The following is a 273,979-nucleotide window of genomic DNA, read 5'->3' on the forward strand; positions in this document are numbered from 1 at the left end:
TGTGAAGGTGAGAGATCATGGCCATTAGCCGGCATTGTCGGGAGGGTGACTTCTTGGGAGTCCATAACATGGGCAATCCCACATGCCTTCCGCTGCTTGGCAGAGACAACTTCTCTCTATATTTTAGGATGCCAGGTGTGATACTTACAACCTGGTGCATTCGCATGGTTCCTTTTATGGTAACCAGAGATACCTCAGACATCTTCTGTGCCTTTCTTTCCACCTCTTACTCGCTGACATAATGCAACTGTATTTGACTAACAGAGTCCCTCAACTCTTGGTAGAAAGACATTGCATTTGTGTCTCTCCCGTGGCGGACTAAGAGGTCGGCCGACTCTTTAAGTAGTCCACTAAATAACTGTAATACTTTCCTTTGGATTGTGGCATTTAAAAAAAATATATATACATATATATATATATATTTTTTTTTTAAACTCTAAATATGTCACTAAACCATGACTCCTGACCCGAGGGACAAGCCAATTTCATGGTACTGACCGTGCTCTACAATGTATACAAAAAATAGTTTGCAATATAACTCTTACATATGTTTTGTTAAAACAAAAAAAAATAGTTTTGAGGTCATTATCTCACATTTTTAAGTGTTTTTCCTGGCGAATAAGGCCGGGACAGGAAAGCTACCATTTTCGTAGAATTACCCAGGCACACAATCCGATGCATGCAAATATCCAGAGTAAGAAGGATTGATCATCTACACCACACTTAAACTACGTAAAACGAATCCTATGAGCATCAAAAGTCCACTGTGCTTCGTAAACCTGTTTCCTCTTGTGGAAAGGATTATTTTCTGAGTCAAAGGCACTTAAACATTTTTGCCAGATCCGACTCCTTGCTGAATCAATGAATATGAGAACCACATTTTGTGATGAAAGAAATATCACAGTTGGAAATCCAGTGGATTCCACAGGCTCTTAGAACACTAAGCCCCCATGAAAAGAGTGTGTTTCCTTCTAATGGCCAGGGTTCAAATAGTATTTGAAATCTTTACACATTCAATTGAGCCTGCCTGGGGTGCAAGATGAGCATTGTTTACACTTTTGGAACTTCTCCACTTTTCCAGCTGAGTCAAGCACAGTTCAATTATTTGAAAGTAAAATCAAATCCTGTTTGAACCCAGGTCTGGTGCATAGGTTAACATTAGACAGATTAGACAGTGGCCATTTGTTTTTTCTCTCCATCGCCAAATGTGGCTTCTCAGTTCTACAGTCACATCTGTTTAAAAAAAAAAAAAAAAACTTGATCCCCCATATTGAAACCTCAAGTGTATAATACCATTCATTGAGAGGGTGTAACGTTAGATACCTCATGGCGAAGCATTATGCTCGGATAGAGGGCAAGCAGAAACGGTTCTCCGGCTTGGCTCTAGCATGCCTTGATCAGTGGTGGGCGGTGGACATGCAGCACCCAGTCAGGGGTTTGGGCAGGGCTAAGAGCCAGAGACCCAGAACGTGTCTAGGCTAAATGTGAGCGGATTAGTGCTCACCACACATTCGACCTCTTTAGGAAATACAAGCCGACTTTTCAACGTAAAAGGGCGCCATTAAGTCTCTGTAGTAAAATGCAGGGTCACATGATGTCTGAAACAGCCCAATAGTCAGGCAGCCGTGATTCCTTTGGGCCAAGGGAGGACAGGGGGCACATTGCTGAGGGGAGAGGCAGGGGGCCTGAGGCTGGGTGATGGAGGATTGTCAGCCGTGATTATTTCGGGCCAAGGGAGGACAGGGGGCGCAAAGGGGCTAGGTGGTGATGAAGAATAGGATAGGGCCGAGGAGCAGGTGGGTACTCTTGACTGTCCTTCCGCTTATCTTTTAAGCCTCAGAATATCTACACTGGGCAGCTGTGTGTGTGTGTCCTCCCCAGTGAGGACATCATGGGATGCAGGTATCTGTTGAGTTTTCCACTGAGATCTAATGGTGACTGGCTGCATATCATTATCCTCCCTGTAAGCATATCTGTATCTTCACTCTGGCTGAGGCTCTGTTCCAACGTCCATCATAGCACACAACTTAGGACGAAGCTATGTAATTGGCCATGTATTCTAACTGCTGTTCTAGGGTGGATATTAGACAATGACAACCTCCAAAAGGATCCCGTTTAAATGGCTGATCTACATAGCCTGTTTGTGGTACTTCAAAGTCAATCCCTGCTGAGAATGCATTTTCCAACACAAGGGAGGCTCATTATATTCCTTAATGAGCCTCTGAATCACATTGTGCAGCTGCCTGGTAACTTAGGCTTGTCTAATAGGATTTTACACATGGCAAAGAGAGCTCCATCCCATAAAAAAAAAAACTTATTTGAACTGTTGTTAAAATGTTGAGGAAATGCATTGCGACAGTCCCTATCTCCATGTGTAATTTAGCAACATGGACGATAAAATGAATCAGGATTCATTTGGGTTTTAGAGCTCTCCTCTTAGCTGCTGCACTGTAAATAAGGAGGACCTGGATCGTATTCATTAGGGCACGATGGAATACGAAAGCGTCTCATTGGACAAGGTCAGGTAAATCTAGTTGTCTGTCCCTCCCTGTTTTAGTCCATTTTCTTCCATTTGGAGCCTGATGAATACTATCCATTGTTCAGTCGCTGCACGGTGGTCAAGAAGAAAGAAGAGTGCGCTGAAAAACTAATTGGTCAATCCATAGTAGTTGTTACAGTCCAAAGAGTCACACCATTTCATTTGATGGACCCCATACTTTTGCTTCTAGCGACGTATTACGTTCTTATAATGTATTGCTACGGAGAAACACTTTTAGTTTATAACAACGTAATAACAATTGTTAGAACAATGAGCTAATTCCAGCTATTTCTGCCTCTTATTTAGCTACTCACCAAATTGCAAATGTATCATCTCAAACTTGCAGGAATATAAACTTCTGTTGTATTGGAATATATTCAGCAAAATATTCTATTATACAATTACTAAAACATTGGAACCGTTGTGTGTGTGTGCCTGCATTGCATATTAATTAACACCCCCCACCCCCCACCCCCCAAATCATGAACGGCATACTTAATGCTTTCAATCTTCTTTCCCTCCCTTTCTTAGGTGCAAATGAATTGATTTTGTCATTACAGGACAAGCCAGATCACCATCCTCAACAGTTCGCAGAGAAACAGAGCTGGATCGTTGAAATCTAGAAGGGGATCAATATTCAGAAGCCCATGGTAACACTGAGTATGACACCGGCTGTATTAACATGGAAATATCATGCAGTATCTCCAGTAACTCGGCTTTCCTTCTTTGCTGGTTTCATTTGGTGAGGAGAACTCGAATGACCCCTGTCCCACCACATGTGGGTTCCTCAACAGCAGCATAACAAAGACATGCCCATAAGAATCTGGCGCTGCTATCAATTTAATCTACCCCTCTCCCCTTTCCTCCTCATCTCTCCTTTACTGGATTCCCCCTCTTCTCTCAGGGCTAGTCAGTCGGTTCACACTCTTGCCTCCGGCATGTAACTCTAGCTCGCCTGTTTAAATTATATCTGCTCGTAGGGGCCAAGAATTAGCATTTACATTTTATTGGAAGCACTGAGATTTAGAGCGAGGGGTATATCAGCTCTGAGCAGACAGAATTAGTTAACAATGCATTACCTGCCTTTTATGGCAGCTATAACTCTCTGCCCTGGTCAGCGGAAGAGATGAAGGGGAGGAGGGAGGAAAAGAAGGATGGAGGAGGGAAGGGAGTCGGCGGACCGGGTTGGTCCCAATCCCGCCAGGGGAGGGGGACACAACGGGAGTGTCCTAATTGGAACACTATTCTCTATACAGTGCAAAACGCTACACACTGAGAATGGAGAAGCTCTCTCCGTGGCCTTCTCTCTGCACATTAACCAATGATGGTGAGTAAATTAGCGCATCACTCTGCAATCACCAACCGGATCAGTGATACTGCACTGTGCTATGAGAAGCTGATGCCAGAGAATAGGTTCAAATACTATTCAAAGTCTTTCAAATACTAAGTGCTTGCTCTAGCCTGCCTGGAGTGCCAGATGGGTGGGGTTTGCCATTTTGGAACTATTAATTTGGTCCATTTAAGCCCGGAAAGATCAATGAAACACAGATAAGGTATTTGAAATGATTTCAAATAGTAATTGAACCCAGGTCTGGTTCTGTGCTGTGAGAGGCTGAAGCAGAAGCCGTCACTCACCCACAGAACAACAGCTGGAGGACAGCTATGCAGACCTGATCAGAATACCAGAAGGACCACATGACATGGCATTGGTCTCAGAGATATTCCGACACACAGCCCCTATTGAAATACAGTATCGTTACAACTCAACATTTAACAGCAAAATACAAGAATAGATGCTGTATAAATTCAGTTGCCGTGTGTGTGTGTGTTGTTGTTGAACAGGCCATGTAATATTGATCAAGCCCACTGCAGCCATCCTTCCCTTCCCGACTAACAACCCCAGCTGCACAGTAGCCCCCTCAACACTCATTTGTGATGATGTGCAGCAAGACAACCAACCGCTTCCACAGGCAATGCCCTCTGGAACTCATTTACACTGAAAGTTACACAAACACACGATATACGGCACGGGCTGTGCTTGGGGAGGCTGGCGCGCACGCTTTTAATGACAGAAAGCAACCCACACACGCTTAATGGTACATGTGCTCAGTCAATTTGTCATGTCTGCTTACACTCCATGACATCACTGCAACAATCCTCACCTGAAATCCATGTACTGTATTTTAACAGTACACAACAGATACACACAATACCGGGGTGTAATATTAGTGCCTGATCTAGCTAGACAGCAGATTCTCGTCCGTAGTCCCTGGCTGGTTTGATTCAACCTTCTCTGTAAGACTGCTCATATCTTTCCAGAGATGCCTCAGCCTTATTCACCACACACATCATGGACAGAGAAAGAGTCCCTGGTCCTGACTAAGGATGCGTTATGATTCTGTACCCTTCTCCAGAAGTGTGTACTTCCTTCACTCCCCCTCATGCATTGGATTGGCGCAAGCACGGTTGGAGTGAGTTTCCACTTTATTCCTTACACCAGACAGTCCAGTCCTTTTAAATCCATAAAGGCAGGTGTACAAGTGCACACTTTGGGAGAATAGTCAATCTGAACATGGGGAGTACTACAGCTCTCCTCTCCCACTGCACCACTCCAAGTTCTTCAGCAGAGTGAGCAGACAACTCCAGGTTCCATAAAACCCCCTTCTGGACTTAATGGTCCCACAGGCTGGATCATTTACTGGTGACCTTTGCATTCCATTTGGAGTGGAAGAACTTTTTCATTTTTGTGAAAAATTCTACCGCCATAAATGTAGCTAGCTAGCGATATATAGATATATATATATATATATATATACATACACACACACACACACACACACACACAGTATATATAGAGAGAGAGAGAGAGAGAGAGAGAGAGAGACCATTGCATCAACGGGCATGGGAGGATTGGCCGTCTGGCAATTACTTAGAACGATAATCTTTTATTAGGGTGGGATGGGCCAAAAATGGACACGGCCGGCGGCCCATGAGCCTGTTTTTTTCTGACCTTTGCGCTATTTCTCTGTTGTCATAATGATTCCATATTGAGCATTTGGCTGACCATCAAACGCACCAAAGAGAGTGAGACGCGCTCTGACTCTCAGTAAAAACAGAAAAACGGAAGGACAGTGCAGGAAAAAGTTCAGTCTCTAACCCTTTTTTGGTTGACACTGCCAAACGTGTGAAATTAACCAACTTATTTTCTAAAAGTTCTGGGTCTGCTGGACCGAGTGCTGTGTCTGTGAGGTCATGACAGATCACATGCTGTGGGTGCAGTCGAGGTGGGAAGAAAACAGAACGACACACTCACTCAGAAACCCATCTGCATTCACATAAACTAGTCCCGGCATCATTCTTCTACAAACACAGGTTTTATGTTGAATTTTAAAAAACAGAGAAAGGGAGAGACCAACCGTTCCCTAATGTATCCATTGGCTACAGCCAAAACATTAAGGACCTGGCAGTCACCCTCTCTCCTATTGAATTATATGTTGCCTAAGATTTAAACACTTCTAAAGTGGACTTGAAATATGTAGTTACACTGTTATATGGTAGTACATGAGCCAGTGGTTATCCAGTAGGTGTTCAGTGATTTTCTTTGTCGAATATACAGTATGTGCTTAAAATAAAGTGTTACCCATTCTGGTAGTGAATGAATAAAGGTCCTTAATAAACCATTTAGAAAAGGCATAAATTGTGTATTCACCATTTATTTATAATTACGCCCACATTTAAACATTTGCTAATCATGAGTAAAGGATTTTTGCAGTCCCCTAACCTAAAGGGAGTGCTATTTACACTATATAAATACTTTGAGCGACCAGTGTAATTTCTCACAAAAAGATGGACACGCCCCTTGATACATTCCTGCAGTACCTGGTAAAAGAACGGGCACACAACACAGGATGTTAAAAGCACTATATTGACGTGTGAATAACTAGCTTACTAACATTTACAAATGTGGGAGTAATTATTATTCAATGGTGAACAAATGGTTTGCAAATATCAAACTGGCAGTACATGTCAGTGTCTCTCCCCACATCCATTCCGACTGCAGCAGCAGAGACGCCTGTGCTGCTAGGCATCACTGGGACCAGACCACACTGCCTGTGCTGCTAGGCATCACTGGGACCAGACCACACTGCCTGTGCTGCTAGGCATCACTGGGACCAGACCACACTGCCTGTGCTGCTAGGCATCACTGGGACCAGAAGACCACACTGCCTGTGCTGCTAAGCATCACTGGGACCAGAAGACCACACTGCCTGTGCTGCTAAGCATCACTGGGACCAGAAGACCACACTGCCTGTGCTGCTAAGCATCACTGGGACCAGAAGACCACACTGCCTGTGCTGCTCGGCATCACTGGGACCAGAAGACCACACTGCCTGTGCTGCTAGGCATCACTGGGACCAGAAGACCACACTGCCTGTGCTGCTCGGCATCACTGGAACCAGAAGACCACACTGCCTGTGCTGCTCGGCATCACTGGGACCAGAAGACCACACTGCTTGTGCTGCTAGGCATCACTGGGACCAGAAGACCACACTGCCTGTGCTGCTCGGCATCACTGGGACCAGAAGACTACACTGCCTGTGCTGCTCGGCATCACTGGGACCAGAAGACCACACTGCTTGTGCTGCTAGGCATCACTGGGACCAGAAGACCACACTGCCTGTGCTGCTCGGCCTCGCTGGGACCAGAAGACTACACTGCCTGTGCTGCTCGGCATCACTGGGACCAGAAGACCACACTGCCTGTGCTGGGCCCAGCAACATCCTAGTACCTATACCTGTAATAGTAATTAACGCTTAGGATGGCGGGGGACATATGACAGCCAGGCACTTATAGTTGCAATAAGCAGTTAGGCTTTTAAAGGTATGAGCCAATGGTCATCTATTAGGCATTTATTCAGTAGTCATTATCTAAAAAGTGACTATTTATTCACAACTTGGATGTTGCTGGACCCAGCACAGAAAGACACAGATGTACTGCCTGTTCCTTAATGTTGGCACTATATGTAACAGCAATCAATCTATAGTTGTATCTCCAGTGGTGCGTTTACATTTCATCTTAAACACGAGCTGGTTAAAAGGACTAAATTTCACAGGTAGTGAGTGATAAACGCTGTACTATAGTTGCCTATGTATACGTGTGTGTGAGGGTGTTTTCCTGACCACCATGTGATCAAAGCAGGAATTACTCTAGGGCCTGGTTGTAGCCTCTTCATACAGACCAGGTGGAAGAGAATATTCCATTGAATTAGCTCAATATTCAGAGTTGGACTAATGGAGGCAATATTCCATCTGTCATCTAGATGGTACTCTTGAATTCAACAGTTTTTTGAAAATCTAAAATAGTCTAGGCGATGTATAAATCAACTATTAGTATATCAATCATTGACTCTCGATAGATATAAATGCATATTCTCTGTAATATGGGGAAATGAGATTAGTTTATGAGCAATAAATACTCAATTAGGTCCAATTCAGGATTTCCTTTGACATGGCAAATGGCTCCATCTGGTGGTTAAATATGACTAGTGCACAGCAGTCTAGCAGAAACATCACCAGTCCGTTGAATGTTGAAAACAGTTTACTACAATACATATAAAACCCAAATTTCAGAGCATAAAAAAAAAAAAAAAATGTTGGTGAGATACACCAAACGTGGAACACTTTGAAAAAAAGACAAATGGTCAAAAATGGACTACAAATGAAAATCTTTTGAGTAAATATAAATAAAAATGAAAAACAGACAACCATTTACATTTGTCCTAAATAGAGATGGTTCTGAAGAGAGAAGGATATCCAAGTAATCTTTCACTTGTTTCTATTACTACAGTGACAAGACAACTCAGGACTCAGTTGCTCCTTAAATTGTTATTTTTTTTGAGTGGGAAAACATCACAAATTGAATACGAGAATATTTGATCACAATACATAGCAATAGCACTCTGCCCATCATCAACTCAATGGTATAGGCTACAAATATACTGGAATACTTTGCCTCTATTCTGTGACTAAACAACCTTGCTCTTTTACCACACATTTGGATATATCATTGAACACAAACTCAATGCTCTCATTACTACATTCAACACAAGGGGTGGAAAGCCAAAATGGACAGAATAGGCAGTTAAAACAAACCTGTAATATGAAGTCAATGATGTGGATAACATCGTCCCAAAACATTCAGTATTTAGCATTAATAGGGATGATAAAACTAGAAATTCAGGTCAGGACAAATTATATTTCTACAAGTGGAACAAATACTCTGTAGGTGGTGTGGATTTAACCACTTAATACTCAAAATAAGTCAAAAATCATTGACAGGGATCTTAAAAATTTTCAAATAGATTGATAAGCATTCCCAAGAAGGAACACTGTCTGGAGGTAAGCCCCGATCTGCCTTATCCCATTCTCTCACTCAGGGGACTGGGCAGGACACGTCGGCCCGAGCCATTTAGCCCCAGGGTGGCATACCTTGATCAAATCAATCCGTATGCTCGTATGGTGTCACTTTCTACTGCAGAGCATGTGGCATGCTGATTGTCAACTGACTTCTGATCTAAGGGCCGGGTTCCAATTCAGCACTGCTGTGATAATATCATTCACATTTGCAAATAAAGATGGCTTGAAACATTGGGTACAACTTTTGAAGTGGCCCGTCTGTGCATCTAATATTTGCTTAATTGTGCTTGTTGTGGTGATAAAATTGTCTGATTTTTAAAAAAAATTCTTACAAAAAAAAAAAAAAAGGTCATCGGAAGAATCCAATTTCAAGTTAGGAAAAAGCAGTTACTCTGACTAAATATGTTCATGATCTTAGCAATGGAATCAGAGCTACATGATTACTTGACCTGCAGAACAGCTACATAACAGAAGACGATGGACAAAAGAGTTCAAATATTAAAATGTAGGTCATTCAAAACTTAGTCCAGCCACAGTACTAGTGAAAAATTGGAGAAATAAAACAAGACATGGAGTACTTAGAGGGGACCATATTGACCTTAAAACATCAAAAGGTGGACTAAAACTACTGAACAAAAAAAATAAGCAGGGGAGATTTTCTACCAAGGTGATCGGAGTACGATAAAACTATTTTATCTACGGCATAACTACTGTTATTGTCGAGGTTTGATAAGACTTGGAAGACGGTCATCTTCCCAGGGCAAACACGTCAAGGGCTCGCATTCAAAGTTTCCACCAGAGTGCCCGATCTAGGATCAGTTTATTTATTTTTTTGACCTTTTAAGATAACAATGAATAAGAATATATGGACAGGTGGATGAGCACTCCTACTCTGAGACGCTCGATTTGTGAATGCTTTATGAAAGTCCCCCCTACTTCCGCTATGGATCATGTCCCAGGCCGTTTTTGAATGGAATCCCAGAGTATATCAAATTCATGAAAAAGGGCTTAAAGATGCATGTAAAATCATATTAGTAGATTCATTTACTCCGAACTGATGGCCTTCATGAAGGTAGAAGTAAATGAATCCACGTAAACAAATATATGCGTAGGGTGGCGGCGCACAATTGGCCCAACGTCGTCCGTGTTAGGGTTTGGCCGGGGTAGGCCGTCATTGTAAATAAGAATTTGTTCGTAACTGACTTGCACAACACTTTTTCATGATTTACTCTTGAATCGCATTCAAAAACTGCAAGTACATGATTCAGGAAGTAGGCGGGAATTTCATACTGGGCACTGGACCATGCTTTGATAGACGTGGCCATTTTAACGTTACCTATTAGTTAAGACGACTACCTTCAAGTCACCTTAAGATGGCTGCCAGTACCTAGACAGGGTACCACAGAATCAAGAATCGTACTTACACAAAAATACAGAAAGGGAATAAAGCAAGAGGAAAGACAAGCCGTCCCCAGTAGCGAGCGCAGCCAACCTGTTTCACCACCTCCAAAACCCACAGTCTTCCCTCATCCTTCTCAGTTTGTGTGTAAAATGGCTAGATTGGGCTCTTTGTTATTCAGGGACATTAACCTGTACACTGGGGCACAGAGGGAGGTATCATGAAGAAGTGGGCAGTGTCGTCCATCGTTGGTTTGTGTGGTTTTTGTTATGGTCATTAGCAAGGGGGGGGGGGGGGGGGGGGGGGGTGGGGTCCTTTCAGTCCCAAATCGCACTCAAATCCTCCATGTTGCCTTAACTCTTCACTGTTGTCAGAGCTGTAAAGGTAGAAGCAATGTGGTGGAAAATATACCACTACACTACTTACACCTACCTACCCAAGCCATAAAAGAGAAAAGAAAAAGGTTATCATAAAAAAAGAAGTGTTAAGGCCAAGGAGAGGAATAGGGTGCGATTAGGTACTGGCTATATGAGTGTCTCCAGGTCATCCCTGCAGGGGGGGGGGGGGGGGGGGGGGGGGGGGGGGGGGGGGGGGTCAGTGACCATTCCTGTGACGACACTTCCTGCTTACATGCTCACAGTGCCCTTCTCCTTCTTATCCCCGTCTTCATGCCAGGTGAGGCGCTCTTCGTAGAAAGCTATGACGATCTGCGGGCACTTGTGATTGGCCTCCTTGGCCAGCACCAGATCTGCCTCATCAGAGTCCTTCCTGTAGTGAGAGGAAATAAACAAGAAATAAACATGATTTATTTCCAGGCCTATTACCATGCTGATGTAAAGGTAAGACTCCCCAATAGGCTGCCTAGGAAATAACGACAATTCACGGTCACAAGACTAGATCAGGAAAACTAGAAAGCTCTTAGACTCACTGTCTTGAAGAGGTACAGTTAACAAAAATCAACTTTAAGTGAGCAGCCACTTCAGTTAATCAGTTTCCGGTCACACGTCTGAAGACATTCTTAGTGGTGTAATCTAGTGGACGACATATGTCTAAATACTCAACGCTCACCACTTCATGAGGAACATGAGGTCTCCACAGGAGTCTGTGGCTCCAATAATCTTCTCTGGTTCCAGACCTCTCTCAAAGCCTCTCGCAATCAGGACGTCATCCTGGAAGACAGGAGAAATGACCAATTATATGACCAACATATCTCTATGTTGTACATTAGAAGTGAAATTTAGGCACCACCGCAGGAAACAAGCACAGACAACAGTTGTATTTCACAAAGCCTTTGTCATTCTAGTGACGGTAAGCAACACCCAAAAGCTCAACTATTTCAGTTTGAAATTAGGCGTCTTCAGTTGGTTAGAAATATGCAAATGGTGGTTCTCCAGGAAGATCAAGCTTTTGTTCTAGCCAACAATAACAATGCTGCAGCACTTGGTTGGACACTTAAGGTCATAAAAAAAAAGTGTTGAATGGCCTATCAGTGAGCTGCAAAAGCTGGAGGTAATGAATCTCAATGAAGTCACCCGCTTTCATAAAGTCATGATCTGTTTTGTAGATTTGCATGTGGCAGGCAATTCACAATAGCTCTTATCTAGTGTTAAGAACCAAGCCTGGTCTATGTCCCCCCCCCCGCTTGATTTGTCTGTAACCCCCCCTTATTTTTGCACTCACACACGCTGCTTCTACTGTTTATTATCCTGTTTGCCTCTTTTACCCCACCTACATATTGCCGCAACTACCTCGTACCGGTACTCCTCGTATATAATCTCATTATTGTTATAGTGTGTTACCATTTCCCATTCTCAAATGTCTTAATTTCTAACTCCACATTGTTGGGAAAAGTCTTGTAAGTATGCATTTCACAGTAAAGTCGACACCCGTTGTAGTCGGCACACGTGACAAATACATTTCTATTGGATTACAAACAACTCATTCTTGCAGGGTTTTTTTGGGCGGGTGGGAGACTTTGTCCACACCAATTCACGAGGTAGGTGACGCACCTCTTTTTTCCGTTTGGGCTTGTTGCTGCTCCCCTCCTCATCATCGTCAGAGTTTCTCCTCTTGCTGCTGCCTTCCTTGCTACGACCTGATGATCCCGCACTGGACTTGGCTCCTCCGCTGCTGGGGGTGGCACCGCCGCTAGGCTTCTTGTAAGTCTTCATAAACTCAGCAATGAGCTCGGGGCAGCCAAGATTCTTCTCTGGCTCCCATGTGTTGTGTTTTCTGCAAACAATAAATGCATGGTCATAGCAAGAACAAATATATTCGATTGGTGAAACCATTCCCATCACCTAAGCCCCATTTAGACACATGGTCTCCAATTCATTTCGTTATACCCAACCCTCGGTGTGCACGAGTTAAAGCATTGTGCAGAGCATGGAGGTAACCAAAACATTTTAGCACTGGAAGCCATGAAAAAAATCAATACCAATATGAATTGTTAGGGGTAGAAATTAGCTAGCTACTGGAAACATCGTAAAATAATAATTCTCAGTAACATGAAACTAGAACACCAGAAGATTTTTCTTCTGGGGATTTTCATCTAAATGTTATCATTGGAAGGGTCTTTTGAAGTTCTGTTGACATTTGTTTTTTAAAGCATCATCTTTGCCGTACCCAGGCCTCCTTTAAGACGCCATAATGTTTTGTCTGCAGGTGCCACAAAGCAAAAGTTAGTGTCAGTTGAAGCTTTATGGCTTGTAAACATGAATATTGAAAATATACTATTTTTTTAAATATCAATACAGCTGCATTCCTAACATGTAAAAGACCCAACCTCCTCCACTTATGCCCCTGGGGAATATCCATGGCCATCTTTGCCGTTGGTCCAAACAATTAGCCAAGCAAGGGAAGTTGGCAACGTAAGCACGTCAGCCCCTGTTTGTGATAAGAGTGTGCAATTCTGTTCACGCCGGGGCCTGAAACGTCCCATAATTAAATTTGGGATGATTGTACATCTGCTAAGAAAGGCCTACCAAAATGTAAAAACCAACATCCATATGGAGAAGTCAGCATACAAGTGTAAGCAAAATTGAATGAAGACAGCACAAACATCTCGGAAAAGGGTTTAGTTGGCTTAGGAAACCTTAGCTAACGCATACAACTTTCCCTGACATCACACTTACCCATCATTTTTGATTTACCTGATACCATAAGATGCCTAGTATCTGATGTCTACAGATGAGTGGTCTCCTAGCCAAGACAATAATCGCAATCATAGTTGACTGTAGCTCATATAAAGCACACCATGGTGACTGAAAACAACCATAGGGTGAACGAGTGGCGATTTCCAGACAAGGGCGGTCCAATTAAAAGTAATCAAGTGTACACTTAATTTAAGGGTCTGTCCTTTACGTGTTTGGAATGCAGCTATTGTTTAACATAATATACAAGTTCCAGGGTGGGATCTCTGATAGTTTTAAAGTTACGGCCCATAACTTCTGAGGGTGTCTCAGGGGGAGTTGGATATGCAAAAAAACACAATTCCCACCCACACATGCGTAGTTAAACACTTTTCAGGGCTCTGCAGCGTGACCATTCTACTCACATATGCACCTAAATATTTTGCTTTGTGACCTGAAATTATTGATTCTGGCTTTATTGCTTCAAATGTTTTTCTTTGTGCACGTTTCTAGTTTGGCGCACACACGTGCTCCTTGTGTACAGTCCTGCTTGTACATGTGTGAAATCGTACACACACCAAGTTATTTTATGTTCAACAACATTGAAAAGCGAGCCAAATCAAAATACTACACACATTACAGAGCAATCAGTAAAGCATTATATGACAACAACTTTTGCTTTGTAGCACCTACTTTACAACTGCGACCTGGCCAAGATAAAGCAAAGCCGTTCTCAATTAATTATTTCTCAAATATTAGTCAACAATACTTTCTCTAAAGGTCCCTGCCATGGATTTACACTTCGTGAAAATCTTGTTTTGTTCTAGTTTCGTGAGGAACCACCCAGATGGACTTACTCTGAATAACCTTTCCACTTAAGGAAGAATTCAACTCGGCCCTTCACCGTCCTTCTGTCCAGAACCTTCTCCACAATAAATTCTTCCTCTTCTGAAGATGAGCCCGAGGCATCATCATCATTTTCACGAGTCTTCTTTCCCATGATTTGGTAGCGGTACCTCAAATGAGTGAACAAGGGGCACGTCCCAACTTGGAAATGGAAAGTTTGAAATAAAACCTAGAAAACGTAGAAACAAAGTTAAGAAATGCGTGCAATATAATACATTGGTCAGCTGTTCATTGCTACTAGCTAGCTACAGCAGATAACTAAACCTAACTAGTATAAAACCATGATACAGCTGATTTGTCCGTTTAAAGGGAATCAATCGAATTAAAAACCACGCTAACGTTAGTAAGTTAACGTTTGCTACATTAGCCAACACGGCTAGCTGGCAAGCAGATGCTTTGCTTCCTTGATACAACACATGGCCTGTTCCCTAAAATAAATAATAATAAATTACCTAGTTAACCAATTGCCGTTTTAATCCGTTCCAGTTTGCCAACGATAATGTAACATTTACAGTACATAATCTAGCATTGCAATCTAGCTAAATAGCCCTAAGCGCGTGTAGACTTGTGTTTGTCCCAACCCCCGCCTGGCTAGCATGAGAATGAGCTAGCTAGCTGTTCGCCACCGGCTAACGTTATCAATTTATCAAACGTTATCCTCAATACTTTTTGCTTGAGACGGATTGATTGAAATGGGTGAAGGGGGGGGTTGTAAAACTAGCGAATATTAGTTAAGTAGCTAAGACATTGCTATATGTATTTACTCACCCGTGCTAGCTTTAGCGGTTTACTGGTTCGTTTTCTTGACGCTGTTGCTGGGCTTTTCGTTTCCCCTCCCCAAACGACTTGCTTGTTTGCCTCGCCGTGCGAGAAAGCGAGCGCCAAAATGCACAATGGCAGACCGTGCACGATCACGAAACCGTCAAGCCAGATAACTAGGAGTTAATCAGTAAATGTTGTAGCTATGTTCACTTAGGAAATATGCGGACGTATTTTTTGGAATTACTTCTATCAAATAGCCTATTTGTTTAAATTTACACAGACTAGCCTGGGAATGGAATGGAATTGAAGTGACGTCTACATAACGTTTTGATAAAACGTAAGCCCACACCCACCACCGGCTGGTATCGTTTTGTTATTGGACATTGCTGATAATTGACTGCAAAATACCCAATCGGAGTTGCAGCGGAAGTGAGAGATCGAATGCAGCGGCAATAGATAACCAATCGCTGAATCCAAGAGGCGTATCCTCCCTATTTAGTGTACTCTTTGTTTCATTTGCAGGATCGTTGCATTCTGTCGCAGATCGTCTTTCTTCGAATAAGGCAAAGGAATCGTAAGCTACCATCCACAATGTCGAAGGAGGTAAGTTTCTCTAACGAATATCTACATACCATTTTGTTATGTGCGTCTAATTTAACGTGTACGTTAACCATTTTAACCAAAAGGGTTTTCCACTCGCGCGTATCTATTAATACAGCCATAGCTCATGTGGGGACGCCGCCATCTTAAAGGCCTCATGGCCTTATTGTTCGTGCGTTTTGCTCAGCCATTTTGCAAGAAAGGACGTACCGTTTTTCCCATTGCGTTTTAATATTAGTCCGATCATTTAATCCATGTTTCACCCATCGCACATTTTCATAGTTTCGGTTCACATTTGCCAAATGCCTCGCCATGTTGACGCCATCTGATAATTGTTTGACACCCCCCCCCCCCCCCCCCAGGTGTTTGTTTTTTGAGAAACTCAACTGCAGGAATATTGACGAACTGTTGGTAATGAACATTTCGAGTTCGCTAGAGTGTAGCGCTCGCTTGCTGATCTGCGTCTTTTGTTCAAAATACATTGTCATTTTTTTGTCCAGGCCCCACGTGAACCCGAGCAGCTCCGCAAACTGTTCATCGGAGGTCTGAGCTTCGAAACCACGGATGAGAGTTTGCGAGAACACTTCGAACAATGGGGATCTCTTACAGATTGTGTGGTGAGTATAATGTAATAAAAATATTGCTTGCTATAATCAGCTGCAGGGAGAACTGTACCCGAATTGACTACAGCGGCACATTTAATTTAATTGTTAATGTTTGATTAGTAATCCTAAATATCAGTGAATCTGTCTTTTTCAATTAATTTTTTAAAATTTTTTTTTTTCCTTAAACTAAATCTCAACAGGTCATGAGAGATCCAGCCAACAAACGCTCTAGAGGTTTTGGGTTTGTCACCTACTCTGGTGTGAATGAGGTCGATGCTGCCATGGAAGCACGCCCCCATAAGGTTGATGGTAGGCTGGTAGAGCCCAAGAGGGCTGTTTCCAGAGAGGACTCTAGCCGTCCAGGTGCTCATGTCACAGTGAAAAAGATATTTGTTGGAGGTATCAAGGAAGACACTGAAGACTCCCATCTACGAGACTACTTTGAGCAATTTGGCAAGATTGAAGTTATAGACATTATGACCGACCGCACCAGTGGGAAGAAGAGGGGCTTCGCCTTTGTCACGTTTGATGACCATGATGCAGTGGACAGGATTGTCAGTAAGTAGTTGTCTGAACACACTCTCTTTGTATTGATGAAAAGGGTTAACTTTAATGAGTTATCTGCTGTATTTTAACACCACCATTGTATTTTCAGTCCAGAAATACCACACTTTGAACGGTCACAATTGCGAAGTGAGGAAAGCATTGTCCAGACAGGAGATGCAGACAACAGGAGTGGGTATGAGGGGTGGTAAGTACATTTGCACACGGGACAGGAGTATTTCCTGCTTCAGGACATGTTATGGCCTGGGAAGGAGTCCACATCCTTGCTCTAAGCAGTATCCCTGTGTAACACATTATCATACATTTTATTTGAGTGCTGATCAGTCACTGCATAATCTAATTGCCAAGATTGATTCATAGTTAAATCGAGTTGCTGCTTTTATGTTGCGTTGGTACTAATAGTTTGCGTTTTCTTTTCCAGGCCGCGGAGGTGGCGGCAACTATGGCAGAGGTGGAGGATATGGAGGTAATGATTTTGGCCGTGATGGTGGATACTTCGATGGCCGTGGTATGTTGTGGTCCTGCACCACTCTCTCCGCTTGAACCTGTATGCTTAACCCCTTGTGATTGTTTCAATATACTTTAGGTGACGCTGACTCGTCTGTTTCAGGAGGCAGAGGGGGTGGATACGGAGGAGGAGATGGCGGTTACAACAATGGTTATGGGGGAGGTGACGGTAAGATTTGGATTCTAGAATAGCCATTCAATAGATTTTCTCATCAGTGGCAATTTTAGCTGCTATACAAGTAAATGTCATTACAGTAGGAAGAACTTAACACAACATGCATTATTTGAGAAGCCACACGGATATTACCTTTAAAAAAATGGATGGCCGTGTATTTAGATTCTAACTTTCCTTTCTATAGGTGGTTATGGTGGAGGCCCTGGTGGTTATGGCGGCGGTAACCGCGGCTACGGCGGAGGGCAAGGTTATGGTGGCGGACAGGGTGGCGGCTACGGTGGTGGAAATGGCTATAACGACTACAACAATGGCAATGGTGGAAACTTTGGCGGCGGTAAGTCCATGGCTTCCCCACAAGAAGCAGCCCCAGTTGGTGGTAAGTGGATGGCATCATAGGCTGTGACGTAATTCTCACACTACATTCTGTTTGGTGAAAAGTATTCATCTACTATATACTGTTCACAAAAATTAAGCAACAAATGTTACCATACTACACCTGAGACTTCACGTGCTACAAAATCATATTGTAAACTCAAATGGCCTACTAAAGGGGAAGTAGTATGAGAACTATGTCATGGCTGACTATGTGAAAATGACGTACAAAATACTCATCACAGCTGTTTTAAACATTCTAAATATCCTTGGGCCGGTGTAAAATGTACAGAACCAATTTCGTCAAGTAATGTGGCTGTTCAAATTGTGTTGCAGGGAACTTTGGCGGCGGTGGTGGTGGCGGCAACAACTACAATGACTTTGGCAACTACAACAACCAGGCTTCCAACTACGGCCCAATGAAGGGTAACAACTTTGGAGGCAGCGGCGGAGGTGGTGGGGGTAGCGGTGGTGGTGGCAGCAGTGGTGGAAGTGGCGGCGGCGGCAGGAGTAGCGGCCCATATGGAGGTAGGTGGCACGGACTAGCTTTAGACCAGGCACCGGTTGGGCTGTTAACTCAAGTTGGTTTGGCACGCCTTCAGGTGACTTAGAATTCTTTGGCTGACTTGAACCACAGTGTGCTTCCTGGTTTTGTTCAACCGTTGACTTTTTTTTGTTTCTGATTTCAGGTGGATATGGAGGTAACTCTGGAGGTGGTGGTGGCGGCGGTGGATATGGCGGGGGCTCCGGTGGACGACGATTCTAAATGTTCACAAGGTATGCTTTTTTTTTTTTTTTTTTTCGTGACAGTTTGAAACCATAACCGAAGTGTGTAGATGAGACAAGCATATTTTCAGGATTTGTCTTTAAAATGTAGTGTTCAGAAACTAGCTCCATTCTTGTACCCTTTGATACATACAATCCTAGTAGTTGTTTGATCCAAGTGTTACTAATGCTGGATCTCATGTAGTAGGTTCTGGTTAATCCAACAGTCAGTGCACAGTTTAACTTAACGTTGTTCCGTATTGTTCAACAGGACTCAGTACTTAGGAGAGGAGAGCGAGACAAATGACAGGGCAGCTGCAGGTTTACACCCTAGATCTGCTCAGCCAAACAGTTGTGGCAGGTTACAGCTGCTACAAGAAGAGATGTGTACAATAGAGAAATCATGGAGGGGCTTCATACATTTTTCTGTACTGTCAAACAGGTTTCTTATGTTTCTGGAAAGCAAGCATTCCGATGAGGTTTTATGTAGATTTTGCATCTATGGTTTTTATTTGTGTAACTGCAACAATCAAGTTGAAATAAACCACCTTTCAGTTTTTTTAAACTGTCGTTCAGTCTTGTTAGCCTCTCTTTTAGGGGATTGGGTGGGAGGGGGAGGTTCTCTTCTGGTTTTATTTTAATGCATTTGCCTGTATACAAATCCACACTTTAATGATGGATGCTGTCAATGGCCATTCTTTAGAAGATAAGCACCACCTGTCAATGGAGACTTTTTGCCTAGTCCAATATGCTTTATTCCTTTCTTACACAAGACATTCTTAGTCTGTTCCAATGCACATACTACAGAATGTAGACACTCATATCCCAGCACATCAATGGAAGGTTTGTGACAACGTAGTGTCACAATAGCGTTGAAGTCCTTGATGAACGCCAATGGGTGAAGCTATGGTAGTTCAAATACTTGGTCCACACAGAGAGCCCATCTCTTTGAGAACTGCTCCAGAGACGTGAGTTGGATGGCTAGATCAGACTCTCCTGTCAGACAGTACAGCTGCCAGCAGAAGGCTAGCTTACATGATGCAGTCTTGAGGCTAGCCAGCCATGGAAGCCAGCTGAGCTGAGGGAGAGACGTAGCAAACAAACCCATCGCCTGGCAGGAAGGAGCAGTGTGAAGCAGGAGAGTGAGTAGCAAGAAGGCATGTGAGACTAGCAGACAGCAGCTACCAAAGCACTTAGATGCCGCCTGTAGGTAAGAAGACTTTTCCAACTACTGTCAGTTTGAATAACATGTTCTGTAGTTGGTATGAGCATACACTAGTTTTGTTGTAGAAATTCATAGTATAGCATTAATGACCGTGTACATTTTTATTTGGATGTGCAGTGTTTTATTAGAAACCAATGCCCCCCATCTAATAGAACGGTCTGGACCTTTTGCGTAACATTGTCTTTACCAGCGTGCCAATCTCATAATGCATGCTGACGTTTGCAGTCAAATCATGGAATATATCACTAACGCCTTTTTCATTGGTTTATCTTCTGATATTCATTTGTCTCCTTTTCCTCTGGTGCTTTCTAGGAAAATGACTGAATCGAAAGGACAGCTATCCAAAAGCATGATTTTTAAGCGGAACATTGTTGCATTGCATATAGTAAGCGACGACCTTTTGATAACTTGGAAATATTAAGAGTTTGTGAGGCTGTCCTGATTTTAAACAATGGTCTGTTCTCTTTTAGGGTGCCTGGAAAGATGCAATTGGCTATTTGTATACTGTGAAGACTGCTGTGCAGGATTTTAACTTGTTTTTACCCACTTCCTGTTTATCAATAAAATATTTTTTAAACCTACTTTTCCTCATAAATACTGTTCAACTACCACATGGTACACACTTCATATTCTGATATACATGGACTGTAAAAATCATAGACATTCTTATAATAGAATTCCCAAATGTACATTTTAGATTTATCATTGTATCCAGAACGAGCATAGGCATATGACTGGTTAGCTCACGTAACTACAGTGCCTTAAGTATTCTCCCCCCTGACTTTCTCCACATTTTCCTAGCCTGAATTTAAATTGAGCCTGTCACTGGCCTACATACAATATCAAGGTGGATTATTGTTGTAGTTCAGCAAAACTGCTGATTTTATTTATAATTCCGTAAGTCAAATAGAATTTCAACCGATTTGACCTCAAGGACCAGGGAGATTTTCAAATGCCTCGCCAAGGGCACCTATTGGTATATATTAACTCTTGATGTATCAATACACCAAGTCACTACAAAGATGCATGCGGCCTTCCTAACTGTTGCCGGAGCGGAAGGAAAACACTCAGATTTCACCATGAGGCCAATGCTGATTTTAACAGTTTAATGGCTGTGATAGAACTGAGGGGTCAACAGTTAAGTTACGCCACAATACTAACCTAAATTACAGTGAAAAGGAAGCCTGTATAGATGTTTTCCAAAACATGCATCCTATTTGCAGTAAGGCACAAAAGTAATGTGGCAAAGAAATTAACTGCCCTGAATACAAAGCGTTATGTTAGAGGCAAATCCAATACCATATTTTCAAGTGTGGTGGTGCCTGCATGTTATGGGTATGCTTGTCATCGGCAAGGACTAGGTAATTTTTCAGGATAAAAAACGAACTGAATAGAGCTACGCACCAGCGAAAACCTGGTGGTCTGCTTTCCAGGCAACACATTCACCTTTCAGCAGGACAACTTAAAACACAAGGCCAGATATACCAAGACGTCATTGAATGTTGCAGTGTGGCATAGTTTTGAATTAAATCTGGTTTAAATCTATGGCAAGATGGGAAAATAGCTGTCATGCAATGCTTAATAATAATAATGTGCAAATATTGTACAATCCAGGTGTGCAAAGCTCTTAGACTTACCCAGAAAGACTCCGCTGTAATTGCTGCCAAAGGGGATATCACACTAATGCAAGTGATATTTCTTTATTTAATTTTCAATGCATTTGCAAACATTTCTTGAAACATGTTTTCACTGTCATTATTAGGGTATTTCGTGTAGCTGAACAAAAATATAAACGCAACATGCAAAGTGTTGGTCCCATGTTTCCTGAGCTGAAATAAAATATCCCAGAAATGTCCCATACACACAAACAGCTTGTTTCTCTCAATTGTTGTGCACAAATTTGTTTCTGTCCCTGTTAGTGAGAATTTTCCCTCTGCCAAGATAATTCATCCACCTGACAGGTGTGGCATATCAAGAAACTGATTAAACGGCATGATCAATACACTGCAGAAGTGTACACAGATGCACCTTGTGCTGGGGACAATAAAAGGCCACTAAAATGTGCAGTTTTGTCACACAACACAATGCCACAGATGTCTCAAGTTTTGAGGGAGCGTGCAATTGGCATGCTGACTGCAGGAATGTCTACCATAGCTGTTGCTAGAGAATTTAAATGTTCATTTCTATACCATAAGCCGCTTCCCCAACGGTTTAGAGAATTTGGCAACCGGCCTCACAACCACCGACCTCATGTATGGTTTACTGATGCCCGTGGTGGGGTTATGGTATGGGCAAGCATAAGCTACGGACAACGAACACAATTGCATTTTATCGATGGCAATTTGAATGCACAGAAATACCGTGACGAGATCCTGAGGCCTATTTGTATTGAAGGTAGCTGTTACCAATAGATGCATATCTATTCCCAGTCATGTGAAATCCATAGATTTGGGCCTAATGCATTTCATTCAATTGACTGACTTCCTTATATTGAACTAGCGTTTATATTTTTGTTCAGTATATTTGATCCATTTTGAATTCAGGCTATAACAACAAAATGTGGAATAAGTCAAGGGGTATGAGTACTGTCTAAAGGCCCTAAATATTGATTAGTTTAACATGGAGGCCTTTTAGCTGCCATTTTATCTGATCTCTACATACAAAACCATGGAACAGTGTATGTAAATATCCTTAATGGCACTTATTGTACTGTAGATTTAGCAACAATTTCATATTGGTATATAAACTGAGGCAGTATACAATAACTGTCCAATAGATTTCATACATTATTCTCCATCCAACACTTCACTACGAGGCACCAGGTATACGTTCCCATCAGGGGTCTGCTGTAGAGAGTAGTCCTCTATAGAGTAGGGGTGTCCATCCTCATCCCGGAGCTGAGAAAAGACTTCAGCATACAAGTCTGTGAGGCGGTGTTTAACAATAGTCAGGTTGCGTTGGAACTCCAACCTCTCCCTGGCCAGATGTTCCCTCTGGGCCTGCAGCTGACCCAACTCCCCCTCCAGGTAAACAATGTTCTCCAGCTTCCTCTTCCTGCAGTTCTGGGCTGCCACCTTGTTCTTCCCCCGCCGGCGGATGTCCCTGACGAGGGCGAGCTGGGAGTCCGTGAGGGTGTACTGTGTCAGGAGCTCGTTGAAGTCGTCCACAGGTAGGTTGATGATCTTCTCTAGAGAGAAAGGGATCTTGAGGGCGAGGGCTCGGCGTTCGTCCCGGCTCAGAGGGACAGGAAGAGGGTTACCTCTGGGTTTTTCATAGAACGCCTGGGGAGAGCTCTCTCTGGTAGCAGAGCTGTTAAGATGCCGGTCGTTCAAGGCACTGGGTAAACCATGTTGATGTTTCATTGACATGGGAGGCAGGAAGTGAGGCTGTGGTTGCATTTGGGATGGTTGTGTTACAGGGAAGTAAGAGGAGTGCATCCCTGAGTAGTGGTAGGGGTGATTGGGATGCTGCTGATAGTCCACAGAGTAAAAGAGGCTAGCTCTCCCACCTTGCTCACCCATATTCTCCATCTCCCCGTGACTAAAGTTCAGACCAACCTCTGTGCTTGAATAAGCAGGGACACCAGTCATGGCATCATCTGGTGAGGCTAGTGGTGGGCTGGAACCCAGAGATAGGCCAGAGTCAGATTCCAGATCATCCATAGTGCATGGTGGGTGTTTGCTCTGCCCATGACTTGTCCCTAGCACGTACCGCCCCGGGCCCAGAGAGGGGCCAGCATTGTCGTTTCCAACAAGCCCCTCACCACCGACGCTCGGGAGACTCATATGCTCTAGAAGGCTCATCAGCGGTGGCTGTATAGGGTTCAGAACTCTGGGGTTCAGCTGGGCTCCAGAATGGTTTCCAGAATGGTTTCCAGAATGTCCGTACAGTGCCTCTGCTGCTGCTTCCCCGGTGGCCTGATGTTGGCAAGCTGGCATTACTTTAGAGTAGGATCCCTCATAAGCAGCATCAGGATTTGTCTCACCACCACAGGGGAGGGGCTCTGTATGAGAGTGAGACTGAGCCATGCCATAACCTCCCAGAGAGATGGGCAGCTCCATGGGATGGTACTGAATATTTTCATCTGGGCTGTCATGTGGGACCTCAAACTCCTGAAATGAAAAACATGATGTGAAATAAAACAATTCTACAAGTTTGTCATTGAGTTTTAAACAGCTGTGTGTATTTGTGAACACGCAAAAGTACATATCACAGGATATGTGTGATCTAGGCTATATGGTGATGTAATTATTGAATACTCTTCCTCCTACCTGAAGCTCAGTGATGGCCATCAGTTCCTGCCAGGCCAAGTCCATCTCTTCGTCGTGTGGGTGGGGGGCTCCATGTGACCGGGCTCCAGGGGCATGGGTGGGCATCGATACCCCCCCACACAGCCTGCCAGGATTCGCCAAGCCCTGGAGAATAAAAATAAACTTATAGCAAATCACCTTAGATTTTGATAGTAACTCATAGCAATTTGTTGGTAATGCTTTATTTTGTAGCCCTGTTTTGTCCAATTTACGTGGCATTCACAGGTACTTCCTGGTACTTGCTTCAAATAATTAAACACAATCAGTAACAACCTGTCATCAAATCATATGTAGTTTTGCTTGTTTTAATGAATAAAGTGTATGTCTATGGTCTATTACACTACATGATGCCACAACCCTCCAAAAGAGGAAATATCCAAGCCAGCACAGTTGAGTTCAGCATGATATTTTGAAAAGAGTATCCGACTCACCTCACTGTGCCTCCTCAATGGGAGCACATAGTTGGCTGCTGCACACATTCAGGACAGGCTGTGGTTGCAGCGCCCCCTCCTGGAAGAAACATACATTGACAAATATTACTATCAGATATTCAGCCATTAGAATATGCTAAAATCTACGGATTCAATACGTAGCTGCGAACAAACAAGGAAAACACTCATCTAGACGAAGTCTCCTCAAAGCAACAACACGACATCTTAAAATATAGAAAGTCATGTTATACTATTCTTATACTATTTGCCCTGCAGAAAGATGTATATACCAAAACTGTATCCACTGTGATATGTAACCTACTATATGAGTGTTCGGGTGCTATTCGGTGTTGAACTCTTTGGGACATGCGAAAGCAGAGTTCCGTTGGGCTGAATCCATCCTATCAGCTGAGCTGAGCTGTGGTGCTGCTATGCCAGACACCGATAAGGCAATCTCCTGGGAGACAGCACAGCACAGCGTTCCCTCCACAGCAGCAGCAAACAGAGGCTGGAGCTGGGGCCTAACCGCAGTCATGTTCCATATAGTAAAGTGAAAGTCAGAGAGGGCTTTATAACCTTTATAAAGGGTTTTAACCTTACGTCTGGGACAGCACATAAATAAGTCCTCAATTGAGAAGAGCAGAACCATTGTCGTGGTTTTATAGTCATTGTACCATGCATGAATTCCATATTTAGTTATGTGTATTGTAGTTGGCACTATAGAATGCAAGGTATTGACTAAGATACTTTGGATGAAGAGAGTTCATGGCCTAACTTTTGAACAATACACAAATTAAGTTATGTATCATCCAGCATTTGCTCTCATTCCTCACTGGCTTTGTTTGGATCTCAACAAATACTCAGGAGAAGAGCAGGAATTCTCTGCAACAGCACAACTATGACCATTCCATCTTCCATGACCACAATTGTTTATTTACTTGAGGTGATCTTTATTTTTTATTTACTTTCCATCTCCTCGGCAACACAAAATATTTTCACACAATCTGGATATGCCAAGTTTCCCATGATTAAAAATCTCGGTGATAGAGCATGTCATTTACAACATAGGATACATTCCTGCGTCAGAGTAGAACACTTGATGTATCACTTTGGCTCTCACACTTCCTTGAACTCCAGTCTACATGTGTATCTCACACAACTAACAGGTGATGGCGCTCACCTGAACACTGTTGCAAAGATTGTACCGTGCATTAATTATATATTTAGTTCCGCGCATTGTACTTATACTATAGAACGCAAGGTATTGACTAAGATACTTTGGATGAAGAGAGTTCATGGTCTAACTTTTGAACAATGCAAAAACTAAGTTATGCATCGTCCAGCATTTGCTCTCATTCCCCGCTGGCTTTGTTTGGATCTCAACAAATACTCAGGAGAAGAGCTGGAATTCTCTGCAACAGCACAACTATGACCATTCCATCTTCCATGGCCCCAATTGTTTATTTACTTGAGGGGATCTTTCTTTTTTGTTTACTTTCCATCTCCTCGGCAACACAAAGTATTTTCACGCAATCTGGATATGCTGCTTCAGAGAAGAACATTTGATGAGGAATCACTTTGTCTCTCACACTTGCACTCCGCTCTACACATATCTCTCGCAACTGGCAGGTGATGGCTCTCACCTGAACACTGTTGCAAAGATGCGACCTTATCCCACAAAATACCCACTCGCCTAATTCATCAAACCAACTATAGGTTCATCCGTCGTTGTATCTCTACTATGTGATCTGTAGCTACAGGTTCCCCATGCATAGAGTAACCAACATGGATGGGCTTGTAACTCTCACCATATCTTGCCACAGCCACTGTTATGTTTGTGGTGATGCTTCCTAAGGCTGTTTCCTCTAGTACTGAGGGGACAAGGTTGCTTGGCCTGTCTAACCAGAACTCTTCTTACTTGTCTTACATCAGGTGTTGCATAAACAAGAATATCAGTTGTGAGCACACTGGTAGGGGAACAGAGATCCAGTAGACTACATTTTCATATTTTAAATTGTCTTTAAAACTGTGTCACGTGTCATTATCTGAAGAGATACAGTTCAATTTGGCAGGGAAAACTTACTCACATAACTAAGAGCAAAATACATGTAATATATTTGTATGCAAACCCATAGACAGTAATGTGGATAAGATTAAAGGATATTATATGCTATTTGTGTGGATAATCCTTCTTAGCAATGGTCAGAGTGGTACATTTGACATGAATTACTGAAGAGGGAGAAAAGGCTTGTGAGTCAATACTTCACCAAGTAAATGGCTACAATAAGTGCTCTGGCCTAAATGCTTTCTACTCTTGAAGATGACAGTTTGATTCGAATTCTATAATATGCCTGTCCTTCAGCTTGAGCATATGATGGTAATATTTGTTTATGACTCATTTTGAATGAGATACATTTGACCGTTTTTTGGCCTTTTATATGTTTTCAATGAAGTTACATTTGTTCTTTGAATAGCCGCTTCTTAAGTTATTAGAACCTGTGCTGCACATTAATGTGACAAAGTAGCAATGCGTTCATTAAAAACTGATTTTTTTTTACACTGGAAAGAGACCTGAAAGAGGCAGCGAATCAACCTTATCTAGCAATGAAAAAAAGATATACTGCTAAAAAGCTGTAGAGAAGGCGGTTGTGAAAGGACATACTGTACCTGAGCAACATGTCTCTGTGTCTTCAACAGGTGTTCAGGAGAAAAAAATCTTCAGACTGACACGTAAGAAACATAATCCTGGTAAAAAAAATGTTAAAAAAAATGTAAAGTAGAAACAGAACAAAAAAGTGTTTCTATTCAGTTTAGTGAGGACCTCTGTTAATATGTCTGCTTTTAACCAACCATTATAGGGAGTGCATGTGATTTCACTCTCTCTCACTCTGTCTCTCTGTCGCTCTCTCTCTCTAGCTCTCTGCTCTGCTTCACAGACAACCCCCAGCATAAATGGGATGTCTCTGCCTGCGATGTAAGCAACCTTCCTGTAAGAGCAGAAAACCACAAACCAAGGGCCCGACAGACCAACAAGCATCCCGTTGAATCACCTTTTAAACCAAGGCAAATAGCTTAGCTATGATGAATAGGTGTTTAAATGTTAACTACGTTCTGTGACAAATTAACCATTCAATGATACAACACGATGCACAAATCCTTACACAAATCTAGCAGATCAGGACTCATCTTCCTATAACTAACCAAACCCCTTACAATAAAATGTCTCAAAAGAAGTCCCCTGAAAGGAGAGGCTTATGGAGTGTGATCTGGAGCACCTGGAGTTAAACCAACCTGGTATTGTTGTTAGAGAGGGCCCTGTGCAGGCGGGGGCAGTGGTGGGTTGGAGACAGGCTGGATTGCAACTTAGTTTAGTAGGGATGGAATGTACACCTCCACCAGGTAAGAAAGGACACATTGTTCCTTTATCTGGCAGCGCAACCACTAAGGGGGGAGAGGAGCAGGGGGAGAATGGAGGGAAGCGTGTCTTACATAGCAGGTGACCAGTAGAGTCCTACTCCCCCAAAACTCCCCACACCACTGCCCCAATCCAACACATGCTGTATGCATAAAGACAAGCCGAACAAGCCTAAAACTAACGTTAGCACTTATTAATACACAACCAGGAGTTGGTAATAAGCCAATTTAACTATTAGAAATAATTTGATGAACTTGGTGCAACAATGGACGTAACAGTCAAAAGGGCTGGTGTGATATTCTCATGTTTCAAATCTATATTCATAGCAACGACATGCAACATTTATGTTTTATCACAAAAACAACACGAAAGGGGAATTCTATGATGGATTTTTAGAGGTGGGGTTGGGTTCACATTTCAGAAACGTTGATTAAACAACAAAATACATCAAATGAGTTTTAATCGTAGGGGAGAGTGGGGTAAGATGAGCCACCATTGTTTCCAAGAGACCATATACAAAATTAATCATTTCCCCAACTATTTAGGAAGAGTCTGTGAAGGAAGAAACCATATGGGAAATGATAAGTAAGCAAGTTAGGTAAAAAAATTAAAAAATAAAAATTCACCAAGTCAAATGAAAGTATTGTGTTAGATGTTTCAATAACGCTTGTATCTAAACCAAAATAGATCATTTTAAGATTGATGTTCTAGACGTCAGTTGGGGCTTCTATAAGCTTCAATATGAGGTCCTAAACCTAGCATGAAAGTGCATCATTGTAACTGTGTGGGCTAATACAGTAAGTTTGGTTAAGCCAATGGTAAGTTGAGCAAATTTAAGTGTTTTCCTCCCAGGTGTCAATGCGAGGCATTATCGCTGGGATATGAGATAACAACAGGGCCTGGTGTTTGTTAGGTGTTAAGCCTGTGTTAAAAGATGCTTACAATTGTTTAAAGACAGACAAGTAATTGAAGGTTTCTAATGGGTAGTGGTAATATTTCATTCAGTACAGAAGTGTGTAGGCGGCCAAACTTACCATATCCCGCATTGAAAAGCTATGTTTTGTAATGTTTACAACGATTTCTGATTATTTCCAGGGATACACAACATCTTGACGTAGATACTGTATCTTTGTTAGAAAGAATACTACATTTCGCTTGACAGTGGTGCTGAATGTAAAAATTGCTCAACGTACCCCATTCACCCTTACACATAAAAGAACAAGCCAGAAGTTTGAAAAAGTCCTATGACAAAGACAGACCCCATCTCCAAGCCACAGTTTATGATGTTTTCGGGTCATTGTTCTCAAAACATGGGAAGAGTAGGTGGCTGACAGTCAACAGAGGTGGGTGTTTACCAGGAATAAGAGAGAGAAGGGACTTCCCAACTTCCTAGCACCCAGCGCCCTACTCACCCACCTCCTCAGGATGCTAGAGAGCAGGCTGTTATTACCATGACCACAGTGGTTTTCACTCTGGCTGCAGTTACCAGCTCTACGCCCCCTGTCTATGGTTATGTTTGTTTGCTGCAATTGGTCTTTGACATCTTGAGCAAGTACTTTTCAATTTGTTCCCTTAAAGTATCTCATCCATCTTCCTGATTTTTACCCCATCTCTGAGAATAATCCCCCAAAGTCACTATTATAGTCCTTCCTTTGTCCCTGTCCCCCAAAGACCTACCTACGTAGTTCAATGTAAGTGTAGGTGTAATGACTCGATGTGCGCCCTCTGCCTTTTTGCATGGCACCCTGCCCACACCTAACCCTGAATTCTCTTGACCAACAGAATATGGGCTAGAAACCATAGCCATTTATATACATATATGGATACACACAAATAATGGTGTTTCTAGCACAGCCATATCCATATACATTGAGTGTACAAAACATTAGGAACACCATCCTAATATTGAGTTGCACACACTTTTAGCATCAGAACAGCCTCAATTCGTCGGGGCATGGACTCCACAAGGTGTCGAAAGCGGTCCACAGGGATGCTGGCCCATGTTGACTCCAATTTTGACTCCAATGCTGGATGTAGTTTAGGTGGTGGACCAGTCTTGATGTACACGGTAAACTGTTGAGCGTGAAAAACCCAGTGGCGTTCCAGTTCTTGACACACTCAAACAGGTGCACCTTGCACCTTCTACCATACCCTGTTCAAAGGCACTTAAATATTTTGTCTTGCCCATTCACCCTCTGAATGGCACACATCCATGTCTCAAGGCTTAAAAATCCTTCTCGAACCCGTCTCCCCCCCTTCATCTACACTGATTGAAGTGGATTTTCAGGTGACATCAATAAGGGATCATAGCTTTCGCCTGGATTCACCTGGTCAGTCTATGTCATGGAAAGAACAGATGTTTCCAAATGTTTTGTACATCCAGTGTATATGGATACGGCTATGTCAGAATCACCATTTTTTTCCACAGATAATTCTAGAATTTGAACTAGGTGCATGTTCTACTAGTTCTACTCCATGAATAATACATTGCTTCTTTCTCAACAAATATTTGTTATTATTGTCACCATTTTGTCTATGAAGAGGAAGTCATGCCCTAACAACCTGAAAACATGATTTCTATGATTTGAGCGGAAAAAATACCTCACCACAAATTTGTTTCCCCTGGTTGCGGTCTGGAGAAGGGAAATTCTCTGAGCCAGTAGGCCCACAACTGTTGGGAAGAGAGGAAGAGAGACTGCATGGACAGAGGGTAAAGTAGAAATAGTTCTTTATTGATTTAACTACGCAAGTCAGTTAAGATCAAACTCTTACTTACAATGACAGCCTAGGAACAGTGGGTTAACTGCCTTGTTCAGGGGCAGAACGACAGATTTTTACCTTGTCAGCTTGGGGATTCAATCTAGCAACCTTTCGGTTCCTGGCCCAACGCTCTAACCACTAGGCTACCTGCCGCCCCATTGATACCATGGAGGGAAATGTATACTGAACAAACATATACTGAAGAAAGATTAAACGCATCATGCAACAATTTCTAAGATTTTAACGAGTTACAGTTCATATAAGGAAATCAGTCGATTGAAATAAATACATTAGACCCTAATCTATGGATTTCAACTGACTGGGAATACAGATATGCATCTGTTGGTCAAAGATACCTTTAAAAAAAGATATGGGCGTGGATGAGAAAACCGGTCAGTATCTGGTGTGACCGCCATTTGCCTCATGCAGCGCGACACATCTCATTCGCATAGAGTTCATCGTGCTGTTGACTCCTCTTCAATGGCTGTGTGAAGTTGCTGGATATTGGCAGGAACTGGAACACACTGTCATACACGGTAATCCAGAGCATACCAAACATGCTCAATGGTTGACATGTCTGGTGAGTAGGCAGGTCAAGGAATAACTATGACATTTTCAGCTTCCAGGAATTGTAGATCTTTGCGACATGGGGCCGTGCTTTATCATGCTGAAACATGAGGTGATGGTGGCACCATGGGGTGCTCTGTTCACAACGTTGACATCAGCAAACCGCTCGCCCACACCGCACATGTGGTCTGCGGTTGTGAGGCCGGTTGGACATACTGCCAAATTCTCTAAAACGACGTTGGAGGTGGCTTATGGTAGAGAAATCAACATTCAATTCTCTGGTAACAGCTCTGTCGGACATTTCTGCAGTCAGCATGCCAATTGCACGATCCCTCAAAACTTGAGACATCTCTGGCATTGTGTTGTGAGACAAAACTGCACATTTTAGAGTGGCCTTTTATTGTCCCCAGCACAAGGTACACTTGTGTAATGATCATGCTGTTTATTAATCAGGTTCTTGATATGACACACCTGTCAGGTGGATGGATTATCTTGGCAAAGGAGAAATGCTCACTACCAGGGATGAAATACAAATTTGTGCACAACATTTGAGAAAAATAAGCTTTTTGTGCATATGGAACATTTCTGGGATCTTTTATTTCAGCTCATGAAACATGGGATCAACACTTTTATCACCACAAGCATTGCCAATAGATAATGCTCAGAGACAATAACAAACAGACATGGAAAGGAAAACGTGTTTGCATCAAGCATCCCCTATCTCTATATGATGATGTTGTTCAAAATATAACCCATTCCCATTCCTAAATTAATATCGATGTGTTTTCACATTGCATGACAAATGTAACTTTGTGGTGACGGTAGACAGTGGACAACGCCCAGTGTGTTAGTCCAGCATTGTGTAACGGACGGTGCAAGGAAGGGAGGATGGAGGGACAATGCGATAGCATGGGCTGCTCCCTTCTCCCCATCTCATGGCAAAAACCACAGCAGTTAGCAGCTCCCTTCGTAAGCACCCAATGCTGCTTTTATCAGCACCCAGCAGAGTTTCCTCTACCCAACATCCTCCCTTCCCTCTTGTCTTCCCGCTCTCTCTCTCTCTCTTTCTCTCTATGCATTACACACACACACACACACACCACACTGCAACAACAATACACATTCCTGTTGCACTTCATTGAAAAAGTCCAGGTGATAAATGTAATCTTATTATTGTTATAAATAGTAGTAATAGGCCATAGTCATAGAATAACAACTTTTCAAAATGTGAGGTTTAAAAAGGTGAAATACTCTGTATTGTGAAAGATCACAAGTAGGTTAATCTGAACATCTTATCATTGGTCATATTGAGACATTAGCAATGAATGCAATGATAGTGCAGGTTCATGTTCCTCATTTGCTGTTATTCCGATGTAACAATTGGTCAATGGTGAACATTTTACTCAACCTCAACAGACCGTCTTCGGACTATTCTGCAGAATCTCCATGAGCATCAGGTTTGCTGTAATGATGAACAGGATAGAACTACCAGATAAAGAGGTTATTTGTTACACCGGTAAATGCTGTTGTTCAATTTAGTCATATTGATTAAGCCGTTAGAAGTGTTTTAAGCATACTTCAGAAAGGGGCATAATGCCAAAGTGTTGCCTTTAGACTTTACAGTGTCCACGTCTTGTGATTTTCCATCAGTTACATGAAAAATGTTATCCTCTAGCTCAGGGTTTCCTAAACTTGGTCTTGGGGCACCCAATGGGTGTACGTTTTGTTTCTTGCCCATGCATTACACAACTGATTCAAATAACCAACTCATCAACAAGCTTTGATTCGTTTAATCAGGTGGGTACTGTAGTGCTAGGGTAAAAACCAAAACGTGCCCCCATGGCCCCAGGACAGAGTTTGGGAAATCCTGCTTTAGCTCCCAATGCAAAAGGTGTTTTATTTTATTTTACTATTTAAAACACATATGTTCCATCAGGCAATAGATACATATACCAAAATGGCTGAGTATTATATATACAAAAAGTCAAAAGACTTGTTTCCATTGTGCTCCTCTATTGGTAGGTAAGGGATGTTCATTATACAGTGCCTTGCGAAAGTATTCGGCCCCCTTGAACTTTGCGACCTTTTGCCACATTTCAGGCTTCAAACATAAAGATATAAAACTGTATTTTTTTGTGAAGAATCAACAACAAGTGGGACACAATCATGAAGTGGAACAACATTTATTGGATATTTCTAACTTTTTCAACAAATCAAAAACAGAAAAATTGGGCGTGCAAGATTATTCAGCCCCCTTAAGTTAATACTTTGTAGCGCCACCTTTTGCTGCGATTACAGCTGTAAGTCGCTTGGGGTATGTCTCTATCAGTTTTGCACATCGAGAGACTGACATTTTTTTCCCATTCCTCCTTGCAAAACAGCTCGAGCTCAGTGAGGTTAGATGGAGAGCATTTGTGAACAGCAGTTTTCAGTTCTTTCCACAGATTCTCGATTGGATTCAGGTCTGGACTTTGACTTGGCCATTCTAACACCTGGATATGTTTATTTTTGAACCATTCCATTGTAGATTTTGCTTTATGTTTTGGATCATTGTCTTGTTGGAAGACAAATCTCCGTCCCAGTCTCAGGTCTTTTGCAGACTCCATCAGGTTTTCTTCCAGAATGGTCCTGTATTTGGCTCCATCCATCTTCCCATCAATTTTAACCATCTTCCCTGTCCCTGCTGAAGAAAAGCAGGCCCAAACCATGATGCTGCCACCACCATGTTTGATAGTGGGGATGGTGTGTTCAGCTGTGTTGCTTTTACGCCAAACATAACGTTTTGCATTGTTGCCAAAAAGTTCAATTTTGGTTTCATCTGACCAGAGCACCTTCTTCCACATGTTTGGTGTGTCTCCCAGGTGGCTTGTGGCAAACTTTAAACAACACTTTTTATGGATATCTTTAAGAAATGGTTTTCTTCTTGCCACTCTTCCATAAAGGCCAGATTTGTGCAATATACGACTGATTGTTGTCCTATGGACAGAGTCTCCCACCTCAGCTGTAGATCTCTGCAGTTCATCCAGAGTGATCATGGGCCACTTGGCTGCATCTCTGATCAGTCTTCTCCTTGTATGAGCTGAAAGTTTAGAGGGACGGCCAGGTCTTGGTAGATTTGCAGTGGTCTGATACTCCTTCCATTTCAATATTATCGCTTGCACAGAGCTCCTTGGGATGTTTAAAGCTTGGGAAATCTTTTTGTATCCAAATCCGGCTTTAAACTTCTTCACAGCAGTATCTCGGACCTGCCTGGTGTGTTCCTTGTTCTTCATGATGCTCTCTGCGCTTTTAACGGACCTCTGAGACTATCACAGTGCAGGTGCATTTATACGGAGACTTGATTACACACAGGTGGATTGTATTTATCATCATTAGTCATTTAGGTCAACATTGGATCATTCAGAGATCCTCACTGAACTTCTGGAGAGAGTTTGCTGCACTGAAAGTAAAGGGGCTGAATAATTTTGCACGCCCAATTTTTCTGTTTTTGATTTGTTACAAAAGTTTGAAATATCCAATAAATGTTGTTCCACTTCATGATTGTGTCCCACTTGTTGTTGATTCTTCACAAAAAAATACAGTTTTATATCTTTATGTTTGAAGCCTGAAATGTGGCAAAAGGTCGCAAAGTTCAAGGGGGCCGAATGCTTTCGCAAGGCACTGTATATGTCATGCCCTGGCAATCGAGAGGCTTTTATTCTCTATTTTGGTTGGCCAGGGTGTGACTAGGGTGGGCATTCTAGTTTCTTAATTTCTATGTTTTGGCCCAGGTATGGTTCTCAATCAGAGACAGCTGTCTATCGTTTTCTCTGATTGGGAATCATACTTAGGCAGCCTTTTTTCCCACCTGTGCTTTGTGGGTAGTTGTTTTCTGTATAGTTTATTCACCTTACAGAACTGTTGGTTTTTTCTTCACTTTGTTATTTTGTTCAAGTGTTTTGGTTAATAAAGAATCATGAACACATACCACGCTGCGTTTTGGTCCGATCCTCATTACGACGAGAGCCATGACAATATACTTTATAAATCTAGTATTTTGCTACACCTGCAATAATATCTGCTAAACACATGTATGTGACCATTAACTTTTGATTTGGTTATGGAGGGAGGTCCTCTTTCCTCTCTATTGAAGTAAATGATGAATACATTTTGGAATGAAACATGTTAAGTACTAACAATATTAGTATGGTTATTGTCATGGTTATATTAAGTATAGGCTATACTGTAAAAACACAGGCATCAAGGATGAGAACAGAGGAATCTGTTAGTAACAAATGTTCTCATACTGCTATACTAAGTACAAGCAATGCCAACATGTGGCATGCCAACATTCTTCTGAGAAGCATTCAGGCTTTTGACTGTACAGTCAAGGCTGCATATTGTGTTTCCTCTCAGACATAAAGGGTAATTTCGAAATCTTTAGTGGTAAAATTGTGAAAACCCATTGCTGCATTGCAAAATGTGTTGGTTAGCCACAAAACAGTTGCAAGTGAATTTTTAGATAATATGATAATTTAATGCAGGCTATATAATATATAATACACATTTAGATTTGGAAAAAAACATTCTATGACAAAAGCAAAGAACTTCAATGGCAATGTGTCTTTCCCGTCAAAACAATATTACACTCGCAATACTCCTTGCGATAACAGACAGAAATTGATGTTCAAAACCAAAATGGAGGTTGACACGTAAACAGATGCCATTCTGAATAGAGGGGAAACCCCATCACTAGTATGGGTTTCCAGATTGATACTTCCCAGAAGAAACAACCAGGGTAATTAGGATGGTTTAATGTGGGATGATTCTTTAAAAAAAACTTTTCCATTATAACATGACTGACTATACTCAGACACACAATAGGAATCAAAGGGGGGAACAGATGTGCTGAAGTCAGGGAGGAATACAGTTGGCCTACCTTCATTACTGTAGGCCTACCATGTAGGTTATACTGTATTATGCTGTAATGTAAATACCTAAGGTTTGCAGTGGTGGAGTTGAAGCTCATGTCCTTTGGTCAAAGAAATCTAACTGACTTTAAACTTTTATAATACCCACAGAGCAAGCTAGTGGTATACCACCACCACTGCTTGCTGGAAATGTTACTGCCCAACTGCACAGTCCCTCCCTATCTTTGTCTTAATTAGTACTGTCAGCTCCTCCAACCACAAATGTTGGCCCCTGGCCCTCACAATTAAATCCTGCATAATTAATGATATGAGCACCTAACCCAATTATATAATTTATAGTAACAGAAAGGTGATATTCAAAGTTTATTCACTCAAGTATTTGCACCTTAATGGTCTGGACTGGTTGGCAAATGCCTTATACCTTTGTACTCGGTACTCAGTACAGACTGGGCGGTGTCATATCGGAGTGTTATGACTGACGCGGGTAATCATCCAATGGGAGATCGCATAAATATTTAGCTAGGTTGCTAACAAGCTAAGAAGGTTGCTAGCTAGGACCTATTGGAAGAAGATGGATACTGTAACGCTGGTGATGTTTTTTCTTTAATTCCTGATGTGACTAATTAAAGTCTAGTAACTTTGCCGACGTCACGAGAGATAATGTGTTTGCTGCCTGTCGATAAATTGGAAGATATTAGCTAGCTAACTCGCTTGATGTTTTAGCAAACTAGCTGATGTAGCATTTACAACAGTGTAACGTGTGTAGCTAGCTAGCTAAATCATAGACGGTACAATATGTGAGTTTATAAACTGTGGCTAAATCCTCTATCTGGTCACAATGCTTAGTAATGTAAAATGTTTCCGTTAGTGAATGTCCTTATTTCTTGCGTCCTTACCTGCTATCATAGCTAGTTAGCTAACTAGTTGCTAATGTTAGCTAATTTAGCTAGCTAACGATTGATGATGTGTAACAGACGGAGCGAAAGAGGCGAAGCGAGAGCCCAACTCGGCCAAAAATGTGTCTTCCCCAGCAGGGGGACATGGTTCGTTTTTTCCGCTTACATTCAAAGCGATGAGTTTTTGTCTGGAGGTCAGTGTCCACTTTGGTCAACAAAAAATGTAATGGTTTATTTGTTCGAACATACGTTTTGTAATGGTTAGGTTGTTACGAGTGTACTGTAGGACGTGACATCCCACAACTTTGTGAAAAACATCGGAGGTGGCTATTCTGACATGAGGCTGTTAGCATAGCATCTCTATCCATTGACGTCAACAACCCTATATTAAAACAATTAGATGTTTCCACCAATCCTAAGAGGCATAAACGGGAGTTTGACAGCCCGCTGTGCTGTTTTGTGGACAACTACTCCATTGTTTGGAAGGAGAGACAACGATATTGTCAGTATATCCATACTCTTTGCCTTAAAGCAGGGATGGGAAACTCCAGTCCTCAGATGCCGGCGTGGTGCGCACTCCCCTTCCCAGCAAACACAGCTGATTTAAACTAATTGCATTCTAAACTGGCGCTCATGATAATTGGAGTGACGTGTGTTAGCGAAAGTGTGACTGACACAAATCAGGCCCATAGGACCCCATAGAGAATGATAGAGGCCTCTAGTGGCCAAAAGGATGTTTTAGCATGGGCAGCGCCATTGAGTGCTTCCACCATTTTTGAAGACAAATTTTTGTTCATTTGAGTCTGTAATGCCCAGAGCATGCAGGACCCTCTACCAGCGAACATTAATTTGAAAACTTGAAAAAGTCATGATCATACAAGCCTCTCGTTCACCATAGTGGGCTTATTGAAGCTGTCATTTGTGACGGAGACTTGTAAAAGTGTGCTTTAAACAATGTACATTTGTTGATTGCTTGGCGTACAAATAAGAGTATTTCTTGATACAGTTGAAGCAAGGTCTAGTTGTGGCCGCAATCAAACTAAATTGTGAAATACCCCCCCCCCCAACGATACGTGTTTGAATTTGTTGAGTAGAGGCTGTGTATGTTTTGGTCCTACAAAGCTGTTTCCATCCTAACATTCAATAATCAATTAATTGCAGTCATTCTTGCACCATGCATGAAATATCAGTTCTAAACATGTCTATTTTCCTGCGCGCATATGACAGACTGTTGGTGAATTGAGCACGTCTCTGAAACCGCTGAGCCGGAGGAGCGTGTATTAATCCTGCTGTAGTACTCATTGCAGCCAGCACTAGCAGGTCAAACAAACGACTAAAATGAACACGTCACTCAGAAAAACGAAATATGACTCGAGTCAGTAAAAATAGTTGCTCAGTGGCTGCAGCGCCAGCTGTGCCATCAGAGTCCCTGGGTTCGCGCCCAGGCTCTGTCGTAACCGGCCGCGACCGGGAGGTCCGTGGGGCACCGCACAATTGGCCTAGCGTCGTCCGGGTTAGGGAGGGATTTGGTCGGTAGGGATCTCCTTGTCTCATCGCGCACCAGCGACTCCTGTGGCGGGTCGGGCGCAGTGCGCGCTAGCCAAGGTTGCCAGGTGCACGGTGTAGCCTCCGACACATTGGTGCGGCTGGCTTCCGGGTTGGATGCGCGCTGTGTTAAGAAGCAGTACGGCTGGTTGGGTTGTGTATCGGAGGACTCATGACATTCAACCTTCGTCTCTCCCGAGCCCGTACGGGAGTTGTAGCAATGAGACAAGATAGTAGCTACTACAACAATTGGATACCGAGAAAAAGGGGTAAAAAAAAAAAAAAAGTTCAAAAATAAATCATAGTTTTCAAACTAGACATCACTAATTCCTATGGGTTGTAGCCTCATTGGCACTGCCCATGCTGTCACAGATGTTATAATGGCACAGATGGAGGACTCCTCTTTATATCTATCGCTGTGTGTAACTTATTTCGCCACAGAGGAAGTGTACGCCCATATTCCCCCTCACTACTACTCATGTCTGTGTACATCTGTTTAACAGGAACCATCTTTGTACACTGTGAAAGCAGTCCTCATTCTGGATAATGATGGAGAGAGGCTCTATGCAAAAGTAAGACTTTGATGATCAGGTGTGTTATACTGGGCTTGAACAAAAGCCTGCACACTCAGTAATTCAGGACTTAAGTTGGCAAGCTCTGCTATGTAACTAATTTTGTCGTTATGCAATACCCAGCTGCATTAGCCTACCATTGGAAATGTACGAACATGGTCGATCCATATGAGTTCAATCACTTTTTGACAGCATCCCTTTTGATTTCAACAAAACTTTCCATACATCTTTGCCCATGGATGTAGTGGTCAGAAAATGACTTGTTGGACATGAATGCCAAAACATTCAGGAGATAGAGGTGTTCAAAGTTGACCCATTTTGCATACCCCACCCTACCATGAGACATCCATGTCCATCACTGGAGAATATAAATATTTAAGTCTGATATAATTTATAACCTTACAAAACAGGGTCTTACATTTTTTTAAATGTAATATATTTTTTGTTGTTGAATAAAAATCAAACATTTTTAACCTTTTTTAATGTAAATGATCTAATAATGTGTAAAATGTTATTTAATAATAATAATCTTATTCGCATCAGAGGTTTTTGTGATGTGCCAGCCATCGGTTGAGACACAACATGCTCTTGGGTACAAGGTGGGTGTCATTTCAATCATAGGTCCATTCTATGAATTCTATTTCTATCTTTTCAGATCAATGTCAACTTAAATGGTCATGTCTATTATTTATATTTTTGACTTCAGTAGGTTTCCTATGGAGGATTGACAGAATAATTTTAAACTAATAAAAAGCATGAGATGGCACACACCCAGCGAAAAGTATTTAGTGTAGAGGTGCTGACTAATGGTGAATAAACTGTAAGCTATAAAAAACAGAAGAATCTCACACTCCATATATAACCTCCCAGTAATTCATTGGGTAAAAAAAAAAACATTTTGGCATCACTGTGCCTTCTTCAGTGTGGCACAGTGATGCCCAATAAATTACTGGGAGATTTTTTATATATGTATGGGACTTTAAAAAACATTTTTTTTATAGCTTCCAGTATAATTTAAAACAGGTATTCCCATTCAAGTCAACATTCTCTGATGTACCTCTGGTACCATTTTGAAAGTCTAAATTTCTATTTTTATTATTTTAGGACACCCACCCTGTATTCAAGCATGTTGTGCCTCAACCGATGGCGGGCACAAAAACCTCCGATGACGTAAAGTAGGGTCTAAGCTACAACATTTGTGAATGTGATTTATAAAAAAAAAAATAATGAGGTTACACGTTTTTAGATCATTTACAAAGAAAAAAGATAACAAAATTCTAAAACAGTTTGACAACCCTGTTCTGTAAGCTTTTAAATAATATCAATCTCAACCGTCTATCTTTTCAAGACATGGATGTCTCATGGTATGGTAGGGTATGCACCTTTTATCTCTTGACTGTTTTGGTATTCGGGTCCAAAAAGTCACGTTCTCTGCATTTTCTACAATGGGCAAATAATGTATGGAAGGTTTCATTCAAACCAAAAGAGGTGCTGTCAAACAGTGATTGAATTCAAGTGGATTTACCCAACAACCAACAATATTTGTGGTATCGATCCCCTCATTCTCTTAATGCATTTTAATGCTTTATTGACAGTATTATGATGGCACCTACCCTTCAGTGAAGGAACAGAAAGCTTTCGAGAAGAACATCTTCAGCAAGACACACAGGACTGACAGTAAGAAATGCATTTGAATACACACACGCGCACAGACTAGTTATGTGCAGGTCAGCTTTGTTCACCTGCCCATGCAATTGCTAATAACCCATCTGCAACCCCTAAACCACAAAAATATAGACAATTGACAGTGGGTGTAGGATAATTTTTTTTTTTTTTTTTAATGTTTGCCTACCAAAATGTAGTAAATTATAAGCATAAAAATGCATCTCTTCCGTCATTACTTGTTTCCCTAGAAGACTAAATGACTCCTTGGTCACCAGAAAATGTCATACAACGATTGAAGCATTCATTCTATCTAGTTGACTACGATTCGGTACATTTTTAGGGACCGGGAACGTTTTAAGAAGTTTAGGGACCAGGGAGAAAGTGCAATAACTCTCTTATTGAATTAAACTCGGACATTGTCCTTTTTGCCTCAGTTGATCGCCGTTAACTTTTTCTGCCCAAATTCCCCAAATCATTTGGCGCGTGAACAGTTAGTGCGTAAGCCTAGGCTTTACGGCCTAACACCAGATCAAAAAAATATTACAGAAAAACCTCAATGTAGCCTTTAGATATGAATTGCACAATAATTATACATTTATGGATTTTTAATGCAAAGTTTCTCTTTTTTTTTCAACCCACACTCCACCCACATGCCCTTCATCCACACAATATTTCATGACCCTAAACACACCAGCCCCACGGATATAACTGTGGGTTATGAGTCAACTCGCACTTCACTAACACATGCACAGGTCATTGAATCGTGTTTTACCTCTTTGTCTCATTGTCATGTTTCTGTGCCTACTCAGGTGAGATCGCTCTGCTAGAGGGCCTCACAGTCGTCTACAAGAGCAACATTGATCTCTTCTTCTATGTCATTGGAAGCTCACATGAAAATGAGGTCATCATATTGGAAGGATGTGATTGGAAACAATTAATGCATTAATTGTATGTTTCATTTCAGCCATTCTCTAAATAACCTTTTTGGTGCGTGTGTGTTTTTGTTTCCCTCCAACAGTTGATGCTAATGGCTGTTCTGAACTGTCTGTTTGACTCACTTAGCCAAATGTTGAGGTGAGATCTAAAGCTTATTAATTACAGCACATATTTAGTCATCGATCATCAAAAGGCAAGCCTTGGAAAATGATTTCTCTTTTGTCTGTCTCTGTAGGAAGAATGTTGAGAGGAGAGCTCTACTTGAGAACATGGAAGGTCTCTTTCTAGCTGTGGATGAAATTGTGGATGGAGGGTGAGTTCTATGTCTTATACATTGATAGTTGAGCCATCCTCTTGTCCAGAATGACTTCCAGTTAGTGCTTTCATCTTAAGGTAGCTAGGTAAGATGACAACATGTCATAGTAAATACAACTTTTTCCTCAGTAAAGCAGCTGTCAGTAAAATCAGTGGTAGTAAGACCAGTGTGGGCAGTGTTATGTATTGATGGATGCCAAGGGTAGCCAGGCTTCCCCCAAAAATTGAGAGGAGAAAAAAAAAAAAGCATCCGAGCAAACGAAACGGCGCCCTTCTGTCTCTGTTAGGGGCATCTATCTGACGCTGTCTGTTCCAAAAGAGTATGACATTGTTGCTGCCCATAGCATTGAATGCAAGGGATGCCAGCGAACATTTGGCGTCCCTTCATTTAAAAAAATAAATGTAAAAAAAGTTGTAAATAATAGCCAATCAGTGAGATCAACTGTGAATGGTCCTGGCTCTCCAAAAAAAGCGTCAATGGAAGCCAGTTTGGATTTGGCGTCACTCCTATCAAATCGCGTCGAGAGCAAAACGTCATTGACAGAGAAACCTGAATTGTTGCATCTCGTTGCGTTGTCCTCCAGTAGCTAGCTAGCTAGGTAAAATTGGCCCTTTCCTAAATTAGCCATAGATGGAGATAGACATTTGGACTTGTGGTTTTACTTTATTCTCTGTACTGGCCAATGATTGTAATGGTGATTCTGACCCAACCATTCATTCATACATTGTACCCCTAGCCTTTTAGCTGTCACTGTATTAGACTAAGTATAGGTGATTTGATGATGTTGAAATGGTGCTGGAATAGTGGGAGGCAGCTCCTGTTTTCTTTGCGACTTGCGGTAACTCTCCGTGGAGTAGTTGTTTAGTGGTGCGAGGTATGCCGGAAACATTAACTTGATTGACCATGCTGTAGGTCATGTAACTGTTTGTTACATGCAATATGCTTCGTGGACTCCACCGGACAGATGTTGCTGTCCGGTTTTGTGATGAAACAAAGGTGTGGTTGAAATTATTCTGCCGCTGTGTCTTCTTATTGTCTCTGCCTTTACAACACAGTGGCAAGACATATGAACTAACAGGTTACGCAATTATCACAACACAGGTTGTAATGTGCCTTTTATTTCTGGCTTCCCCAGTGATTTAAAAAAAATTAATAATAATACATTTTACCCACCCACTGCTACTGAGTGTGGCCCTCTGTCCTTGCAGTGTGTGAGTGATAACAAGCTTTTCCCTGCTGTCTCCTACAGAGTGATTCTGGAGAGTGATCCTCAGCAAGTGGTCCACCGCGTAGCTTTAAGGGTAAGTAAAGGTCTCTCTCCTCCCCTCCCATCCTCTCCCCAGAAAGTACTCTTCACTCAACCTAGTGGACCTTAATGGAAAGTGTTCTGAGTATTGGTGCTGTTGTGTGACCAGGAGCTAAAACCTGCCAAATACAGGTTGATTTTGTCATTGGTGGAAAATGTGTCTATTTCACCAGCCACTGTTGGTGGGTGGTCACAGCTCTACAGTGTGAACATTTCACTAGCATTAGTGAATAAAAAGTCAAGAATGATCACATTTATAGTCAAATAAATGCTGCAGTAGCTGTTTTCAAAGCATTTCTGCCATTTTTGTATCATAGCTGGTAAATTTATCGTACAATATCAAAGAACTACAAATCCTATATAGCCTATTACACCTTGCGCTGAAACACTGCCTGGCTGGGGGTTGTGCGCAGGTGAAACAAAAGTTTACTGAAGTGAGACTTTATGCTTGTGTTTCTTGGCTGTTTACATTGTTTTGTTCACAAGCTAGGTTGTTTTTCTGTTTTGAGTTTCAACTGTTTTGAGTGTTCAACTGAAGAGCAGATGACACGGCTACTAGTCAGATAAAATCTCACAGGCACAAACATTACTCCAGTCGCGCAACCACGGCAACCTCCCGCCCTTAAAGGGGCAGGTGACATTTTTGTCTCATCTGTGATATTTTGGGTAAAAGACTGACGTTTTGCCTGGTGGACCAAAATGTTATTGTTATGCCCTGAAGGCCACTATGTGTTCTCTCCTACAGGGGGAAGATGTGCCTTACTCAGAGCAGACTGTCACCCAGGTGAGAAAAACAGCCCTAATTACCTCGTTCATCTCAACATACTACACTGCTCAGTGTGGAATATGCTCCATTGCATTATTGACTTTCCACTCTCCTGAGACTTAGGGTGTGTCCCAAATGGCTCCCTATGTAGTCCACTACTTTTGACCAGGGCCCATAGGATTCTGGTCGAAGTTAGTGCACTATATAGGGAATAGAGTGCCATTTTGGACAAAACCTTAGAGCTGTGCCATGTCCTAGCTTGGAAATCCAGACTGATTCACGCTACACTTCACCTCTCTTGTTTTGCTTCACTAATTTAATGACAGTGGAGTGAAACAAGAACTGAAACGGAGCTGAATTGAGTCTAGATTTCCAGGCTACCAATGTCCCTCTCTCCTCTACATGGTGGTGATCCGCATACTTCACCATCTCCGATCCTACCGTGTTGCTTTCACACTTCCTTAATCCTTTTGGCTGTGAATCACACACTTGGAAATGATTGGCTGATGGTATGGTAGCCAGTGGTGGTTTCCATTGTGTGTGCACACGCCTGTGTGCGTCTGCGCTTAGCTCCTCTCCTGATTAATGTCCTCATTTAAGAGGCCTGTGACAGGCTGCCATCCTGCCATCCCTTCCCTCTCTCTCCATCCCTTCTCTCTTTCTCTCTGTCTACTGATTAATGGCTGGCTGTCTTCCTCATGCTTTATGGTTCTTGTTCTCCTTTCCTTCAACGAATTAAGATGATTAATTAATTCCTGCATATTTTCCTTTACTGGCATTACTCATCTTCCTCCATCTAGCCTTTTTGTTAAACTTTTTGTTGAGGTCAATTTAATAATTGCATTTTTATGTGAATCATATGGTCTCCCTCCATTTCCTTAAAATGGTCCATTGGTCTTCTAAACCAAGGTGGATTAGATTCATTTGGTGGATTACATTCATTTGTTTCGATAAGGAAAGTATTTCGTTTTGAAGTGCAATTTAAAAAAAATATATTAAAAAAATATGGAAGTCAAAATTGTAGGGATGTAATGATTTCCCGATACGCGTCGGTCCCCAGTTTAAAAGTTTAAGATACGAGTGCATCGGTCCGCAGGAGCCCAAACTGATCCAAATGAAGCATGCATCGGTTAAGAAAACCGAATGAAACATTACGAATAGCCAGTTCACTATATTCATTTATTTCTGCCTTATTGGGAAAATACCTATAATCTAATCTATTGTGACTGAATTGCTGCGTCCTCTCCTTCAGCCTATTTAAACTTTTTGTTGTATGTAATTGCGATTGAAATTGATCAACAAGTCACCAACGAGGGGTAGGTCTACCCTATCCCTGTTCTAATATTCGTTGGCTACATCTGCGTGATACCTTAAGCATTCAGATGTTTGTAAAATGGCTTTCGCAATATTAAATCATAGGCTTTATTCATTGAGGGACAAAAAAATGTAATTTGCTGGGTCATTGTTACCAAATGCGCTGTAGAAAATGGTGTTTTACTGGTGGAGCTGTGTATGCTACGGATTGAACACTCATATCTTGCTGATTGCACATCCTAACTGCTGATTGGGGCTTTTCGATTGCCAGGTTCACCGTACAAAATCATTTTGGTAGTTGTGCTTTCAACAGTCAGTGCATTTACATGGACAGGGTAATGGTGTGATGTCGTAACAAGACCAGCGATCAGTTTTGTTGGCCCTCACTGGTCTGAACTCGAGACGAGAGCAGCTTTCCTCCGTAAGGTTCCAACTGTCAAAACCATTTTACTTTTGAGATGAGGGTGAATTCCAAAGCTGTGCTCTATTCATTTCTACAGAGTAACATGTCTATTTATATCTCAACATTTGAATCTGCTATATGACAACTTAATAAGTGGGTGATAAGGATTTCAGATTAAAAGTGGGGGGACAACCCCCCTACGGTATGGCTCAGCTCAAACACTACATCTCTCTCACACACACACACACACACACACACACACACAATCAAATCGCACTGAATCGTTTTGAGTAAACATATTGTTCCTGTATCGGAGCCCATGTATCTAGATGCATATCGTGCTTGTAAGGAGAGATGCATGCCCTCATAAAATGGATGTCGTTAACGAAAGCTGGATGGCTGATTACACAGACAGGTTTGTTTACTTGTGTTGGTATGATCTGTTTTATAAGGCCAGTTTTTCCATCCACAGGTGCTGCAGTCTGCCAAGGAACAGATCAAATGGTCTCTGCTACGATAGAACCTGTCGACCCCCCCCCCCCCCCCCCCCCCCCCCCCCCCCATCTAACACTGTATCGCCATTACCCATGGCTCCCTCTCTCTGTGATGCCATCTCTTCCCCTGTGCTCGTTACTCACCATTCCTCCAATCAGGATTGATGAGCGGATGATCGCTCAGCCAATCAGACCCTGCCAGGGCAAGGGATATCTGAGTTTTTGTCTGTCTGAATCAATCATTTCTATCATGTGTGTGTCTTTACTGTAAAGGTGTATTCTTCTGTTATCTAGTTCTAACGCTAGCTATGAGAGAGATTGGATGCTAGCGTGTCCATACATTCCAGTGGTTTGATTCGCCTTTTCTTCCACAGTCCCTTACCACTTCCGTTGACCGCTTCATGCCCCTCATCTCTGATAACATTACATTACATAGAAATGACTCCTTTCAAATTCTATGGTCCAGACATATGGTCCGATCAGGCAACATCGTTGTTAGTCACTATGTGCTCTTCGGAAATACTTTATGAACTCGGTCATTTAAATCTTTTGAATAAAAAAAACATTTCTAAACACTGACGCTTCGACTATTATGATATTTTGTGGTTGGTTATGTTCTTGGTCGCCCTATTGATCTTGTCACACATTGAAATATGTTAATGTAAGGTTTTTATAAATGAAAACTCTGGTAGACTATGCTCCATTACTCTCTCTCATATATATATATATATATATATATATATATGATATATATATATATATCACACACACCATGGCTGTCAGCCAATCAGCATTCAGGGCTCGAACCCCCCAGTTAATGCCCTGTAGATTACGTGGAATTTCAGTCCACTTGAATCATGTACTGTCTCCTCAGTGGCAACATTCCCATGTCAGACAATGTATTTCCAGAGAACTTGGCTGGCCAAACAGGGAGAGACTCCCAGCTAAAGCAAGGGCTCCATCTCCTGGTTGACGCATCAAAACCCATTCCTGAGGTAAATTATTTTGATGTAACTAAGTGCGTCTTTATTGAGACACTTTCAGTTAACGTTATGTGTTTAGATGCTGATGAATCATGTCTTACATGTTTTTACCTTGAGTTACCTTGATTTCCCTCGGTAATCTCACTACACATTCAATCCAAATTGAGCAGTACAGAGATGAATTGAAGCATGCAATTCATCTTTTTTTTTTTTTTTTTTTTTTTTTAGAGCTCTCACCACCACCACATTAATTTTAAATCAATTGAAAGATGCCCTCCAGAGAAATGGGTGCGGAATCAGGCACTATATCACGTTCTTTTAGTGTCTGCATTCCTCCAGCACTGCTGGGTTGTATTTATAAGGGCACGCAAATGAAAATGTTTAACTTTTCGGAATGGAAATCGATATTAAGAAGTTCAGATGGTCCCTCCCTGTTTGTCTGTTTGGTGCCTATTGCCCCTAGTGTAGTTACACACATTCTCAATCTGACTTCTATAAGGTGTTTGATGCAAACTGAGATGTGTACCATGTTTCATAACTGGTCTACCATTTATTAATGTGAACCGTATTGGATCAGTATAGCATCAGTATGACTTTAGTATTTTATATCTATTTTTTTTAACGTTATAGATTTTCCCTAGGTGTCTTTAATGTACTCACTCACACTGCCTGTTGTAAGTTTACAACCCCAGCGTGTACAGACCCATCTCTAGGACAGAGAGCATGTACTGCTCATGGACAATGGATGGATGAGGTTGCTGTTCACCTCGGGCTCCCTTCTCTTTTCTATTCTCTCTCTCCTTAATGAGAATTTGGCTCGGATATCGAAGGCGGAAAGAGATGAAGGGAGTGTTCAATTAATGTCCAGTCAGATCAGAGGAGTTTGATAACACTGACCCTCGGTCTTATTAAAGTAGAAGTAAAAATGGGGAATGGGCATGAAAATCCAAACCGAAGCACCCTTTCTTAGCAAGTTTGTGTTTCATAGAACAACAGGCCTGAAACCTGCTAGTGAGGCCTTATAAGCCTTGACCCAGACATGATTGTCCTTTTTCTTAAGATGTTTGCTTATTCGACCTGCTCAGACACAATGCCGCTGTTTTTGTCCCATCAATTACAAGGCTCGAGCCCACCACACACTCCTGGCTGTTTTACAGCGTGTTATGTACAGCGTGTCAACCGTGGCGTTTCAGACTATTATACTCATTCCTGTATAATTAATATAAATTACCTCTACGGCGTTTTACGATGAAAGATAATTATCTGATGAAAGATAGCCGTTGACTGCCCCAAGGTTCTGCCAGCCCTCCCGCCGGTGGAATATCTGCTTGGATTTGAAGGGACGGCAGGACACACACACACAGTGACTGGGACATATAGAACATCTAGATGACGACTACGTGCGTGAATGGCAATGCAGGAAGTACCAATGTGTGTTTTTGTGCGTGCGAGATCCATTTGAGCTGTTTCCCTCCCTCGTCTGCTGGGTGAGGACACGGCGAGATGAATCGACGCACCTACGGCAGTGCTGCTGTCTAGATCTGCTGCTGTCTATAACCTTGTCCTCTTTTAACCTTCACACCTCCTGATTTCCCTCCTGTGAAACCACACACTGACTGGGACATGTGCTATAGGTTGAGCTTCAGTATCAGCAAACTGTTTTGATATTGGGAGTGGCGAAATGGCATGGTACCGGTGATGGGGACACACCTGTCAGTCATGGCATCTCTGTATCCACTTCAACACAGTAAAGAGTGGTGGACTTGCTAGCAAGACAATAGAGGATCTGACTAGAGGCCCGGCAGTGGGTCCGTAGGTCAAAGCCCATAATTCTTTCATTACCCACACTTCCTCAATCACTGGTATACACCAACGCTCAAACATCCACTCCGCTGCTACTGCAGCGTCCACAATGTGATCATTCAGAAGACGTTGTTGTTTTTTTTATCATAGGATAGACTGACGCGTCACACAAACCAAACATTTGCACCCCTATTTGTCTGCCTTCAACAGAATAATGTAGAAAATAGAGTCATGAGCAACATTTCCTCAATTTAAACCAATCAGAAAATAATTTATAGGCACAGAGACTGTGTGAACGAGAGCTATAAAGGTGTGTGTGTGTGTGTGTGTGTATGGAGGGGAGCTGGGACTGAAAGCATGGATGGAGGAGGGGTAGTAAAGGGGTCTTGGGCTGGTCTCTTCTCAACAGCATCACTACAGTATGACATGCTTTATGGCTCTGGTCGCCATGGTGGCCCTCACAGGGGCTGTTTATGGATTCCCATAGAATAGAAAATCATTGCTGCTTTGCTCTGTGGAGTAGCCAGCCAAAAACAACAACACCACCATCAGAGCACAGACCACAGCACTTTCTCTCTGCCCCGGCCCCCTCAGCCATAACTCAGCACACGGTCTGTTTTTGCGAGAGAAAACAATTATTGTATTCAAATCAATGCCATAAGATGACGATAAATCACTGGTGCAACTGTTTAATTCCGTGTTGATGTATGACTTTTTTTTTTTTTTAAATGTCACAAGGACCGTAGCTGGTTTGTTAGCTGCTGTTGATCCTTTCGGTGGGAAAGTTAGAGGTTTGTTAGGATAACGCTTTTTATTTCTCCCCCCATCATTGACTAACTTTTGCTTTTACACTAAGCTATTTATCTATCCTTCATCATGTTTCATTTGCTTCTCTAACTTGGTCATATAAATATTCCAGAACCTTGATAGGTTAATGACATGCATTATCCAGGGTGTAGTAAATGGGGGGGGAAAAAATACTTAAACTTGGCTTGTCTTCTCTCTGCCTTTGTCCTACCATTCCTCTATGCCTTTTGCAGTTTTACTTTTGGTAAAATGTTTTTCCTTGTTCCTCACTGAAAGTCTGTTCTCAATTTTTTTTAATAGTATGTTATGTCCGAACACATGTGAAACGTGTCATACGTGAAACGTGAACCCTCAGATGTCATTCCGCACAAGGCTGTTGATGTGGGAAGAGGACCTGCTAGTTTCTCTGTCTGTCTGTCGCTCTCTCTCTTTGTGATTTATAAGCATAATGAAATCCCTTCAGATCCAGGCCTCTGTCTTGCTGTGTTGTAGTACCCAGACGACAACCACTCTTGCTTTGGACCCGCTGACTGTAGCCTGCTGCAGAGAGCTGGAGGGGGGGCCACATCTGGTCAGCCAGAGGCCACTCTGAGCAGAGCGTGCAGCTCACAGCCCCTGACCCCTAGACCCGGGGCAGTCTGCCTCCAGCCATTCAGTCCCACTGTCTGCCCTCATGCCTCCAGCTTGTCCCAGCTTGTCTGCCCACTGATATTGCTGTTTCATGGCTATCAGAGCCAGAGGTGAGTGTTATTATGACACAGTCAACCTACAGTTTGGACTGGAGGAGTTGGCTAGTGATGCAAAGAGAGGGTGAAAAAATAATTCCCATAACTCATTTTCACTGCAGACATCAGACATACAGCCGTCTGTGGTGGCAGTAAAGGTTTATGGGTGTTTTTCCTGGTGTTATCCAACTCCAGTACCATCCCTCGGGGGTGGGGGGACGACATATGTTTCTCCTCCTTTGTGGCCGTGTTTAGTCTTGTTTTTGTCACATTCCTCTGTCTGCCCTCTCTATGCTCTTTTTAAGTTTTTTAAACAGTATGTTTTGGATGTGACTTTGAACATGGCGTGGCTAAAGAATGGGAGGGAGAAAACAAGCGTTTTATTCTGTGGCATACTGCTGTAGCCTTCAGTTCACCCACCCCTTCTCCCTCCCCTCCGCCCTCTGTCATCTATTCTTTCTCTCTCTCACTTTCTCCCCTCGCTTCCTCCCTCCCCACGGATTCCCCAACCACACCACAACACCGTTAACAGACATACGCTTGACAGATTTACCGCCACCGTCTTTCCATTGGCCGCCAGCGCGACGTGTGATTTAGTGCCTTGTCCTGATTGGCCCAGGCGTGACAGGGCAATTTATGGCCGTGCTGTGATTCGATGCCAGCTGCCTTTGAAGTGAGTTACAGCTCTGTCGCTTATAGGACACAGAAACGGTGTCAGGTTTCAGTCATAAAATCTTATCCCTGAAGGGAGGTGGTGCTGCCTGCTGGTTAACGCTGCTGGACTGACGTCACCATAGGGGAGGAGAGACCCAAGCACAAGCCTACTAGTAGAGAGTCGCAGAGAGAAAGACGGATAATAGGAGAGACCCACTCCTACTAGAAAGAGTCACACGGAGAAAGAGGTCAATATGAGAGGCAGCCCGAGTCACACACACACACACACACAACTGCTCCACCATCATCATTGAATTGTGTGTGTGTGTGTGTGTGTCCTGTCTGTCTGTAGCGACTTCATCAGATATTTATTTATCCAGCAGTAGACCGGTATCATAAGGATCAGTAACTGCCTCCTCAACCATCTTACCCCGTCTATCCCCGGCCCATACATCCTGTAATCAACGAGGCAGAATTATATCACTTTATTATATATCAACACCTATAATAAGACTTAAAGTGGCAAACTAAATCACTATACCACCACTGATCAACAGACGCAAACTGCCAGTCATTTTGAATCCCTGTCTATCTGCCCACGGGTACCGTATCTCCTCCAATCAGCGATAAATACAGTTTGCTCGCTACACATTATCTATCTACTGCCTAGCTATGTTTCCATCAGCCAGACATAAGATGACGATAAATCACTAATGCAACTGTTTAATTCCGTGTTGATGAATGATTTTTTTTTTTTTTTTATGTCACAAGGACCGTAGCTGGTTTATTAGCTGCTGTTGATCCTTTCGGTGGGAAAGTTAGAGGTTTGTTAGGATAACGCTTTTTATTCCATCATTGAATAACTTTGCTTTTACACTAAGCTATTCATCCATCCTTCATCATGTTTCATTTGCTTCTCTAACTTGGTCATATAAATATTCCAGCACCTTGATAGGTTAATGACATGCATTATCCAGGGTGTAGTAAATGGAAAAAAGACTCCAACTTGGCTTGTCTTCTCTTCGCCTTTGTCCTACCATTCCTCTATGCCTTTTGCAGTTCCTATGCCTTCATTCTATCCCGTGGAGGTCCAAAGGAACCCATGGCCTGTATTCATAAAGCGCCTCACAGTAGGAGTGCTGATCTAGGATCAGGTCCCAGCCATCTCTCCGACTCTAAATAATGTTTTTTTTTTGTATCTTTAAAAAAAATGTTAAAACATACAATCTACCTGCAGTGAAACCACTCAACATTTACATTACATTCAGTTCTCTAATCGTCTCCCGTCCAGAGCGACCCACAGGAGCAACCAGGGTCAAGTGCCCCGCCCAAGGGCACGTCGCCAGATCTCCCACCAAGCCAAAACGGGGTCCAGAACCAGTGGCTTCATCTAATTCATTATGATCCAAAAGACAAAACTGATCCTGGATCAGCACTCACTACTCTGAGACACTTTATAATATTAATAATAAATAAAGTTATTCTAATTTATGAATATGAGCCCAGAGTGCACTTTTGTACCGGCAGTGACCCGTGAATATCTCTAAGGGTAAATGGTAAGGCCGCCCCTGTCTATCAAACCCCAGGGATTCATGCATCATTCACCTGATATCAGATCCCTCCTCACTCCTTCACCTGACACTTACAGGTTAGGTTGGTCTGCTCAAGTGGAAAATTGCTGGAAAATAGAAAGAGAGAGAGAGCGTGAGAGAGAAAGAAGACCTGGACAACTGCAATGTAATTGCATAATTCCTTGAGAGAGAGACCGGGATATGAACTTGCTTAGCTCGAGGTTAGTACATGGCAGACGCAGACTCACTGTTGCTGTGCTGTGTTAAAAGAGAGAACCGGTTCTGCACCTAAACAGCATAGCTCATCGCTTCTGTGTACTCATGACTGACATTTTGACCACAGATGGGCAAATGATACGTCTAAGTATCTTATTACAAATACAAAATATCCGACCGATCAATGTCTCAAAACAAAAATAAGAGACATTTGCCAAGTATTGTATCGAGATACAATACTTTGCTTGCAAAAGCCCCTTGTATTTTATCTACATAAAATATATTGTTGCTATTTTCATTCAAAAAATATAAAAGTAGACGCCTTAACTACAACAACATTCTCAGTAATGGTAACAATTTTTTTTTTTATTATTATTGCTATGACTGTGATGTTTGTTTTTTTGATCGACCTTAGTTGAATGCACTGACTGTAAGTCGATATGGTTAAGAGTGTCTTCTAAACGACCAAAATGTAAAAATGAACAATTGCAAAGCACACTGGGTATTATTATTGGCCTTGTTTCGCAGGCAGAGTTCGTTAGAATAATACCCAGCATGCTTGCAAGTGTTCATTTTGACATTATTTTACATTTACATTTTTGACACTCATCCCACCATAGTGCCATCAGACTTCTGATTTCAATGCAGGGTGAGCTGCTACACATTTTTATTTTAAATACAGGTCTCGAAAAAGTATCTTGATACAAATGAAATTGGATTGTATTTCAGGCCGGTGAAATAAAAATGACTCAAAAGTAATTGAAATACGTATTTCAAATACATGTAACAGAAATACTGCCCATCTCTGATTATGACAAGACAGCCTAATCATATCAAAAGCGTATAATAGTTATCAAGTGAGCATTAAAAAAAAGATATGTTGCCACAATGTGTAAGGTAAAGCGCTAAACCTTTTTAATGTTCTGTTTTTGATCGCTCCCATCCGCCTCGTTGGGTTAATATGCCATGATTGTATCATATCTCCATGCGCATCGATTTCAGAAATGACTAAGTATGTCATACAGGTTGATTACAAACAGGGCTGGAATATTGCTTTAATAAATCCTCTGCATGACTTCAGCGTGTCAGAGCAGAGCAGTCAAGTGATCAGACAGTCTCTCATACCAGGGCTTGTGTCTCAAATGGCCCTCTATTCCATGTATAGAGCCTGGTCAAAGGTAGTGCACTAAATAGGGAATAGGGTGTCTTTTGGGATTTGCACCAGAAGTCACACTGCTACAGCTGAGCCTAGAAGTTGAGCCTGGAAGAAGCCTTGTTAAAATTCTCCTCTATGGTGAGCACAGATTATGGAGACTCGTATTTCATGTGCAGCATATCTATGACCTGTACTATATATATATATATATATATATATATATATATATATATATATATAATTTTTTAAACTTTATCTAACCTACTTCTTGGTCCTAACTCCTGACATACTGTTGCTGTAACAGATTTAGAGAGGCCCTTGGTGAACTCAGTGACTAAATATGTGAAGGGCCTCTTTAGACAAGCAAAATATGTGAAATAACTTTTTAGACCAGAACAATATGTATTTAACTAGTCTTCCTGACTTGTGACATACTGCACTGTAGCTAACAGGTTTAGGGCTGTATCCTGAATTGAGAGCCGGTGATTACATTTTTGCCCACGTCTCCAAATGAATGATTTACACACAAGTCTGAGTATTGCCTGCTTATCTCAACTCTGAGTTGGGCCCTTGAGAGACTTTTTGGAGATCTCAGAGTGACTTACGTAAATAGAGACTAGTAGTGCAGACTACAGCATGCTGACTGGGTGGCAGTGACGCCCACCCATGATGTCTTGGCTCGATATTCCCTGAAGAGGGACCAGCCCCGCCTCGCCGGCCTTGACGGGTCCCAACGAGCTGCAGATTAATGGGGTGGTGGTGGCGTGGGGCCACAGTGGGTTAATGTAGCTGTCTGTCCCAGCTAAACGCCTATGACTCTCTCCAGCCTCCTCCTGTCTGCAGGGGGCTGGGGTGGCAAACCACTCACTGAGGCACCCACCCATGTTGTCTTGGTTTGGAAAGAAAGGAGGGCTGGACTGGGCGCCGGCCTGGAAGTGGTGTCAATCCTATGCAGGGAATGTGAATGACTATTGAACCAATACAACACCAGATCTCCACTCTCTCAGCATGGGGGTGGACAGAAGGGGAAAACATGAAACTTTGTTCTAGTCTGTGAGTCTCATGGGTTAACACATGAATATGCATGATTTGGTGTGATAAACATGTAAGTAGGCCAATCGTGTGACTTGTTTCATTCGTTCAAATCCCTAGTCACTCATCATATGCTCTGATGGTGACAACTTCTCTTCCAGACTTGATCAGATGGGACAGGAGTGTTGAGGAATGGGAATAATATGCTTCAGCTAATTAATCTTGAGTGTTACAAAAATGTCAAAAAGCAGCTTATCTGGTGGTAAACGAACTGTAAATTGGAACTTTTTTTTTCCCAGCTTTTGCTTATTGTCCCATATAAAATAAATTCTATAGTATCACAGCCAGGGGACTTTTTTGTATTTTTTTTTATTTTTTATTTTTTTTAATCAAGTGATTGCCTGTGCAAAATAGAGCTGCTTTCTATCTGTTTTTAGTAGGCAAAAGATGCATCTAAAACAGTGGAGGCTGCTGAGGGGAGGACGGCTCATAAAATGTCTGGAAAGGAGCGAATGCAATGGCGTCAGACACATGGAACCCACGTGTCGGATGTATTTGATACCATTCCACTAATTCCGCTCCAGCCATTACCACGAGCCTGTTCTCCCCAATTAAGGTGCCACCAACCTCCTGTGATCGAAGTCTTGTTACATTTTGGTAATTTTGCTGACGCTCTCATCACACCATGGGGCCAACAAATTGTGAACTGCTGTAAAAAAAAAAAAAAAACTTTTAAAAAATGGCACACAAATGTGTCTTGTTACAAAAAAACATTGGATTCAGGCCAGCAGTGAAATACAAATGACAAAATATTCCAAACTAATTGAAATACATATTTTACAGGATTATTGCCCATCTCTGCATTTACCCATTAAACCAAATGAATACAACTATTTGGAAGCCATTTTGTCTATCACCCTTATGCAGTAAGTCATAAGATGGCTGCCATTTTAAGGGTCCATTCTTGCTTTCCTGTCCCAAGAGAGTACTTCATGCTCACTGATGTCTTGGGTCCTCTGAACAGCTCTTTTATGGGTCTATTATGCCTCTGTGTTATACTCTGTATAAGGATTCAGACTCTCATATATAATTAATTTCAGAATAATTGCATTCAGTATTTCAGAATATAATATTATTTTGGTGTTCATGAAAAAAAAATATTGTTTTCACAATTTCTTTATGCAGAGCTGTTGGGATTTCAGAATTTATGGAAAATGCCTCCTGGTAATGGAAGTGTTTCTGTACCTGTTTACTAATAGGCTGTCATTTGAGAAGCTTTGGAAGGTTGTGGTTTACCTTCAGAAGCACATCATGATATAAACCATGCTTTACGACTTGGTCCTCATTTATAAACCAATTGATCTAACACACTTTTAAGTGCCTAAGCCTGAACTCTAGGTTTCAAGGGACAAGGCCATTTCTGTATCCATATTTTGTCACTGGGTGGCTACACCGCCGGTATGTACTAGGTAGTAGTACCTGTGTGTGTAGAGGTGGTGTACAATGGGCGGTGGGGTTTGGAGTAACGAGCACACGTGAATATTTAATGAAGTGTGCACACACGTTTAAAAGGTACACCTCGCTCTGTCTGTATGCTGGCTTAAATACCAGAGCTAATTAACACAGAGGTGGGCTGTCATGATGAATAGCAGGGAGGGCGCGCGCACACACACACTCTTCCACGGCATTCACACAGAGCGGCTGTACCATTTATTAATCAAACATGAAATGAGGAGAGAGGAGGAAAGGCTCTTGGGTCGTGCACCATGGGGAGAGGGAGATATTGTTGGGACAGAGGGTTTCAATCATATTGGCTGTGTGTGTGTGTGTGTGTGAGAGAGGTATTTGACCATAGACAGGAACCAAACAGGGGTAAGTAAAGAGACCGAACCCTGGAAAAATACAAAATAACCACAGATATTTTTGTAACCTGAAAACCTCTTAAAATAATAGAGATATTGACAGATTTATATTTGGTTATAATTGTTCATTTGTCTTCGGACTATCCTTAGTGTGTAGGGCCCTAACAGAGTAGCAGTAGAAGAGGGGCCTCTGTCAGGTCAGCCACGCCTCACTCGTCTTGCTGACTGGGTGATAATGGATAACAAAGCAGGCCTCAGTCTATGCGTCCCAAACGGCGCCCTATTTCCAACATAGTGCACTACTTTTGACCAGACCCCATAGTGCTGTCTGTAGAATGATTTCAAACCTAGATGATTTCAACACTTTCTGAGATTATGGAGTGGTATCACCCCCTCTCTCACCTCACTTAAGGCAGTACAGTGTTAAGTGCTCTGTCCTGTGGGGACTGTAAATCAGGGGTGGAGAGGGAGCCGATGTCTCCCCAGGGGCAGAGCACACGCTCCCTGGCCTGCAGTCTCCAGTGTAGGCTGATCTAATCCAGCTCATCTTCCTGGAGGTTTAATTACAACGCCTGGTCAATTAGAGGGAGGATAGCTCCAATACAAAGGGGAGAGAGGTTGGGAGAGGAAGGGATGGCCCAAAACAAGAGAGGGGGAGAGGTATAGAAGGGACAGCCCCACTATGTAGCCTAGTGGTTAGAGCATTGGGTCAGTAACCGGAAGGTTGCAGGATCGAATCCCCGAGCAGACAAGGTAAAAAACATCTGTCGTTCTGCCCGAGCAAGGCAGTTAACCCACTGTTCCCCGGGCGCAGAAGACGTGGAAGTCGATTATGGCAGCCCCCTGCACCTCCCTCATTCAGAGGGGTTGGGTTAAATGCAGAAGATGCATTCAGTTGTACAACTGACTAGGTATCCCCCCCTTTCTCAACTAGATCATGTTGCAAATAGGATCAAAACCTGACTGCTGTTGGGTTGCAATCAGATATAATGGCTGTGGATAGAGCCTCCTCTAGTGGCGTCTCACGGTCACAGCTATGCAATATCGTTGTCCAGATATGATTTGGAGTCCATTTCAGATGAACCAGTATGGCAAGATGGGTGAAACTACAATTCTCTAAATCATTTGAGAAAGCATTGACAGCACCAAAAGAGAAACACGTTTATTAAAGCTTGAGGCCCTAGTTTTTCCATTCACTACAATGTTACCGAGTCAACTTTATTTTATCACAACTTTACTAGGATTGTGATAATGACAAAGTTATTTTACTTTAAAAAAACTAATTTTATTTTTAAACCATTTGTACTAAAAACATTTATACAATATCCCTTCATTTTGACAATCACAGATGCATGCAAAACTACTAGTAATAAAAAAGTTAATTATGACTGCTACAGTAGACAGGCACTAGTGGCAGTTCTGCCTCTACTCCTAATTTTAAAATATATATTAACTTAAATTCAGCAGTAGAAAACTAACTGGCTTTAGTCTTTGTAAAGGGCCACCAACTCCTTTGACACGACTTACAATCTGACTGTGATGCGATAGTAACTACTTGTCCTCTATAGAAAAGATTCTCGGTCTAAACAGATAACTGTTGTATCTCCTATATTTTGGGCTTCCTCAATCCAGTGTTTACAGATATAGAATGTCAATGATAGCTTGGTCCCAGATCTGTTTGTGCTGTATTGCCAACTCCTATGGTCATTGGTATGGCAATGACCACAGGAGTTGGCAAGCCAGTACAAACTGATGTGGGACCAGGCTACCATAATGGAACCGGAGATGCTCCAATAAAAATGTGAGAGAAAAATAAAAACCCAGTGGAACTTCTGTTACCATGGATGTCCACTGAGAAATATACTGAATTCTAAACCGACCCCTAGCACCTACTGTTTAGCCATTCCTGTAGGTCTGAGAGGATTAGACTAGATGGTATTACCATAATACCATATTAGAATTTCTCTCAGATCTACAGGAGTGCCTAGGTTGTAGGGGTCGATTTGGATTTCAGAAATGGTAATCTTCACTTTAGATGCTAGAGGTGAATAAAGTGAGCTCAAATTATTGGGAGTGACATTTGTTGTTTTCACATCTTTACTCCAGCACATTGGATTTGAAATTATACAATGACTATAAGGTTAAAGTGCAGACTAGGCTATCAGCTTTATTTGAGGGGTTTTTCATCAATATCAGGTGAACCATTTTGAAATTACAAACACTTTTTGTAAATAGTCTCCCCATTTTAGGGGGCCAAAAGTATTGGGACAAATAGTAAAAAGTTTAGTGTTTGCTCCCATATTCCTAGCACGCAATGACTACGTTAAACTTGTCACTCTACAAACTTGTGTTTCAGATTATTTTGTGCACAATAGAAATGAATGGTAAATAATGTAGTGTCATTTTAGATTGTGCCTCTAACTTTCTCACTCATCATTATTCACGATTCATTCAGGATTATCCGCAATCCTGGTAGCATCCACATCAATGTAGGTGTAGGTGACACAATGCGTTATTTACCATTGATTTCGATTACAAAATAATCTGAAACAATCAAAACCAACAGCAAATGCATCCAAGAAATGTGTAGAGTCACAAGCTTGATACCATTACATGCTATGAATATTGGACCAAATACTTAACTTTTGATAACTGTAATACACATACTGTATAAGTGAATTTGACCAGAAAATGCTGTAATTATTCAACGGCTCACCCGATTTGGATGAAACTAAAGCTGACAGTCTGCACTTTAACCTCGTATCATTCCAATCCAACGTGCTGGAGTACAGAGCGAAAACAACAACAACTGTCACAACACTGAGCTCACTGTAGAAACATCAACATGGTATGATATTATAGAGGAAGCATTTGTTCACAAACTGGGTCAGAGCAGGTCAACTGTCCTGCTTCATGAGATTACCTCTTCTTTAAAATAACACCAGAAATATAACAAGATGGATCGACATACTCAGGACATTTGATAACAATGAAAGACAAAAAAACTACCTATTGATACTCTTCATAGAGTCTGAATGAATATAGAATAGACTTACATGCACAGACGTCCTTTGAGATAAGACACCTGATTATTCACAACAAAGAAACACGAGATCACTTAGAATACTAGAATGGACATGAGTAATTTCATTTCCATGGTCACTATCCCCAAAACGGTAGCTATGTGAGGTTCTAGAGTTAAACATCTGACCAGTGTAGCAAATTAGAAAGTTAGATATCTTTAGACAGAATTGAGTCAAACATAACAAGAACTGGATGTATGTAAATGACACTAACAATGGAGAACAAGAAATGTGTCAACTACCCAATGATCTCAATATCAAGGTAGGGTCAGCTAGTTACACAGGTCTATTAGGCTACGGCCATTCACTAACAAGTCAAACCAGGAACTGTTAAGCTAGTAGTAGTAACAGAACCAACTTGAATGAATCTGAGTGGTTCAAGGCCACAAGGATTTGTGTGTTCAACATTTTCCTTCAAATACTTAATAATGTCCATAGTATGATGTGCTTGGCCACTGAGGCTGCTAGTGGATCAGGAAGAGTGTCCTAGGTTACTGATCCGTATTGTCCAATGGTAAGCGTACACATACAATCAAATGGTTAAAAAAAAAAGAAGAAGAAGCAAAGCCAGTTGTTCATATTGGTATGACCAGACCAACCTCACAATAAAGGGCTTTCCAGGCAGGAAGTAGCGGTGGAGTTTCCCATTCAATGGAGCTAGGGGGTGGGGGTGGGGGATTCTATCCAGGCGGAGCGGTCAGCAGTGCACGTGAAAGCTGCCTTACGGAGATAATAGGAATCTGCTCGATTTCGCCGAACTCCACTCTGAATTTTCTCTTACTGTCTGGAAAGAGCTTAAGTCTCCAGTCAAAAAAAAAAAAACACTTGTCCAATTGAGGCTAAAACATGTCAGTTAATGAATTCATTATTGCCGTAGTAATATGACAGCTTGCCCAAACTCCTCCCACCCCACCCGAGGTCTCGTCTTCCCCTTCTGTTAAGTACCATGTACGTAACAATACAACATTTATTTAAAAAGTTATTACAAAAGTAGAAAATAATCCACTATCCCATCAACAGGATATGAGCTAGTTGGTGAGAACAACTTAAGGTTTGGTGTCTGTCTTAGCCAGGTTTATCTGGGCTGAGGGAAGATGCAGCACTGCTGTCTGTGAGAGGGTCAGCGTTTAAAGATCAGACAGCCAGACGGCTGCTCTGCTGCTGTAGGGGGCTCCAGGCAGCCGTGTGCCCAGGTGCATCCTGGGAGTAGGCTCCTCCTCTGCCCTCGCAGGAGAATGACTGGTTCTCCTCCTTGGGAATGCTCCTTCCCGCCCCACACAGACGGCGATGACGTAGCAGACGGTCCGTCCGCGAGAAACTCTGGAACCGGGGCAGAGGGAAAGCATACAAGTAACCACAAATGATGGGAGTCAGTGTAATGTACGTATTGACCCCAAACCCTGAACCATGTTCAGTAGGCAAATGTTGCAGATAGAAATGTCATGAATAGAGCCGACATGATTCCATATTCTACAGAACATATTTCTATCTGAACGTTCCACAAAGTTGTGCCTTGCTGAGAGTGCCCCAGGTGTGTGTATGTATACTGAACAGAAATATAAACGCAACAGGTTGTGTTTGTCCGTTGTTTCATGGGCTGAAATTAAAGTTCCCATAAGATTTGTTCGATACGAACAACATTTTTATTTCTCTCAAATGACGTGTACAAATTTGATTATATCCCTGTTAGTGAGCATTTCTCCGTTGCCAAGATAAACCATTCACCTGACAAGGTGGCATATCAAGAAGCTGATGAAACAGCATGATCATTACACAGGTGCACTTTGTGCTGGGAACAAAAGGTCACTAAAATGTACACAACATAATGCCACAGATGTCTCAAGTTGAGGGAGCATGCAATTGGCATGATGGCTGCAGGAATGTCCACCAGAGCTGTTGAAAGTTAATTTCTCTACCATAAGCTGCCTCCAATGTCATTTTAGAGAATTTGGCAGTATGTCCAAACGGCCTCACAACGCAGACCTGACTCAATGGCCACCTGCACGTTGGAGAAGTGTGCTCTTCACGGATTAGTCCCAGTTTCAACTGTACCGGGCAGATGGCAGACAACGTGTATGGCTTCTTGTGGGCGAGTGGTTTGCTGATAATTTTTATAATTTCAAATTTGATGTCAACGTTGTGAACAGAGTACCCCACGGTGGCGATGGGGTTATGGTATGGGCAGGCATAAGCTACAGACAACGAACACAATTGCATTATATCGATGGCAATTTGAATGCACTGAGATACCTTGACGAGATCCTGAGGCCCATAGTCCTGCCATTCATCCACCTGATCAACTCTATGCGAAGGAGATGTGTCGTGCTGCATGAGGCAAATGGTGGTCACACCAGATACGGACTGGTTCTGGTCCACAGCCCTACCTTTTTTTTTAAGGCATCTGTGACCAACCAATACATCTCTGTATTCCCAGTCATGTGAAATCAATAGATTATGGCCTAATTAAATTATTTAAAATTGACTGATGTTCTTATATGAACTGTAAATCAGTCAAATCTTTGAAATGGTTGCATTTTGCATTTATATTTTTGTTCAGTGTAGATCTCACTTACCTGATTGCAGCGATCACACTGGTAGGGCTTCTCTCCACTGTGAACTCTCTTGTGTCTGTCCAGGTGGTATCGCTGAATAAACCGCATGTCACACACGTCACACGCAAACGGCTTCTCCCCTAAACAACACAAAAACACTGTTCAAAACTTAATGCTATAGATTGCATTTGATGGATTTGTACCTTTTGGGGTTGGGGGGGGGAGCCTGTAAGATGTAAGCATGGGGTCAGCAACGGCTAAATCAAAAAATACCACCAACCTGTGGAATCACCTTAAGAACACCCATCCAAAAGCCCATATGTATTATATTAAGTTAAAATAAAAGTGTTCATTGTTCATTCAGTATTGTTGCAATTGTCATTATTACAAAAATGTGTATAAATGTGTAAAATATGTGTGTGTATATATATATATATATATATATATACACACACATATTTTACACATTTATACACATTTTTGTAATAATGACAATATATAATATATATATACACATTTTAAAAATCGGCCGATTAATCGGTATCGGCGTTAAAAAAATCTATTGTTTGACCTCTAGTGTCTACAGTACAGGCTGGTGGTGTAATTGTGTGGGGAATGTTTTCCTGGCACACGTTCGGTCCCAATTAAGCAAAGTTTCCATGCCCCGAAGAATTCAGGCTTTCCTGGAGGCAAAGGGTGGTCCGACCCGGTACTAGATGGGTGTACCTAATAAACTGGTCACTGAGTGTATATCGTTTTTTCAGTCATAACTATTACAGATCGTGGGCTTTTAAAAAACACCCCTTAGCGGTTCTCAGCCCACCCATCTCCCTAAAGCACCCTCTTGTGATTTCCATGTGCCATATATTTGTTTCAACTGCGCTGTGATGATTCACATAAGTTCTGAACCTTTCTAATCACATAGTATCCACAGATTGCAAAATTAAAGAGAAATCATTTTACTGTTTCCACTAGCACTTAAAATTACGGCCAAATTCGAGCAGGCTCAAATGTTATTCTCAAATTCAGAGCTGGGTCGAGGGAAACCCGGGCCAGAGCAGCTCAGTTTCACGACTGGTCGGGCCGGTGACACCGTTACTATGCAACCACCAAGCGGATCACTGCTGGATGCTGACAACGTTTAGCTAGCTCGTCTGGGCTTGTTGCTGTTAGCTAGTACATGAACAAGCAGTACTGTAGTAGTCAGACATGACAGGAATTACCACCATAGCTGGATCCTTCAAGGAAAAATAAAACATCTGCTTTTATTTGTGAGTCGTGCATGTTTCTCTACTTTTCTATGACTAGTGTTATAATTTAACACATTTTATGAGTATTCCTGAGCAAGGAAGGGGAAACGTAATGCAATACAAACCTGTATGAGTGAGAATGTGCCGCTTCAGGTGGTAGCTACTTCGGAATGCTCCATAGCAGTGCTCACAGATAAAGTTCTTCTGTACTTGTGAATTGTGATCATCACCATTAATATCCATCTCCACCTGCTGAGAAACACAATGAGTTTTCAAAATATTACAACTTGTCATATTATACACACACACAATTAGTGTAACGATACAGCACACGCACACACTTCTGTCCTGCGTTGTAAATTCCATTTCCTCCACTCTCACATAAACACAACTTACCTCCACTTTCTCTCTCAGCTTGTTGGGTGTGGCTGATTTTCTGTGCTTCTTTTTTGTCGGTTGTGTATTCTGGCTGGCCTGCATATCTTTCTCATCCAGCAGCCTGGGTGCGTGACACGAGTGTCCATCCTTTCTAATAAACTATCGAGAGGAGAGACGGTTGATAATTCATATGTTTCTAACGTACCAGCCAAAATAGAGCTACTGCTTAGACGTGTATTCTTTTTTTGTTGTTGATAGATTTACTATAATTACACACTACCCACAAGACGGTTATCATAAGCATTGCTAACTGGCTATACAAAGTGATAGGCAAACGCACGCATACACAGACAGGCAACGTTGCTGGAAATTAATCGCCAGATATTGTTATAGATATGTTATATTTGGATTTTTAAGCCAATTGTGGCTAACCAAGGGTGGGATAATGAAAATGTGGCTGTGATTGGATAGTATCTGGGAGCTTGCAGTGTCTGATACAGTATTTGTGAGATTTGTTTATGACAGTTTGCGGTTGAACACATGAAAAAATGTACTTTCAGCATTGTTCGGCGAGCTGCTCATAGTCGGGCTGCATGTGTCTATTTCTCACCAGGGGTGGGCAGCTGACTCCCAAGGGCAGAACCATGTGGCTGTGGTGGGACTGGTGATTGTTGTGGTGTGATTGGTGAGACTGCTGCTGGTGGCTCTCAGGGTTGTTGATGTCCCTCTGGCCCTGGTCGTGCTGTGACATCTTCTTTTGTCCCCCAGACATGTTGTTGGCCTGCATCAGGGCCATGCTGGACAGCACCGCCTCACAGCCCAGCAACCCGGCCTGGAGGAACAACACAAACAGCAGTTCAGTTTGAGAGTAGTATGGTGGCCTAGGATTGTCATCAACTCAGACTGCAGGAACTACACAGGACAAGCAGCAGCTCAGAGTCAGCATCAGGGTCAATGTCAGGGCCACAGTCTCACGCATAAAGGCTGACACGCAGGGATTGCAGATGGTCATCCACTGACTGTTTTCAGACTATTTTGGCCTGGTCTGTCAGGCCTCTAATGGAAAGACTCAGAGAAAAAGTGAGGATGAGAGAAAGGCTTCAAGCCATGAATGTAATGGAATTGTGGCACAAAGACGAAAAACAAGAGACAAAATAAATAAAAGCAAAAATGGAAAGAAGAAAGGAGAATTCAACTGACCCATTTCATGTGGTCTCGAACTGAGTTGTTGGGATGGTGTGTCATCGCCGGTGCGTGGATTGAATGCGTGTGTGTTTGGGTGTACAGGGGCGCATCAAGGGGGTTCACTCAGGATGAGGGGTGTGAGAAGACTACACCCACCCAAATCATCAGGTGGCAAAGCCTGGAAATAGAGGGTTATTGTGAGGCCAAATTATTTGACCATGACTACTGGTATTCAAATTCAGGCCTAATATACCTAATAGAGTGTCATTTGTTTAATTATTAGGGGTGCTCGGTCATTTCTCATCCATATATTTATATGTACATATTCTTATTCCATCCCTTTACTTAGATTTGTGTGTATTAGGTAGTTGTGGAATTGTTAGGTTAGATATTGCTGCAGTCAGAACTAGAAGCACATGCATTTAGCTACACTCGCATTAACATATGCTAACCATGTGTGTGACCAATAAAATGTGATTTTATACATTTGGCATGGTCAACAAAGAAAGTCGATATCAGGCTTGGAGACAGCAGCCCCAATGGTTTAGTGTATGCCTCCTCTTCCCATGGAAAACAAAAGATTATTGTCAAATATTGTTGCAATGATGGCAGAAATAAAGCTGGAGGAGGACGATAAAACACATTCTGTTCATGAATATGATCTGGAAAAGGGGTTATGATTCATGCATGTGCAAGTTACTCAAGATGCCGTTCAATATTGACCCAAGTATAGGCTAATGAAATGCAATCACATGTTAAGAGTCAAGTACAAAAACAAACAGGAAAGCATAGTTTACCCTATACACACAGTTGATCGATCATCGTGTGTTCCCTCTACTCTACAAACATGTACTCTAGTCTCCATGCAAAGTGCCCGCTAAAGTTGCCTAGAAGTGAGGGGCTAAAGCTGCCTGGAAGTTGAAGGGCTATCTACCTAGCTTGTTAGAGCTCACGTCAAATGCATTATTATTCAGTGCCCTTAGACTGCACTGCTCTAGTTAACTACAATACTGTCTGAATACTGAGCGAGCTCAACGTTACAGAAGGAGCTAGCTACCTAATTAGCAAGCTAAGTTAGCTGGCTAACGTTAGCTATTTAACCGTAGCTAGACATCTTCACTGAGTGTTCGAGGCCAAACACCAACACATAGCTACGGGGTAACGTTAGCTAAGACCATGAGTGAAAATATTGTTTGGTTAAATATTTTAAGAATTAGCGATCAATGCGGTAACTTATGGGGTAAAGCAAGGGTCTGCTTAGGTGAAGCTAGCGCAAGATGACTCACTGGTTGGGTACCCCCCTCAGACAACACAACAACAGCCATGCAGGGCGTGCGGGTTGAGCGCCGACTACAAACTGTCATAACTCTCATTGCCTTACAATTCTGGGAAATAACTTATGCATTGCAACTCTATAGTGGCTTTGTTGGGAACTACATTTTATAATGGGTTTACCTTAGGTTTGTTTGAGTTTTGCAGATTAATATTTCTTGTCGGAGTTCCAATTTTCTCAGTTTACAAACACAGGAAACTACACCGGAAGTGTTCCCCGGGGAGACCGTCCACATTATGAGTTTAATGACGCATGATATCGGCCATGTTGGTAAGGGAAATATAGGGGGCTTGCTATTGCGGCGGATTGTTGGAAGACCATAGTCAGTCTGGTGGAAGTCCTCTAATCACCTACATGGCTGGCTGCGTTTAGCTACCAGCGGACACTTCATAGGGATTACCTATGAGCTATCTAGCTAGTTACAGAAACTTAATGTTCATATCATAACATATGTTATGAATGTAGAGACAAATTAAAAGTTATCTTCACTGTCCAACTAAATACGTATTTAGTGAAGCGAAAACGTTTAATTTGTCTCTAAACTCCAGCATTTTGGATTTGAGATCAAATGTTTTACAGAACGTCACCTTTTATTTGAGGGTATTTTCTTACGTATCTGTTTACCATTTAGAAATTAAAGCACTTTATGTATCTGTCCAAATACTTATGACATCTTCAAATGGGGGGACCAAATGTAAAAAGTGCTTTCCTTTCTAAACGGTAAAACAGACATGAATGAAAATGCCCTCAAATCTAAAATGCTGCAGTATAGTTTTAGCTTCACTGTCCAAATAAATACATAGGGAAGTGTACATGGTATGCATGGTACATATGCATATATTGCTCTCTCCTACTGGCTAGTGTAGAGAGCCTCCGTAAGGAATCGTCCTGTTAAGGCATGGTAATCCACCCCTGCAAAGAGCTGATTGAAGAAATGCGGATGATCTGGAGAGTGATATGCTCTTTACTTTATTTAGTGTGTGCATTCAGGACAGTTCTAAGTGATTGCCTACCAAAAATCAACTGTAACCAGAATCACATTCATCTCCCTCTGTCTATGTTTCCCTGTGGGGTTAGGGTAGCTCTGGTCTAGGGCGTTAGTGCGGCTTGCTTATTAGTGAAGGAAAGCTCAGCGATAGCAAACTGCCCTAACACCCTGGACCAGAGCTTGGGCTGGGGGAGGGGGGGGACTTACTGGTCTTGACGCTGTACTTGGCTACGTCCCGTACTCTCTGCAGCAGCTGGTGCTGGGACTTCCCTGTTCTCTCTCAGAGCTCCAGATCCAGCAGAGCAGCCAACTCCTCCGGCTCCCGCCACTAACACACCTGTAGCCCGGGTATAACAAGCACAAGAAACCCCTGAAAATACAGCACTGGGTAGTGTGTACCTCCCGAGGTTTGATTGTAATGCAAACAATCAGGTGGGAAGATATCAATTAACTTACCGGTACTAGCCCAATGGCCAGTGGTTCCTAATTGTTTTTGCTAAACTATTTTATAATTTCTGGGAAAAAAAGTTTTTTAATAGAAACTTTAACCTTTAATGTCAATTATCTAAAAACTTGTAAACTCAAGACCCTATTTGACATAATCTAAGGTTTTTGTGTTGTGTCCCGCCAGCGGTTGAGACACAACATGCTCTTGAATACAAGGTGGGTGTAATTGAAATAATATAAATATAGTTCATAGAATGGACCTGTAATTCAGACTACTGTAATTTAGCTGGTACACCATTGAAATGAAATAATTTTTTATTTAGAAACAAAACATTTGAAGAAATAATACAATTGTTTGACAACACTGTAAGCTTTTAAATGATCTCAAACTCAACCATTTCTCTTTTCCAGTGATGAAGACATGGATGTCTCATGGTATGGTGGGGTATGCAAATTCGGTCAACTTATGTTTTGGCATTCAGGTCCAAAAAGTCACTTTCTGACCACTACATCCATGGGCAAACATGTATGGAAAGTTATTTTTAAATCAGAAGGCATGCTGTCAAAAAGGGATTGATTTCAAATGGACACAATGCAGGGAGGTTACAGTTTAGACAGATGGAGTCATTCTAAAGTGACTGCGTTGCCATGAACTATCAGTGCCTGATGGTCGTTGTTAGACAGACAACTATATAAGGTGAAGATAGGATGTGAGACCTTCTCATTGATGTCTGTGCCCTTACACAGCACCTCCTCCATGAGGGCTTTAAAAGCCCGGCTTAGGAAGTGCTGGCCCTCTCTGTGGTCCAGAAGTGGTTCATTCAGGCACAGCAGATCATTGGGGGAAGGTTATGTAGTTATCCCATAGTCTAATGAAGGAAGATGATGAGAGTTGAATAGTGACGTGGCGATCAGATGACAGTATGACGCTAAAATACACACACAAATTGAAACCAAACACTCAATAATTGAAATCAAAAAGGTTTTTGCACTACTGGTCAATGTTTTTATTTTACATCAAAATGTTCAGAAGGAAACATCAATGTATCGTAGATATTGAGTCACAGGTTGAAAACCCTGCACAATACGGATGTACACCCTCGCCCCCATCAAACACAAACATTCCATATCACCTCGCTCCGAAACAACACTCAGATTCCTCCAGCTATTGCGAGAGGAACGCCATACTAGGTTCCAGAATCTCACTAGTTGACGCATGGCTTAAAAAGCCTCAGTCTGTAAATGTGATGTGCATACCATAAAATATTGGTAAACAATTGAGCAAATGCATCCCATGACAATTTAATATGCAAATAGCACTTGATTTATATCTCTGTACTCTGTAGTAACGTACTCAAAGAAAACGATTTCCAGAGAGCAACAGGATTCATCTGAATAAATCTCCTATGGCAATAAACATCTTAGACTGTGGCTGTTAAAATGGTTACAGAACAAACCATAAGATTAAGTTGTACAAAACATTTCAAACATACCTTGGAACTGGATATACAACACAGTAGGTCTATGTCATAAATGGTCATCCGTGCAAATCTCAGAAACTGAAATCTTGTTCACAATGAACACCACATAGATAGCACCAGACCCTTAAGAATGAAGTCTACAGTACAAAGTCCATATTCTTACCATGCATGAAAATGCAGTGTTGAGCTTGACCATGTCATTACTAGGTTTATGGTTCAAGGGTGAGTAAAATTACCTGACCAGAGTGAAACAATAACTACATGAAATCACAAAGGTCATCAGTACACATAGTGGAATATATCATGTAATCTATTTTGAACATGGACCCCCCCCCCCCATAAAATGAAAATTAGATTAAAATCCACATTAAAGAGTCAGGAAAGAGTGAGACAGGCAAGTAGAGTGAATGGTACCAGCACGGGGGGGGGGGCGACCTCATCCATGGAAACACAAAGGTCTCAGGCCTTAGACCATTAGCATTGGATATGACTCATTAGCTAATGTACCGGTAACAGAGTAGCCCTGCCTGAGACAACTATAAAAATGTTTATATATTTATATATATATATATACACACACACACTGAACCAGTCAAAAGTTTGGCCACACCTACTCATTCAAGGTTTTTTCTTTATTTTAACATTGTAGAGTAATAGTGAAGACACCAAAACTATGAAATAACACATGGAATCAGCAAAAAAGTATTAAACTGATGCTCCAGATACTCAACTAGTATAAAAGACAGTTTTATTGCTTCTTTAATCAGAACAACAGTTTACAGCAGTGCTAACATAATTGCAAAAGGGTTTTCTAATGATCAATTAGCCTTTTAAAATTATAAACTTGGATTAGCTAACACAACGTGCCATTGGACCACAGGAGTGATGGTTGCTGATAATGGGCGTCTGTACGCCCATGTAGATACTCCATAAAGAAATCGGCCGTTTCCAGCTACAATAGTAATTTACAACCTTAACAATGTCTACACTGTATTTCTGGACAAATGAAAGAAAAAAAATGCTTTTCTTTCAAAAACAAGGACATTTCTGAGTAACCACAAACTTTTGAACGGTAGTGTATATATATTTTTTACAAAGAAATAAGCAACAAAACAAAAGATGATGGAAAACAAATGTATAAAATATCTATATTTTTAAAGCTGATCTGGTAAAAAAATATAAAAAAATAAAAGTAAGACAAATTGTCACCCAGTCTGACCATGAGGATTTCCTCCTGGCATAATGGTAAAGACGTTGAGTTACCATGCAGAAGACCTGGGTTTTACATCCCACCGGTTACAACCTCTTCCCACTAAACCTCAACCATGGAAACACTAAAGTCTGAGGCCAAGCACTGTGGTAAATCCCTGCAGTGGAAATTATGCAATAGTAGCTAAGGGTTAGTAGTAAGGTCAGACTGCTACGGGTCTAAGATGGGGCCCAGGAGAAAGTCTATGCTGTCTGGCGGCAGGGCCCAGTCGCCCTGGCTGAGTAGGGAGTGGAGATTGGCCGCCGTGGCCTCCTGCCGTTTCAGTGTGCTCCAGTAGCGCAGCATGGCGAACACACGGTCCACATGGCTGTGTGGATAGTCCTCCTGGATCTGATCCAGCTTGACAGAGGGGATGTCTAGGGCCCCTGTACCAATTGCCCTCCAGGAGCGACCGATATTTCGAGCCACATGCATCAGATCCTTCTCCACCACCATCTTAGAGCCTGCTCAGCAACAGAAGGGTCCAAAACGAAACACCAAACAGACTGTCACTAGACAGTCAACATTATAATGTTCAATTATACCCTATATTCCCTTGTTTCAAGAGGGTCAACTCACCATCCTTGCAGGTCTGTTTAGCAGGAAGGTTCTCTTCGGACTCAAATGTTTGTCCTCTCTTTCTGGTAACTTCATTTCCCCCTAAAAAAATATATATAAAAAAAATACATTATTTAAAAACGGCATCATTTTTCAGTACAGTAAATATGGTAATATAGAGGGGCGACACCACCCCCCGGGTGAGTCTAAAGAGATGTGTACAGTACCTGTACCTTTTTCACCTGCAGCTTTTTGATCATTCACTGGCAGTTCCTTGAGGAACAGAAGGTTGGGAAACGTATCCTGCATTTCTTTGCCCGTCAGGAGCTGCAGAAGCTGCTCTGCAGCAGTGGGTCCTTTGTTGATCACATGGTCCAGAAGGTCCTGGGCCTGTTTTGATGGGTCAGTGAGGGCTTTGACCTGCTTGTACTCATGCCGGGCCAGTAGGCTGAGGGAGTCTGCATGCTGCAGCACAAAGGCAGGGTCTGCACTTAGAGTATCGATCAACTTGGGCTTCAGACGACGCAGTACCTGCTGGGCGCCACCTAGGGGTTCTTCTTCAGCCATGATCAGCTAGCTATCCCCTTCTATCGCTGGACCTGAGAAAATGATGCATTACAGTAGCTATCATTAAATCTGCAAATGAAAGCTGTTATGCAAACTGGCATTCATTCCCATCGAATGTAGGCCTATAGTTTGATTTAATTAAATTGGAAACTTATCGTCAAAGTTAAATACTTAGAGATTGTGTCTTCATTACTTGTGTTATTATACTGAACAAAAATATAAACGCAACATGTTTCATGAATTGAAATAAAAGCGGACAGAAATGACACGTGTTTACATCCCTGTGAGGGAGCATTTCTCCATTACCAAAATAATTCATCCACATAACAGGTGTGGCATATCAAGAAGCTGATTAAACAGCATGATCATTACACAAGTGCTGGGGACAATAAAAGGCCACTAAAATGTGCAGTTGTGTCACAACACAATGTCTGAAGTTGAGGTCGCGTGCAATTGGCATACTGACTACAGGAATGTCCACCAGAACTGCTGAATTGAATGTTCAATTCTCTACCATAAACCGCCTGTGTTGTTTTAGAGAATTAGGCAGTACGTCCAACCGGCCTCGCAACCGCAGACCACATGTAATCACGCCAGCCCAGGACCTCCACATCCAGCTTCTTGACCTGCGGGATCGTCTTAGACCAGCCACACGGACAGCTGACAAAACTGAGGAGTATTTCTGTCTGTAATAAAAACCTTGTGTTGTGAAAAACACATTCTAATTGGCTGGGCCTGGTTCCCCACTGGGAGGCCCTGGCTCCCAAGTGGGTGGGCCTATGCCCTCCCAGGCCCACATCCATGCCCAGTCATGTGAAATCCATAGATTAGGGTCGAACATATTTATTTCAATTGACTGATTTCTTTATATGAACTCAGTAAAATCGTTTTAATTGTTGCGTTTATATTTCTGTTCAGTATATTTATTCCTGGGTTTTATCATTTTTCTACTTTCACTTTTTCCTCTGCATTGTTGGGAAGGTAAGTAAGCGTTTCACTGTTTGTCTACACCTGTTGTTTACGAAGCATGTGACAATTACAATGTTATTTGAAGTTGTCAACTGTGCCCTCCCTTGAAGCGATTGGCTGCCTGATTTGCATACTGCTAATTTGGCCAGGTAAACGTTTGAACGTGACGATCTGATAATGGTAGGCTACTTTTTTGGCTTTAAATTGAGATTACATTTTTTCATGGATCGAGGTAGATTTTCAAGCATTTACTGATTTCAGCTCCCAAATTACTTCGGCGCCAAACTGCAATTACACACATTGTCTGTGTAATTGTGGGCTATTATTTGGGTGCAGGTGCTAGTCAGAACTAGGAAACTCGGAAATATCCAACTTGCTAACTGCTTGAACAGGGCACTTGTATAACTACAACCAGCTGGCAAGTCTGAAATGTCCATGTTCTGAGTAACATTTGAATGCGCCTAGTCGGCTAACGTTACTCATCGAAAAGACTCGAAATACCCATAACTAAATAATGCAGAGTTTTGTTGATGTCTGTAAGCAGGAAGTCGCCCCACTATCTTTAACTCGAGCTAAATGCATTTTTAACGCACAGAACCAAAACATAATTAGCTGAATGTTTTATTTTATCATGATAAAATCGTATGTAACTTCTTACCAGAAACGTTTGAACACACCAGAAGCCTCTTCTTCTGTGGGTTTGATGGCGGGCTACAACCCAAAAGGGTCTATTGTCGCCACCAACTGGACGGGTTGAAACCAAAACAAGGTAAAAGGAAAACCCATACGTGATAGGGAAACTAACTTAATCCACCCAAATAAAAAATAGTACATTAGCAAAACAAAACTCCTACTTCTTCCTTCAATTCTCCATATCTCCCTTCTCAGGCTCTAGGGCCTTGTGACAATATTCCATGTAACTCCCTTGCAGAGAAATCTTTCCGCCCCAGCAACCGCTCCACTGCTTCCACAATGATTTCTATCTTCCTGGTCCTTCTCGCCACCTTTGCAGTACCATTTATCACCATAGCTATAAAGGCCACAAAATCCACCTTAACTTTTAAAATGTCAGGATCCTGCTGATGAAAGGCAACCCCTGCAGCCTGCAGTGAATGCCTATCTACCACCATGGACTCTTCAAGTGCCCCATTCAACCCTTTTAACAGCAGCTGCATACGATATGCCCTGACTTTGGCCACCTCATTCTCTTTCATCCTTGAGGGCATTTGAAAGATGTGGCTTCATGGTTCCCACCACAATTGCAACATGTTACATTTTAATCATTTTAATAACACATGATATTTTCCACAACTTGGATATCTCGGCTTCTCCCTTTGCAAACACTTGACACGTGACCAAAAGCTTTACAATGATCACACTGCATTGGTCTTGGGATAAATGCTCTGACACTGTAGTCAATATACCCTAACTGCACTTGATTAGGGAGAGACTACATATCAAAAAACAAAAGAACAGATAGACATCACTTTTTCTTCATTCACCACACAATTAATCCGACGTGAATCAATCACTCCAATAATATTTTTAATCCCCTCAACATCTACTTCCCACGAGACTCCAGATATAACCTCCTTGAGGGGTGCTCTGTTGTTCCTAAGAGATACACGCAACACTTCAAACTTATCAAATCAGGTGAGAACCAACACACATTTCTTTTGATCCTCAGGAGCACAAAAAAATCTAAGCCAGCCCGCCTCTCGTGATCCTAACAGACTTCACTCTACCCAGCCGACTAAAAACGAGGGCTGAGGGGCTTACGTTGCAAACTTCCCTTGCTTGGCTAATCATTTGGACCACCCTCCAAGATGGCGACAGGGATTCACCCAAGGGCATAAGACGAGGGTGTGTCTTTTAAGTGTTTGGACCACCAGAAGACCCCTGTAGTGACTACTATTATCTTCTTATTCTATGATATAATGGCGGTCTGCAAACAAATGTTAAAGAAGCATGCCGCCACCTACTGTGCTGGAGTGCGTGGTCAAATCACAGTTTATAACATTTCTAAATCCTCCTACCTAACTCAGTACTTCTGAAAAAGTAAAAAAAAAGAGCCCTACTAACCTCTAATTGACCCTCCCCCATCCCTTAAATCCCTTCCACCCCCCCGTCCACCCCGTCCAACCTCAATGACCATAAACTTCAATCTTTCCCTCTCTTCAACATACTTACAACAATATAGCGACACATTCTCCACCGTTTCATCGAGCGTACACTCCAGACACAAACCATTCACATGCTGCCAACCAGATGTAATGACGAGTTCAATGTACAATATCCTAAGCACAATCGAGCAAACACCACCTCTTTCTTCCTAATCTTACCTTTGAATCTTGGTCCACCAACCTTTCTTTGGAGGGCATATAAATGCTGGCCCTTGGACTCAGAGTCCCATCTCTTCTGACACACATCTATCAAAATGTCTCTGATCTTACATTTGGCCTCACCTCAACCCAGTGGAACATTAATATCAATTATATCTTGTTTCAAAGCTCTTTTGGCTAACTGGTCTACAATTTCATTCCCTCCCACACCCAAATGTGCTGGGACTCAAAAAATTCTCACTACTACACCCAGTCTATCAATTTTCCATAACATTCATACCTCCAATAGTAGGTCACTCCGATTAGATTTACAAGATGATAAACAACTCAATACAGACAGAGAATCTGAGCATATTATAATTCTAACAGGTTGTACCCACTGGAGGGAAACTAGTGTCGCGAAACACTTCAACTGAGTATACGGACAGTCCATCTGTTAGTCTTCTACATATCTGCACATCAAATTCAGGAATGTAAACGCCTGCTCCTGTGTGTCCACTATCTGGGTTATTGGATCCATCTGTGAAAAGTGGGGAAAAAAGCATAAAACTTCAACCAGTTTCCCTACATCACTAACGTCTGACCAATCTTTCCTTATATCTGCCAAGGTTAGATTAACAACAGGATCTGGGAGTAACCATGGAGGAACATCCCCTATCAACACAGAAGGGACAATCTCCAACTCCCTCAAACCCCTCTCATCAACAAGCTTCCAACTGTCCAACCAAAACCACGGCCTTGCCTACTAGTATATTCCCAACAGTCGTCTAGAGCAGTAGCAGTGGGATTCTCAACCTCACAGCCTTTCAACCTAACCCAATAAGCAAATGACAATTTGTTACGCCGTATATCCAAAAGCATCTCACCTGCCTTCACTAGTAAGGCATATACAGATGTTAATTTAAATGCACCAATACACATCCTTAAAGCTGTATACTGGATTCTGTCCAGCCTCTGAAGCCAAGTTTTCACCGCTGTTCCATAAACCATACACCCGTAATCAATTGTCGTCCTGATCAGAGCTCTATAAATATCCATCAACGATTGTCTGTCAGCACCGCCTTCATAACCAGAGACCGAGCGCATAAGATTCACCACCTTCTTACACTTGGTTTCAACATTTATAACATGATCTTTCCATGTATATCTCTCATTGAATAATAGACCCAAACATTTATACTTAGAAACCCTCCTCATAGGCTGTCCATACAGAAACGACTGTATATTATCACAATCAGCAACTTTCTTCTTCGAGAAGAACATACAACAAGACTTCACCACCGACAATTTAAAACCCCCAGTCAATCGACCATCTTTCAGCATCCATTATAGCTTGTTGAATAGATTTGATCACACGAGAGACATTCCTTCCCCTCTTCCAAATGTACTATGTTCGTCTTCTTTGAGTTTTTATTGGCGGATCACAACCAACTGACAGGTGCATACACCGCCGCCTACTGTACTGGAGTGTGAGGCCGGTCACCAACTGTCTATACCACAATATTATCTTAATTAACCCTCAATTTCGAACACAGGAGGTTGATGACAAATACATCAATTTGATGCCATTCCATTCCCTCTATTCCAGCTATTATTATGAGCCGTCCTCCCCTCAGTAGCTTCCTGTGATTTCGAACAAAATGCAAAAATTCCCTACAAACCTCACTATTCCCAAAATACCACCCTATCCCCATTCCCCTCTGACCTCTCTGACCCTGTCAAACAGCCTCTCCATTTCTGCATCATACATTTCACAAAATAATAATACATGTTCAACCGTTTCCTCTACCATACAGCCATTACACATTCCAGTACCATGGTACCCTATCAATTTCAAAGAGGAATTCAATCCCATTCCCGTATGCCCTAATCCCATCCTACACAACATAACTTCCTCCCTTCTGTTTCCATTTCATGACTCTATCCGATTCAGATTTCCTTGTACCATCAAAATGTCTGCCCTTACTACCTTTATCCCATTGTCTCTGCCAACAATCTAACCCATTTTTCAGAATCTGTTTTCATTTCCCCTCTACCCAACTGCACCTGTATAGAGTGCCACAGTGTGAGTCATAATACCCATAAAACTTAGCTGTCAAAAAAATTCCAATCGTTTTTCTACAATACATTTTTTCCAATGGGGGATTTTTAGAAACACTTCAAATAAGGGCTGTGTTTCATGTAGGCTTACCCTGGCTTGACGTTTTGATTACCACGTAAATCTCTCTAAGACAAGATGACTTATCAATATATTCAGGCTCTATATCCACAATATTATTTTCCACTGCTTTTTGTTGTTGTTGCTATTATAACTACCATATTATTTCCAGTAACTCCAGTATGAACCGGAATCCAATAGAACTGAATTTCAATACCATTTCTTTGTAAACCGAACAACAGCATCCTCATTTCTAAACATAAATTCACACGTTCTGTCTTTCCAGATCTTATACTACACAGCCTAGTATCTTCTTGATAAAATAATGTATATGCTGAAAGATAATGATACAATTATTCCACTCTGAAACCTTATAACTGTATGAAATTGATTAGAATCATAAAATTATAATCTGATGACGTGTGTCGTTTTAGTCGGAATTAGGTTTAAACAAGGTATCTGTATAGTGGAAAAACACAGACTGTCTGAGCAAGGCGTAGCTTAGGATTTGAACTTGTGTGTGCCTCGTAAAATACTGAAGAACAATTAAAACTGTGTTGGATCCAACCTGGCTAGGCCTCTGAGAGACTTGGGAGAGGACAGGGAGTACTTCTCAAGGTTTCCCTAATCTCGGGGGAATGGAACTGTCGTCTGGGTAGTGATACACAGTGGTGAGAACTATGGAGAAGGATCAATCTCACCTACTGTTTGTGTGTATGTATGTGCATATGTGCGCAGCTATAAAATGGATGTTTTTGTATTCTTGACTTTAGAACCTTCTCTGAATAAACTGTGCTATAATTTTGCATAAGCTGAGTCTTTGACTAATTATTATTAAACCCATGGTCTTACAAACCTCGGGGATTGGTCAAAGCTTGATTGATTGATAGTTATTATCATTGGGATTGAAAATTCTCATGACACTTCTTCGCCGGTGCTGACATGCATGGCTAGATACGTAGCGCTGCCTGCAGGGTGGTGGGTGGTTGCTGCACACACTGGACTGTTGAGAGCCAGCACGTGTCAAGTGAGTGCTGCTTGGTTGACATTCATGAAGCCAGCTAGCTAACTCGTAAATTATTAGGTTACTCCTGTATACTTTTTGTAAGTTAACAAAATTGCATCCAATTGCAAAAGAGTAGAAGATAAGTCATATTTTGAAGAGCAACTTGAACATGTATTTGAGCAAATTCAGTGATGAGTTCTATTACTGTTGTTATTTACTGTTTGGCTATGGAGGATGATGATCGTTCATGACCTAGGCTGTCACCCAGTTGGTCACCAGTCTGAGTTGTTGTTGATGAGAATTGACTGGCAGTTCCAGTAGAGAATACCCTACATGAACAAAAGTATGCGGACACATGCTCATCGAACATTTCATCCCAAAATCATGGGCATTAATATAGAGCTGGTCCCTCCTTTGCTGCTATAACACCCTCCTCTCTTCTGGGAAGGCTTCCCGCTAGATGTTGGAACATTGCTGGGGGGACTTGCTTCCATTAAGCCACAGGAGCATTAGTGAGGTCGGGCACTGATGTTTGGCGATTAGGCCTGGCTCGCAGTTGGCGTTCCGATTCATCCCAAAGGTGTTCGATGGGGTTGAGGTCAAATCAAATTTGTATTGGTCACATACACATGGTTAGCAGATGCTAATGTGAGTGTAGCAAAATGCTTGTAATAGGCTGGGAGCAACAAAATGAAGTCCTGGTCAGATTTGCCGAAGGGAGGGTAGGGGAGGACTTTGTATGTATCGAGGGAGTTAGAGTAGCAATGGTTGAGAATGCTACCAGCCCGTGTCGCGCATTCGATATGCTGATAGAATTTAGGAAGCCTTGTTCTCAGATTAGCTTGTTAAAATCCCCAGCTACAATAAATGCAGCCTCAGGATGTATGGTTTCCAGTTTACATAGAGTCCAGTGAAGTTCTTTCAGGGCCATCAAGGTATCTGCTTGGGGGGAGTATACACGACTGTGACTATAATCGAAGAGAATTATCTTGGTAGATAATATGGTCGGCATTTGATTGTAAGGAATTCTAGGTCAGGTGAACAGAAGGACTTCTTCCTGTATGTTGTTATGATCACAACATGAGTCGTTAATCATAAGGCATACACCCCCGCCCTTCCATGTCCAGGGTAAAGGTCCGAACAAAGAATCCACTTCGGTAAAGTCGTATTCCTGGTCGTAATGTTGGTAAGTTGACATTGCTTTTAAAACCAATAGTTCTTCCCAGCTGTATGTAATAACACTTGAGATTTTCAGTCAAGTTCTTCAACACTGATTTCGACAAACCACTTCTGTATGGACTTCGCTTTGTGCACAGGTGCATTGTCATGCTGAAACAGGAATGGGCCTTCCCCAAACTGTTGCCAAAAATGGCCTAGAATGTAATTGTATGCTGTAGCATTAAGATTTCCCTTCACTGGAACGAAGGGGCCTAGCCCGAACCATGAAAAACAGCCCCAGACCATTATTCCTCCCCCACCAAACTTTACAGTTGGCACTATGCATTCAGGAAATCCATACTTTTGGCCATATAGTGTAAGTATGCACACCCCAATGCTATGACACTCCAAACTGAGCTAAGGTGCATCCAATTTCCTTTGATCATCCTTGAGATGTCGCTACAACTTGATTAGTGTTCTCCTTTGGCCAATTACATAGTTTGGACATAATTTAGAAAGAAACACACATGAAAGTTTCCAAGAGTACAATGGTCTCCATCATTGGGAAATTGAAAAAATATGGAACAACCCAGACTCTGCCTAGAACTGGTCGTCCGACCAAACTGAGCAATTGGGCAAGAAATACCTTGGTTAGGGAGGTGATCAAGAACCCACTGATCACTCTGACAGAACTACAGAGTTCCTTGGCTGAGATAGGAGAACCTGCCAGAAGGACAATAGTCTCTACAGCACTTCATTAATCTGGGATTTATGGGAGAGTGGCCAGATGAAAGCCACTCCTGAGAAAAAGGCACATGACAGCACGCCTGGAGTTTAAAAAAAGGGGATGTAGAAGACAAAGGCAAAATATTCTGTGGTCTGATGAAACAAAAAATGTACTATTTGGCCTGAATGCAAAGTGCTATGTCTGGAGGCCAGGCACAGCTCATCACCCATCTAACATCATCCCTACCGTGAAGCATGGTGGTGGCAGCAGGTTTTCAGCAGCACGGTCTGGGAAAATCTTTATTTAACTAGGCAAGTCAGTTAAGAACAAATTCTTATTTTTCAATGACGGTCTACCAAAAGGCCTCCTGCGGGGACGGGGGCTGGGATTTTAAAACATTTAAAAAATAGGACAAAACACACATCACGACAAGAGAGACACCACAACACTACATCAAGAGAGACCTAAGACAGCAACATAGCATGGCAGCAACATATGACAGCACAGCATGGTAGCAACACAACATGACAGCACCACAACATGGTAGCAGCACAAAACATGCTACAAACATTATTGGGCACAAACATTATTGGGCACAGACAACAGCACAAAAGCAAGAAGGTAGAGACAACAATACATCAGGCTTCAGATTGAGTCTTTGAATGAAGAGATGGAGATAAAACTGTCCAGAGGAGCGACCCAGGGATATGTGTGTTTTGGGGACATTTAGCAGAATGTGACTGGCAGAATGGATAGAGGGAGAAATGAATGGTGCCAAATACAGGCAGATCCTTGATGAGAACCTGCTTCAGAGTGCGAACGACCTTAGACTGGGTGGAGATTTATGTTCCAACAGGACAATGACCTCAAGCATGCAGCCAAAGCAACGCTGGAGTGACTTCAGAACAAGAATGTCAAAGTCCTTGAGTGGTCCAGACTTAAATCTCATTGAAAATCTGTGGAAGGACTTGAAGATTGCTGTTCACCGCTGCTCCCCATCTAGCTTAGCAGAGCTTGAGAAAATCTTCAAGGAAGAATGGGAGAAAATCCCCAAATCCAGATGTGCATAGGTGATATAGACATACCCAAGACGACTCAAAGCTGTTATCGCTGCAAAAGGTGCTTCTACAAAGTATTGACTCAGAGGTGTAAGGGGTAAAGGAGATATTTCTGTATTTAATTTTCAATACATTTGCAATGTCTTAACATGTTTGCACTTTGTCATTATGTGGTATTGTGTGTAGATGGGCGAGAAAAACATATTTAATCAACTTTTAATTCAGGCTGTAACACAACTAAATGTGGAATAAGGGTATATGAATACTTTCTGAAAGCACCATCTTTGACTGCAAAACTAAATAAAATAATCATCAACAGTTTTTTTTTATTTTCTAAACTTTGGGCAAAAAAAAACAAAAAACAATGTGGTTTTCAAGCCTTTTTTTCAAATGTAATGAAAGGGTAATGAAAGTGCGTTTGATTTTTTTTTCTACCCCGTATTTTAATCATGTGACCTCGAGACCAATATAGCGTCTTCTCACATCACGTGTGAATTAATTGCCGCTTGTGCATACCATGATCCTCTAACATAATTATCCAATTAGTTCAAAATAAATGTTCAACCATGTGGATTGACTTCAAATGAAATGCTTATCTTAAGGACATTATCAACAAACATTAACTTATTGTCTGTTATCAACATTATATGGGAATAATAACCATTTTGTCTAAGAAAATGTAGCCTCTTTCCGTACAAAGTTACAATTTTCATTCACTATCCATGGAAAAACGTAAATGAAGTGCATTCATTAATACACATGTGAAGAACGGAGGCGCAGTCTGGTCAAAACCCCCCAGAAAGCATCTCCATAATAACAGACGAATCCACTGACACAAAATACCAAAATGTTCTATATATTTTGTAGGAGAGCTGGGTGAAGACGTTAAAGTTGTTCTGGCTGATACAGTGTATTTACAGGCAGTGAACTGTTCAACAGTAGCAGAACATCATTCTGAGTACCTGCGCTTTTACGCACGCTTTGTGGAGGCAGAGAAGCACATCTCTCCAAATAATGTAGTCTAACAGAGTGGGAGAAATTGCTGGGTTGTTATTTCTATAGCGAATGAAAATAGGCTAGCAATTTATGTTTTGAGAATAGTCTACATTTCCCCCTCTACATTTTCTTATATAAAAAGGCTTATCATCATGCATGTTGTGTTGCTACCATGTTTTGTTATGTTGTGTTGCTACCCTGCTGTATTGTCATGTGTTGCTGCCATACTATGTTGTTGTCTTTAGGTCTCTAATGTGTGTTTTGTCCTATATTTTTAGGTTTATTTTTAATCCCAGCCTGTGTCCCCGCAGAAGGCCATTTGCAATTTGTTAGGCCGTCGTTTTGAAATAAAGGTTTAATAAATAAATCGTACCCATATGTTAATAAGAACAGAAAAAAAGAATGCGTTGTAAAATATTTTTGTTGATTGATATTGTCTTGGTATGTAAGGATGAGACTTTCGTCATATCCTCCACAACCTTCTAAGGCAGAAGCATTCTTCTGAGACAGCATTATGTTTGTTTTTTTCTTCCGATGACTGTCTATCAAGCCTTTCCGTTTATAATCTGATGCTAAATTGCAGGTCTTTCAGAATATATTGTTGTCTGCAAAGAGTGTCCCAGCGGGGTTTTGACGTGCTCTTTTGTTCAAGAGATTTTTTTCTCTGGTTGAATTCATAGTCTCTCCCCTTTAACTGTCACAATTGCCCAATTTTTATAGCCTCAGATGATCAGGGATTGAGTCTGTTGGAGAGGATCAGTTTGAGCAAAGTGAGGTGTAGAATCACTGATCTACAAATAGTAGAATTGCAGGAAATGAGATTTAAAACGGCTACATTTTCTGCTAGCTCATGGAATAACGTAGAATTGCAGAACATGAGATTTTAAACTGCACATTTTTCTCTGTGCCAACAAGAAGTGTGAACAGTTTGGTGTCGCGTGGGTTTGTTACTATGCCGATAAATGCCAACATCCATCCAGACATTTGCCACTTAGGACAGTTGTGTGACAGACCATCTCAAATAGTACTGGAGTACCCCTGCTATAGGCCTACACCACATAAATGGCTCCTAGCCTCCCATGCATAACCCTACTTTTATTCCCTAACACTAAGACTAAAACTAAATCATATAAAAACTCAATAGAAATGTTTTTATCAAACCGAAACTGAATAAAAACGAGTAAATCAAGTCTGAAAAATAAATTAAACTAAATTGAATTCCAAATCAAAATGTAAAAACGAATAGAAATAAAAACGAATAGAAAATCCAAAAATGGTATTAACTTTGCTCCAAAGACATACAGACCACCCAAAGTAAAGACAGAGTGATTAATCCTGAATCTGATCCACACTGGGTTTTTAGCTGTTACACAACTTTGTATTCTCAAAATACTGTATGCCATAGACATAGCTATGTGTCAGTTTACGTTCAATTATATGGACACAGAGCCCCTCCCTACACATGCAGAGAAATCATGTGGTTTGGATTAGACTGTAGTGATGTGTCACTGATGTAGACTAGACCCTGGTGCCACACCAATCTGAAGCTTAGCAGTCCTGTTTAACCACATGGTAAATTAGATGGCACAATAACAGTGTCTTAAACATCTTAGACTAGGTACAACAAGGTATAGAGGATTGTTTTGGTATGGGTTAATTGATAGACAGAATGGCCCGGAATACAGATAAACATACAGACCTTTTAAGGAGTTGAAGAGGGATGATACCATGGGTTTGATATAGTGATAAGTGGAGTTGTTCTGGATTGTGAATGACTCACATCCTCTCAGCCTTTGACCTCATGAGAAGGGAGGTAGAGTTTGCTTCACTTCCAGGAATTGAGTGGGATGCTTCCTCATATGTCATGCTGTAAGGAGGTGTAGTCTATACTGTATGTACCCACCTTTTTTTTTGCTTTCAGATTCACTCTGGGGAACACAGTGGTTTGGATGGGAAGGGCAGCTTGTACTGTACCTGCCAGGTGGAAGTAAATGCTGCTATGTTATTGGTTGGAAAGAGTCTCATGGTGTTGATTTGCCCACTCCCATTTTCCTAAGCACACATACTTCCATGAGCACAGCACACAGCAGTGCCAGACAGCAAAGTGTTACTGAGGAGAAGGAAAAGAGGGAGGTTGAAACAAGCATCAAGAAATAAGAGAGGAGTGATAAGAAAAACTTGAAGGTATGTAACATGCCTGAGCTTTCTATGGGGGTAGAGGTGATGATTAAAAAAAATGTTTTGTGTAGAAAGGCTTATCCTAGTACTTAGACATCTTTCTGGAAATACTGATTTGAAAGTTAAGTTGGATGCCTAATTTGGCATCCAACTTGGTATTTTGCTCTCTGTGTTCAAGTCATTTCCTATTAGTTAAATATTTGATTGTAGTCAGTCATATACTGCTGGCAATTTCCAAAATGTGTTGTCTGAGGTGATATTTTGATTTGATGTGTGTGGTGTTTGATCAGTGGACAAAGAAATAGAGAAGTGTTAAAGGTCCAATGCAGCCATTTTTATCTAAATATCAAATAATTTATGGGTAATAATTAAGTACCTTACTGTGATTATTTTCAATTGAAATGGTCTAAAAGAAACAAATAACGTATTAGCAAATAATTTGTCTAGGACTGTCTGGAAGTGGTTTGAGTGGGAGGGGAAAACTGAAAACTAGCTGTTATTGGCAGAGAGGTTTGAAACGTTCTTTCTTATTGGTCTATTAACTAATTTACTGCCTGGTGATGTCACCAGGTAGGCCAAAACTCCATCCCACCAAAACAGGCTGAAATTTCAGGGTCTCTTTTCAAACAGCTCGTACACTAAAAGGGCATTAATGATAATTTTCACCATATTATTCCAACTTCAGAGTTTGGAAATATACTGTATCTAAAACACAGGAAACCATGTTTTTTTGACTGCACTGGGCCTTTAAGGCTTGCCTATATTCCAGAGCAGTATATTTGGATTAATGCCAACCTGCTAAATGGGGACTTCACTATTATTGTTATTCATAATAACAGTGGTGTATCTGCTGTTGGTGGATGTGTGCAAGGTGTCTCATTACCAAGGAAAAGTATAGTCTAGGTCTACCTGTCCTGTCTTACCATATCTGTTAAAAAAGGACATCTAAACCAATAGGCTAGTTTGACAGTACAGTACGTTAGCTCAGAACCCCAGAGGCTATTTCCTAACTAGAATCCTCAACATCCTCCACATTGGCTAATTGTTTTTTGTACAGTGAACCATGTGTAATTCTGAAATGACAGTTGAAATACTGTAGAACAGTAAGGCTGAGAGTGAATGCATGTAATCTGCTTGCCCTGGTTTCCTGACAGAAAGTCTGTGTGACGTCCCAGGAAACAAGTGGACACTTCACTGTCTCTGTATGACACTGAGAAAGATGACCAGGCAAGGCCTGTGTATGCAGTGAGTAGTAGCTTGGGGTCTTCAAGTTCATGAGTTCAGTGACTCAATGAGAGGCCTGAGTTGGATGAGTAGCTGCTGTGTGCTGGCTAGTGCCTTACTCCTTGCTTATTTATTCATCCACAGGAACCATGTGTCATTTTACACAATAGTGGCATACTGTCGCTCACTGCAGACTACTCATACCATAGACCTATGGCTTAGACACACCATACGCTGAGATACGAGGAGTATGATTGTCTAGGGTAGATTCTTATTTTTGTTCCGTTATTTGTGAGGTAAATGTAATATATTATATATTTTTCTTCCTATTCAGCCAGCTAGATCAGTCTTTTCCTGAGAACAACCGAGATGACCGTTGCTCCGTTCAGTCGCAGACAGTGGGCCTCCCAGTCCCTCAGAGTCACAGCTGCGGAATTGTCCATAGTCGGCACCAGAGGAAAGAACAATGCCATCGCTGAGCGCTTCTCGAAGTAAGTGGGGTACAATAGTATTACATCTATTTATAAATAACTCAAGATAGTTCATATGTGTCGTTTACAGTGGGAGCAAATTACGGATAGTGGGCAGAATAAACAAGAAGTCGGACCAAGCCATGCGCGAGCTAGATCCTATCTGCGCGTTGTAGAATGTATTTGCATATTTCTGTTAGGGTACGCCTCCTTTCTGAAATGTACAAACTCAATTGAACCTTGCACTCCTTCTAAAAAACGCAATTTAACCCCCAAAAACGTTGGCAAAGCGTCAAGTCTATAAAACGTAGGGCACCGTGTTCGTAACAGATTCTAGTTTTGGGAAAAGAAAGCTAAAAAAAAAAGAGCATAATGTCGGCCCAGTTTCACCTAGTTCCATTCTCTCCCACTACCGGACTTCCTCTCACTACCATTATGCTTCAGCTTTGTAGCCCCAGTCCGGTGTCTGGGTTACCCGTTCGGTCTGTGGTCATATCGCTCTCTTTCACCTTAACTGTTACTCACTTTCTCTTCTTACTTCTTATGTACAGACACCCAGTTGTATCTATTGCTCTCACTCTCTTCCTATACCCTCATACTTGTTCCAAGGTAGAAACGCAAATACTCACTTCAGTGTTAAGTATATCTTTCCCTCTCCTACTGACCACTGATAGCTTTTCCCATCCCAGTCCGTTCTGCTGCTTGGAACCATAGCATTAGATCACACACTCCCTCCCACTCTCTGTCCTCTCCGTGTCTGCTGAGCAATATTTTGAAACTGGATTTAATAGTGCCAGTCTGCTTGTGCTATCATGCCAACTCATTGTCATGGAGTAGGCAAGAGCACAAACAGATCTGGGACCAGGCTAGAGTTTTACTAGTTTGTCTAGCCAAATGTGGAAACAGCACTGGCTAAGCCATGATACAGCCAGAAATTTCTGAGATCCAATTGATCTGTTATGTAACCCTATCCTCACAACCCCCTCCATCTTCTTCCAAGGTACCAACTGGCTGCAGAGGAAGCCAACTTGGAGAGGAAGAAAGCTGTAAGTACCCAGTCAAGGTTAAAGAGACTAATATCTAACAAAGCTAGAGACATTGGGATGAACCTCAAATCAAATCAAATTTTGATTTGATTTGATGATTTGGGGTGAACCTATTTCTCTCTCAGGCCTAAACACGCACAGTCATGCCTGTCCACATATTGCACTTTACACTAGTAAAGCTTTAATCCGTCTTCAGAGACTTTTAATCTGAAGGTAGATAACCTCTGTTGCTCCCAGTACCTCGCATCACTTCCTCGCTTCTGTTACAGACCTGATCAATTAACACTGGGTGGTCACGCACTTGACAGGCATGAAGGACTACAATGTAATGCCAGATCCCACCTGGGCAATACAGACACACTTCCTGGAGGTCTGTTGGCTGGGCCCGGGAATGTCACCTGAGGGGATATAAACAGACAGCAGGGAATTTAGTTCTTTTCATTAAGCTTTTTCAATCCCAGGTATGTGTCTGAGTCTGGAATAAGTCGACTGTCAGCTGTTGTATTGTGAGCAAGGCTTTCAAAGGCATTTAGTGGGATTTTTTGTTGTTGTTGCTACAATTATGTACATCGTCACTGTTAGCAGGAGAACTTAACATAAGAAAATCTGTTAGTCTTCACAGTTTGTGTGTGTGTGTGTGGGTGGCATGCTGCTGGTCTCTATCCTCAAATGGTTCATTTCTCCAAAAATGACAATTTCCTGCTCTCTCGTTTTTGGGATTTTCCCCTTCTTTCAATTGACCTTTTCTGTTTTTTTTCTCTCTCTTACTCATCCCCTTTCTTTTCTTTCTCTTTATCTCTTTCTATGTTCCCCCCTCTCACTTCCACTGTTACTCTATTTCTCTCCCTCCTTCCCTCTCTGTGTTTCTCTCACACTCTCTCCTGGCATAGAGGGGTGGGCAAGCTAGCTCCTTCATGCAGATCTTTTCTCAAAGCTCACATCTGGGAGAGCTTTTATCATTTCCACCCAACAGACACAGAGCCAACTGGATCTCCAGGTTACCGGGCTTTCCAAGGTTTTTACTATTTTTCTTTGACAAAAGGAGACAGACGGTAGTGAAGGGAAAACTATTAATTGTTAAGGTCCTTATTTCTCATTCATTTAAATGGCTGTGAAACTTTTAGCTCCACTTATCTTACTGTTATGGTTGTCTAAACAGAGGACAATGCGTCCGTTGTTTACTTGAAAGTAAGCATTGAAGCTTGTCTTAAAAACCCCTTAGAGTGTTCTCGTCATATGGTCCTAGTCATTTGATGAGCATGAGAAACTGTGTCGTCATAACCAGGTTGGGTTAACCAGGGAGAGGTCTGGTAGGAAGATGCTACTCAGGTTGAAAGCTAACGGTAGCTGTATTAGTAGCTATGGAAGAAATCGGAGACCAACTCGTCTCCTGAAACAATTGATGTGGGTGTAACACTGGTATCTGATCTGTATCCCCCCCTCTCATCCTGTAATTACTACCGCATATCATTCCTCAGCATTTCTCTTTTACACAACACATAACAAAAAAACTAATCCTGGTCTCTTAAGTATCTAAGTTATGGATTCAGCGAGTTGGGATGCTTCTGGAATGTGTCAGTGATTATGATCCGTTAGTCAGACAGACTGTCGGTCTTTACCCCCTCCTCCAGGCTGCGGAGCCGTCGCCACAGACTTTCCGCAGTTGCAGCCTGAGTGTGTTGAAGAAGCTTTGGGAGCAGCCTGTCCAGTCAGCCACACCTTGTGCCACGCTACCCCACACTCGCCGCTTACTCCCCTCAGATCCTAACGCCAAGCACCAGACCCAGGCCCAGCCACCTCTCTCACCAGACCCCAACACCAGTCCCACAGCCGCAGAGGACCAGGCAGGACCAGGTATGGAGAGGAGACGGCAGCAGAGAGACCGAGAGAGGCAGGAGGGAGGAGCAGCAGAAGTGCCTTGCATCCCCAGTGAGAAACCCGACATACCCCTCAACAACCTCAAGATGATGTTCGAGAAAGGAGAGAACCTTCAGAACAAAGTAAGTCCAAACTTACTGATTTACAAGCTACACGCCCCTAAATATTTTAATAGGATATATGTAATTTTTCTGTCATTTTCCACCACATAAATTATAAGAAATGAGAATGGCTAAACAGGAACAAAGCTGATGAACTACTGCAAAATGCATTGCTTGACAATTAACAATGGGTGTTAATTATTTTTATCAAAGTCGTTTGTTTCTTCAAATCTGTGGTTTCCACATGTATTTTGGAGAAACACTTGTATATTGGTCAAGTATTAGAAGTCCAGTGTGGTCATGTTGATTATGTGTTGTGAGGCCTTCTACTCTGTGACAGTGACAATCTACACACAATACCCCATAATAACAAAGTGAAAACAGGTTTTTAGAAATGCATGCACGTTTTTATATAAAACTGAAAACCCTTATTTACATAAGTATTCAGACCCTTTGCAACAAGACTCGATATTGAGCTCAGGTGCATCCTGTTTCCAATGATCCTCCTGATGTTTCTACAAGATATGGGGAAGGGTACCAACACATTTCTGCAGCATCAAACTCTTTGGCCTGAGTGCCAAGCGTTACATCTTGAGTAAACCTGGCACCATCCCTACGTTGAAGCATGGTGGTGGCAGCATCATGCTGTGGAATTTTTTTTTTCAGCAGCAGAGACTGGGAGACTAGTCAGGATTGAGGGAAAGATGAATGGAGCAAAGTACAGAGAGATCCTTGATAAAAAAAAACCTGCTCCAGAGCGCTCAGGACCTCAGACTGGGGGTGAAGGTTCACTTTCCAACAGGATAACGACCCTAAGAACACAGCCAAGACAACGCAGGTGTGGCTTCGGGACAAGTCTCTGAATGTCCTTGAGCCAGAGCCCGGACTTGAACCCGATAAACATTTCTGGAGAGACCTGAAAATAGCCTTGCGTCAACGCTCCCCATCCAATCTGACAGAGCTTGAGAGGATCTGCAGAGAGGAATGGAAGAAACTCCCCAAATACAGGTGTGCCAAGCATGTAGCGTCATACCCAAGAAGAATTGAGGCGGTAATCGCTGCCAAAGGTGCTTCAACAAAGTACTGAGTAAAGGGTCTGAATACTTATGTAAATTATATTTACACCCCTCCACTAATTGGAGTAAACTAAGGGAAAACAACACTTAGACTTCTGCTTCCAGCTTATACGTACTATATAGATTTTACGAACATACCTAGTTGAATAAACAATGTATTTTACAAAAGTTATCTTTTGTTTGTTTTTAATCCCATCCTTCAGCTCCCCTCAACCCCTCCCATCTGTCTCTGAACACGATCCAGTTTTGGATTTCTAACTACCATTTCAAAAGTTCTGAACCTATATACATTTTATGGACACAGTATATTTTACCTTAGTTATCTTGTTTGTTTTTTTTTTGTCTCACCCTTCAGCTCCACTAAAACCCTCCCATCTCTCTTTGAACATCATCCAGTTTGGATTTCTGTTTGCCATATATTTTTCAACTGTGCTGTGATTCACAAAAGCTCCGAACATTTCTATTCTCATCGTCTCTACAGATTGCAAACCAACGATAAACACCTTTGCTAAAAGTATTATATTATTGATCGATTGACTAGGACTTGTCAAATCACCCGGCAGTGACCGTGATGTGTTTGCTAAGGAAAGGCCCTGTGAATTGTAGAGTTTTTAAATATTTTTTTTTCTGAAGATGTAGCAGACAACAGGTCTGTGTGTCGTCAATGTTCCTGTTCCAGAAGTAAAGAATGTTGTGCTGTGTGTTCTCCAGGGGTCAGAGCCCTCCTGGGGTTAGTCATGCTGCCAGTCACATGCATCGCTCTGAGTGTTCTCATCTCACAGTACATTCCTACAGATGGGCTAGATATAAACATGCCCTTAGGCAGATAGGATGGTAGGATGGGGGTTTCAAAACAAACTGTCCTCCTCCTCACACTCACTTTGGAGGTTAACAGCCATTTTGATAATAGAAAAGTGGGTAAACTCGTTTTAGAAGCAAAGGATCCTTTTTATTCTAGGCTAATAGTCTATATCTTGTTTATTTTCCCTGGCTTGTATGAAATATTAGGCGTTGGAAATGAAAGGCCAGACTTTCAATGGAACTTCCTTACGAGGTAGAGTCTTTGGTTGATTGTTGATCAAGATTCAGACCTTCATATTTTTTTTACTAAAGCTAGTTTACTAGTCGGTTTTTGAACATGGCCTGGACACCAGATCAGAGGATTGTTTTGTAGCGGCTTAATGAGTTGCCTCGCCACACCCCAGCTGGTTGAACCTTCCTTCCTTCCTTAAGCACATTAGCAGCTTTCTCTCTCCCAGCTGAAAGCCAGGAAGTGACCTGGGCTCTCCCCACACACCCCCACACCCTGGCCTCGACCCACACCTCCACGTCCAGCCTGGCTCCCTGCTCCTTGGCCTGTAGGCCTAGCCCCGCTCCCCGCTTCTCTTCCAGGGGCGGTGATGTCATGGGGCAGGCACGTGACTGCAGTAGAAATGAGCAAACTGAGCCTCCTTAGATAGCTCTTCCTCCCCGGGTCTTCTCTGATTTATCAAAGAAAAGGCCTTCTCTCCCCCTCCTCTCCCTGGAGGAGACGGGTCAATTAAGTGCCTCTCCCTCATGACCAACTTCACCCCCCCCTCCCTCTTTAGCCCCCCCCACTCCCCTCCATATGCCCCCATGAAGGCCTCCCCTCCCCTCTGCTCCTCTCTCTCTGTGTGACTGTGACGAGACAGAAAGGAAGGAGGCACCAGTCCAGTCGTGGTCCCTGCTCTGCTCTGTCAGGCAGCCCAGTCCAGTGGAGCCACAGTCTAATGAACACAATTGAGTTAGCTGCTGTTGATGTTCCAAACTCCTCCAGGACAGGTATGAGTGCTCCAGCGTAACAGTCTCCTCCTCTCCTCAACTCGTGCTTTGGTCTGCTTCTCCCTGTAGCTCCTTGCGTTGCTTTGCGAGAGGTAAATATGTCTTTTTTTAATTTTCTTTGTTTGGTCTCAAACCCCTCGACCTCGGACCTCCTTGAGCTCACTTTTTATCATTGCGGCTCTGAAACATAAAGCGGAGACTATCTGGGGTTTGCTTTCATTGCTTGTTGTTGGATTAGTATGTTTGTATTAGGTTATGGCGCATTGTGCTGTGAATTGAATCTTTTGATGGGAGGGCTAGCATATACACCGACTACACTATGGTTGATGAAAGTACTGATCTGTCAGTGAATAGGGCTTTTTAAGGACTTTGTTTTTGTCAATGGTGGTTTTGTGCTATATGTAGCCTAGCCTACAACTCACTGATTTGAATTGGCCTTTTTTCTTGTTATTGTTCTGGGGCCCAGGCAGCCAGCCGGCAGGCGGTAGGCTGTAGGGAGGAGCCTCAGTCTGTCTCCGGGGGTTTTAATTGTCAGTGGGATTAGTGTCAGAGCTCTTTGTCTGGGCCGCTGATCAGTTCCTCCCTATCGAAGCTCAGCTGCCTTCTGGCTGTTTGTTTGTTTACATCCTCCGCCTGCTCCCCCATATTGTTGAGGCACCACCCGTGACCACCGTCTGGAGAGGGGTTGAGAGGAGAGGGATCAGGCTGAAGAGTGGTCACGCTTGGGAAGGGGCCTCCGGCTGCGTTAGAGAGAGGTCTCTCGGCCTGGGGTCCGTCTGGGCCAGCTGGGGTCTGGCTTCCTCTGCCTGGCTCTGTCTGGAGTCTAGAGCCTAGATTAATCCACTCTGGAGGATGGAACAGCACACATCACCCCCTTCTGCGAATGCAAATCTAAAATCCAGACTGCCACGAATGCACAACTCTATAGACTTTCCCCCCGGAACAGCACTGCTCTGTCTCGTCCGTATTTTAGGATTTGATCCACCCTTTGCCTCCCCATCTCTCTCGGTCTGTCTGTGTATTATAAGGTTGTGCCCGGCGCAGTCCCAGCCGACCAGGGCTTTGTGGCACCCTGCTGCTCCTCTAATCTCTGATACCGATCACACCCGTGGCTTACAGACACACGCGGTACAGACGGATAGGAGGCAGGAGACCGGGCGCGTTCCAAATGGCACCCTATTCCCTACACAGAGCACTACTTTTGACCAGAGCCCTCTTTGCCCTGGTCAAAAGTAGTGCCCTATATTATAGGCAATACGTCAACATTTGGGGCTCAACCATAGGCTGTTCTGGCATTGAGCGGGTAGAGGCCAGGTGAAGCCAGGCTTAACTTGAGTCTCTGCTATTACAGGTGTGCCAAGAACAGCATGTCTTCTCCTCTCGGATTTTACCACTGACCTTTTGGCTCTACGAAATCCCTCTCTCACCGATGGCCTGATCACTGAAACGAGAGTTGAAAAGTAAGCAGCCACTCGGTCTCGTCTTCAGCTGTGTTCAGAATGCGCCGTGCTGTGTGTCAGGCAGGAGGGTGACTGGTGAGTCTCCTGGCGGGTGCTGGTGTTGACTGGGGATGTGGGACTGTGGACAGGAAGACAGACTGGGGTGTCCGTCTCGCCTTTTCTCCCTAAGGTTCTAGCTCACAAGGGGATTAGAGTAGAGGGCTGGGCTGAGCACGAGAGGCAGACAGCTGGGACGGAGGCTGGACAACAAGCCAGGCTGATACTGCAGCTGACTCCCTGACAGGCTGCCACACCACCTCCTCGCCTCTCTCACCTATTTCCTTCTCATCTCTCCGCACCACTCTTCTCACTGTCAGAGCACTGGGCTCAGAGCTGTCTGATGGATGGCCCTGGTTCTCCCCTGCCTTAAATTTTGTTTCAGCGACGTGAGCATCATATGGTTCTGTATGCAAAGCACGAGGCAAGTGCTGCTGGCCTTATTCCGTATGTTCAGAGCCTGCTCAATCTACAATGTAAAGGCTACCCTAATGGAATATACCGTCCTGATAGCGTGGCTTGGTTCTGTGTTTCCAGGTGTCCAGAGAGCCTGTGAGGATTGGAGGGACCGGAGGCATCACTGACAACATGGATCAGCTACTTGGAGGTACTATAACGCTGACAGAGCACTCTCTCGCTCACTCACTCAGACACCAGAGTTAAAAGCAAATGTACTGTTCTCCACGAGGATGCACATATTGTTTCACTAGGCTAGAGAGGCGTACAGACAGACTAAGCATACATAAGTTGTCCAGACTACCTCTTTCCTGTAAATGTACTGGGTCAGTGACTGTAGATGGCGCCATCCTAAAGTGCCGTGATCAGCAGAATGTCTGATTACAGGAAGAATGATAGTTACGGGAAGAGGGCTTTCCCCTTCTATTCCCCCTGTGACCCAGTGTTCCCGTCGCAGCCTGACAAACACCATGGGTATGTCCCAAATAGCATCCTATTCACTATATAGTGCACTGCTGTTGACCAAAGCCCATAGGTTCTGGTAAAAAAATAAAAAAAATAAAAGAGTACATTATATAGGGAATAGGGTGCCACTTGGGACGCATCCCATGACCCAGACAGTCTGCATTGTGCTGAATGGATTGCCTGTACTGTCTTCTCCATAGCTTATGAGAGGTGTGTGTGTAACCTGTGCTCTCTGTCGGGTCTCCTAGATTCAGGGAGCATAGAGTCCATGCCCCTGAGGGACAGGATGGCCATGTACCAGGCTGCTGTGTCTAAAACAGAGGTGTTATCCTCCTCAGTCAGCGTGAGTACCTGTCCTTTACTCTGCTTCACTGCCTGCCTGCCATGGAAGATCATGTAAGAAGTCCATGGTTCTTAAACCTGACGGAACTTGACTAGCCCCGTAAGGTATAACGATCCTGAAGTCGTGCGAGCTTACATTCTGTTCCGAGAAACGAGAGTGCAGCGGTGGTCTTGGATCAGGCTGGAACTTGACCCCAAAGTGAGAACTTCAGGCCCATCCCGGCCAGAAGCTGTCAGTTACGGGTTACTTTTATTTTATTTATTAATTTAACCAGGCAAATCAGTTAACAAATTCTTATTTACAATGACGGCCTACCCCGGCCTAACTCTAAAGACGCTGGGCCAATTGTGCGCCGCCCTATGGGACTCCCAATCACGTGATTGATACAACCTGGAATCAAACCAGGGTGTGTAGTGACGCCTCTAGCACTGAGATGCAGTGCCTTAGACCGCAGCGCCACTTATCCCAACTCTAAAACATGTCCCTGTTTTTCTCTCTCTGACAGAGTGATCAGCTGGACTCTGACCTCTGCAGCAAACAGAAGGAAAATGTACCCCCAGGCAGTGTGGACACGGTGAGGGATTGTGTTCTCGTGTGTGTGTGTGTGTGTGTGTGTGAGAGTGAGTGAGAAACACCTCTAAATCACCACCTCTCCCTCTCCTCTCAGGGTCCGGACTCAGAGCCCAACAGTAGGAAAGCATCTTCCACAGAGAGCAATGGTAACTGATTTGGTGCTCCACTGCATTTCACCAGATCTACAGTATATTCTTGTCTGTCATTATTTATGTCTCCTCTATAGGTTTCAGCTCGTGAACCTTAGGTTAGTATTTTCACAACAGCTCCCCCTGGTGTCCAATGTGTGCCATTACTGATTTTAGTCTCATCACAGCAGGCTCCAGTACCGGCACCTTCTCTGCATCCCCGACTCAGAAGGACCAAGCTCAGCCCAAGACCTCCAGGGTGAATTCAACAGTCCCTTTTCTGTATTTGTCTCAGAGCAATTGCCAAACCAACCATTCACTGTCCCAACGTGCCTTGAATGCCTCTATTTTGTGCATGTACAGAGCTTCTGCTTGCCTGCACGGGAGAGTTGTGTGTCATGTCAGAAGACGGTCTACCCTTTAGAGCGTCTGGTAGCTAACCAAAAGGTCTACCACAACACCTGTTTCAGATGCTCCCACTGCAACACCAAACTCAGGTGACGGGATAGGATGGGACAGACACCATGGAGCAAGGAATTGTTTATTTGTTAAAACATCTGTTAATCTCACTATTAGTGGAATTGATATTGTCTTTAGGTCCACAGTGTCGTTTCTCTTGAGTTAAGGATCAGGGTTTATGCGGCAAGATTAGGAAAAAATATTTCAATATGTTGTCTTTGTCTCCCTCTGCTGGCCAGCCTGGGGACCTACGCCTCTCTGCACAGCCACGTCTACTGCAAGCCTCACTTCTGCCAGCTGTTCAAGGCCAAGGGCAACTACGACGAGGGCTTCGGCCTGCGCCCTCACAAGGAGCTGTGGGAGACCAAAGGAGAGAGTGGGGCTGGGGAGGAACCCAGGACAGAGCTGACTACCAAGGCCACCTCCTTTTCCAAAGACAAGCTGAAGAAGTGCGCCTCTACTGGCACGCTGTTGATCAGCCCAGCAGTAGAGGAGTCTCCACTGGCCAAGGTCAACGTGGTGACGGCCTCCCTGGAGACCCGCGCCCAGAGCTCAGCAGAGAAGGACAAGCCAGTGGAAACACGTCGGCTGAAGATCTCCTGGCCCCCCCGCACTGAAGGAGACGGAGAGGGGAGTAACATTGGGGACAGTCCCACCTCAGACGGGAGCTCCGCTGGGAAACAATCCCGTGCTAAGTGGCCCCCAGAGGATGACTCAGCCTCCACCGACCAGAGCCCAGAGCCCACCGTACGCTCAACCCTCTGCAGGAGCGCCTCCCTCAAGGAGCGTAGCCGACCCTTCTCATTGGCCATGGCCTCCCATGCTCCCGCTGCCAGTCAGACAGCCAATCCTGAGCCACTGGAGAGGAGAAGCTCATTCGAGGACAGGGAGCCTGAACTGGCCTGTAGCCCTGAGGAACAAGGCATGGAGGACAAGGAACAACCAAACAGCTTGTCACCCGACTACCACACGCCTTCTGACGACAGCTACGTGGACATCCACACCAGCTCTGAGGACGAGGGGATGGAAGGGAGAGTCGCACGTCTGAAAGACCACCACGAATTACTAGAAGCAAACCATGAACAGGGAGCAAAGAATGACGGGGAGGAAGAGGAAAAGCTGGAGGGAGAAGAAGAGGGAGCAGGAAAAGAGGGGGAAGGGTTACCTTCTCAAAACTGCCAGACTGCCTCGTCAGAGATTGCCGCGCCCCCCTCGTCTCTGGAGACTGAGCCGAGGTCCAAGACCAACCGCACGTCTCAGGATGTGGGCTTCTGGAACGGCGAGGAGGCCGTATCTGTAGAGGAGATGATTAAGAGGAACCGCTACTATGAGGAAGATGAGGACGAGGAGGACTGAAAGAGACTGGACTGGATCAGCCATTATCACCACACTGACTGTTAACTTCCTCCCCTCTCATCATTTCCCTGTTACTAAGGAACAGTGTCTGGCTGCGTTTGGTGCCATGTCAGGTGTTTTACTCTCTCTGAGCTCTATTTGTGCCTCTGAACGATCACCTCAATTGGAGTGATCAAGTCCTCAGAATATCTACATTGTTAGTTTTCCATAATATAGATTTATTGAAGCACAGATCAGTCTTATGTTTGTGTATCATTCAACGCTAATTTTAAGATATTCCATGATCTGAAACTACCTATTGTGGTCATTTATTTCTGTCCATTCTACCTTAAGTCTGGATTGATGGCACAGTAAAAAACAAACGAATGCTGATGATACCAACTGAACACAGTGAATGAGACATACGAGTCTGTATTTAGGAGAGTCCGATGAATGTTTTTAAGGTGGATTGTTTGATCAGAACCGCAGGAGAGCTCAGCTGAAAGGACAGGATCGGTTTTCACCATATTCATTCTGCTTGTTGTCATTGTTTGTATGAATTAAAAAAAGGATGCACACAAAATATTCTGTGACCTCTAGTCTCATTCTAGTTTGGACACCGACTCATTCAAGGGTTTTTCTTTATTTTGACTTCACTACATTGTAGATTAGGAGACAAACTATGAAATCACACGTATGGAATTATGTAATAACCCCAAAAAATTTCAACAAATCAAAATATATTTTATATTTCAGAGTCTTCAAAGTAGCCACCCATTAACTTTAGGACAGCTTTGCACACTCTTGGCCTTCTCTCAAACAGCTTCACTTGGAATGCTTTTCCAACAGTCTTGAAGGAGTTCCCACATGCTGAGCACTTGCAGGCTGCTTTTCCTTTACTCTGCGGTCCAACTCATCCCAAACCATCTCAATTGGGTTGAGGTCGAGTGATAGCGGAGGCCAGGTCATGATGCATCCCTCTCCTTTTTGGTCAAATAGCCCTTACACAGCCTGGAGGTGTGTTGGGTCATTGTTCTGTGGAAAAACAAATGAGAGTCCCACTAAGCACAGACCAGATGGGATGGTGTATTGCTGCAGAATGCTGTGGTAGCCATGCTGCTTAAGTGTGCATTGAATTCTAAATAAATCAGTGTCACCAGCAAAGCACCTCCTCCATGCTTCACGTGGGAACCACACGTGCGGAGATCATCCGTTGACCTACTCTGCGTCTCAAGGACAGATTTCTACCAGTCTAATGTCCATTGCTCGTGTTTCTTGGCCCAAGCAAGTCTCTTCTTCTGATTGGTGTCCTTTAATAGTGGTTTCTTTGCAGAAATTCGACCTTGAAGGCCTGATTCACGCAGTCTCCTCTGAACAGTTGATGTTGAGATGCGTCTGTTACTTGAACTCATTTACTTGGGCTGCAATTTGAGGATGGTAACTGATGAACTTATCCTCTGCAGCAGAGGTAACTCTGGGTCTTCCATTCCTGTGGCGGTCCTCATGAGAGCCAGTTTCATCATAGCGCTTGATGGTTTTTGCAACTGCACTTGAACTGTCATTTCTCTTTGCTTATTTGTTCTGTTCTTGCCATAATATGGACTTGTTTTTTTTTTACCAAATAGGGCTATCTTCTTCCACAAATTAACTTTTATCAAGGCACACCTGTTAATTGAAATGCATTCCAGATGACTGCCTCATGAAGCTGGTTGAGAGAATGCCAATAGTGTTCAAAGCTGCCATCAAGGCAAAGAGTGGCTACTTTGAAGAACCTCAAATATAAAATATATTTTGATTTGTTTAACATTTTTTTGGTTATTACATGATTTTTGCATATATGTGTTATTTCATAGTTTAAGTCTTTATTCTTCAATGTAGAAAATAGTGGAAATAAAGAAAAACCCTGGAATGAGTAGGTGTCAACTTTTGACTGGTACTGTATATCAAACAATGAAAGTCAAACAATTGTAGTATGGAAATAACTACCTTTTAATGCATATATTAATTAGTAAGACAGCCTTCCTGGAAGTAGGCAAGGTGCTAACATTTACATTGAGATCATGGTTGCCAAATTCTGATAATTTCCCCAAAATTCCCAGGTTTCCCATCAATCCTGTCTGGAAGGTTCAGGAGGGAATACGCAGGAAATCCAGAATCCTCCAACCACGATTTCTGGAAAAGTTACAATTTTGCAACCCTAATTGAGATACAAGTACAGCCTTCTTTCTCGTGCTTGTATGTCATCTATGAATAAGCATGTCTATGGTCTTCATGATGCCTGAACCGTAACTACAGAGGTGCTGCTGTGTGGGATTGTGTCAATATCAAGGGAATGAGGCACGTCCAGGTGACAGACAATGTCCAAAATGGCACCCTATTTATTCCCTTTATAGTGCACTACTTTTGACCAGGGACTATAGTGCTCTGGTCGAAAATAGTGCGCTATAAAAGGGAATACGGTGCCATTTGGGATGCACACAGAAACATCTCATGGCGAGTTAAATCATACAAATAGAAATGCAATATTTGGCGGATTGATCCGAATCCTTAAACATTTGGCATAGATCGGAACAAGTCTCTTAAACCTTATGAACAAATGACAAGCGCTCCGTCTCTTCCTCTGTATACATTTAGACAGACTCAGTCCCAAATGGCACCCTATTCCCTACATAGCGCACTACTTTTGACCAGTGGGCCCTGGTAAAAAATAAATACATTGTGCACTATGTAGGGAATAGGGTGCCATTTGGGACCACAAACAAAACATTCCTCTCAGATTGGACTGAACAGGATGCTGATCGCACTCTGCTGGTTCTACTGTGTACTACAGACACCACCCGACTCAACCATTTCTAACGTGCTTGTGACAAAAGTATACTGTTGCAGAAGACATTGTCGACATATTGATGATCTCGTGTGCAGTTGATCTATTATCCTCAACCAAAATATTTTCATGAAAAATGAATCGGAACATATAATTAGGCAAAAAGTAACCGCTTGTAAATTACACTGGGAGTGGATAGAGTACACTTAAAAAGTGCTTGGGATTTTTAACTAAACCCTCACCACCCATCCCCCCTATTACAAAACACCAACAGTCTCTCTACCACGTCTTCAGTTATAGAATTCCATGTAGAGAGAAATCTAGGAAAATATATAGGAGATTATGAATCTATACAGTCAAACATATATGACATAGAATATATACATACACTGCATGGTCAAAAGTATATGGACACCTGCTCGTCAAACACCTCATTCTAAAATCATTGGCATTAATATGGAGTTGGTCCCCCCTTTGTTGCTACAACGGCCTCCACTCTTCTGGAAACTTTGCTGAGGGGACTTGCTTCCATTCAGCCACAAGAGCATTAGTGAGGTCGGGTACTGATGTTGTGCAATTAGGCCTGGCTCGCAGTATGCGTTCCAATTCATCCCAAAGGCGTTCGATGGGATTGAGGTCAGGGCTCTGTGCAGGCCAGTCAAGTTCTTCCACACAGATCTCAACAAACCATTTCTGTATGGACCTTGCTTTGTGCATGGGGGTATTGTCATGCTGAAACAGGAAAGGGCCTTCCCCAAACTGTTGCCACAAAGTTGGAAGCAGGCTCAATTGTGTGCTCGATTGTATACACCTGTCAGCAACGGTTCTGGCTGAAATAGTCAAATCCACTCATTTCAACGGCTGTCCATATACTTTTGTCCACATACCATGTTGTGTATATTCACACATTAACATAATTTCCAGTCTTTGATAAGGGGTTACTTGATACCAGGATGCCATCCATGTGATATGGAGAATATCGTTTTTACTCCCAACTAGCACAGCTCAAGCCTGGTCCCAAATCTGTGTTTGGCATGACAATGACCATAAGAGTTGGCTATAAAGCACTAACAGATCTGGGGCCTATCAAGCTCAGCTCAGCTCCAGGAGGCAGGTTAGTGAGCACTCACAGGAGGGTACTACTCACTCAATCACACACAGAATCTACCGGCGTCCCAAATGTCACCCTATTCCCTATGTAGTGCATAATTTTTTGTCCATGGCAAATAGGGCACTAGTCAAAAGTAGTGCACTATATTAGGGATAGAGTGCCATTTGGGAAGCAACTTTCAGTGCTCACAGGAGAGCACTACTCACTCACTAGTGCCTATAACATGAACTGCCAGCAGGCTCTCGGACTCTGTTGGACATGCATTGCTATGTTTGGGGCCATGACAAATGAAATCAACAAAGTGTGCCAGTAGACCTCATGAGAGACATTTTAGGGGCTCCACTGTTTCAGAGCCCAGGACCAGGCAGGGCTGACTATTTGCTTTGACAGGGGGAAAAAAATGTGGCTTGATGAAAAATGATAAAACAACAAATTGCACAGAATTATTCAACAACTCGGTCTCAGGCTAAGCCTTTAGTTTAGCCACAGTGAGTCCTGATGGTAGTTTAGCCACAGTGAATCCTGATGGTAGTGTTGCCACAGTGAATCCTGATGGTATTGTTGCCACAGTCAGTCCTGATGGTAGTTTTAGGAGTCGCTGGCTCGAATACCCGAGACAACAATGTGAAAAAAAAAAAATCTATGTTCCCTTGAGCAAGGCACTTCACCCTAATTTGCCAAACTACTATTGCTGACGCTGTAAAACAACACATTTCACTGCATCAGTGTATATATATATATTTTTGCCACAGTGAGTCCTGATGGTTGTGACTAAGGCTGGGATTCTATTCAAGTTGTGTTACAGGGTAGCACCCTATACAGCCCACAATATGCCTTTTAACAGCATTTTCCCAGACATTTGCAGAGATCAAATAAATGGTAAACGCTCAAGCATAAAATACCTTTAAAAGTCAGTTATAGAACGCCATGGAATGAATCCCTGCCCTAGTTTCACTACGCTGATCCCCAGTAAGGCTTGATGTGGTCATTGGTCAGGCGATGACAGGGTGCAGTGTTCGGTTTCTGGACTCATCCACTAAGAGGATGCAGGCTGGTCAGGTTCATCCACTGAGGGGGTGCAGGTCTACCTTGACCTTTTCTCCGCTGCTCAGCATCCCCACGGTGGGGTAGAACCCCCCTGGGGGCACCACCACCTCACGGCGACCCATCAGCTTCCCGTTCCGTGTGAAGAACACCTGCCACACAGCCACAGGGGGGCGCCAAAAAGACACAGATTCACCACTGTTTACATTCACATTTGAGTAATTCAGCAGACCCTCTTTTCCACAAAGACTTAGGTCAGGATTCAATCAGAGGAGCATTGTGGACTACAGGCAATGCACCTTTTTAAGGCAATTTCACGGTACTCGCGGAGATTGCTGCGGATGTCGGCTCAAGCGTAAATTGCCTTTAAAAGTCAAGTTCAATGTGATTGGCTAAAACGAGCCTTTGATTGAATCCCGGCCTTCAACTGAGGTAGGCAAAACCACCACATCATAAATGAAGAACACCTGCATAGCCACAACGGGACGCCCGAATACATTCCCTACAGTTACTGACACTCACTCACTCAAATCACACATCAAATATTTACCCCATCATTCTAAAAGCAGCTCTTTATATGAAGGCCTGTAGAGTTTCTTGTCTTTGATGAATGGTGTTTAAGAAATGGCAGAGCTGCCATTTTGTCAATATCGCTTTTCTCATGTAGCTGTGAAATTACTACAGCCTTAGTGACTCCAGTGTGTGTGTGTGTGTGTATGTGTGTGTGAGAGAGAGAGAGAGGTGCAGTACGTGCAGTGTGGTTCCAGAGTGTTCTGTAATGTCAAAGCAGGCTTTGTTGGTAATGTGTCCCCACTGAATAAATATGAACAAATCCCTGGATTACAGCTTGGCCAATTCTATTCTCACTCTCTAAGGTTGCAACAGCAGCACAGATGGCACCCTATTTCCTACATAGTGCACAACTTTTTTTTAAAAACCAGATCCCTGGTCAAAAGTAGTGCACTATGTGTGGAATAGGGTGCCATCTGGGACACAGCCTACAGTCTTGCTGACCCCTCGTTGCACAATGCAGCAGTGAGACTACGGTCAAGGCCTGGCAGCCATATGAGACATATGATCTCTGTAAAGAATGCTGCTTCACCATTCCAGCAGCTACAGTCAATCAAAATAACAACAAACAAACCCGATCAAACCACAACGCAGATTCAGTTCATGAATTTACGTCAAAGGATTTGCATGTGAGAAGGTAAGTGACACAAGTGACTGAGTCTAGAGTATTGTGTTGTGTGTTTGTGCCCAATGACATGTGCTCACCATGACCTTCCTGCCGTCATGCTCCTGGTCCAGTTCGCCCCCCTCTTCCTCCTCCTCCTCCTCATCATTCAGGTACAGAATGTTCTGGATGCGCCCCTCGCCCTGCCTTGGCAGCACCTCCAACGGGTCCCACTCATCTATGTCATCTGAGGACAAAAAACAAAAAGGGGCAAATCTTAACTTTCATTATTTCCATCAGGGACACAACTTTCACTAGGGACACCCCACATTCTGATTTTTTATCATTGCACTGTGATACAAAAACACGGCGCTGGTGTGCTTTAGGACCATGCATTCGCCTCGGAGCTGTCAAGTAGGCTGTTTTCTGGTTTCAGTCGGCTAGATTTAGGACCTGACAGACACCACAGAACAGAGTGTGCAGACCGGCTGTGTGAAGGCAAAGCTTCTGAACCGCTGCAGTGTAGGACCATTATGCGAGAGATGGACAGAGCCAGCTGCTGTCTGTGTTGCACTTTTTTTCTGAGTTTGAAAAGCAAGCAGAGCCAAAACTGGCTACTCTTTAGTTGACTAATCTAGCTGGCAACGGCCACTGCTGTTTGACAGAAGAAAAAACAAATATTCCCAATGCTGAGCTAGAAGTGTAACTGACATGTTACGTTAGCTAATGTTTCATCCCCTCTGGACTTAAGTTAATGAACTACTAGCAGGTAGTTAGCTAGCTAATACAGACAGTTCAGCTCTAGCTAGTCTCTAGCTATCTGTCAGGTAGCGGTATCTAACAGCTGTTGTGTGTATGGAAATGTTTTGTAGCCTCTGTTTTGTCCCATTTCAACAGAAGTAAATTTGATGATTTACCATTCGCTAGAGCTAGCCAAAATTTGGCTAACATTAGCTATAATTTTTGCCTCAATCACACTAGATCTAAATCAAATGATGAAACCAGCAGCCAAACGATTGAAGACCGATATTCTGACATTTCTTCAGCGCAATTTGAGTTATTAGTCAGTGTAGCAATTTAACGTTATCTGTCAGTTTACATAGCAAACTCCCTACTTATCACACTGACACAGTATGAACAGCTCTACAGGCTTCACTGTCATGATGCACAGTCAGTACACAACACTATTGTCATCATGTCTTAGCAGGATCAGATGGTGACAGGCCAGGTGAATTTTACAGTAAGTTACAACAATCAGTGAATGGATACAAAGTTTCATCTTGAGTTGATGGTGATAGGGGGTCTCATCAGGGTCAGACGGTGACAGGGGGTCTCATCAGGGTCAGACGGTGACAGGGGGTCTCATCAGGGTCAGATGGTGACAGGGGGTCTCATCAGGGTCAGATGGTGACAGGGGGTCTCATCAAGATCAGGATCAGATGGTGACAGGGGTCTCATCAGGGTCAGACAGCCAGGGAAGACCAGTCTGTCATCTTTTGCAGATACACTTTATTTTCTCTGTGCAAACACTGGACAAGCAAGAAGCTTCAAAGATGTAGACTATTTTAACGCCGTCGGACAAACCTCTAAAGTTGATTTCCAAACTGTATCAAGGGTTGAACGAGGTTCTCTCGATGACACAAAACATGTCAAACAAAAATGTGAGGAAGACCCGGGAGACGCTATTGATGATGAATGGACACATGTTAGAATGCCCAGTCATGTTCATATCATCTCAGACATAAATGACTGCAGTTTAAGACCATCCATAGAACATTCTATATGCCAGTGAAACTGAATATCATGCACTCAGAAATGTCATTCGTCCGCTGGAGGCGTAAAACACAACAGGGGACATATGTGCAAATGTTATGGTCTTGTGAAGTCTGGCTGAATTCTGGTAAAGTAGTATGTTCTTTTATCTCAGCATGTCTACAGATTCTCAGCTCACCCTGTTTTTGTTTGATTGGAAATGATGATACTGGAGACTGTTATTAGAAGAAACTGTGTAACCTAGCATTTATAGTGGCTAAGAACTGCATTGCCATTCATTGGAAGGTTGGTTATCCTCCCACAATGGATGGAAGAAATGTCAAGTTATGTATCAGTAGATTTGATTTATTCCCAGATTAAGGGCATAGTGTGCAACTTTCATAAGGTCTGGATGCCTTATATGGAATACTGTACGACAAAAGGAGTCTGTATTGAAAACATGCCCACGTCAGTAGAGATACCTATTTAGGCCATCCCTAGCTGCTGGGCTGCTCAGTCTTGACCCTGGGGTTCTGTTGGACTGTTGTTCGTCACTCTGGTCTTGGCCTAACACACCGGAAACCAATAATGAATGTTTCACTAAGATCCTAAAGCTGAGTGGGGTGTGTTGGGTTGGGGCGCTACAAGGCCGTGGACCCCTCGGGGCAGGACTGGGTGACAGGTGTAGGTGTGTTTTTATTAAAGCTTTTGTTTTTCAAACCTTTCCCTTGAGACAAAAAAAGAAAAGGAAAAAAAAGATGGGAAGGCAGTTGTGCTGGGGAGAGTTGAGGTATTGACTCGACTGGTGGGGGTCGGGCAGGCGGATCGGGCTGGCTGAAATTTGATAGAGGACGTCTCAATAAAGACAATCGAAAGAATTGATACTTTATTTGTAAGAGTTGTTCATTTGTTAGGTTATTGGTTAAAGGTGAAACACAATATTGATTATTGAATTATCATGGATCTAGTTCAGTCTTACCAATCACTTAAAACAATATTTAATAATGATCTCTTAGCTTGACTGGGGGCATTTTTGCTTACTTTTTGTTGTTCTAAACAGAGACGGCTAGAAGGGCCATGGGTCATATTAGATTGTGTAGAATTGCAGGAAATGAGCTTTAGATGCCCCAAAAAAATGGGAGAAACCCCCCCCGTCAAGTTATGTACCCCCCACTTCTAAAGTTGTGCCCCTGATATCCATTGAAATTTCCATCAATGACTAAGTGAAAATTGGGCGGAAGTGAAGATTTGCCCCCCCGACAGCTGAATCATCCAACATTCACTCTCAACTCAGGCAAGTGTCACTACTTCCTCATTATTCTACAACACATCTGTAGGTTGCAGGGAGGAACGGTCATGTCATTAATGGGAACAGGTGACATTGAAAACTCATCTAAAGGGATTCTCCAGTACTTTTGTAGACTTTTTAGCCAGTAGTTCTGAAAGTAGCCCTCACGAGCAAAAAGTGTTTACATCACATATGTGCAGAAAACTGTATGTGCACAACTGCCATTTGTTTCGCTTTCTCTCTCACTCCGCTGTGTGTGCATCTTGCTAGCTGTCAGTCATCCGGCGAGGGGCCGAAGCTCATTGGTTGAACTCGAATTGCAAGGGGGCTGGCCCACTTGGGGAAAAATGAAGGGGCAATGGCAAAGCTTCCAGAAAAACAGTTGCTTTCAAACTAGGAATTTCATCAGACAGTAATTCTCCTCATAGATTATGCATGTATGAACTACACACTGACACGTCCAGCCCAAAGCGGGAGGTTGAAATAAAAATACTAGTCAGTCACCAAAGTTCCGGAGCATGTCTTTAACGTCCGCTACTATAAACAAATTGCCATTCGGGAACAATAAAGATACATTGAACTGAAAATGTGGCCCCATCTTATTGTCCTTACCTTCACCATCCAATATGTAGTCCCGTGGGAACATGATGCCACAGCCCATGATGTCACCCTCGATACAGCGAGGACCAAACGGCTCCCCAACCCCACTACCATGGAAGATCTTCCCGTCATCTGAGAAAGAGCGGGAGAGAAAGACAGAGGGAGAGATTGAGAATGAGAGAGAGAGAGGCACAGAAAGAGAAAGAGAGAGAGGGGGAGACATCTCGTCACTGTGTGAGGACTGTTGATGTAAAAAAAAGGGCCAAATGGGATTTATTTGTTTATTGATAGCTAGATAATCCTACTGTATTATGCTACAATATTTTTGAACTTTCAAGAAGAGGGCAACATTCGCAAAAAACAACGTGTTACTGGAAACACCTCCAGTGGGATTTCACATAAAACTATTTTTAGGATGTCCATAAGAAAGCAAGGATCATCTAGGTAAACAGCTAGGTAAACAGCTAGGTAAACAGCTAGGTACATGTGTTGCACACGATGCTCTAATATTTCCAATCTCATTCTGGATTTCGTGCCGTGCCATCTATTCAAAATGACATGGTCTACGTTGCACACCGTGTACAGTGATTACCAAGGGTAAATGTTCCTCCGTCCGAATGTTCCAGGGACATGATCACTGGAACAAACAGGCCTCTACACCTACATAACACTACTTCAGTATTGTTTCAGTAAAACAAATCCAATCTCTGTTGGAAAAACAACAAAACAAGAAAGAAGTAAAGCACGCACAAACACACACACACACACACACACACACACACACGTGTGCACACACGAGAGAAAGAGAACAATAAAAAAAGAATGAAAAACACTAAAAAGGTAGCCTGCAGACATGATCCTCCACGGTGCGCTGCGGCTGGTTTCTGGTAAATATTTGTGGAGTTGTCATGGGAGCCGTCCTCGGCTCAGGATACTGTTTAAACAATCTTTATCTGAGATTGTGTGTGTGTGTGTGTGTGTGTGTGTTGGACGGGGAGGGAGATAGTGTCTCTATCATTAGGGCTCCCATGTGGGCCCCTGTCACAACACACACAGCAAACACTGGTTCCACGACGGGGAAAGAGAGGAGGAGGGGGAAGAGAGGAGCAGGAGGAGAGGAGGGCGGCTAAAAATAGCAGTGTGGAGCGTGGATAAAGAAATGGCTCTGGCTAGAGAAGGCAAGGCTTCTGGCACCTGAGACACCAGCTCGCCAGGCCAGGAAATCTGGCTGACACCTGGCTGGAAGACAGCTGAAGACCGGAGGGACGGAGGAAAAGAGGTGTGAACGAGAGAACAGGGCCCCTTGGCGTTCATAATAGGAGGGTATGTATGTCTGGAAAACACAGGGGCTTCCCTGAATCCCTCCCTGGCCTGGCCCAGGGAACTTTGACTCAACAACAACATCTAGAATATGTGCATGGATTTTAACACCACAGCCACTGACCTAGATGAAACATGCAGTAGGTCTTCATTGTTAAAATGTGGCTATGGTGGTTGTAGGGTGTTGTAGGGTGTGGCCTGGGCTAGTTCGGCAAGGCCGTGGTGGTAGGGTAAGGTGGGTCCTGTGCCAGTGACAAAGAAGCAAGGCTGTGGTGGTAAGGTAGGGCGTATGCCAGGTCTGGCTCTGTGGTGGGCCAGTGCCAGCCAGGTTAGGTAGTGCTGGTTGTTGTAGGGCAGGGCATCGTGCTGGTGTTGAGTCAGAGCGTGAGTCACTGATGAGGAGTGGCGATAGGGTCGTGCTCTGAAAGCGTAGCGCCTGCCAAGGTGACAGGGTTAATGAGGCTTGGTGAGCTGCTGCCTCACAGGCTGCTACTAACAGGGCACCACAACACGCCACACACACACACACAACAGGGTGCTACGCCTTGGTCCGCTCAGAGCAGAGAAAATGGACCACGGCCCATCGACACAGTCAGCAACATCACACTGTGGCAACACACGGAATGGAGGTTCTCACTGTCTGTGCCAATATCGCAACAGTCACACTTTTGATTGATGTGAGTGAAATGATACGCTGGCAGTCACTTGCCCTCTGGAACGTGAGGAGAACCTAAAAACAGATATGGCTGATTCCCAAATGGCTGACTATTCCCTTTATATGGGCCTCTGGTCAAAGGTAGTGCACTATATAGGGAATAGGGTGCGATTCGGGACGCACCCATGATCGTGAGCTAAACAGACGACTGAGTTGATAAACCAAACAGATGTACCTTTTCACAGTGTTCCATCTTGGCCCGCCACTGTTTTTGTGTCTGTAAAAAAAAGCTAAACAGCAAGAAGTGCCCTCTCTCAAAACTCAGTAAGGCAAAAGACACACATTGAACAATCAGCCTTCCCTATTATTATTGCGTACATAGATACTAGTTTGTCTTGTGTGTGCATATTGTGAAGTCCTGAGTTATTGCGCTGCTGACTGTGCTGAAGGCTTGCTTGGATGGATGGATGGCTGGCTGGCTGGCGAGGATATAACTAAGAGGTTCTAAGAGGCCTCTTGTTCCCTACGTAGTGCACTACTTTTGACCAGATGTAAGGAATAGGGTCACGTTTGGGACACAGCCTATGAGGTACTAGGAGTCATGTTGATGTAGACTGAAGGAGCTGGACGGAGCCTGTACGTGAACCCAAGCATGGGAAGGCAAACCTCAGAAACAGTGTGGAAAACCACATATATCATTTTTGTCTCTAACAAATAAGATTAATGGGGAACTGTGCTTGGGCATGCAAATTCTTGTGGAGTCTTCCACACGCCAGCCAAACCAGAGCGGGAGCCCACATACAGAACCCAACGGGACTGACTGTGGTGCCCCAATCCCATCCCTCAGTCAGCACTGGCTGTATCATCTCCAGCCCTCCTAGGGTTGCATCCCAAATAGCACCCCATTCCCTTTGTAGGGCCCAAGAGGGTTCCGGTCAAAAGTAGTGCACTAGGAAATAGGGTGCATTTGGGTGGCAGACTAGGACAGCTAGCAGATTACTCTGGTCAAACGTCATGCACTACACTGTATAGTCATTTGGGAATAGGATGCAGGCTACCTTTGAACCATTTCAGACACACCATCTGGCTGATGCCTTCTAGCCCATCGACGATGATGGATTTAACAACGGGGTCCTTGCGACTGGCCTCTCTGTAGACAACCCTCAGTGCCCCCATGATACATTCCCTCTAGCACTGATACAGCAGCAGACCTAGCAGCACGTGGTAGCTAATCAACAGTGATAAGTCTTCAGTGATAGATAGCGGCGGGATGCCGGAGGCTTTGGGACGGCAGATGCCTGGAGACCGAGCGACAGCAGCAGTCGGCAACAGGGCCTGTCTTCACAAAGGGCCACACTGAGCAGTTATACAACCGTAGCAAGATAACTGCAACTGATTCCTTGATTGGAGAAGGAGAGATCTCTCCCCGAGGAATGAGATATCACCCCCCCTTTCTAACCTCAGACGTTTTGCCGTTCTCTTCTTTATCGCCCTGCGTGATCCTACTCTATCTGCCCTGGCCCCCTCCAGCTGAGATGGTGCCCAGAGATGCTGGGTTTGGAACTGTGTGTGTCAGAGAGATGCAAAGGAAACAGTTGTGATCCATCAGAACCCACATACTCAGGGAATGAGCTAACCGGTAAGCAAGACAGGCCAGGAGAGGAGAGAAAGGCAAGACAGAAAACAAGTTAGGAAGAGCACAGAGAAATGTTGAAGAAGAGCACAGAGATATGTTGACGAAGAGCACAGGGTAATGTTGACGAAGAGCACAGAGAAAATGTGATGAAGAGCACCAAGTCTCACCTGCGTGATAAGCCACTGAGCCTTGGCTCCAGCCCGGGTGTCTGTTCTTGGGGTAGTCCTAAAGACAGACACACAAGTTACAATCGCAGCTCACTACACACATTCAAGTCCTCTCTAAAAGACATAACTTTTCCCCACAGGCCTGCAAAATAAACACTTGTACTGGCTTTTGTGTGTTCCCACATATTTTTTTTGTCCAGTGTACTCCCCTGGTTAGTCTGTCAGCCGGTTAGTGTTTGTTAAGAGTACTTTTTATATTCTTGCTGATTGTAATATATAATTTTATTGCTTTGTTATAAATCTGGCTGATTTATTATGTAAAGTGATGGCGTCTGATACCTACACTCATTAAACATTTTCTCCCTCAAATCAAACCAGTGTTTTTTTGCCACAGTGGTGCACACTAAAAGTACACATAGAGGATACATATTTTCTATACAGGTTCTCCATGCCAACAGAAACAATAAAAGAGGGCCAAGTAAGGTTTGGATTAGATCAGAGTCAGTGTGACTCACGACTCAGCGAGTTAATCACCAGAGATGTTTTTTGCTCTCTACGGGTTTACTCAATCTCCATAAGTAGAGAGCCAACCGTCCACAGCCCAAAGAGGAACACAACTCCTTTTCATTCTGCATTAAAAAAAACAACATTTCTGCTGATCATCATCCATGTAGCAGAATTGCTAATAAATAAACCCCCGAAACATGTAACAGGTGTCACGCCCTGATCTGAGTATTCTTCGTTTTCTTTATATATTTTGGTTAGGTCAGGGTGTGACATGGGTGATGTATGTATTTTTGTGCCGTCTAGGGGTTATGTAGGTTTATGGGGTTGTTTACCATCTAGGTGTTTATGTAGGTCTATGGTTGCCTAGATTGGTTCTCAATTAGAGGCAGCTGTTTATTGTTGTCTCTGATTGGGAACCAGCCATCTTCGGGTATTTCGTGGCTTATTGTCTATGTGATGTTGCATGTTTGCATGCAGTGTTTATAGCGGTCATGTTCATTTTGATATTTTGTTTGTTTGTTTAGTGTACTTCGTGTTTGTTTTTATCGATCATTAAAGGGATGTATTCACATCACGCTGCGCTTTGGTCTCCTCAATACGACGATTGTGACAACAGGTCATTATTGATTGTTGAAGCAGTTAAAACGAATACAACCCTTTACTTAAATGGACCACACTTCAGTGGAGATGAGTGTACCTACAGAAACAGGCCGTGCCTGAAATCTGGCTTGCCTACTACTTCCTGAAACTGCATACTAATCGCGCTACACACTATTTTGAACGTACTGTTTAGTAAAAACTAATGCAGTAAGCAACAAGTATCAGCATACTAAGCTCATCCTACTGAGAATGTGTCGTAGAACGAGCAATTGCGTTGATTCCCGCCGTTCGTTCATTTTGGTACAGCGCGTCCCCTCAGATGACTATCAGCTGTTGTCAAACACACAAGTCCCAGGAGACGATTCTCTTCCTCAATAATGTGCAGCGAATTCTACTAGATGAAAAGCTGCAAAGAGTTTGACATCCTGGCATTTAAAGCATACAAAATGTGTCACATAATATTTAAAAAACAATTTTTTCGTACACCCAAAATGCGTAATACTGTATTTAGAATGCAAGTACGGGTATTCGGACAAAGCTACTGTCTAGTGACCTCTACACAGGTGGGAAAGATGCCATGACGGGCCTTCAGTTGGGTCCTAATGGAGAGGCCACAGACAGCTGCTTCATCGGGTCAAATGAGACAGCGAGAGGAAGCCATGGCGGGGTCAGTCTATCCGACAGCCTCACTGAGGGTGGAGGAGAGGTGGAAGAGCGGGAGAAGGAAGCGAGCGAGAGAGCAGAGGAAAGACATGGAGGACCAGCAGGAATGCAGCTCCTGCTCCAAGCCATATCTACTCTCTTTCTTTTCCCGTTTTCAACCACAAGCCCTGGAATCTCTCTGGTTGGCCCCGTCTCCAGGACTACAACGCTAAGCTCGGATTGTTTGGGGTTTTGTTCCAGTAGAGGCTATGGACCCTGGTCAAAAGTAGTACACAATATTAGGGAAAAGGATGCCATGTAGGACGGAGGCTCTGAGGGTGAAAGCCAAAAGAAGCGCTGGGCTCACTCAAGTGATGGATTTACAGTCAAGTCACAGTGAAACCACAGACCTGTGTCTTAGCACAGTTTAATTCCCAAACCAGTGGATCTCTGCCAGCTACTTGATCATGTTGTTTTCTGACTGGTATGTTTTCTGACATATTATGGTACTCAGATGAGCAATCTTTTTTATTGATTTAATTTAAAACATTTTAAAAAATGTAACTAGGCAAGTCAGTTAAGAACAACTTCTTGTTTACAATGACTGCCTACCGGGGGAACAGTGGGTTATTCTGCCCCTGAACAAGGCAGTTGACAGATTTGTACTTTTTCAGCTCTGGGATTCAATCCAGCCACCTTTCGGTTACTGACCCAACGCTCTAACCACTAGGCTACCTGCCGCCCCCATTAAAGCAGCAGTAACTTAATTTGAAGCGTATCGTTTGTTCACACACAACATATTGTGGACGGTATAAATCTGTTAACCCCCGGAACCTCGGTCTACTACTTCACCATGAACTTTGGATCGCAATGTTCTGCAGAAGCCATTAGTCTAAAACTAAGCTGCTTCCAAGAACAACAAAGAGTAGCGTTCTGTCTGTCCATAGCAGACCTCTATCTGATCCTCAGAGGCTTTATCAGTGGCATTGGAGCTAGCCTGCATTTCCACACTGTGACAGAGTCAACAAGCTGGAGCTGCAGAGATGCTGGCCTTCCCTGGCCGGGCCCCTGTTGGATTCATGGAGGCAGATACTCATCTCTCTTCTGAGTCCCCGGCTATAAATATCACCACAGGGATTACTGCAGGAGAAGCCAGGTGAGTGTGTGTTTGTGTGTGTGCCCACAACCCCTCAGAGAGAGACAGAGAGAGAGAGAGAGGGGGGGGGGGGTAAGGGTAAGGAGTGGTGGTGATGCAGGTTTGTTTGTGTAACCCCTTGTCATCGTGTAAAAACCACCATCGTGAAATACCAGGGCAAAAAGATGGAGATCAGAGATCAGCACTTGATGGGAATGAATAGAACAACAGCCTGTGTGTGTGTGTGTGTGTGTGTGTGTGCCCTGTCTATTATATTGCTGCTACAGTAAACCAGATAGCGAAAGCCAAGGCCTCTGTCGATCAGCTCCTTTGTTCAGCCAGATAGAGTCAACATGTTAAAAGGCTCTGGTTCTGCATCAGGGAGCATTGCAAAGGCAGTGATGACACAGACACACAGCCACAGGGATAGGTCAGGCCATAGTAAATACACACACATTAACCTGACCTGGCTGGACCTACAGTATGTGGTACACCAACGATAACCATGCCAAACAAAGAAGAGGACAGTGTCTAGCTTGCGCAGGTGAAAGATCTTTTAAAGCAACAAAAATAATGCTACAAGGAGCTGTTACAACTGCAGAAGAGCTTCAAAAGTTTCACATATGGGAAAAAAATAAACGTTGGCTCGCAGTCGGCGCTCCAATTCATCCCAAAGGTGTTTGATGGGGTTGAGGTCAGGGCTCTGTGCTGATGGTCTGATGAAACCAAGACTGAACTCTTTGGCATGAATGCCAAGCATCACATCTGGAGGAAACCTGGCACCATCCATATGGTGAAGCATGGTGGTGGCAGCATCATGCTGTGGGGATGATTTTCAGGGGCAGGGACTGCGAGACGAGTCAGGATCAAGGGAAAGATGAACAAAGCAAAGTACAGAAAGATCCTTGATGAAAACCTGCTCCAGAGCGCTCAGGACCTCAGACCTGGGCGAAGGTTCACCTTCCAACAGGACAACGACACAAAGCACACAGTCAAGACAATGCAGGAGGGACAAGTCTCTGAATGTCCTTGAGTGGCCCAGCCAGAGCCCGGACCCGATCGAACATCTCTGGAGAGACCTGAAAATAGCTGTGCAGTGACGCTCCCCATCCAACCTGACAGAGATTGAGAGGATCTGCAGAGAATGGGAGAAATTCCACAAATACAGGTGTGCCAAGCTTGTAGCGTCATACCCAAGAAGACTGTAATAAGGCTGTAATCGCTGTCAAAGATGCTTCAACAAAGTACTTAGTAAAGGGTCTGAATACGTATGTAAATGTGATATTTCAGTGTTAGATTTTTTTTAAATAAATTTGCAAACATTTCTAAAAGCCTGTTTTTGCTTTGTAATGGGATATGCAAAGCTGTCATCAAGGCGGAAGATTCTCAAACATAATATATATATATTTTGATTTGTTTAACACTTGTTTGGTTACTACATGATTCCATATGTGTTATTTCATAGTTTGTCTTAACTATTATTCTACAATGTAGAAAATAGTAAAAATAAAGACAAACTCTGGAATGACTAGGTGTGTCCAAACGTTTGACTGGTGCTGTACCCAGAGGGTACAAAACATTTGGAACATCTTCCTAATATTGAGTTGCACCCCGCCTTTTGCCACCAGAACAGGCTCAATTCGTCAGGGCATGGACTCGACAAGATGTCGAAAGCGTTCCACAGCGATGCTGGCCCATGTTGTCTCCAATGCTTCCTACAGTTGTGTCAAGTTGGCTGGATATCCTTCGGGTGGTGGACCATTCTTGATAGACACGGGAAACTGTTGAGTGTGAAAACCCCAGCAGCGTTGCTGTTCTTGACACACTCAAACCGGTGAACCTACTACCATACCCTGTTCAAAAGGCACTTCAACCTTTTGTCTTGCCAATTCATCCTCTTAAATGACACACATGCCCAATCCATGTCTCAATTGCCTCAATGATTAAAAATCCTTCATAAACTGTCTACAACACATCCCAGCACAACGCCTCTCCCCTATTTGACCTAGATAGTTTGTGTGTATGCATTGACATGTATGTAGTTCTGTCCTTGAGCTGTTCTTGTCTATTGATGTTCTGTATTATGTCATTCTGTGTTGTTTCATGTTTTATGTGGACCCCAGGAAGAGTTGCTACTGCTTTCGCTACAGCTAATGGGGATCCTAATAAAATACTAAATAAAATAATCTATACTGATTGAAGTAGATTTAACCAGTGACATTAATAAGGGATCATAGCTTTCACCATGGATTCACCTGGGCAGTCTGTCATGGAAAGAGCAGGTGTTCCGAATGTTTTGTACACTCAGTATATATACACTCACAAGATGAATTTACACAAGATATACTAAGAATGATATGTACAGCAGTAGATATATTTGTGAGCTATATCAAGAATCCAGTATCTAAATAAATAATGTTGTGTGAATAAACAGTAACTAAAATGCAATGTACAATGCTAGAAATATTAAAATGAGCCGTGTCGAAGAATACATTATTGAAATACACAATACAAAACCCCACGGCAAAATTGTATATAAAATAAATATATACAGTCCATTCGGAAAGTAAATCAGACTCCTTGACTTTTTCCACATTTTACATTACAGCCTTATTCTAAAAATGGATTGAATATAGTTTTTTTTCTCATCAATCTAAACAAAGTAAAACCAGGTACTTTTAAAAAACTGAAATATATTATATTTACATAAGTATTCAGACCCTTTACTCAGTACTTTGTTGAAGCACCTTTGGCAGCAATTACAGCCTCGATTATGACGCTACAATCTTGGCACACTTGTATTTGGGACATTTCTCCCATTCTTCTCTGCATATCCATTCAAGTTATGTCTGGTTGGATGGGGAGCATTGCTGAACTCAATTGGGATCAAGTCCAGTGAACCTTCACCCCAGTCTGAGGTCCTGAGCGATCTGGAGCAGGTTTTCATCAAGGATTTTTCTGTACTTTTCTCTGTTCAGCTTTCCCCTTGATCCTGACTAGTCTCCCAGTCCCTGGCGCTGAAAAACATCCCCACAGCATGATGCTGCCACCACCATGCTTCACCGTAGGGATGGTGCCAGGTTTCCTCCAGATGTGAATCTTGTTTCTCATGGTCTGAGAGTCCTTTAGGTGCCTTTTGGCAAACTCCAAGTGTGCTGTAGTGTGCTTTTTACTGAGGAGTGGCTTCCGTCTGTAAAGGCCTAATTGGTGGAGTGCTGCAGAGATGGGAGAACCTTTCATAAGTACAACCATCTCCACAGAGGAATTCTGGAGCTCTGTCAGAGTGACCATCGGGTTCTTGGTCACCTTCCTGTCCAAGGCCCTTCTCCCCCGATTGCTCAGTTTGGCCGGGCGGCCAGCTCTAGGAAGAGTCTTGGTGATTCCAACATCTTTAATTTAAGAATGATGGAGGCCACTGTGTTCTTGGGGACCTTCAATGCTGCAGACATTTTTTGGTACCTTTCCACAGATCTGTGCCTCAACACAGTCTCGGAGCTCGCCGGACAATTCCTTCGAACTCATGGCTTGGTTTTTGCTCTGACATGCACTGTCAACTGTGGGACCTTATATAGACAGGTGTGTGCCTTTCCAAATCATGTCCAATCAATTGATTTGACCACAGATGGACTCCAATCAAGTTGTAGAAACACTTCAAGGATGATCAATGGAAAAAGGATACACCTGAGCTCAATTTCAAGTCTCATAGCACATGGTCTGAATACTAAGGTATTTTGGTTTTTAGCTTTTTTTTATAAATTAGCTAAATATTTCCAAAAACCTATTTTCACTTTCTCATTATGGGGTATTATGTGTAGATTGACGAGGAAAAAAATATAATTTAATCCATTTTAGAATAAAGCTGTAACATAACAAAATTAGGAAAAAGTCAAGGTCTGAATAATTTCCGAATGCACTGTATGTAAATGGTGTGTATAGACAGTATGGTAATAGAAAATGTGTGTACAGCAGTAGGTATACAGGATAAGCCCTGACTCGAATACAGTACATAACACAGGAGGCTGCTGAGAGGAGGATGGCTCATAATAATTGCCAAAATGGAGCAAATGGAATGGCATCAAACACATGGAAACTGTGTGTTTGATGTACACTGAACAAATCTATGAACACAAGATGTAAAAACATGTTTCATCAGCTGCAATAAAAGATCCCAGGAATTTTCCATATGTACAAAAATCTTATTTCTCTCAAATTCTATGCACAAGTTTGTTTACATCCCTGTTCGTGAGCATTTTACCAAGATAATCCAGCCCCCCGAACAGCTGAGGAAACTGTGGGTTTGCACAATCAAAGAATTTCTGCACAAACTGTCAGAAACCGTCTCAGGGAAGCTCATCTGGGTGAACGTCGTCCTCACCAAGGTCTTCACCTGACTTCAGTGGGAAAATGCTCACCTTTGGCTACTGGCACACTGGAGAAGTGTGCTCTTTACGGATAAATCCTAGTTCCAACTGTACTGGGCAGGTTTCAACCGTGGGCGAGTGTTTTGCTGATGTCAACGTTGAGAACAGAGTGCCACATGGGGGCGGTGGGGTTAAGGTATGGGCAGGCATAAGCTATGGACAACAAACACAATTGCATTTTATCGATGGCAATTTAAATGCAGAGATACCGTGGCGAGATCCTGAGGCCCATTGTTGTGCCATTCATCCGCCGCCATCACCTCATGTTTCAGCATGATAATACCCAGCCCCATGTCGCAAGGATTTGTACACAATTCCTGGAAGCTGAAAATGTCCCAGTTCTTCCATGGCCTGCATAATCACCAGACATGTCACCCATTGAGCAGTTTTGGGGTGCTTTGCATCATACAACAGCGTGTTCCAGTTCCCACCAATATCCAGCAACTTCTCACAGCCCACAAAGAGGAGTGAGACAACATTCCACAGGCCAAAATCAACAGCCTGATCAAATCTATGTGAAGGAGATGTGTCACACTGCATGAGGCAAATGGTGGTCACACTAGATTCGGACTGGTTTTCTGATCCACACCCCTACAGGTTTGTGACCAACAGATGCGCGTATATGTATTCCCAGTCATGTGAAATCCATAGATTAGGGCCTAATTAATTTATTTCAATGGACTGATTTCCTTGTATAAACTGTAACTCAGTAAAATCTTTGAAATTGTTTCATGCTGAGTTCGTATTTTTGTTCAGTGTATTTGATACGATTCTAATTATTCTGCTCCAGCTATTATCACAAGCCCATCCTCCCCAATTATGGTGCCACCAACCTCCTGTGGTAAATAGATATAAAGTAGTTAAAGCAGTATGTAAACATTATTAAAGTTACCAATGTTCAATGACTCTGTAAAGTGCCTTCGGAAAGTATTCATACTCCTTGACTTATTCCACATTGTGTTGTTACAGCCTGAATAATAAAAAATACAAATAAATCACATTTCTTTCTCTAACACATCTACACACAATACCCCATAATGACAAAGTTGTTGTGAGGTATTTACAGAACAACTGGTGCTGTGAGATTAGGATATCAGGACCTGCTTAGACAAAGCAACTGTAACAGTAGAGCAAGGGATCGCAATATATGGGAAAATGAATGGCTGCAGTGTTGCCGTTATAATGAGTACATGATGCATGGAATGCCAAGGCATAAATGTATGAAACGATAAATTCTTATTTGAAATATATGTAGTTCTGTCCTTGTCTATTAATGTTATGTACTGTATATGTAGAGTAGCTGTTGCTTTAGCAGTAGCTAATGGGGATCCTAATAAATACACACACAGTGGGGGGGTTATGGAGGGGGGCTGAAACAGCCCGCGGGGACGGAAGGAAAAGGGCAGAGGAAAGGGCCGACGGGGAACGGATGGGAACGGAAGGCCAGCCAGCAAGATAACGGCACGCACACGCACGCCATGGCTGCTCAGGCAGGCACCACTGATTGCACCTCGCCACCCCACTCAGGGCAAGATCTCTCTCCTTGTCCTGCACCTTAGCAACCAACCAGTGTGTATCTCCGGATGAAAGCTGAAGTGCTTCCAAGCAGCACACATACATCTAAACTCTTATCTGCAGAGAGAGGAAGGAGAGCGAGAGTAGAGGTAGCGCCACGTCTAGGAAGGGGAGATCATAGATTACATCTCCCCCCAACACACATACATACATAAACAAACATATTAACAATGTGTGCCTTTACCTGGTATCTAAAATCATATTGCTGCGGAGCTAAAGCTTCAGTGATTCGATACTTCCCAAACCGGTCATCCGCCTTCTGGCAGGGTTCTAGAACCAACTTTTTCCACTGGTGGCAATGACCTGACCTCTGACCCATAATGTACCTGCATTCCATACAAACCAGGCTAATAACATCTATCCATCTTTTAAATTAGCACGACTTTGCAGTGTTTGACATTCAAGTTAATTTGCCAGGGGCACACTGGGCCAGTGCCAACTGAAAGCTACTGGCCCGAATGAAAGGAATACTGGCCCGCGAAAGCGGATGACCTACAGTACCCTCCACGCACAAAGTTACATTTGAACTTGACAGTATCAGATTTACATTGATTGTATGGAGGGAAAGATTAAGTGGTTGCGCAATCTCAAAGGGTGTGTAACAATGGTAAATGTAATAACTTTTCATGTAATAAACCCAGTAAATGCAATAACTTCCCGGTAAACGCAATAAAATGTTGAACAGTAAACGGAACTTACTACATTAACCGCTGGTGAGTAACAACCTTTACATAAACAATGCAAACAATTAAACCAATCATGCAATAACAAAGTTTTAAAAAAATAGTATGTACTACTTCACTCAATTCGATGCGCATACCACCACCTACTGCCAATCACAACAGAGACAAACTCATGCACATCCTACAGGAAAAGTCATACATAGACACTCATTGAAATGCACACACACACTTTATTATTAATCAAGCTTATTATTGTGTTATGCGGTTGTTGTTATGTTATCAGGTCAGCAGCAGCATACCACAATCAATGCCTATGTTTAATTTCCTTTATTTTATCCTCTACTTTGATGGACATGTGCAAAACCCTTCAATCTACCACTCCATGCAGGCTCGAGTAAATCCTCAGGGTATTTGAATGATTTCAAATCTGGATGGCAGATCTGGTTGGCACCAGGGCAATTGGTGTCAAATTAATATGTTGAGTAAACTTGCCTGAAACCCGAAGACTTGCATTAGCTCCACAAGCTAACCAAGTAGAGGCACACAGATGGTTTATATCAACTCAAAAATGTAAACAAATTGTGTCACATGTGCCAAATACAACAGTGAAATGCTTACTTACAAGCCCTTAAACAACAATGCAGTTAAGAAAATACAAAAAAAAAGGTAAGAGAAAAATAAAATCCAATAATTAAAGGGCAGCAGTAAATAACAATAGCGGGGCTATATACAGGGGGTTCCGGTACAGAGTCAATGTGAGGGGCAGCGGTGTCGAGGTAATATGTACATGTAGGTAGAGATATTAAACTGATAATAAAAGAGAGTAGCAGCAGTGTAGAATGGGGGGGGGGGGCAATGCAAATAGGCTGGGTAGCCATTTGATTCAGGAGTCTTATGGCTTGGGGGTAGAAGCTGTTAAGAAGCCTCTTAGGTCTAGACTTGGCGTTCCGGCACTGCTTACGATACAGTAGCAGAGAAAACAGTCGATGACTAGGGTGGCTGGAGTCTGACAATTTTTAGGGCCTTCCTCTGACAACGCCTGGTTTTGAGGTCCTGGATGGCAGGAAGCTTGGCCCCGGTGATGTACTGGGCTGTACGCACTACCCTCTGTAGTGCCTTGCGGTTGGAGGCTGAGCAGTTGCCATACCAGGCAATGATGCAACCTGTCAGAATGGTTCAGCTGTAAAACCTTTTGAGGATCTGAGGACCCATGCCAAAAAAAATTCAGATTCCTGAGGGGGAATATGTTTTGCTGTGCCCTCTTCACGACTGTCTTGGTGTGATTGGACCATGTTAGTTTGTTGGTGATGTGGACACCAAGGTACTTGAAGCTCTCAACCTGCTCCACTACAGCCCTGTAGATGAGAATGGGGGTGTGCTCAGTCCTCCTTTTCCTGTAGTCCACAATCATCTCTTTTGTCTTGAACACATTGAGGGAGAGGTTGTCCTTGCACCACACGGTCAGGTCTCTGACCTCCTCCCTATAGGCTGTCTCGTCGTTGTCGGGGTTCAGGCCTACCACTGCTGTGTCATCGCCAAACTTAATGATGGTGTTGGAGTCGTGCCTGGCCGTGCAGTCATGAGTGAACAGGGAGTACAGAAGGGGACTGAGCACGTACCCCTGAGGGGCCCCAGTGTTGAGGATAAGTGTGGCGGATGTGTTGTTACCTACTCTTACCACCTGGGGGTGGCCCATCAGGAAGTCCAGCATCCAGTTGCAGAGGGAGGTGTTTAGTCCCAGGGTCCTTAGCTTTGTGATGAGCTTTGAGGGCACTATGGTGTTGAATGCTGAGCTGTAGTCAATTAATAGCATTCTCACATAGGTGTTCCTTTTGTCCAGGTGTGAAAGGGCAGTGTGGAGTGCAATAGAGATTGCATCACCTGTGGATCTGTTGGGGCGGTATGCAAATTGGAGTGGGTCTAGGGTTTCTGGGATAATGGTTTTGATGTGAGCCATGACCAGCCTTTCAAAGCATTTCATGGCTACAGATGTGAGCGCTACAGGCCGGTAGTCATTTAAGCAGGTTACCTTAGTGTTCTTGGGCACAGGGCCTATGGTGGTCTGCTTGAAACATGTTGGTATTATAGACTCAGACATGGAGAGGTTGAAAATGTCGGTGAAGACACTTGCCAGTTGGCCAGCATATGCTCGGAGTACATGTCCTGGTAATCCGCTTGGCCCTGCGGCTTTGTGAATGTTGATCTGTTTAAAAGGTTTTACTCACATCGGCTGCGGCGAGCGTGATTACAGTTTCAGTGTTACTTGCCACGAAGCGAGCATAGAAGTTATTTAACTTGTCTGGTACGCGCATGTCAATGGGCAGCTCTCGGCTGTGCTTCTCTTTGTGGTCTGTAATAGTTTGCAAGCCCTGCCACATCCGATGAGCGTTGGAGCAGTGTAGTACTATTTGATCTTAGTCCTGTATTGATGCCTTGCCTATTTGATGATTTGTCTGAGGGCATAGCAGGATTTCTTACAAGCTTCCAGGTTAGAGTCCTGCTCCTTGAAAGTGGCACCTCTACCCTCTAGCTTAGTGCGAATGTTGCCTGTAATCCATGGCTTCTGGTTGGGGTATGTACGTACAATCACTGTAGGGACGACATCATCGATGCACTTATTGATGAAGCCAGTGACTGATGTGGTGTACTCCTCAATGCCATCGGAAGAATCCCGGAACATATTCCAGTCTGTGCTAACAAAACAGTCCTGTATTTTAGCATCTGCTTTATCTGATCACTTTTTTGTGCTGCTTCTTGCTTTAATTTTTGCTTGTGAGCAGGAATCAGGAGGATAGAATTATGGTCGGATTTGCCAAATGGAGAGCGAGGGAGAGCTTTGTATGAGTCTTTGTGTGTGGAGTAAAGGTGGTCTAGAATTTTTTTTCCCTCCAGTTGCACATTTAACATGCTGATCTGAGGTAAAACTGATTTAAGTTTCCCTGCATTAAAGTCCCTGGCCACTAGGAGCACTGCCTCTGGATGAGCGTTCTCCTGTTTGCTTATGGCAGTATACAGCTCATTGAGCATGGTTATAGTGCCAGCATCGGTCTGTGGTGGTATGTAGACAGCTACGAAAACTCTCTTGGTAGATAGAGTATCTCATGATAAGCTGTAGACCACACCATCTCAGGCGAGCAAAACCTTGAGACTTCCTTAGATATTGTGCGCCAGCTTTTGTTTACAAATATACATAGGCAGTTTACAAATATACATACACTATCCTGCCGATAGAGTGTATAACTCGTCAGCTGTATGTTAATGTCATCTTTCAGCCACGACTCGGTAAAACATAAGATATTACAGTTTTAATGTCCCGTTGGTAGGATATACATGCTTTCACTTCGTCCCATTTATTTTCCAGCAATGGAATGTTGGCTAACAGTACGGATTGCAAAGGCAGTTTAGTCACTCGTCACCTGATCCCCACAAGGCACCCCAATCTCTTTCCGCAAAATCTCTGTTTCTTTCTCCAGCGAATGACGGGGACGAGGGCCTGTTTGGGTGTTTGGAGTATATCCTTCCCGTCCGACTCATCCAATTCGAGGTGAGTAATCGCTGTTCTTATGTCCAGAAGCTCTTTTCGGTCATAAGAGACGGTATCAGCAACATTATGTACAGAATAAAGGTACAACAAAATTGAAAAACCGAACAAAATGGCACTGTTGGTAAAACAGTGCCATCCTCTCCGGCGCCATCTTCAAATCAAATCAAATTTTATTTGTCACATACACATGGTTAGCAGATGTTAATGCGAGTGTAGCGAAATGCTTGTGCTTCTAGTTCCGACAATGCAGTAATAACCAACAAGTAATCTAGCTAACAATTCCAAAACTACTACCTTATAGACACAAGTGTAAAGGGGATAAAGAGTATGTACATAAAGATATATGAATGAGTGATGGTACAGAGCGGCATAGGCAAGATACAGTAGATGGTATTGAGTACAGTATATACATATGAGATGAGTATGTAAACAAAGTGGCAGTTTAGGCTACATGTGATGGCAGAGTTTACTAAACAAATGCCCCACGATTGATAGAAATCATCATGATATCATTCTGCCAGCTAAGCCTACGTTGCAGTGAACATTTAATTCAGAAGGTTTTTGGGGAAAGCCTTTAGAAATGTTCATTCAAACATCGCATTATGACTGAATGGCGCATCGCAAAGATTCAACGAAGACAGATGGTTGTCGAAGTCTTAATTTAAAGGAAAAAAACAAAAACCAGCAGACACTAGGCCGTCCATGGAATGAGTTTGACATCCTTGCTCTACTGGGTTAGAGTAACTGTACAGTGCCACCAGTCAGTCAACCGGGCCAGGCAGTCAGTCAACCAACCGGGCCAGGCAGTCAGTCAACCAACCGGGCCAGGCAGTCAGTCAACCAACCGGGCCAGGCAGTCAGTCAGACAGAGTGTGTGTGTGTGTGTGTGTGTGTGTGTGTGTGTGCGTGCGTACACACACACGTGCGAGGGTGTGTGTGTTGGGCATCCACTCTGAGACATCTAGCAATATGCTGTCTGAGTGAAGTAACTGAACCCAACAACATGTAACATCCTGGTGAGTAAACAGAGATTAACCAGCCCTTCAATTATCTGCTTTATCACCTCAGTTGTCCTTTGGAGAAGAGAGGCCATAATGTCTCTGTAAACAAACACAGATGCAGAGAGACTGAGGGGGACAAAGTCTTAAGGGGAGGAAATGTTATGGAGTTAGTTATCACTAACAAAATGTCTTCCTTTTTTCAGTGGAAGGGAAGAGGAGCAGGTCGGTCTGGTTGGCAGACCTGGATTCAATACTATTTGAAATAATTTCAAATACAGTAGCTATGATTGACTGAGCTTGCCTGTTGAATTGGAACCGATAGACAAGTACCAATAGAACAAACACGGCTCACTTGGCATTCCAAGCAGGCTAAAGCAAACACTCAAATCATCAAAAACATTTTTTTTTTTTTTTTTAAATGTATTGAACCCAAGTCTGGTTGGTTGGACCCAGTGACCTTGGCCTTAAATCAATCTTCCCTTTCACAAGACAAGACTAGTTTCAGTCTGTCTTTGCCGGTCGGTTCGAGACCTGAGAGTAATTAGTCTCTGTCTACAGTGAGCCATGCCCATGGCCACAGAGAGATCAGAGCGAGCATGACAGGACAGGGCAACTCCACGTAGACCAGGCCTTGGGTTGTGGCTGGCGTTATTTACACCTCATGACTGATGTTCCTAGGTCAGACCTACACAGTCAGTCCCAGCCCTTTTCATCCTCTACCGACAGTATGAGCAATGCAAATGGGTGATATAACTCAGTCATTGAGCATCTCTCAGTCTTGGCCTTCCATTGATACCTATGTATATTATGGACACGTCCAAAATGGTATACTATTCCCTATACTATGCACTACTTTTGGCCATAGGGGCAAATTGTATTATTTTTGCTCTGTTCCAGTCTACAATGGTGTAAGACCAGGTGTTGCTCGTTGTTTTGATCAGTTCCCGTACAACTGTTTGTTGTGTTAGACTTCAAGGCGAACAGGTTATTATGGAAAGTCCAGCAGCTCCTGTTCTGTGCTAACATTAGATGGAAACCGCATGTGCATTCTTTGGAAAATGAGATGAGGGGTTTGAATTAGTCGTGCTAAAATGTCTTGAATTGTTTTTTTTCCTCTTCATCACGCACACTGTGTTCTATTCCTACAACAAAGGTGTTGAATAATGAGGGATGTATGTATTTACGGTGCATTCGAAAGTATTCAGACCTCTTCCCTTTTCAGTACTGACTTACCACTCATGTATTTTGCAAATAAGTAGAAGACGTATTATTGAGTAGAACTTGTAAGGTAGTCATGAATACTAAGTTCTTTTTTTTCATGAGGCTGTGGCAAAATACTGCCATCTGATGGCGACTAGAATCAATTGCATAATAGGAACTACTTAAAATTGATGGTCCTTGAAAATAAATATTAGGGCTTGAAAAAGTAATTGAAAGTCCTTGAATTTGACTTGCCACTGTCTGTGCGAACCCTGTACTGTACCTAAATGTGTTATACAATTGTACTTCCTCAACTTCAAAACAAGCAGAATCTGATTAAATAAATGCCACCTATACTTCTCTGTAGTGCTGATGGTTGAAAACTGCATACAGAGTTATGAATGCTTACCCTTAGGCTATGGCCAGACAGATTTTGTCTCAGAAAATTACAGATTGAGCCAATGTTATTTTTTGTTGTTGTAATTTTTACCCACTTTCTCGATTATGATCTTGTATCATTGCTGCAACTCCCCAATGGGCTCAGGAGAGGCTAAGGTCGAGTCATGCGTCCTCCGAAACATGACCAGCCAAGCCGTGCTTCTAACACCCGCTTGATTAACCCGGAAGCCAGCTGCACCAATGTGTCTGAGGAAACACTGTTCAACTGACGACCATTGTCAGCCTGCAGGCGCCCGGCACCGCCACAAGGAGTCGCTAGAGTGTGAGGAGCCAAGTAAAGCCCCAGCCTGTAGTGATGCTGCAACACTGCCTTAGACTGCTGTGCCACTCGGGAGGCCAGAAGCAAATGGTTTTTCAATGGGAGTCATTTGTTGACAGATGAACAACGGAGATCATTGCCAAACACACACGCAACTCTTCCGGAAATAGTTGGCTAACTTTTGACAAACATTGACAATTGATGAACGCATGTGATTTCATCTGTCTCTGTGTGGCCGGCCGTAAGTTTACTGATGTGCAATTGTACAGTGCTTACCCTTCTGGCCAGGCCCAGGGCGATGTAGCACTTCTCTCCAGCGTCCACTATCTCCACCTCAAAGTAGTGGCAGCGTGTGCTGAGGGGCTGCCTGGCCTGGGCCAGACCCACGTCCAGGATGCTCTTCCCCTTCCCAACGTACTCCAGGAGCTGCTAAAGTGTGTGTGTGGGGGAGGGGAAATAGGGTCAGTATTCAAATACAACATACTGTAGTTTTGACTAAGTTGTCCTTTCGCGAACATGTTGGAGTACTCAAAAGACAGATACACCTAAAGCCGGGCGTACTCTACACGATTTTGGCCCCGATTTAGTTGTCCCAAACGGTAGACAAAATCCACGTTGTTGCCTACTCGGGTCCGCGGCCGTCACCGACGTTAATTTAACGTGAGTGTGTCAGAGACGCAGTCTAAGGTCTACCGATCACATCTTTGAGCCGTCCCAGAGGTCCCGATATTTTCAAACATGTTTGATTTTAAAATCGGCACAAAAATCTGCTATGCTCTTGTAGTGTGAGATGTGCAACGACAAGTTTTGAGAAAGGTGATCAGCAATAGCCAATGAGAGTTTGCCAGAGAAGATGCCAGTGAGATGATGATGTTGCATCGCATCGCCCAGAATGTGTAGACTCTCGAAGCAGGAGCCATGACTACTACTGGTAGCCTATGCATTTGTACTTGCAACCAGTGTCAAATTGTCACAGCTTTGTAGTTCACAAGCAATGCTGTTCAATTAAAAATGTATTGGCTAGATATTTCAACCTCTGCATGGCAAGCATGAATGTTTGAGGCTGGTTTGAGCTACAGCTCGTTCTAGTTACGTTAACAATCTAATCACATCACCTTGTTTTCGCGAGACAGCGTGATATCGAGAACCCTCACGACCAAGTGTTAGGATTTTGGAAGTCGTGTAGTGTACGCCCGACATAAGGAGGAACTCACCAAGTACAGACTAGCAAATGTACTAAATAGGGAATTGGGTTCCATTTTGGGACACAGCCATGCAGTCATACTCCCACTGTAACAGGCACGCCCAGGTTGATCATGCGTAAATAGTCTCGCCAAATATTCCACTGATTGAACATTATAATAACTTCTCCATGGAAGGCTTAACAGATCCTATAGGAAAAACACATTACTAAGCCTCAGAAGAACAGGTTTCTATGGGAAGGGCAAGTAGGTGGGCAGCTAGGCAACCAAGTGCTGCTCCTATTTTTCCATCCAGTGTGTCATAGAGAATAGAGAGACCGAAGGAACGCCTTCAGTTTGAAGTGGAAGAGAAAAGATGACAGACAAAGTGGGGGTGGACTCCTCTAATAAGCCTGTGACAACACCTGGGTGCGTTACGGTAATGGGCCTACAGCGGTTTAGAGTTATACATCAAAAGGAAAGGTTTCCCTCAATTAAATGATGATGAACGTTGCCTGGTTATCCATCCAGTGGAAATAAATAACTTCCTAACTAGGTCTCAGTCAAGAAAATATACTTCTCTTTCAATTATTCTGTGACAGATTGAATGAAGGACCAATCGAGGTACAGTGTTCCTTACAGTACCTGGGCATACTACCTCACACCCAAAATACATACTCCTTACACCAGCAATATCAAGTGAGAAAGGACAAACACAGGCCAGGACCAACTTTGTCAAACTCCACTCTCAAAGTGAAAGCTGTCAACAATATATTCTGGAGTGGCCCCTTGAGACAGCGTTTTCCATCACCATCAACAAAAACACCAAATGATGGAATTTCTTGTAGAAGAATGGTGTCGCATCCCTCCAATAAAGTTCCAGACACTTGTAGAATCTCTGCCAAGGTACATTGAAGCTGTTCTGACTCGTGGTGGCCCAACGCCTTACGACACTGTCGGTGTTACCTTTAATTTGGCAGTTACCTGTATAATACTGCTGAGGACCCAGATGCTACAGTCTGGAAGGGAATCTGCACATTAAAGCTATATTTAAAGTGGACAGGGATCGGGAAAGTTGACCATCTGAAAAATGTGAATTTATTGGCAAATACCTTTAATCTTCCAAGTCACAATCTGGTTATTGCACGTCCTAAAACTCAGACATGAAAGACATATAGTCAGGCATCTGACAAAAACAAAACAAATCTTCCCTTTAAAAGAACACAATTCATTCCATTACTGTCTCTGTCTGGCCAGTTGCAAAAAAAAAAAAAAGGAGTGCCCTGTCTTGTCTTGTCCTCAACTCACAGGCCTGCCCTACATTAATGGGTACCCACTTCTTTACAATCTTGTTTTTTAGACTGTCCTTTCTTGTTCTCTCGCTGCCATCTTATTCTTCTCCTCAACCTCTTCAACTTTCATGCCTGGACAGTAGCTGTTATTTTGAGGGGGAGAGGGAGTTGCAGCGAGTGTGTTGTCACACCTTCCCGCCTCTGTGATGCTGAGTAATGGAGAGAGAGAGAAAGAGAGGTAGAGAGCGAGAGAGAGGTTTTTAATCAGCTCTCCCTCCCAGCAGCTTGGAACATGCTTCAGTGAGAGTGCTGACAGATGCCTGCAGTCATTCTCTCTGCTCTCCCTCTCTCTCACTCTCCATCTCTTGCCTTTCTCCTTCTCTCTCTCTGATCATGGCACCATCCGGGGTGGTGGTGTCAGTGCTGGTGGTAGGGGTAGGTTGTGTGTGTGTGTGTGTGTGTGTGGTTGGGGGGGTATTTCCTGTCACTCCTGGAGGCATTTGGAAGAAACATCGGAGATTAGAGGGCCTCTCCCTCCCAACCAGCCCGCTTGGGCTTGGTACCTGTTTGGCTGCCACTGTGTGCTGCCTGTGTAAAATGTTCTACTGCACCCCGAAATGGCACCATATTCCCTATTTAATGCACTACTTTGACAACGGTCCAGGGCTCTGGTCAAAAGTAGTAACTACACTAAATAGGGAATAGGCAATTCATGAATCAGACGATTACTCACCAGTTGCCTACCAAATTACCTATCCATCAATCATACAGCCAATTTATCCCAAATAAACTAGAAGAGGATCATGGACTATTTACATTGACAAGGCCCACCCTCCCTTTTGTTTTTACACTGCTGCTAGTTTTGTACTATTTCTACTTGATTTAGTAAATATCTTCTAACCTCTTTCTTTAACTGCATTGTTAGTTAAGGGCATTTCACGGTAAGGTTTACACCCGTTTTATTCAGAGCAAGTGACAAATAAAAATGGATTTGACTGACCAAAACACAACCATCATGTTGACACAGACCATTGATAGCCTTATATCAGTAGTGTTGGGTATGGCCAAAAAGCTGGCACGCAGGCAGCGCCGTCTGTGCTGAAGCAATACAGCAGCACCTGAAAGTGTGTAATTGAAACTGAGTCAACCGCAAAATCAAAACACTCCAAAAATAGAAATAATCAATCAATCACTCATTCCCTCACTATCACTTGGTAAATAAACTCACCACAGATGCCAAATTCAGAGGAATGTTTTGAACACACACTGGGGTGAGGCTGTGAAGGTCTGAGAGAGCGGGAGACAGAGAAAGAGAGAGAGGGAGATTATTTTTTCTACTGCACCCAATTAAATCAATCACTCACTCAGGACAACGACTCCAAACTCTGTTTACATTGACTGTGTGTCAGGTGAACTGTAGGTCTACATGGCAGGTGGTGTGGGACATAGAAATATAATGAAGTAGAGCATAGAACGACCGCTGGTCCTCCCATCACAGAGCGTTGACTTGAAAGGAAATTACCATTCTGGTCCTATGTCTATGGCGTGTGAAGATATTGAAGTGATGTGGACAGTGGAGTAGGCCTAGATAAAAGGAGAACCTGCAAGAAGACAGGGATCAAAACACAGCCTTTGCTTGCCACAGTATAGAAAGCAACACTAGCTTCGTAGCCTATGGTGTGGTCTCTTACATCCATCACCTTCCTGTGTTTGACGAGCCAAAGAAAGGCCCACAGAGGGATACTTCTTATTTGAAAAGTTGAAGTAGTGACTTTTAAAGAGTTTTAAAACATTTTCTTGTAAGCCGTCTTCCGGATGTACTCAACACAACAACACCAGACAGTCATGGCCCCACTGCAGATGAAGAGAAACCTTTCATTTGGCTTTGGCTGTACATGTACATTTTAGCAGACACTTACCCAGAACAACTTAAGAGTTAGAGCATTCATCTTAAGATAGCTAGGTGGGACAACCAAATTTCACAGTCATAGTAAGTACATTTCTCCTCAATAAAATAGCTCAGCGAAGTCAGCAAGGGGAAGAAAAAAAAGATGCGAGTGTTAGTTCACTTGTACTTACAGTGGGGCAAAAAAGTATTTAGTCAGCCACGAATTGTGAAAGTTCTCCCACTTAAAAAGATGAGAGAGGCCTGTAATTTTCATCATAGGTACACTTCAACTAAAAATCCAGAAAATCACATTGTAGGATTTTTAATGAATTTATTTGCAAATTATGGTGGAAAATAAGTATTTGGTCACCTACAAACAAGCAAGATTTCTGGCTCTCGCAGACCTGTAACAACTTCTTTAAGAGGCTCCTCTGTCCTCCACTCGTTACCTGTATTAATGGCACCTGTTTGAACTTGTTATCAGTATAAAAGACACCTGTCCACAACCTCAAACAGTCACACTCCAAACTCCACTATGGCCAAGACCAAAGAGCTGTCAAAGGACACCAGAAACAAAATTGTAGACCTGCACCAGGCTGGGAAGACTGAATCTGCAATAGGTAAGCAGCTTGGTTTGAAGAAATCAACTGTGGGAGCAAATATTAGGAAATGGAAGACATACAAGACCACTGATAATCTCCCTCGATCTGGGGCTCCCCACACAAGATCTCACCCCGTGGGGTCAAAATGATCACAAGAACGGTGAGCAAAAATCCCAGAACCACACTGGGGGACCTAGTGAATGACCTGCAGAGAGCTGGGACCAAAGTAACAAAGCCTACCATCAGTAACACACTACGCCGCCAGGGACTCAAATCCTGCAGTGCCAGACGTGTCCCCCTGCTTAAGCCAGTACATGTCCAGGCCCGTCTGAAGTTTGCTAGAGAGCATTTGGATGATCCAGAAGAAGATTGGGAGAATGTCATATGGTCAGATGAAACCAAAATATAACTTTTTGGTAAAAACTCAACTCGTCGTGTTTGGAGGACAAAGAATGCTGAGTTGCATCCATAGAACACCATACCTACTGTGAAGCATGGGGGTGGAAACATCATGCTTTGGGGCTGTTTTTCTGCAAAGGGACCAGGACGACTGATCCGTGTAAAGGAAAGAATGAATGGGGCCATGTATCGTGAGATTTTGAGTGAAAATCTCCTTCCATCAGCAAAGGCATTGAAGATGAAACGTGGCTGGGTCTTTCAGCATGACAATGATCCCAAACACACCGCCCGGGCAACGAGGGAGTGGCTTCGTAAGAAGCATTTCAAGGTCCTGGAGTGGCCTAGCCAGTCTCCAGATCTCAACCCCATAGAAAATCTTTGGAGGGAGTTGAAAGTCCGTGTTGCCCAGCAACAGCCCCAAAACATCACTGCTCTAGAGGAGATCTGCATGGAGGAATGGGCCAAAATACCAGCAAGTGTGTGTGAAAACCTTGTGAAGACTTACAGAAAACGTTTGACCTCTGTCATTGCCAACAAAGGGTATATAACAAAGTATTGAGATAAACATTTGTTATTGACCAAATACTTATTTTCCACCATAATTTGCAAATAAATTCATAAAAAATCCTACAATGTGATTTTCTGGATTTTTTCTTCTAATTTTGTCATAGTTGAAGTGTAGTTGAAGTGTACCTATGATGAAAATTACAGGCCTCTCATCTTTTTAAGTGGGAGAACTTGCACAATTGGTGGCTGACTAAATACTTTTTTGCCCCACTGTATATGATACAACTTTTTTTTGGGGGGGGGGGGGGGGGGGGGGGGCTGTGTCATTGACTCCCATCCCTTTCTGTGTCATCGACTCCCATCCCTTTCATGCAGACTCCTGCATGGTTTCCACTTTCCACCCTAATCTCTTCCTTCTACTTCTGAGTGGAAGTTGAGCCGAGTAACTTTCTTTCAAAAGAAAAGAAGCAGCTGTTACCTAAAAGGTGTTTAGAAAGTCATTATTACACGTTGTGACATAAGTCTCACATAAGTGAGTCAGTGTAAAAATAAAAAATAAATTCTCCCTTAGCAAAAATCTCAGAGTTGGGGCCAGGAATGACCTTGATATAATTATTCAACCGCGCGCACACACACACACACACACACGATGTGATATTAAGACCATAATTGCCTGCAGCAGAAGCTTCTTGCTGCCACCCCCCCCCCCACTGATAATCTCTGGTTAGTTAGCTCCAGGGAGGGGGTGGGGGGCGAGAGAATGTTAGCTACCTCCAATGAAAGAGAGGAGCTTCTAATAGTTTTGTGGTGATAGCTGGGAAACAAATGAACGCAGACCGTTTTATTTCCTCTGCAGAAAAACAGAGCAATGAGACGTCCCTGCTGTTGTTTATCTGGTCACCAGCGTACCAGCATCAAGTCACATTATACTGGCTTGCAAAGTGATGTCTAATTCCTATTGGAATCCAGCACCAAGTGGGGATTCAGTGTCTTTGGAAAGTACTCAGACACCTACACTTTTTCAACATTTTCTTACGTTACAACCTTATTCTAAAATTGATTAAATAAATAATAAATACTCAGCAATCTACATAAAATATACCAGAATGACAGTGAAAAGTTATACATTTGCAAAAATAAATTACAAATAAAAAATTAAAATACCTTATTTGCAATAGTATTCAGATCCTTTGCTATGTGACTCGAAATTGAGCTCAGGCACACACCTGTCTATTTAAGGTCCCACACTTGTCAGAGCACAAACCAAGCCATGAGTTTGAAGGAATCGTCCGTAGAGCTCAGAGACAGGATTGTGTCGAGACACAGATCTGGGATAGGGTACCAAAAATGTTGTGTAACATTGAAGGTCCCCAAGAACAGATGCCTCCATCATTCTTAAATGGATAAAGTTTGGAACCACCAAGACTCTCCCTAGAGCTGGCCACCCGGCCAAACTGAGCAATCAGGGGAGAAGGGACTTGGTCAGAGACTTGACCAAGAACCCGATGGTCACTCTGACAGAGCTCCAGAGTTCCTCTGTGGAGAAGGTTGTCTTTCTGGAAGTTTCTCCAATCTCTGCAGCACTCCACCAAATCAGGCCTTTATGGTAGAGTGGACAGACGGAAGCCACTCCTTAGTAAAAGGCAATTGCCAGCCCGCTTGGACTTTGCCAAAAGGCACCTAAAGACTCTCAGACCATGAGAAACAACATTCTCTGGTCTGATGAAACCATGATTGAACTCTTTGGCCCGAATGCCAAGCGTCACGTCTGGAGGAAACCTGGCACAATCCCTACAGTGAAGCATTATGGTGGCAGCATCACGCCTTGGGGATGTTTTCCAGAGGCAGGCACTGTGAAACTAGTCAGGATCGAGGCAAGATGAATGGAGCAAAGTACAGTGAGATCCTTGATGAAAACCTGTTCCAGAGCGCTCAGGACCTCAGACTGGGGCAAAGGTTAAACTTCCAACAGGATAACGACCCTAAGCACACAGCCAAGACAACGCAGGAGTGGCGGCTTTGGAACAAGTCTCTGAATGCGGCGAAGCTGCCCATACAACCTGACAGAGGAAGAACGGGAGAAACTCTCCAAATACAGGTGTGCCAAGTGTGAGGCGTCATACCCAAGAACATGCAATGCTGTAATCACTGGCAAAAGTGCTTCAACAAAGTACTGAGTAAAGGGTCTGAATACTTATGTAAATATGATATTTAAGTTTTATTTTTTATAAATGAACAAAAATGTATAAAAAAAACTTTTTGTGTTGTCATTATGGGGTATTGTGTGTAGATTAATGAGGGGGGGGCAATACGAATTCTAGCTACTTTTGAACCACACGTTGTGCCCTAGAAACTAATATGTAACACTGTAAATACATTGGTTTATTATACAAGTGAAACATTTTGATACAAATACCGGTCATTGTAATTAAGAAATAATTGTGTTTTACATTGTGTAAAAGCACTATTTTCCTATTGGGATACAATACACTGAAAATGGTACACTGTTTCTTTAAAAACGTCAGGTTTGTGATGACGACCTACAAGAGATCTACCATTCATTCATTGCTATGATCATTGATCTCCTGAAGAAGGTATTCCTTTTCCTTTATTTCTGTGCCCCCAAATGTTTGCATATACTGGTAAAGTTACCAGGTTGTTAGATAGCTAGCCAATGAGGTAACATTACTGAACAAAGTGTAAACAAATGGTTAACGACGTCGCCAGTTTTATGAATGTAAAATGCAGTCACTGTGATCCACAGGGATCATAAGATATAAGATATAAATGTTGCGCCGGTAATATGGGTCAGATCTTTTGACCTGGAAGTAAGACGTTTTTTGCTGTAGTACTCGTTTGTTTCTCTAGGGTAGCAGGAAACAAGGGTAGAGCAAAGCCTTAACATTACAAAAATTATTTTCTGGGAGATTTTGCTACCAAATTAAAACTCCAAGGCGCACAGCAAAATACTCTGTCGTACTTTAGAGCTCCGATGGTACATATTTCTACCCAATGTTTTGGAAATAAGGTACAATCATCACTGCGCTTTGAAATGTAGGTGGAGGAAATGTACCTGTGTGAATTTTTGGCCTACTAGTAACACACCAAATACGACAAGACAAAGACCATGCTGGTCTCCTAGTCAGAGCTCCTCTGTCCAGTATCTGTGTTCTTTTGCTCATCTTAATCATTTCTTTTAATTGGCCAGTCTGTGATATGGATTTTTCTTTGTAACTCTGCCTAGAAGGCCAGCATCCCGGAGTCGGCTCTTCACTGTTGACGTTGAGAATGGTGTTTTGCGGGTACTATTTAATGAAGCTGCCAGTTGAGGATTTGTGAGGCGTCTGCTTCTCAAACTAGATACTCTAATGTACTTGTCCTCTTGCTCAGTTGTGCACCGGGGCCTCCCACTCCTCTTTATATTCTTGTTAGTGCCAGTTTAAGCTGATCTGCGAAGGGAGTAGTATACAGCGTTGTACCAGATCTTCAGTTTCTTGGCAATTTCTCTCATGGAATAGCCTTCATTTTTCAGAACAAGAATAGACTAACGAGTCTCAGAAGAATGTCCTTTGTTTCTGGCCATTTTGAGCCTGTAATCAAACCCACAAATGCTGATGCTCCAGATACTCAACTAGTCTAACGGCCAGTTTTATTGCTTCTTTAAATCAGAACAACAGTTTTCAGCTGTGCTAACATAATTGCAAAGGGGTTTTCTAATGATCAATTCGCCTTTTAAAATGATAAACTTGGATTAGCTAACACAATGTGTCATTGGAACACAGGAGTGATGGTTGCTGATAATGGGCCTCTCTCTGTACACCTATGTATATATTCCATAAACATTTAATTAAAATCAGCCATTTCCAGCAATAGTTATTTACAACATTAACAATGTCTAAACTGTATTTCTGATCAACTTGATGGCATTTTAAAAGTGGACAAAAAAAATTGCTTTTCTTTCAAAAACAATGACTTTCTAAATGATCCCAAAATCTTGAAAGGTAGAATATATTTTGAAAAAGAGCATTGGTGAAATTTCCCTTTAAGTCAAGTAAATGTATTGCAGTTACATTTTTTAAAATTGTTTATTACAAAATCTGTTTCTGCATTTACATTGATTGATTAAGTCAATAAATGTATCTTATGCTACACAAAGATAAAAAACGAATCCTATCCGTTAGTTGGAATTATTGCACCCGTTACTGAAATGGTTGTTCCAGTTTAAATGGTTTAGGTCAGGGATGGGCAACTTTTATGGGGTCGGGGACACAGTCGCTCGAGGGTCTGCGTAAGTACATCCATGCCCACACATGCAGTCATAGCCGGCGTTAGCCTTCTGAGGGTCCTAAGTTAAATTTGGTTCGGGCCCCCCCACCTTGCAAGCAAAACATTTTAGCGGCCCCACTCTTGACAGCGGAGAAAAAGACGACATTTTAGAGTTAATTTCCTGCAATTCTACACATTTTGCCATAGGACGTAGTGAACATTTTGTAGTTTTAAAGCAAGTTCGCTTCAAATCTAAACATTTTTCCATAGGGTGGAGATAAATGTTTGCGGTTTGTAATGTAATATCTGAGTGAGTGACTTGGTTAGCACCCCGGTCAGTTATTCAACCATAATTCCTACAAGTTTAGATATCTGGACAAAAGGATGACCGATTATGATTTTTCAACGCCGATACAGATTGGAGGACCAAAAAAAGATGATACCGATTAAAATCGGCCAATTTTTATTTATTTATTTGTAATAATGACAATTACAACAAAACTGAATGAACACTTATTTTAACTTAATAAAATCAATACATCAATAAAAATCAATTTAGCCTCAAATAAATAATGAAACATGTTCAATTTGGTTTAAATAATGCAAAAACAAAATGTTGGAGAAGTAAAAGTGCAATATGTGCCATGTAAAAAAAAGTTCCTTGCTCAGAACATATGAAAGCTGGTGGTTCCTTTTAACATGACACTTCAATATTCCAAGGTAAGATGTTTTAGGTTGTAGTTATTATAGGAATTATAGGACTATTTCTCTCTATACGATTTGTATTTCATATACCTTTGACTATTGGATGTTCTTATAAGCACTACAGTATTGCCAGTGTAACAGTATAGCTTCCATCCCTCTCCTCGCCGCTACCTGGGCTGGAACCAGGTACACATCAACAACAGCCACACTCGAAGCAGCGTTACCCATGCAGAGCAAGGGGAACAACTACTCCAAGTCTCAGAGCGAGTGACGTTTGAAACGCTATTAGTGCGCACCCCGCTAACTAGCTAGCCATTTCACAACTGTTACACCAGCCATTAGGCTGATAGGCTTGAAGTCATAAACAGCGCTGTGCTTGCGAAGAGCTGCTGGCATAACGCACGAAAGTGCTATTTGAATGAATGCTTACGAGCCTGCTGCTGCCTACCACCGCTCAGTCGGACTGCTCTATCAAATCATAGACTTAACTATAACATAACATGGTCATTAATATGGTCGAATCCGGAAACTATCATCTTGAAAACAAGACGTTTATTCTTTCAGTGAAATACGGAACCGTTCGTGTTTTATCTAACGGGTGGCATCCCTAAGTCTAAATATTCTTGTTACAGTGCACAACCTTCAATGTTATTTACGTAAAATTCTGGCAAATTAGTTCGCAATGAGCCAGGCTGCCCAAACTGTTGCATATACCTGACTCTGCGTGCAAGAGAAGTGACACAATTTCACCTGGTTAATATTGCCTGGGGCGGCAGGGTAGCCTAGTGGTTAGAGCGTTGGACTACTAACCGAAAGGTTGCAAGTTCATATCCCGAGCTGACAAGGTACAAATCTGTCATTCTGCCCCTGAACAGGCAGAATGACACTGTTCCTAGGCTGTCATTGAAAATAAAAACTTGTTCTTAACTGACAAAGGTCAAATTAAAATAAAAACTTTATTTTAGCTAAATATGCAGGTTTTCAAATATTTACTTCTGTGTATTGATTTTAAGAAAGGCATTGGTCGTCCAACGATTGTGCTTTTTTCGCAAATGCGCTTTTGTTAAATCATCCCCCAGCGTTGCATCGATTATATGCAACGCAGGACACGCTAGATAAACTAGTAATATCATCAACCATGTGTAGTTATAACTATTGATTATGATTGAATGATTGTTTTTTATAAGATAAGTTTAATGCTAGCTAGCAACTTACCTTGGCTTACTGCATTCGCGTAACAGGCAGTCTCCTCGTGGAGTGCAATGAGAGGCAGGTGGTTATAGCGTTGGACTAGTTAACTAAGGTTGCACGATTGAATCACCCGAACTGACAAGGTGAAAATCTGTCGTTCTGCCCCTGAACGAGGCAGTTAACCCACCGTTCCTAGGCCATCATTGAAAATAAGTATGTGTTTTTAACTGATTTGCCTAGTTAAAGGTATATATAAAAAATAAAAAATATTATATATATATATATATATATATATTTTTTTTTATTTTATTATTTTTTTTTTTTTTTTAAATCGGCACTCAAAAATACCGATTTCTGATTGTTATGAAAACTTGAAATTGGCCCTAATTAAATTGGCCATTCCGATTAATCGATCGACCTCTAATTTGGACGCTAGACTAACTTAACAATGACATGGGCTAATTGAGTCACTGTCATGAGAAAAACTACTGATGCCGCACAGACCATCTTAAAATTCATGGTGGTCTATGCTGTTTTTTTCCAAAAGGGCTAAAAGAGAATAAATGGAACATACGAGAGAAGAAACATCTCTATGGTCTGTGGTTGCACCTCAAATGGCACTCTATTCCCTATATAGTGCATTACTTTTGATCAGAACCCCGATGACCATCAAAAGTAATGCACTATATAGGAAAAAGTGTGTAGAACAGCTCAACTAACTAATAACTCGGCTAAACTATGATGAACCAGAACCAATATTTTGAATATCATCAAGTCTCACAGTTTTACTTTCAACTGTAGCTGGCTATTTAAATCAACAAAATTCTTCATCTGTCTCACTGTCGTTCGTGTGAGATATCTCTCGCCATCTAGGATATTTTTCAGAAATGATGCAGACTTAAGCGGCAATTTTCAGTGAGACGTCTAGTTAAAGAAGCAGGTTGGCCCGGCCTCGCCTAAACCCCCCACATACAGTATTCATCAGAGCTTCCTTTCAATCTCACAAACACACACTTTCTCACGCTGTTCTGTTCCCATCGTGGAGACAGTCAGAGGACACTCCGGTCGGTGCCACTGCCTGCAGTGTCTGCCTGCCTAGTGGTTCTCAACAGGGGAATTACACAGTTTATGGGAAACTGATGAACTTCAGCAGATCAAACAGTATCATGATGGGATGCATGACAACTGTTCCTCCAAGGAAGGAACCAGGCAACCTTAGAAGGGTGTTAGCTCCTCTAGCAAATGGAAATAACATGACTGGTGGTTCAGATAGAACTCTATGGAGAGGTGCATGTGTTGGCTGGAGACCAGCACAGATGATAGAATATATTCTATGTGCTGCTCAAGTTTAGGTGGGGGAACCCGGAAGGGGCAAGAAGACATGATGATTGTATCTTTCTTAGATTAATTGACACACTAAGAAGAATAACTTGGGATGTAATGCTAGTCAGCCCATTTAAACTTCAGGAGTATGTGTGTGGGTGGGTGTTTATATATATATATATTTTAGGCTTAGGGGTTAGGCTTAGGGGTTAGGGTTATATTTTAGGCTTAGGGGTTAGGTTTAGGGTTATATTTTAGGCTTAGGGGTTAGGTTTAGGGTTATGGTTACAATTAGGGTTAAGGTTAGAGAAAATAGGATTTTGAATGGGAATCAATTGTTTGGTCCCCACAAGGATAGCAAAACAAATGCGGGTGGCAGATAGCCTAACAGTTAAGATGGTTCAAATCCCAGAGCTGGCAAGGTGGGAAGAAAATCTGCCATTCTGCCCTAGAGCAAGGCAGCTAACCCACGACAACAACAACTGCTCCCTGGGTGCCGATGACGTCCGATTAAGGCAGCCCCCGGCACCGCTCTGATTCAGAGGGTTTTGGTTAAATGCGGAAGACACATTTCAGTTGAATGCATTCAGTTGTGCAATTGACTAGGTATCCCCTTTTTCCCCAATGCAGCCCACGGACGATAAGTGTAAAAGTGTCTAGCCAGAACATTATGGGGAATGGGGGGGTACAAACTCAATATATTTTGAAATGAATAAAAACCAAATCGAAAACTATGTAGAAATGAACCTACATTCATATAGTTACTTGACTGTGTCCAGCTCGCTGATAATCACCAAAATGAAAGCTAGAGTCAGGGAGCATAGAAAATGGTGTTATGCAAGACAGTGGCAGCCATGCAGGTGTATGTGCATGCGTGCATGTAAGCGAGGTGTGTGTGTGTGTGTGTGTGTGTGTGTGGGAGAGCTCAGTCATTCCAGCAGCAGACTGAGGTGCTGCCCAGCCCTCTGCAGCACTATGCTGGGGGGGGAGATTAGCTTGGTGGGGACAGCCGCTGCTGTGGCAACAGGGAGAGAGGGATTTGGCTGCTTGCATTTGTATCAAGCAGCACGTACACAGCACAGCCAGCCAAATGCCTCCTCACAAGACCAAACATACAGGACCAAGAGCATGGGGACAGACAATGCAACTTATAACATTACCTAAGTCTTATTTCAATTGGGAGTTTTAGTCTATTAGTCAAAACTGATTTATATGGATTACACAATACGTGTTCTGTCTGTTTTGTGTACCTTCCATTAAAAACCATGACAAAAGGTGTTCAATAAATCAGTAATGATGTAATATTATGACATTAAGGGAATTGAGCAATCCCCTATTCCCGCAAGAATAACAGACAGAGACAGACCAGTCAAAAATGTAGACACACCTACTCATTCAAGGGTTTTTCTTTATTTTTACCATTTTCTACATTGTAGAATAATAGTGAAGACATCAAAACTATGAAATAACCTGATTGTTCAGATTAGAGCTGTCCTCCTGGCCAGGAAGAGTCTTGGTGGTTCCAAACTTCTTCCATTTAAGAATGACGGAGGCCTCTGCTCTTGGGGACCGACAATCCAGCAAAACATTTTTGGTACCCTATCCAAGATCTGTGTCTCGACACAATCCTGTCTCGGAGCTCTACGGACAATTCCTTCGACCTCAAAGTAGAAAATAGTAAAAATTATTTTAAAAACCCTTGAATGAGTAGGTGTCCAAACTTTTGACTGGTACAAACAAACAAACAAACACACACACACACACTAGAGGTCGACCGATTAATTAGGGCCGATTTCAAGTTTTCATAACAGTTGGAAATCTGTATTTTTTGTACCCCGATTTTGCCGATTCTATATTTATTTTTTTACAACTTTATTTAACGAGGCAAGTCAGTTAAGAACACATTCTTATTTTCAATGATGGCCTAGGAACGGTGGGTTAACTACCTTGTTCAGGGGCAGAATGACAGATTTTTACCTTGTCAGATCAGGGATTCAATCTTGCAACCTTACGGTTAATTAGTCCAACGCTCTAACCACCTGCCACATGAGGAGCCTGCCTGTTACGCGAATGCAGTAAGAAGCCACGGTAAGTTGCTAGCTAGCTAGCATTAAACTTATCTTATAAAAAAACAATCAATCATAACCACTAGTTAACTACACATGGTTGATGTGTTATGGTTAATGATGTTACTAGTTTATCTAGCGTGTCCTATATGCAACGGCATATAATCGATGCGGTGCGCATTTGCGAAAAAGGACTGTCGTTGCTCCAACGTGGACCTAACCATAAACATCAATGCCTTTCTTAAAATCAATACACAGAACTAAATATTTTAAAACCTGCATATTTAGCTAAAAGAAAGGTTAGCAAGCAATATTAACCAGGTGAAATTGTGTCACTTCTCTTGTGTTCATTACACGCAGAGTCAGGGTATATGCAAAAGTTTGGGCTGCCTAGCTCATTGCAAACTTATGTCAGAATTTTACGTAACTATGACATAACATTGAAGGTTGTGCAATGTAACAGTAATATTTTGACTTAGGTATGCCATCCGTTATATAAAATACGGAACGGTTACGTATTTCACTGAAAGAATAAACATTTTGTTTTCGAAATTATTGTTTCCGGATTCGACCATATTAATGACCTAAGGCTCGAATTTCTGTGTGTTATTATGTTATAATTAAGTCTATGATTTGATAAAGCAGTCTGACTGAGCGATGGTAGGCACCAGCAGGCTCGTAAACATTCATTCAAACAGCATTTTCGTGCATTTTGCCAGCAGCACTTCACAATGCATCAAGCATTGCGCTGTTTATGACTTCAAGACTATCAACTCCCGAGATGAGGCTGGTGTAACCGATGTGAAATGGCTAGCTAGTTAGCGAGGTTCGCGCTAATAACGTTTCAAACATCACTCGCTCTGAGACTTGGAGTAGTTGTTCCTCTTGCTCTGCATGGGTAACGCTGCTTCTAGGGTGGCTGTTGTCGATGTGTTCCTGGTTCGAGCTCAGGGAGGAGCGAGGAGAGGGACGGAAGCTATACTGTTACACTGGCAATACTAAAGTACCTATAAGAACATCCAATAGTCAAAGGTATATGAAATACAAATCGTATAGAGAGAAATAGTCCTCTAATTCCTATAATAACTACAACCTAAAACATCTTACCTTAATCGGTATCGGCGTTGAAAAATCATAAATCGGTCGACCTCTAATACATACGTAGGTAGGTATGTACACACACACAGTTGAAGTCGGAAGTTTACATACACTTAGGTTGGAGTCATTAAAACTCATTATTCAACCACTCGACAAATTTCTTGATAAACAAACTATATTTTTGGCAAGTTGGTTAGGACATCTACTTTGTGCATGACACAAGTAATTCTTCCAACAATTGTTTACACAGATTATTTCACTTATAATTCACTATCACAATTCCAGTGGGTCATACATTTACATACACTAAGTTGATTGCGCCTTTAAACAGCTTGGAAAATTCCAGAAATTTATGTCATGGATTTAGAAGTCTCTGATAGGCTAATTGACATAATTTGAGTCAATTGGAGGTGTACCTGTGAATGCATTTCAAGGCCTACCTTCAAACTCAGTGCCTCAGTTTCCCATGACATCATGGGAAAAGCAAAAGAAATCAGTCAAAACTTCTGGGGAAAAAATGTAGACATCCAAATCTGGTTCATCCTTTGGATCAATTTCCAAACGCCTGAAGGTACCACGTGCATCTGTACAAACAATAGTACGCAACTATAAACACCATGGGAGCACGCAGCCGTCATACAACGCAGGAAGGAGACACGTTCTGTCTCCTAGAGACGAACGTACTTTGGTGCGAAAATTGCAAATCAATCCCAGAACAACAGCAAAGGGCCTTGTGAAGATGCTGGAGGAAACAGGTACAAAAGTATCTATATCCACAGTAAAACGAGTCCTATATCGACATAACCTGAAAGGCCGCTCAGCAAGGAAGACGCCACTGCTCCAAAACCGCCATAAAAAGGCAAAACTAAATTTTGCAACTGCACATGGGGACAAAGATCCTACTTTTTGTAGAAATGTCCTCTGGTCTGATGAAACAAAAATAGCTGTTTGGCCATAATGTCCATCGTTATGTATGGAGGATAAAGGGGGAGGCTTGCAAGCCGAAGAACACAACCCCAACCGTGAAGCACGGGGGTGGCAGCATCATGTTGTGGGGGTGCTTTGCTGCACTTCACAAAATAGATGGCATCATGAGGTAGGAAAATCATGTGGATATATTGAAGCAACATCTCAAGACATCAGTCAGGAAGTTAAAGCTTAGTCGCAAAAGGGTCTTCCAAATAGAAAATGACCCCAAGCATACTTCCAAAGTTGTGGCAAAATGGCTTAAGGACAACAAAGTCAAGGTATTGGAGTGGCCATCACAGAGCCCTGACCTCAATTCTATAGAAAATTTGTGAGCAGAACTGAAAAAGCACGTGGGCCAAAATTCACCCAACTTATTGTGGGAAGTTTGTGGAAGGCTACCCAATTTAAAAGCAATGATACCAAATACTAATTGAGTGTATGTAAACTTCTGACCCACTGGGAATGTGATGAAAGAAATAAAAGCTGAAATAAATCATCCTCTCTACTATTATTCTGACATTTCACATTCTTAAAATAAAGTGGTGATCCTAACTGACCTAAGACAGGGGATTTTTACTAGGATTAAATGTCAGGAATTGTGAAAACTGAGTTTAAATGTATTTTGCTAAGGTGTATGTAATCTTCCGACTTCAACTGTACACACACACACACACACACACACACACACACAGCATCGGAAAATAAGTTGGGGAGAATGGGACCACCCTATAATATAATATATGTATGATAACTTTTCTATTACATTGATTCTATGAGTTTGACTCAGTTTATCTCAAGAACATAAACTGTAACAGCAATGTACATTTGAAAATGGAGGACATAGCCTATGTTATTATAGAGATGAAAACTTGTGGTGGATGGGATTAGGGTTTTGCTCGACAGGCCTGATGCTGACAGTTGGTAAACAGCTGGGATCTGATACCCACTTATCTAAACAGGAGCGCCCGTCCCGCCAACTGCAATGTAAACAGTGTTCAAAGACAAGGACTCCATGGAAGGCAAGTCAGTGCCATCACCATTGTACTACTCTGCATTCTGTGGCTTTGCACTTCTCAATTCAAGCCCCATAAAAATCACATCATTGGGAAATTGAAAAAATATGGAACAACCCAGACTCTGCCTAGAGGTGGTCATCCGACCAAACTGAGCAATCGGCAAGAAAGACCGTGGTTAGGGAGGTGATTGAGAACCCACTGACCACTCTGACAGAACTACAGAGTTTCTTGGCTGAGATGGGAGAACCTGCCAGAAGGACAAAGGTCTCTACAGAACTTCACAAATCTGGGCTTTATGGGAGAGTGGCCAGACAGAGGCCTCTCCTGAGAAAGAGGCACGACACCACACCTGGAGTTTGCAAAAAGGCATGTGAAAGACTGAGTATAAGGCAAAAGATTGTGGTCTGATCAGACAAAAACGTAACTCTTCGGCCTAAATGCAAAGAGCAATGTCTGGAGAAAACCAGGCATAGCTCATCATCAATTAACACTGTCCCTACCATGAAGCATGGTTGTGGCAACAACTTTTCAGCAGCAGGGAATGAGAGACTGGTAAGGATAGAGGGAACAATGAATTGTGCCACATACAGGCATGTCCTTGATGAGAACCTGCTTCAGAGTGCAAACAACCTTAGACTAGGGTGAAGATTTACGTTCCAACAGGACAATGACCCCAAGCATACAGCCAAAGCAATGCTGGAAATGGCTTCAGAACAAGAATGTTAAAGTCGTTGAGCGGCCCAGCCAAAGCCCAGAGTTGAATCCCATTGAAAATCTGTGGAATGACTTGAAGATTGATGCTCACTGCTGCTCCCCATCTAACTTAGCAAAGCTTGAGAAAATTCCCAAATCCAGAAGTGCAAAGCTGATACAGACATACCCTAGACAACTCAAAGCTGATACAGACATACCCTAGACAACTCAAAGCTGATACAGACATACCCTAGACAACTCAAAGCTGATACAGACATACCCTAGACAACTCACAAAGCTGATACAGACATACCCTAGACAACTCAAAGCTGATACAGACATACCCTAGACAACTCAAAGCTGATACAGACATACCCTAGACAACTCACAGCTGATACAGACATACCCTAGACAACTCAAAGCTGTAATCACCACCAAAGGTGCTTCTACAAAGTATTGACTCAGGGGTGTAAATACTTACGTAAATTACACATCTGTACTTCATTTGTAAAACATTTGCAAAAATGTCTAAAAACATGTTTTCACTTTTTCATGATGGGGTATTGTGTATAGATTGGTGAGAAAAAAAATGTTTTAATCCATTTTGAATTCAGGCTGTAACAACAAAATATGGAATAAGTCAAGGAGTATGAATACATTCTGAAGGCATCATAATTCCTTGTCCCTTTTCTACCATCTGTTAGGACGGTTATCATTCAGAATCAGAACAGTTTTTATAGTTTTGAATAACACATAGAAGTATTCCATTCTGTGGGAAAGTTTACAAATGGTGATAATGACAAAGTAAACAATGCCAGGAAAGAATACGGTACAATAACGTAGGCCTCAGTGGTATAAAATGATAAGACGCCCATCCGCGATACAAACTGTATAGCTATGTCATCGGAAACTTTCACTGGAAAGCTCCGTTGCATAGCTACAGTACATACGAAAGAGGGATAATATTTGCATTGCTTCTAATTACTATACATCAGATTAATACTCTCAATCAACGGAGGGACTAACATGACATGTGGGGGAGGGAAAAAGCCACACACACACACACACACACGTCTGACGCACGCACACACGCTGTTTAGAAAACTATGAGACTAGCCAGGTGTTTTTTACGGAACAATTGTTAACACATCATGAGAGAGAGGTTTGCTTCTCACCAAAAGAGATACAAATTTGAAGTATTGGTTTTCATTTGCTGATTGTTGAAACTAAAAACCCACAGAGATCCACCCAGGGCTATTAAAGTGCAACTATCGCCCTGATATTCCAAGTAGGTTATTTAGAGAGCCAGGCAAGCTCTGTCAAGTGCAGCTCAAAGTATTTGAAATTAAACAAATATTAGTTGAACCCTGGTCTGTTCCGATTCAGAAACAACTGTTGTACTAGTCTTCGTGTGAAGAGGATGGTTGTAATGTCATGTTAAAAGACCTAAGAGACCAGTCTCAGATCTACACCCGAAAAGACCTTGAGCTTGTCAAAACTCGCCCTTATCGGTTTCCAGCATCAACAGAACCACCATCAACACCCTCTCCTCATGTTGATGAGGGTTACTTTACTCACTTGCTCCTAAAGTAAGACACAAAAAAAAGAACTAAACAAAATGGTCGCCTGCAGGACACACACAAACACAGCTGAACACCCCAGCTGTGAAAACCTCCGACCACATGAGACGGAGTAAAAGATTCCTTGGAGTCCCGCTACTCCCCTTATTGAATTTTTACAACCTGGTGAGCTGCCAGGCCTTGGCTCGTACCATCCCGTTCCGTGCCACTGCCAAGCATTGGTCCAGGAAAGCAGAGCTCAGAAATAGTTTGTCTTAACCCGCAGACCCTCTTTTATGACCTCAGTCTACCCTTACCACTTACAGATGATGGTCTCTCTCAGTTGTCTCAACTGGAGGTGTCACGACCTGTGGATAAACAAATCTGTCACGTCAACCCGTGTGCGCGCGCACGCCCGCATGCCTCTAGTATCAACATATATAACCTGGATTCTTTGAATCTCTCCGTATTAGAGATGAGGGGGGTCTGATCTACGTACCCACAACACAGACATAATCCAGGATGTTACCGCTTTTCTTAACTTTCCTAAACACTGCTGGGAAATTAACAGAAACAGCAGCCAAATCCATCCTGACACCCACTACTGGCTGTCGCAATCAACAGCACCTTGGCACACAAATGCAAGTGGGAAGGTGCCAGCTAACAACATCACTAATTGACACAGTTTTACTGTTTGCCAAGGTCTTGTGGAGTCAAGAAGCTAGTTCAGGGAGGGGGAGTCATAATTGGGGCAAAACCTCTTCAAATCACCATTCCTGCAACCACTTCCAGTAACAGCCACCAGATACCTACATGTCTAAAACAATTGTCAATCGTCTGGAAAAAAGGCTTGATGGCCAAAACCTGTCCATTGTGCCTGCTGATAATAAAACTATATAAAACCTAATACTTCATTTGCGAGTGCTGTTTGTCTTTTTCATACAGTGCCTTGCGAAAGTATTCGGCCCCCTTGAACTTTGCGACCTTTTGCCACATTTCAGGCTTCAAACATAAAGATATAAAACTGTATTTTTTTGTGAAGAATCAACAACAAGTGGGACACAATCATGAAGTGGAATATGGATATTTCAAACTTTTTTAACAAATCAAAAACTGAAAAATTGGGCGTGCAAAATTATTCAGCCCCTTTACTTTCAGTGCAGCAAACTCTCTCCAGAAGTTCAGTGAGGATCTCTGAATGATCCAATGTTGACCTAAATGACTAATGATGATAAATACAATCCACCTGTGTGTAATCAAGTCTCCGTATAAATGCACCTGCACTGTGATAGTCTCAGAGGTCCGTTAAAAGCGCAGAGAGCATCATGAAGAACAAGGAACACACCAGGCAGGTCCGAGATACTGTTGTGAAGAAGTTTAAAGCCGGATTTGGATACAAAAATATTTCCCAAGCTTTAAACATCCCAAGAAGCACTGTGCAAGCGATAATATTGAAATGGAAGGAGTATCAGACCACTGCAAATCTACCAAGACCTGGCCGTCCCTCTAAACTTTCAGCTCATACAAGGAGAAGACTGATCAGAGATGCAGCCAAGAGGCCCATGATCACTCTGGATGAACTGCAGAGATCTACAGCTGAGGTGGGAGACTCTGTCCATAGGACAACAATCAGTCGTATATTGCACAAATCTGGCCTTTATGGAAGAGTGGCAAGAAGAAAGCCATTTCTTAAAGATATCCATAAAAAGTGTCGTTTAAAGTTTGCCGCAAGCCACCTGGGAGACACACCAAACGTGGAAGAAGGTGCTCTGGTCAGATGAAACCAAAATTGAACTTTTTGGCAACAATGCAAAACGTTATGTTTGGCGTAAAAGCAACACAGCTGAACACACCATCCCCACTGTCAAACATGGTGGTGGCAGCATCATGGTTTGGGCCTTCTTTTCTTCAGCAGGGACAGGGAAGATGGTTAAAATTGATGGGAAGATGGATGGAGCCAAATACAGGACCATTCTGGAAGAAAACCTGATGGAGTCTGCAAAAGACCTGAGACTGGGACGGAGATTTTTCTTCCAACAAGACAATGATCCAAAACATAAAGCAAAATCTACAATGGAATGGTTCAAAAATAAACATATCCAGGTGTTAGAATGGCCAAGTCAAAGTCCAGACCTGAATCCAATCGAGAATCTGTGGAAAGAACTGAAAACTGCTGTTCACAAATGCTCTCCATCCAGCCTCACTGAGCTTGAGCTGTTTTGCAAGGAGGAATGGGAAAAAATGTGAGTCTCTCGATGTGCAAAACTGATAGAGACATACCCCAAGCAACTTACAGCTGTAATCGCAGCAAAAGGTGGCGCTACAAAGTATTAACTTAAGGGGGCTGAATAATTTTGCACGCCCAATTTTTCAGGTTTTGATTTGTTAAAAAAGTTAGAAATATCCAATAAATGTCGTTCCACTTCATGATTGTGTCCCACTTGTTGATTCTTCACAAAAAAATACAGTTTTATATCTTTATGTTTGAAGCCTGAAATGTGGCAAAAGGTCACAAAGTTCAAGGGGGCCGAATACTTTCGCAAGGCACTGTACATGTCAGTCATCTGTTGGCCATGCATGTTCCTCCAAAACTGGCCACTCAGTAGCTTGTGCCCTTGTGGACTGTTGGTTGTGTTACGTTGAAGTGGTTACAGAAAGACAAGGGCAGTAATGCAGGTGTGTGTGCGCGCATGCGTACGTGTGCGTGTGAGAGAGCGCAGTCATTCCAGCAGCATAAAAAGGAAGTGGCAGAATGGGAGGACGCTGTTCTGTATTACTCCTTACCGTGCCAGTGACCCTGATGTCATAGAGACGTCCCCAGTCGTCCTCGTGGCTGTCCACCATCATGATGCTGTCGGCCTCCTCCATGTCCCACTCTGCCTGGAGGTCCAGCCTCACTTCCTCTCCCAGAGAGTGCATCCCGATTGCTGGGAACAGGCCCTCCGCCGCTGCAGGGAACACCAACGAGCCCACCTGGAACAAAACACACGGAGGTCGGGCGCATGAGTGTACACAGACGCGCGCGCACACAGACGTAGACACACACAGGATGTCTTAGCTCTTATTCTCAAGGATGTTAGGCTTAAGGTTGGAACAGAAGCACTAGGTTCTAGAACACTAGCTAACTGTAAAGGACCTTTCTTCATATTACCTCACTGAGTTGTCAAACATTTTAGAATGTTGATTTACGATGGCCTGCAATGCCTGTTTCTCAAGACGTTTTCAGATCAATTCTATTTGACTAATGGTTGTAAACTCTTAGATCTTATTTTTATACTGGTCTCTGCCTGTCCGTCGCGTCCTACAAATGAGATCACATCATTTACCTCTCCCACCTTTCAAACTTTTCCCCACCAGTCAATTTGGCCAATGCTGTATTTTAAATTAAGCAAGCAAGAGCAAGGTTGGTTCTGTCCTCGAATAGGCTAACAGTAAAACAATCTTCAAAATACAGTGAACATACGTACATATCATCCAACCAGAAGCCATTGATGACAGGCAACATCCGCACCGAGCTTAAGGCTAGTCCGGACGCTTAAAAGAAATCCTGCTACGCCATCAGACGAACCATCAAACAGGCAAAGCTTCAATACAGGACTAAGAATTTATCCTACTACACCGGCTCTGACACTCGTCGAATGTGGCAGGGCTTGAAAGCTATTATGGACTACAACAGAAAACCCAGCCACAAGCTGCCCAGTGGTGCGAGCCTAACAGAAGAGCTAAATGCCTTTTATGCTCACTTCGAGGCAAGCAACACTGAAGCATGCATGAGAGCACCAGCTGTTCCGGACGACAGTGTGATCACGCTCTCCATAGCCGATGTGAGCAAAACCTTTAAACAGGTCAACATTCACAAAGACATGGGGCCAGACAGATTACCAGCACTAGTACTCCGTGTATGCACGGACCAACTGGCAAGTGTCTTCACTGACATTTTCAACCTCTCTGGACATACTGACGGGCCACTTTAAGGTGGTAAGGGTAGGTAACAACACAACGCTACGCTGATCCTCAACACTGGGGCCCCTCAGGGATGCGTGCTTAGTCCCCTCCTGTAATCCCTGTTCACCCACAACTGCGTGGCCAAACATGACTCTGAAACCATTATTAAAGTTTGCTGACACACAACAGTGGTAGGCCTTATAACCGACAATGATGAGACAGCGTATAGGGAGGAGGTCAGAGACCTGGCAGTGTGGTACCAGGAAAACAACCTCTCCCTCAATGTGAGCAAGACAAAGGAGCTGATTGTGGACTATAGGAAAAGGAGGGCTGAACAGGCCCCCATTAACATTGACGGGGCTGAAGTAGAGCGGTTAGAGAGTTTCAAGTTCCTTGATGTCCACATCGCCAACAAACTATCATGGTCCAAAAACACCAAGACAGTTGTGAAGACGGCACGACAACTTTTCCCCCTCAGGAGACTGAAAAGACTTGGCATGGGACCTTAGATCCTCAAAAAGTTCTACAGCTGCATCATTGAGACCATCCTGACCGATTGCATCACTGCCTGGTATGGCAACTGCCCGGCATCTGACGTAAGGCGCTACAGAGGGTAGGGCGTACGGCCCAGTGCATCACTGGGGCCAAGCTTTCTGACACGACCTATATACTGTCGCAGCCGGCCGTGACCGGGAGGTTCGTGGGGCGACGCACAATTGGCCTAGCATCGTCCGGGTTAGGGAGGGTTTGGTCGGTAGGGATATCCTTGTCTTATCGCGCACTAACGACTCCTGGCCGGGCGCAGTACACGCTAACCAGGTCGCCAGGTGCATGGTGTTTCCTCCGACACATTGGATGTGTGCTGAGTTAAGAAGCAGTGCGGCTTGGTTGGGTTGTGTTTCGGAGGACGCATGGCTTTCGACCTTCGTCTCTCCTGAGCCCGTACGGGAGTTTGTAGCGATGAGACAAGATAGTAACTACTAACAATTGGATACCACGAAATTGGGGAGAAAAGGGGGTAAAATTCAACAAAAAAAAAGAGAGAAAAAAAGACTAATACTGTTCTCTCTGCCAATTGATCCGAAATAACCTAGAATAAGTTCCTGGACTATTTACATTGACAAGGCCCACCCTACCTTTTGTTTTTACACTGCTGCTAGTTTGTACTATATTTACTTTATTTAGTAAATATCTTCTTAACTCATTCTTGAAATGCATTGTTGGTTAAGGGCTTGTAAGTAAGCATTTCATGGTAAGGTCTGTTGTATTCAGCACGTGACAAATAACATTTTACTTGATGACAGTGAAGATAGATAGGCTAAAGATCATCAACCTATTTAGAAGCTCATTCATAAGCATAATTCGTAGGCTAAATATAAGGCCTAATACTGCAGTGAATTAACCACCCATGTTTGCAAGACAGAACAAATCTCTGCCGGTTTAAAGAGTGTACTCAGAATTCAAACGTGGTGTCAGCATTGACCACCTGCTTCACTAAAATTGATCAACGGTTAATCATTATGTACAGGTAACTGACAAAATAATGAAGAAAATTAGGGATACAAAGTATCAAAATTATTGCCTCTGCCCTTCTTGGGTATTAACAAGGCTTAGCGACATTTGACCTAGCTTGTAAAACACCTTCATTCCCCTTTAAGCAGCGTTTAAGAGCACTGAAGTTAAGCCCCTATTATTTGATGGTCTCTCATTGTGGAACTTGGGCAAAAGCAAGGAGCAACTCACCTCTTTGCCATTTTTGGTGAAAAAGACCGTGGTCAACCCAGCCTCGATGGTATCACAGTATATTCCACAGCCAATCCTGTCACCACGGTTGCATTTGGGCCCAAACTGCTGGCCCACAGGGTTCCCATCGTACAGCCTATACATAAGAAAAAGGATAACAGCGACTCATTGAGCCTTATTCACACTGGACAATGCCGTAGGACATTATCATGCCTGTGGTGTAAATATTTTTGTGGTGGTAAAAAAAATAGACATTGGTCTTAAAAATGGGACTTCCTGCTAAAATAAAGGTGAAATAAATCAATCAAAATAAGGTCCATAGCATCTCTGAAAGTCCCTGCAATTAGCCTACATCCAAAACAATACATCTTAGAGGTCAAACTGAGGAGCTGGTATGACTGAGGCCTACTTGCGGTCATCTGCATGGTGTGAGACTTACTTGCCGTCATCAGCGTGGTAGGCTACAGACTGTGGCAGCCAGCCTGGCTGATGGTCCAGCTTGTAGAACTGTGGCACCAGGCCTACTGCTATTGTCCCTCTCACCCCTGTGTCCATTATGGTCACCTAGGTCAAGAAATAAAGAAAGCGCGCCCTTAGGTAATGTGCTGACTAACGGAAGATAAACGGAACAATTGAAAAATATATTTGCACTCTCATCTCTCCTTGAAGTGGATTTAGGCTATTTGAACATAACACACAGTCCACTGTAACAGTCAGAAACAATGCCTACATGATTCATAACAATTCACCTATGTAAGAAGACACAAGCATGATAAATAATAAGTAGTCTATTCAAGAAAGCAAAGATGTGGCACACACACATTTTCATATGGGAAAGATATTGATGCATGTGTGACCAATGTTCCCTCAAAAATATTTTTGGCATTGAGCAAATTTCTGACTGAACATTTTGTGATGTTTGATGCAAGAAACCATTTGACTAAATAAAAGTCCTTGTTTCCATACCATTATTATAGAAAATCTGACAAATTATGCTACCCTCTGCCTATTGGCCTCATAGCTTATTCAAGCCCGTCTCAAAATACAAGACTGCCCCTTACAGACAAAAAGCTCTTTACCAGACATGAAATGCACACATTTTCTGCTTTTTAGGAAGCAATCACTCCCCCATTGCAGACTAGAAATGATCTATATCTGGACTAATAACTCACTAACAAAGAATGATAAAATGTACACACCTGGCTACATGCAGCTCTTGCTTTGATCTCAAAACAAGCGCATCTACTCACGACCACTCATGCTGTAAACACAGTGCAGGTCAAATTGAATGGCACAGATCCATATGGCAATGGTCTATTTGCATATTGGGATACTGCAGCTCTGATTGGTTATGGCTCACAGATCTGTGTAGAGTTTGGGCCAGAGTCGTGCCTATCAATGCAATAGAATCCTACTCCAATGCACTCTGCCTACAAGAAAATCACTTGCATACTTCTTTTTGTTTCGGTATGTTGCATTGAAAGTGGCTAATATTGTGTTGATTCGATTACAATTCGAACAATAGAGGGAAACTTTGATAGAGTTAACTAAAGGGGAAAACTAGAAAGCTGAGTGAAGTTCAATGTGCTTCTCTGCGGATGCTGATATTTCTTCTGCGCACCAGTCCCGGGGAGCTGCGCACCCACAGCTTAGAGGGAACATTGTATGTGACACATACCCAGGTGTGTACCACAATGCTGGTGTTTCACAATTAGATCGGGGAGGAGTGAGACATTTAGGCCTAACAGAAAATCGAACAGTCAACAGTTACTGTGAGAACTTCACTGAGTCACAACTTTAAATGGAAAACTGCTGTCAGGGGCTGCTATTAAATCATTGACTTTTCAACCCCAGCCTCTCCTCTCTCTCACATACGCACACACCCGGCCTGACTGGCCGACTCCATTCCAGTCTACAGCTGGATGGCCCACCGCCTCCCCAGGCTCCCCACTGCCCTGGGCAACCACCCCTCTCTGCCTTCTCAGCGAGCCAGGCAGGGAGCGAGAGAGATACAGTCACAGCCAGCGGCTGGCAGTAGAGCCAAGCATAAGTAGGTGAAAGGTGATTCAGCCCATACAGGAGAGGGTAGTCCTCCTGCGCCTCTGGCTGCGAACCTGTCCAACACTCACTCTCTCTGAAAACACAGTGGAAGTCTCTCTAGCTCAGTGGAAGTCTTGACCCATTGTTCACCAGTCTTGGGATACCCGGTTCAAATACAGACCCTTCTACCTCCCGAGAGAGAATTTCAGCTGTTATCGTGACTGCTGTATATAATCCACCTCAGAACAAGAAAAACAACAAGTTGGCACTTAAACTGTATGAGGCTATAAACAAGCAGGAAATCTTGTACCCGGAGGCTGCGTTCCTTGTTGCCGGTGATTTTAATTCTGCGTCATTAAGACATGTGTTGTCCAACTTCCATCAACAAGTCCCCTTCACCTAGACAACTGTTACTCTACCCACAAGCAAGCATACAAGGCCCTCGTTTGTATCCGAAGCCCCTAGCAGAAGCTCAGACAGGAAGTACCCATGATGCACAGAGGCTATGCTACAGGACTGATGTGCTAGCACTGACTAGAATAAGTTCCGGGACTACGGCGATAGCGCCAACGAGCTAGCCACCTCAATCACTGGCTCCGCCGCCCACCATATGTGGCAGGGGCTACAGTCAATTACAGATTAAAAAAGGAAGACCCAGCCATGATCTGCCCAACGATGCCTCTGTACCAGAGGACCCCAACGCATTTTACGCTTCGACAAAAAACAACAGTGGGCCATGCATGAGGGCCCCCGCCGACCCAGGGGACTGGGGATTTCACTCTCCGAGGCCGGCGTGAGTAAGGTTTTTAAATCAGGTCAACACCCGTGGGCTGTGTTCTCAGAGCACTCTAAGGCTACCTGCCACAATGACTACCGCCCGGTATCACTTATCTGTAATCATGAAGTGCTTTGAAAGGCTGTTTATAGCACACAACTCAAATCCTCCCAGACACCCTACACCAGGGATCATCAACTAGATTCAGCCAGGGGACAATTTTGTTACTGAGCGGATCGTCAAAGGAGCTGGAACATAATTACAAATCATTTGTAGACTTCAAATTCACTGCAAGAAGCCCCGCGTTAATAGTCAAGAAATCTGCATGCAGAACATCAAAAAACGTGCGCATTAAACTATTTCACCTACGTTTTATATTGAAAATGAACAGTTTTCTTTGCTTCAACAGACTGATCAGGGGCATGCAACTATAGTTTCCATTCAAAGAAAATGCATTAGTGCAACACATTCAGCAGAAAATAGCTTAAATTACATCAGATTACAACAGAAGTGCAATGCTATTTAGCTAGCAGCCACACAAGTAAATAAGCTAAAAGTGAAAAAGCATGTTCTTTTTTTGCAAAGATTATCTATTGCCATCATATTTCTAATGTTTATCATAGAAGGATTGCAGCCAGCAACATTGACTGAGCAACATTGACTGGTACATATACTGTACCTTCGGAATGTATCAGACCCTTTGACTTTTTCCACTTTGTTAGGTTACAGCCTTATTCTACACACAATACCCCATAATGACAAAGACAAACAGTCTTTTTTATTTTTTATTGTTGCTAAATATCACATACGTAAGTATTCAGACCTTTTACTCAGTACTTTGTTGAAGAACCTTTGGCAGTGATTACAGCCTCAAGTGTTTTTGGGTATGACGCTACAAGCGCGGCCCATTCTTCTCTGTAGATCATCTAAAGCTATGTCAACTTGGATGGGGAGCATAGCTACACAGTTATTTTCAGGTCTCTCCAGAGATGTTCGGGTTCATGGCTGGGCTCTGGCCTGGCCACTCAGGGACTTCTCTTGTAGCCACTCCTGCATTGTCTTGACTGTGTGCTTAGGGTTGTTGTCCTGTTGGAAGGTGAACCTTCACCCCAGTCTGAGGTCCTGACCTCTCTGGAGCAGGTTTTCATCAAGGATTTTGCTGTACTTTGTTCGATTCATCTTTGCATAGATCCTGACTAGTTTCCCATTCCCTGCCGCTGAAAATACATCCCCACAGCATGATGCCGCCACCACCATGCTTCACCGTAGGGATGGTGCCAGGTCTCCTCCAAATGTGACATTTGGCATGCAGCCCAAAGAGTTCAATCTTGGTTTCATCTGACCAGAGAATCTTGTTTCTCATGGTCTGAGAGTCCTTTATGTGCCTTTGGCAAACTCCAAGCGGGCTGTCATGTGCCTTTTACTGAGGAGTGGCTCCCATCTGGCCACACTACCATAAATGCCTAATTGGTGGAGTACTGCATAGTTGGCTGTCCTTCTGGAAGTTTCTCCCAGAGTCCCTCTGTGGAGATGGAGCTCTGTCAGAGTAACCATCGGGTTCTTGGTCACCTCCCTGACCAAGGCCCTTCTCCCCTGATTGCTCAGTTTGGCCAGGCAGCCAGCTCTAAGGAAGAATCTTGGTGGTTCCAAACTTCTTTCATTTAAGAATGACGGAGGCATCTGTTCTTGGGGACCTTCAATGCTGCAGAATATTTTGGGTTACCCTTCCCTAGATTTGTGCTTCGATACAATCCTGTCTCGGAGCTCTACGGACAATTACTACGACCTCATGGCTTTGTTTGTGCTCTGACATGCACTGTCAACTGTGGGACCTTATATAGACAGGTGTGTGTCTTTCCAAATCATTCCCAATCAATTGAATTTAGCACAGGTGGACTACAATCAAGTTGTATAAACATCTCAAGGATGATCAATGGAAACAAGATGCAGCAGAGCTCAATTTTGAGTCTCATATCAAAGGGTCTGAATACTTATGTCAAGGTATCTCTGTTATTTTTTATTTAATACATTTGCAAACATATCTAAAAACCTGTTTTGTCTTTTTCATTACGGTATCGTGTGCATTGCTGAGATTTAAAAAAAAATATATATATATAATAATAATAATAATAATGTTTTAATCCATTTTAGAATAAGGCTGTAACTTCACAAAATGTGGAAAATGTCAAGGGGTCTGAATACTTTCCGAAGGCAATAAATTAATCTGGCATATTACAGAGAAAAGTATGAGAGAAAAATAGAGTGCCTACAGAAAGTATTCACACGCCTTTTAAACCCCATTTTGTTGTCTTAGAGCCTGAATTTAAAATGGATTAAACTGAAATGTTATGTTACTGACCTACATACAATACCCCTTATTATTTTTAGACATTTTAAAGATGAAAAGCTGAAGTCAAAAAGTATTTCAACCCCTTTGATATGGCAAGCATCAGGAGTAAACATTTGCATAGACTCACTCTGTGTGCAATGATGGTGTTTAAAATGATCTGAATTACTACCTCATCTCTGTACCCCACACATACATGTACAATTATCTGTAAGGTCCCTCAGTCGAGCAGTGCATTTCAAACACAGATTCAACCACAAAGACCTGGGAGATTTTCCAATGCCTCGCATAGAAGGGTACCTACTGGTAAATGGGTAAAAAAAATAAAAAGCAGACATTGAATATCCCTTTGAGCATGGTGAAGTTATTAATTACACTTTGGATGGTATATCGATACACCCAGTCACGACAAAGCTCCCGAGTGGCGCAGCTGTCTAAGGCACCGCATCTCAGCCCAAGAGGCGTCACTACAGTCCCTGGCTCAAATACAGGCTGTATCACATTCGGCCGTGATTGGGAGTCCCATAGGGCGGCACACAATAGGCCCAGCGTTGTCCGGGTTTGGCCGGGGTAGGCCGTTGTTGTAAATAAGAATTTGTTCTTGACTTGCCAAGTTAAATAAAGGTTAAATAAATGTAAAAGATACAGGCATCCTTCTTAACTCAGATACCGGAGAGGAACAAAACTGCTCAGGGATTTCACAATGAGGCCAATGGCAACTTTAAAACAGTTAGTGTTTAATGGATAGGAGAAGACCGGATGGATCAACTACTAGTGAAAAGAGGGAAGCCTGTACAGAATAAAAATATTCCAAAACATGCATCCTGTTTTTAACAAGGCACGAAAGTAAAACTTCAAAAAATGTGGCAAGGAAATTAACTATGTCCTGAATACAAAGCATTATGTTTTGGGCAAATCCAACACATCACTGAGTACCACTTCATATTTTCAAGCATTGTGGTGGCTGAATCATATTATGGGTATGCTTGTAATTGGAAAGGATTAGGGAGTTTTGGGGGGGATAAAAAGAAACAGAATAGAGCTAAGTACAGGCAAAATCCTAAAGGAAAACCTGGTTGTCTGCTTTCCATCAGACACTGGGAGATACATTTGCCTAAAACGAAGCCAAATATATCCTTGAGTTGCTTACCAAGACGACGTTGAATGAACTAAGTGGCCTAGTTATTGACTATCGATTGGTGAGAAAACTTTAATACATTTAGAATTTAGGCCACAACAACAAAATGTGGAATAAGTCAAGGGGTATGAATACTTTCTTTTTTATTTTACCTCCTTTTCTCCCCAATTTCGTGGTATCCAATTGTTAGTAGTTACTATCTTGTCTCATCGCTACAACTCCCGTACGGGCTCGGGAGAGACGAAGGTCGAGAGTCATGCGTCCTCCGAAACACAACCCAACCAAGCCGCACTGCTTCTTAACCCGGAAGCCAGCCGCACCAATGTGTCGGAGGAAACACCGTACACCTAGCGACCTGGTCAGCGTGCACTGTGCCCGGCCCGCCACACGAGTCGCTAGTGCGCGATGAGACAAGGATATCCCTACCGGCCAAACCCTCCCTAACCCGGACGACGCTAGGCCTATTGTGCGTCGCCCCATGGACCTCCCAGTCGCGGCCGGCTGCGACAGAGCCTGGGCTCGAACCCAGAGTCTCTGGTGGCACACTGCGATGCAGTGCCTTAGACCATGAATACATTCTGAAGGCACTGCAGCTACACATCAGTCAGAGCCCTGTCCAGTGATCAAAAGCCCTTTGAGAAGTCCAAATTAAGCACAAAATGAGTCTGACACTGAGCAGAAACTACAAGAAATGTTAACAAAACTCAGCAAGATATTCCTTATGCGTTTTATAATTATTTTTTTCTGGATAAAGAAAATGCTGAATTCTGTGTTAACGTGACCACTGTGCCCAAAAAAAACAAATATTTGACTTACACAAATATTTACAAACCTGGCTTACATTTACATTTCTCTCTTATATGTGGGAAGTTTGGGAAAGATTTCTAAAATAAAAAATCTCTTGGAACTGATTTGCTTGTGTTTTTACAGTCTTATTACCAACAAGTCTTCTATTTTTTTGTTATCAGTTGAGGAAACCTGCGCTAGACCCACTCCAATTTGCATACCGCCCCAACAGACCCAGACTTAGTAATCTCAAGTGCCCTCCACACTGCCATCACCCAACGAAACAAAAGGAATACCTGTGTGAGAATTCTGTTTAATCGACTACAGATCAGCGTTAAACACAATAGTCCCCTCCAGGCTCGTCACCAAGCTTGGGACCCTGGGTCTGAACACCTCCCAATGCAAATGGTTTTCATAACAATCGGAAATCTGTATTTTTGGACACCGATTTGGCAGATTCTTTTTTTTTTTTTTATACCTTTATTTAACTAGGCAAGTCAGTTAAGAACACATTCTTATTTTCAATGACGGCCTACGAACGATGGGTTAACTGCCTTGTTCAGGGGCAGAATGAAAGATTTACCTTGTCAGCTCGGGGATTCAATCTTGCAACCTTACGGTTAACTAGTCCAACGCTCTAACCACCTGCCTTACATTGCACTCCACGAGGAGCGTTATGCGAATGCAGTAAGAAGTAAGGTAAATTGCTAGCTAGCATTAAACTTATCTTATAAAAAAAACAATCAATCATAATCATTAGTTAACTACACATGGTTGATGATATTACTAGTTTATCTAGCGCGTCATGCGTTGCATATAATCAATGCGGTGCGCATTCGCGAAAAAGGACTGTCGTTGCTCCAACGTGTACCTAACCATAAACATCAATGCCTTTCTTAAAATTAATGCACAAATATATATTTTTAAACCTGCATATTTAGTTAATATTGCCTGCTAACATGAATTTATTTTAAATAGGGAAATTGTGTCACTTCTCTTACAACAGAGTCAGGGTATATGCAGCAGTTTGGGCAGCCTGGCTCGTTGCGAACTGAGTGAAGACTATTTCTTCCTAACAAAAACAGCCAACTTCGCCAAACGGGGGATAATTTAACAAAAGCGCATTTGTGAAAAAAGCACAATCGTTGCACGACTGTACCTAACCATAAACATCAATGCCTTTCTTAAAATCAATACACAGAAGTATATATTTTTAAACCTGCATATTTAGCCAAAATAAATCCAGGTTAGCAGGCAATATTAACCAGGTTAAATTGTGTCACTTCTCTTGCGTTCATTGCACGCAGAGTCAGGGTATATGCAACAGTTTGGGCCACCTGGCTCGTTGTGAACTAATTTGCCAGAATTTTACGGAATTATGACATAACATTGTACAACCTTCAATGTAACAGCAATATTTAGACTTAGGGATGCCACCCGTTAGATAAAATACGGAACGGTTCCTTATTTCACAGAAAGAATAAACGTTTTGTTTTTGAAATTATAGTTTCCGGATTCGACCATATTAATGACCAAAGGCTCGTATTTCTGTGTGTTATTATGTTATGATTAAGTATGATTTGATATTTGACAGAGCAGTCTGACTGAGTGATGGTGTAGGCAGCAGCAGCTCTTCACAATGCTTCAAGCATTGAGCCGTTTATGACTTCAAGCCTATCAACTCCCGAGATTAGGCTGGTGTAACCGATGTGAAATGGCTAGCTAGTTAGCGGGGTGCACGCTAATAGCATTTCAAACGTCACTCGCTCTGAGACTTGGAGTAGTTGTTCCCCTTGTGGAGCGATGGGTAATGATGCTTCGAGGGTGGCTGTTGTCGATGTGTTCCTGGTTCGAGCCCAGGTAGGGGCGAGGAGAGGGACGGAAGCTATACTGTTACACTGGCAATACTAAAGTGCCTATAATTTACTCCGCTACTTGAGTCATCTCGCTCTTTTCACACAATCCTAGCCCTGCCCAGTCACTCAAGGAGCGCATTTGTTGTTGCTCACCATGAGACAGTTGTGTTCAGTCAATACAGCACAACAATGTTGATGACAACGATGCCGTTTCCACTTTGCGTCTTAATATAAATCCACAAGCGTTCCATAATTTCACTATTAGTTTGTGTCTCTTGCATCTGTAAACATCTAGTTTTCTTAGTAAGCTGTGGCTACATCGTGTTAACCACTAACGCTAAATCATTAGCTAATAAATGTACTGAGTCAGAGCAAATGTAGATAGCTATACAGCCTGATACCAGTGATGGTGTAGGCCTAAATAAGCATGTTGTTTGTGCGACAGTATCTTCTAAACGAAAGAGGATTTGGTGAAGCATGAATATGTTAGCTACATGAAGTAGCTAAAATAAAACATTTCATGTAGTCAAAGATTATAGGGTCCCCTAGGAAAAACACTGACCAACACTTTGGTTCCTACCCTGTTACAATAACTCCTCCCTGGCATTTTTATTTGTTGTCATGTGAAACTCTGTATTCAAAGTGCCTACTATTATGTTCCAACTATAGAATTATAAATCATTCCATTTCCATGACAAGTTTTTTTAAATATAAATCGCAAGTCAAATCGCAATTGCAACATTTGGTTAAAAATAAGGCAAAGATCTTTTGCCAATATCATGCAGCCCTATGTGGCAGTGTGGAAACAATCTCAAATGAGTGTAGGAAATGCAGTAATTGATTAAAATGCAGAAAATAATTTTGGGTTGAAGTTTAACTGAACAGAATAAAGCAAATCAGAATGAAGAAAGACCCATTGGAATCACTTAGAATGTATGTGTTGCCACCCTAGTGTCACTCACTACTTATAAAGCAAAATTGAATTAGCATTAATCTAAAACATAAAATACTGTCAAATTATATTTTGGCCATATCGCCAAGCCCTAATAAAGAATGATAGTAAAAAGCAAACTCACTCCATCCTTCATTGAATCAGATGACTCATTCATCACAAAACCAACTGATATTGCCATCTACTTTCATTTGCAAGATTAGCAAACTTAGGCAATGCCAACAACAACCTCTGAACCTACACAGCCATTCATAACTCAAATTATGAAAGACAAGCATTGTAAAAAAAAAAAAAAAAAATCCATTAAGCGAGTGTGTAAGCATTGAAAAAATGATCGTTGTCAATCAACAATGACAAGCCACCTGGGGCTGGATGGAAATGTACCGAGGATGATAGCGGACTATATTGCCACTCCTATTTGCCATCTCTTTAATCTAAGCCTACAGAACAGTAAGTGCCCTCAGGCCTGGAAGGAAGCAAAAGTCATTCCACTACAGAAGAATAGCAAAGCAGGGAGGGGCACTCAACATGTACAGCACTTACACAAATGACTGATGATTGGCTGAAAGAAATGTATGAGAAGCTAGTAGGAGTTGTTTTTTCAGACTTCAGTGCAGCTTTTGACATTATTGATCATAATAGGCTGCTGGGAAAATGCTTTATTGTCGATTGAGAGTTCCCTATTTAACAGAACACAGATGGTGTTCATTAATGGAAGCCTCTCCAACATAATCCAGGTAGAGTCGGGCATTCCCCAGGGCAGTTGTCTAGGCCCCTTACTTTTTTTCAATCTTTACTAATGACCTGCCACTGTTTCTGAGTAAAGCCTGTGTGTCTATGTATGCTGATGACTAAACAGTATACACATCAGCTACCACAGCAAGTTAAATCACTGCAATACCTAAAGAACTGCAGTCCGTTTTAGAATGGGTGGAAAGTAATAAGACAGTACTAAATATTTCAAAAACTAAATACATTTTATTTGGGACAAACCATTCACTAAAACATCAACTAAATCTTGAAATGAATGTGAAAATTGAGCAATTTAAGGAGACTAAACTGCTTTGAGTAACCCTGGATTGTAAACCGTCATGGTCAAAACATATTGATGCAACAGTAGCTAAGATGGGGAGAGGTCTGTTTGTAATAAAGCGCTTCTCTGCTTTCTTGACATTGCTCAGCAAAACAAGTCCTACAGGCCCTAGTTTTGTTCACACCAGGACTACTCCCCAGTCAAATGGTCAAGTGCCACCAAGAGAGACATAGGCAAATTACAGTTGGCCCAGAACAGAGCAGCACAGCTGACTCTTAAATATACCCAGAGAGCTAACATCAATGACATACATGTCAATCTCTCCTGGCTCAAAGTAGAGGAGAGATTGACTGCATCAATACTTGTCTTTGTGAGGGGTTTTAACATGTTGAAAGCACCAAGCTGTCTGTTCAAACGACCTAGCACAAAGCTCAGAGACCCATGCATACCCCACAAGACATGTCACCAGGGGTCTCTTGCCCCAGGACACTCCCCATATCCAGACGAGACTCCGGGAAACACACACTACTGCACAGAGCCATGACTTCAAGGAACTATATTCCACATCAAGTAACTCTTGCGAGCAGTAAAATCAAATCTAAAGAACAGAAAACTACACCTTATGGAATAACACAGACTGTAAAGAGACACAGGCACACACATTAATATTGTTTTATGGCATTATTATTAGAGGTCGACCGATTATGATTTTTCAACGCCGATACAGATTATTGGAGGACCAAAAAAAGACGATACCGATTAAAATCGGCCAATTTTTATTTATTTATTTATTTGTAATAATGACAATTACAACAATACTGAATGAACACTTATTTTAACTTAATATAATACATCAATAAAATCAATTTAGCCTCAAATTTGGTTTAAATAATGCAAAAACAAAGTGTTGGAGAAGAAAGTAAAAGTGCAATATGTGCTATGTAAGAAAGCTAACGTTTCAGTTCCTTGCTCAGAACATGAGAACATATGAAAGCTGGTGGTTCCATTTAACATGAGTCTTCAATATTCCCAGGTAAGAAGTTTTAGGTTGTAGTTATTATAGGAATTATAGGACTATTTCCCTCTATACCATTTGTATTTCATTAACCTTTGACTATTGGATGTTCTTATAGGCACTTTAGTATTGCCAGTGTAACAGTATAGCTTCCGTCCCTCTCCTCGCTCCTCCCTGGGCTCGAACCAGCAACACAACGACAACAGCCACCATCGAAGCAGCATTACCCATGCAGAGCAAGGGGAACAACTACTAGAAGGCTCAGAGCGAGTGACGTTTGAAATGCTATTAGCGCACACTAATTAGCTAGCCATTTCACTTTGGTTACACCAGCCTCATCTTGGGAGTTGATAGGCTTGAAGTCATAAACAGCGCAATGCTTGACGCACAACGAAGAGCTGCTGGCAAAACGCACGAAAGTGCTGTTTGAATTAATGTTTACGTGCCTGCTTCTGCCTACCACCACTCAGTCAGATACTTAGATACTTGTATGCTCAGTCAGATTATATGCAATGCAGGACACGCTAGATAATATCTAGTAATATTGTCAACCATGTGTAGTTAACTAGTGATTATGATTGATTGTTTTTTATAAGATAAGTTTAATGCTAGCTAGCAACTTACCTTGGCTTACTGCATTCGCGTAACAGGCAGTCTCCTTGTGGAGTGCAACGAGAGAGAGGCAGATCGTTATTGCGTTGGACGAGTTAACTGTAAGGTTGCAAGATTGGATCCACCGAGCTGACAAGGTGAAAATCTGTCGTTCTGCCCCTGAACAAAGAAGTTAACCCACCGTTCCTAGGCCGTCATTGAAAATAAGAATGTGTTCTTAACTGACTTGCCTAGTTAAATAAAAAGTACAAAAAATAAATATACAATTTGAAAATTACATTTTACAAAAAAAATTTAAAAAATACAAATCGGCGCCCAAAAATACAGATTTCCGATTGTTATGAAAATTTGAAATCGGCCATTCCGATTAATCGGTCGACCTCTAGTTATTATACACTTTGTGTTGTAGAAATGTTGTGGTGTAATGATGTTGTATGATGTATATTTTTTGTGGTTGGTATATTTTTTGTGTGATGTGCCTTAATGTGCTTGGAACCCAGGAAGAGTAGCCGCTGCTTTGGCAGAGGAACCAATGGGATAGTCCTAAAAGCAAGCTCAATCACATTAAGTTTTTGAAAGAAAACACTATTTGAACCCAGATTCTGGGCTGGATCCCACATGATTATTCACAGTCTGAAACTGAACTCCTTGGGTTTTTGAGTGAAAGTCCAGGTCTCACTCACCTGTTCTCCTCCGCACTCATTCGAGGAAACTTTTTGATCAGTTCAGTTCAATCTCTAGGCTTTTACATTACTGGCTGTACTGCACTTGACACTTGACAGGTTCAAATACATTAGTAGAAGGTACTTAAAAGCTTATAAATGTCTGAATGAAAGATTCACAGACGCAGCTGGGCTTAGATAGGCTGATGAAATTGGAATGGACTTTGAATGGATTGAAATGGAATTCAAATAAAATGTTGAAATAAGTGGAATGCCACAAATCCCAGATGTTCTTCTGCTGGATTCACAGAAGACAGATAGGCCTAGATTTGAGTGCACAGGGGCAGTGTCTGACGAAGGTGAAATAATTTCCTTGTGAAAGCATAATGAGGAAACATGAGGATACTAGTGACGCATACTCTGAAAGGCAAATGACCTTTATGGGAAAGAATGCCCCCAAATTTTCAATATCTGGGGGAATTTCACAGGATGTGCGTCATGCCGAATGAGAATTGAGAACCGGATCACATAAAGTATGGATGTGGAGTTCTTTAAAGATCACTTCTCAACTTCTAACTGTAAATGTCAAACTCATTTAATCTAACTTGCAGATAGCCATCAGACTCCAACTGTGACTAGCATTTGAGAATGATTTTGGTTACCCTTTTCTTTGATAAAAAGGGATCCGGTTCTGAGAAACTCTGGTATCTTGCTTGGAAAATGGCCTCTAGCTTGCGCACATACACATCTCATGTAGGTCAGGAGCATGAGGAACATCACTTTCAACAACATGTTAGCACTGACGCTACTAAGAAAAGCTTTCTGCATAAAATTACACTGCACTGTTATAATATTGTCATATTAGGCTAAGTTTACAACCTAAGTTTAGTATGGTAACATGTTACATACTTAAAAGGATTTGTAAAGGGGTTATACAGTAAGTAGGCCTAGCATTTAAACAATTATCAACTACTTATAAACCCTTTATTCTTAATCTATACCTCAAGGCTCATGGATTTGATCGCTTATTTGCTTGAATTTTTTATTATTATTTTTTAATCAGGGAAATTTGGATAACTAGAGCCACTATCAACTTGCTGTGGAGTCGTGGAGACAAGCTGTGAAAGAGGCGACTCCTGGATGCTGGCCTTCTAGGCAGAGTTCCTCTGTCCAGTGTCTGTGTTCTTTTGCACATCTTAATAATTTATTTTAATTGGCCAGTCCGAGATATGGATTTTTCTTTGCAACTCTGTCTAGAAGGCAAGCAAGTCGCCTCTTTACTGTTGATGTTCAGATGTTTTGCGGGTACTTTTTAATGAAGCTGTCAGTTGAGGACTTGCGAGTCGTCTTTTTCTCAAACTAGACACTAATATACTTGTCCTCTTGCTCAGTTGTGCACCGGGCCCTCCCACTCATCTTTCTATTCTAGTTAGAGCCAGTTTTTGCTGTTCTGTGAAGGGAGTAGTACACAAGGTTGTACCCGATCTTCAGTTTCTTGGCAATTTTTCACATGGAATAGCCTTCATTTCTCAGAACAAGAATAGACTGACGAGTTTCAGAAGAAAGTCCTTTGTTTCTGGCCATTTTGAGCCTGTATTCGAACCCACAAATGCTGATGCTCCAGATACTCAACTAGTCTAAAGAAGGTCAGTTTTATTGCTTCTTATCAGAACAACAGTTTTCAGCTGTGCTAACATAATTGCAAAAGGGTTTTCTAATGATCAATTAGCCTTTTAAAATGAAAAACTTGGATTAGCAAACACAACGTGCCATTGGAACACAGTGATGGTTGCTGATAATGGGCCCCTGTACGCCTATGTGGATATTCCATAAAACATTAACTTTTTTTTTAATCAGCTGTTTCCAGCAATAGTAATTTACAACATTAACAATGTCTACACTGTATTTCTGATCAATTTGATGTTATTTTAAATTGACAAAGTGTTTTTCTTTCAAAAACAAAAAACTTTTGAATGGTAGTGTATCCTCCAAACACCGGCTTCGAGGGCATTATCACGTTTATACAACTGGTTACCAACATATTCAAATAATAATATGCATATTTTCATGGAAAAATTTTATTTTGATGAATTTATTCATACTATTTCATCCTTCCACAAGACATACTCCCAACACAAATATAAGGTTTCTACCCAAGCCGGCTGGTCGTTCGTTCTATCGGTTCGGTTGACAGTCATTGAGTCTTTTTGTTCTGTATCTATGGACAGTCATTTGTTCTATTGCCATACATACAGCACCAGTCAAAAGTTTGGACACACCTACTCATTGCAGGGTTTTTATTTATTTATACATTGTAGAATAATAGTGAAGACACCAAAACTATGAAATAACATATGGAATCATGTAGTAACCCAAAAGGTGTTAAACAACTCAAAATATATTTTACATTTGATATTCTTCAAAGTAGCCACCCTTTGCCTTGATGACACCTTTGCACACGCTTGGCATTCTCTAAACCAACTTCACCTGAAGGAGTTCCCACATATGCTCTACTTTTCCTTCACTCTGTGCTCCAACTCATCCCGAACCATCTCAATTAGGTTTGGATAATGTCTAGATGTTTTTTATAGTGGAGATCAAGTTTATAAATTGCCTGGCTGATGAAACAGTGGATTGCACAGTCAAATGGAACAGAGTAAATAGGCATTTTAACGTCATAGCTTTAGCCGTTGATAACTTGTGGAATAGACAGCGGCTGGAATCCGATTTTAACCAATCAGCATTCAGGATTTTTTTATTTTATTTAACTAGGCAAGACAGTTAAGAAAAAAATCTTATTTACAATGATGGCCTAGGAACAGTGGGTTAACTGCCTTGTTCAGGGGCAGAATGACAAGTTTACCTTGTCAGCTCAGGGATTCGATCTAGCAACCTTTCGGTTACTGGCCTGGCCCAATGCTCTAACCACTAGGCTACCTGCTGCCCCTATTAGCATTAGACCCACCCATTGTATAATTGAAAATAATAACTGCTTAGAAGCGTGCAAGGCACACACATTTCAAAAGATAAGGCTATCATCATCTAAGGATACTAATCATTGGTGAAAATAAAACAGGTGTTAACACTTACCTCAAAGTAGCAGTTTCCCTTTGATAAGGGACGGGGAGCCACATAGCAGCCAACCTCATCAGAGTTCCCTTGATAGCTGAAGAGAAATAACAAGGAAACACTTCCACTCAGACATCTGCCAATTAGAAGGTGAAGATCCTAGTTTGAGATAAGAGCCAGGGGCACTTTTGGGGGGGCATAAGCTGAATTTAGTTGTCGTATAATAATAGTCATAATAGTTTTAATATATTCAGTTTTAGGAGAAGGGGGATTCAATGTTATATTCCAGTAGAAACACTTAACAAAAAGCAGTTTTTCCATTTTCACATTATTTTACAAGCAGAACGGCACAGTTGGGAGAAGCTTAATTTCCAACATTTCTAAACAATCTAAATCATTATTTTTTGAGACAGAGGTGTCACCAAAGCTGTGTTGTATTAAGTACTGTATGTCGTAGTTGTATTTATTAGGTAAAGTGCCTTCGGAAACTATTCAGATCCTTTCCCCTTTTCCAGTTATGTTACAGCCTTTCTCTAAAAATATATATTTTTTAAATAATATATATATTATTTATTTATTTTAATTGCAAAAAAATCTAAAAACCTGTTTCTGGAAACAGGTTCTTAGAAATGTTTGCGAATGTATTGAAAATACATAAGTATTCAGACCCTTTGCTATGGGACTCGAAATTCCGCTCAAGGGCATCCTGTTTCCAGTCCACCTGTGGTAAATGTTGTTTATACTGTGGTAAAGATGTTTATACAACTTGATTGGAGTCCACCTGTGCTAAATTCAATTGAAAGGACATGATTTGGAAAGGAACACACCCAGTCTATATAAAGGTCCCACAATTGACAGTGCATGTCAGAGCAAAAACCAAGCCATGATGTCGAAGGAATTGTCCGTAGAGCCCCGAGATGGGATTGTGTCGAGGCACAGATCTAGGGAAGGGAACCAAAACATTTCTGCAGCATTGAAGGTCCCCAACAACACAGTGGCCTCCATCCTCCTTAAAAGGAAGAAGATTGGAACCACCAAGACTCTTCCTAGTGCTGGCCGCCCGGGCAAACTGAGCAATCGGGGGAGAAGGGCCTTGGACAGGGAGGTGACCAAGAACCCGGTGGTCACTCTGACAGAACTCCAGAGTTCCTCTGTGGAGATGGGAGAAACTTCCATACGGACAACCATCTCCGCAGCACCAAATCAAGCCTTCATGTTAGTGGCCAGACGGCAGTCACTCCTCAGTAAAAGATACATGACAGCCACTTGGAGTTTGCCAAAAGGCACCTAAAGACTCTTTAGACCATGATAAATGATATCATCTGGTCTGATGAAACCAAGATTGAACTCTTTGGCCTGAATGCCAAGCGTTACATTTGGAAGAAATCTGGCACCATACCTAAAGTGAAGCATGGTGGTGACAGCATCATGCAGTGGGGACGTTTTTCAGCGGCAGGGACTGGGAGACTAGTCAGGATCGAGCAAAAGATGAATGGAGCAAAGTACAGATAAATCTTTGATGAAAGGATCTCAGGACCTCAGACTGGGTCGAAGGTTCATCTTCCAACAGGACAACAAACCTAAGCACACAGCCATGACAAGTGTCTTCAGGACAAGTCTCTGAATGTCCTTGAGTGGCCCAGCTTGACCCCGGACTTGAACCCCATCGAACATCTCTGGAGAGACCTGAAAATAGCTGTGTAGCAACACTCCACATCCACTCCACATCCAACCTGATAGAGCTTGAGAGGATCTGTAGATAAGAATGAAAGAAACTCCCCAAATTACAGGTGTGCCAAGCTTAGCAAACATTTCTAAAAACCTGTTTTGCATTGTCATTATTGGGTATTGTGTGTAGATGGATGAGGGGAAAAAATGATTTAATCCATTTTAGAATAAGGCTGTAAGGTAACAAAATGTGGAAAAGGTCAAGGGGTCTGAATACATTCCAAAGGCACTGTATGTCTTTCAAAGTGGCATTACAAGCACAAAACATTAACAAAAAATGACAATTATGACAACTGTGCCCATTTGAATGCCAATTAATCGTTACCCCAAATTCTATTATTGTCAGGGCCCTAGTTTGGAGTTAACTTTCTAGCTAATTGGCTGTTAGAGTTTATACTTCATCCAATTATGTGGGGAGGTCAAAATAATGAAAATCAATCTACCAAATCAATTCATTTTAAAATGTTGATTACTTGTCCTTGCCATTATAATTCAGTGGATAGGACATATGGAAAAAAACTAACACTTTGCTAACATGGGGGTCCCTGGGTCACCGGATTCTCTGGGCGGGGTCACTGAGCAATAGGTTGAATACCCCTGGTTTAGATAGCTGGCTAGACCAACTTCCCAATCTAAAAAGAAATTGCTGACATGGGCTAATTGAATGACTTTCAGTGACTGACACTAAAACAGAAAAAAAACACATTTCAAAATGTCACCTTGTGTATTCTACTACTCTAACTCAACAGTAAGTTGAGAACACGACGGAGTTTCAAAAAAAGTGAAAATATATATTTGGGGGGGGGGGGGGGGGGGGGGCACCAGTTGCCCAGCCCTGTAATAGAAGCACCATATTTTAATTCAAGACTATCAGATAGGCCTACATGCAAAGAGTTTCATAAAGCTCAAACACATTCAATTAAACAATCACAAGTCTTTAAAGCCCTCATGCAGTACATCAAACAAAGTGATCATAAACATTGACACTGTATATGACATGAGCTTTATGAAATCAACTAAAATTGTATTGGTCGCATACACATATTTAGCAGATGTTATTGCAGGTGCAGCGAAACGCTTGTCTTCCTAGCTCCAACTGTGCAGTAATAAAAAATATTTAAAAAATACTCCAAAGTTTCTTAGGAGCTAGGAACCAGGTGACGACGTCTATCGGCGCCATCTTGTCTATGATATGGAAATGTGAAGTTCCCATTTGGACTCACGGGTGTAAGGCTTGCTTGTACGACATCAAAGTGGTATTTACTATAATCCTCAACGTCTCATCTTTCAAAATACATAGTCCTCTTAAATGTACAGCATTTCCCTCAGACAACAAAACATTTTCAAAAGTTGCCCAATTAGCAGGAGTGATGGGGGCGACTTACTGTCTGTCGCACAAGGTGCTCAAATTCAGAACAGCTTTCAGTCGAAGCCCATACAGCACTGTGAAGCGCAGAGCCAGAGCTCTGACATCATGTATAGCATGTTACTGTACATGCACTGCGTTCCAATTTAGGCATTTATAATAATATATTCAGTAGTGTTCTCAACATAGTAAACAATAACAATTCAATTACAATATAAAACATCATACATTTAGAATCAAGGCAGGAAATAGCAATACATCCTAAAGGGACTTTCCAGATTAGGACTATAGGAAAGAGTCTGTAGAAATGTGTTTTAAGGGCCCTTAAAAGTTCTGATTGATGGAGCGGCTCTCAGATGATCAGGGAGAACATTCCATAGGCCCCTCGCAAGGGAGCAGAAGGCTCGGTCCCCCATAGTACGGAGATGTGTCTTGGGGAATTGAATAAGTAGGGAGTTGCTCGAGAAACTCCCTTCTAACATTGATAGAAATGTGGTCCCTGATGTAGGTAGGACCCAATCCATTTGAGGTTATAAACATTAGGAAGATTAAAGTCAACCCTATTGTTGACCGGTAGCCAGTGGAGTTCAGCAAGGACGGGGAGATGTGGGCTGACTTCTTGGTCCTGATCAGTACTCTGGCAGAGTTCTAGCCAAATCGCTTCAGAGGCTACAAGGGTCCCCGAACAGAGTGTTGCCGTAATCAAGCCAGGAGAAGTTGAAGACGTGGACAAGTTTCTCTGCATCTGGCTGGGAGGGAAAATGTTTGAGCTGGGCATTGTTTCTCAGATGGAAAAATTATGTTTTGCAGATGTTTTATATGGGCATCAAAGACAGAAGTATCAATCTTGACTCCCAGGTTGGAGAGATGACAAAGGACAGATGGGCGTCTTGGCCATCAACTGTAGGGCAGCATTGGGGACCTGCTTGGGTGTCCCAATAAGCATAGCTTCAGGATTTCTGCTGTTCAGCTGAAGGAAGTTCTCTATATCCATGCCCTGATGTCATCTATGCAGCTGCTACATTTTGCTAGGGCTGAGATGGTGTCCGGTTTGGTGTTAATATATACTTGGGTATCATCAGCGTAGCAGTGGAAGTTGATGTTCGGCCGAGAGGGAGCATGTAGATAAGGAACAGAATAGGCCCCAAAACAGACCACTGTGGGACACCACGTGACTGAAGAATTCTCAGATCTGGACTCTCCAATCGTAATGTATTAATTCCCATTGGAGCGGTAGGAAGATAACCAATTCAGAGCAGTTCTAAGAGGAGAAGAAGGCTAGCTGATCCAGAATCTGCAGCCATCAGCAGGTAATTGGTAACTTTCACCAGAGCTGTTTCGGTGCAAGGGCCAGAAGAGAGACTGAAAAACTTTGTACAGCGGATTGGCAGACAGATGGGATTGAAGCTGGTTTGCAACTACTTTTTCCAGTCTTTTGATAGGAAGGGGAGGTTGGCGATAAGCAGGGGAGGTTGGCGATAGGCCTGTAGTTGGATAGGATGTCATGGTCAAGGTTGAGTTTCTTCAATAAGGGGGTGACTGCAGCGGTTTTGAAGAGTGATGGTATCTCCCCGGTCAGCAGGGACTTGTTGAGGAGGGTGGTATCAAACTGAAGCAGGCTAGATGAGCAGGTTTGGAGTAGGGATAGGGTCAAGGGAGCAAGTGGTGACCTTCATTTTAAAGATGATTGACTGCATAGTGGTTTATGTTGCTGAGGGGAGGGGCAGACTGCGTTGGGGGCTCAGGAGGTGGGGTGCAGGTTGTTTTGGAAGCCATGATGTTTGTTCTAATGTTGTCAACCTTACTCTGAGAAGGTTGAGAACAGGTTGAGAACAGGGTTCTGAGGTTAGTTTTGTTTGTGTCAATCATGGTAGAAGGCAGCAGTAGAAGACTGATCCTGCTGCTTTTAGGGCAGCAGAGTAGCTTGTTGGGTGGTCTTTGTAGGCCAGCAATGGGACAGTGAGGCCATCCTTCCACCAGCGCTTCTCAAGCTTACGGCCATGACTCTTTATTCCGCACAGTTCATCAGTGAACCAGGGTGAAGAGCATTGGACGGTTAATTTGCGTTTTTTTCAGGAGCAAGGATGTTCAGGGTAGTTCTTAGAGTGCTGTTATACAGGTTGACCATGTCGCTGAGTACCAGCTCACTGCAGTCAGACTCAAAGGTGGGCTGAATGTGTTCCAGGAAGAGGGATTCGTTGTTTTTTTTATTTAATGGTCCTCTTTGGGCGGTGGAGCGGAGTGGGTGCCATCAGAGATAATGTCACAGCCTTGTGGTCAGATACAGGGACATCTCCAGTAATAATGATGTCTAATGTGTGTCCACGGTTGTGGTTGGTAACATTAATATGTTGCACAAGGTTTAGACAGTCCAGCAAGTTGAGGAAATCAGCAGCAATACATCACTTTGGTGAGTCAATATGGATGTTAAAGTCACCCAAAATCACACTGGAGAAGGTGGGGCATGCAGAGGTTAATATTTCAGAAAACGTACACATAAATTAGGTGCTTGTCTAAAAAGCAAGGCACTCAAAAGACTGAAAATCAGCAGCAGTCAATTGGTTTCAAATAAAGCAGTCTCTGTATAAAACAGCATGGCCTCCATTACGTCCGATGGAGGCCTTGTGTGCCTTTTCAATGTATTTATATCCAGGCAGAGCTGCCTCATTTAGTTGGTAAAAGTCCTCCTCTTGCTTCAGTGAAACAGGTAATGTAAAATTCATTGTCTAAGATGAACTCATACAAAAGAGAATTGTTTGTTAAGGACTAGACATAGTAGAGTGCAAAACGCTGGAAACCGTTTCATTACATGTTTGTTGATCAACTGCGCTCTGTATGGACTGTATAGACTTGGAGTGGGTGACGTCATTTGCCTGAGGGTCAGCCTGCAGAAATAGCTGTCCATTACGAACCCAACTCCGGTGCTGTATTGCTCTCAATACGAATGTGCACAATATACTTTTGTTTCTTAATTAGTCTCCTACACCCTAGTCATCTGCATGTTTCCCATAAGAGCCTGTATTGAAAGAGGCTGTTCTTAAACACCTTACACAGTGATGTTTTAATCTGTGCAAAACTTCAGGAGGAATCCTTGTGTGTGTAGTGAATGAAGGCTGCTGCCATTTCTGAATATTTTGGTCCAGTAGATGAGGATCTAGAAAGATCTACCTAGGCTGGTATTTGAATCTAAACTATTTGCTAGTTGATTGAAAAGGTTGGAGAAATAGCGAAATATGTTAACAAATATAACATTGATGATAAAAACACCAATTCCAGTGTGCTTTACTTGATAAGCTATCAAATAAACTAAAATGTTGATAATAACAATGTGCATTACATTTTTTTTTAAAAACTCTTAAAACTAATAATTATGGATAATTTTGCAGGTATAGACTACCAAGGTGCCATGAAATCCCATATTTGTCATCTTGATTATCAGTGCCCAAATCTGCAATTTTCAACCTGTATACATTCGGTTTACAAGCGTAAAGGACTAATGAAAATAACTCCAAAACATATGTTTTATCATTTATTTCCCTGAGCCTCCTTTGGCCCTTGAAATGCTCAGTCTGATCGTATTGGCTGTAGGAAACTAATTTGAAGAGATTTAGATACACAGCCCTGATTGGCTGATAGGATGTTCTAGAGCCCACCCTCTTACCCAGATGAACAGTTGGAAAGAAATGAAGGGGCTGCTTTTTCCACTTGGAACCGCTTGGACCTTATGGTTTCCTCTCGCATGAAGGGGGTGGAATTATGAGGGAATTAAGTCACGGTCAGAATACGGTGTATCTGTAGAAACACCACCGCCACACCTTGATTTATCTTCACCCCCAAACGAATAGCAGGTGAATAGCATGCTATTCTCATGCTTAAGTTCAAGGTCAGAATACGAGAAAAGAAAAAAGTGCATAGAAAGAGAATCACATTTAATTTACGCACGCTGAACTCGAGTCGGAATTGCCCCGTATAGCCTATCTGTACCATCTTTTCATAGGACAACCCTGTTTTTACTGAGTTGGCATATTGAGTTACAGAACTGTCCCTTTTCAGTGTTTTGTGTCGCACAGCTTGGGGAGGAACCCGTTTTTCGCCGAGACAGTATAATGATGCATTAGCCTAACACTTTGATGAACTGCATTATGGGCCAGGTGGTCCCAGCTCAGTTTGGGCTCTTGCTAACTCTGTTGCTGTCATCTTGTTTTGTTCAAATACCAGAGCATGACTACATCAATATTACTATGCTTGGGTCAGTAGGACGTTCATTGTTTTTGGGGCGGGTGAGTCAAATGTTCAGATCATGTGCTAGAAATTAGTTAGTGGTGTACCGAGTATCCCCTAAAATGTTTTCAATGATTTCAATCACTGTGTATCATGACAGACCTCATGACATGAATGAATATGAACAGAAGGGACACTGAAACTACGGAAACACTATACTTGACACCCAGTACGGTCATAACCATGTCATAACAGCTGACATAACCTGTCATAATATGGTAATAACACTATGACCCATATACATGGATCTTACCGACAGTGACAAGTCAAATTCAAGGACTTAAGTACTTTTTCCAGCACTAATATTTGCTGTATTCTATAGCAATTTGAAGAGAAACAAGCTATTAATGTGTTTGATAAAATGAAAGATTCTCTAACTCACGGAACCCTATTTACATTTTAGGGGACCCCACATGGGTCCCAGACCCCAAGTTCGGGAACAACTGTACTATTAACCTTTCTCCCTGCTTGCTTCAATGTTTCAACTTTCTGTGTATCTCCTTTATTGAAGCCAGAAGGCCAAACGGAACGCGAACAAGCGTGTACACGCTGGAATTAGAATGCACGGTAGTAAATTACAGAAAACAGACGTGCCGCGAGCGTCAACGTCATCAAAAGCGTCATGTTCTTCAAACTAGAAAGCAAGTCAACTTCTTTGCCTACCCAAAGCAATGCTCTTTCGCGATTAATTTGATTTAGCCCTCACTCACCACTCTGTCTCGCTACTCACTGTAAAGAAAACGTATTTTGTTGTGATAACTTATAGTAGTCCATGTTTTGATTATAGCTAGCTTCATTTCTGTCGACTGCTCCTGTTGAGATCAGGCTCCGTTCAACGTTAGATTCTAACTTAATCCGTCTAACCAGCTAGCTCCTGGCTATCAGCCAGAGCCCTTGAGCTACCTAGCTAGTTAACTAGACATCTGTCTGACTGAAATATCAGCGCCTATTTACCAGTTGTACACTAAGTCTTCGAAAAACAGTTTTTTGGTGGCAAGAGTCAAGGGGTGTTAAAAAAAATCCCACTGTGAGCGGCGTCTCTCTGCCACTGTAGGTCTGGGCTGAGGTAGTTCGTTTCACCTCTCGGCCTATGTCGTGGGCAGAGTGGAGAGTGAATGTGCCGCTAACAAGGCAAAGGTGGAGGAGCAGGAGGATATAACGAGCATACATGAATCATTCAGGATTCCACTTTTTCGCAAATGTAAGCGCAATTAGAACTCATATCAAGAAGCCTTTGAGCATTGATCAACGCTGGGAACGCAATAATATGCGGGTAAACGATAACTCAATTTTTAAAAAGGTGAGTAAACGCTATTTCACAAATAAAAAGGTGCCTGAACAGCGTTTACCCTCTACATCCCTGGACGGGTCTGGTAAAACCATTCATAAACATCAATATCCTACCAGGCAGGCTGGAATTTACATCTGCCCGGAATTTTAACTATCGATGGGATGTTCGCCTAATCAGTCAGTTATGTACCTGCCTGGCTGAGTGGCATGGATGGAATGAGCAGGATTGCCTGGCAACCAGAGCGCGTAACACGTGAAGAAATAAAATTCGGTAGTCTGCCTGGAAATGAATTTGCAAGACCAATACATTTTTCTAATCTTTTTCATATTAACATATTTGATCATTTATCTGTACTTTTTAAATACCATCTTGCCAAAACATCAGATTTTCAAGGTATTCCAGTACTTGAATTTCAGAGTGTCAAATTCAAGTTAAGCACCTTGCACCTGCAAATATTTACACCTGTTGTGACATACATTGCATTATTTTATGTGGCTGGTTATGACACCTATATAAGAGTGTCAACAACCACATTCATTAAAATTCAGTTTTTTTTCCCTCCCAAGAAGTTTCCCTTTGCTTGTTTTTTTTCTTAATCATATTTTAAATAACTTAAATACACTTTATGACACTGTCATGAAGCATTATGACCATTCTGTGTCACTTCACTTGGACTAAGAAAATACACTATGATCATCATAATTATATAAGCCAGATAGGCCTCACATATATGCCCTTATATCAGTCATCAGTCAAAAAGAGGGTGTCTTGTCCCGCTCCTGAAACACACTAAGACAATCGTGAAGAGGACACGACAAAGCCTATTCCCCTCAGGAAACTGAAAAGATTTGGCATGGGTCCTCAGATCTTCAAAAGGTTCTACAGCTGCACCATCGAGAGCATCCTGACTGGTTGCATCACTGCCTGGTATGGCAACTGCTTGGCCTCCGACCGCAAGGCACTACAGCGGGGAGTGCGAATGGCCCAGTAACCAGGACCTCTATACCAGGCAGTGTCAGAGGCCCGAAAAAATTGACAAAGACTCCAGCCACCCTAGTCATAGACTGTTCTCTCTGCTACGCGGTACCGGAGCGCCAAGTCTAGGTGCAAGAGGCTTCTAAACAGCTTCTACCCCCAACCATAAGACTCCTGAACATCTAGTCAAATGGTTCCCCAGACTATTTTACTATCTTGCAGGCTCATCCTGACATGACCCTGCAGCATGACAATGCCACCAGCCATACTGCTTGATCTGTGTGTGATTTCCTGCAAGACAGGAATGTCAGTGTTCTGCCATGGCCAGCAAAGAGCCCGGATCTCAATCCCATTGAGCATGTCTGGGACCTGTTGGATCGGAGGGTGAGGGCTAGGGCCATTCCCCCCAGAAATGTCAGGGAACTTGCAGGTGCCTTGGTGGAAGAGTGGGGTAACATCTCACAGCAAGAACTAGCACATCTGGTGCAGTCCATGAGGAGATGCACTGCAGTACTTAATGCAACTGGTGACCACACCAGATACTGACTGCTACTTTGATTTTGACACCCTCCCGCTTTGTTCAGGGACATATTAATACATTTATGTTAGTCACATGTCTGTGGAACTTGTTCAGTTTATGTCTCAGTTGTTGAATCTTGTTATGTTCATACAAATATTTACACATGTTAAGTTTGCTGAAAATAAACGCAGTTGACAGTGAGAGGACGTTTCTTTTTTTGCTGAGTTTATATGTTGGGTACAGAGATGCGGTAGCCATGCAAAAATCATGTTAAACACTACTAAGTTGCATGAATCCATGCAACTTATGTGACTTGTTAAGCTATTTTAAACTTATTTAGGCTTGCCATAACAAAGGGGTTGAAATAGTTACGACATTTCATTTTGAATTAATACATAATTCCACTTTGACATTATGGAGTATTGGTGTGTAGGCCAGTGAAAAAAAATCTAAATTTAATCCATTTTAAATTCAGGCTGTAACACAACAAAATGTCAAAGAAATCAAGGTGTGTGAATACTTTCTGAAGGCACTGTCAATGTGTAGCCTAATACATGGGCATGGGGAGAGTTGTAATCTTCAACCAGTTTACAACCATAATTAATTGCAATCTCGTTGTGATGACATTTCAAACTTGTGGATCCGCTGGGAACCCTCTTGCCATTCATAACAGGCTCACCTGAGTGTGTCTCCATTCTTCAGCATTCTTTTGTAGCGCTCCTGAAAGTGTACAGCACGCACGTCTCTGATCCTCCTCCGCCAGTTCAGGAACCTGTAGTGTAGGTTGATGTCATCCATCTTGACTTGAGGTCAGGATTGGCTAAATCCAGTGAGTTCAGGTAGGGCTAGTGTGAAAACCAGCACACTCAGTAGCTTTCCAGAAGATGGGTTGGTTACCCCTGTATTTGAGGGAGGGGTGAAAGGGTGAGTCAAATTCTCTACTTGGAAGCTAATTGGTAGAAACCTAGGTGAGCAAGGTGCAAATTACAGGGGAGCCAGGAGGGGCTCAGAGCCCCTGAATGAGACTCTAGCTCCCTTAAACGCAACAAAAGTCAAACTTTGGGGTGTCTCTAAATAATGCTAATTTAACCATTCTCCTATTTGTTTAAAATGTAGTGGTAAATACAGTGGGGCAAAAAAGTATTTAGTCAGCCACCAATTGTGCAAGTTCTCCTACTTAAAACGATGAGACCTGTAATTTTCATCATAGGTACACTTCAACTATGACAAACAAAATGAGGGAAAAAATGCCATTAAATCACATTGTAGGATTTTTTATGAATTTATTTGCAAATTATGGTGGAAAATAAGTATTTGGTCACCTACAAACAAGCAAGATTTCTGGCTCTCACAGACCTGTAACTTCTTCTTTAAGAGGCTCCTCTGTCCTCCACTCATTACCTGGATTAATGGCACCTGTTTGAACTTGTTATCAGTATAAAGACACCTGTCCACAACCTCAAACAGTCACACTCCAAACTCCACTATGGCCAAGACCAAAGAGCTGTCAAAGGACACCAGAAACAAAATTGTAGACCTGCACCAGGCTGGGAAGACTGAATCTGCAATATGTAAGCAGCTTGGTTTGAAGAAATCAACTGTGGGAGCAATTATTAGGAAATGGAAGATATACAAGACCACTGATAATCTCTCTCGATCTGGGGCTCCACGCAAGATCTCACCCCGTGGGGTCAAAATGATCACAAAAACGGTGAGCAAAAATCCCAGAACCACACGGGGGGACCTAGTGAATGACCTGCAGAGAGCTGGGACCAAAGTAACAAAGCCTACCATCAGTAACACACTACGCCGCCAGGGACTCAAATCCTGCAGTGCCAGACGTGTCCCCCTGCTTAAGCCATTACATGTCCAGGCCCGTCTGAAGTTTGCTAGAGAGCATTTGGATGATCCAGAAGAAGATTGGGAGAATGTCATATGGTCAGATGAAACCAAAATTTTGGGTAAAAACTCAACTCGTCGTGTTTGGAGGACAAAGAATGCTGAGTTGCATCCATAGAACACCATACCTACTGTGAAGCATGGGGGTAGATACATGTTTTGGGGCTGTTTTTCTGCAAAGGGACCAGGACGACTGATCTGTGTAAAGGAAAGAATGAATGGGGCCATGTATCATGAGATTTTGAGTGAAAACCTCCTTCCATCAGCAAGGGCATTGAAGATGAAATGTGGCTGGGTCTTTCAGCATGACAATGATCCCAAACACACCACCCAGGCAACGAAGGAGTGGCTTCGTAAGAAGCATTTCAAGGGCCTGGAGTGGCCTAGCCAGTCTCCAGATCTCAACCCCATAGAAAATCTTTGGAAGGAGTTGAAAGTCTGTGTTGCCCAGCAACAGCCCCAAAACATCACTGCTCTAGGGGAGATCTGCAAGGGGGAATGGGCCAAAATACCAGCAACAGTGTGTGAAAACCTTGTGAAGACTTACAGAAAACATTTGACCTCTGTCATTGCCAACAAAGGGTATATAACAAGGTATTGAGATAAACTTTTGTTATAGACCAAATACTTATTTTCCACCATAATTTGCAAATAAATTCATTAAAAATCCTACAATGTGATTTTCTGGATTTTTTCTTCTAATTTTGTCTGTCATAGTTGAAGTGTACCTATGTTGAAAATTACAGGCCTCTCATCTTTTTAAGTGGGAGAACTTGCACAATTGGTGGCTGACTAAATACTTTTGCCCCACTGTATACATCTCCCTCACTAACTAAGCGTCAGCTGTCAGAGCAGCTTACCGATCGCTGCAGCTGTACACAGCCCACCTGTAAATAGCCCATCCAATCAACTACCTACCTCATCCCCATATTTATTTATTTTTTGCACTATTTCTACTTGCACATCCTCATCTGCACATATCACTCCAGTGTAAAATTCTAAATTGTAATTACTTCGCCCCTATTGGCCTATTTATTACCTTACCTCCTTACTTCATTTGCGCACACACTGTATACATATTTTTCTATTGTGTTATTGACTGTACATTTGTTTATCCCATGTGTAACTGCTGTTTTTGACGCACTGCTTTGCTTTATCTTGGCCAGGTCGCAGTTGTAAATGAGAACTTGTTCTCAACTAGCCTACCTCTTTAAAGGTGAAATATATATACTTTTTTAAGCCTAGTGGAGGGTAAACTCAAGTAAATGATGATGACACACCTTTGTCTGATAAATGCATTGAACTATTGGGAGTGTTTTTTTTCTTTGACCAGCAATCAGAGTTTACCCACCACTTGTTTTACCACTACATCACTGGCTAATGGTAGGCCTGTTAGAAGTTCATGGTAATACATATTGTAGACTACTAGCCTAGTAAATTGACCATGTGTTAGGGTGTCCATCCTGTCTTCCTCGAACAGTTTCAGCCCCATTTCAGGTGTCCCGACTTTTCAGGCTACAAAAAAGGTACATTTGTCATACAATACGCATCATTTAATGTAGGCCTAATCAATGTCAATCACTGAATGACATTAGGCACACTTTTTGTTTTGTAACAGATGTCTATTTCCATTCATCAAATGGCGCGAGTATAGGCTACATGCAGTTTGGATGCTGTAATTATTTTGGAGTGGACTAACATGCACTTCTTTAAATGGTTTGTTTGACAATCAGAATACAATATAATGACTTGTGTTCATGCTAAGCGCGTGCACTCTATAGAGAATTTTGGGAAACCCTTAGCTTTTGAAAACTCTATCAAGCATTCTGCCTTCTCCCTAGTTTTCAGTCATTAGCGTCGCCCACGACAAAGCTCATGTGAACTTCAATCTCGACGCTTTGTTCAACTTTTAGGAACGTCAATAATCATCCCATGCGATATGGCTTTCGAAACATATGGCCCTTATCTTTCATCAGCGAGAAAGAATCCTTTAAATAAAATAGGCACTTACTCTAGTAGTTTTTCACAGGTCCATACAGCTATGGGTGCCCCCAGCCAACGAAACTAAACTTCCCAAGTCAAACTTGCACACGGGTGTTTGGAGCCTGCTAGATAGCTAATTAGCAGAGGTGGTCGCCTCATATTTTCCGTAAACAAGCGCAACATGGAGATATGGCTGTGTAGGAACACTAACCCCATAAAGGTGTATATCAATTAACCTAAGCTATTTAGCTAGCGGCACCTAACGTTACCGGTATTAGCAAAACAATTTGAGCAACGCTTCAGTAGCTAACGTTACCTAAGTAGCATACTAGCTAGCTAGCTCACATCGGACAAATAGATTCCCTAGCTACTAACGTTACTGGCTTGTGAACTCACTTGCTAGAGCGGTGGCTACACAGCATACCACTATTCTTGTACATTGCTTACCATTTGTCCAGTATGTGTTTAAATAATTAATTCAAAGGCACTTGTGTTCATTTGGTAAGACTCCAAAACTTTACAGTAGAAAAACGTTGCAAATGTATGGCGCTTCCTACTGACATCAGACACCGGTAACTTCAGTGAGCCAATCAAAGCTAGCCATGAGAAAGACTGACAAGCTGTGAAACCAATTCCACATCAGAATCATAAAATCATATTTTGTGATATCGAATAGGTCTGTCTGTGTACAGAGACGTGTTTCAAGAGGCAGTGGTGCTCCCTGATAAAAGGAACCAATGAGATATTGTAAATAGTTGTTCCCACAATATGAATTGTCCTGGACACAGTATGTCACTATCTGAGCTAGTGACGACTTGTGCCCTTGATTTACCCTATGGGAAAACTGTTTGCTACCATAGGCCTTGGACACAAACGGAGTTTCCCAGATACTGCAGCATTCATTAGGTGGTTGAAAAGTGTGGAGGGCATGCAGTCATTGTAGTCTATATTTTGTGAGAGGAGGAAATAATAGGAGTAGCCTACATCTGACTCAACAGACACCTGAGAGGGGTGGGGGTAGAAGGTGGGAGGAAAAATGAGTAATCCAGGGAGTGTGGAAAAAAATAGCCCCCATTGGTCTGGTGTGTCTCTTGGAACGTTCTCCTGACAGAACATGTGGAAACAAACTAGCTAGGGCTGTAGCTCCTGTAGCTAGCATTGATGGGAACACAAGACGGCAGGTGATTTCTGTTCTTAGTGCCAAGATTAATCATTCCTAATAATAACACCAGGCGGCTGACGACCAAGAAGGTTTTCACCAAGTGGGGTTCCGGAACTATTGCGATGTAGTCTAGTTTGAGAATGTCTATGGGTTCCGGAGCTTTGGGAAGTATTGACCTGCCGCTGTGTTCTAGATAGAATTTTGCCCTAAGATACTGCAGGTGGTCCAGCAGGTTGGTCAAGAGCCAATCATGTATATATGTGCCCTTATTTTAGTGGTGCATTGGCATTACAATTTCAATGTTGTTAGAGCAACATCTTTTTAATTCCTGGTTAATGCTCTCTGAAATGCTCATTTGTCTTTTGATATCGTTTTGTTGATGTTGCCTCATGACAACAGTTTATTGTCCTTACAGGAACCTCCTTCATGGTAGTGACTTCAGACAAACTATAGCACCCAACACTATGAGATAGGTGGCCTGGATAAGAGTGGATTTCTAACCTATGGGGCTCTAACACTTAGAAATAGAATTAGCCATTGTAATTATATTGGTTCATTAGAGTCATTATAATTCTAATGCGTCAATCTAAATCTCTGCTCTATGATCCTCCAGCTAAGGCTGGCTTATCAAATTAAATGTAATCTACATGATAGCCTCATATCAATTGTTATTCTATGCCTACTATAATCACAACTCTAAAAACACATAGATCATCTTTTTTTACTACATACAATGGAACTGTAAGTGGTATGAAGAGGTTTGAGGCTCAGGATGGGTGAGAGTGAGTGATCTCTTGAAGACGGCGCCCGTGAAGCAAATCTTAAACGGTTGAGCGCATAGATGGATTGCATTATTAGTAGCTGCATGTCTGACACAGCCTTTCCCTCTTACAGTCAGTATGTACATTCCAGCTCAAGCAAGTCCTCCTTAATTATCCAGTGGATGCCTCTTCCAATACAAACAATGGCAGCATGGGCAAGAAAATCAGAATCTACCATCTACTGTCCCCTCAAGACTGAATAACTTCTTAATATGATTTAGTCCACACATATTCTCGAGTTTGTAAAAAGACTGCTGAGAAATCAAGACAACCTCTTATGAAACTTCACTAAACTACGTTCTACGAAACGGTTACAATGTGTTAAATACTCAGTCCTGCCATTATCAAGATCTGTCATCCCTGGTCTCAATTCACGTTCACTATAGTTTGGCAGGAGGTGGGATAATCCCCCTAGTGGAACGATACCAATTCATCCAACATTGTTTGATCTGGAAAAGATCCAGCAAACTCCAATGGGTTATAGTTATGCACATGTATTACACAAAGTGGTACATGATATGCCAGCTTCTGAAACATTGTGTTTTTCATGGCAATCAGTTTACATTAAAACACTTCTACTTCTGGAACCCTTTCTTAATTAACATTTGGCACACATCTGTGTAGATCATTATTACATTGTACTTAGAAGGTAAAATAAGGTATTTGTTTGGTTATTTTAACTTTCACCATTCTTCTGTACACGGACAGTTCAATACCTATTTAATTATCTGCAATTGGATCAGTGGTTTTTAATTAGTTTAGTTAGTTTTAATTAGTTTTAATTGATTCATCAGTTACTTTTTCATGTAGTACCTCTTTTGTGAGATCCAAGCAGTATTCTGTATTCTTCTGTGGTCGGGGTTGACAAGAGTATTAGAACAACTCCCATAAAGCTAGACATTGCAGTCAGTATAGCTGAATGCAATTCTATACTTTGCCGTAATTGTTACCATGGCAAATATGATCAGAATGGTCTGACTGACATCAATGCATAATGGGGAGAAAGTGTATATTTTGTCATGTATACTGTTTGTACATGTAAAATGTTTAACATTACTATGGAAAGGGGTCAGTCTATGGGGGTGTGCTGATAAACAGTAGAAAAAGAAGGGGTGGGGGAGATTTAGCTAATTTCCAAAAGGAAAATAATCCACCCCCCACCTCTCTCTACTCCCTCTCTGCCTTCCTCCCTCTCTCTCTCTCTCTCTCTCCTTCCCTCTCTCTCTCTCTCTCTCTCTCTCTCTGAGTCCCAGCCCCTGAAGGTGTCATAACTGTGCTCTCTCTCTCCCTCTCTATCACCGCCTTTCAGATCTTTAAAAGCTGCTGCTTTGCTGTGTCTCTCTCGATCTCAATTTGTCTCCTCTGGCACTGCAGGGGACTCCTGGCTGCCTAACGATTGAACCGGCTAAGCACCAAGCAAAGCTGAAGAGACGGAGAGAGGACAGAGAGAAAGAGGAGAAAGAGATAAATATACATCCAGAAATAGCATCAGCCACAGTTGACTGACAGAGAGAGAAAGAGAGAGAGAGTGTGTGTGTGGAGCTTAACCTGAGACCTGGACAGAAAATGCCTCTCCTTTCTAACTTAACGACTATTGTCTTGTTGCTGATTGCTCACTGCGGATCTTGGATTCTGGCTAACCGCTTGGGCCCCTACAAGGGTTGTCCCTCTTGTAGAGAATCTTTGGGGGCAGGTCGGGCCCCCCGGGACCATATTGGACAAGCAGGCAGCACATCCATGTTGGCCCAGGGAGAGCCCTGTGGTGTGTACACCATGAGCTGTGCCAAGGGGCTGCGCTGCGTGCCCCCTCCTCAGGAACACAGCCCACTCCAGGCGCTGCTGCAGGGCAGGGGCTTCTGCACCAAGCACAGCAGGACCAGTCCCACGGAGAGGCCCCACCCCACAGGTAAGACTGAGACACACACCACTGGCACATCTAATATTATTAAATTCAGCTCTGTGTTGTGTGTGTTATGGCAATTATACTACAGCTTAGCTTATCAGGTAAGACTGATAAGTAAGAAACACATTCTCTTATCATCAGTGTGAGGATTGTATGCTATGTTGGTGTGCACCAAAAATAAATGCTAGTATTGTTTTATTATAAGAGTATGACATTTAGTGTTGGGTACATGACAGGCACCAAAGATGAATTTGAAAAGGCTGCATGGTTTTGATTTCTATGCTGCAGTGCCACTGCATGGTGTCTTGTGACAAAAATCTAATTTGAGAGACTGTTGGACTAGAAGTCTCAAATGTTGGATTGAACAGCCTATCATCAGTCATGTAATAAAAAGATGTAGTCAACACTATGATGCACAGACACTTGAGGAACGCTTTAGGTGTTTCAGTACGTTGGAGCTTGTGTAAGTATGTGTGTGCAAGTATGTGTATGTATATGGTGTGCATGTATATGGATGTGTACGGTGATGGTACTGTACATGCATGCATTTCAAGGGTGTGATCTGTGCATTTTATTGACAGCATAGAATGAGTGTTATACTGTCACCTACAGTCAGATAATGATGCTTTTCATTGCTAGGGGTCTCCATCTACTGTTCAGACTAAGCCACTGCGATTCCTTAGGAAGGACATACTACAGGAAATATCAATTCAGAGCCGAATCACTGTGTCCAGTAAAGATGCAGGGTCTTGATTTGAGCCAGTTTGCTACAGCAGGAAAATACTCCTGCAGCAGCAGGAAATGTGATTTTATATGTGGATTATAATTCATGGACGTTTTCTGTAGTGCTTGATAATAAAAAAAAAATTGTAAGGGAAATTACAATCTTCAGACGCCTTTTTAAACCTCAAATACAATACAGGTGTTACATTTCCTGCCTTGCACTTGTATATGATTGATGCTTCGTGTCTTGCAACAGCTTGAAGCAAAACACTTCTAACTTATATTTTGATATCAGAGATGGTTTAAGGTTCTTGGTAATGCCCTGGTTGACTGTATTCATGGTAATGTGCTGCTCTCTCCCATAGGTCCACATCCTTCACAAAGTGGTGAAATAGAAAAGGTAAGTGTTATCCAAGTACGGTACCTGCTTTAAGCCACTTGATGCAGTAAGCTAATAATGACTTCTACTTACATTTACCCACACCTGTTTAAATCTGAGAAATATGTAGAGCTGCTTACATAATGCATTCATATTCATACAGATAGATACTGTATGATGGAAGGAGTCGGGTAGAGAGAGTTATTACTGAAGCTGCTCTGCTGTCTGGGTGATACAGCGACAGCAGTACCACATATAGTGCTCTAAAGCCATACATTATGGCGCATGATGTGTATGCTGCTATGCGGCAGAACTAATAGACCATGATGTGAATCAGTAAAGTTTAGACTCGACTGTGGCGGCCTTGGGTTTTTCACTTTACGAGGAGAGGAGAGGAGGTGGATCTGCAATGAAACACAAACCCAACATAGAATTTATTTCTACAATTTGACAGATACTGCATACATAGTCACACAGTTGCTTCAAACCACTGTCTAAGTGACTTGGAAAGAGACAGTCCTTGTTTAACAATATCATTATATAATGACATGATATTATGTGACATATAATATGTTTTGCTTCTGGCTTCATGCTGCATCAGTGACCTCAATCTTCTATGATATCCACACATGTTGTAGCTACTCTAATAGGCTAGAAAGGGTCTTCTAACATCAACCATGGGCTTCTCTTGCTGCCATTTAATATGGAGGCTCTCTCCTTGCATACAGTAGTTACTGTATTTATCAATGTATAGTTGCTGTATTTATGACTGTATAGTTTCTGTATTTATCAATGTATCCTCTTTTTAGGCACCCTGCCGCAAGCTGCTCAATAGTGTTCTGCGGGGTATTGAGCTCACTATCTTTCAGTCTGATCGTGACATCTATATCCCCAACTGTGACACTCGGGGCTTCTACAGGAAAAAGCAGGTAGTTATAGCGCAGCGCGGCTGTTGACGTGAATATTTTCCTGTGTATGAATAGTACATGTGTTTTTTGAGATCAAGAGAGTGGCATGCTATTTGGGCTCCCGAGTGGCGCAGCGGTCTAAGGCACTGCATCTCAGCGCTAGAGGCGTCACCTCAGTCCCTGGTTCAATTCCAGGCTGTATCACAACCAGCCGTGATTGGGAGTCCCATAGGGCGGCGCACAATTGGCCCAGCGTCGTTAGGGTTTGGCTGGGGTAGGCCGTCGTTGTAAATAAGAATTTGTTCTTAACTGACTTGCCCAGTTAAATAAAGGTTAATCAATATTTTGTTATTCCTCTTTTCAATTGCATGCTCTCTCTCTATTCAATTCAGCCCAAAAATGGCTTTGGATAAAGGACATTGCTTCCAGGCCCTCTGGGCTGTGGGCATGCAGACAATAGTTATGTGGTATGATGACATATTATCTTTCTCTATCCTGTCACACAACACAGTGTCGCTCCTCCAAGGGTATGCAGCGTGGCCACTGTTGGTGTGTGGATGAGCTGGGTACTGCCTTGCCCTCACGTGCCAGCGAAGACGGCACTTTACCATGCGATGGAGAGTGAGAGAGGTCCTTGTCCTAAAATTTTGAGCCTAGAGGAGGGGGAGTAAGGGGAGGAGGAGGTGGTGGAGGCAGAGGAGAAGGAGGAGGAGGAGGAGGATGAGGAGGAGGGGGAGGAAGGGGAGGAGGAGGAGGCAGAGGAGGAAGAAGGGGAGTAAGGGGAGGAGGAGGTGGAAGAGGAGGAGGAGGAGTAAGGGGGGGAGGAGGAGGAGGAGGAGAGGGGGTGGCTTTAGCTTGTGCTAGACACTGCCTGGACAGGAGACACCAGGGATTAAACCACTTCCTATGGAAATTACCCCAAATTAGTTTACTGTCCTCTAGTCAAGAAACAGCCTAACAAAGACACATACCTACAGTACAGTACTACAGTGGCAACATCCAGCTGAATGTTCAACAGTTTGCAGCAGCAGTACCAGTCCTCTGAATCATTCAGTGTGACAACGTGCAGTAGCTTATCTATCTCACATTACTGCTTTGTTACTCACTGCCTCAACTAACTGATATCAAAGCTGTATTTCTCAATATTGAATTCCCTGGCTCTTGTCCTGGCTTCGTCTGTTTGTATGTTCGTTGTAGATTTTCTGTTTTATAGGATAGCTCACACTGCCTGTGTTTGTTATTAAAGGCCCAATGCAGCCGTTTTTATCTCAATATCAAATCATTTCTGGGTAACAATTACTGTGATTGTTTTCAATTGCAATTTCTCAAGCAAAACTTTAGCTAGGACTGTCTGGGAGTGGTCTGAGTGTGGAGGGAAAAACTGAAAATTAGTTATTTGGAACTCTCTTATTGGCCTATTAAGTCATTTACCACCAGGCAGGCCAAAACTCTATCCCACCAAAACAATCTGAAATTTCAGGCGGTCTGGTCAACCAGCTCTTACACTAAAAGGGCATTATCATAATTTTCATAATTTTACAGTATAATTCCAAACTCATAGTGTGGAAACATTTATTTTTAAACACAATTAAATCCCATTTTTGACTGCACTGGGCCTTTATCTAAGTGGGCTGAAATACTGTTATGCTGGTGTTGGTGTGACACAATGTTTGAAAACGTGTCTCCGTCACCATCCTCTCTCCCTTTCTCCAAAGATACACTGACATTATGATACTTAATTCAAGTGATGAAAATTCCTTTTCTATTTAATTTATTTTGGAGTATGAATTTCCATGCAGCACTGCTTGAATTTTACACTTATCCTATAATCGTGTCAGAAAAATAGTTAGGCTACGTGAAACAGTCCATTGTTGTTGAAATGACGTTCTGACTGCTCTAATAGTTGATTGTTTGTACATATGTTGGATTTTTGTGGTTGACAGTGTGCGTTCTGAAGTGGCAGACAAAAAAAAGCTTATGGCTGTTACCCTTTTCAAGAAGTTGTTAAGCATATTTTTATACACGTCAATATAATATTTTATATATAAATTGTTGGTTTATGTAATGAACTACAATGCCATGTATTTTTATATTGTCAGCAGTTTTTTTAATTTAAAAACAGAGGTTATTTTATTTATTTGCTAGGGAGAGCATTGTGCTTTGGACGCGGTAGCACCCTCATGGAGAATCTCACCACACACATCTGAGCTATTCAACTGCTGTACATGTTATGATTTTTGTTTCATTTTCTTTCAATTTTATTTATACTTTGACCATTTAATATTGGAATGTATCATGATAATGTCTTGCTTATGGCATACCCTACTACAATGCTAATTTTGGTAAATTAAGTTTGAATATGTTACAGTTACTTACTTGTCTTTGAATTGTGTGATAAACTGTGTGATTAGATCATTTCTATTTCTCACCCATCTTGTTGTGCCAATGTATGTGCTGTGATGGTAGGGCCATGCACAGGGGGCCTATATTTACAAAGCCTAAAATGTAAAAAATGATATCAAAATGAATAACAATAAATACATATATTAATATAAAAAAAAGAGCATTACTGTGTGTTTTATTTGTGAGCTTCGCCAGTGCAGTAGCTGTGGTGGTATCGGATCTCATTCATTTTACAAAGCTGCTTAGTCATAGTCACTATCTGAAGCACTGCACAGGTGTAGCACAGCTACTCTGCTAGCCACTGTTCTCTTATGTCAGCTGAGCTGATTTAAAATGACTGTTAATAAGATTTAATAACTGTCTCTGTCCATATCACGTTAAGATAAACCAACAAGTTAAAGATGAACCAACACGTTATTAACATGTATGTAGTAGGAATGAATAGGCATTAGTATGACTTAGGTTTTCTCCCATGTCTAGGGGATGCAAAGGACAATTTGTTCCAGCATCTACAGTATACAAGGACACATGCCTGTTTCCAAGGAAACAGCATAGAATATCCTATTTGTCAATGCATACGAATTTGAAATGCAGGTCTCGCAGAGGATGATGCAGGAAAGTAAGCAGTGTCCTTTGTTAAATCACACCACATGTCCTACTTCTGTATCTAGGGTGGTTACATTTGCTATTCTTAGGAAAGTGAATATACGAGACATCCTATAGCTACCCTCTCTGTGCACAGAATTAACAATCTAAATGTGCTCAGATGGAAGACATCAAAATGCTATGTAAATAACATTGCTTGTAGTATATCCTATATAAGAGCATGGTTTATATGCAGACATAAAGACAAGCTATATTCAACTAAAGCCCAATGTGACGATGATCAGTATGGGTTAATAATGTCGATTCCACCAAATGTATGCATTTAAACATGCAGAGTGTAATCCATTTCTGTTGCAATGCTGTAGTTATTAGTGGCCCGAAGCATATGAGAGATGGCATGTCAGAAGTAATAACAGAGTGGAGGTTCTGTGTCCCAAATGGCACCCTATTCCCTGTAGTACACTATATGGTGCCCTGGTCAAAAGCCATGCCCTGGTGCACTATAGGGGTCCTGTTCAAAAGTAGTGCACTAAATAGGGAATAGTGTCATCTGCGATGCACACACCTCATGACATTGGAGCTGCTCTAAGGCCAGGGATGGTGAAAATAAGGGGAGAACACCAGGCAAGGGTAACAACGCTAATACAATTATGCAACATTGGGAAACTAACCTTAATCATATGGATCCCTTGTCATGTTTCAGTTTGAGTAGGTCTGCACAGTTAATAAGCAAAGAGAGATGAGAGTGTATCATGTGAATCATTCGGACAACATGCTTGTTTCAGTCAAATTTAGTCATAGGCACTGCTGTGCTGAGATAGGTAGATGAGGGCTGCAACTTTTCTAGTGAGAAAATTCCTCTATGATCAATTCATCAAAATGTGTAATGTTTGTCTTCTATGGAATTTATCTTTGGAAAGCTCAAGTACTGCACATATGCAGGATTTAGCTCCTTTACTTTCAGAGTCGAACTTTATTCTCCTTATAGGAAAGCTCTGCATTGCAACAGTGTAGCAGAACTGTGAGGACAGCTCTAGTATCCCATTACGGTTAGTCACTAGTCAGTAACATTTTATATGAAAGAAATGGACAAGTTTCCGCCTATAAGATCACATGACATGATTGTAACATATCTTTGGCTTTTCACAACTGTCCATCACCTGAACACACAGGTGGACCAACACAACCGGGGTCAGCAGTTCAGTTCCTCAATATTTTTTTTGAGACTAGCTGGACTGGAATATATCTGAAGAAGATATCCAAAATGAGTGTTAAAACAAGCACAAATGTAGGCTAATACTGATCTGAATTCAGACGGGATTGCTCCGGTAACATTACGCAGTGACACCGGGAAGTCAGTTTGTGAAAGATCAGAATCGGGAGAAGAAAAAATAAAGTTCACACGCAAGTCAAAGCCAGGCAAGCTCTACGATGGCGTCCAGCGGCAACGCTGTTTCCAGTCCTATGGTGATATTGGCTCCAAAAACTAAAACCAAAAAGAAACATTTTGTGCAGCAAAAGGTGAAGGTCTTTCGTGCCAGTGGCCCAGTCTTGAGCGTTTTTATGTGGGGTGTAAATCATTCGGTGAGTATTAAACGTTATGTTTTCAATGTTAGTTATTCTAGCTTACCTAACTAGCTATCTACAGTAGCTATATACTTCAGGTAGCTAGCTAGTTATCAAACCTAGCTGTTAGTGTAGCTAACTGACTAATTTATGCGCATTCATTAGAAATGTAACATTAACTAAACAAACCGTTACGTTAACTGGGTTAATGTCTGGTTGATTGCTAAACGCGTTGGCTAGAGTTGTTTGTGTCAGTAACACTAACAGCAGGCTAACTAACCAACTTGCTGCTGGCTACTAGCTAACTATCAGCTGACACTGAAGTGTGTCGCGTCATGGACTGTGTGTTGTATGGGCTTTGCTGATAGAAAAGTTAGCCAGTGTGGTCCCTAATGACCGGGCTACAGGGCAGGCTGTCATAAAAATAATTTCCATCTTGTTTGCTATCTATTAACTGCATCTTTAACCCTCATGATGATCCCATATTATGTATTTTCCCATTATGAAAGTCTAGTAACGTTAGCTAATGGGAGTACCGTACTTATTTCTGTTTGTCTGCAGATTAATGACCTAAACCAAGTGCCTGTTCCTGTCATGCTGCTGCCTGACGACTTCAGAGCAAACACTAAGATCAAAGTCAACAATCACCTCTTCAACAAGTAATGTTTGCGCACTCTTGTCAATACTGTTTCCCTTATATGTATGTATGTATGTGTCTGTGTGTGTGTGTGTGTATATATTACATACATACATAATTAGCCTATGTCACTAAATGAGTTACATATTCTCATCTTTCACCTATGGCAAAGTAAGAAATTATTTTGGTATGTTACACCGGGAAGGAATGGCAAGAGGGAGAGTAAACACTGCAAGTCGTTGAGAATTTGTTCAACATTCCCCTGCAGAGAGAATCTACCTGGACATTTTAAGTTTAAAGAATACTGTCCCCAAGTGTTCCGCAATCTTCGGGAGCGCTTCGGAATTGAGGATCTCGACTACCAGGTATGAGTGTTGCTATGTTTGACACAACTTTGGAAACTCCCACTAGCCCATACCTTCACCCATCCAATGCTTTTAGATGTGTGTGTGAAGTAGTGACCAGTGCAGACTTCAGAAGAAAGGAGATGTTATTGGGACACACCGATGGACAAGGCGAATGACTATTAAAACAATAAATATGAAGTTTATCATCATGCAGTTGATTTTCAAGCACACCTGTTTTCTCTCTCGTCCCTGTAGGTGTCGTTGACCCGCAGCCCTCCTGTAAGAGGTGGGGACACCCAGGGGGAGGGGATCCTCCTGACCTCCTACGACCGCACGCTGGTCATAAAGCAGATCTCTAGTGAGGACGTGGCAGACATGCACGGCATCCTGTCTGAATACCACCAGGTAATGTAATGACATCCAGGCTGTGGGCAGCTGACTCAACCTCTGTTCGAAGCCTATGGATGGCATCATATTCCCGTTATAGTGCGCTACTGTTGACCAGAGCCCTATGGGTGACATTTGTGATACAGTCCAAGTGAGGGTAAAGGTTGCGCTTTATCTTGGTGAAGTTTTGCAATGCTTTACTTGTTCAAATGAACAGTACATTTGATAAACAAAAACTTTGGTTGGATGCGTCAAAAGCATTACAACATTGTGGGCTTCCTAGAATTGCAAATTAGCATCTTATACTTTGTCTCATGATCTGTACTCTGGTGATACTGCAGTATGTTATTGTAATAGGGTGTTATTATGACTGTTCTTCATGCCTCATGTTTTGCACGACTAGGTGAGGAGAGACAATATTTGGAGATGCATTGGTCAGTATGCTTTTTCACATCAGTTTTGCAGCTATTCTAATTGAACTTGGCATTAATCAATTCGGGCTAAAGAGAGGGAAAATATTTTGGCACACATTTCATTTGAAAGCCTTGGACTCGCCATTCCATTCACCAGATGTGAATTTCTGGTTAGCAGAAGAACAAGTTGCCTTGCTCGTGATCAAAGTTGTGTCTCGGATTAGGCCGTCCTTGTCCATAATCGTATCCATTATACTTTAAAAAAAAACTGATCCTACATCAGCACTCTGACCTTGAGGCCCTGGTTATTTAAACAGCTGTGTTAGGCTAGAGTGTATTTGCTTGCGTGGGTCATTTGTGACCGAATGAACAGGTTATTATAATTATTATCATCGGAGCAGCAGAGCTCTTGTCTCTATTGTTGGATCCCAAATGGCCCATCGGGCTCTGGTCAAAAGCAGACCTGCCAACCTGAACACATTTTGCGTACCATGCACGCAATTCAAGGTCAAAGTATGCTGGTACAAAAAACAACCCTAAAATACGCAAAAATAGTCTTTTAGTTGGCACATTTAGTATTTTTTGACTCAACCGTCTGAAGTTGGAGTTGAGCTAATCCGAGGATTTGGGTGAGGACAAATTATCTCTACCGCATTGTCAGTTGGTAAATTCAGAGCTTTTCGCTCTCGGAGCGTACACTGGACTCTCTGGCCAAGGAGTAGGGTTGATCCGAGCGTTCTGACCTCACAACAGCAGTCAAGCACCCAAGTTAACTGGCTAATGTTGGCTAGCTTGCAGGCTACTTCCAGAAACAAATGAGAGCACACCTCACTCTGGCCATTTTACTCGCACTTGCAGAGCTGGTTAGGCTGTTTTCATGTTATCCAGAGCGTTGGAGATTGCAACTGTGCTGCTGGCAACAATTTCATGCCGCTTTTTTTGCAAAAGTTTACCGACACGGTCCGTATTCAACGGGTGTTGAGCGTTCATAAATTCATCAGTTATTCTGCGCTCTGGCAGTCAGATTAGAGTGCTCTGAAATCAGAGTAGATGGCCATAGTGAATTTACGAACGCACCCAAAGCAAGAACACTTTCTGGCCTTGTTGGATTAGCTCAGGCACGGAGGTCTGTAACAAGCTCATATAGGCCTAGTTCAGTTTCATATTCTAAATAGCCTACAGTAAACTGTACTTCTACATTGCATCCAGTAATTGAATTATTCAAAATGTTCTCCCCAAACTAAATTAACCCAGTTTAAATGTTCACTGGTATCCACATAAAGATAACTATTAATTAGAATAATCATTATTCCCTAAATTTAACCTGGAAAAGGTTTAACCTTGAAAATCTTGAGTGTCAACAGCTAGGTTTCCATTCAATTGGGAACAGATCCTCCTGCAAATATTCTATAATCCGCATAAAGAAAATGTTAATGTGCCGAATTAAAATCTAAAGTACAGTGTGTTTTCCATCGGATCTTCAACTGTTGCGTTGAATAGAAAATGTGCCTATTCTGGTCTTGGTACGTGGGTTCTAGCCAACAGCTTGCAGATACAGTGCAGGTAGGGTGGTCTACCTGATGAGATTATTACGAATAAGAGTGAGAATATTTTTTGGGGTCAAACGGCGGTCAAGCATCGATCATCATTTCACCAGAATAAAACCCTCGATATTTATAAGAAAAGGAACATCAAGATCACTGTGCACTTTCACCACCCTGAGAAGTTCATCGTAACTTATTTGATCTGTAGCCTAATAAACTGCTTGGTTTTCCAAGTCGTAGTGGGAGGACCGCACACCATACCATCGCGTTTTCTTCGATATGATGGTTGTTATATCAATATTTGTACGTAAAGGTGTTTCCACCCCTTTTTCTCACATCTTACTGACACAAAAAGATCCCACCGTGTCGAACTAACAAATTATCTTTCAGCCTATAAAATTGTACCAAAACAACTTGTTTCCATCACAGCTGTCGTGATTTATTTTTATATACGGTATGGCCCTACTTGCATGAAAACTTGGGATGGAAATGTGGTTAATGAGACCGCTTCAATTTAATTTAGGATCAAACAAAAGATTTCTGTGTTGGCTACATTGTTTAATATACACTGAACAAATATATAAACGCAACATGTAAAGTGTTGGTCCAATGTTTCATGAGCTGAAATAAAAGATCCCAGAAATGTTCCATATGCACAAAGATATTATTTCTCTCAATTCCTTGTTAGTGACCTTTTCTCCTTTGCCAAGATAATCCTTCCACCTGGCAAGGTTGGCATTTCAAGAAGCTGATTAAACAGCAGCATCATTACGTCGCAGTTGTAAATGAGAACTTGTTCTCAACTGGCCTACCTGGTTAAATAAAGGTAAACTAAAATTGCACAGGTGCACCTTGTGCTGGGGACAATAAAAGGCCACTCTAAAATGTGTAGTTTTGTCACACAACGCAATGCCACAGATGTCTCAAGTTTTGAGAAAGTGCAATTGGCATGCTGATTGCTGAAATGTCCACTAGAGCTGTTGCCAGAGAATTGAATGTTCATTTCTCTACCATAAGCTCCTTCCAACATTGTTTTAGAGAATTTGGCAGTACATCCAACTGGCCTCACAACTGCAGACCATGTGTATGGTGTCTTGTGGGCAAGCGGTTTGCTGATGTCAACGTTGTGAACAGCGTGTGCATGGTGGGGTTATGGTATGCGCAGGCATGAGCTACGGTCAACGAACATAATAGCGTTTTATTGATGGCAATTTGGATGCACAGCGATACCATGACGAGATCCTGAGGCCCATTGTCACGCCATTCATTAAACATGACCTCATGTTTTAGCATGGTAATGCACAACCCCATGTCACAAGGATCTGTACACACTTCCTGGAAGCTGAACATGTCCCAGTTTTTCCATGGCCTGCATACCCACCAGACAAGTCACCCATTTAGCATGTTTGGGATGCTCTGGATCTATGTGTACGACAGCATGTTCTCGCCAATATTGAACAACTTCACACAGCCATTTGATGTGGAGTGGGACAACATTCCACAGGCCGCAATCAACATTCTGATCAACTCTATGCGAAGGAGATTTCGTGCTGCATGAGGCAAATGATCACACCAGATGCTGACTGGTTTTCTCATCCACGCCCCTACTTTTTTTGTTTAAAGGTACAGTATCTGTGACCAACAGATGCAGATCTGTATTCCCAGTCATGTGAAATCCATAGATTAGGGCCTAATGCATGTATTTCAAGTGACTGATTTCCTCATATGAACTGTAACTCAGTAAAATCTTTGAAATTGTTTCATGTTGCATTTTATATTTTTGTTCAGTGTAATTTAAGACTCTAGGTTTCATGAAATGGCAGTCACAGGTTTTTCAAAAATGCTAAATGCTCCAACTTCCTGAGGGGGAAGTTGATTGACACCCTCAGGCCCTCCTCCTTACCAAACCGTATGCCTACATCTGCACCACCTTGTCAGAAAATCCTAAGGATAGCCCTGATTGTACATTTACATGTATTTCTAGTGAGCTACTGAAGAGCCGCCAATAATTACAAAGTACCCATAAGTCTATAACCTACCATTTATACTGAGCCAGTCTCCTGCCAACATCATTATTAGGCCAAAAAAAAGCCATTTGCCTATGATTTGAGCAGTGTGGGTGTGGCATGCTCGCTGTTGTGGGGTCTGCAGAGCAGGGGGGTGCTGCTGCCTCAATGAATTGATACTCATTCTTCAAGGTTGTTAGGTCAGCAAAAGTAGTGCACTATGTAGGGTGCCATTTGGGACTTGGCTTATGTGTCCTGGGGGCGTTGTTTATCTTGCATCCCATCCACATTGCCACTGCCGCTCACTTTGGCTCCATGCAGACCCCAAAGAATAGAAGCGGGGAATATAAATAGTACAGTAGTCTCTTCAAAGCATCATATCTTTTGTTAGCATTCTGCTAGCTACATTGTGTTTCAGTCAGGAGAACTCTGAATGAGGTCAGTTTAAAGTGTGTCCCATTTTTAATAGATCAGTCTGCGTGGGGACACATTTGTAACCTGGATAGAGAGACAGAGAAAGAGTGACAGGATGTAAGATGGGGAGATGGAGAGAGCAGTTTGGTTGAAAAACAGTATGAAAAACATTTCAATTTCATCTTCAACCAGGGGTGAAAGGAGTCATGTGAATGTACTTTGGACAGTACTGGTGCATGTTTTTTGACCACGGCCCTATGGGTGCCATTTCAGACACAACCATAGTCTATTTGCTGTTCATTCTTTCCTGTCTTCTCCCTGGCTGCAGCACATAGTGAAGTGCCACGGCAGCACTCTGCTGCCCCAGTTCCTGGGGATGTACCGCGTGGGTGTGGAGAATGAGGAGACCTACCTGATCGTCATGAGGAACATGTTTAGTCACAGACTGGTGGTGCACAGGAAGTATGACCTTAAGGTGAGAGGGAGAGACTCACGCAAAAAAACACACACACACACAGTACAACGTCAAGGTGAGAGACACACACACACACACCTAGATATACACAAACTTCCAGGTTTTCCAGAATTCTTGATTGGATGATTTTTGCTTATTCCCTTCTTATTCCGGGAATCTTCCAACCGGGATTTCTGGGAAACCTGGGCATATAGGTAAAGTTACCCTAGACTCATCTGTTGTAAAATTCTTGTTTCATTAGCCACTTCATGATTTCCACTCAGAGGTCATATAATCCCTGATCTTGCCTATTAACCTGTTATTTTATGATACTCAGGGCTCTCTGGTGTCTCGTGAAGCAAGTGACAAAGAGCGGGTAAGGAGACTAACAATGTGTATCTTACCCAAACATACACTACCGTTCAAAAGTTTGGGGTCACTTACAAATGTCCTTGTTTTTGAAAGAAAATCACATTTTTATGTGCATTAAAATAACATCAAATTTATCAGAAATACCGTGTAGACATTAATGTTGTAGATGACTGTTGTAGCTGGAAACGGCTGATTTGTAATGGAATATCTACATAGGTGTACATAGACCCATTTATCAGCAACCATCACTCCTGTGTTCCAATGGCACGTTGTGTTAGCTAATCCAAGTTTATCATTTTAAAAGGCTAATTGATCATTAGAAAACCCTTTTGCAATTATGTTAGCACAGCTGAAAACTGTTCTGTTCTGATTTAAAGAAGCAATAAAAATTGCCTTTTTAGACTAGTTGAGTACCTGGAACATCAGCATTTGTGGGTTTGATTACAGGCTCAAAATGGCCAGAAACAAATAACTTTCTTCTGAAACTCGTCAGTCTATTCTTGTTCTGAGAAATGAAGGCTATTCCATGAGAGAAATTGCCAAGAAACTGAAGATCTGGTACAATGCTGTGTACTACTCCCTTCACAGATCAGCGCAACTGGCACTAACCTTGCGGGTACTATTTAATGAAGCTGCCAGTTGGGGACTTGTGAGGCATCTGTTTCTCAAACTAGACACTCTAATGTACGTGTCTTCTTGCTCAGTTGTGCACCGGGGCCTCTCACTCTTTCTATTCTGGTTAGCCTTTTTTTAAATGATAAACTTGGATTAGCTAACACAACGTGCCATTGGAACACAGGATTGATGGTTGCTGATAATGGGCCTCTGTACACCTATATTCCATAAAAAATCAGCCATTTCCAGCTACAATAGTCATTTGCAACATTAACAATGTCTACACGAGAGGTCTTTCAACACCGATACTGATTATTGGAGGACCAAAAAAAGCCGATACCGGTTAATCGGACAATTTTATTTTCTTTAAATTTTTTGGGGGGGTTGTAATAATGACAATCACAACAATACTGAATGAACACTTAATATAATACATCAATAAAATCAATGTAGTCTCAAATAAATAATGAAACATGTTCAATTTGGTTTAAATAATGCAAAAACAAAGTGTTGGAGAAGAAAGTAAAAGTGCAATATGTGCCATGTAAGAAAGCTAACGTTTAAGTTCCTTGCTCAGAACATGAGAACATATGAAAGCTGGTGGTTCCTTTTAACATGAGTCGTCAATATTCCCAGGTAAGACGTTTTAGGTTAGTTATTATAGGTATTATAAGAATATTTCTCTCTATACCATTTGTATTTCATTAACCTTTGACTATTGGATGTTCTTATAGGCACTTTAATATTGCCAGTGTAACAGTATAGCATCCATCCCTCTCCTCCCTGGGCTCGAACCAGGAACACAATGACAACAGCCACCCTCGAAGCAGCGTTACCCATGCAGAGCAAGGGGAACAACCACTCCAAGTCTCAGAGCGAGTGATGTTTGAAACGCTATTAGCGCGCACCCCACTAACTAGCTAGCCATTTCACATCAGTTACACGAGCCTAATCTCGGGAGTTGATAGGCTTGAAGTCATAAACAGCGCAATGCTTGACGCACAACAAAGAGGTGCTGGCAAAATGCACTAAAGTGCTGTTTGAATGAATGTTACGAAGCCTGCTGGTGCCTACCATCGCTCAGTCAGACTGCTCTATCAAATCATAGACTTACTTATAACATAATAACACAGAAATACGAGCCTTAGGTCATTAATATGGTCGAATCTGGAAACTATCATCTTGAAAACAAGACGTTTATTCTTTCAGTGAAATACGGAACAGTTCTGTATTTTATCTAAGGGGTGGCATCCATTAGTCTAAAGATTCCTGTAACATTGCACAACCTTCAATGTTATGTTATAATTACGTACAATTCTGGCAAATTAGACAGCCCAAACTGTTGCATATACTCTGACTCTGCGTGCAATGAACGCAAGAGGAAGTGACACAATTTCACCTGGTTAATATTGCCTGCTAACCTGGATTTCTTTTAGCTAAATATGCAGGTTTAAAAATATATACTTGTGTATTGATTTTAAGAAAGGCATTGATGATCATGGTTAGGTACACATTGGAGCAACGATACGCACCACATTGATTATATGCAACGCAGGACACGCTAGATAACTGCACATGGTTGATGATATTACTAGTTTATCTAGTGATTATGATTGATTGTTTTTTATAAGATAAGTTTAATTCTAGCTAGCAACTTACCTTGGCTTACTGCATTCGCTTAACAGGCAGTCTCCTTGTGGAGTGCAGCGAGACGTAGGTGGTTAGTGTTGGACTAGTTTAACTGTAAGGTTGCAAGATTGAATCACCCGAGCTGACAAGGTAAAAATCTGTCGTTCTGCCCCTGAACAAGGCAGTTAACCCACCGTTCCTAGACCGTCATTGAAAATAAGAATGTGTTCTTAACTGACTTGACTAGTTAAATAAAGATTAACTAAAGGAGTAAAAAATAAAAAATCGGCCAAATCGGTGTCCAAATATACAGATTTCCGATTGTTATGAGAACTTGAAATCGGCCCTAATTAATCGGCCATTCCGATTAATCGGTCGACCTCTAGTCTACACTGTATTTCTGATCAACTTGATGTTATTTTAATGGGCAGAAAATGTGATTTTCTTTAAATAACAAGGACATTTCTCACTGACCCCAATCTTTTGAACGGTAGTGTACATGTGAAATTGCCTTTCTTAGGGACTAGTCTTATTACGCACCCACAGTACATTTTCTAAATTCATGTCATTACTTTCTTTGGAAAATTCACATGCGTCTGTTTCAATGTTTCATAACTGTCCCTCAGGTAAAAGAGCTCCCCACTTACAAGGACATGGACTTCAGAAACAACATGCAGAAGGTGTACGTGAACGAGGAGCAGAAGGAGAAGGTCATGGAGAAACTCAACAGAGATGTGGAGGTAAGGTGACCTCCCAAGGAACTCGAAGGGGATGTTTTCAGTTCTAGAACCTGCCTTCCTATTCTATTTTAAGAATCTACCACAAGGTGGTAGTATAAACATTGTTTGTTACCATGATATCATCATCTCCATCCATAGTAATTGTTTGGTGTGTCCCCTGTAGTTTCTGGTCAAGCTAAAGATCATGGACTACAGCCTGCTGTTGGGTATTCACGACGTGGGGCGGGCTGAGAGGGAGGAGGAAGAAGGAGAGGAGCCGTCCAATGAGGAAGAGGGGGAGCCTGAGAACGGCCTGGCGCAGGCCCCTAACATGGGCTCCTACGGTACGTCTCCTGAGGGCATCGCTGGCTACATGGCCTCCTGCAAGCCCCTGGAGCCCGGGGAATTTGACCCCTACGTGGATGTGTACGCCATGAGGAGTGCCCCTGGTGAGTTCCAGGCAAAGTTGTGAAATTACATGGTTGGGGTCAATTCATGCAATTGGATTCTCCATTTACCTACTGAATTGAATTCACTTATTTTACTCCTGTCATTGATTTACAGCTACACTGCAATTTGGGTCATTTGTGTTTTTGAGCAGTAACTAATTTGCATCTCTCTCTGTTTCCCCCCTCAGGAGCCCCTCAGAGGGAGGTGTACTTCATGGGTCTGATAGACGTTCTGACACAGTACGACACCAAGAAGAAAGCCGCTCACGCAGCCAAAACTGTCAAGCATGGGGTGAGTGAAAAGGGAGAAGGAAGGGGGGTTAGTTAGGGTCTGTCCTATTAGATATCATTTAGATTCAGAATGCTAGGAATATATTGAGAAATTAGCTTTCATTCCACCTTATGATATTAGATGCAATGTAATTCTCATTGCATACTGTGTCCATTACTGCTTTTCTAACATCATTCTCTGTTCATAAATAATTGAAAGTTACCTAATCCCAATTGTCTTCTTTACCCTTGTTTTCCAATGTTGGGCTGATCACATCTGAGATTAGTATCTCGTATTAGATACCTTAGTGGTTCAAATTCAACGGTAAAATGAGCATTTCATTGATACTTTTCATTCCTAATATGAGATGTTCAGTCTGACGTTATCCCTTCTCTATGCCTCTCTACAGGCTGGTGCTGAAATCTCCACTGTCCACCCAGAACAGTATGCCAAGCGATTTCGGGATTTCATCTCCAACATCTTTGCATAGCAGGACGTTTATAACCACCACTGCTACTTCCCATTTAGATTTGAATCTTTTTTTAAAAACTTTTGTTCTGCTACACATTTATATCATGAAACATTGCCCCAAAAAAATGTACACACACAGATTATTTTAGTCTGATCTCACACCAGACTCTTTCCATTATTGTAATGTATTGCTGACTGATATTTATGAGAAGAATGTGATAAACACTCGGACTGACTTTGGAGCCAAGGGTACTTAAGCTAATACTGCTGCTTGTGTCCTAGAGATGTTACACTGAAAAGGATTGATTAGACTTAATGGGACAACCTGAGATTGATACATTGACTGCTTTTTTGTTGTTTGAATCCCTGATTGACCCTTTAACCCAGTCAATTGAAATCCTGGGTCATGTCCATATTAAGCACCAGACAGGAGAAAAGGTTTGAAACAGGAAGGTACAACACTACCAATGACTAGATACTAACTACCTGAACTTGTCCAGTAAGGAATCATGGCTATTTTAGTGCTACTGAACACGACCCTGGATTGGTCTGATCTACTGAGTGAGTATGCTAATATAACTGGACATGGGAACATATCAATGTAGTGAACCCTACAGTAAATATCAGAGCACTTTGTCTCAAAGGGAAAGCCTTGTGGGATTTGACATGAACGTCCCTCATCATCATCTCACTTTGGATCATATTGAGTCTGTTTCCCCTAGAATTTCAGCAGTGGGTAGCTGGGGTGACGGGACATTCTAGCTGTTCCCATAGACTTCTAGTCATTGAGCCAATGACTTATCTATTTAAAAGTGCTTCTGCAGAAATGATATAAATGTTGCAGCGGTGGTTCCCTGCTGCCGAATGAATATTGTGGAAACATTGAGCATTTCGCTATCATGATTGGACTTGGGACCAGAACCAATTGTTGGACTGAAAGTGTTATTTTGAATATTGATTGCTGCACTTTTTTTTTTGCTCATCAAACAGCGTTTTTAAAAGAAGCACTTCTCAAGAATGATGGGGAATAAAAGTAGCTTGAGTGCCAGTCTGTCTGTGCTACCATACCGACTGCCTTTCACACATTGTCATGGCAAACATGTTTTGTCTTGACAGTGACAGCAATGGAGTTGGCAAGATCGCAAACAGATCTGGGACCAGACTAGAATTAAAGATCAGTAGAGATTGATGGTCTGTGCTTGGTCAAATTTGACTACTACTACTATTAGATACTCCATTGAAGAACCAGCTTGGTATTATGTGTTACTCGTAGAATATAGCACTGCATTTCAGCTGCTTTATGCAATTCGATAGCCTTAAATGTGTGATCTCGAGATTCCAACTATAGAAGTTGAATACACTGTTAGGGCTGAATAGGTGCAGTAGGAATATGTGATGCCTTGTGACCATTGTGATTGCACAGCCTATATTTTTGCTAATCAGCTTTTGGACCAAAATATATTTGACAAAAGATTTTCTGAAATGTGTTGGAATATTTTTCTATATATTTTACATGAAAATGTAGACCTTGTGTAGACAAATCTCTCATTTTCCTGTAGTGTAGGATACATAAAATCAGAGTTCAGGCGGCCAGGTCGACTCAATGAAAACAGCTAACCAAGATGGAGGAAAGAGATTTCCTCTCTTGGGGAATTTATCCATACATGCATTACGTATGATGTGGGAATAGGGTACCATTTGGGACGGGGAAATGGAGAAGTTCAACCTTCCTGTTTACGGTCAGGATGAAACTGCTAGTTTGGTTGGTACCTGTACATCGGGGTTATTCATTCCTAGTGCATGTCAGTTGATAGGGCTGTGCGTTTGGTTCGGGTCATTTTAGTTTTTATGCTGGCTAGAGATAACAGGCAGGGCCCAACAGACTGGAGGAGGTCAAGGACAGGTTTATCCCCTCTTTCCAGAAGCCATAATTCTGCTGACAGACCTCTTCCTGTTGCTTTAGAAAAAGAGAGGAATTGACTACTCTTAACAAAGGGAAGCAAGCAGGATGGACAGAGCAATAGAAAAGATCACCCAAAAGCTGAGAAATGCTGACAACCTAGAGAGGGAAAGGAGAGGGGTGGCAGTTGAAACACTACGTTCCATTCACATCCCATTAATCTGCAATTAACATGAAGCTCAGCCAACACAAATGTTGTTCCTGTGCTTCTCAGTGTCACAACGAGCCCTGGAAGGCTGTAGCCACTGAGCTCTTGAACAAAACAATGGTGCTGACTGCTCATTCATGTTTTGTGTATATTTAACCAGGATAGTCCACTTGGTTACAAAAGCCATTGCTTTACAGGGAGTCCTGAGTTCCATAAAATCAATAAAAACAAAAATATGACATTAGAAATGAAATAGAACTGCTGCTGATGAGAACTAAAGTTATACCAACTAAGATGACAATGTGTTGTCAAAGGTATTTTGCAAGATTTTCCTCTCACCTAACCTGACAGGTGTTGACAACTTTATCTTACTCAGCAGTTTCAATCAGAAAACTGACCAGGGGTGGTTGATTTCCCTCCAAATTCATAGCACCAAGATCATAATTGTATATTTGCATATCAATGGCCTTAAGATGATTTTAGAGCCAGGAAGCTTTCAGGAAAATGACCCCTCTTAGGTAGATGAGACCACCCATTGAAATCTCAGTAAAATCATTGCCTACAGCTGGCTGCCAAGCTGCTGTTGAAGCAGTCCTTTCAAAGTGGGTGTTGAGACAAACCATCAGAGAGGGGGATAGGTTGGAAGGGGGTTTGGGTTAAAGGGCTTGCTTCCTCTGAGGTTTGATTTACCACAGGCTTCCTACGTCCCCCTACTCTCTCTTCCATTTACCACTCCTCTACGGCTAAGGGGGCTTCCTGGCATTGTCCTACCCTATTGACTTTTTTTTGTGTATCACACACCCTTCCATACGAACTAAACTGTTTTTGTGTTGTTTTTTTTGTACAGAAATGTAACCTTTACACTCGTGTATGGGCCTATACGGATAGGGCTCCATTTTAAATGTTTTTATTACAGAAGAAATATGAAAAGCATTAGTCTTTGGTGTGCTTTGTTGTGCTTATCAATGCACATGCAAAAAAAAATCCCCTATTCTTTATATAATAATTATTAGGTCATACAACATTTTTATCGTGGGTAAAGTTTCAAAAGCATTCTGTCATCACTTAATTGGATAGGTATGTTAACATAAATAAATACAAATTACACACATTTGGTTAATCAAATATTTAATCAGTCTTTCTCAAATGAAGGGAATGATGACAATCTTTGCGAGAGTAGGGAATCTGACTTCATTGGTCCTCAACTCGCTGCTCAGACACTTAATTCAGGATAAATGTAGTTATCCCGGAGTTAGCCTAGCACGGAGCAGGTTACTTCTGAAGAATTTGTTGCAATATAAATTTGAGATGAGCCATTTTCGTGCTACTGGTTTTCCTGATTTGAACTCAGTTGACCCAAGTTTCCTCGCTAACTCCTCAAACATGGCTCAAGTGGCCACACACCTCTCCAAAGTGCACAGTTCCTATGTAATTTCAATGCACATTTATGACTCAATGAAGAGTCTTCAACCAAGGTGTATATTTATGTTTTTAACATCCTAGATGGTGCCGTTGAGGAACTGTGCCGTTGAGGAACTAGGGAAAGCACACCTGTTGTTTTGTTTGGAACACAGCCCTGCATCCTCGCCATCACACAATTACTGATGTTTACTCAATCCAAGAACTGTACGTTACTAATTGCAATCGGAGTTAGGTGGGCATCATTTGAATGCTTGTTTTTATGCCAACATGACTCGCTAAGTTATAAAATACAATCTTAGTGTTAGACTTTCACAAGGCAACTCAGAGAAACAGCTCATTTTGGTGCATATACAATACTGGTCAAAAGTTTTAGAACGCCTTCTCGTTCAAGGGTTTTTCTTTATTTTTACTATTTTCTACATTGTAAAATAATAGTGAAGACATCAAAACTATGAAATAACATATGAAATCAACTAGTAACCCCCAAAAAGTGTTAAACAAATCTAAATGTATTTTATATTTGAGATTCTTTGCACACTCTCAACTAGCTTCACCTGGAATGCTTTTCCAACAGTCTTGAAGGAGTTCCCACATATGCTGAGCACATGGCTACTTTTCCTTCACTCTACGGTTCGACTCATCCCAAACGTCTCAATTTGGCTGAGTTCGGGGGATTGTGGAGGCCAAGTCATCTGATGCAGCACTTCATCACTGTCCTTCTTGGTAAAATAGCCCCTACACAGCCTGGAAGTGTTTTGGGTCATTTGGTATTTGGTGTTTTATTAGGATCCCCGTTAGCTGTTGCAAAAGCAGCAGCTGCTCTTCCTGGGGTCCACATGAAACATAACACAGAATGACATAATACAGAACATCAATAGACAAGAACATCTCAAAGACGGAACTACATAAAAACTTTTTAAAGGCACATGTAGCCTACATATTAATGCATACACACAAACTATCTAGGTCAAATAGGGGGAGAGGTGTTGTGCCGTGAGGTGTTGCTTTATCAGTTTTTTTACACCAGGTTTGCTGTTTATTAAAGCAATATGAGATGGAAGGAAGTTCCATGCAATTAGGGCTCTATATAATATTGTACGCTTTCTTGAATTTGTTCTGGATTCGGGGACTGTGAAAAGACCCTTAGTGGCATGTCTGGTTTGATAAGTGTGTGTGTCAGAGCTCTGTGTCAATTGACTGTGCAAGCAATTTGAAATTTTCAACACACTAATGTTTCTTATAAAAATAAGAAGTGATGCAGTCAGTCTCTCCTCAACTCTAAGCCAAGAGAGACTGGTATGTATAGTATTTATATCAGCCCTCTGATTACAATTCTGTTCTGTTCTGGGTCAGCTGCAGCTTAACCTGGCCTTTCCTTGCAGCACTGAACCACACGGCAGACAAAAATCAAGATTAGACAAAACTAGAGCCTGCAGAACTTGCTTTTTGGAGTGTGGTGTCAAAAAAGCAGAGCATCTCTTAATTTTTGCCAGACCTCTCCCCATCTTTACAACCATTGAATCTATATGTTTTAACCATGACAGTTTACAATCTAAAGTAACGGCAAGTAATTTAGTCTCCTCACCTTGTTCAACAGCCACACCATTCATTACCTTATTCAGCTGAGGTTAAGAACTTAAGGAGTGATTTGTACCAAATACAATGCTCTTATTTTTAGTTATGTTCAGGACCAGTTTATTACTGGCCACCCATTCCACCCATATTTGGTCAAACATCATTTTTTTCCAACAGCTGGCAGCAAGCTTATAGGTCTGCGGTTAGAACCAGTAAAGGCCGATTTACCACTCTTGGGTAGTGGGTAGTGGAATTACTTTGGCTACCCTCCAGGCCTGAGGACAATGACAGATAGGAGTGGCTATAGAGTCAGCTACCATCCTCAGTAGCTTTCCATCTAAGTTGTCAATGCCAGGAGGTTTGTCATTACTAATCGACAACAATCATTATTCCACCTCTCCCACACTAACTTTACACAATTCAAACTTGCAATGCTTTTCTTTCATTATTTGTTTTTTATGCATGAATACAATTGCTTACTGTTTGTTGTTGGCATTTTCTGCCTAAATTTGCCAATGAAATAATCATTAAAATAATTGGCAACATCAAATGGTTTTGTGATGAATAAGCCATCTGATTCGATGAAAGATGGAGTTGAATTTGTCTTTCTGCCTATAATTTAATTTAAAGTACTCAAGTTTTTATATCATTGATCTTGGCTTCATTATACAGTTTCTTCTTATTTTTGTTGAGTTAAGTCACATAATTTCTCAATTTGCAGTAAGTCCGCCAGTCAGATGTGCAGCCAGACTTATTAGCCACTCCTTTTGCCCCATCTCTTTCAACCATACAGTTTTTCAATTCCTCATCAATCTATGGGGCCTTAACAGTTCTGACAGTCACATAAGAGTCACAGCAAAATCTTTTGTATAATCTCTTCTATACTATTTTAGGCCCAGCTGTTTTAACTTTGGCTTTCCTGGATATAGCCACTATATTGTGATCACTGCATCCAATGGGGACAGATACAGCTTTAGAACAAAGTTCTACAGTACTAATAAAAATGTGATCGATACATGTGGATGATCTTGTTCCTGTAGTGTTTGTAAACACCCTGGTAGGTTGATTAATAACCTGAACCAGATGACAGGCACTGGTTAGAGTGAGAAACTTCCTCTTGAGCGGACAGCTTGATGAAAACCAGTCAATATTCAGGTCCCCAAGAAAGTAGACCTCTCTGTTTACATCACATACACTATCAAGCATTTCACACATTATTTAGATACTGACTGTTAGCACTTGGTGTCCTACATCAACACCCCAAAAGAAAAGGCTTTAGATGTGCCAAGTGAACCTGCAGCCACAGCACTTCAATATCACTTGACATAAGATCTTCTCTAAGCATTACAGGGATATGGCTCTGAATATATATATACAGCAACACCTCCCCCATAAGCATTTCTGTCTCTTCTATAGATGTTATATCGTTGTATTGCTACTGCTGTATCATCAGATGAATTATCTAAACTTGACCACTGTTGGCCTGGGCCTATCACCTGGGCGGGTGGTGGGTTTTCCAGTCCAGTGGGTGTGCTCCACCTCAATCTTCCTGTGGTCCATCTTTAGTTTCTCAGAGATCTTTTCCCTCACTTTGCCGTCCGACTCCATCCAGGTCTCGTGGAGATTCTGCAATTCCGTCTACAACCATGTTGTTCTGTCTTGATTGTCCCTCAAGATCATCATGGATTCACACACAGAACTGATGTCCTCTCTCAATGACTTACAGGCTGCTGTCATCTTGCCGTTCTCCTGTTTCAACTCACTGAGCTGACCCTGGGAGAACTGCAAACTTCAGTTCCTGGACCTCTCTGGTCAGATTGTCCATTATTTTATTAGTATAATCCATGAGTATTTTGACAAAACACTTGAAGCTATTTTCTTGTTGTTGTAACAACTGCTTGTAGGTCTCTTTGTTTTTTTTAAAGATCCTTCACATGTGATAGACACCACTGTCCTCAACAGTACTCATGCCGGTTTGGTCTTTGTCATAGTGGGTAGCAACGTAGGTTACTCTGTTACTCCTCGCAGTTCCAGACAAGACAGGTCACGGGGAAGATTGAAAACAACAAACAGCAGGGATCTAGACACTGGAAAGAGACAAGCAGTCCCAGCAACTGATGCTAACTGCGTCACGGGATCCAAACTAAGAAGCTAGCTAGCTACTAAGAACTTTGCAATACACTGGAAAACAACAAACTTTCCAAACAAACAAAACCGAGCTCTTCCTCGTTCCGCGTTCAACAGGAAGTGACGTGAGGCAGGTAAAATAAAAATCACTTTCACTTGATGACAGCTTTGCACACTCTTGGCATTTTCTCAACCAGCTTCAATTTGTTGAACAACAACAACAACCCAAACCAGATGGGATGGCGTTTCGCTGCATAATGCTGTAGTAGCCAAGCTGGTTAAGTGAGCCATGAATTCTAAATAAATCACAGACAATGTCACCCCCACACCATAACACCTCCTTCTCCATGCTTTACGGTGGGAAATATACATGCGGAGATCATCCGTTCACCCACACCACGTCTCACAAAGACACGGCAGTTGGAACCAAAAATCTCCAATTTGGACTCCAGACCAAAAGAATACATTTCCACCAGTCTAATGTCTATTGCTCATGTTTCTTGGCCAAAGCAAGTCTATTCTTCTGATTGGTGTCTTTTAGTAGTGTTTTCTTTGCAGCAATTCAACCACGAAGGCCTGATTCACACAGTCTCCTCTGAACAGTTGATATTGACATGTTACTTGAACTCTGTGAAGCATTTATTTGGGCTGCAATTTCTGAGGCTGGTCACTCTAATAAACTTACCCTCTGCATCAGAGGTAACTCTGGGTCTTCCATTCCTGTGGCGGTCCTCATGAGAGCCAGTTTCATCAAAGAGCTTGATGGTTTTTGTGACTGCACTTAAAGAAACTTTCAAAGTTCTCGAAATGTTCCATACTGTGACCTTCATGTCTTAAAGTATTATTTGAGCTTTTCTTGCCATAATACCGACTTGGTCTTTTACCATATAGGGCTACCTTGTCACAACACAACTGATTGGCTCAAAAGCATTAAGAAGGAAAGAAATTCCACAAATTAACTTTTAACAAGGTACACCTGTTAATTAAATGCATTCCAGGTGACTACCTCATGAAGCTGATTGAGAGAATGCCAAGCGTCTGCAAAGCTGTCATCAAGGCAAAGAAAGGGTGGCTATTTGAAGAATCTCAAATCTATTTTAATTTGTTTAACACTTTTTTCGGTTACTACATGATTCCATATGTGTCATTTCATAGTTTTGATGTCTTATTCTACAATGTAGAAAAAAATATTAAAAAATAAAGAAAAACCTTTGAATGAGTAGGTGTTCTTAAACATTTGACCGGTAGTGTACACTGAACAAAAATATAAATGCAACATGTAACGTGTTGGTCCCATGTTTCATGAGCTGAAATAAAAGGTCCCAGAAATGTTCCATACGCACAAAAAACGTATTTCTCTCAGATTTTGTGCTCAAATTTGTTAACATCCCTGTTAGTGAGCATTTCTCCTTTGCCAAGATAATCCATCCACCTGACAGGTGTGGTATATCAAAAAGCTGATTAAACAGCATGATCCTTACACAGATGCACCTTGTGCTGGGGACAATAAAATGGCACTCTAAAATGTGCAGTACTGTCACACAACACAATGCCACAGATGTCTCTGTCACACCATGATCTGTTTCACCTGTCTTTGTACTTGTCTCCACCCCCCCTCCTGGTGTCACCCATCTTCCTCATTATCCCCAGTGTACTTATACCTGTGTTCTCTGTTTGTCTGTTGCCAGTTTGTTTTGTTTCGTCACGCCTACCAGCGTTTTTTCCCATGCGCCTGTCTGTCTCTAGTTCCTGTTTATTAGCTTTTCCGGTTTTGACCATTCTGCCTGCCCTGACCCTGCCTGTCGTTCTGTACCTTGCCATACCACCCTGGATTACTGACCTCTGCCTGCCCTGACCCTGAGTCTGCCTGCTGTTCTGTACCTTTCGGACTCTGTTCTTGACTACTGACCTCTGCCTGCCCTTGACCTGTCATTTTGCCTGTTTTTGTAATAAACTTCTATTACTTCGAAACTGTCTGCATCTGGGTCTTCTCCTGAGCCTTCACAGTCTAAAGTGTTGAGGGAGCGTGCAAATGGAATGCTGACTGCAGGCATGTCCACCGCAGCTGTTACCTTTCTCTACCATAAGCAGTCCCCAAAGTCATTTTTACAGAGTTTGGAAGTACGTCCAACCGGCCTCACAACCGCAGACCATGTGTAAACCCTGTGAGTGCAGGACCTTCACATCCGGCTTCTTCACCTGTGGGATCGTGTGAGACCAGCCACCTGAACAGCAACCGAGGTCTGACAATCTGGATGGAAAATTACTCAGGATAATAGCGGACAATATTGCCTTTCCTATTTGCCATATCTTCAATTTAAGCCTACTTGAAAGAAAGTAATTTCGCTACCCAAGAATAGTAAAACCCCACTTGGCGGTAGAAGCTGTTAAGGAGCCTCTGTGACCTAGACTTGGTGCTTTGGTGCCGTTTGTTGTGAGGTAGCAGAGAGAAAAGTCTATGACTTGGGTGACTGGAGTCTAAACAATTTTTGGGGCCTTCCTCTGTTCTTTGTGATATAATTGGTAGTTACAGTCTTATCTCATCGCTGCAACTTCCGTACGGACTCGGGAGAGGCAAAGGTCGAGAGCCATGTGTCCTCCGAACACAACCCTGCCAAGCTGCTCTGCTTCTTGACACACTGCTCGCTTAACCCAGAAGCCAGCTGGACCAATGTGTCGGAGGAAACACTGTGCAACTGGCTACCGAAGTCAGCTTGCAGGCTCCCGGCCCGCCACAAGGAGTCGATAGAACGCGATGGGACAAGGAAATCCTGTCCGGCCAAACCCTCCGGTAACCTGGACGACGCGGGGCCATTTGTGCACCACCTTATGGGTCTGCCGGTCACAGCCATCTGTGACACAGCATGGGATAGAACACGGGGCTGTAGTGACGGCTCAAGCACTGTGATGCAGTGCCTTAGCCCGCTGCGCCACTTGGTAATGGAATGTTTTCTAAATGTTCTGAGAACATGACTGTAAATCGAACCATGAGGAAACCTGTAGGAAGCTTTATGCTGAAGTACTGAAGTTCCCACCTAAGAAACATACTGTATGTGCTCGCTGGGTATCCTGCACCAAGGTTGTATGCAAAAATCAGAGTCGGTCCTGGGACCCACCCTGGGTGCACATTTTGGTTTTTGCCACACAGCCGATTACAATAATCAAAGCTTGAGTTGGTTATTCGAATCAGCTGTCTAGTGCTAGGGCAAAAAACAAAATGTGGACCAGGACCGACATCGGGAAACCCTGTGCAATAGGACAACCACACTCTCACCAAGCTCTAAGAAACACATGGTTCTCAGAACGTTATGTGCTAATGTTACGTGTTGGGGTGGCAGGTAGCCTGGCAGGTAGGAGCGCTGGGCCACGGTCACACTGACCCCAGTGGCACCCTACTCCCCATCTAGTGCACTAGTTTTGACCAGAGCAAAAAATATGTTGCACTAAATGGGGGAAAAGGGTGCCATTTGGGACATAGGCAGCCCCACAACCATCTAGCACTTTCCTGCCCTGCTCTGCACCACCAAGCCCCACCCCATTTCTTAGGATGTCCTGTCAACTCTGGCTCTGAGGGGACAGGACAGGGGGATGAATGAGGGGAGGAAAAAGCTTAATCTAGTCTGCCTAAACTAAGCACAGATTCTCCAGGACCCCAGAGCCAGTACGGTCTTCTCACTCCTCCAAGCCACAGCTAGCTTCCCAAGCAGGCAGACCAAGAAAACCGCCTGCCCTGAGGGACCTTCCCTCACCACCCATCATCTATTGCCAGGCACTCCGCTTCGCAGCACATCAGGATACTGTATGTATGACTGTATTGCTTCCTCCTGTTCTTCACCTCTAGTAGAATTTGCAATGATTTGAGTTGAGACTCGTGAGTGATATATGAAAAATTTCATTTGTGAATATTAATATTTATTCATATTTATTATTTCATTCTCTCATTACACTATACACAAAGTGATTTATTCATGCATTTTGTTGCTATATTATTATGATTACTAAAGAGAAAAACAGAAGATAGTATATGCATACCATAGTGTCTGATATTTTCTCAGGTACTGTGCCTTCAAAAAGTATTCTCACCTCTTTACTTTATCCAAATTTAGTTGGATTATATTTAGATTTGAGACACACAGGATTCCATAATGCCAAAGTGGAATTATGTTTTTGGAATTTTTGACAAATACATTTAAAATGAAAAGCTGAAATATATCTTGAGTCAATAAGTATTTAACCCCTTTGTGATGGCAAGCCGAAATAAATTCAGGAGTATACACGTGCTTAACAAATCACATAATAAGGTGCATGGACATGACAAGGTGCATGTGTGCAGTAATAATGTTTAACATGATTTTTTTTAATGACTACCTCATCGCTGTACCCCACACATACAATTATCTGTAAGGTACCTCAGTTGAGCAGTGAATTTTAAACACAGATTTAACCATAAAGACCAGGGAGGTTTTCCAATGCCTTTCCAAGAAGGGCACCTATTGGTAGATAAAATAAACAAATAAAAAAGCAGTCATTGAATATCCCTTTGAGCATGGTGAAGTTATTAATTACACTTTGGATGGTGTATCAATACACCAATTCACTACAAAGACACAGGCGACCTTCCTAACTCAGTTTCCAGAGAGGAAGGAAACCACTCAGGGATTTCATCATGAGGCCAATGGTGACTTTAAAACAGTTGCAGAGTTTCATAGCTGTGGTAGGAGAAAACTGAGGATGGATCAACAACGTTGTAGTTACTCCACAATACTAACCTGATTGATACTGTAGAGTGAAAAGAAGGAAGCTTGTACAGAATTAAAATATTCCAAAACATGCATCCTGTTTTTAACAAGGCACTAAAGTAATACTGCTAAACATGTGGCAAAGCAATTAACTTTTTGTCCTGAATACAAAGTGTTATGTTTTGGGCAAATCCAATACAACGTATTCCTGAGTGCCACACTCCATATTTTCAAGAATAGTTGTGATTGTTAAGAACTGGGATAGAGAATAAACAAAATGGTGCTAAGTGCAGACAAAATCCTAGAGGAAAACCTGGTTCAGTCTGCTTTCCACCAGACACTGGGAGATGAATTCACCTTTCAGCAGGACAATAACCTAAAACACAAGTCCAAATCTACACTGGAGTTTCTTACCAAGACGTCAGTGAGTGCTCCTGAGTGTTTAAAGTTTTAGTATTTCTCTACATCTGCTAAATATCTGTGTGCGACCAATAACATTTGATTTGATTTGACTTGAATCTACTTGAAAATCTATGGAAAGACAGGGAAATGGTTGTCTAGCAGTGATCAATAACCAATTTGACAGAGCTTAAGGAATTTTGAAAAGATTCTTGAAAAGAGACATCCCCAGAAAGACTCACAGCTGTAATCACTGCCAAAGGTCATTCTACAAAGTATTGAGACAGCTGTGTAAATACTTATGTAAATGAGATATTTCTGTATTTCATTTTCAAAGAATTTGCAAACATTTCTAAAAACATGTTTTCACTTTGTCATGATGGGATATTGTTTGTAGACGGGTGATAATTAAGGCTGTAACACGACAAAATGTCTAATAAGTCAAGGGGTATGAATACTCTCTGAAGGCACTGTAGATTTAAAAATGATTCGTGACAATTCTATGGCGAGAAATTGCTCCTCACATCTCATCTTTGTAGGCTACATTAGCAGACTCATAAACAAGCCAGAAATCCATGTTTGAACAATCCATGTCCTCCACTGCTTACGTTATGTAACGTCAGACTATTAACTGATTAGCCCAATACTAAACCCCAAACACAGCTAACAATTTCCTCTGCATTCAACAGACCATGAACGAACACGACTTCCACAACTCCTCGTTTAATTTCTTCAATGGCACACCGTGGTTCGTCTATGAGTGCACCATCAGTCTGGATAAGGACTATCGGCGGATCGCCCTGTTCCTGCTCTACCTGCTGCTGTTCATGGTGGGGCTGGCTGAGAACACCTTGGTGGTGTGGGTCAACTGGCGCCGGCGCCACTCGGCCAACGGCGTCTTGTTCTGTGTCATCAACGTGAGCCTGTCGGACCTGATGGTGGTTCTGATGATGCCCTTCTTCATGCTGGAGGTCACCATGGACAAGGTGTGGCTGTGGGGCCGCTTCCTGTGTAAAGCCACCCACCTCATCTACACAGTCAACTTCTACAGCAGCTCCTTCTTCCTGGCCTTCATGACCCTGGAGCGCTACCTGTCCCTGTCCAGGCCCTCGTCTCCCGCCTGCTTCCCCGTGGCCAGGCGTCGCCGCTGGCTGCTCTGTGGTGCTCTGTGGTTCTTCTCCCTGTTCCTGGCTCTGCTGGAGAACTTCCACGTGGACCTGCTGGAGTGGGACGAGCCCGGCTGCTACATGCTGCCAGACTACATTGAGTGGTTCGTCTCCATATCCTTCCTCTGCCTCATCTTCCAGTTCCTGGTCCCGGTCTCCATCATCGTCACGTGTAACGTGCTGATCGCCCGGGCGGTGCGCTCCGCTCCAGACGTGCAGGGAAGACGGGATGTGTGGCTGGTGCACGTGTACTCCCTTGTGTTTGTCCTCTGCTGGCTACCGTACCACATGGTCATGTTCCTGATAATGGTGGATGATCTGGACCCTCACGTGTTCAGCTGCAACACAGTGGAGGTGCTCTACTTCTCCTTCAGTGTGGTCCAGTGCCTGTCCCTCTTCCATTGCATCGCCAACCCAGTCCTCTACAACTTTCTCAGCAAGAGCTTCCGCAACAACCTGATCAATGCTGTGGTCCACTATACACCCAGGGAGGACCCAGGCGGGTTGAATCCCCAAGAAACTGCACCCAAAGCAGGAGGACCAGGCACAGGGAAGAAGGAACGCAAGCTTAGCAACATGAGTACCAGCCATTCTGACGTTGCTGCCTCGTAGAAAAAGGAAGCATCACAGTGTCACATTGAGACTTAACTAGCCATCATCACTGAAGGACAATGTAGGAAAGGAAAAAAATCACTTCAGAACTGTTACTGAAGCGTGTGCTGCTTTCACAGTCTAAAAGACAGGGCACAAGACACGAAGCCTCCTAATAGTCTTTGCTGTTTATGACTTGAGTCCAGATTGTCTACCCCACTTCCAAAGGTTGCACTTGCACACTCCCTGTCATGGATTTTTAAGCATTTGATTAGTGTAAGTATTGCCTGGAGGGAGTTTCCATCATTGTTAAATCCAAGACAGGGAGTGTGCAAGTGCGCACTTTTGGAGAAGTGTGGAGATTAGGGATGTGCAGCCTTGGTCACTAAGCAATAGTCATGTAAATTATAGGCTGACAAACACTCAGTGTCCCTCTCATAATCTGTCTCCCATTTTTCTCATCATCCAGTTTTTCAGCCCATCAATGTTGTAAACAGAGGAAGGAAGGAAACATTTACAGATTTCTTTCCATCTTTAAACTCCCACAGGAACTTATGGCACCAATGTCTAGGAACTTCTGGAGGACAGAATTGCAGTCATTACGTCACAGGGTGAAGAGGAATGCTTCCTCGCAAACAAACATTTTCTTCTGTGCAACACAGATAAGATTGATCCTTATAACTACTGAGCATAAAAAAAACTTTGTACAAATGTTGAACTGTAACGGATAAATGTAAAAAAAAATTGATTACACAAACATATATACGCATCTTAATTTCCACACAGTGACATCCATATTTAACAAATGTTCTGATTGTATTTGACTATATATTTTTAAAGCTACTGAATTTGTAAATGTGTTGGATGCTGAATGACGTCACCTGTTACATTCAATAAAAGTATTTCAAACAGAATGATTGTGTATTATTAAAGTCAAAAGCGTGTCCTTTTGATGACTTCTCAATAGGGACAACACTATGAACATCTCATAGTATTACTACATAGGTTGGTATCCTACTATCCCAAAGGAGATTCTCCACTGAGCTTGTTCTTTAGTCCAGGACTGGGCTTAATCTGTGTCTGGGAAACTGCCCCCAAATGTAATAACTTTTTGTGTGGTAATAAATACACAAAATCCTAATTATTTTAGTTGAATACTGGCCTGTGTTTGCTTTCACTGGGAAGTCCAGAGGGAAATGTCCCTTGGTTTAATGATGTTGACATGAAGATCAGTGGAGGGAGGAAAGACATAGGTGTCACTCCGCATATGGCACAATGGAAGGAAGCAGCCTACCTAGAGCAGAACAGGGTTCCAGTTTCAAAGGTCACCTATCCCTGAGGCAGGAACTAGATAAACGCTTTCAATTGTGCATAACTGCAGTTGCATCATTAAAATGTGATGACGAAGGTAGTATTCTGTGGCAGTGGACATCATAACATATTAAATGCAATGAAGAAGAATCAAGCCTAGGTCTAAAAGTTACAAGATAACGGGATTCTCAAAACATTTTTCTGTTTACTTTATTCTTTACAGAACAAGAAACGACACTGAACACAAATATAAATGCAATATACAACAATGTCAAAGATTTGACCGAGTTACAGTTCATATAAGGAAATCAGTCAAATTAAATAAATTCATTAGGCCCTAATCTATGGATTTCACATGACTTGGAATACAGACATGCGTCTGTTGGTCATAGATACCTTTAAAAAAAAGTTGTAAAAATCAATTTAAAAAAAAGAGTTGATCAGGCTGTCATTTGTGGCCTATGGAATGTTGTCCCACTCTTCAATGGCTGTGCGAAGTTGCTGGATATTGGTGGGAACTGGAACATGCTGTTGTACACATCATTCCAGAGCATCCCAAACATGCTCAATGGGTGACATGTAAATGAGCATGCTGAAACATGAGGCGGATGAATGGCACGACAATGGGCCTCAGGATCTCATTACGGTATCTCTGTGCATTCAAAATGCCAATGATCAAATGCAATTGTGTTCGTTATCCGTAGCTTATGCCTGCCTGCACATACCATAACCCCACCGCCACCATGGGGCACTCTGTTCACGCTGTGAACTGTTCACGCTGTGAACAGAGTGGCCATCGAAAGTGAGCATTTGTCCACTGAAGTCGGTTACGACGCCAAACTGCAGTCAGGTCAAGACCCTGGTGAGGATGACGAGCACGCAGATGAGCTTCCCTGAGACAGTTTGACAGTTTGTGCAGAAATTCTTCGGTTGTGCAAACCCACAGTTCCATCAGCTGTCCGGGTGGCTGGTCTCAGACGATCCCGCAGGAGAAGAAGCCAGATGTGGAGATTCTGGGTTGGCGTAGTTACACGTAGTCTGCGGTTCTGTGGCCGATTGGACGTACTGCCAAATTCTCTAAAACGATGTTGGAGGCAGTTTATGGTAGCGAAATGAACATTAAATTCTATGGCAACAGCTCTACTGGACATTCCTGCAGTCAGCATGCCAATTGCACTCTCCCTCAAAACTTGATACATCTGTGGCATTGTGTTGTGTGACAAAAATGCACATTTTAGAGTGGCCTTTTATTGTCCGCAACAAGGTGCAGCTGTGTAATGATCATGCTGTTTAATCAGCTTCTTGATATGCCACACCTGTCAGTTGGACAGATGATCTTGGCAAAAGAGAAATGCTCACCAACAATTTGCACAAAATCTGAGAGAAATAAGCTTTTTGAGAGTATGGAACATTTCTGGGAACTTTTATTTCATGGGACCAATACTTTACATGTTGCATTTATATTTTTGTTCAGTATAGATAATGGAAAACGTTCATAGTTTGCACTAAAATAGTACATACAAATTACAATGAAAAAACAGCAATAATCGAATAAAACGTTTCATAATGAGGTAAGACACCAAATAGAACACAAACACGAGTTACGTTTAAACATCAAATCCAAAGTATGCAAGTCTACAGAGCATAATGTGGTGCTTTTGAAATGCTGGAAGCCACTGTTTGTTTAGTTCATATCATCTGATCACTAATACATACAGTCTACATGAACCACAGTATCATGTTTGTTTTGTTCATATCATCTGATCACTAATACATACAGTCTACATGAACCACAGTATCATGTTTGTTTTGTTCATATCATCTGATCACTAATACATACAGTCTACATGAACCACAGTATCATGTTTGTTTTGTTCATATCATCTGATCACTAATACATACAGTCTACATGAACCACAGTATCATGTTTGCATTATAAATAGTCTATCACTAAAGAAGTAAAATGCTTGGAGGAAAACATACCTAAATGGTTTCCAAGGGAACTGATACATTAAGGCCACATTCATTGGTTGCAAAGTACAGTATGACTGGTCAGGTACACTTACTGGTCCAATGCAGCTGTTTTTTTTTTTAATCTCAATATCAAATCATTTCTGGGTAACAATGAAGTAACTTACTGTGATTCTTTTCAATTAAAATGGTAAAAAATAAACTAAAATAGCTTCTTAGCAAAGAACAAGTTCGCAAGCAATAACTTTGCTAGGACTGTCTGAGGGGAACACTGAAAAGTAGCAGTAATTGGCAGAGAGGTTTGGAACTTTTTTCTTATTGGTCTATTAAGTAATTTACCGTCTGGTGACGTCACCAGGCAGGCAAAAACTCCATCCCACTAAAACAGGCTGGAATTTCAGGTCGTCTTTTCACAACCATAATTGTCCCAATTTCACAGTATTATTCCAACCACATGATGTGGAAATATATATAAAACACAAGGAAATCACGTTTTTGACTGCACTGGGCCTTTAACGCTTGGTGCACAGTGGTAAATATGGTGTTTCACTCAGACAGACACAGACGGTCCATCATGTGTTTCATATATAAATTAATACATGGTGCTTAACTGACAGAAAAACAACACTTTTTGTAAAGCAGAGTAATAGTACACTTAGGAAAATGTTTGACTGCAATTTAGGAAAAGCCAACTGACTTGAAGACAGCTTGCAAACAGTAAATGGTAATAAGTCCTTCCATAGACAACAGTGCATACACTGCCATCAAGTGGCTAAACTACTTCCAAGGAAGATGTCCTTTACGCTATGCTACAAAACAGGTCTCTTCCATCCAAAACACCATCTCAAACACAGACATAAAACAAGTTAAATGCATTCTACAAGTCTATATATAAGGCTCACAACCAGAGAGAGAGAGAAAGAGAGAGAGAGAAGAGGAGGAGCATGATAGACCAGCTCAAAGACAAAAAAAGACGTGGGAACTAAAAGTGAAAGCGAGATGAAGGCAGAAGGACACCAGAGGAGTAGCTGATTAGGTGTCCAGGGCGGGGAGGGGTTCTTTGGAGTGGTCATTGTACATGAAGGTCTGCTCTATGTTGAAGTCTGGAGGCAGGTGGTCCTTGTGGATCGCCATGTGGGAGGACACCAGCTTGAGCGTGGAGAAATACAGGCCGCAGACAGTGCAGCGGTACATGAGCGCCCCGGCGTGGGTCTTCAGGTGGCAGATCATGGTGGAGCGGCCTCGGAAGAACCTCAGGCACACCTTGCACTGGTACGGCTTCTCCCCAGTGTGAATGCGCAGGTGGTAGGTGAACTCGCCAGAGTGGGCGAAGCGTTTGCCGCAGAAGCGACAGCGGTACCATTTCCCCCGGGGAGTAGCGGCGCCCATGCCCAACCCACCCATGCTAGAGGAGTTCCCATTGGACAGGAGGCCTGCGGAGAAGCCAGATGCCAAGGCCCCCTGAAGCAGCTTGTCTGAGAGGCGGAAGGAGCCCATCCCCAGGTCAAAGCCCATGTTGCCAAGCTTCCCCAGGCTGCCAGCCTCCAGGGGTGAGGAGGAGGAGCAGGAGTACTCCAGCTGGTCAGCCTTACGTTTCCCTGTCCACCCCTGACTGCCCTGTCCCTGGGGCTGGGTCTCATTGGTGTGAAAACTCAGGTGGTACTGGAAGGCTGTGCCAGAGCGGAAGGTCTGTGGGCATAAGAAGCAACGCAGCTCCTCCTCTCCCTCTGCCCCGGCTGCTTTATGAGCCCTCATGGCCTCTCTGTCAGTTTCTGCCTCCTCGGCATGCAGGGCCATGTGTCTGTCCAGCAGAGGGCGATCCAGGAAGCCGCAGGCACAGAGAGGGCAGGAGTAGACTGGCAGGGAGAGGTGGGTGAGGGCGTGCCACAGCAGGGCACACAGGGAGGGCTGGGGTAACAGGCACACACCACAGCTCAGTGACTGGATAGACACGTGACTCAGCAGGTGATCCCTGATGACCTGGTTGCAGGAGAGAGACAATACGATATGTCAACAATACAAGGAGGGATAACACACACCTTCAGGTGTCTTAGCCACTACAATGCAATAGGTGTACTCTTGAGATCAGTGAATTTGTTTGAGCGATGTCAGTCTCTATATTTCACCATTGCCATTAGCCAAAACACGTGCCAAATCACCCAGGAAAAATGAAGCAAATCAAACCACACTGACCTGGAAATCCTTGGTGAGGGTTTTGTTACAGACGGCACACTGCAGCTCCCCATTGTGCCCCTGGGTGGCGGTGTGGAGCTGACTGGGGAGGGTGTACCGAGCAGCCGCCTGGCGTCTGTGGCGTACCAGCTTGGCCTGGCTGCAGAACTGGAGATGACACATGTCACAGGAGAAAACCACATGGGACAGGGCGTGGGTGATGCTGGCCCCGCGGTCCCCAGGGAAAGATGCCCCACACACCCTGCAGGTCCCTGTCTCAGTAAGGTGGGTCTCCGCGTGGGCCCCCAGGGCAGCAGACTCTGTTAACAGTTCCATCCCACAGGCTTTACACACCACCATACCCGACTTCTGGCCAGGGTCCACTCCCTCTCTGCCAACCACTGCTCCATTCTCCACACACACAAAGTCCTCATCTTCATCGTCCTCCTCATCTTCTTCCTCCTCCATGTAATTCTCATCATCGCTCAGCTCAATGACATCTTCAGCCAGGGGTCTCCACAGGTCCCCTCCTCCGTCAGTCCCTTCTTCGTCTCCCAGTAGCTGCTCTCTCTCTTCCTCATTATCTTCTTCATTCTCCTCCCCTTCGAAGATGACCCCTGTCACCCCTGTGTGGCCAGAGTTAAGCCCATCCACCCCCCCCGACTGCAGACTCCCGACCCCCGACTGCAGGTCTCTAAAGGAGGAGGGGGCGCAGGGAGCCTCCACCCCACAGACCACCCTTCCCAGCTGGGCTGACGAGTCAGGGAAGGAGCAGGCGTCAGACACACATGGAGTTGGAGAACCAGCTCTACTCCCACTAGCTACCATCTGTTCCTCCTCATTGTTACCAACCCTGTCTCCCATCATCACCTCCACGCCCTCCTCAGTCTTCAGCTGCAAGGGAAGGAGAAGTCCTGGGGTGGCCCCAACAGCTACAGTGGAGAGACTACCTACTGAACTCTGCTGATCTCCAGCCAGCTGTATCTGTTTGTCTTCTGCCATCTGTCCATAGCCCAGGTGAGACTGCTCATCTTCTGCTTTGAGAGGCAGGGACAGAGTGACTGTGTGTCCAACACTCCGGCCCAGCCTGGCCACCCTGCTGCCCTGGGGGAGAGGGAGAGGTGATGGTGCTGACGCCGGGGTAGGAGCAGCCGAGGGACCAGCAGATGACGACAGAGAGGAACAAGATGCTGCAGACGACGAACACATTGATGACCCAGCTGCAGCAGCAACCATGTCAGAGTCCAGGTCTCCATCCGCCACACAGTCTGCAGACCCTGAGCCCAGCTGCTGCAGGTCAGGGAAGGTAGTGTGACAGGCTCTCACCAGCTCTCTCACCCCCAGTCTCTCTGCCAGCTCATACAGCACCCCTACATCTATCAGGTCTGTGAAGATCTCTCCGGTGTAGATGAACGTCAGCACCTTCTCAAAGTTGGCCGGGGACACAAAGTCCAGAGAGTACGTTGTCGTAGCTCCGGCTCCAGAGGTTCCGATCTGTTTCCCCCTACCTGAGAACAGGCTACGGAAGTGTGTCCCAGCGCAAGCGAGCACCGCACGGTGCACCGTGAAGGAGCGGCTCCCCACCTGGAGGATGACATCACAGAAGAGGCGGGAGAGACGGCAGTGATTGAGCTCGGTGAGGAGGCCGGCGGCATGGCCTAAGCCCTGCAGCCGTATCCTCATCCCTCCCTGGCAGTGTCACTCACAGCCTAGAGCCCAACTATGAGAAGATACAAGGGGGGGGGGGGGGGGAATCCTTAAGTAGTTTTGGGGGGGAAATATGTACTTCACTATTTACATTTTTGACAACTTTTACTTTAACTTCACTACATTCCAAAATAAAATAATTTTTCCTTCATACATTTTCCCTGACACCCAAAAGTACTTCTTACATTCTGAATGCTTAGCGAGACATAAAATGGTCAAATTCACAAGAGAACAACCCTGGTCATCCCTACTGCCTCTGATCTGGCAGACTCACAAAACACTTAATTTAATTTTGAAAACAAGAAAATTGTGCCACCTGGTTTGCTTAATATAAGGAATTTTAAATTATTCATACTTTTGATACTTAAAGTATATTTTAGTAATTACATTTACTTTTGATACTTTCACTCTAGTAGTATTTTACTGGGTGACTTTCACTTTTACTTGTTATTTTCTGTTAACGTATTACTCACGTATGACAATTGGATACTTTTTCCACCACTGGTCATTGCCTAACTCATTCTGCAACAGTAACAGGACTAATAATAAACACTTTCTTTTTGCAACGTCCAATAATAAGAGCCAATGAGTGATTGATTGGTTAGACTTGCAAAGGTGGAGTGCAGCTTTGTCGCACACGTGCTCGTAAACCAACTATTTAATACGTATTTAACTAACATGCAATTATTAGAGATCGAATACATCAGAAACACCAATTGGTAAAAACTAAGAAAACGTTTAACCTTTTAAGTTTCACTGAATGCTAGTTTGCTAAAGTTAGCTATAGCCTAGCAAGGTAGCTAGCTGCACGTCACAGTTTTCTACCAAATGCAAACCTATCAAAACCTTTCTACAAAGATGGATAACGCCGCTCATATGGCAAATAAAGTTACGTGTATAATATATTATTTACCAATAGAAGGTAGTATTTTCGACCATTTAGCTAACGTTTTCGCTAGCTTAAAGCCAGTAGTCGCATAACAATGACGTAAATAAAAGAAGGCCCCCAAACAGGAAGAGGCCAAGCGAGAAAAATAAAACGAGAGGTTTTACTCTGTTTCCACTAGATAGCACAGCCACAAAGTCAAAATTATATCCTAACAATTTATGAAAACCAAAATGATATTTTTGGCCTTTAGGCATAAATTAAGCAGTGTGGTTGAGATTAGGTTTAAAGTTTTGGTTAGGTTTAAAATCACATTTTAAGAAGATAAATTGTAGAAAGGCTATGTACAGGGGGTACCGGTACCGAGTTGTGCGGTGCTATTGGTTAGTCAAGGTAATTTGTACATGTACAGTCGTAGCCAAAAGTTTTGAGAATTACATATATTAATTTTCAAAGTATGCTGCTTCAGTGTATTTAGATATTTTTGTCAGATGTTACTATGGAACACTGAAGTATAATTACAAGCATTGCTTAAGTGTCGAAGGCTTTTATTGACAATTACATGAAGTTGATGCAAAGAGTCAATATTTGCAACGTTGACCCTTTTTTTTCAAAACCTCTGCAAGCCGCCCTGGCATGCTGTCAATTAACTTCTGGGCCACATCCTGACTGATGGCAGCTCATTCTTGCATAGTCAATGCTTGGAGTTTGTCTGAATTTGTGGGTTTTGTTTGTCCACCTGCCGCTTGGGGATTGACCACAAATTCTCAATGGGATTAAGGTCTGGGGAGTTTCCTGGCCATGGACCCAAAATATCTATGTTTTGTTCCCGAGCCACTTAGTTATCACTTTTGCCTTATGGCAAGGTGCTCCATCATGCTGGAAAATACATTGTTCGTCACCAAACTGTTGCTGGATGGTTGGGAGAAATTGCTCTCGAAGGATGTGTTGGTACCATTCTTTATTCATAGCTGTGTTCTTAGGCAAAATTGTGAGTGAGCCCACTCCCTTGGCTGAGAAGCAACCCCACACATGAACGGTCTAAGGATGCTTTACTGTTGGCATGACACAGGACTGATGGTAGCGCTCACCTTGTCTTCTCCGGACAAGCTTTTTTCCAGAGAGAAAATGACTTTACCCCAGTCCTCAGCAGTCCAATCCCTGCACCTTTTGCAGAATATCAGTCTGTCCCTGATGTTTTTCCTGGAGAGAAGTGACTTCTTTGCTGCCCTTCTTGACACCAGGCCATCCTCCAAAAGTCTTCGCTTCGCTGTGCGTACTGATGCACTCACCTGCCTGCTGCCATTCCGGAGCAAGCTCTGTTCTGGTGGTGCCCCGATCCCGCAGCTGAATCAACTTTAGGAGACAATGTTTGAACCGCTTTCCTTGAAGTTCTTGATGATTCGATGAATGGTTGATTTAGGTGCAATCTTACTGGCAGCAATATCCTTGCCTGTGAAGCCCTTTTTGTTCAAAGCAATGATGACGGCACGTGTTTCCTTGCCGGTAACCATGGATGACAGAGGAAGAACAATGATTCCAAGCAGCACCCTCATTTTGAAGCTTCCAGTCTGTTATTTGAACTCAATCATGATGACAGAGTGATCTCCAGCCTTGTCCTCGTCAACATTCACACCTGTGTTAACGAGAGAATCACCGACATGATGTCAGCTGGTCCTTTTGTGGCAGGGTTGAAATGCCCTGCCACAAAAAGGAGAAAAGCAAAAAGCAGGAGAAAGGGGAAAACTGTTGGAAAACATACAAGACGAACCGACACAGGGGTAAATATACTGGGGAAAATAAGCGACACCTGGAGGGGGTGGAGACAATCACAGGGACAGGTGAAACAGATCAGGGTGTGACACTGTATTCTTAATTCATCAACATATTTCAAGAGTAAAGGCTATCCAAACCTGTTTTTATTATTCATACATATTTTCCTTACCCGAAAATCAACCTGGTCTATTAGCATTTCCTATTATTCTCTGCATAAATCCGAGACACTTAATTTAATATGATATGTTACGCTTCGTATGGTATGTATTAATTTGTGGAAGTCCATCAGCCATTTCATATGATATGTTATGAATTACAATTTGTATAATAGTGTAACGACCCTGGGTTTATAAGCGCGGAAATCGACTCTGCCGCACGAGCATGCTTTTGCGACACAGTCGATAGCTTGCCGGACCTCGGGCTCGAAGGTCGAGGGTTCGAGACCTGCTCCCTGCTGTTTCATTACAATATGTTACAAATTTGCAAAATATGTTATGAATATGCAAAAAGTATGATATGTTACAAATTCTAGCTAGGTGGCTAACATTAACTAGGCTAGGGGTTAAGGTTAGTGTTAAGTCTTTAGGAGTTAGGTTAAAATCAGGGGAAGGGTTAGCTAAAAGGGTTAAGGTTAGGGGAAAGGTTAGCTAACAGGCTAAGTAGTTGCAAAGTAACTTAAAAGTACTTTCGTTTTTGCCTTGAGTAACCATCTCTCTTATGTAACCATACCAACATAACATATCATACTAATTTCAGTATCTAGCATTTACATTTACATTTACTCTAGTCTATGAGACCAGGCTGCAAATAATTTGACAAAATTATATTGGCCAGCAAGTGGGAGGGTTTTCAGCAGCAGTGGCATGTATACCAATGGAAGGCTTCCCCAAAAACTTTACTAAGAAAAAAAAGGAAAAAACATACTTTATTTAACTTTTGTCTCTTTGTGTTTCTCACTGGAGAAAGCATCCGAGCGAGCGAAACATCGTCCCTCTGTCTCTGTATGTGTAGCCCATCTATCTGATGATGTCTGGTCAAAAAGGGTATGATATTGTTCAATGCCTGCAGCAATGAATGCAAGGGAAACCAGCGAGGATTTGGACCAGCTAGGATTTGCAAGGGAAGCCAGCGAGGATCTGATAACATGTATACAATAATAGCCCATCAGCGTTGCGCTAAACTGAGTGAGCTCAACTGTGAATGGTCCTGGCCCACCCCAAAAAATAAAAAATCACAGCACCCCCAAACCCAAACTACTTCCCACTGTTCTGGTTCTGGGTGGAGTTCTAAGAAATTAAGTTGTGGTGGAGGTGTGTACAGATAAGACGTATTCACACCAAAAAAGTGTCAAGGGAAGCCAGTTTGGATTTGGCTTCACACCAATCAAGCCAAACATCATTGACAGAAAAAAATGGAATTGTTGCATTGTTGTCCTCTGGTGGCTAGCTAGTTAGTTAAAAATGTCAATTTTCTAAATTAGCCATGGACCGAGATAGGGATTTGGACTTAATTCTCCATACTGGCCAATGATTTAATGGGAATTCTGATCCAATCCAATAAATTCAAACATTGCCTCCCGGGTGGCGCAGTGGTTAAGGGCGCTGTACTGCAGCGCCAGCTGTGCCATCAGAGTCCCTGGGTTCACGCCCAGGCTCTGTTGTAACCGGCCGTGACCGGGAGGTCCGTGGGGCGATGCACAATTGGCCTAGCGTCGTCTGGGTTAGGGAGGGCTTGGTCGGTAGGGATGTCCTTGTCTCATCGCGCACCAGCGACTCCTGTGGCGGGCCGGGTGCAGTGCGTTGCCGACACATTGGTGCGGCTGGCTTCCGGGTTGGATGCGCGCTGTGTTAAGAAGCAGTGTGGCTGGTTGGGTTGTGTATCGGAGGACGCATGACATTCAACCTTCTCTCCCGAGCCCGTACGGGAGTTGTAGCGATGAGACAAGATAGTAGCTACTACAACAATTGGATACCATGAAATTGGGGAGAAAAAAAAAAATAAATAAATAAAATTTCAAACATTGTGCATCTGGCCTGAAAGGATGGAAGATCAATGTGTAGCTAGGAGTAGTAGTAGGATAATGTTAACTAGATGGCTAATCATTGCCCATGAAAGGAAGTAAGGCCAGCAAGAAATAATTTTAGCCAGGCTAGCTTGGAACAACAAAAAATAAAAACTATGAAATGAATTTCTCTACAAGAGTCAACATGTTTTTTCTACTTTCACACACACACACACACACACACACACACACACACACACAGAGGAATCAGCACCACATGATATTTAGCTGACGTTGATTAGACTAAATTGTATTTGGAATCTTTTAGTTGTCATTGTATTAGACTAAGCATGGGTAATTTAATGATGTTGAAGTTGAAGGTGCTGGAATAGTGGAGGCAGCTCCTGTTTTCTTTGTGACTTGTGGTAACTCTCCAGTGTTCTAAATGAATAGATGTTTAGTAGTCCAAAAATGTCAGAAACATTAACTTGATTGACCATGCTGTAGGTCATGTAACTGTTTGTTACATGCAATATGCTTTGTTGACTCCACCGGACAGAGGTTGCTCTCCGGTTTTGTGATGAAGCAAAGGTGAGGTTGAATTTATTCTGCCACATTGTCTTCTTATTATCTCGGCCTTAGGCCTATATATCATGGTGGTAAGGCATATGAGATAACAGGTTAAACTGTTACTGTTCAGCTGTTGAATTACATGTATTCAGCGTGCAAGGGAACCACGCCTGCAAAGCCTGTTATGCACCTGCACAAGGTAAGTCTGAATATCAACTACTGACAAGTGCATAGGAAAGACGCTCGTAAACAACACAGTGTCATTTCCTAAGTCAGAATCAAGCCCTTATAGCGTCTGTGACTCCATTTTAAAGTAGTTAATTTTCTTCTTCATTCTTCATCCAACTAATAGAAATCTCCATCCAGTTGACTACTTTAAAATGGAGATGGCCTCAATGGCGCTGCCCATGCTGTCACAGATGCTATAATCGCACACATACAAAGTCCCCTATCTATGTCTATGGCCTGTTGTTCACACACGTATCTGCCCTCTCGTTGGCTAAAATGGTCCCACCTGATCTCACCTCATCGCACCTGCCTTCCACCATTGTTAGAGCGGTCCCTTGACAATGTTTTCAATATAATAGACCATCTTTGATGCCTCAGAGGCTGCTTGAATGCCAACGATTTGGCAGTAACTCGCCCCAGCGTTCGGATGACAGTGGTACACAGGAACCAGAGGGCCACACAAAGTCATTTAATTCAGTTTACTTACACAACTCATGAAAGTTTCAAATTGAAACGGAGACAAACAGGGATGACAAATAGATACATTGTAACAAATAGAAAATAAAAGTCAGATTAAAGTACTCTGAAAATCATATAGAAACAAATGCAGTCCATTTTTTGAATTGTAACTTTTACCCTGCATGCTTACAAACATTTCCTATGTGTTCCTACAGGCTTACATACGTACAATATATATTACAAAAACATTGTATGGATTATACATCAGCATTATTTCTCAATATTTTAAAACAAAGGCAAAATGTATAATCTAATTAGATATAAATAGTTTATCACAGTTAACCCACCTATTTTCTAATTTGTTTCAATAATTGTAAACAGACAACATTCACAATTTCAGCAATACATTTGCCTTCAATAAATGGAATGAATATTGCTCCTTAGATGTTTGATATGTTGTCTTTCTGTGCTTTACTTTTGTATGAGGAGTACTTTATTTATATTATTGTTGCCTTCCTCACTTTCAACACTACTAGTGCTGACCGATTAACCGAAATGTCGGTTATTTTTTAGTTTTTCAAACAACTAATTTACCGACATTGGTTAAATTGTTTGAATTTAATACCGTTTAAATTTTTTTGTGACCCCACTGCACACATTGTACAATTTCTCTGGAGCTAAATCAGATCCCGCCTGAACTGTGCGATGTTGTAGGGAGTTGTAGTTTCCAACAGGCCAATTTTCTACATAGTTTAGCGCATAAAACGTGATAATTAACTACAATAACCACAATTCATTGCGCATCTACTAGTCTGGACTGTTTATTTTACTCCTGCTAGGGAAGAGAGAAGAATGCTCGATCATGAGGTGAGAACAGCTATTGCTTCAAGAGGTATCTACCTGAAATTACATGATCTAAGATGGATTGTTGGTATTCAGCAGTCATAAAAGTATGCCTTATTTAATTTGAAGAACTAAAAAATAGTAAATTTGTCAGACAGCATTGGCAGCAGCTCTATAGAGATGAAATGATGACTTGGAATGAAAAAATATTCATCAAATAAAACAAATTTTATTAAAGTAAAGTAATGTGAATAAATGATGGTTAAGAAGTGGTAAGCAGTAATGGGAAGTCACTACCATCATGGGACTTTTATTAATTGTTTTAGTCTGTGTTACAGTTTTCGACCCACATAATGCATAGTGCATTTAATGCTAAGCAATTAAATAATCGAAATCGCAAACCGTGTTTAAATAATTAAACCGAAACGACCTCAAAAAGCACTAATCGCTCATCACTAAACACTACATCCATAGTTATTTGCTTTTTTTCCACCAGCCCTTGTATGTTTGCTACCATGGCCTCTTAAAGCTACGAAACCCTTCTCCTGGAATTGGTACGACCCAGGCTGCTGAGGCTGGCAGTGCTAGATCTACGGGAGAGACCAAGCGTGGGTCCAGTGGGGGAGACGGGGGAGACCTCGTTAGGACAGCCATGTTGCAGCAGGATGTCAGCGCACTCTTTGCTCCCAGTCTTTCTGGCCATGGTCAGGGCTGTCTGGCCCTGGGGATCCCTGGCCTTCACATCACTTCCATACTGCAAGGAGAGAGAGATTGAACAATTCACCATTTACATTCTGTATAAAATTACCAAAAAGTATAATCATTGAGAATGTGGTGAATTAATTAATACCTTATGCTCATTTGAAGTGACTTGGGCAAAAGGCTACCTTTATTTAACCAGGCAAGTCAGTTAAGAACACGTTCAATGACAACCTAGTGGGACAACCTAGTGGGTTAACTGCCTGTTCAGGGGTAGAACGACAGCTCGGGGGTTTGAACTCGGGGGTTTGAACTCGCAACCTTCCGGTTACTAGTCCAACGCTCTAACCACTAGGCTACTCTGCCGCCCCTAACAAAGTGCTTCCAGTGCTTGGGAAAGATAGGAAATAATTTGTCCAGACCAGGGGCTTACCCAGACTAGCAGCTGTGTCATGACCACATCCCCCAGCTGACAGGCAGCGTGCAGGGCAGTGTGAGGCTGTGTATGGGAGGGTGCTCCTCCGGTGGACAGGGCAGTGTTGATCTGGTCCTTGTTGCTGTGGGCCAGGAGTAGTAGGAACCTGGGCAAGTCCCTTTCTGTCACTGCTGACAGCAGACACACAGACATAGCAGTGTCCCCTGGGCCTGTGGAGCTTGGAGCAGGCAGGGGTGCCACAAACATCCGTTGCTCGTATTTGGCACGGATCCATGATTCTCTCTCCTCCCTGTGAGAGAGACCCGAACATACAAATGAGTGACCATGAGTTACCATGGCAACTCTTCATGGATCAGGAGAGAGCTCTCTGTGACAATATACAGTACCTTCCATTTGATTTACTGCAACACATTATTGGATGCAATCATTTCAATCTTATTTTAGTCTAAGAATGTTTTTTTATTGGACAAAAAGAAGGGCTTTTCTTTTGAGCTCTAACAAAACCAAAAAATCTAGTAAGGTTTACAGATGTTCCCTGTCTATTACATTCAAACAGAGCCCTCACCGTGTGGCGTTCGGGGTGGGTTTGTGTCTGCCCTGGGTGTGGCTCTCCCAGATGCTATTGGCCAGGTGGTTGCCGATGGCGGTCAGGACCTGGGTGAGCTCCCGAGGCCAGTCATCCAAGTCCAGAGAGCGGACCCTCGATAGGTGTGTCCCCAGGTTACGGTGGATCCCTGAACACTCAATGCAGATCAACGCACCCAGGTTGAGACTGGCCCATGTGGGGTCTGGATGAAGGACAGACAAACCAGAGCACAGGAAGTAAGGTAAAACGAGCGCAGTCTGCATCTAACGTAATCTAATTGATGTCCATAACAAGGGTCATTGCTAGAAGGGATCCAGCTTTTGTCAAAGTCACGTCAAAAAGTTGTTTTTTTGCATTTTGCTAACCTTATCCCTTTTCCTAAGCTTAACTTAATTATCCTAACCTGATATATTAATTCTCCTAACCTGCTGCATAAGTTCTCCTAGCCTGCTACAAAAAGTCAAATCTGATGTGAATTTTACAAAAGCTGGATCCCTTCTAGCCATGACCCATAACAATGGAGATAAAGACAGAGAGAGCCTAGAAACCCACTTGGTGCTTCGCAGTCCACACAGAGGCTGTTGCCCTTGGCATTGCGGATGGCCTGTATTGCTACTGCCTCACTCTGGCTGCTCCTCCGTGCCTATAAAAGAACACACACCAATTTCCTGGGAATGAAGTGCATGTGGCTGCCTACGTCACTAGACAGAGATCAGCACCGTGGGCAGTGATTCCTGTCACTACACAGACAAACGGTGGAATCTTCCCTCCCCAATTACAGAACAGAAATTCGGAAGGAACATTTTTATACTATCAGACGTTATTACGCTGTAGGCCTACACACACAAATAATGACAAATACATGTAAAGAAGGGCATTGTAATGTTAAGGTGCTGCCCAGGCCAGTGTATTGTGGTCCTTGCCTTGTTCCTAAGGCTTTCACAGGACTGCAGGCTGGCGAGGATCTGGCTCTCTATGGCCGCCACCCAGGCATCTCTTTCCTCTAGAGTCTGGGCCTCAAAGTGCCATGTCTGCCCCGTGCTGGACACGATGATGAAGTCAACATTCTCCTCATCTACAAAGATAGGTTGGTAAAATGCAGGGGGGGGGGGAATGCAACATATATTTTAGTAAGTTTGAACCCTGTTAAACACTTATTTGACATGTCTGACAATTACAACATACAAACAGACTCACTGTGCCACCATGATATGTTCGCAGAGCAGGCAACAGGCATGCAATGGGGTGACAAAAGGGCGAACAGCTTGGTAGTCATAAGGCAAACAAATAATGAGCTTTACCAATCACAGTTTCGATCCGAATGTGCAATACAGGTAAACAGTGACCGACAAACAGACAACCAAGACACAGGACGATTCAGTGATCCAGCTGCTCATGTTCCTCGTTACCTGTCTTGTTAATATTTCTCAAGCTACCAAAGCTTTTTAATTTCCACATTTTGCGCTTGGCTGCAGGGCGACAGGTTAGCCCAGACAAGCAGGAGAGGAGGAGAAGGAAAATAAGAGCAATAAGAGAGACATAAATAGTGCAGAATAATCCGGCAGAGATGTACAGCAGGAGGCCCCAGAGCTCACCTTCAGCCTGTCCAAGGGCTGTGTCTCCTTTCTGGTTCATACTCTTCTTCCTTGTTTTCTTCTTTCTGTCAATCATTGGAGAGGATTGACCGTCTTTTCCAAAAGGGAGACTGGTCACTCCTTCAATAGCTTCTGACATTGGGGTACAAGGACAAATAAAACAGTTTGTTATGCGCTTGCAGCTCTGGTTCTAACATGCTCCAAAGGCCACATTGGCATACTGTATATTAGAAACCCATTATTATGAATACAAATGGAACACAAAAAGAGCTTTCTGACATACCAGCACTGTGTGACTTGCTGGACAGTGACGATGGACAGCATTTTACCCCACTGTCTGCTGGAGGAGGCAATGCCCCAGCCTGTTCCTCTACGGGCACAAGGCCTGTGCTCTCCGTGGCCCCAGTGTCTTTGACTGCGTCGTTGAGGCCAGGGGAGGGGGAGGGGCCACAAGGGGGGACAGCCCTGGGTGGGCGTTTCCCTGGAACCTTCACTGTGACACGCAATAGGTCGATCTCTTTAGCGTGAGCATTCGGCATGTAGTCCTGGAACCGCTGTAAGAATATTGTAAGATAATACACAACGCAGAGGACTAGAGGTCAATAGGGAATTAACAATCAATGGAAATAGTTGTTTTTCAGTTCAACATCTGTTTAGAATCTGTGTAGGAATTTCAGTCCTTGGACTCATAGCTACAGGTGTCAAGTTTTTCTTGATCCAAATCGTTTATACATTGAGCCTGAAACAGGATACTATAATTTTACTGCAAGGAATTCTAATTGGTCAACTACAGGCTAGGGTTGGGATTTATAAATTACATCCTGACCCTTTGTTCTGTGGAGAATCATTGAGGACAGGGAAGAATTAACATCTGCTTCTCAGCATAACATTTATGATTTGTCCTCTTTGAATAAACCTATTTCTCTCCCCCTGATTTGCTTTGGGGTCTGTGTTATTGAAGAGGAACATCAACTGCAAACACCGCCAAAATCATTCCCATGACTAGGTTGATGTGCTGAATATCACTGGACTAATATTGCAATGTTACTGTGTATTTAAGTTCACAACACAGTGATTTTACTGATGTTGATCTGGTTTGATTATGTTGCGACTTACATTGACGCTCGAGTGATAGCCCAGTGTGCCGTTGCTGGACAGAGTGACATATTTCTTCTTCCACTCTTTGTTCAGCGAGCTCCCACTCCGCTTCCATAGGATACTCTGTTACAATGGGATTAATGTTCCCTTCTATTACCGAAGATACAATAGAACTAGCTTGTTCATTATACACGGTATCCAGTGTGTGTGTCACACTGACCTGTTTGATAGTGATAGCCCGGACACTGCCCAAGTCACCTTTAGGGTCAACATTCTTTTCACTGCCACTGCCTCGACGGTTCTGAGAGAAGTTGTACCAAGTAAATAGAGTTTGAGATGAGAGTGTGACAGGTATAAAGACGGACTGACACAAGTTTACAGGACAGACCCATGTAGTGAGATGAGGGACTACATGATGGATGAAGAAGAGAAAACAAACCGTGTAACGACTACTATAATCTACAATTGTAAAATGTATTTTTTAGCTCTCGTTTGAAATGTGTTGGCTTGAATTGTATGGCTCTTTGGGACATTGTTCCACTGATGAAAGCGTCTTCTAGTTTTGACCAGCAGAGATTCGGAGTAACTGACCTTGAACAGGGAGGTCCGTCGTTGAGGGACGTTTCTCAGGGAGCCCGAGGAGGTGACACTGCCGCCCCCCTCTCCCCCCGCCCCAACCCCCGTCCCCGCCCCACCCCGCAGCTCTCTATGGCTGATCACAGGGGTAGAGGGTAGGGAGGAGGGGTAGTTACTACTCAGTCCTCCATTACTAGCCTGAGAGGGAGAGGGGAGGACAGACAGGGGGATGGGGTGAAGTGGACAAATGAGATGAAACAGTAAAGGAGGCAAACAGACAATTGACACAGTGTTCTTCCTTCTGGAGTACACTTGCAATCTACTAGGATAAATCCTACAACAGTGGTTCTCAAACGTTTTGAACCATTCTTTGAATCCATGTATGGCCTCCTTTTATCCCCCAAATGAACTAAAAAACCACGTGTACAGTATTTAGCCGCAGCTCAAGGTTAAGTCAAACGCTCATATAGGAGAAGCTACAACACCACGGCTGTTATCCACCTGTGGGTCCCACTGCACTACAGTATTGATTTTCTGTCAACAACACAGGCGAGATAAGCCTGGGGGAAAATACAGATGTCAACAGTTTGAAGCATGTTACCTGTCCAGGGAATGATGTTGAACCAGGTGTGGAGCCCCCAGAGTGACTGGGGGAGTTGGGAAGAGACTTACAGGAGGCCAGTAGGGCAGACTGCTTTTTCTGTGTGACTATCTTCTGGGCAGCTGAGAGGACAGAGCAAGATCAGTAAGAAGGCACGAATTGCCAATGATGTTATTTTGACCGGCATGTGAACTGCATTGTTAAGTGGGATGTTTTGTGAAGCATCGATTTATGAAGACTGAATGTTTGTATTTAAAGTAGGACTGACATTCTGTATTGTGTTGGCACATTAATTTTGGATCCCACTGCTGACACCAATGTACTCAATGTCAGTTGACTTACCCTCCTGAAAAACCCGGTCCACGTTGAGCCCATAGGTGGCACAAGTCTCATAGAACACACAGTGCCTCACATCAACACATAGCTGCCGGGCACGTATGTCCTCAATCACGCGCGGGTTGGTACTGCTGATTTTGTCTACAGGGTAGAGAACAACAAACAGAGACAGATGAGGTCATGAACACATTACGCTGCTAGAGTAACAGATCATTGGAATCCAAATAAACAAACAAGCACTCACTGTTTCCGGTGTGATCTGCAGCACGTCTATAATGCACCTGTTACATGCCCATTATAATGAATGGCCTTAATCCACCCCATCCTTTCCTGCCTCCTGTCCCTTACCTTGTGTCCCAACCACAACCAGTGGGATTTCGGCAGTGCTGCGGAGTGTGTTGAGTTGGCTGTAAAGTTTGTACACCTCCTGGAAGCTGGCCTCATTCTCCAGACTGAATACAAGGACCACTGCATCCACCCAGCTGCTGAACTGGAGACAGAGATTTTATAGGATAGGGAGAGAGAGAGGGAGAAGAATGCAGAACGAGTCAGCGGTAGCAGTATTGGTTAAATATCCCACAAAAAAAATATAATGGATTTTGACCAACAAATCCAATGTAATTCAGTGAATTCTATTAATCAATCTTTCTGTGTCTCTGGTGCTATAGCGACAAATTCTTGCACATGGATAACAACAAGGCTGTATGGTTCAGAGGGTACAGACACACACAAAAACACACCTGTGCATCAGGAAGCGCAGCCTCCTCCCTGATTAGTAGTAGATGGTTATGTCCATCTACCAACACCTCCTTCTTATACCTCCCCCCTGACAATGGAACAGTAGAGCAGAGGTTAGTTACTGTGTGTCAAGAGATTCATGAAAGATAAAATGGTAGGACTGCAGAGTTGTTCGGTATATAGGACGAAGAGGACAAGATAGGAGTTTTTCACGCTTACCTTCAATCTTCTCTAGAGGAAGATAGCTCCCTGTTATGTATCTATTTACCAATGCTGACCTGCCACTCTGAAGACTTCCCAGCAGCCCCTGCACAGATAAAAAAAAATGTTAGGAAACACACACAACCTGTCTTCACTGATGTGGTAGTTTCCCTGAAGCTCTATCTAACTTCCCTTTCAAACGACCTTTCATGAGGATGGATTTGTCTTACCACACGGAGCTCTGGGATGGATCGACTCAGGGTCCACTCTTGACTATTTGCACAACTAGCTGCTTGGGGACAAAGGGAGAGAGAGAGAGATAATAATGTATATAATGCTAGGGGAATATCATAGTAAGGATGATCCTGAAATGTCACTAAGTTTGCTTATGAAATGATTTATGAATATAGCTGTTAAGCACGCCCCTTTAAGAAAATGCACTGTGAGGTAAAACGGTGCCCCATGCCCCCCCAATTAAGAAATCTTGTGACCAAGCTAAACAAATGACAGAAGGGTTTCTATAAGCACAACATTGATGAAGTAAAGGGTGATAGGAAAAAACTGTGGGGAATGTTGAAAGCTAGGAATTCAAACATGTCTGCCTCTTTTGTTGAATCAGAGGGTATATTTATTACAAAACCACACGATATCGCAATCTACTTTAATGAATATTTTACAGGCAAAGTGGACAGGCTGAGGAATGCTATGATTCCAACTGATGGCTCCATGTCATATACCCTTATAAAAGATTGTACCGTGAAGGAGAGGCAATGCATGTTCAAATTTCACCAAGTAGTGGTTATTTTTTAAATGTAATCTTTATTTAACTAAGCAAGTCAGTTAAGAACAAATTCTTATTTACAATGATGGCCTACGCCGGCCATACCCTAACCAGGACGACCCTTGGCCAATTGTGCGCTGCCCTATGGGACTCCCAATTACGGCCGGTTGTGATACAGCCTGGAATCGAACCAGGGTCGGTAGTGACGCCTCTAGCACTGAGATGCAGTGCCTTCGACTGCAGCGCCACTCAGGAGCCACTATTCCACTACCTAAGGATACAAAAATCTGCATTCACTGGTACTAATAGTCCTAATTATTGGAAAAATGTGTATCTGTACAAATCAAGGATTATTTCTCATGTAATGGTCTGATAACGGGTTTCCAACATGCAAACAAAGAAGGGCATTCTACGAGTACGGCCTTAGGACAAATGACAGATGATTGGTTAGAGAGGATGGATGACAGGAAGTTAGTTGGTGCAGTGTTGCTAAATTTCAGTGCTGATTTTGATGTAATTGATCATGAACTGTTCCTAGGTAAACCCAAATGTGATGGTTTCAAGTCAGCAGCTCTATCCTGGATATAAAGCTATCTATCCAGGAGAAGGCAAAAAGTATTCTTAATGGTGGCTTTTCCAATAGTAAAGATATGCATTGTGGTGTTCCTCAAGGAAGCTGCCTAGGCCCACCTCTCTACTTTATCTTTACTACTGATTTAACTTCAGTAATGAACAAAGCATGAGTGGTAGAGTGCCGATAACCCTACAAATGTATAGCGCAAGCATCAGAATGTAATGAGCTAACAGATGTACTCAGCAGAGAACTAAGAGTGGTGTATGAGTGGGTTGATATGAACAAATTTGTGTTGAACATTTTGAAAACTAAATGTATTGTATTTGGTTCAAGATACATGCTTGCTGATGATACCCAATTGAATTTGTCGATGGATAGAACGCATGTAGAGCAAATTAAAAATACTAACTACTAGGTTGGACGCAGCTTTATCATGGTCAGAACACATAGATAGTATTGTTATTAAGATGGGTAAGGGAATTGCTGTTACAAGAAACATCTAGCACTCTGAATCAGGTGATTCAATCCCTGGTCCTATCACACTTAGAGTACTGTCCAGTTATATGGTCAATCCCTGGTCCTATCACACTTAGAGTACTGTCCAGTTATATGGTCATCTACAGCAAAGAAAGATATCAAAAACGGCTCCAAATGGCTCAAAACAGGGCTGCCAAATTATCTCATTGCTCTATCCGTTTGAATACTATCCAAATGCATCAGAATCTCTCATGGCTTCACGTTGAAAACAAATTACTATCCAGGCTTCTGATTTTCGCTAAGAATGTTGTATTTTTCAAAAAACCACTGTACTTTTCAGGCCAGTTAGTACATACTAGCAACATGCAATACCACCAAACTAGACAGGTAATTTTAGGGCATCGAAGACAACCCAAGCAAAGAACAAATCGCCTTAAATCTACTAATTGTGTTTCCTGTCAAGTATTTTAGTTGTCTGTATTGTCTACTTGTTAAATGTTTGTAAAGTCTTAATTTGCAATGGTTTGTAATGTCTTATTAATTGGTGTTGGACCCCAGGAAGATTAACTAATGGTACGGCGTTAGCTAATGGGGATTCTAATTTGAAAAATCACAAATCATAACGGCCTTGGATAGGAACAGCGATAAATTACTGCTCTGTGAATTATAACTGTGTGGTAGCCAGACACCCTTCATGAATCCACATACTGCATGTGGATTTGTATAAGCTCTGCTTCTGCATAATGTATGGTGTCTGCATATCCTGTTTATCGCCTGTCTGTATATTCTGTTTGTTGTGGCAGCCCCATTTCACCAAGTCAAATTCCTGCACATGCAAATGTATAATGAACAAAAATATAAACACAACATGTAAAGAGTTGGTCCCATGGTAAATGAGCTGAAATAAAAGATCCTAGAAAATGTTCCATACCCACAAAAAAAGAAGCTTATGTCTCTCAAATGTTGTGCACTAATTTGTCTACATCCCTGTCAGTGAGCATTTCTCCTTTACCAAGATAATCCATCCACCTGACAGATGTGGCATATCAAGAAGCTGATGAAACAGCATGATCATTACACAGGTGCACCTTGTGCTGGGAGCCATAACAGGCCACTCTAAAATGTGCAGTTTTGTAACACAACACAATGCTACAGATGTCTCAAACTTTGACGTAGTGTGCAATTGGCAGGCTGACTGCAGGAAGGTCCACTAGAGTTGTTGCCAAAGAATTTAATGTTCATTTCTCTACCATAAGCCGCCTCCAAAGTCATTTTAGAGATTTTGGCAGTACATCCAACCGGCTTCACAACCGCTAACCAGGTGTAACTACGCCAACCCAGAACCTCCACATCCGGCTTCTTCACCTGAGACCAGGTGAATCTGAGACCAGCCACGCAGACAGCTGATGAAACTGTGGGTTTGCACAACCGAAAAAAATTGTCAAAATACGCCTCACCAGGGTCTTGACCTAACTCCAAATGCTCACCTCCAATGGCCACTGGCACGCTGGAGAAGTGTGCTGTTCACGGATTAATCCTGGTTTCAACTGTACCGGGCAGATGGCAGACAGCATGTATGACGTCGTGTGGGTGAGCGGTTTGCTGCTGTCAACCTTGTGAACAGAAGGCTCCATGGTGGGGTTATGGTATGGGCAGGCATAAGCTACAGACAACAAACACAATTACATTTTATCGATGGCAATTTGAATGCACATAGATACCGGGGCGAGAGCCTGAGGCCCGTTGTTGCGCCATTCATCCGCCGCCATCACCTCATGTTTTCCACATGATTATGTACGGCCCCATGTCCCAAGGATCTGTACACAATTCCTGGATGCTGAAAATGTCCCAGCTCTTCCAAAGCCGGCATACTCACCAGACTCACCCACTGACCCATTGAGCATGTTGGCGATGCTCTGGATCGATGTGTACAACCGCTTGTTCCAGTTCCTGTCAATATCCAGCAACTTCGCACAGCCGTTGAAGAAATTAGTGGGACACCACAATCAACAGCCTGATCAACTCTATGCGCAGGAGATGTGTCGTGCTACGTGAGGTCACACCAGATACTGACTGGTTTTCTGATCCATGCCTTGATCTTTTTTTTAAGGTATATCTGATCAACAGATGCATATCTGACTGGGAATGCATATCAGGTAATCAAATGGCTACCTGGACTATCTGCATTGTCCCCCCCCCCCCCCCCCCAAAAACCCCTCTCTTACGCTGCTGCTGCTCTCAGTTTATCATATTTGCACAGTCACTGTAACTATACATTCATGTACATATGTACATACTACCTCAATTGGCCCAACCAACTAGTGCTCCCGCACGTTGGCTAACCGGGCTATTTGCATTGTGTCCCGCCACCCACCACCCGCCAACCCCTCTTTACGCTACTGCTACTCTCTGTTCATCATATATGCATAGTCACTTTAACCATATCTACAAGTACATACTACCTCAAATCAGCCTGACTAACTGGTGTCTGTATGTAGCCTTGCTACTTTTATAGCCTCTCTACTGTATATAGCCTCACTACTGTTTCTCACTGTCTTTTTACTGTTGTTTTTATTTCTTTACTTAACTATTGTTCACCTAATACCTTTTTTGCACTATTGGTTAGAGCCTGTAAGTAAGCATTTCACTGTAAGGTCCAGCAACTTCGTAAGGTCCGGCAACCTATTGTATTCGGCTCACGTGACAAATAAAACGTTGATTTGATTTGATATCTGTATTTCCAGTCATGTGAAATCCATAGATCCTTTTTTCCACTCATTTATTTATTTACATTGACTGATTTCATTATATGAGTTGTAACTCATTGAGTTGTAATATTTTCAGTTGTTGCATGCTGCATTTATATTTGTGTTCAGTGTATTTGGTGAATTAAGGTTATTCTGATTCTGGTTCTGATGAAAGCAACCTTTAACTATAATATCAACTACTGGATTTAACTAGTTTCTCAATTCAAAGTTGATCCACTCTGCCCCTCAGAGGCTTGCAGTAGCATGTGTTGTTCTCCTAGAATGCCCTTTATATGCTGAAGCTGCCCGTCACGGCATCTGGTTTCGCAAAGAATCAAAGTGTCTAAAGGTGTCTGAAGCAGGGAACTCCCTTTGCAAAGACAGAGAGAAGGTTCGGTGACACTGCTGCGTTCTTCGTCCTCTCCCAGTGGAACACGACACCCACACGCACTCTTGTCACGGTCAGGGAGGTGACACCACACGCACAGTCACGGTCAGCTGACACAGAGCTGTGCCACGCTGCCACTGTCCCTGCTGGGCCAGAGAGGTGACATGCCCCCAATACGATGTGACGCACACACCCCCAGACCCCCAGTTGTCTCTGCCCACTGTCCACAGCTGTGGCTCTGTGATGAGAGAGAGGGAGAGAGCAGGGTGCTGAGTGCCTCTGTGTTGCTGTTGTGGGTTCCAGGGACAGACTGTTCTACCTCACAGCCACCTGGTTCTGATCTGAATCATGGCTACAGACCATTGGACGAGCCCCTCACAGATGCATCCCCATACAGATGCACAATGAGTGCAGAGAAGATAGGGCAAGTAAAAGATAGGGAGGAGAAAAAGGGCTTTTACACGAGCTACCACTGCGGGCAGCTCTCTAGTCTCTCAAATGAACACTCGGATAAGAGATGAACTTGACTCCATCTGAATTCATCCCCAGTCAAAGGGCTCTTTTATGTGCCAGGCCACATGAGAGATGTTGCCAAAGCAATTAGACAGCATGATCCTTATACAGCTGCCTGCAACACACTCCGTATAAAGCTGAATATCGAGACTCCCTCTTAGAAACTGTATGAAAACAACTGTCACGTGTCACTTAGATTCAAAGGACCCTTCCGGTGCACTACCCTTCCATTCTTTTTTAGGAACATCAAAAGTCTCACTCTTCGCCTCCGTTTCATGTCTCTCTCTCTCTCCGTTGTGCAACACACCCATAACATACATTTCCCTACCCATGTTGCTATGGTAACCTTTCCTCCAGACCCCACTAGCCTGATTCTGCTTTTGCCCAGAGAACACATACGTGACCAGACACAGAACACATGCATGTGTAACAGCATGAATAATATACAGACACTTTAGGCACATACTTATATTGAGCAAGCATACATAAAACCAGTCAAACTCATATTTAACACAGGCTGCAGGCACATATCAGTGAAACCGCTTGTCAATACAGTCCACAGACCATAATAATGCCGGCATGTTATTGACCTTGACCATATAAATGGGTAAGGATTTAAGTGACATGTTTTTGTTGTTGTTGGTCAGAGGCAGATGAAACGACAAGGCGTTCGGATGTTTTATCAACTTGTCACACAAATAGGGCACATTTATTATTCATAGACCTTAGAATGTCAGATGGTTGAAAACATGAAGTACAGGGAAGAGAGAGAGAGAGAGAGAGAGATATTTGTGGAGGAATAGTCAGGCATTGAGTGGGCGGAACGTCAAAGATATGGATTAAGGATATTGGCTGTAATTGCACTTTCCCAGAGGGTATTCATATTGTCAAATTTCCCTTGAACCGCTCCAGTTTTGGAGACGGAAAAGAAACAGCAGCCAAAGCAATACATCAAAATAACAGATAGTCATGGTGCCATGCTGTCAGCCTGCTGCCACAGCCTGGGCTTTAACCAGAGCTGCATATCCATAATATATACTGTAGTTCTGGCTTTAATCATTAGGATCATTATGAGAGTTAAACAGTGGCGTTGTCCCAAATGGCACCCGATTTCCTATTTAGTGCACTACTTTTAACCAGAGCCCAATGGGCCCCGGTCAAAAGTAGTGCACTAAATCTGGAATAGGGTCCCATTTTGGGACGAACACGCAGTGTAGCTACGCCGTGGAGAGATTACCCCTTCAGGCTGCGTGAAATCATCCCCCGTTCCATTCAGAAGGGAATTAGATTAAAACTGTCCACTATTGTCAGCTCAGAGATCAAAAGACTTTCTATCATGGTTTTACAGTCACACGTGGCTCTAAGTTAAACATCACAGACACGTGACATCCCTTTTATTATGAGCTCAATATCAAATGTATGCGAGGCTCTCAGAATAGCTCATTCCCTTCCCTCCATTACAAATGGATTCCTCGGCATACGGATCAAATACGGGACTAGAATAAAATGGATACTCAATTGATTCTTCCTTGACTGTCTAGTTACATGATGGTCGACAGACATTTGCTCTTGATCTGTATATAAAGTATTTCAACCCTTAGAGCAGTGTTTGTGTGTGTGCGTGTGAGAGAGTCGGAAGGGACTCTGCTTCATTTACGTGAATGCTGTGAGTGGGAGGAGGTGAGGAGAGGCTATTGGTCTGAGACACGGGGGTGGTGTCATCGTGTGACCCTTATTGTTTGATAATTTCAACATAAAAGAGTGCATTGTTTGTGTGTGTGTGTGTGTGCTTGCGATGTCCTACCGTCCTCCTCACTGGACTCTCTCTGTATATTGCAGACAGGGGGAAGTGTTGCTGTGTTAGAGGAAGTGGTGGCTGTGACAGAAACAGGGCTGCTGCTTTTGGTGAAGATCCCACTGATGAACTTGAGCATCTTACGATCTCGAGCAGAGCCCTTTTGTCCCTGCTGGTTGTGGGGACCAGGCTGCATCTGGCTGTTCTCTCTGCCCACACAGAGGTCCTCTGCCTGGCTGTTAGGGTCAGTGTCATCCAAGGTACAGCTGTAGCCCCTGCGTGGGGGCTTGGGGACTAGGGTGACCGGAGCAGGTAGAGAAGCGGAACTGTTCTTCAGCCTCTCCATCCTGGGATTGTCTCGTTTTGCAACCGCTCCTCCTCTTCCCTCCTGTGTGCCAGCTTTGTCCCCAGCTTCATCAGTCACTTGTTCTTGATTCCCCGCTCCATCTCCAGCTTCAACCCTACATCCCTGACCCTGAGATCTGGCCCGACCCTCACCACTCTCAGCCCAGGAGGCCCGACAGAGACCAGGGGACCGGGTTGGGATTCTGCCGTCTCTGCTACCCAGGCTCTGGGACGCCGTGGGGCTTCGCTTGGCCTCCCGGCGGCTGGTCACAGGGCTGGCCAATGGGCTGTGGGCTTTGAGCACGGACCCTGGATGCTGACCTCCCGTGCGTACAGGGATACTGCTCCCAGTCGGGGTGCGGTTGGGGTCGACTGCTACCGCCACAGATGTTGAGGTCTGCGGTGTAGCTGTGCTGCACGTTATCACTTTAGAGGTGACTGTCGTCCGGTTGTCCTCTTTCTCCTCTGCTGCATCCTCTCCACTCGTTAATGTTTCAGTCTTGATATTGTCAACTGCGGAGGAGATAATACCATTGTCTCCGTCTGGTAACTCGTCACTTTTTTTAGGAGGAACATCGCCCACAAAAGGTTCCTCGTCTCTCGAGGGGATACTGGGTGATTTCCTCTCCTCCTTCTTGAGTTCACTAACTTTTCCACCCTCCAGGACAGCAACATCTGCTTGGTTGTCCTCTGGGGAGAAGGGCTGTCCCGTCTCCACCCCAGCCCCATCCCCAGCCTCCCTCCCCTGGGTGATTGACCTGGCCTGCTCCCCTCCATGTTCTTCCACAGCCTCTACCTTGACCAGGGTGAGGGAGATGAGGTAGGTGGTGCGCTGGTGCAGCGTGTCGGCTCGGCTCATGTGATCAGGCTTTGGTAGACACACCATAGACAGAGAAATTCAGAAAGAGCTGACACTGACATGGGTCGATGACTGACAAGCTTTGAAATTCTGATCCTCAAAGGAAAATGACAGCAGCTGGGAGCAAACTCAGAGAGAGAGAGAGAGAGAGAGAGAGAGAGAGAAAGATGAAGTATCTCCTCAGGGGGATTAGAACAGAACTGCTACCCACTTTCAGATGTATTTATTCACTTTCCCTCTTCTCTGCTTTTAGATTTAGGATTCCAGTCATCCAATGTCAGTGTTTCACTTAATCTTCCATCCATTGTCATGGAATGTAGAAAAATACAACATTTTTTGCCCACAAATATCTGAAATTCGTGCAGTTGTGTTAACCAAAAACATGCTATGGTAAAAACAGCAGCAGTATAAATATAGGTGGATTCAATTATTCACTTGACCTTATTTGCGTTGTGTTGCCGCTCCCCCATCTCGAATGGTGTTCAACTCCATGTCCCATATTTGATGTAAAACGCAAATCAGAAAAAACTAAATCCGCTCCAAGTCACAATATAGTCTATCTCACTGCAACTGTCGATCAAGTGTCAAGAAAATTTGAAGTGTTTGAATATTCCCATGTTGAAAAAAAGATTAAAATTATCCTCACAGCCGTACAGACCATGGTTTATTCTCTTCAGCCATGTGTTCTGACAGGAGCCTCTACTCAATCAGAGAAGGGTTGTGGTCAAAGCGAGAGAGACAGACAGGACAGTGATCCGACGTGATGTCGATCAGGAAGAAAAAGACAATAGGATCCAATCGGAGGCAGAGATCTGAAGATGCATGACCGAGTCACAGCGCCCGGCCACCATCACGCCTCTCACCCTCGGTCCCTGTGTCTTTCAAGTGTGTCAGGCACTGGGCATGTCAGTAGTACCACGAGCCTGGGAGGCTGAGCTAAGCCTCCATGCTGAACACTGAACGTCTCTGGCTCTGAATCTCTCTGCTATACAGACAAATCATGTTCGACATGAGTAGGAAATAAACAGTCGCAAAGCTGGTACCCGGATAGTATGGATACAGAGAGGAATCTTCTCAATCCCTCCTCCTCAATCCCTCATCTTGATCCCCCTTCTTGTGTGAGCGCCAAACCAAACAGAGAAGGAAAACCCTGTTTCTATCCTATCTCCCCCTCTCTGTCTCTTTCCCTCTCAGCAGGCAGACTGTGTGCTGTCCCTGCTCTTTATTGCTTGTCACTCCCCTCCCCTCCCCTCCCTCTCTCTCTCTCTCTCTCTCTCTCTCTCTCTCTCTCTCTCTCTCTCTCTCTCTCTCTCTCTCTCTCTCTCTCTCTCTCTCTCTCTCTCTCTCTCTCTCTCTCTCTCTCTCTCTCTCTCTCTCTCTCTCTCTCTCTCTCTCTCTCTTTCTCTCTCTCTCTTTCTCTCTCTCTCTCTCTCTCTCTCTCTGTAATGAATGTGGAGGTGATGAGGCGTAGATGAAAAGACTGGTGGTAAAAGCTCAGAGAAGCTGGACCTGGTGAAAGAAGGCAGGAGATACCAGAGGAGGGGAGATCAGGGGCAAGAGAGACAGAGAAAGAATAATGAAAGAGGTGTGGGAGAGGGTAATCAAGAGTGACGGTGGAGTAGAACGAGGGATGGTGGAGAGGAAGGAAAATAGCGACTGCTTTATTTTTCTCCTTCTCCTTTCCCTTGTCTGTTCTCATTGCACAGCTGCAGCAGCTTCATCAAGATCCGTCACAGCCACTCAGTGTTAGAGCTATCATCAGTATCCCCCTCCTCAGTCTTTACTCAAGATGCTGAGCTGGCCTGTTACTAAGGTTTTAGGATCTTCCTGGCTCCAGTGGTGTTATCCTAGCTCTTTTCCTACTCTATCAGCAGAGGATCTCTATCTCTGTATCTTAATTGTGTGTGTGTGTGTGTGTGTGTGTGTGTGTGTGTGTGTGTGTGTGTGTGTGTGTGTGTGTGTGTGTGTGTGTGTGTGTGTGTGTGTGTGTGTGTGTGTGTGTGTGTGTGTGTGTGTGTGTGTGTGTGTGTGTGTGTGTGTGTGTGTGTGTGTGTGTGTGTGTGTGTGATGGTCCCTGTGTAAATGCATTGACCTGTAGCCTTCACTACCATATACAGGATATATGTTCATTGGCAGATATGAGGGTGAGAACATATTGGATATCAATAAGATCATTACACATTACATTCAAATAAGAAAAACTGAAAATGTTCTATACCTGACTCGTTATGCCATAATACATCTCTATCCAAATGTTACAAATTTCAGATAACCCATAAAATGTATGTTGTTTTTTGTATCGTTGTAAAACCACGTACAGTTTTGTGAGGGTTGTTTAGGTGTAGAATCTTCACATACACTAGACTCATATCTCAGTCTCTCCCTGCTGACATCCAAATACAAAACATCTGACTACCCACCTGCTCCCACCTACTTCCCCTCCCTCTAACCCACTTACAGTCACTGAGGGGGCCTTGACCACACTCACACTGAATACAAAAGACCCTGACAGCATTTAGCTTAAGGAGTAAAACACAGCCTAGGAACAACATGATGCAGTCTCAAACACAGAGGAAGTGCACTGAATGAATGTGACTGGTACATCCACCTTAGGGCTCACACACAATGTTATTTTCGGAGAGCAGGTCAATTTATGTGTGAAATCCTGCAGAACATATAAAATCATATTTTTAGTGTTCCATTTCTGTGCTTACGTGTAAGAGGTTTGCACATCTTTCTGTCTCTTGATGAATCTGATGTAGACACCCACAGATTTGAGATGAAGAATCCAGTTGCTCAAGGCAAGGATTGTCAGACACGTGGGCTCTCTCTCTCTGACACACACACACACACAGACACATACACACACACACACACACACACACACACACAGAGGGAGTCAGTTGGACACTGACAGAGAGCAGTGTTGAGGCTGGATGATATATATATATATATATATTTTAAATTTTACCCCGTTTTCTCCCCAATTTCGTGGTATCCAAAATTTTTAGTAGCTACTATCTTGTCTCATCGCTACAACTCCCGTACGGGCTCGGGAGAGACGAAGGTTGAAAGTCATGCGTCCTCCGATACACAACCCAACCAAGCCGCACTGCTTCGTAACACAGCGCACATCCAACCCGGAAGCCAGCCGCAGCAATGTGTCGGAGGAAACGCCGTGCACCTGGCAACCTTGGTTAGCGCGCACTGCGCCCGGCCCGCCACAGGAGTCGCTGGTGCGCGATGAGACAAGGATATCCCTACCGGCCAACCCCTCCCTAACCCGGACGATGCTAGGCCAATTGTGCGTCGCCCCACGGACCTCCCGGTCGCGGCCGGTTACGACAGAGCCTGGGCGCGAACCCAGAGTCCCTGGTGGCACAGCTGGCGCTGCAGTACAGCATGGATGATATTTTTATATATTACCCAGCTAGCACATTTGGTTCCTTGTAAGTTGTGGGAACGTATGTTTTTGGTTTCACATTGGATGTGGTAACGAAGCCATACATTTCCTGACCGGTAAAAACTGAACGATTTTTAAACGTTATGAGAACAGAAGTAAAAATGTGGCCTTTTCTGGGAATGTTTATTTTTAGGTTGCAGGGAGGTTCTGAGAACTTTCACTCTGGTTCCTTTAACGTTTTCCAGGGAGGTTTTATTAACGCTCTGAGAATGGAACATATAGATCAGTTGGAGGTTTTTGAATAACTTCCTTAAAACTTTCAATGAATGTTTCAATAAGACTTTTAATAACACTGCTAGCTTATTTGGGGTAAACGTTTTTTAAACTCCTAGCACAGATCGGACACATGGTTATTGATTTACTTGGGCTTTAAATCATGCAAAGGCATGCATTTTTTTTATTGTGACATGGCATCAGTGAGATTCAAACCTATAATCTTCTGTTCTCTATCAATGGAATTAGTCCACCGCACCACCAGGATGGAGCTAGCATGCCATGTTGTTTTATGCATACAAATCTGTTTATTTTTGTCTATTCAAACAGACCCCGTTTCAAAGGAAACAATGCTGAGAATGGAATGTACCTGTTTTTAAATAACATTCTTTGAATTCTCTCTTAACGTTACAAACATTTTCTTTATATTCTCAGAACCATTTGAGAATATGACTTTAAATAGAACCATGAGGAAACCGGTAGGAAACGTTATGTTGAAGTACTGAAATTCCCACAGAAAAACATTGTTTCTCAACATTCTATGAACTATTTGAGAGCATTCCCAATGTCAAACCAGTTGGAGAACGTCCCTAGAACATTACCAAAATTGAAATGAAATGTAACCATGTTTGAACTTTTAGGAAACGTTCTGTTAAAAGCAATGAAATACCAAGAAAATAATGTTTTTTTTGTCAAGTTCCTTAAATGTGCTGAGAATGTTCCAAAGCCAAGCAACTATCCTTAACTACTCCCAGAAAGTTGTGGGAAGGATGTATGCAAAATAACCATAGGGCGGCAGGTAGAGTGTTGAGCCACTAACCAAAAGGTTGCTAGATCGAATCCCTGAGCTGACAAGGTAAAAATCTGTCATTCTGCCCCTGAACAGGGCAGTTAACCCACTGTTCCTAGGCCGTCATTGTAAATAAGAATTTGTTCTTAACTGACTTGCCTAGTTAAATAAAGGTTAAATTAAGAAATCAAAACACGTTCTCACCAAGCTTTAAGAAACCTATGGTTCTCAGAACGTTATGTGCTAGCTGGGTATTCCATCTTTGCTGTGAGCCATCCCTGGTCCTCTTTAAAAGGCCCATTGCAGCCGTTTTTCTCTCAATATTAAATCATTTCTGAGTAACAATTAAGTACCTTATTTGAACAAAAATTGCTTCCTAGCAAGATACATTGTTCAAGCAATAATTTTGCAAGGACTGTCAGGGAGTGATCTAAGTTGGGAGGGGAAAACTAGCTGTTATTGTCAGAGGTTTGGAACTCTCTTTCTTATTGGATTATTAACCAATTTACTGTCTAGTGATGTCAAAACTCCATCCCATCAAAACAGGCAGTCTTTTTAAACGGGTCTTACACTAAGAGGGCATTATCATAATTCTCACAATTGAACATTATTATTCCATCCTCATAGTGTGGAAATATATATAAAACACAGAAAAATATCTTTTTTTACAGCACTGGGCCTTTAATCTGTTTTCTCTACAGAAATCATCCACTCTCCCACTGTGTTGGCATGCTGCAGAGAACGGAGCTGCTGCATGTGACAGATCCTAATTCAAATGGCTTCATTCGGCACCCTGGAGCATCATTCCTTCTCCCCACGCTGTTTTTTTGGTCAGCCTATTTTTGGCACGGCGGCCATCATCCGCTTCATCCAACTCACTTTCATTCAATTCCTGACAGAAATGCCGCATCTGACACCAGTGCAATGCACACTATGGGCTCTGGCCAAAAGTAGTGCTCTATGTAGGGAATAGAGTGCCATTTGGGATTGAGCCCATGAGATGGGTACCGCAGAGTGGACTGTCAGAGTCTTTGATCGTGGCTGCCATGGAACATTTGCTGGCCAAAATGTATAAATTATGCTAAATAAATGTTTAAAGCACAAGTGACTCTCAACTTATTAGGGACTCTGTTGACCTTTCTCCCACAGCCAAATAGGGGAGTGACTAAATTACTATCTTTCACTGAATAATACATTGATGATCTAGGGAGAAAAGGTTGAACAATTATTTTTAACATCTCTACTCAATTTTGGTTATGGTTTAGGGCAGCCATCTCATTCATTAGTAAAGCAGAATAGCAGGTGAACGACAATAAAACAAAGACGCTCTGTGAAATCAAGAAAGAAACTAAGCAAGAGTGGGAAGGAGGATGGAGGAAGTGACGGAAAGCGGCAGAATTCGCATGCAAACTAAGGTGCTAGGAAACTGTCTTGGTCTGAGAGGAAGTGGCTTTGAGGGTACAGAAGAAGGGTGGCAGACAGCGTTTTGGGTTGAACAACCCTGCTGCCATGGTAATGGCCACAGAAACTTGTTGCTAACCCTGTGTTCAGACTAAATAGTAGCTACACAAACATGGCTTCACTCTCAGAAGAAAGTCAAATGGAAATGTTGAAGTGAGAGAGAGGAGTGTGGAAGAACGCGCCAAACACCGGGGAAGTCAAGAGGTTGATCTTATCTTGATCTGCAGTCAGTTGTTTTGAGATGCACACACATTTCTGGGTAACTGGTCAGTCTTGACCTTAAATGAAACCTCCACCTCCATCACAAACAACGGTACATAACACTTTACTTGAAGGGGGTATGTACAAGGCATAACAGTTGAGAAAGACTTCAAATGGGCTAATCAGTAGAAAGAAAGGTATTTTCCGTTACCAACCATATTATACAAACCTATAATGTGATCTAAGTCACAGGTTTGAACGCTATACTTGAATTCAGTAACACCGTGGAATTGATTCAAAACGGCACATTCTAATTTCGTGTCAAACAAAGCTCACACCTGCTGTGATGATAAGAGAGCTTACCCTGAATACTATGGAGGTAAACCTTCAGGCCAGAACGGAGCTGCTGATCACCAACCCTCTCAAACTGCTTGAACAGTTTGTTGATTGTGTTCTGGACGGATTCATGCCGTTTCACCTCTGCTCTTATGGCACTTGACTGAGCCAATTTGTTGCTGCTATTCATCTTGAAGTATGTAGATTGAAAAAACCTGGGTAAAGAATGTAGTTGCTTTCAGCCCATTTGAACTCTTTTTCGTTCCACAAATGAACCGTTAAAATGCAAAAATATACCCCAGAAGAAAGGTACACTCAAAAGTCTAGACCACAAAACACCAGAGCTCTCATTGCAACATGTTTCAGTTTCCTCTGATGGCTTTGAACTGACTTCCTTATTTCAAATCGTATGTGCTCTAGGCAACACTAACAACTGCAAAGGTTATTTTTGCTGATTCAAAAGTCATACTATTTTCTTTTACATAACAATACAATTTCAGGTGCAGTAGGTGCATTAAGTATTTGCGTTAATAGATATCTCTATGTTCACAATAAGGGCACAACAACAAGCCTATAGTAGCACTGACAGCATCAGAGCCTCTCCTTGTCTCGTGTTGCTGGTCGCTGGTGTTGCTGTACATGACATAATGCCAATGCATGGGTAAGTTAATGTTTACATAACAATCATCTGCCTTTGAGTGCCTCCTGTGTCTCTCTCTTTCTCAACCCTCTCTGCACTATGTTGCCATTCTCCTTGTCAAGGTTTGTGGAGTAAGGCCTTCCATTTATTTATGATAATCATTCATTACCCCATATGTGATATGAATAACACATTACACTGGATCATATATTTGATTTTATTCAAGAATTATGATATTTGGAAAATGTTGCACATTTTCTCTTCCACATACTGTATACAGAGAGATAAGTAGTCTTGATGATGTCATGCACACACGTCATGACAACGCCCTCTTTTCACTTGTGTGCTGTTGCCTGCCAGACCAACAACAAATCAGTTTAGCCAGTTAGCCTGTGAAAGCTTTGCTATTAAAGCAAGGTCTTTGTTTTAGAATTTTGATTTAAAAAAAATACGAATATGGTCTGTGGTGGATTTACCTGCTCTAAAAACGCGCTTTGTTCCTTAAATGTGGTTTACATTGTGAGTATTGAAGTGGAACATCTTAGATAGCTAACGTTAGCTTGCTACACAGCTAAACTGGATAGCTAGCAAGCTAGCTAACTGGAAAATGGAAGATTGTGTAACTAGCTAGCACATTTTTTTAAAATTCCGTTTTAACTAGCTTACGATGTCATCTAACTGGACATATGGGTAATTTCTGACGTAGATTGTTGCTTTTGCTAACGTTAAATGTATTGTGTCAAATATTTAGCGTTAACATTAGCTAGCTAACCAAATAACGGTAGCCTACTAAAGTTAGCTAACTGCTACATTAGAACGCATCATTGCTTGGGTTGGGTAAAAACATAGCTACATCTGCAAGTGAATAGCTAGTTATCTAGCTATTCCAAACAATACTGTACATTAGCTAGCTAGCTGGCCCAGTAGGGTTTTGATTTAGCTATATAACTCGTTCACAGTGAGCGTTATCTCCCTCTACCTCTGAATCGTCACTGACACGTGTTACAGCTGTTCCACAAGGTCCACTCGGTCCTGCCCCCCCCCCCGGTTTGTGGGTGGGGGGTTTGGGAAACCCTGCTATAGTGCATAGTTCTCCTCTGCCAGCTCATCCCTTAGATAACAGATCTATCTGTGTGTGTGCTGTTTTTGTTTGGATGCATTCCTCAATCAGCACATTGGCCTAGTTATTATCTTACCTTTCCCATGTCCTCAGCACAAACTGCCTCAACACTGTTGTATCAGCCAGTGGTTCCTTACTTGATTGCTTGTTAATTTACCTCTTGCTATGACTTCTTTTAAGCCTGGTTCCAGATCAGTTTGTGCTGTCTTGCCAACTCCTATGAGCATTGCAAATATGTACCATGACCAAAGGAGTTGACAAACACAACCACATCTGGGACCAGGTTAACTAACAGTTCACTGTGTTTGACTACCACCCTCCTCAGCTGGTAGGTCTGCTGCTGATAGGCGTGGCAGCATGGGGGAAGGAGTTTGGCATCGTGTCTAGCATCCACATCATCGGTGGGGTCATAGCTGTGGGCTTCTTCCTGCTTCTCATAGCCATCGTGGGACTCATCGGAGCCATCCACCACCACCAAGTCATGCTCTTCTTTGTATCCTTTATGTGTCCTGTAGGAAGAAGTCCCCTAACGTGGCTCAGTTTGAGTCAATCGTTGGGCTTTAATTACAGTTTCCCTGACTTCATTGTATTACAGTTTGGAATAGTGTATCTATTACGTTTTGTAAGAAAGGTGGAGATCAAATGAAAGAATAACATCTCATGGGAAGGGAAGTTTTATGAAATTTTTGAATGTAAGAGAAAAATATTTGATCAAATATGTGAAAAGTCCAGACTGGGCTTAATGGGTACTGAATGTACCGTTAAATCCATAGATATTCTAAATAAACCAACCTCTTAAATAATCCATTTGAATCCAGTTTCCAAATGTTGAAAACATGCAATCTGACATTTCTTATGGGATCTTAGATTATATGAATCTCCCCTAAAGTTATAAAAATAAACTGATCATTACTATTCATCATGAAATTACCACTCATAACAGCGAGGTGTCCAATCGTATCCACAGAGATCAATGTGAACCTCGGCTTTTATTTTTGCCAACCAGCACACACCTGATTCAACTATTCATAGACTTAAACTATTCAAGACCGGATTAGTTGAATCAGGTGTGTTATAGCTTGGTTAGAACCCTGCACCCACACTGGTCCGCTGTGGATAAGAAGCCATGCACTAAGACCATAACACACACAAGTTTAAATGAATTATCTAAATGCTGATTCACATTTCTGTACTCCTATTATTGTTAATTAGTTCAACTTGTCTCCCTAAAGCCTGTCTGAAGACAGTTTCAAATCTCCCTCTATACTGTTGCATTACAATGGTACATGTGGTGAACCAAACAATAATCACCTGGATGAGAGACAACAATATGACAATGCCCTGGGCCTAACTGCATGAGTAGTCGTCCAATGGTCATCTTCTTGTCTCTCATTTGTTTCCATTTTTGTCTGCTACTTGTAGGTCTTCTATCCCTGATATCCTTAAAATCTTCTCTCTCTGCTGTCGTGTCTTTGGCTATGCCGGATTAAGTGATATGACATGCTATTCTATAAAATAATTTGTATTTGTAATTAATATTACCTGATTCAGCTAATCAGGTAATTAATTAACTAGAAAGTCGGGGCACCATAAAATAATGTTTATAGAGCTGTTATCTTCAGAATAAACTCTTAAAGACCTAGTAATATTTTACATCAATAGCAGTCAATATTTAATCTTCACCTTATTTAGTATCATCTGAAAGTTGTAAGTTCTTAGTTATCTTCACGAGCCCTGGCAGGAAGTTGAATCAGCAATACAAAATTTGGTTTAATTATTTATTTACTAAATACCTAAATAATCACACAGAATTACATCTACACAGAATGGATCATACATTGATTACAAATTATGCCATAAAGCAAAACGTCCCTAGCGGACGGAACAGATATGACAGCTGGTTACACAAGGAAAGGGGGTTGGGTTTGAGTGAAAGAGCGAGAATACTGAGGAGCAAAGAGGTTTTGTGTGTCTATCGGGCCGTAGGCAGCTATGCTAACGTAAATACAGTATCTTATGCATTCAAAATTACCGCCCATTTGAAAAAGGAAAATGCAATTAATATTTACTCTGAGCTGCGCTTCGATCAGTTGGTCGTAGATGGGAGGCCGGGTTTTCCTTTGAAGAATGTCTGGTGGTAGAATGAATACTTGGTAGTACCGTCGTTGTGTGGTAGGAGAGATACTCTGTCCGTCCTCTCCTAGCCCACGTCTACAGTTGCTGCGCTAACGCAACAGCTAGGAGGTATCACTTCTTTAGTGAATAAGAGTTCAATGTTCATACCAAGTTGCCATACTTTAAGCTCATGCTATATTCTGGCTGGTATAGTCGAAATTCATCCTTCCGGCGTGTAGGTCGTCACCTTCACATTGAAATTCGATGCTAATTTCATCAGGTTCTTGCTGAGGTTGGCTTAGTTCTGTAGGTGGACTTTGTCCTTTCAACGTGGGGACCTCAAGTCCACACGCCCTTGGAGCAAAAAGTTACATTTTCGTCAAGGGGCTTATATAGGATTGAGAGAGCATTGAAATATACACGGCCCGTGTTTCATAGTTTACAACCAGTGTCTGTTCACATGGGCGGGGCCACTGAGTTGAGCATAGTTTACTCATGAAAACCAATTCTCTCATTTAGGAGCTAAAAATTACATTTAATCTTTTCGCAAATAGTTTCATATTTAAACATTTAAATTGCACAACAATTCCATGTGAATCTGATAACTAGAATGTGTAGATTTTTCCAATAAACAGTTTGTCGTCCTATCATCAGTAATCATGTCTCAGACACCACCTGAACTGACATCATATTCATTAAGTCCCAACACATATTTTCAACTGGTTGGATTAACGAAATATGGTTCTGTTTCCCATCTTTTAATGTCACCAGACTCAATGTTAACAAAGGGATTTTCAATAGTCACATTGGTAGAGTAGAGAGAGGAAATAGGGGAAAGGTATTTATGGGGGTCATAAACCTCCCCCCTCAGGCCAACGTCATGACACTGTATCAACGACTATCTGTCTACTCCAAACATCTTGGAGAGACTACAGAGGCTTTTTAATTGTTCTTACTTTTGGTAAAGGCACCATGGATAGATGCATAACTCTAGTTTGAGTATTTTAATCAACATAAATCAGAAGAAAATACATATTTATGCTCAGGTTCATTGAATATTAGGGATATCATCACACAATCCCCATGTGTTTCAATGCATACTGGGCTTAATTAATGATTTATAGTTTAAAAAATTGGAAACCAATTGTTTTGGGAATAAATATACACTATAGACTACAATATTATGCAAAGTTAGTATTGAACAATATTTATTTTCATTTCCAGGGGGTGCTTTGTGTTCTACAGTAACCGTTAAGCCCACCTGAGCTAAATGTCAAATTTACAAAAATGTATATGTATAACAATGTTAGTTTAACAGTAAAATAAGACAAAATCCATAAAACAATGTGAGCTGTGAGTTCTTGAGATCTATTATATTGTTGTGGTTCACCATGTTATGTTGCTACTGTATTGACCGTGACATGTGGTACGACTGCTAGCATGAAAAACACATGGCTTCATTTGGCAATAAATAGTCATTTATACCCATGTAGTATGCTATCATGTGCATATCAACACATGAATCTCTTCATTTTACATGAAGTATCATCACTTATCTGAGAAAGTGCAAAAAAAAAACAACATCTGTAAAAATGTGTTTATCTGAGAGTCGCCACCACACAAGTTATTTTGCAGCTTTGAAATTGGCCAGTAGTAGGAACTTACACATGTCAATAACTTAGTAATAAAACATCTGGTTGTCTTCGAATAAAAGCTGGTATGGATACAACAACCACATAAACTGGTTGAAACACTAAATAGCAGAAAATATTCTTTTTTTCCCCTTCTTTGAATCGAAAGATGGACGTGGGCTTAATAGGTAAGCTTACCCCCTATCTCCCAATGTAGAATGTAGAAACTCCCATGTAGAAGCGCCATTGTAGAATGTAGAAGCTCCAATGTAGAATGTACTCTGTCTCTCTCTCTCTCTCTCTCTCTCTCTCTCAGTATAGGCCTAGTTGATAAATTACCAGTTTGTTGTTTCCTTTAACCGGGCCCTTGTAGTACATGATCATACTTTTCCTGGTATTCCTTGTCCAATTTGGAGTTTCATGCTCCTGCTTGGCCATGAACCAAGACCAGCAGGTGAGTTCCCATAGATCTCTCAAACTCAACTCTGGAGACCTGGGACACCAGGTGGGTGCAATTAATGATCAGGTAGAACAAAAAAAACAGCAGGCTCCGGAACTCGTAGGGTAAGAGTTGACCCTACCCCCTAGGAACTTGTGTAGATCTGAAAGGAATGACATAGATTCCTCTATCCATTTCAGCTATGCCTTGTCAGCTGCTCCCTTCCACTCCCTCTTTCTCTGTAGAATCAATCTTTATGGCTGCGTTTAGACAGGCAGCCCAATTTCGGTAATTTTTTTCACTAATTGGTCTTTGACCAATCAGGGGGGAAAAAGGGCTGATGTGAAAAGATCTGATGTTATTGATCAAAAAAGACCAATTAGTTGAAAGAAATATAAGAATTGGCCTGCCTGTGTAAACAGAGCCTATGTTCTCTTGTATTTCCACTCACTCATGTCCTCATGGGCCTGTGTGGCTCAGTCGGTAGAGCATGGTGCTTGCAATTGCAAATCATCATGGATTCGATTCCCACCGGGGCCTCCAAAAAAATGTATGCACTCAACCTCTCCACTCACTGGACCCTTTTGATCACTCGACTAAGCATGCCTCTCCTTAATGTCAATATGTCTTGTCCATTGCTGTTCTGGTTAGTGTTTATTGGCTTATTTCACTGTAGAGCCTCTAGTCCTGCTCACTATACCTTATCCAACCTATTAGTTCCACCACCCACACATGCAATGACATCTCCTGGTTTCAATGATGTTTCTAGAGACAATATCTCTCTCTTCATCACTCAATACCTAGGTTTACCTCCACTGTATTCACATCCTACCTTACCTTTGTCTGTACATTATACCTTGATGCTATTTTATCGCCCCCAGAAACCTCCTTTTACTCTCTGTTCCAGACGTTCTAGACGACCAATTCTTATTGCTTTCAGTCGCACCCTTATTCTACTCCTCCTATGTTCCTCTGGCGATGTAGAGGTGAATCCAGGCCCTGCAGTGCCTAGCTCCACTCCTATTCCCCAGGCGCTCTCTTTTGACGACTTCTGTAACCGTAATAGCCTTGGTTTCATGCATGTTAACATTAGAAGCCTCCTCCCTAAGTTTGTTCTTTTCACTGCTTTAGCACACTCTGCCAACCCGGATGTTCTAGCTGTGTCTGAATCCTGGCTTAGGAAGACCACCAAAAATTCAGACATTTTAATTCCAAACTACAACATTTTCAGACAAGATAGAACTGCCAAAGGGGGCGGTGTTGCAATTTACTGCAAAGATAGCCTGCAGAGTTCTGTCCTACTATCCAGGTCTGTACCCAAACAATTTGAACTTCTACTTTTAAAAATCCACCTTTCTAAAAACAAGTCTCTCACCGTTGCCGCCTGCTATAGACCACCCTCTGCCCCCAGCTGTGCTCTGGACACCATATGTGAACTGATTGCCCCCCATCTATCTTCAGAGCTCGTGCTGCTAGGCGACCTAAACTGGAACATGCTTAACACCCCAGCCATCCTACAATCTAAACTTGATGCCCTCAATCTCACACAAATGATCAATGAACCTACCAGGTACCTCCCCAAAGCCTTAAACACGGGCACCCTCATAGATATCATCCTAACCAACTTCCCCTCTAAATACACCTCTGCTGTCTTCAACCAAGATCTCAGCGATCACTGCCTCATTGCCTGCATCCGTAATGGGTCAGCGGTCAAACGACCTCCTCTCATCACTGTAAAACGCTCCCTGAAACACTTCAGCGAGCAGGCCTTTCTAATCGACCTGGCCGGGGTATCCTGGAAGGATATTGACCTCATCCCGTCAGTAGAGGATGCCTGGATATTTTTTAAAAATGCCTTCCTAACCATCTTAAATAAACATGCCCCATTCAAGAAATTTAGAACCAGGAACAGATATAGCCCTTGGTTCTCCCCAGACCTGACTGCCCTTAATCAACACAAAAACGTCCTATGGCGTTCTGCATTAGCATCGAACAGCCCCCGTGATATGCAGCTGTTCAGGGAAGCTAGAAACCATTATACACAGGCAGTTAGAAAAGCCAAGGCTAGCTTTTTCAAGCAGAAATTTGCTTCTTGCAACACTAACTCAAAAAAGTTCTGGGACACTGTAAAGTCCATGGAGAATAAGAACACCTCCTCCCAGCTGCCCACTGCACTGAAGATAGGAAACACTGTCACCACTGATAAATCCACCATAATTGAAAATTTCAATAAGCATTTTTCTACTGCTGGCCATGCTTTCCACCTGGCTACTCCTACCCCTGTCAACAGCACTGCACCCCCAACAGCAACTCGCCCAAGCCTCCCCCATTTCTCCTTCTCCCAAATCCATTCAGCTGATGTTCTGAAAGAGCTGCAAAATCTGGACCCCTACAAATCAGCCGGGCTAGACAATCTGGACCCTTTCTTTCTAAAATTATCTGCCGAAATTGTTGCCACCCCTATTACTAGCCTGTTCAACCTCTCTTTCGTGTCGTCTGAGATTCCCAAAGATTGGAAAGCAGCTGCGGTCATCCCCCTCTTCAAAGGGGGGGACACTCTTGACCCAAACTGCTACAGACCTATATCTATCCTACCATGCCTTTCTAAGGTCTTCGAAAGCCAAGTCAACAAACAGATTACCGACCATTTTGAATCTCACCATACCTTCTCTGCTATGCAATCTGGTTTCAGAGCTGGTCATGGGTGCACCTCAGCCACGCTCAAGGTCCTAAACGATATCTTAACCGCCATCGATAAGAAACATTACTGTGCAGCCGTATTCATTGATCTGGCCAAGGCTTTCGACTCTGTCAATCACCACATCCTCATCGGCAGACTCAACAGCCTTGGTTTCTCAAATGATTGCCTCGCCTGGTTCACCAACTACTTCTCTGATAGAGTTCAGTGTGTCAAATCTGAGGGTCTGTTGTCCGGACCTCTGGCAGTCTCTATGGGGGTGCCACAGGGTTCAATTCTTGGACCAACTCTCTTCTCTGTATACATCAATGAGGTCGCTCTTGCTGCTGGTGAGTCTCTGATCCACCTCTACGCAGACGACACCATTCTGTATACTTCCGGCCCTTCTTTGGACACTGTGTTAACAACCCTCCAGGCAAGCTTCAATGCCATACAACTCTCCTTCCGTGGCCTCCAACTGCTCTTAAATACAAGTAAAACTAAATGCATGCTCTTCAACCGATCACTACCTGCACCTACCCGCCTGTCCAACATCACTACTCTGGACGGCTCTGACTTAGAATACGTGGACAACTACAAATACTTAGGTGTCTGGTTAGACTGTAAACTCTCCTTCCAGACCCATATCAAACATCTCCAATCCAAAGTTAAATCTAGAATTGGCTTCCTATTTCGCAACAAAGCATCCTTCACTCATGCTGCCAAACATACCCTTGTAAAACTGACCATCCTACCAATCCTCGACTTTGGCGATGTAATTTACAAAATAGCCTCCAATACCCTACTCAACAAACTGGATGCAGTCTATCACAGTGCAATCCGTTTTGTCACCAAAGCCCCATACACTACCCACCATTGCGACCTGTACGCTCTCGTTGGCTGGCCCTCGCTTCATACTCGTCGCCAAACCCACTGGCTCCATGTCATCTACAAGACCCTGCTAGGTAAAGTCCCCCCTTATCTCAGCTCGCTGGTCACCATAGCATCTCCCACCTGTAGCACACGCTCCAGCAGGTATATCTCTCTAGTCACCCCCAAAACCAATTCTTTCTTTGGCCGCCTCTCTTTCCAGTTCTCTGCTGCCAATGACTGGAACGAACTACAAAAATCTCTGAAACTGGAAACTCTTATCTCCCTCACTAGCTTTAAGCACCAACTGTCAGAGCAGCTCACAGATTACTGCACCTGTACATAGCCCACATATAATTTAGCCCTATCAACTACCTCTTTCCCAACTGTATTTAATTTATTTATTTATTTTGCTCCTTTGCACCCCATTATTTTTATTTCTACTTTGCACATTCTTCCATTGCAAAACTACCATTCCAGTGTTTTACTTGCTATATTGTATTTACCTTGCCACCAAGGCCTTTTTTTGCCTTTACCTCCCTTCTCACCTCATTTGCTCACATTGTATATAGACTTGTTTATACTTTATTATTGACTGTATGTTTGTTTTACTCCATGTGTAACTCTGTGTTGTTGTATCTGTCGAACTGCTTTGCTTTATCTTGGCCAGGTCGCAATTGTAAATGAGAACTTGTTCTCAACTTGCCTACCTGGTTAAATAAAGGTAAAATAAATAAATAAAAAAAATGACAATAAGTCGCTTTGGATAAAAGCATCTGCTAAATGGCATTAGTAGTATTATTATTATACGCCCTCTCTCTTTCCAGGAGAAGCTGCTGAACTCCACCTGGAGTCTGATGAGCAACAACACCAAGGGAGAGCTGGAGGGCCGGCTGGACTGCTGTGGCCTGCTCAACAACACCCTCGGTCAGAGGCAGTTTACCCAGGACTGGTTCAGCTGCAATGCTGTAAGGGTTGGCTGTCCTTGTAATGCATGTTCCTGCAAAATACTACCTGGAAATAGTTGTACTTGTAATACATGTGTCCTTCTGCTCATACTAAGTATGACAGGGAAATGGTAGCTGAAAAAAAAGTATGAAAATGTATGCACCTACGTCGCTCTGGATAAGAGCGTCTGCTAAATTACTCAAATGTAAAAATGCAGCTGTATTTTACATTTCCCCCTTGTTCATGATTAGTCACCACAGGAAATTACTTGGTTTTATCCATGGGTAATGCCCTGTCACATATAAATATGGGACGTAACGATCAAGGAAGCTCTGAATGTTTCCCCCTTGCTTTTGCCAGTGTAGTGTGTACCTCGCTCCCTGTGCTTTATCCGAGTATTTGCCAGTTGATCTATTGTTACCAGTACACCACAGCTGAGACTGCGAGCGTGTCTGTCTTCCATTGCAGCCGTGTAAAGACAGGAGAAACTGCTACACCTGTGGTACCATGATGCTACAGCACGCTACAGAGGCTCTGAAGATCCTGGGAGGGGTCGGACTCTTCTTCAGCTTTACCGAGGTGGGTGTCTGAGCTGCGAGCCTTTCTTTAGGTACTTTTTTGCTCTTTTCACACTATCGTGACCACCCGAACCCCAACCAAACGGTGCCAACTTGGATATTTTCACACTGTCCACGATTCCAGACACTATGGTGGATACGCAACCAGGCCAGCTCAGTACATCTTGCTTTGGCTTGGTAGTGTGAAAAGCCATTTGCTATGACCACATACTTGTCTGAATTATGTAATCATTCTCTTCCAGATTCTTGGGGTGTGGCTGGCAGTGCGCTACAGGAACCAGAAAGACCCCAGAGCCAATCCCAGTGCTTTCCTATAGTCGGTCTAACCCCATCTAATTAATGCAGTACTGTAGATTCCCAATGAGGAGATACACTGGTAGCTGTACATGTAGAGTTGTGCACATCTAGAAACACTCAGGAGTTTAAACTGGACCACAATCATACAAATGGGCTCTGTTCCAAATGGCACCCTAGTCCCTCTATTGTGCACTAGTTTTGACCAGGGCTTCATAAGGCTCTGGTCAAAAGTAGTGCACTATATAGGGAATAGGGTGCTATTTGGGAGACATCTGCGGACAAGAGAGCGCACACAGAAGCTGACACACCCCTCCGATATACACACCATCCTTGAATTCACACTGGACTAAAACACATTGCCTACCTACTGCATTAACCTCTGTTTGTGCAAGCACTCCTCTTCATATTGCCTAGTTTAGATTTAGCGAGAGGTCAAACGTCTCGATTTTGGCAAGGATCCAGATCTTATGTATGATAGGATAAATGGTTACCTCCGTTGGGCTATTGCCCAGCCTTGATTTGAGTACTGGATCTTTGATGACTGACTATATTCCAACCATGTAACCGTAGACATTCTTTTACACTTGCCCTGCTGCACAGACATACCTACAGTACCTTGTTTTCTCCCATGCCTATTGACAACCCTACTGTGTATAACGTTTAATAAGCCAATTTCATTCACCTTTTCCTCGAACCTGTATGTCGTGTTAATTCGGCTGAGTATGGCCCTCTAGATTAGTGCTAGCTGTGATGTGTGGCACTACAGTATGGTATGTACCGATTGCTGTCAAATGCATTATTCAGGAAGTTTCTATTTTTCTCTCTTAATTTGAGGTGAAATGCTGTGTTGTGGTTTGAAGTCAGATCAAAAAATCTCAAAGTAATGGTTGTCGCAAAGGAATGGGTGCGCGTTGGAAGTGGTGTGTGATGGAAATGTATGTTTTTCAGATGAATTGATGATGCCGTAGATGCTGGTATTGTATTTTAGAAGTTCGATTTTAGATAGTCAAGTAGTTAATCTGGTAGGATTAAGAATATTTATGAACTGAACTTGTGTAACTGAGCCAACTAATTTAACATTCACATAAGTAGGTAGATCGCCAATGGGACTGCAGCCCTTGTTGTACATGTATATAGTCTTTTGAAAAGTTTTCAATATCATGAAAGACGGGTTTGATGGTTAAGATGATCCACACCTCCTGCATTTCCGATGTTCCTTTGTTTCACAAATGATGTCAATAAGTGTAACGATTTAGTGACCTATGAGGGACATGGTAGTCAAGTGAACTATGACCTCTCCTGTTACTTAAAGGTACATTACGTTTATTCCCAACTCACTATTGGTTCTCGTTGTTGGCAGTTGAAAGTGTAAACAATAGCAATAGTTCACGTCTCTGAACGTCTTTGAATTGGTTTATGATAAAGGTAAGAAAGTAGTCAGATCATTTGGTTATGTCTAAGTCTTGTATTCTTCCAAAATAATTGTAATGAGCAATACAATGTTAAATGGCACCTTTAACTAGAAGGGAAATGATCTATTATCGACCATTTCAAGTTTTTAGCTGAAAATCAGAAGTTATGCCTAATTTGGTCGAAGCTATAGTGAAAACCTGCTGTACTTGTTTTATTTTCCGTAATCCTCAGTTTGTTTGTTTGCATTTGTTGTTTTGCTGCCTGATGTCGTTGGTTTTGTCCTCATTTGCCGACATGATTTTGTTCAACAGTGTTGAACTCATTTTGAAAGTGTTTTGATAATGCACAGCAGACATTCTTATTTTAATGGACTTAATATTCTGCTTTTAGTAAGGTGCTTTCGTTAAAACACATTACTGCTTGTTCTATGTCTTACACAGCGGTGTGGAGGGAGTGGCATCTCATCTGGCCTCTGTTGATCTGGATCAACCTGTAGGACTAAGATGAATTGAAATGTCAGCGCTTGTATTACTTGAACCACTTATGGTGAATTAATATGGTTTTGATGGTGGATATGGTGCTTGAGTGGAGCCACTAAAAGGTCTAATGCATATATACATATATATATATTATCTGTACGCATTATATTAACTCTGTACCTTATAGACCATGTACCCTACTTAAAACCTTGTGCACTTGTTATCCCAATTGTACCCTATCTTGAATTTTTGAGACTTCAATTTCCAAATAAAAATGACAAGATAGGATAAATGTTTTACGTTGACTATTTTGAGACTCACTTCTAGGCAGGAAGTTATCTCAATTCACATTTGAGTAGTTATTGTAATACACACGTTATCCATGGCCAGCTAAGGATTAGCTTGTTTTACAATGTGCAGCTCTCTCTATGTACCACACAGTGGCAGCACAGCGCGTATACCAGTTCAGCTGCACAACATCCATATTCAATTGCTTAAAGAAGGAGTCAAGAGGAACTAGAAAAAGTGGACTATAGCCATATATTCCTGGAAGATCAGCTGACTAACATGAACGGTATGATAGAGGTATTTAGTCCTGTATCTATTGAGTATAAATGCCACATACTGTACATTTTCTAGTCAGGTTTTAAGGAGCCAGGACTGGGAAGAGATATTGAGGAAATTCTCTCAGACACTGGTAAATGTATGAGGTAGTTTCCCTGACACAGGTAAAGCCTAGTCCTGGACAAAAAAAAATCTTACTCCATGGAGAATCTCCACTGACAGTGCTTTTTAATCCAGGTCTAGGCTTCATATGTGTCCGGAAATCTGAATCCTTTTCATGTCCATAATGTAAATCTATTGATCCTCTTGTTGGGTCCCATGACAGCAGACTCTGGGTAATAATATACAAGAGACCATGTAGTTAAAGGCATTACTTTCCCAATTCAAATAAATGGCACATCCTTTTAAGTAAGCACAAACAAGTTTACTAACAATGGGAACATAATCTGAGTATCCCTAATTCCCTAGTCTATCCCTCCATGACGTGAGGTTAGTATAGTATGTTATACATTGGTTTTATGGGGGACTGATATTGACATATTGAATAAACAATATTCCAATACGTTGTACCATAGTTCATGCAAATTTTCAACACCCGCCCCTAGATGGGATGTAACCAAATCACATGCGGGTGTTTTAATAGGCTACGTATACGACTTGGCCGGGTGGTGTACCTGCATACAGGTCGGGCGGGGCCTATCCCCTGGAGTGTAATAGGAACATTTATGTAAGTAAAATGTGCCTGGTAAGGGCTTTGGGTCCTCAGAGTTTCCGGTACGCGGATGGCGGTGTGGTTTGGACACCTCGCTGGTCCACAAACTGGGTGTGTGTTTGTGTGTGTGGTTTGAACACCTCGCTGGTCCCCATCATCCCCATCCTGTCAGTGTGCTCTCCTGAGGGCCTACTGCCAGTCCATGTCCCAAATGGCACCCTATTCCCTATTTAGTGCACTACTTTTGACCAGGGCTCAAAGGGCTTTGGTCAAAAGTAGTGCACTAAATAAGGAATAAGGTGCCATTTGGGACTGAGCCCATTCCCTACCCTGTGATGCATGTCCATATGCCGGGTGTATTAACTTGGAGGAGTGGAGGAGCTGTGGAGATTCACACCAACAGGGACAACCATCTGGCCCTATAATGATATTTTATGTGGTTTTGTGTGTTTGTGTCATGTAATGTACAATGCCTTTTCGGAGACATAAGTAACGAATACCATATGCATCCTACAATATCTTAAAATGATGGATTATATATTATATAGGAGATCTGATAACATGGCTGTTTATCTATCTAATTAGCATAATAGGTATATCCAATTAGCATAATCATAACAAATCTAGAGATATCTGGTATATACATTTTTACATAGGCTTAGTTTCAATCCACCACATCTGCTGATGTCGGCCTTCAGCGGTGGAAGGTGGCAGATCTACAGGGGTGTTTGTCATCTCGAAAATTGGTCTTCTCACGAAAATGTCTGTAGCTTCCAAACAATTTGGCCTACAAACTAATATGACTAATATGGAAAGAAGAGATTCTCATGACTACGACCCCCACAAGCGTCTTGAGACTCGTCTGAAGTCAGTACAGCCGATCTGCCAACTTCTGTCTGTAGCGTCCAAACTGTTTGGGCTACACACTAATATGACCCCAACATCGAAAGGTGAGACTCACGAACACGTACATGTGTTGTTGTTTTTCTCTAGGAAGCCCACAAGCCTCACTAAACTCACAAGAGTTTAGAAAAAATAATTATGGAAGTATACTGTATATGGAAGTACTTTAGTTACAATAATAAGGGGTTAAATATGAGTAATTAAATAAAATGTAAAAAATCCTGATCTTTCTTATATCTCTCGTTTATTTTTTTCCTGTCTTTTTTCCAATGTATAGATACAGTTGAACTCAGAAGTTTACATACACCTTAGCCAAATACATTAAAACTCAGTTTTTCACAATTACTGGCATTTAATCCTCGTGAAAATTCCCTGTCTTTAGGTCAGTTAGGATCACCACTTTATTTTAAGAATGTGAAATATCAGAATAATAGTAGAGAGAATGATTTATTTCAGCTTTTATTCCTTTCATCACATTCCCAGTGGGTCAGAAGTTTACATACACTCAATTAGTATTTGATAGCATTGCCTTTAAATTGTTTAACTTGAGTCAAATGTTGCAGGTAGCCTTCCACAAGCTTTCCACAATAAGTTGGGTGAATTTTGGCCCATTCCTCCTGACAGAGCTGGTGTAACTGAGTCAGGTTTGTAGGTCTCCTTGCTCGCTCACACTTTTTCAGATCTGCCCACAAATTTTCTATGAGATTGAGGTTAGGGCTTTGTGATGGCCACTCCAATACCTTGTCTTTGTTGTCCTTAAGCCATTTTGCCACAACTTGGAAGTATGCTTTGGGTCATTGTCCATTTGGAAGACCCATTTGCGACCAAGCTTTAACAAGACTGATGTCTTGAGATGTTGCTTCAATATATCCACATGATTTTCCTACCTCATGATGCCATCTATTTTGTGAAGTGCACCAGACCCTCCTGCAGCAAAGCACCCCCCACAACATGATGCTGCCACCCCTCTGCTTCACGGTTGGGATGGTGTTCTTCGGCTTGCAAGCCTCCCCTTTTTTCCTCCAAACATAACATTGGTCATTATGGCCAAACACTTCTATTTTTGTTCCATCAGACCAGAGGACATTTCTCCAAGAAGTACGATCTTTGTCCCCATGTGCAGTTGCAAACCGTAGTCTGGCTTTTTTTATGGTGGTTTTGGAGCAGTGGCTTCTTCCTTGCTGAGCGCCCTTTCAGGTTATGTTGATACAGAACTCGTTTTACTGTGGATATAGATACTTTTGTACCTGTTTCCTCCAGCATCTTCACAAGGTCCTTTGCTGTTGTTCTGGGATAGATTTGCACTTTTCGCACCAAAGTACGTTCATCTCTAGGAGACATCTCTAGGAGTACGTTCATCTCTAGGAATGCTTTTCCTTCCTGAGCGGTATGACGGCTGCGTGGTCCCATGGTGTTTATACTTGCGTACTATTTTTTTGTACAGATGAACATGGTACCTTCAAGCTTTGGAAATTGCTCCCAAGGATGAACCAGACTTGTGGAGGTCTACAAATTTTTTTCTGAGGTCTTGACTGATTTCTTTTGATTTACCCATGATTTTAAGCAAAGAAGCACTGAGTTTGAAGGTAGGCCTTGAAATACATCCACAGGTACACCTACAATTGACTCAAATTATGTCAATTAGCCTATTAAAACGCTTCTAAAGCCATTACATAATTTTCTGGAATTTTCCAAGCTGTTTAAAGTCACAGTCAACTTAGTGTATGTAAACTTCTGAACCACTGGAATTGTGATACATTGAATTTTAAGTGAAATAATCTGTGTAAACAATTGTTGGAAAAATGACTTGTGTCATGCACAAAGTAGATGTCCTAACCAACTTGCCAAAACTATAGTTTGTTAACAAGACATTTGTGGAGTGGTTGAAAAACAAGTTTTAATGACTCCAAGTGTATGTAAACTTCTGACTTCAACTGTATGTTATTCAATGCGTTTCTATGGGCAGACCAAATTCAATATTTCATTAAATAATACAACATTTAAAACATGATACTTACAGGGATCCTTATATTCCATCTTAAAACAATTGCATGTTTGTAGCTTAGTAGAAACCCAGCCCTGGGTCCTTGTATCTTAGGGGTAATTATTTTTATAATTGAACATAACACTGCAACCACAGGGCATCAATACCCACATAGAATGTTGTTTTGAAAAAGTAACTGATATTTCTCTATTATTTTAGATGATGGCTGCCGTCTTAACGGCTCTTAACCAACCATGCTATTTTTTTGTTGTTGTGTGTTATTCGTAACCTGTTTTGCACATAATGTTGCGGCTACCGTCTCTTAAAAGAGCTTCTGGACATCAGAACTGCGATTACTGACCTCATATTGGATGAAGAGTTTTCTTCAATGAGTCGGGCGGGAGGGATATACTTCAGACACCCGACCAGGCCCAGATCCCAGTCATTCGCTGGAGAAGGAAACTGAGATTTCGCGGAAAAAGATCAGGATGCCTTGTGAGGATCAGGCGACGAGTGGCTAATCTGCCTTTGCCTTCCGTTCTGCTAGCTAACGTTCAATCGAAGTAAAATAAATGGGACAAACTGAAAGCACGTATATCCTACCAATGGGACATTAAAAACTGTAATATCTTATGTTTCACAGAGTCGTGGCTGAACAACGACATTAAGAACAGACAGCTGGCGGGTTATACACGTAGGATAGAACAGCAGCCTCTGGTAAGACACGGGGTGAACAACAGCTGGTGTACGATATCTAAGGAAGTCTCAAGGTTTTGCTCACCTGAGGTAGAGTATCTCATGATAAGTGATAGGTCACACAATCTACCTAGAGTTGTCATCTGTATTTTTCATAGCTGTTTACATACCACAGGCCGATGCTGGCACTAAAACCGCACTCAATGAGCTGTATAAGGCCATAAGCAAACACGAAAACGCTCATCCAGAGGCGGCGCACCTAGTAGCCGGGGACTTTAATGCAGGGAAACTTAAATCAGTTTTACCTCATTTCTATCAGCATGTTAAATGTGCAACTAGAGGGGAAAACAACTCTAGACCACCTTTACTCCACACACAGAGACACGTACAAAGCTCTACCTCGCCCTCCGTTTGGCAAATCTGAACATAATTCTATTCTCCTGATTCCTGCTTACAAGCAAAAATTAAAGCAGGAAGCACCAGTGACTCGGTCTATAAAAAAGTGGTGAGATGAAGCAGATGCTAAACTACTGGACTGTTTTGCTATCACAGACTGGAATATGTTCCGGGATTCTTCTGATGGCATTG

General features: G+C 42.6%; 14 protein-coding genes across 34 annotated transcripts; 7 read left to right on the plus strand and 7 right to left on the minus strand.

Annotated features, from left to right (window-relative positions):
* Nucleotides 1-8,119: 8,119 nt before the first annotated feature.
* On the minus strand, nt 8,120-15,504 carry cbx5 (chromobox homolog 5 (HP1 alpha homolog, Drosophila)). The gene is made up of 6 exons (XM_036946915.1): nt 15,160-15,504; nt 14,343-14,560; nt 12,364-12,586; nt 11,423-11,523; nt 10,949-11,122; nt 8,120-10,918 (listed from the first exon to the last, which is right to left on the minus strand). The coding sequence occupies exons 2-5, from the start codon at nt 14,483-14,485 to the stop codon at nt 10,981-10,983; spliced, it is 609 nt and encodes a 202-aa protein (XP_036802810.1). The 5' UTR covers nt 14,486-14,560; nt 15,160-15,504; the 3' UTR covers nt 8,120-10,918; nt 10,949-10,980.
* A 96-nt stretch (nt 15,505-15,600) lies between these two features.
* LOC110492002 (heterogeneous nuclear ribonucleoprotein A1) lies at nt 15,601-20,547 on the plus strand. 7 transcript variants are annotated; one of them, XM_021565935.2, is made up of 11 exons: nt 15,601-15,756; nt 16,254-16,370; nt 16,559-16,916; nt 17,014-17,109; nt 17,344-17,430; nt 17,533-17,598; nt 17,789-17,980; nt 18,313-18,504; nt 18,666-18,753; nt 20,279-20,351; nt 20,437-20,547. In XM_021565935.2, exons 1-9 carry the CDS (start codon nt 15,745-15,747, stop codon nt 18,740-18,742), a joined length of 1,197 nt encoding a protein of 398 aa, XP_021421610.2. In that variant the 5' UTR covers nt 15,601-15,744; the 3' UTR covers nt 18,743-18,753; nt 20,279-20,351; nt 20,437-20,547. The 7 variants fall into 7 exon arrangements, with proteins under 7 accessions (XP_021421610.2, XP_021421609.2, XP_021421613.2 ...); XM_021565934.2 differs by having other exon boundaries at nt 19,013-20,351; nt 20,437-20,545; XM_021565938.2 differs by having other exon boundaries at nt 17,789-17,938; nt 19,013-20,351; nt 20,437-20,545.
* nfe2 (nuclear factor, erythroid 2) lies at nt 19,480-28,020 on the minus strand. The gene is made up of 4 exons (XM_021565933.2): nt 27,375-28,020; nt 24,708-24,786; nt 24,238-24,381; nt 19,480-24,078 (listed from the first exon to the last, which is right to left on the minus strand). The coding sequence occupies exons 2-4, from the start codon at nt 24,753-24,755 to the stop codon at nt 22,753-22,755; spliced, it is 1,518 nt and encodes a 505-aa protein (XP_021421608.2). The 5' UTR covers nt 24,756-24,786; nt 27,375-28,020; the 3' UTR covers nt 19,480-22,752.
* Nucleotides 28,021-36,806: 8,786 nt separating this feature from the next.
* On the plus strand, nt 36,807-47,151 carry LOC110492004 (coatomer subunit zeta-1). Its single transcript, XM_036946916.1, has 9 exons — nt 36,807-36,948; nt 39,304-39,372; nt 40,968-41,049; nt 41,847-41,938; nt 42,056-42,111; nt 42,209-42,286; nt 43,539-43,590; nt 44,341-44,379; nt 46,551-47,151. Exons 1-9 carry the CDS (start codon nt 36,931-36,933, stop codon nt 46,596-46,598), a joined length of 534 nt encoding a protein of 177 aa, XP_036802811.1. The 5' UTR covers nt 36,807-36,930; the 3' UTR covers nt 46,599-47,151.
* An 11,377-nt stretch (nt 47,152-58,528) lies between these two features.
* znf740b (zinc finger protein 740b) lies at nt 58,529-67,438 on the minus strand. Of its 4 annotated transcripts, none has more exons than XM_021565947.2 (7): nt 67,285-67,433; nt 65,845-66,007; nt 65,255-65,476; nt 64,663-64,803; nt 64,392-64,515; nt 63,038-63,156; nt 58,529-61,784 (listed from the first exon to the last, which is right to left on the minus strand). In XM_021565947.2, exons 2-7 carry the CDS (start codon nt 65,887-65,889, stop codon nt 61,599-61,601), a joined length of 837 nt encoding a protein of 278 aa, XP_021421622.1. In that variant the 5' UTR covers nt 65,890-66,007; nt 67,285-67,433; the 3' UTR covers nt 58,529-61,598. The 4 variants fall into 4 exon arrangements, with proteins under 4 accessions (XP_021421622.1, XP_021421620.1, XP_021421621.1 ...); XM_021565945.2 differs by having other exon boundaries at nt 64,392-64,518; nt 67,285-67,432; XM_021565946.2 differs by lacking the exon at nt 67,285-67,433 and adding an exon at nt 66,627-67,231 and having other exon boundaries at nt 64,392-64,518.
* A 3,239-nt stretch (nt 67,439-70,677) lies between these two features.
* zgc:174906 (CARD and Death domain-containing protein) lies at nt 70,678-74,559 on the minus strand. Of its 2 annotated transcripts, none has more exons than XM_036946917.1 (4): nt 74,080-74,559; nt 72,119-72,484; nt 71,907-71,987; nt 70,678-71,791 (listed from the first exon to the last, which is right to left on the minus strand). In XM_036946917.1, exons 2-4 carry the CDS (start codon nt 72,450-72,452, stop codon nt 71,499-71,501), a joined length of 708 nt encoding a protein of 235 aa, XP_036802812.1. In that variant the 5' UTR covers nt 72,453-72,484; nt 74,080-74,559; the 3' UTR covers nt 70,678-71,498. The 2 variants fall into 2 exon arrangements, with proteins under 2 accessions (XP_036802812.1, XP_021421624.2); XM_021565949.2 differs by having other exon boundaries at nt 72,113-72,484; nt 74,080-74,535.
* A 10,234-nt stretch (nt 74,560-84,793) lies between these two features.
* On the plus strand, nt 84,794-98,480 carry lima1a (LIM domain and actin binding 1a). 2 transcript variants are annotated; one of them, XM_021565951.2, is made up of 11 exons: nt 84,794-85,050; nt 86,603-86,759; nt 87,739-87,784; nt 89,416-89,784; nt 94,676-94,745; nt 95,308-95,402; nt 95,908-95,976; nt 96,070-96,121; nt 96,292-96,362; nt 96,467-96,600; nt 96,802-98,480. In XM_021565951.2, the coding sequence occupies exons 2-11, from the start codon at nt 86,638-86,640 to the stop codon at nt 97,916-97,918; spliced, it is 2,145 nt and encodes a 714-aa protein (XP_021421626.1). In that variant the 5' UTR covers nt 84,794-85,050; nt 86,603-86,637; the 3' UTR covers nt 97,919-98,480. The 2 variants fall into 2 exon arrangements, with proteins under 2 accessions (XP_021421626.1, XP_021421628.1); XM_021565953.2 differs by having other exon boundaries at nt 96,295-96,362.
* Nucleotides 98,481-101,474: 2,994 nt separating this feature from the next.
* spryd3 (SPRY domain containing 3) lies at nt 101,475-184,867 on the minus strand. 5 transcript variants are annotated; one of them, XM_021565956.2, is made up of 11 exons: nt 184,713-184,867; nt 181,063-181,282; nt 170,244-170,319; nt 154,377-154,501; nt 153,938-154,073; nt 151,034-151,222; nt 127,771-127,920; nt 111,469-111,526; nt 107,703-107,822; nt 104,152-104,297; nt 101,475-103,028 (listed from the first exon to the last, which is right to left on the minus strand). In XM_021565956.2, exons 2-11 carry the CDS (start codon nt 181,179-181,181, stop codon nt 102,894-102,896), a joined length of 1,254 nt encoding a protein of 417 aa, XP_021421631.1. In that variant the 5' UTR covers nt 181,182-181,282; nt 184,713-184,867; the 3' UTR covers nt 101,475-102,893. The 5 variants fall into 5 exon arrangements, with proteins under 5 accessions (XP_021421631.1, XP_021421630.1, XP_036802813.1 ...); XM_021565955.2 differs by having other exon boundaries at nt 127,771-127,923; XM_036946918.1 differs by lacking the exon at nt 184,713-184,867 and adding an exon at nt 184,294-184,636 and having other exon boundaries at nt 127,771-127,923.
* Nucleotides 114,018-190,863, plus strand: igfbp6b (insulin-like growth factor binding protein 6b). Of its 3 annotated transcripts, none has more exons than XM_021565958.2 (5): nt 114,018-114,373; nt 187,623-188,154; nt 189,240-189,274; nt 190,063-190,182; nt 190,673-190,863. In XM_021565958.2, exons 2-5 carry the CDS (start codon nt 187,815-187,817, stop codon nt 190,784-190,786), a joined length of 609 nt encoding a protein of 202 aa, XP_021421633.1. In that variant the 5' UTR covers nt 114,018-114,373; nt 187,623-187,814; the 3' UTR covers nt 190,787-190,863. The 3 variants fall into 3 exon arrangements, with proteins under 3 accessions (XP_021421633.1, XP_036802815.1, XP_021421634.1); XM_036946920.1 differs by lacking the exon at nt 114,018-114,373 and adding an exon at nt 183,525-183,808; XM_021565959.2 differs by lacking the exon at nt 114,018-114,373 and having other exon boundaries at nt 187,001-188,154.
* A 3,467-nt stretch (nt 190,864-194,330) lies between these two features.
* pip4k2ca (phosphatidylinositol-5-phosphate 4-kinase, type II, gamma a) lies at nt 194,331-208,502 on the plus strand. The gene is made up of 10 exons (XM_021565960.2): nt 194,331-194,754; nt 195,298-195,395; nt 195,642-195,738; nt 195,976-196,125; nt 200,813-200,959; nt 201,276-201,314; nt 204,181-204,294; nt 204,458-204,722; nt 204,911-205,014; nt 205,403-208,502. Exons 1-10 carry the CDS (start codon nt 194,602-194,604, stop codon nt 205,481-205,483), a joined length of 1,248 nt encoding a protein of 415 aa, XP_021421635.1. The 5' UTR covers nt 194,331-194,601; the 3' UTR covers nt 205,484-208,502.
* A 7,771-nt stretch (nt 208,503-216,273) lies between these two features.
* gpr182 (G protein-coupled receptor 182) lies at nt 216,274-220,505 on the plus strand. Its single transcript, XM_021565961.2, has 2 exons — nt 216,274-216,495; nt 218,524-220,505. The coding sequence occupies exon 2, from the start codon at nt 218,527-218,529 to the stop codon at nt 219,610-219,612; it is 1,086 nt and encodes a 361-aa protein (XP_021421636.1). The 5' UTR covers nt 216,274-216,495; nt 218,524-218,526; the 3' UTR covers nt 219,613-220,505.
* Nucleotides 220,506-222,909: 2,404 nt separating this feature from the next.
* On the minus strand, nt 222,910-227,772 carry LOC110492013 (zinc finger and BTB domain-containing protein 39). The gene is made up of 3 exons (XM_021565962.2): nt 227,666-227,772; nt 225,067-226,765; nt 222,910-224,853 (listed from the first exon to the last, which is right to left on the minus strand). The coding sequence occupies exons 2-3, from the start codon at nt 226,726-226,728 to the stop codon at nt 223,906-223,908; spliced, it is 2,610 nt and encodes an 869-aa protein (XP_021421637.1). The 5' UTR covers nt 226,729-226,765; nt 227,666-227,772; the 3' UTR covers nt 222,910-223,905.
* A 4,896-nt stretch (nt 227,773-232,668) lies between these two features.
* On the minus strand, nt 232,669-250,088 carry LOC110492014 (arf-GAP with GTPase, ANK repeat and PH domain-containing protein 1). Of its 4 annotated transcripts, none has more exons than XM_021565965.2 (19): nt 249,302-250,088; nt 247,667-248,870; nt 240,613-240,671; nt 240,401-240,488; nt 240,184-240,269; nt 239,792-239,933; nt 239,450-239,584; nt 239,108-239,229; nt 238,522-238,704; nt 238,151-238,231; nt 237,949-238,053; nt 237,116-237,386; nt 236,833-236,961; nt 236,647-236,706; nt 236,161-236,312; nt 235,790-235,880; nt 235,217-235,439; nt 234,649-234,940; nt 232,669-234,270 (listed from the first exon to the last, which is right to left on the minus strand). In XM_021565965.2, the coding sequence occupies exons 1-19, from the start codon at nt 249,329-249,331 to the stop codon at nt 234,046-234,048; spliced, it is 3,678 nt and encodes a 1,225-aa protein (XP_021421640.2). In that variant the 5' UTR covers nt 249,332-250,088; the 3' UTR covers nt 232,669-234,045. The 4 variants fall into 4 exon arrangements, with proteins under 4 accessions (XP_021421640.2, XP_021421639.2, XP_021421642.2 ...); XM_021565964.2 differs by having other exon boundaries at nt 236,833-236,964; nt 249,302-250,087; XM_021565967.2 differs by lacking the exon at nt 238,522-238,704 and having other exon boundaries at nt 236,833-236,964; nt 249,302-250,086.
* Nucleotides 250,089-256,293: 6,205 nt separating this feature from the next.
* Nucleotides 256,294-268,824, plus strand: tspan31 (tetraspanin 31). Its single transcript, XM_021565969.2, has 6 exons — nt 256,294-256,484; nt 257,411-257,578; nt 261,205-261,285; nt 265,645-265,785; nt 266,234-266,344; nt 266,586-268,824. Exons 1-6 carry the CDS (start codon nt 256,422-256,424, stop codon nt 266,658-266,660), a joined length of 639 nt encoding a protein of 212 aa, XP_021421644.1. The 5' UTR covers nt 256,294-256,421; the 3' UTR covers nt 266,661-268,824.
* The last annotated feature ends 5,155 nt before the right edge of the window (nt 268,825-273,979 follow it).

The sequence above is a fragment of the Oncorhynchus mykiss genome, chromosome 16 (genome assembly GCF_013265735.2).
Source record: "Oncorhynchus mykiss isolate Arlee chromosome 16, USDA_OmykA_1.1, whole genome shotgun sequence".
Taxonomy (NCBI): domain Eukaryota; kingdom Metazoa; phylum Chordata; class Actinopteri; order Salmoniformes; family Salmonidae; genus Oncorhynchus; species Oncorhynchus mykiss.

Coding starts and splice junctions, on each gene's coding strand:
- LOC110492014 (XM_021565964.2), bottom strand. CDS start 249,331: ATGGGGGAGCGGCAACACAACGCAAATAAG. Junction 239,934..240,183: donor CTGCGCTTCCTGATGCACAG/GTGTGTTTTTGT, acceptor CTCTGTCTCCAG/TTCAGCAGCTGGGTGGATGC. Junction 235,881..236,160: donor GTGAAAGCCTTAGGAACAAG/GCAAGGACCACA, acceptor GTTCTTTTATAG/GCACGGAGGAGCAGCCAGAG.
- LOC110492002 (XM_021565935.2), top strand. Junction 16,371..16,558: donor GATCTCTTACAGATTGTGTG/GTGAGTATAATG, acceptor AAATCTCAACAG/GTCATGAGAGATCCAGCCAA. Junction 18,505..18,665: donor GAGTAGCGGCCCATATGGAG/GTAGGTGGCACG, acceptor TTCTGATTTCAG/GTGGATATGGAGGTAACTCT.
- nfe2 (XM_021565933.2), bottom strand. CDS start 24,755: ATGTGTGCAGCAGCCAACTATGTGCTCCCATTGAGGAGGCACAGTGAG. Junction 24,382..24,707: donor CATTGAGGAGGCACAGTGAG/GTGAGTCGGATA, acceptor TTTATTCTCCAG/GGCTTGGCGAATCCTGGCAG. Junction 24,079..24,237: donor TGGCCATCACTGAGCTTCAG/GTAGGAGGAAGA, acceptor TTTTCATTTCAG/GAGTTTGAGGTCCCACATGA.
- lima1a (XM_021565951.2), top strand. CDS start 86,638: ATGACCGTTGCTCCGTTCAGTCGCAGACAGTGGGCCTCCCAGTCCCTC. Junction 87,785..89,415: donor ACTTGGAGAGGAAGAAAGCT/GTAAGTACCCAG, acceptor CCCCTCCTCCAG/GCTGCGGAGCCGTCGCCACA. Junction 94,746..95,307: donor CATGGATCAGCTACTTGGAG/GTACTATAACGC, acceptor CGGGTCTCCTAG/ATTCAGGGAGCATAGAGTCC.
- zgc:174906 (XM_021565949.2), bottom strand. CDS start 72,452: ATGGCTGAAGAAGAACCCCTAGGTGGCGCCCAGCAGGTACTGCGTCGT. Junction 71,988..72,112: donor TGCAGGTGAAAAAGGTACAG/GTACTGTACACA, acceptor ATATTTTTTTAG/GGGGAAATGAAGTTACCAGA. Junction 71,792..71,906: donor TAAACAGACCTGCAAGGATG/GTGAGTTGACCC, acceptor GTTGCTGAGCAG/GCTCTAAGATGGTGGTGGAG.
- spryd3 (XM_021565955.2), bottom strand. CDS start 181,181: ATGGATGACATCAACCTACACTACAGGTTCCTGAACTGGCGGAGGAGG. Junction 111,527..127,770: donor CCCTGGGCCTGGCCAGAAGG/GTAAGCACTGTA, acceptor GTCTGTCTTTAG/GACTACCCCAAGAACAGACA. Junction 103,029..104,151: donor ATGACGGCAGGAAGGTCATG/GTGAGCACATGT, acceptor GCTGTGTGGCAG/GTGTTCTTCACACGGAACGG.
- gpr182 (XM_021565961.2), top strand. CDS start 218,527: ATGAACGAACACGACTTCCACAACTCCTCGTTTAATTTCTTCAATGGC.
- pip4k2ca (XM_021565960.2), top strand. CDS start 194,602: ATGGCGTCCAGCGGCAACGCTGTTTCCAGTCCTATGGTGATATTGGCT. Junction 201,315..204,180: donor AAGCAAGTGACAAAGAGCGG/GTAAGGAGACTA, acceptor ACTGTCCCTCAG/GTAAAAGAGCTCCCCACTTA. Junction 205,015..205,402: donor CCAAAACTGTCAAGCATGGG/GTGAGTGAAAAG, acceptor GCCTCTCTACAG/GCTGGTGCTGAAATCTCCAC.
- cbx5 (XM_036946915.1), bottom strand. CDS start 14,485: ATGGGAAAGAAGACTCGTGAAAATGATGATGATGCCTCGGGCTCATCT. Junction 12,587..14,342: donor AAGTGGAAAGGTTATTCAGA/GTAAGTCCATCT, acceptor TATTGTTTGCAG/AAAACACAACACATGGGAGC. Junction 11,524..12,363: donor AGCCCAAACGGAAAAAAGAG/GTGCGTCACCTA, acceptor CCTGTCTTCCAG/GATGACGTCCTGATTGCGAG.
- znf740b (XM_021565945.2), bottom strand. CDS start 65,889: ATGACACACCATCCCAACAACTCAGTTCGAGACCACATGAAATGG. Junction 65,477..65,844: donor TTCGAGACCACATGAAATGG/GTCAGTTGAATT, acceptor TTGTTCCTCCAG/GCCGGGTTGCTGGGCTGTGA. Junction 63,157..64,391: donor GCACATTCTCACTCATACAG/GTTTGTATTGCA, acceptor TGTGTTGTTTAG/GGGAGAAGCCGTTTGCGTGT.
- igfbp6b (XM_021565958.2), top strand. CDS start 187,815: ATGCCTCTCCTTTCTAACTTAACGACTATTGTCTTGTTGCTGATTGCT. Junction 188,155..189,239: donor GGAGAGGCCCCACCCCACAG/GTAAGACTGAGA, acceptor TCTCTCCCATAG/GTCCACATCCTTCACAAAGT. Junction 189,275..190,062: donor AAAGTGGTGAAATAGAAAAG/GTAAGTGTTATC, acceptor TCCTCTTTTTAG/GCACCCTGCCGCAAGCTGCT.
- tspan31 (XM_021565969.2), top strand. CDS start 256,422: ATGGTCTGTGGTGGATTTACCTGCTCTAAAAACGCGCTTTGTTCCTTA. Junction 256,485..257,410: donor CCTTAAATGTGGTTTACATT/GTGAGTATTGAA, acceptor CACCCTCCTCAG/CTGGTAGGTCTGCTGCTGAT. Junction 266,345..266,585: donor TCTTCTTCAGCTTTACCGAG/GTGGGTGTCTGA, acceptor ATTCTCTTCCAG/ATTCTTGGGGTGTGGCTGGC.
- LOC110492004 (XM_036946916.1), top strand. Junction 39,373..40,967: donor GAGAGAGGCTCTATGCAAAA/GTAAGACTTTGA, acceptor CTTTATTGACAG/TATTATGATGGCACCTACCC. Junction 44,380..46,550: donor CAGAGCAGACTGTCACCCAG/GTGAGAAAAACA, acceptor TTCCATCCACAG/GTGCTGCAGTCTGCCAAGGA.
- LOC110492013 (XM_021565962.2), bottom strand. CDS start 226,728: ATGAGGATACGGCTGCAGGGCTTAGGCCATGCCGCCGGCCTCCTCACC. Junction 224,854..225,066: donor CCCTCACCAAGGATTTCCAG/GTCAGTGTGGTT, acceptor TCCTGCAACCAG/GTCATCAGGGATCACCTGCT.